At 45.5% G+C, this 210,307-nt stretch overlaps 1 protein-coding gene across 2 annotated transcripts; it reads right to left on the minus strand.

Annotated features, from left to right (window-relative positions):
- Nucleotides 1-8,241: 8,241 nt before the first annotated feature.
- DDX21 (DExD-box helicase 21) lies at nucleotides 8,242-165,139 on the minus strand. Of its 2 annotated transcripts, XM_029609156.1 has the most exons (16): nucleotides 164,851-165,139; nucleotides 142,203-142,430; nucleotides 139,993-140,068; nucleotides 139,137-139,315; nucleotides 119,536-119,653; nucleotides 113,400-113,585; nucleotides 107,460-107,605; nucleotides 85,884-86,033; nucleotides 77,185-77,346; nucleotides 76,710-76,829; nucleotides 75,814-75,887; nucleotides 73,590-73,749; nucleotides 56,127-56,261; nucleotides 53,947-54,063; nucleotides 40,101-40,145; nucleotides 8,242-8,643 (listed from the first exon to the last, which is right to left on the minus strand). In XM_029609156.1, exons 1-16 carry the CDS (start codon nucleotides 165,106-165,108, stop codon nucleotides 8,440-8,442), a joined length of 2,358 nt encoding a protein of 785 aa, XP_029465016.1. In that variant the 5' UTR covers nucleotides 165,109-165,139; the 3' UTR covers nucleotides 8,242-8,439. The 2 variants fall into 2 exon arrangements, with proteins under 2 accessions (XP_029465016.1, XP_029465017.1); XM_029609157.1 differs by lacking the exon at nucleotides 53,947-54,063.
- Between the last annotated feature and the right edge of the window lie 45,168 nt (nucleotides 165,140-210,307).

Consider the following 210,307-nt stretch of genomic DNA (forward strand, 5'->3'; position numbering starts at 1 on the left):
GTATTCTTCAGCTAGGAGTGTTGGTGGCTGCACATAAGCTAGGACTGCATGGTATCCTACTAGGGTTGCCCACTTTTCCACTGACCACTGGACACTTGAGGACCACGGGGAGAGGGGTTCATTTGCATAAAATTCACATAATTCTAGATCCCGCATCGTGTATCTGTTATGCATTAAAGAGTAATGAGCTGAGAGGCCACACCCAGACAGAAGTTTCTGTTCCAGTATCTCAGGGCAATAACAGGGGAGACCCTGGCATTTAGCTGCTCCTCCTTCTCCCTAGCTCAGCTATATGGGGCAAGCTGTGGTGTATAATGCAGTTGTGGCTCAGTGTGAGCTGCCAAGGGGGCAGTCAGGGCTCACTAATACACAGGTCTATCCTGTAAAGTGCGTCCGCGGTTTCCCCATCCCTAAGCGGCTCTCTACTCACTTTCCGGCCGCGTTAGCCCTTCCTGCGATCCCGAATCCCCTTTAACCTATTCCTACCGCGTCCTAAATTCCCCGGGCAACCCCTTCTACACGCGGCATGCATACTGCATGCAAACGAGCGAATTAGCTATTCCCTAGCATCCCGTAACCCGCGCCCCGACTATCGCTAGTTTTCCCTGCCGTTTGTCGCGCGTTTAACCTGCTAACTTACCGCCTACCCTGACCCCTGCGGTAGAGGCAGGGGTAAGGGTAGGTGGCAAGCTTTCCCCCAGCCCCCGCTCACCTGCCCCGGCCGCGATCATGGGTGCCGGTCTCCGGGGCAGCCCCAGTCCTCTCCCCTCCTCCCGAAGCGCAAAAAAAAAAAAAAGCGAAAAAAACTTAAAAGCAAAAAGTAAGTCGCTTCGCCGCTTCACTCTTCCCTCCTCCCGGAGCAGGGCGCGAAAAGCAGCCTGCTCCGGGAGGAGAGATGACAGCGGCGAAGCAACTTACTTTTGCATCCGATTGGACCCGACAGCGGCGAAGCCGCAAAAAAAGCAAAAAAAACAAAAGGTGACCCGACCCGACTTACTTTTGCAGCCGTCCGGCCATCTGTAGAAGATATCGTTGCTCCCCTACCTCCCCGGGAAGATGGCTGCCAGCACAGGGGAAAGCGGCCCCTGTGCATTCAATTGGCTGCTCAAGACGCGATCTATTACCCCTTACTGAATAAGAGGTAGAGCTAGCGTGCCGAAAATGCGTGGCCAAACCCGGGCTAACAGCGCGCTCCAGCAGATTTAAATATCTATTAGATAAATGAGGCTTGACCGACGTGCCACAAATGCGCAGTAGAGAGCAGCTCTACTGCGCATGTGCGGGCGAACACATCGGTCACAGCAGAGCATCAGCTCTTTGAAAACATGGCGGCGAGGAGCGGTGGCAGCGGCGCGCGCGAGGGAGGGAGGGACCTCCCCCGGAGATCTTCCATTTGTGCCATCCGAAAGGGTTGTGAATGAGCTGAGAGAGGGGGTGACTGAGGGGAGGGGAGGTGGGAAGTAGAATAGTGGGTGAGGGGAGAATGAGGGGGAAGGAAATGGACCGAAAACTTTTTTTTAATGTAGCCTGTTGTTACGGGCTTAATGGTTAGTATATATATATATAATGCCAAAAATGCATCCAGAAGAATGAGTAGTAGTCTTAAATGGTTTATGAGCATAAAAGAACTGAAAAGGTGCACAAGAGAGGCCTAAAGTTAACAGACTTCTCTTTGGTGTAGGCACTTAGCACAATTGTCACCCTTATAAAGAGCTCTTTGTGTATACAACTGTATAGTGTAGTCGCCTTATGCCGCTGTGGGACCAGAGATCACCTGGCAGCACAACTGTTGACCAGGCTGTTGCTGCATGATAGAGGGATAGCAGTACAGATGAAATCTGGAGAAGCAGGAGCTGATAGGAGTTGCTTAGTGGTTAGAGCAGCAGGCTAAAAACCAGGGTTCAAATCCCACTGCTACTCCTTGTGACCTTGAGCAAATTTTAGCCCTCTGAGGATAGGAAAATACCTACCGTACCTGAATGTAATCTGCTTTAAAGTGCCAAAAAGGAGAATATAAATAAATAAGTTACAAAGTCTAGCCGCAAGTTGGGGGCTTTAGAATCTTCATTGCTGCTAAAACAGAGAATAGGGCAATTTTTGTTATCTAAGGCAACATGGTTTTACCAGAAGTAAATTTTGTCAGACAAATCTGATCAATTTCTTCAAATGGGTAACCAGAGTTGGATCAAGGGAGAGCACTAGACATAGTGCACTTGGATTTCAGCAAGGCCTTTAATATGGTTTTGCACAGAAGACTTATAAATAAATTGTGTGCCCTTGGTATGGATCCTAGAGTGACTGACTGGATTAGAAACTGGTCGAGTGGGAGGCAACAAAGGGTAGTGGTAAACTGAGTTTTCTCTGAGGAGGGGGTTGTTACTAGCAGTGTGCCTCAGGGATCAGTCCTTGGACTGGTCCTTTTCAGCATTTTTTAAGCAACATAATGAAAGGGTTGTCGGGAAAGTTTTGTCTTTTTGCTGACGATACCAAAATTTAACAGGGTGGACAGCCAGGAAGGAGTAGAAAACATGAGGAGGGATCTAGTGAAGCTCAAGGAATGCTCTAAGGCTGGCAGTTAAGCTTTGATTCTAAAAATAATACAGAGTAATGCATTTAGGATGCAAAAACCCATGGGAAAGATACAGTATTGGAGGAGACATTCTAAGCACAAAGGAAGACTGGGATCTGGGGGTAATTGTATTTGATGATAGGTGGATAAAGTGATAGTAAAAACCAGAAAGGTATTAAAACTATGTTGCATTAGTGATTAGAAGCCGGCAAATCTAGAGAGGGAATATAAAAATGCTTTATTTAGTTTGGGATCTCGGGGTAGAAAGAGAGAAAGCTGATTACTATTTCAGAAGAGGTAAGAAATGTAGGTATTATTATGGATACCAGACTCTCTCTCCACTCTCAGATTAGGACAGTTTGAAATTCTTACTTCAAACTTCAGATGTTGAGAATGACCTTTTTTGACACAGATTTAAAAACTGCAATTCAACCATTTTCGCCAGGTGGCTTTATGTTCTTATTTATTTTATTTATTCTTAGCATTCTGCTTCTCCTTCTCACTAGAAAAGTCAATAATAGACTCCATGGAGAACTATGTAATTATTTATGGAGGGGAGAGAGAGACCTAGAATATCTTTAACACAATTGATGGCTAAGGAAAAGCAGGGTGGGATGGGATTACCAGACATGCGATTATACAATTATAGAGCCAGTCTTAGACATTTAGGTGACTGGCTTATGGGTACCTCATTTTATTGTGACTATCACTACGAATCAGCTATTGTGTACCCCTTATATATCCACTACATCCTGTATGCTGCTGATTTACTTGAAAAAAAAACCATACTTATTTCTCCAGCTAGGGAAACATGGCGTTGGATAACATCCAAATTGAATCTAAATTCCCTGTACGTACCTGGATCAGTCCAGACCGTGGGTTGAGCCTCCTGTCCAGCAGGTGGAGACAGACCAAAACTGTGAGTGTTAGAAAGTATTTAGTGGATCCTTAGTTCAACTAATCAATATGAATTGATCAGATGATGGGCAGTTTGAAAAATAGGAAACAGTTAAATAAAAATGACTTTAATTTCACTGCAATACGAGGTTTAATCAGAACAGTCAGACAAGATAAAAAGATTAAAAAACAAACCAGGAATCTGACTGAAATCTTACTCCGACACTTACCCACAGCACCAGTCGTGCAGGAATTTGCAGCCTGTGATCCTGATTTGTCAAGATTGGCCAGGGCTGGGGACTGCACCTCAAGAAAGGACAGCAGCCCTTGAAAAACTTCTACCCAAGAAAAGGCAGAGGGATCCATGCCAAAACCAGGAGGCATCGGACCTGCGCCCACTGAACTATCTTGCAGTTGACGAACCAGTTAGGGGAGTCCCAAAATCAGGCAACACCTCTGGCAACTCTTTCTCCATTCCCACACTAGGCTGGGAAGAACCAGGCTTATTAAAATCAGAGGCAATTCTCCCTGAACCTCCAAACAATGCTGACACAAATTTGAGAGAACACCAGGTTGGGATGCCCGAATATGACAAGCAACATATAGGGCAAGGTGCTTGGGCTTCTCTGCAATGGTCTCCATTCTGTCAATATGCCTTTTTAGGCATCTGATAATAGTACGCTCAGCTGTATTCACGCTGCAAAAAACTAGGCACCCCAAATTTAGGTGCTCAACACTATGGGGTAGATTTTCAAAGGGATACATGCGTACCCCCCCGAAAACCTACCCCAAACCCCCCCTGTGCGCGCCGAGCCTATTTTGCATAGGCTCGGCGGTGCGCGCAAGCCCTGGGACGCGCGTAAGTCCCGAGGCTTGCAAAAAGGGGCAGTCGGGGGTGTGGCCAGGGGGCACGGTTAGGGATCGGGGGCATGTGGGCGTGGCCGAGTGCCCCGACACAGCAGCCTGTGTTGGGGCCTGCTGCGCTGGCGCGCGTAAGTTACTACTGCACGGAGGCAGTAGTAACTTTGCCGATAAAGGTAGGGGGGTTAGGTAAGGGAAGGGAAGGTGCGGGGGGGGGGGTAGAAAGAAAGTTCCCTCCGAGGCCGCTCCGATTTCGGAGCGGCCTCGGAGGGAACAGGCAGCACGCGCAGGGCTCGGCGTGCACAAGTTGCACAAAATGTGCACCCCCTTGCGCGCGCCGACCCCGGATTTTATAGGCTACGGGCATATCTTATAAAATCCAGCGTACTTTTGTTCGCCCTTGGTGTGCGAACAAAAGTACGTGCGTGTAAATTTATAAAATCTACCCCATTGCTTTGATAAGTGCATAAACTGAGCTCCCACCACGGCACTCAGATAGTGCACACAAATAAGCGCCTATGTGTGTGCCTACAACTGGGCACCCTGCAGATGCTATGTGCCTAACTAGGCGCATATAACCTGGACGCAGAGCGGAGCACATAAGCACAAAGCAATGGAACTGAAGAGGGCAGTCTTGCAAACAGAAAAACATGCAACAACACTGCCGTTGCCTACCATGCAGCAAACAAGACAAGCCTAAGCACAGAGCCTAGCCAAAACAGGCTGCTCAACCAGCCAAACTTCCCACGTTCCCTAAGCTCCCCCGGAAGTTTTTGTTTGTTTGTTTGTTACAGCTATTTCAATGCCGGCAGAAAAACCAGCTACCGGACCAAGGCAATGAGGGAATGATGTAAAGAAATCACCTCAGAAATTCTCAATTAAGGGAAGGACCATAAGGTATCACCACATGAGAGCGGGGCAAATAATTCTGTTCTCCTTTGAATATTTATTTTAATCAATCCCCAGTAGGGAGATGCATCTCCACCATCTGCTAGAGATGGAGAATACTGGTGGGCTGATGTCACTACAGGGGTATATATACTGTGATGTCAGCTTTGCTCTATCTCTATCTGCTGGAAGAGGTGCATAACCCACTGATTCTTGATTTACCTGTCTGAACACTAAGAAATAGTAGATTTCCATAACTCTTCTCTTAACTCTTCTATTTTGTTCTTATGCACAATGACCATTTACCCTACCCTATTGCAACAATTGATCTATTATACCTGGTGCGACCCTCTTGCCAAGGGCTCACTACCAATGGATTTTTATTTATAGTGTGTGGGAAAGTTTTTCAGTGCAAGGTTGTATCATTTACTCTGATTTAGCTTATACATGTGATGATCAGAATTTTTAAGATTGATTTATGTATTTTTGACAGTCATATTCATATTGCCCTTGTCTACAGATAGAGTTGTTGTGGTTTTCATGTACAATCCTTTATGTTTATATCTATTCCTGATACTAATCCATGTTTTCAAAGTGTTTCCTACAGTATGTTGAGAAATGTAACTTTACTTATGCTACCTCTATGATTCAACTTCAGACTAGCTACACCGGTTACTAATGTCTATTGATATTAATGTCTTTTCTTTGTATGTTAATTTACCAATATGTAACCTCTATTCTTCTCTGTTTACAAATCACACTAAGTACAGGTACTCCTATTGAAAACAATTTGGACCAAGGTCAGAAGGATGACTATCACTCTTGGTGGGAGTCTTTGCTTGGGTGGAACCCCTGTGTAACAGCTGTCTTTAATTCTATGATGCATCCCATTAGTGATATTTGGTTTTCACATTCTCTTACTGATCCACATGATAACCCATCTCCTACTGGATGAAGAAGATCCATCAGTTTCAGAATACTACCCCACTGAACCTGCAACTATTCTTCAAAAATACTAGACAAAAACACCACAGATGAATCGACAATCATATGAGCCAATAGCTGGTATCACGGATTGTGGAAAAGAATCCTCCTCCCTGCCCCGAAACAGACTTTAAAAGAACATCACTAAAGCCTAAAAAAAAAAGTGGTCATAAATCCATAGCCAAAGCAAAGACGCCCTCCACAACAAAAATTGAAATGGTGAAAAAGCTTGACAATGTGGTCAGCAAGCCGTTAGTGCTGGTCTTATGTAAAACTTAGATAGGGTCTGTCCTTTTCAGTTTAAATGACTAATTATTTTTCTGGGTAAATATCAGAAGCCAGCAGATTCCCCCAACCTCGCACTCTATCCCCATCCCTTGGCTAGCATGTCTTTTTCTCCCTACAAGAATCTCCTTCTTGCCCCTCCTTAATGGCGGTGGCTGTAAATTCCCCCTCCTCCTCTCTTTGGTAACTTGCTTGCTGCAGCTACTGCACTCTACAGCATTGATCTTCTGCTCTTGTGCAGGGCCAGGGAGCCTGTTGGGAACTGGTTCTGGTATGGGGGGACCACTTCAAACACTGCATTGATGGCACTAGACAGCAGGTAGTTTGGCAAGTGGGGGAGGGGAGGTAGGATTTAAATGCTGTATCAGTGAGCGCTTTCACAGGTGTAGGGGGGTGGGCCTCGAAACGCAGCACATGCGTTGAACCTGCACAGGCTGAAGGCCTTGAACCACTGCCTCTGCAGCTCTGGAGCTGCTCTTTAATCAGCCTAAACTTTGGTTTAAACTGATTTTCTCCCCATTTCTCCATCTTTGGAAAAATCCAGGAATTTGTGTGTAAAAATCTATTTTGCTCCATTGATTTTTCTCCTGTTTTTGTTCATGTCATAATAAACCCTGACATTCCCAGGAAAAATAAAATTAATAAAAAACAAAAATGAAGGTCCCTAAAGATAGAGGATAGCGGGACCTCTCACTCATCCACCCTAAAAAACTATAGCATTTCAACATGAAAATGTAGATAATATGCTTCAAGCAAGGTCATAAAGCATACAATTCCCATAAACAATGCATATAGTGCTCAATATGGTCACTCTGTTCATGGTTTACGTGAATTATATGCTTTATGCCCCTCTGACACCCAAATTACTTGTCTAGCTTTTCTGCCATTTCATTTTTTTGTTCTGGAGCGTGTCTTTGCTTTGCCTAAACAGACTAAAAGCATCTCACTGAATTAAAGATGTCTGGGAAAACAAAGCAGTAAAGCTCAGCTTAGAAATTGCATACATCAGATGACTAAAGAATGATGGCCTACCAGCTGCACAATAACTCAAGGACCCAGCAAACATAAGAATAGATAATTGGAACCAACTAATAGAGGTGTGGCCTAGTGATTAGAACAGCAAACTGAGAATCAGGGAAGCCAGAATTCAAATTCTACAGCTCTCACTGTTATTCCTTATGACCTTAGCAAGTCACTTCACCTTCCATTCCATTAGACAGTTATGAGGTCCATTCACTGACTAACATTATGTATTACAGACACAGAGGCATTCCATTAGATAGGTAGAAGTTGTGAGGCCTCAATCGCTAATGGTTCGTAAAAATAAATAAATAAATACATCTACCAATTTCAGCTAACACCATTTAAGTATGTACCCAAACAGAAAGGCTTGTGTACAGTGGAATACAGAAAATGAAGGCAAATGCTCAAAGAGGGTGAGGAAGGAAAACAATCTTAACTGGTAACCAGGGATGCAAGACTTCAAATACCACTTCCAGCTTTGTGAAGATCCACATGCATAGTTCTGTGACGAGGTCTTCACAAGCATTGATCAGACTCTGTGATAGCTTAGTTTGTAAATACTAAATAAGCAGCATATGATGGTATTCAGTGATTTCACAGCAGTCACTTAATGTTCTGGTACTGGGAAAGAGTAGCCCAGTGGTAAAAGATCCCTGGTCATGGAACAGAGCTAGACTGGAATCGGTAAGGAAGGAAGTTATGGACACACAGTGGAGGAGGAAGTTAAAAACCAATAGAATGAAAAAAATATTTTTAATGATCTTTGCCTAATTTTATTACAGTGCGGGTTATGTTTGTAGCCATCCTCAGTAATCTTATACTGCACTGGATGGGCCATGGATTGCAAGTACTTAAGTATGTACGTAAGAATGCATTACTGTTAATAAAGAGACTATGGAGTCCAGTCTGAGGCATGGGACAGATGAAGCAGATTACTGATTGAACGTTCTGTCAAAGCTTCTTTTCTGTCCTCTGTTTCTGAATCTTTCATTTCTATTAAATCCACCACCGCCGCGTCTCCGGCCCCTGTCTCTCATGCGGGGAGAGCACCTCTCTCTCTCATGGGGGGACTCTTCCAGGTCTGGCAACTCTGAGGCTACAGACAACTGCCAACGCCTGGAGTCCTTCCAGCTTGCCTGCAAAAACAAAAAAAGCAGAGATTACATGGATCAAATCTAAAATATATAAGACAGCATGTTCTATTTTGGGAAGAAAGAGGGGGAAAGAGTTCCTTTAAATGAGCTAAGAGCACAAATGAGCTGTTCCTGTGGCTCCGGCTGCAGTACTGTGGGCTGTTGTATGGCGGGGGGGGGGGGGGGGGGGGGGGGGGGGGGGGGGGATTGTGTCCAAACCCCTCATTTGCCGAGGCTGATTGGCCCTGGGCATATCACAAAGGTACATAAATTCAGGCTGGGAAAGGAAGGAAGATAGCTGTGAGCAATGCTGAGAGTGCTGTGTGCTTCAGATGCTGGACTCCTGTGAGGGAAGCTGGAGATTAGCCAAATGATGAGTAAAAAAAACAAAACACAAAGGATAATTTTAGTACCCAGGAAGTTCCAAATAAACTGTTTTATTATAAGACTACAAATTACAAGCCAATCAGAAATTCATCTTGTAATGTATTTTTTTTAAATCGCAATTTAGTTAGATGCATTCACAGGGAATCTCCAGAAGTCATACACAGACAAAAAGACAGATTTTGCTGATTATTCCTGCAGATAATGCTTAGATACTGCCTTCAGTCCAGCAGACTACACCAAATTAAAATAATGGCGGGAGTCGCAAGACCCAGTCTATGTCAGGAAATTCTTGCAGCATATGCGCTCATAGTTTTGGTCTGGTTTACTACTATATCTCGTTTGCATTTTGTATGCCTGTCAGGGGCATGCACATGGGATTTGACTGCTGAAACTATTCCACTATGCCATGTCTCCATTTATTTGCTGGAGATCAATAAATAATAGCAAATATTCTTGCAGGTCTCCACATCTGGCAAAGCCTGCATTTCAGACATTTGTTGATAATTACTCTTTTGCTGAAGTCAGCACATTCAGCAATTTTTCATCTTCTATCTTAGCAAGTCTGTCACGAGTCAGCCTTCAGCAAATTGTGATGCCTGAAGGGCTATTAAAAGCATTAAGTGCAGTATATAACAAATCATACTGACTGTCAAAGCCAGTAAGGAGCTCTCAGAGCTTCCCAGGCATGCCTTCTTGGATCAAGAGAGAGGGGCTAAAGATGAGAGAAAGCGCAGATGCTTACCTGTAACTGGTGTTCTCCTAGGAGAGCAAGATCTTAGTTCTCACATGTGGGTGACATCATCAGATGGAGCCCGGCATGGAAAAGTTTTGTCAAAGTTTCTAGAAACTTTCGACTGGCAGACTGAGCATGCCCAGCCTGCTGCTATCAGCGCAGCCACTCAAGGTCCCATTTCAGTCTTGTAACATAGCAAACGTATGAGCGAGAAAAATAACATAACAAACCGAAGGTGAACCCAACATTGTGGGGAGGTGGGCGGGATTCCTGAGGACTAACATCCTGCTGTCCTAGAAGAACACCTGCTACAGGTAAGCAACTACGCTTTCTCGTAGGACAAGCAGGATGGTAGCCCTCACATGTGGGTGATTACAGAGCTCCAGACTGCCCCCTGTGAACAGAGGGATCCACAGTGGCCGAACAAGGTGCCAATGGGCACAACAACTGCAGCGTTGTGGGAAACAGGGACAGTCTGGCCCCACTGAGGGCACAATGAGAACAGTTGGGTTCAGGATTGGAATAGATTACGGAGGACAGACTGGCCAAAAGCACTGTCCTGGCAACTATCCCTGTCGAGACAATAGTGAGCCACGAATGTATGGAGAGAACTCCAGGTCACGGCCCTGCAGATTTCGGCAAGAGGGACCGCATGCAGATGGGCCACTGACACCGCATAGCCCGCACAGAGTGAGCCTTCACCCTGCCAGTCAGCTGGAGGCCTGCCTGCTCATAGCAGAAGGCAATGCAATCCACTAGCTAGTTGGATAGGGTCTGCTTCCCCACTGCTGTTCCTAGCCTGTTGGTGTCAAAAGACACAAAGAGCTGGGTGGACTGTCTGTGACTCACTGTACGGTCTAAATAGAAAGCGAGCGCCCACTTGCAGTCTAGGGTGTGCAGAGCACATTCCCCAGATGAGAATGAGACCGTGGGAAGGATGATTGATTGGCTGATGTGAAAAGCAGTCACCACCTTTGGCAGAAATAAGAACATGCCATATTGGGTCAGACCAAGAGTCCATCAAGCCCAGCATTCTGTTTCCAACAGTGGCCAATCCATGCCATAAAAACCTGGCAAGTACCCAAAAACTAAGTCTATCCCATGCTACTGGACGCGTGCGCAACACCACACGATCATGGAAGAAATTTGTGTAGAGAGCGTACGTAACCAGGGCCTGGATCTCACTCATCTTGCGAGTGGAAGTGATCGCCACCAGGAACATAACTTTCCAGGTGAGGAACTTCAGGTCATAGGATTTGAGAGGCTCCAACGGATGCCGCATGAGCCTCGCCAGGACAATGTTGAGATCCCATGGGGGTGCCAGCGGACGAAGCAGGTGCTTCAGTTGGACCAGGCCCCGCGTGAAGCGCCCAACAAGTGGCTGGACTGAAATGAGTGCCCCAGCAACCCCCTGGTGGTAGGTGCTGAGGTGAACTCGGACCGAGCTGGTCTGGAGACCAGACTTGGATAGGTGCCACAGATAATCCAGCAGGTGGGGGAGCAGGCAGGAGAAAGGGTCCAGTCCATGGCCCCTGCACCAGATGGAGAAACACTTCCACTTTAAGCTGTAAGACTTCCAAGTGGAAGGTTTCCAGGATTCAATCAAGACCTTGGAGACCCCGTCCAAGAGCTGCAAGGGCTGGAGGATCGATCATGCGCTCAACATCCACACTGTGAGGGCCAGGGCCTGGAGGTTCAGGTGGTGCAAGGTGCCCTGGTTCTGCGATAGGAGGTCAGGGGCCATCCCCAGCGGAACTGGTGCACTCATGGACAGGTCCTGGAGCAGAGGAAACCACACCTACCTTGGCCAGAAGGGCACCACCAGTATCATGGTCCCCTCGTCCTCTTGAAGCTTCAGAGTCTTAAAGAGGAGCGGAATTGGGGGGTACGAATACAGGATTCCTTGTCTCCAGTGAAGGGAGAAGGCATTGCAGGCCAGAAGATCCTTCCCCAGTATAAGGGAGTAGAACATGCTCACCTTGTGATTGTGGGGAGAGGCAAAAAGGTCCATGTCCGGCGTGCCCCAGGACGGAATAGGCTGGCTGCTACCGCTGGGTTCAAGGACCACTCATGCGGCTGGAAGGATCAACTGAGATGGTCCGCCAACGTGTTTAGGTGGCCCGGCAGGAATGTGGCTTGAGATGGCCCAATCCCAGACCTGCAACTCCTCCTGGCAGAGGGGGAAGGAGCCTATGCCTCCCTGCTTGTTGATGAACCACATCTCCACTTGGTTGTCTGTTCTGAAGAGGATGACCTTGGAGGACAGCCTGTCCTGGAAGGCCCACAGGGCATACCGGATCGCCTGCAACTCCAGAAATTTTCTGGCAACGGGACTCAGCCGCAGTCCAAAGGCTCTGAGTATGCAGGTCGTCCTTGTGGGCCCCCCACTCGAGGAGTCGGTGGTGAGGGTCATCTGGGGTGGGGAAGGCTGGAATAGGAGTCCTATTTCCAGATTGGATTCCCACTAGGCTAGGGAGAGACAGGGCAGTCTGTTACAGTCACTAGCGCTTCCAAATCCCAGGATGCCTGCTGCCATTGACATCATAAGGCCCACTGCGGGTCCCTCATGTGGAGGCGGGCCAAGAGGGTCACGTGGACTGAGGCCGCCATATGGCCCAACAGGTGGAGCAGGAGACGGGCTGGTACCGGCACCTTGTTGCGAACGAGGGTAGCCAGTGAAGAGAGGGCAATTGCTTGATCCCTGGGCAGAAAAGCCTTCGCTTGTGCAGTATCCAACCTGGCACTGATGAGTCCAGCTGTGGAGACAGGGTGAGGTGTGACTGGGGAAGTAGATAATGAATCCCAGGGTCTGTAAGGTAATGAATTCCAGGGTCTGTAAGGTACTGACTGTCAAGGCTAGAGCAGTCATGGCCCCAGAGTGTGAATCGCTCTAGATCAGTCTGTCGTCCAGGTATGGAAAGACATGGACCGAGCAACACCTGAGGTAGGCTGCCAAACATTTCGTGAAGACGCATGGGGCTGATGCCAGCCCAAAGGGCAGCACTTTGCATTGAAAATGTGCCATCCCCACCGGAAAGCGAAGGTACTTCCTGTGGCTGGGGACAACTGCAATTCAGGCATAAGCCTCCTTCAAGTCAAGGGAGCAAAACCAGTCTCCTCTTTGGAGGAGCGGAATCAGCGTGTCCAGAGAGACCATTTTGAATTTTTCCTCATAAGAAAACTGTTCAATGCCCTGAAGTCGAGACTGGGGCGCAGGCTGCCGTTCCTCTTCGTAATAAGGAAGTACCTCGAGTAGAAGCCGTGTCCCCACTTTTTGCGGGGAACCGGTTCTACCGCGCCTGCTGCTAGAAGGGCAGAAAGTTCCAATTGGAGGATGACCTGATGGGCAGACCAATCCCACAATGGGCATGGGGGAGCGATCTCCGGAAGCCTGCTGAAGTTTAGGCGGTAGCCCTTGTGGACAATGGCAAGGACCCAATGGTCCGAAGTGATCGCTTCTCAGTGGCGGGCAAAGAAAAGGAGCCTGCCACAGACTGGGGGATCGGCTGCCATGGGCACGAGCGTTTGACTTGTGCCCCCTCGCCGCTAGTCAAAAGCCAGCAGATGGGGCCTGCTGGGGCCCTCTGTTCCCACTGCTGTCAACCTCGGCCTCTGGGACTGGGCCGAGGTGGCTGAGTGCGGGCAGCTGGGGGGAAGTATTTCTTTGGCTGGTAGAAGGGCTTGTACCTGACGTCGTGTCTACCTACCTCTAGGCCCAGCATAGCAAGGGCTGTAGTTGACTCCTGCTGTTGCTGGGTGAGGGTCTCTGCAAAATCTTGAACTTGCTTCCACAAGTTGCGGTCATATTGTGTCATGTATAGCTGGTAGGCTGCAATTTGGGCCACCAACATCGCCCCCTGAAACATCTTCCTCCCAATGCCATCGAGCTCCCGGTGTTCATGCCCCGGAGGGGCAGACACGTGTTCGGGATTGTCTGGCCTTTTTGAGTGCGGACTCCACCACCGCAGACTGGTGGGGTAAGTGCTGCCACTCAAAGCTTACTGCCTGTTGAACCAGGTAAGTCGCAGCAGCTTTCCTGTTCACTGGGGCCACCGACACCGGGTGTTCCCACATGCAGAGGAGAAGCTCTTTAAAGATGTTGTGGACCGGTACCGCCACAACCTCTTTTGGAGTGTCGATGAACTGGAGGGACCTCCAGCATCTTATGATGGGAGTCCTCCTCCGACTGGGGTTGGAAGGGGATGGCCTCTGCCATTGCCCTCATGAAGTTAGTGAGAGATAGGTCCTCGGGTGGGGAGCGACACCGTTCCTCCGGAGGGGAAGGCATCGAGAGGGGATCGTCATAGGGGCCCCCCTCTCCGAGAGGGGGCTCCTATGACCCACCCCGTGGGTCATAGGGGCCCTCCTCCTCACTAGGGTATGGGTGCCGAGGGTGCACCAATGGCATCGATAATCCCTTGGGCAAATGTTTTCCGTGCCAGGCTCCATCTGATGATGTGAGGACTACCATCCTGCTTGTCCTAGGAGAAAAGGCTAATCTGGCCAAAAGATAAAAATAAAACAAAGCGCAGACCACATGAAGGTGTAAGTCAGCTACTTTGTGCCTTTACCACAATTTAGAGATGAAATTACCTTATGCAGGCATACAGTTGGTCTGGGATTTCCAGACAACAACATGTGCAAAAGTTCTAATATGAACACTGAGCTCCTAACTGTCTCATAACTGATTACTCCATACCTTCTTCTTTCTTACAAAGGTTTATCATAGAATCCGAAAAAAAAAAATGCTACCACCCATTTCCTTTAATGTACAAAATTTCCAAGAAGCAAGGTTTTGCCAGGCCATATTGCCCAACACACGGTGTGTGGGGTGTTAAAAAAATGCATAAAGGCCTGTTGCCCCCAAGCAGACTTCTATAACTTCCAATTAATCCCACAAGACTGAGAAATAATAATGCATGCCGCCATGCCCAACATAAGCACCAGATTGAAGTAGCAAAAATTGAAAATACGTGCAGTTATGATTTTTTTTTCCTCACTGTGCCAAGTTTAATGATTGTGCAAGATATAAAATTCAGAAGCTGCACACAAGCTTGTCACAAATACTAAAATGAAACAGTACTATGTTTTGCAATGCAACATGCAAGGGAAGATATTAATATATATGTACATCTTTGGTATGCTCCTCCTACAGAACAAATCCCACCAACTGTAATTGGATGAAATCTCAGTGTTTTGAAAAAAAAAAAAAGAAAAAACAAAGCTGCTAAATTACACATTTAAGTCATTCTCTCTTCAGAGATGTTTTTATGATGAAAAGAGGTAAATATGAAAACTTCTTTGTTGCCAATAAATAAAGTAGTATGGTTGCCATGTTAGTTTAATAAAGTTGTCATCCAGTGGACTAATGTACTACATTTCTTGACTACCTTTTGAGAGATAGACGCCCTTCATCAAGTCAAAACACAATAAGCAAGTAAAGGCAAAGGATGATGTTGCCTGAATATGTAAGTCATTCACAGATTACACTACAGTGGTGGCATGAAGGGGAAGAGGTTATGTGGTGGAGGGGGTTTAAGTGTTAAAGCAAAGAGAAAATGACAGGGAGACAGCTGGATTATATTTAGTAATTTATATGATAATCCGAGCCCTTTTACATTTAGTCTGAACTGTCTGATCATTTTACATTTTGAATGTCTTGCATTATTTGATAATTCTGAATTTCCTTTTTAGTATCCCATTCATAGAGATCATTGATGCACTGATCTGGTCTCAAAAAACTGTGCCCCTCTCCCCAGATGTATTTCCTTGCTCCTCTTTATGATATCTTGTGTCTTCTCTAACTTCTGGCCTCTTTCATCAATACAGCATCATCTCTCTTCCCATTTGCTAAAGTGAACAGTATATATAGGAAGCCCTCTATTTCAGACCTTTTAAGTTAGATTCAGGAGTTACATGAAGCCTGGTGAGGTGATGTCACTAAGAAGAGTGCCAGGGAATCACTCTCCTCAAAGCAGTACAATGTCCAATAGGCATGCCTTGGTGCATTCCTCTTCAGACAAAAGAAAGTAATGCTTTAAAATAAGTCAGTTTTTATAGTATTATATATTACTAAATTCCAGGTTATTTTACTGAAAATAGGCCTTAGTGCTGGAACCAATCCATTTCTAAAAATATTGCTCTTATAGAACAATCTATTTCCACATAATGTTTTGACTTAAGACAAGGCTTTCAGAAACCAAATGTGTCTAGGGACAGTAATTTTCAAATAGATGCCTGGGCGCACATATACATGTATGCGTTGACGCGCATCCAAAGACGCAGCCATTTTATAACATGTGCACACATATGCATGTATAGTATAAAATAGCCTAGCTGCATCTGAGTGCCTAATTTTAGGCTTGTGTGTGCCAAGCAGCATATGTTGGCTTACAGACCCACAACTGCCTGTATTTTAAAACAGATGCACATCCAGGCGAGGACCAGTTCATACACCAGTTTGCCCAGTGTTCAGCTAGGTCATCCTACCCCCCTTGTTCTTTAAGCTGCACGCCCCTCAGTTCCCCAGATCCCTCACTGATGCATGTAAATTTTTTTTTTTTAACTTACACCTCCCTCCATAGCAGAAGTAAGGTTATGTGGCACTGGTCCTGGGCGAATGCCCAGGCACATAGATACTTGCATTCACATCTCTCGGATCCGCCCTGCCCCAGAACACCAAACCTTGCCACTTATTTTATTTATTTATTTAACAGTTTTTTATACCGACCTTCATAGTAAATTACCATATCGGATCGGTTTACAGTTTAACAAAGGGAAAAAAGAAAACTAGAGTAACAAATTCACGTAAACGAAAGATAACAATAAGTAGGAATAAGTCAAAGTTACAATCAACAGGGGGCGAGAACTTGGAAGCTTGCAACAAGCTGGAAAGAAGAAAGGCCAGTAAAAGTAATTTTACCACAGCGTGTACAAGTTAATAAACTTAAGAACGGTACTTTAACCTGAATGTCTCAGAGTCCATTTATTTTTTCTTTGAGAAACGGAGAGCCAGACCAGGTAGGAAAGAAGGCCAACTAGTGATTGTCTGGTGGTTCAGGGAAGGCTTGGTGAAAGAGCCAGGTTTTAAGTCTTTTTCTGAAAGTTAAAAGGCTTGGCTCCAGTCTGAGGTTTGATGGGATACTGTTCCAAATAGAAGGGCCTGCTATCGAAAAGGCTCTGTCTTTGGTCATAGCGAGGCGTGTGGCTTTAGTGGGGGGAACATTAAGAGTGCCTTTGTAAATGTCTCTAGTTGGTCTGTTAGAGGAGTAGAGTTTGAAAGGTATTTCCAGGTCAAGTTGAAGTTGATGATGGATGGTTTTATGGATTAAGGTGATTGATTTGTATAGAATTCTGTAATTTACTGGTAACCAGTGTAGGTTCCTGAGAATTGGTGATATGTATTCGTAGCGGCTGGTACTGGTCAACAATCTTGCTGCCGCATTTTGAATCATCTGCAGAGGTTTGGTAGTGGATTTGGGGAGTCCTAGTAGAAGGGCGCTGCAGTAGTCTATTTTGGCGAACAGTAGCGCTTGGAGGACTGTCCTGAAGTCGTGGAAGAATAAGAGCGGTTTAAGTCGTTTTAGGACCTGTAATCTGTAAAAGCAATCTTTCGTTGTTCTGTTGACCATTTTCCTTAGGTTTAGTCGATTGTCTAGAATCACCCCAAGATCTCTAACCTGCTTACATGTGATTTGAGAGTTGAGTGGTGTTGGTTGGTGGATATTGATATCATTTGAGGAGATGAGGAGAAGCTCTGTCTTAGAGGCGTTGAGGACCAAGTTTAAGCTGTTGAGTAGATTGGTGATGGATAGTAGGCAGTTCCCTGTACGTACCAGGATCAGTCCAGACTGCTGGGTTATGCCTCCCCTCCAGCAGATGGTGTCAGAGAGAAAACTGAAAGCACCTCCCAGATATACTGGTGTGCCACCTGCTATCCTTCAGTATTTCCTCTGACTCCAGCAGATTGAGAGACATAACCTGCGGTCCTGTCTATCCTGACAAAAAATCTTTCAGGTGTCATTTACTAATTATTACTTGTTAGTTATACTGTCTAGATCAATTAGTTGGTTCTCTAACTAGTTTAAAAAAAAAAAAGAGTTTTAGTTTATTTCGTTTATTGTCCCTTTTTCTGGTTCAGCGCAGCGTGTTATTCACTGCAGCATAGAGGCAGGCTGTGAGAACATTGCTCTCATTCTTTTTCCCGGTGTTGTGTCCCTTTTGGTCCGGGGGAAAGACTACCGGTGGTCCGGTCACCCTCCCCCATCTATCTCTGCTTTATGCCAGGTGTTTTAACCTGAAGAGGGCCTTGTTTATTTGTTAAAAAAAAAAAAAAAAAAAAAAGTTAATTAAATTTAGAATTAAAGATTAAGGACCCGTAAGCCCTGTTGGAAACAGGCTGCGGTCCGTTGTAGCCCTAGCCTGCCGCACTGACCGGGGACTCCGGAGGGGGTGAGGTTTCTTCACCCAGCGAATTTGCCAGTCTCAGAGACAGCTTTTTTGGCGCGAATTTACTGCTCCCAGACCCAGCTACTTACTTTTGGGCGCCCTTTTCTGCAGCTTCAGGATGCCCCGATCTTCGGCCTGCACGGCCTGTGGCAAGGCGGGGGCGCGACTCTCCAGGGAGGGTCCCTGCTCCCACTGCATTCCCGGGGGCGAGGGACCCTCCCGGGGGCCGAGCGCAGCCCACAGCACGGCTTCTCGTCCTTCCTCGGAGCGATTAAGCAGGCTGGCAGCTGCGCGGTCCTTAGCCCCGCCTCCCACTGTTAGGGAGCCGGCGGCCATTTTGACCACGCGGCAGCCTGCTGATTCGGCATCGGAGGAGGAGGATTTTTCTTTTAACTCTCCTCCTGCCCTAAGCCCGTGCCGTGAGTCGGATTTGGAGGCGCCTCGAGCCCCTCCCCCTCGGGACCAGCCCGCGGGGGGCTCCAACAAAAGGAAAGTGCCTTTTTTTCTTCCAAATTTGTCTTGTTAATGCATCAGGCGTTTTTAGACGCGGAGGCAGGCTGGGAGCCGGAGGAACCCCCTCCCCCTACGGTCCCCAGAGTTTCCCCTGAGCAAGGACGGTCTGGGTCTCAGGACAAAGTGGGGGGGTTCGGATGCTGCTAGAATTTATTCCCTAGGGGGAAAGGGAGGTCCGGGAGCTCCGGATTTTACCCAGGGGTCTCCGGATGGCACATGATCTCCGGATGGCACAGGGACAGAGGTCTCTGACGCTCAGGGAGCGCTCAAAGGCGATGACCCCCAGATGCTGCGCCTCTTTGGCAAAGATGAACTTAACTTTTTAATCCTTCATGTTTTGAAGGAGTTAGAAATCCCAGCGCCGCAGCAGGACACTGACACTTCCACAGGGGACATAGCTATGGCAGGTCTAAGGGCCCCCCCGCAGACTTTTCCTTTACATGCCAAGGTCTTACAGATCGTGTCCAAAGAATGTGAGGTGCCGGAGGCATCCCTGCGCGTTAGCAGGGCAATGAATAAGTTGTATCCCCTGTCAGCGGATTCTTTGGATATTTTTAAGGTCCCTTCCGTGGATTCGGCAGTGACTGCTGTGGTTCAGCATACTACCATTCCTGTCACGGGAGGGGTAGCCTTGAAGGATCTCCAAGACCAAAAGTTAGAGGTTCTGTTAAAGCGCATTTTTGTGATAGCAGCCTTAGGGGTCCATGCAGCGGCATGTAGCAGTATGGTTCAGCGCGCTACTCTCCGCTGGGTTCAACAATTGCTTACCACATGGGGAGCTCCCACCAGCCGAGGCTGAGCAAGCCAACTGTGTGGAAGCGGCGGTTGTTTACACGGCGGATGCCTTGTATGATTTGTTGAGAACCTCGGCCCGCAGCATGTCATCGGCGGTCGCTGCTCGGCGTTTGCTGTGGCTTAGGCGTTGGTCGACGGATGCCTCGTCAAAATCGAGCCTCGCCTCCTTTCCCTTCAAGGGAAAATTATTGTTTGGTGAGGAGCTGGATCCGCTCATCAAAGACTTGGGGGACAACAAGGTGTACAAGTTACCGGAGGACAAGCCCCGTTCTTTTCATTCTTTTGGAAATGTACGGTCCCGATTTCGGGGCCAACGCTGGTTTCGCATGGGAAGGGGGGCCCCTTTCCCGCAGAAACAGCAGGTCCCCAGGTCTCAGCCTTGGTCTCCTTCCTTTCGAGGCAGACGTCCACAGCGTCTGGGATCCTCGCAGAACTTACCCGCCGGAAAGCCTTCGCAATGAAGGCGTGCAGGCCCATTCCTCCCTTCCCCGCATCGGAGGTCGGTTGTCTCTGTTTTGGGAGGAATGGGTCAAGGTCACATCGGATCAGTGGGTCCTCGACGTCGTTCGCTACGGCTACGAGTTGGAGTTTGCTCGTCCCCTCCGGGATCTTTTTATGATCTCCCCCTGCGGGTCTCAGGAAAAGAGGCAGATTATCGCCCACACGGTACACAGGTTACGGGCTCTCGGAGCAATATTGCCTGTTCCTCCGGAGGAGACCAGAACAGACAGGTATTCCATTTACTTCGTGGTCCCAAAGAAGGAAGGTACGTTTCGCCCAATTTTGGATTTGAAAAGAGTGAACGTGGCCTTGCGCGTTCCCCGATTTCGTATGGAGATGCTCAGATCTGTTATTGTGGCCGTCCACAAGGGAGCATTTTTGGCTTCTTTGGATCTAGCCGAGGCGTATCTTCATATCGGGATCAGGGAACGTCACCAGAGGTACCTAAGATTCACAGTATTGGGGGAGCACTTCCAGTTTTTGCGCCCTTCCGTTTGGGCTAGCAACAGCCCCGAGGGTATTCACCAAGGTTCTCATAGTAGTCGCAGCTTATCTGCGACGCCACGGAATTCTGGTGCATCCCTATTTGGACGATTGGCTAATCCGGGCGACGTCGCAGGAGGCGTGCAAGCGGGCAGTCCAGTCGGTGGTGCAGCAACTTCAATCGCTAGGTTGGGTGGTCCACTTTGCGAACAGCCAGTTGGTCCCGAGTCAACAGTTGGAATTTTTGGGGGCGCGTTTCGTTACCTTGGAAGGCAAGGTATTCCTCACTCAGCGGAGACTAGAGAACCTGATGTTTCAGGTGCAGGCCTTACTAGATCTCCCGTTGCCCACGGCCTGGGATTATTTACAAGTCATTGGTCATATGGTGTCTACTGTGGAGATGGTGCCGTGGGCATTTTCTCATATACGTCCTTTACAGCGCGCTCTCCTCTCCCGTTGGGGCCAGAAATCAGAAATCGGGAGATTACGGCACCCAATTGCCGCTGCTGGAGCCGGCTCGTTCCAGCTTAGCTGGGTGGTTAATCCCAGACAATTTATTGCCAGGGCGGTACGTCTCGCCTTGCGCCAACTTCTCCCGTTGGTACAAGGGCGGGCAGTGTGAGTTCTGTCAGACAACGCATCCACAGTAGCGTATATAAATCGCCAAGGCGGCACGAGAAGTCGGCCGGTAGCGGACGAAGCGTCATTGTTAATGTCCTGGGCGGAACGTCATCTCTCCCGCATAGCGGCCACCCACAGAGCGGGCGTCGACAACGTACAAGCGGATTATCTAAGTCGTCAATACTTGGATCCCGGAGAGTGGGAGCTCTCGGCCGAGGCAATGAGTCTCATCACCCGGCGATGGGGAATGCCGCGTCTGGACCTGATGGCGACTCGGCAAAATGCACAGGCAGCGCGTTTCTTCAGGCGAGAACACGGTTCGGAGGGGGTAGATGCCCTGGTGCTTCCATGGCCTCGTCACATCCTCCTCTATGGGTTTCCCCCGTGGCCTCTAATAGGCAAAGTGTTAAGACGCATAGAATCCCATCGCGGGCCAGTGATTCTTTTGGCCCCGGAGTGGCCTAGAAGACCGTGGTTCACGGATCTAGTCAACCTGGCGCGGGACGGACCCTTAAGGTTGGGTCATCTTCAGGGCCTGCTTCGCCAGGGACCCGTATTTTTCGAGCGGGCGGACCGCTTCTGTCTGGCGGCTTGGCTTATGAAAGGAAGCAGTTGAGGAGGAAAGGATATTCAGAGCCTGTCATTTCCACCCTACTGCGGGCGAGAAGGCCCTCCACCACGCTAGCCTACGCCAGAGTGTGGAAAGTGTTTGACGCCTGGTGCGCGGCAGCTAAAGTTCCACCGCGCCGGGCCTCGGTAAGGAGTATCCTTACGTTCCTGCAGGCGGGCTTGACAAAGGGTTTGGCGTACAGCTCTCTGAGGGTTCAGGTAGCGGCCCTGGGGTGTTTGAGGGGTAAGGTAGACGGATTCTCTCTCGCGTGCTACCCGGATGTAGCTTGTTTTTTGCGTGGCGTTCGGAACTTGCATCCCCCATTTAGACCCCCTTGTCCTTCTTGGAATTTGAATTTGGTGCTCAAAGGTCTCAACTCGGCCCCTCTCACGCTCAAGACCGTGTTCCTAGTGGCCACTGCGTCAGCCCGTCGGGTGTCGGAGCTTCAGGCACCTTCTTGTAGGGAACCGGTTTTGCGTATTTCAGATGCCGGCGTGTCTCTGCGTACGGTTCCTTCGTTCTTGCCGAAGGTGGTATCGGCTTTTCATGTTCATCAGACGGTGGAATTGCCTTCCTTCTCGGCGTCGGACCTAAAGTCTTCGCGCGGTTCCGATTTGAAGCGTCTAGAGGTGCGGCGAGTGATCATGCGATATTTGGAGGTCACTAATGCATTCAGACGGTCGGATCCTTTGTTTGTCCTATGGCAGGGGCCCAAGAAGGGCCTACAGGCATCGAAAGCAACTATTGCTCGTTGGTTGAAAAGTTCGATCGCATCCACGTACATTGGCTGTGGTAAGTCTGTTCCTGAGGGGCTTAAGGCACACTCACTGCGTTCTCAAGCAACTTCCTGGGCAGAAAGTCGTTTAGTTTCTAGCCAGGAGATTTGCAGAGCAGCCACGTGAAAGTCGTTGCATACCTTCGCTCGTCATTATCGGATTGATGTTAGGGGAGCATCAGCTGATTCTGTTGGCAGCAGTGTCATTCGAGCGGGTCTCTCTGGGTCCCACCCCAATTAAGGCGGCTTGGGTACATCCCAGCAGTCTGGACTGATCCTGGTACGTACAGGGAAAGGAAAATTATGTTTCTTACCTGATAATTTTCGTTCCTGTAGTACCAAGGATCAGTCCAGACGCCCGCCCGATGTTGAGTGTCAGGAGAGTCCGCTCCAATAACCAGTTTCTATACATAGCTTTTCGATATTTCAACAAGGTAGGTACCTATCCCTTTTTTCTTTGCTTTTAGAGGGTGGTGCCTTTTTGAGGTTACGTTGATGTTTGCCAGGTTTTTGGCAGGGGAGAGTTTTACTCTAGACAGTTGCCATGTTTTTCATTAGTGGCTAAGTTGGCGGAGGATTTGGTTTTGCCTATCTTCTGCTTTGTTATACTTTATACTGAAGGATAGCAGGTGGCACACCAGTATATCTGGGAGGTGCTTTCAGTTTTCTCTCTGACTCCATCTGCTGGAGGGGAGGCATAACCCAGCAGTCTGGACTGATCCTTGGTACTACAGGAACGAAAATTATCAGGTAAGAAACATAATTTTCCTTTATTCCAATGGGTGAGCGCTTTTGAGATTGATTCTGTTATGGGGATTAGATTCTTTCTCTGATGCAAGATATTTGCGCATCGGCATATGTGCACGCATCTATCCGCATTATAAAATCAAGTGAACATGCGCTAATGCTAGATGCACGCCTATCTCCTAATTTTGACGTGTGTCAAGCTTTTAAAATTCACCTTTAAGTCTGAGGTCTTTCTGTAGAGTACAGTACAGCACTTCCATTTGAAGTTCCATTCACTGAGGGGAAAAAAGTGCTTGGTTCTGATCCTTTATCCAATTTATTTTTTTTTTTTTAAATCCAGACACCCTGCAGCCCAACTTGACCGCCCACCCTATTGCTCACTCTGACAGTCCCCTTTCCAATCCCTGCCTGACCACTCTATGAGCTCACTATGACCTCCCCCCTCCTTGCAGCCCAACCTGCTTTGATGCTGCCACCTCTCCCTCCCATGTGATTCAAAGTCTCACCACAACCATTTGAACCATATGATTCAACTGAGAAACACAGAGTTCAAACAATTCAGCTGAACCTATGAATTGTACAGGAGAGGTGGCAGAAGCAGCAGCGTGTTAAAAGCACTGGGTTAGCTAGCCTGTTTAGGTTATGGGAGAGTGAGCAGGGAAGAGGTGTTCCAAGGCAGTTCCATCACTGGGAAATATCCATTATCCAGAATGGAGAAATTAACCACCTGATAATTTCATTTTCCTTAGTGTAGACAATGATTGTGCTCCCCTGCCAGCAGATTGAGATGGCGTCAGTTTCAAAGCTGACATCACCCTAGATACACCCCTGCATTGACCTCAGCCCTTCAGTATGCTCTTCAAAAGCCACTGTGGACATACTATTGAAAAAACTTGATTGAAAATGGATAATCGTAACTACTCAACCAAACACTGAACTCCAGTAAGATTAGAGATGCCCTGATCGAGGTACTGAACAACGGTTTACCCGTAATCTCTTGGAATAGATATCCACTCCATGGTTGAATCCTTGGCACTGTTCATGGGCAGCCGGGGGCTGGATGCTGAGTCCATCTGTCTACACTAAGAAAAACGAAATCATCAGATAAGTAATTTCTCCATTTCTTAGCCTGCAGCCAGATGGACTCAGGACCAATGGGATAAAGAAAAGCTACTCCTGATAGGGGCGGGAGGCTGCCCGCAGTCTGGTTAATACCACCCTTGCAAAGGCTGCGTATTCTCGGCCCTGTACGTCCAGGCAACAGAATCTGGAGAAGGTTTGCAACGACTGTTGTCGTTTGGCAGATATCGACGGGGGACAGCAGTCTAACTTCCGCCCATGAGACTACCTGAGCCCTGGTGGAATGAGCTTTAACCTGAGAAAGTAATGGCTTTCCTGCCTCCACACAGGCTCCCGTGACCATCTCCTTAATCCAACGATCTATGGTAGCCTGCAAAGCTGGTTCACCTTGCTGCTTTCCACTGTGAAGGATAAATAGGCGGTCTGTCTTTTGGACCGGTTCTGAAACTTCCAGATATTACATCAAATGCCTACTGACATTCAAATCACAGAGGCAGCGGTATTCCTCCGCATCCCTGGCTTATCTAGGGAAGGCAACGAAATGGACTGATTCAAATGAAACTCCGACAAGAAGGATGGAATGGTACGAAGCTGTAACATGCCTTGAGTCATCTGGAGGAAGGGTTCCTGACACAATAATGCCTGCAGTTCAGAGATGCAACGCGCTGAGCCACCAGGAACACCTTTTTCGAGGTTGTTAAACACAAGAAAAGACCATGCAGTGGCCGAAAGGAGGGCCCTGCCAAAAATTCCAATATTAGATTAAGATTCCACAAGGGAACCGGCCAACTTAGAGGTGGCCAAAAGTACTTCATCCCTTTCAGAAAATGGGCCGCATCCGGATGAGCTGACAGGGAGGTCCCGTTCACCTCGCCCCTGAAACAGACAAGAGCCACTACCTGCACCTTCAAGGAGTTAAGAGCCAAACCTTTATTCAAGCTGTCCTGCAAAAATTCCAGAATAAGTGGGATTTTGACTGCCTGAGGGGGGACATCGCGTTCCTTGCACAAGGCCTCAAATACTCTCCAGACCCACACATATGCTAGGGGCACAGAGAACTTCTGAGCACAGAGTAAGGTGGCAATTACCGCTGCAGAATATCCTCGCTTCATGAGGCGAGCCCTCTCAAGGGCCAGACCATAAGACAGAATTGAGTCGGATCCTCGAGAAGGACCGGTCCCTGCTATACCAGGTCCCTGTGCTGTGGGAGGCACAGGAGGGTCTCCACTAGGAGTCTCTGCATGTCCACATATCACGGACGCTGGGGCCAATCTGGAGCTACTAGTAGGATTAATCCCATGGTGCTTGATTCTGTGAACGATCCTATCTAGCAAGGGCCATGGAGGGAAGGTATATAGCAACTCTTCTTCCGGCCAGGTCTTAATGAGAGGTTGATCTCCAGATACCATGGATTTCTTCTGCAACTGAAGAATTGAGGAACCTTCGCATTGTGAGATGCGGCCAGCAGGTCGATGGACGAAAGGCCCCTGCGATCTGCTATCAGTTGAAAGACTTTGGCTGACAACACCTACTCTCCTGGATCCAGACTCTCCCTGCTTAGAAAGTCTGCTCTGACGTCTTTTGCTATGATGTGTGAGGTTGAGATCGTCTGTAGATGTATTTCTGCTCATTCCATAAGAAGGTCTATCTCCTGAGACACCTGCTGGTTCTCTGTTCCTCCCTGGTGGTTGATAGAGGCTACTGTTGTTGTGTTGTCTGACATTATGCAGACTGCTTGACCCTGGAATCTGTGGCTGAATTGCAAGCACACCAGCCTCACTACCGCGGTGCCAGGTAATTGATAATCCAGAGGGCCTCTTCCTCTGTCCAAAGTCCCTGGGCTATGAGTTCCTGACAGTGAGCTCCCCAGCCCCAAAGACTCACTTCCATTGTAAGAACCAGCCAGTTCGGGGAGGACAGGGACAGGGACATCCCCCCGATGAACCTCCTGCAGCCACCACCTTTGGGGAGAGAAAACTCCCATTGGTAAGTGGAGCCAAATCGAATAGTCTTGAGACTGTGAGTTCCAACGTGACAGCAGCAAGCGTAGAAGTGGGCGCATAGGTGCTCTCACCCACGGAACTACTTCCAAGGTTGCCGCCATCAAACAGAGAACTTGGAGCTAGCACCACACCATCGGGCGTATTGTGTTCATCAACTTCCATATCAGTGGGGTCGGGAGGAAGACTTTGCCCTGCCTGATGTTGAACAGGACTCCCAGATACTTCGACTGGGAATGCTCGAGACTGTTCTTTTCCAGGTTTACTACTCAACCGAGTTCCTGAAGCAAAGTCACCTTATTGGTCATCCGGGGACTTTCTTCCATGTACTTGGCCCGGATCAACCAGTCGTCCAAGTACGGGTGTACCAGGATTCCTTCTCAAGGCTGCCGCCACGACCACCATAAGCTTGGAAAATGTTCTTGGGGTGGTGCCTAGGCCAAAGGGCAGCACCCAGAACTGATAATGGTAACCCAGTACAGCAAAGCATAGGAAGCATTGGTGTTCTTGATGGATTGGAATATGTAGGTAGGCCTCGGATAGATCCAGGGAGGTCAGGAAGTCTCCCGGTTGTATGGCCATTATCACGGGGCATAAGGCTTCCATGCGGAAATGACTCACTCATAGGTGATGGTTGATACCCTTGAGGTCCAGGATGGGGCGAAAGGAACCTTCCTTCTTGGGTGCGATGAAACAGATGGAATAATGGAGATTACTTACCTGATAATCTCATTTTCCTTAGTGTAGGCAGATGGACTCATTACAAATGGGTATAGTGTGCTCGTGCTAGCAGTTGGAGACGGATCTGACGTTAGCACGTAGTACATATACCCCTGCAGGAAGTGCAGAAGCTCAGTAATCTTCCTTGCAAAAGCATTATGGATATATGTATGACTGACCGATTAATTAACTGAACATGATTAACCTGACCGATTGACAGTAGCTGGAGACCGCCAGTGTTCTCAACTGGAATGCGTCGACACCCGGCAGGGTGGATGCCCTATGTAAGAAAACATGGCTTACCTTGAATCGGTGAAACCCCATGTATATCGGCAGTCGGGCGGGATGCTGAGTCCATCTGCATACACTAAGGAAAACGAGATTATCAGGTAAGTAATCTCTCCATTTCCTAGTGTGTAGCAGATAGACTCATTACAAATGGGATGTACAAAAGCTACTCCCAGACTGGGTGGGAGGCTGCCCGAGGTCCATTTAGGATTGCCCTTGCAAATGCTGTCCCCTCCCTGGCCTGGACGTCCAGACGGTAGAATCTGGAGAAGGTATGGATGGAGGACCACGTTGCCGCTCTGCATATCTCCACAGGCGACAGCATCCTAGTTTCTGCCCAGGAGGCCGCTTGTGCTCTGGTAGAGAGAGCCTTGACTCATAGAAGTGGTGGTTTTCCCGCTTCTACGTAGGCCGCCTTGATAACTTCTTTGATCCAGCGAGCAATCGTCGCCCGTGAGGCCGCTTCACCTTGCCTCTTCCCACTGTGAAGGACGAACAGGTGGTCCGTCTTTCGTACTGCTTCTGACATTTCCAGGTATCTGGGCAGCAGCCTGCCGATGTCAAGATGACGCAGTATTCGACCTTCTTCCGACTTCTTCAAACCGTCCATGGTTGGCAAGGATATGGTTTGGTTGAGGTGGAAGTGTGAGACTACCTTGGGCAAGAAGGAAGGAACCGTGCGAAGATGGATAGCCCCTGGGGTGATTCTGAGAAACGGATCGCGGCAGGATAGCGCCTGTAGTTCTGAGATGCGACGCGCTGAGCATACGGCCAGCAAGAACACCATCTTTAAGGTTAACAAACGGATGGACAGGCCTCAGAGGGGTCTGAAGGCGGGTCCTGCTAGGAATTCCAAAACTAGGTTGAGGTTCCACAGGGGCACTGGCCACTTCAGTGGCGGGCGAATGTGTTTAACTCCTTTCAGGAAACGTGAAACGTCTGGGTGTATGGCAATGCTGTCGCCGTCACTCCTGGGGCCTTAGCAGGATAGCGCTGCCACCTGAACCTTGATTGAATTGAGGGACAGACCCTTCTGAAGTCCATCTTGCACGAAATCCAGAATGATGGGGATCTTAGCGGCATGTGGATTGGTGCTGCGAGTTTCGCACCAGGCTTCAAATACTCTCCAGATTCTTATATAAGTTAGTGATGTGGAGAACTTGCGTGCTCGGAGGAGTGTATCTATTACTGACCCCGAGTATCCCCTTTTCTTCAGTCTAGCCCTCTCAATGGCCAGACCGTAAGAGAGAATTGAGCTGGATCCTCGTGGAGAATGGGACCTTGGCGCAACAGGTCCCTGTGAGGGGGCAGGGGTAGAGGATCCCCTGCCAGTAGTCTTCTCATGTCTGCGTACCAGGGTCTTCTTGGCCAGTCCGGGGCCACCAGAAGAACTAGGCCTCTGTGCCGCTGAATCTTGTGTATAATGGCGCCCAGCAGGGGCCATGGAGGAAAGGTATATAGCAGGATCCCCTGAGGCCATGGCTGTACCAGGGCGTCGATCCCGTGGGATAGAGATTCTCGCCTGCGACTGAAGTATCTGGGTACTTGAGCGTTGGACCTGTCCGCTAGTAGGTCCATGCCCGGAGTCCCCCACTGATCCACAATCATCTGGAAGGCCGTGGATGTCAGCTGCCATTCCCCCGGGTTTAGGCTTTCTCTGCTGAGGAAGTCTGCCGTGGTGTTGTCCTTCCCGGCGATGTGGACGGCAGAGATGTCCTGGAGATTTGCTTCCTCCCAAGCCATCAGGGGGGCTACTTCTAGGGATACCTGTCGGCTTCTGGTTCCACCCTGTCGGTTGATGTACGCCACCGTGGTGGCATTGTCCGACATCACTCTGACTGCTCTGTTTCAAAGTCTGTGGGCAAATCGCAGGCATGCTAACCTGACTGCCTGTGCCTCTAGTCGGTTGATGTTCCACCCCAACTGTTCTCTGTTCCACCGCCCTTGGGCGGTGAGAGCTCTTCGCAGTGTGCTCCACAGCCGCTCAGGCTGGCATCTGTAGTGAGCAGAGTCCAGGTTGGGGAGGACATCTTTGACCCCCGGCTCATGTGGCTGGGCTGCAGATACCACCGTAACTGATTCCGTACTCTGGCCGGTAGAGGTAGATGCACGGTGTAGTTCTGTAATCGTGGGCTCCACCGAGATAGGAGGACGCGTTGTAACGGTCTCATATGAGCCCGTGCCCATGGTACCACTTCCAGAGTGGAGGCCATTAGGCCGAGGACCTGCAGGTAATCCCAAGCTGTGGGCCGGGTGGTGCTCAGCAGATGCTGCAAACGATTCCAGAGTTTTAATCTCCTCTTGGAGGTCAGGCTGACCTTATCTTCCTGGGTGTCAAATCAGACTCCTAGGTATTCCAGCGACTGCGAAGGCTGTAGGGAGCTCTTGTTTGTGTTGACTACCCATCCTAGGCTTTCCAGAAGAGATATAACTCTGTTGGTTGCCCGGTGCTCTCCTCCGGTGACTTTTGCCCTGATCAGCCAATCATCTAGGTAGGGATGGACGAGAATGCCTTCCTTCCGGAGTGATGCCGCCACCACTACTATTACCTTGGTAAAGGTCCGCGACGTGGTGGCTAACCCGAAGGGTAACGCCCGGAACTGAAAGTGCTGTTTCAGGACTTTGAAGCGTAAGTAGCGCTGGTGATCCCGATGGATTGGGATATGCAAATAAGCCTCTGACAGATCCAGGGATGTGAGATACTCCCCTGGCTGTATCGCACTTCGGACTGACCGCACAGTTTCCATGCGAAATTCTGGGACCGTTAAGTGCCGGTTGACTGACTTGAGGTCCAGGACGGGTCTGAAGGTGCCCCCCCTTCTTGGGTACGATGAAATAAATGGAATAATGCCCAGAATTTATCGCCCATGCAGGCACTTGGATTATGGCTTTTAGGGACAGGAGCATCCCCAAGGTGGCTTCCAGTGCCACCCTCTTGAGGGGTGGACAAGGAGATTCCACAAACCTGTCCGGAGGGAGACGAAGGAAGTCCAGGTAATACCCTTCTCGGATGATGGCGAGGACCCACTGGTCCGACGTAACCTCGGCCCATCTGCGGTAGAATAGGGTTAGCCTGCCCCCCATGGCTTCTTCCCCCAGATGGGCTGGCTGATTCTCATTGTGGGGTGCGGCTGGGACCCGAACCCGAGCCGGTTCCCCTCTTGTTGTGTCTGGTCCGAAAGGACTGGTTCCTGGTCTGAGAACGAGGTGCTTGGTAGCTAGACCTGTAAGGGTTGAAGCGTTGAGAGCTTCTACCTCTGGATGGCCTAGGGGCAGGGCGCTGGTTCCTCCTTGACTTGTCTTCCGGTAGACGGGGCAATGGAGAGGCGCCCCCATTTGTTAGCCAGTTTCTCGAGGTCAACTGCCGAATAGGAGGGATCCCTTAAAGGGCATTCTTGTAAGGCGCGTCTTGGAGGAGGAGTCGGCCAACCAATTTCGTAGCCAGAGCTGTCTCCTGGCTGTCACTGAGGACAACAGTCCCTTGGCTGCCGTGCGGACTAGGTCGGAGGCAGTGTCCGTGAGGAACGAGAGAGCGGATTCCATTTCTTCTCCCGGGGTGTTGTTCCTGGCTTGTGCAGCAGGTCGCAATTCGTAGGGACATGGCTGCCACCTCAAAGGCTTGTTTCAGAATGGCGTCCAGGCGTCTGTCATGTGCATCCTTGAGGGCCGCCCCTCCCTCCACTGGAATGGTGGTGCGCTTCACAATTGCGCAAACTATGGCGTCTATCGTGGGGCACGCCAGCTGCTCCTTGGTTGCCGGGTCCAGGGGGTATATGCTACACAAGGCCCGACCCCCTTTGAATGAGGCCTCCGGCGCATTCCACTCCAGATCGATTAGCTGCTGTGCTGCTTGTAGGAGGGGAAAATGGTGAGCCGTTTGACGCAGGCCCTCTAGCAGGGGGTTCATTCTAGGTTCCCCTGGGGAGCCTGGGCCTGGGATAGCCAGCTCCGACAGGCATTGAGAGACCAGGTCTGGAAGATCCTCCTTAAGAAAGAAGCGTCTCATGGTTCGATATGGCTCTATCCCCGAGGGAAGTTCTCCCTCCTCGGGGAGCTCGCCTTCTTCCTCAGAGTAATCTGAGTCCCTATAAGTGGGGCTTCCAGGCGGCGGGTGGTCGTGCCTAGGTCTTGAGGGGCCAGGGGCAGGGTCATCCGGTATGTATGGGTCCGTCCGGGGATCAGACTGCATCTTGACAAAGGCGTGAATCCCCTTGAATAATTCCACCCAGGAGAGCGAAGCAGGTTCTAGCCTTAGGGGCACCAGGTCGGTAGGGTTCCCTGGCTGCTCACCGTGGCCTGCTAGGTTCGGGGTGTTCCCTGAGGAACTGGCAGTTAATCTGGGCTGGGACCGGCCCTGGGCTGGAACTCCCAGGGCCTCCTCACATTGGGCACATAGGGAGTCTGCTTCCTCGCTCTGTGTGGCTCTGAGGTGGCATGCTGAGCAGAGGCCTAGAGCTCTTATGCCCGATTCTGGAGGTGCCGGCTCTGCGGGCGCATGGGCTCTCATACGCTCCATCGCGTCTGTTATCTGTACGCTCCGGTGTGCTCTCAGCCGAAAGTATGCGCCTATCAATGTGCGCCTATGAACGTGCGCCTATGAACGTGCGCCTATCAACGTGCGCCTATCAACGTGCGCCTATCAACGTGCGCCTATCAACGTGCGCCTATCAACGTGCGCCTATCAACGTGCGCCTATCAACGTGCGCCTATCAACGTGCGCCTATCAACGTGCGCCTAACATACGCGCCCGATGCCTGTGCGCTTAGCCTGAAACCTAGATCGAGGCGGCGAACCAGGGCAGATAGCGACGGCAAGCAGGCAGGCAAAATGGCGACCTCCTTGGCGGGCTGCCAAGTAGGCCGACCCCGCTAATCCTTGCTCTTCGGAGACCAGTAAAGTAAAGATGTACGCCTTTACCTGATCTTCGGCGCTTCCCGGCTGCGACCCGGGCGGTCTCCGGCTGCGTGGGGAGAGGGTGAGTACCGTCACCGCCGCGCTCGAGGAAGTGCACCCGCTGCCTCTAAGCCGCGCCCGAACTCGTCTCGCTCAGGGGCCAAGTCCTCACTGCGAACGGATCGGGACCGAGGCTGCCTCTATGCCGTGCCCGAGCCCTTCTCACTCGGGGGCTAGGTCCCTGCCGCGATCCGGCCACCGGACCGAGGTTTCTTACCTCTGAGGGACCATGGAAATCACCTCGGGAAACTCAACTGGGGGAGGGACCCGAGGGTATCACCGCAGGAGTGCGGGGCTCGTCTTCAGGTGGGATTCTTCTAAGAATTTAGTCGTTAGAATTTGGAAAAACGCTCAGCGAGCATAAGGTAGCTCCAAACTGCTTTGGAGACGGAAATTACTGAGCTTCTGCACTTCCTGCAGGGGTATATGTACTACGTGCTGACGTCAGATCTGTCTCCAACTGCTAGCACGAGCACACTATACCCATTTGTAATGAGTCCATCTGCTACACGCTAGGAAACGTCCCATATTTTCTTGGGGCATAAGTACTGGTACTCATCCTGAGGAGCCTTAAAAGAGTAATCTCCACTGCCTGCTTTTTGTACTGGGAGTGGCAAGTAGAAATCATGAATACGTCCTGAGGAGTACTGTGAAATTCCAGCACATATCCTTCTCGTATGACTTCCAGTACCCTCTTGTCCGAAGTGATCTCGACCCACCTTTGGTAAGAGAGAGACAGTTGACCCCATATCTCCTCATATTGAAGATGGGTTGGTAAAATTTCATTGGGAGGTTCGAGACAATCCTGAACCTACCCCTCTCTTGGGCTGTCGTCTATGAAAGGACTGAGCTCTTCCAAAGGGCAGAGACCTCTGAAATGTTGAGTTTCTGTAGGGGTGGAAACGTTGAGAGCCCTGGATCGACCCCTCATAGCCGAGAGGCGCTGCTTCCTCTTATCTTCCGGTAGCCGGGGAACTGGAAATTCGCCCCATTTACTGGCCAGTTTCTCCAATTCGTTTCCGAATAGGAAGTGATCTTTTAAAGGGCACCTATGTAAGGTTACCCTTGGAGGTTGCGTCAGCTGACCAATTTCGTAGCCATAGCTGTCTTCTGGCCGCTACCACCGAGGCCACTCCTCTGACTGAAGTATGGACTAAATCTGAGCCCGCATCTGCTAAAAAGGCGGTGGCGGGTTCCATAGCTGCTCTGGGGTTCATCCCAGAGTCATCCACCTCCTGAGACAGAGGTAGGCATGAACACACTACCAGGGCCCAACAAGAAGCAATCTGTAAGGTCATTGCTACCGCGTGAAAGGCTTGCTTAAGAATAGAATCCAACTGTCTATCGTGCGCATTCTTTAAGACCGCTCCTCCCTCCACTGGATTAGTTGTTTGCTTAGAGACAGCGCAGACTACTGCATCTATTTTAGGGAAACGCAAACATTCTCTCACTGCTGGCATCCTATTCCAGGTTAATCAATTCCTGGATGGCTTCCAGCACTGGGAAGTAGCAAGAGGCTTTGTGCAAGGAAATCAGAATGGGATTCTTCTTTGGTTCCGTCACAGATTCCGCTCCAGGAACTCCTAGCATTTTCAGGGTCTGGGAAACTAAGGCCAGCAATTCATTTCTATGAAAGAACCATAACATGGTTTGATAACAGTTCTAATCCCAAGGGAATTTCCCCTTCTTCCAAGGGATCTTGCTCTTGGTCTGTGCCATGAGAGTCCCCAGTATGAATACCTTTAGTCAGGCAGGGCATGCCTCAAGGTCTGCCAACAGGAATGGGAAAGGAGGCCAGCTGGGTGTTCCGTCCGGACAGGGACAAGCGAGGAAGTAGACTGCACCTGTACAAAGGCCTGTAGTCCCTGGAAAAATTCCACCCAAGAATAGGCCGCCGGGTCCATACCTAGCCCAGGGGGAACTGGGGTGGACCCAGCCAAGTTTCCCCTCTCCCATGGAAGACCCAGCCAAGGGGTTACTCAGATCCGGAGTATTTCCAGTTAAGGTTGCCAATCTCTCATCTGAATGGGAGGAGCCGGGCTCAGCCAAATCCAGGGAGACCAAATCCCCTTGGGCTTCCTCACAGTGCTGACACAAGCTGGAATCCAGATCAGGCTGGAAAGTCCTAATATGACATGCAACGCAGAAAGCAAGGCGCTGATGTTTCTTGGCTGTTGGCACCATTGGTGGTGGTAACTGGGCATTTCATTGGCTCGCACTTAAAAATTTATGTGCACAAATTTGGAGCGCCTAGGCAGGGCATGGTGAGGTGCATGCACAGCCCTTGCGCCCGGCTTTTCCTGTATTCTGCGCTTACTTTATTGTGCGCTTAAGTATGTGCATGTTATGCGTGCGGCACGTGTCCAAAGCCAACGCACTGCGCGTACAGACATCCTATGGCGGGCAATATGAGACACACAGATGCATGCAAGATGGCACAGCTGCAGCCTACCACGTGGTGTGCCAACCAAGTTTTAAGCGGGGCCTAGTTCACAGAGTGCCACTCAACCCACTTGTAAGCCCACTTCCCTATGCCCCAACGGGATTAGGATCAACGTTGGTATGGTGCACCGAGCAAGGAGACTGGAGGAATTCTTACCAAAACCCCTCTTCTCTGAAGGTAAATCATCTTCCTTTTTTTTTTTTTTTTTTTTTTTTTAAAACTTACCTGGACTCAACGCTTACCAGCTTAGTACAGAGACTGTCTTTGGCTGTTACTGCCTCGGCTGGCTTCCTGCACCCACTGCCTTTTAGCTGCTTGAGCAGCAAAGTCCACTCCGGGAACCGTCTACCATATCAAGGCACACCTCTGAGGGATCTTGGAAATCACCTCAGAAATTCTCAACTGGGGGAGGGACCTTTAGGTATCACTGCAGGAGAGCAGTGTTCAATCTTTTTTCCAATTTAAAAGTAGAATTTCTGCTTCCAAAATGTCATAATGCCTCTGTATCGCTCCATGGTGAGACCGCACCTTGAATACTGTGTACAATTCTGGTCGCCACATCTCAAAAAAGATATAATTGCGATGGAGAAGGTACAGAGAAGGGCTACCAAAATGATAAGGGGAATGGAACAACTCCCCTATGAGGAAAAACTAAAGAGGTTAGGACTTTTCAGCTTGGAGAAGAGACAACTGAGGGGGGATATGATAGAGGTGTTTAAAATCATGAGAGGTCTAGAACGGGTAGATGTGAATCGGTTATTCACTCTTTCGGATAGTAGAAAGACTAGGGGACACTCCATGAAGTTAGCATGGGGCACATTTAAAACTAATCGGAGAAAGTTCTTTTTTACTCAACGCACAATTAAACTCTGGAATTTGTTGCCAGAGAATGTGGTTCGTGCAGGTAGTATAGCTCTGTTTAAAAAAGGATTGGATAAGTTCTTGGAGGAGAAGTCCATTACCTGCTATTAAGTTCACTTAGAGAATAGCCACTGCCATTAGCAATGGTTACATGGAATAGACTTAGTTTTTGGGTACTTGCCAGGTTCTTATGGCCTGGATTGGCCACTGTTGGAAACAGGATGCTGGGCTTGATGGACCCTTGGTCTGACCCAGTATGGCATGTTCTTATGTTCAAAAGGTACAGCGATCCCCATAGGGAAAGCTTGTCTACATCTGCTGGAGGCGAAGAAATACTGAAGGGCTGAGGTCACTGCAGAGGTGTATCTAGAGTGACAGCTTAGAAACCTAATCAGTCTCCATCTGCTGGCAGGGGAGCACAACCATTAGTCCTGAGTCCATCTGGCTACATGCTAGGAAATAGTCTAATTCCTGACCATTCTGGATTAAAGATGCTCTACTGTACTACATTAAAGAAGCAGCATGAACTTAGTGACATGTCTTTCCCATGTGGTAAGAATTCTGTGAAATGTGCCAATATAGTTTGCAGCATGGTGTTTTGTAGGTTCCTGTGCTAGATTCTTTCCCAGTTTTTACTTCAGATTAGGTAGTTACTGGAATGGTTGCTGGTCTTCCAGAGTTTCCAGGTTTATGGATTTTAGATAGCATGTAGAAGGTACCAACAGAAGGCTGGATTGGTATTAGGTTTTCTTAGATGGAACTTGGAAAAGCAAGTTTGCTTACCTGTAAGACAGGGTTCTCCATAGATGACAGGCTGAACTAGCCATAACACATAGGTGGCATTGTCTTACCCAGATCTCACTGCTAAGTAACAAGACTTTACTGAGCATATGTGGGAGTTCATGCATGTGCACGCCAGTTTCTTGTGAGCCCCTTAGTTTCTTTTAGTGCTTAAACTTTAATGAGAGAGCAGACTCTCCAGGGAGTTCTTAAGTATGGCTAATTCATCCTGCTGTCTATGGAGAACCCTGTTTACAGGTAAGCAAACTTGCTTTCTCTGTCAACAAGCAGGCATGAATTTAGTTATAAAACACAGGGAGTCCCAAGCAGAGTGTTACATTACAGAGCAATACTTAGACAATCCAAGCCCTACCAAGTGGAGAGTGGGCTACTGTGTGAACAAGCTGTGCAGAACTGCTTATCAAAGTTACTGTTCCCTCATGGTAAGCTGGCCAGACAGTAGTGAGACGTGAAAGCGTGTGTAGATGATTTATTCTAGTAGTTGCTTTGCAAATTATCTTCAATAGAAGTGGCCCTGAGATGAGCTACTGAAGTAGTCATGGCTATCACTTTATGAGCCTTGACAGAGTCTGTAATCTATAATTTAGCTAGCATATAACAGTTTAGCAACTGTCTCTCTCAATCTATTGGGATCAAAGGATACAAAGCTTAATGGTGAGGTTGTGTCCTCTAAGTAATATATTAGGACTCTCTTACAATCAAAGGAGTAAAGAGATAATTTTCTACATGCATGTGGTTTTGGAATGTAGACACAATAGCTTGATTAATGTGGAACACAACACTTTTGGAAGGAACATTTTGTGGGTTCATAGAACACACTATTATGAAAAACCTGAAGGTATGGCGAATATGAAATTAAGGCCTGCAGCTCACTTACTCTTTATGCCAAAATGACAGTCATGAGAAACTTTTCAGTTGAACTTCAAATGTGGTTTCATGAGCTGAGCTAATGCTACACTGAGATCCTATGGCACTGGAGATTTAGAATGCCACAAAATGTTTATGAACTTGGATATCTAAAAGTGGCGAGAGATCGGAGAGCCTTCCACATGCTGGTGATACACTGCAATGATACTGATATGAATCTTGACTGAAGAGGTGCTATGGCCTGAGGATGAGAGGAAGAATAGATACTGAAGTCCATCCCTTGGGCCACAGGAGAACAGATCCAGATGCCTGGTTCCACACCAATTCGAGAACCACTGAAGGGATTTATTTATGATTTCATCCCAGAGGATGGGATAAAGAGCTGATCCCATTGGTTTTGGAGCCCACATTAAAGGCCCCACATGTGCAGATGAGTCAGAAGTACTACATACACAGTGGCAGCCATGTGACTGAGGAGGACCAGGATCGATGTTACGGACACTCAGTGCTGTTGTAGATAGGCCCTTACTAGGTCCATCAGCAGTGTCGCCCTTTTGACAGGGAGAAATGCTTTCACTTGAAGTGAGTCTGTCCAGCCTCGTATGAGCTTAATTCTTTGTGCTAAACCTAGATTTGACTTAGCAAGTTGACTAGCAAGCCCAGGGACCAGGGGGGGGCCATATGAACTTTAAGGGACCCCTCACCAATCATCCACATATTGGAATACACATTCTCCACTGACAAAGCTGTGCTGTCACTACCACAAGGCCTTTCATGAACACTCTAGGGGAGCATCTTGTACTGGTAGTGTGTATCCTTCACTATAATCCTGAGGAATTTACGATGAATGGGAATGTGTATAAGTGTTTTTCAGATCCAGAGTACACAACCAATCCCTCGGTTGAATGAAAGGGAGAATCATCTAGAGAGAATTCATCTTGAACCTCTCTCAAACCAGCAGCTTGTTCAGTCTTTGCAAATCGGGAATAGGAAATACCTTTTCATGAGTGTGGGAAGGTACAGGTTTGACTACCTTCTGAAGAAAGAGAGACTCCAGCCACATTTGGGCAGATTGTGAAAGGTCAGAGTTGAAGTCAAATTCACTGGGTTTGGAGGAGAAGGATAAGAGAAGCAGTAGCCATACTCCACAGTTCAGGACCCATGGGGCTAATTCTGCCCCATGAAAAACGCCTGGTGCAAATACTTCAAAAACTCCCAGACAGATGAAGAGGGAGCTGCTCGCTGCTCCTTTAAGAGCAGCATAAAATGTGGCTTCGGACGAAGTGGTCACAATGTCCTGAACCACAGGAATCGGGGAAGGAGACCGCAAGTTAGATTCACATCTTTGTTGCAGTTCCAAACTAGCTATCATTCCTGCTGTGGCAGCAAGCAGGTTAGTGGGAACAGACTGAACCCACAAGATATGGTCCCCACCATGGCAGTAATTTCTATGCTTGCCCACTTTTCTTCTCCTTCCCCCATCTGTCTCTGCATACCACAAGCTGTGCAGAGCACAGTCCTCACCTCATGCTCAAGAGAAGTCACCACAGGTCCCTCTTCCTGCTCACTAAGAAAAATAAAAAACCTATAATAGCTCCTTTTTTGTGGTGAGAAGAACCTGTGGAAAAGGAGAGAAATAATGGGATGAAGAGGGGAAGCAACCACAGGCCAGAATTTGAACAGTCCTATTCCAGCAGCCTGGAACCCACAGCTGCCAAGTCTAGGAAGGAAATGTAAGACTTTCACCTCTGGAGCTTCCCAATTCAAAAACCAGTCTTCACCCAGACTAACTAGGCCTCAGCTCACAACACGGGATGTTTTGCCCACCAACTCTTGGAGACAGAGAATTCTGGTAGGCTGAGATCTGCATGAGAACCTGTATGAGGTGATGTCAGCAAACCTGTTAGTTTCTATCTTTATCTACTGGATGGTAAGCATAACCCAACAACTGGACTGGTCTGGCTGGCTGAAGAGGAATGTAAACTTGTGTGTAAAAATTTTTTAAGGAAATTCTGTCTTATTACAGTAAAACTGAATTTTATCCAGTTTGCATAAATAAATAAACCCCGTTTATTTCTCTTGTCATCGGGGGTATAAAGTTCCCTGGATGGACTATTGGCTGGAAGGCACATTTCTACTAACAGGTGGGAGCCAGTAGGTGCCCCTTCTGTTATGGGTGATAGCCTTACTCCTCTCCTGTAAACTTTGCACCACTGACCCCAACTGAAAACCTGCTGCTGTCATGCAGCTTGCAACTTAACACACATTAGGATAACCCATGACTCAACATGCCATCACTTAATATATCAAATGAATGTATTGGAGAGGGCTTCTGATTTAGATGTTTATAAATTGGAAATTTAAGTGTTTATTTTCCAGCTAATTAGGGGTTATTTGAGAGTACCAAAAATTGGTGTTTATAAAAGTGTTTTCGCAGTGCAGGTACTATTGTTAGGTACCTTTCTTGGTTGAATCAAATGCACACATTTGTACAGATGAAGAGTTGTTAGTATGGAAAATAACAAAAATAAAGGGGAGGATCCAGCATAGGTAAAGAGGAGTGAGAGAGTACTAGGGGAAATGGTGTTTTTTCTAGTGTTCAACAAACTTTTTTTTTTGCACTGGGACCATTATCTGTGTTTATCTGCTAAAACCTAAAATCAGATAGATGGGTGCAATTTCACATGCATGCAAAAAATTTTTTTCAAGGACCCAGGAATAGGTACACCATAGGAATCCCCGGCAACATACATTTTATAAAACACACCTTAGTGTGCCGCACACAGAATTCCACAATAGTTTCATTCCTAAGAATATGGAAGAAGAGAAATTACCTGTATTTCTTTGAGATCCGATGCAGGGACATCAAAACATACCCCCTATAAAAAACAAGAGGAAAACTATCAAACTAGTAGTACTCATGCCTCAGGAGACAGATCCTGTAGCCCTCTAACAGCCAAGGATCAATATCTACAGTATGCAGCAGTGCAGAAAAGGCTGCAATTACCTTCATATTATAACCGCTTGTGATTTTATTTTCTTACTTTCCTTTGTATTGAATTTATTAAGGAAAAAAACATTTACAAACATATGCAATGCCCACTCTACAGCTGGGCCACAAAAGTAAAGGAAAATTGGTTCTTACCTGCCAATTTTCATTCATGTAGTACCACGGATCAGTACAGACTCCTGGGTTTATTCATCCGTGCCAGCAGATGGAGACAGAGAAAAGCCTCGCTGACACTGTTTGATAAGCCCTGGTGCCACCTGCAGTAGCTCAGTATTGATCTGTACCCAAGCCAAAAACATTAAGTGCAAAAAACTCAATAACACCTTGATAAAAAACGGTAAAATATTTGAACAAAGAAAAGAAATATGCTGAAAGGATTATAGCTGAGTGGAAGACTCTCCCCTCCAACCCGGGTGGGTTCTGGACTGATCCGTGGTACTACAGGAACTAAAATTAGCAGGTAAGAACAAATTTTCCTTTCCCTGTACGTACCCGGATCAGTCCCGACTTCTGGGATGTACCAAAGCTTCTTAGAGAAAGTGGGACCTGGAGGGTCCCGCTCGCAAGACACTTTCACCAAAGGAGCGGGAGCTAGCCTGAACTCCCAGATCCAAGCGGTAATGCCTCGAGAATGTATGCAGCGACTTCGCAGGAAATTTGCAGAGCGGCGACCTGGAAGACACCAGCTGAGCCTCCGCCCACGAAGCCACCGGAGCTCGAGTCGAGTGGGCCCTTAAACCCTCCGGAACCTGACGGCCCTTAATAATGTACGCTGACCCAATAGCCTCCTTAAGCCACCTTGCAATGGTTTCTTTGGAGGCATGGGTACCTTGCTTTGGTCCACTCCATAAAACGAAAAGATGATCCGACCTTCGGAAATCATTAATAACCTTGAGATACCGAAGCAAGGCCCTGCGGACATCTAATAACCTAAGCTCTCGAGCATACGACACAGACGCAACCAATTCTGGGAGAGTGGGAAGCTCGACCACCTGATTAACATGAAAATCAAAGACCACCTTCAGAACAAAAGAAGGAACCATATGCAATGAGACTCCTGACGCCAATATTTGAAGGAAAGGATCCCTGCACGACAACGCCTGTAACTCCGAAATCCTCCTGGCGGAACAGATGGCCACTAAGAAAACGACCTTGAGAATCAAGTCTTTTAATAGTCGCTCTCCGAACTGGCTCAAATGGAGCGTCACACAAAACTCGCAGAACCAGATTAAGGTTCCAGGGGGGAGAGACCTTCCCTACCGGAGGACGCAAATTCTTAACTCCCCGAAGGAACCTCTGAACATCAGGATGGGAAGATAAGGTGTAACACTCAACCTTCCCTTGCAAGCAAGCTAGAGCCGCTACCTGTACCTTAAGAGAATTAAAAGCAAGGCCTTTAGCTAAACCCTCTTCTAGGAAAGACAAAAACTAACAAAAAAGTGAAAAAAAGTAAAAAAGAGACTGCAGGTTTATGCACCAGTCACCATCTGCTGGAGACAGAAATACTGAGCTACTGCAGGTGGCAGCAGGGCTTATCAAACAGTGTCAGCGAGGCTTTTCTCTGTCTCCATCTGCTGGCACGGATGAATAAACCCAGGAGTCTGGACTGATCCAGGTACGTACAGGGAAACTGCAAATATTTATTATTTATTTATTTATTTTTAACTTTTATATACCGGCATTCCTGTATAAAATACAAATCACACCGGTTTACAATAAAAACATTACATAGAACAATCAACAAATTATATTAAAAGCATACATTACCTTTGTCAGAAATGTAAAACAATTATAAAGTAGAAATTGTTAACAAGGGAATAAAGATAACAAGGGGAATATTAAAACTAGGGGATGCACGAAGGGGTGCACAAATGCCTGCTGGCTTGGCGCTTTTAACGGATCAGTTCCATGAGTGATGAAGTCGGGGGAGGGGCGGGTCCCTCAGACCTTTTATTCTTTTCAAATTCATCATCTCTTCCCAGTTTTAGCGCTGTTCTTTTCTTTTTTTCAATTTTTTTTTTTTTTTTTTTTAATAGATAAAGCACATTTAGAAAAGATGGTGATTGCAACATCATTACAATGAAAGGAAAAGCCTTCTAATAACTTTCCTGTGATCTTTATTATTTCTAGCCTGAACAATAAATACTCTCAGCTTATCCATCTCTTTTAAACCCTAGTTATATCAAGATTAGTTATTAACATTCAGATGTGCTATAAGAGTGACCATCAAAATATGCATCTGCATGTATATTTATCTTTTGTATTTTCTGCACCAGAAAATTCAACTCCTGGATATTCCACATTTATGTAAACAATTCTTTACTTGATGGAAGTAAAAGGCACTCTCCCCATCTTGAGATTATCATGCTTCTTCCTACCAATAATACATTTCTGAATCAGTTGAGGGTGGGAGAGTAATCCCAATAGACTATTGGAGTCTTAGATAATACAATATCCATCATTCCTCATATTTTAATTGTTCTCTACACTAAGAGGCAGAAATACAAAGCATAAACCAGTGTCTCCAAATGTTCTCCAGAAATTATCACTACTATTTGGATACATTCTTTTAAGATGTGCTGGCATTAAATTGGGCCTGCACAGAATTTTATATGATTGCTCTGTTGAGAAGACAGGGCAATGGCAAGCAAAAGTAAAAATCTGCAGCAATTCCTCAGCAGGTATTTATTTATTTTCTCATCCCCACATTTCTTTCCCATTTATGTGCCATCAAAGTGGATTTTCCTCTTACAGTGCTCTGTACATATGCCCACATCAGCTGCAAGCAAGCAGGTGTGTGTCTGGTTTGGTGGAATGATAAGGAAGGCCATTGTTCTCAGCTACAGGTAAGCAGTTAAGGGAAAACCTAGAGCCCAAAATGTTCCTGAAATTGAATCTAAGTAGATAAAATAGTAACTGTAAATAGCTGAAAAGCAAAATTGGTGGAATACTTCATCTTTCCATGAACTGTCGTAGATCACGCTCAATATTTTAAAGCAGATAAGTACGGGTGTTACTAGGGACAGATAATCCTGGTTCCCTGTACGTACCAGGATCAGTCCAGACCGCTGGGTTGTTTTTCCCTTCCAGCAGATGGAGTCAGAGAAAAAAACTGAAAGGCACCCTTTCTTACCCTGCTGTGCCACCTGCAGTCCTTCAGTATTTTTCTGACTCCAGCAGATGAGGATGATAGAACCTGCAGTCCTGATCCATTAAAAAAAAAAAAAAAACAACAAACAAACAAACAAGGAAAGCAAAGCAAGCCAGGAATAGTAAGAACTAGAGGAGTTTGCTTTCTATCAGTGGCTAAATCAAGCTAGTTTAAAAAAAAAAAAAAAAAAGTAGTTAGTTTTCTTTCTGGAGGTGACAGTCAGTCCTCCCGAGGCTGCTGCCTTGTTTGAGGCACGGTTGGGGTTAAATACCCCGTTAGCAGTTTTCCCGGAGCTGCTTCTTCTGCCGTGAGTAGGGGGATTAACCGGTGGGCCGGTCCTTCCCCCTTGCACCCTGAGACGGCATAATTCCATCGGGGGGCTGCCTGTGCCGCGATTGAGGTCCCAGGCACATTTTTTCCCCTGGGTGGCTGCGTGTCAGCGGTTTTGGAAAAAAACAAACTTGTTTTGCTACCGTGCGCATTGGTTTCCCGGGGCATCAGAAGGGCAATTTTTGCCACTTTTTTCGGCCTCGTGCTCGCTCCCTCTCCGCGGGCATGCCACGGGGTTCGCCATGTGCCGCATGTGGGGAGCCGGTGGAACGGCTCTCCCACGATGGCCTTTGTACATGATGCCTCCCGGGAGGGGAGGGACCGTCTGGGAGCAGCAGTGGGTTGTTTTCGGCGCGCTCTCAGGGCACAGGGAAGAATTCGCGCCTCTGCCAGCCTCGGCCTGCCCCGTCCCCATCGCGGGAACGGTGGCCATTTTGCCTCCACCACTCTCCAGTGGAGGGCTGGATGAGGGGGAGAGGAGATCCCTCCTCCTCTCTCCCTGCCAAATTTGAGCCCTGTTAGACAGCGGCTCCCAGTGCCTTCCTCCTCTCCGAGATCTGACCCTCCCACGAAGGGGGGGGGGGGGGAGCAGCGTCCCTTTTCTTCCAAATTTTTGCTTTTAATACACAAGGCCTTTTTGGAGTCCGAGGCTGAATTGCAGGCTGAGGAGCCTCCGCCTGTGAAGGTGGCTAGGCTTTCTGGGGGTTCAGATTCCTCCAGAGGGAGGACAGACCGTGTGGTTTTGGATCCCTCAGGGACCCCGGCTTCCGATCCGCCAGATCCCCCTTTGCTGGACCCTCTCCCTCATGGACATTGGCGGGGATGTTGATGAGCCCACCCCAGTTGAGGGGGATTGACCTGAGATCCTCAGGTTGTTTCGGAGGGAGGAACTTGATCATTTAATCCCTCATGTTCTGACGGAGCTCGGTATTGAGATGCCGCAGCCGAGCTCGGAGGCTACTAAGGGGGACCCCGTTCTCTCGGGGCTTCAGGCCCCTCCTAAAGCTTTTCCTTTTCATCTGATGCTACTGGAACTAGTGACCTGAAAATGGGAGGCTCCAGAGGTCAGTCTTCGGGCGGGATGAACATGGAGAACCTCTACCCGCTGCCAGATGAGTCCGTGGCCATGAGACACGGCCGTTTTAGCCATCACCAAGCGAATGACCATTCCGGTAGCAGGGGCTGCCGCTCTTAAGGATCTTCAGGATAGGAAGCTGGAGGTCCTTCTCAAGCGGATTTTTGAGGTCTCGGCCCTTTGCGTTCGGGCGGCGGTCTGCAGTAGCCTCATGCAAAGAGCAACTCTTCACTGGATGCAGCAGTTGCTCAACACGCAGGAGTTGCCACCAGCGGAAGCAGAGCAGGCAGATCACATGCAGGCGGCTGGGGCTTACACCGCGGATGTCTTGTATGATCTTCTTCGGGCGACTTCGCACACTATGGCTTCGGCAGTCTTTGCTAGAAGGCTTCTGTGGCTCTGCAACTGGTCGGCCGATCTTTCCTCCAAACCCCAGCTAGGCAATCTTCCCTTTAAAGGGCAATTCTTGTTCGGGGATGATCTGGAAGCCCTTATCAAATCTCTTGGGGACAATAAGGTGTACAAGTTACCGGAGGACAAGCCTAGAACCTCCAGGTCCTTTGGGTCGGCGCGCCCTCGGTACCGGGGACAGCGCAAGTTTCGGCAGACCAGGATTCCGGCCTTCACTCCACGTCAGCCGTCGATGAGTCTCAGGTTTTGTCTCATTCCTTTCGTGGCTGCAGGCCTCTCTGCGACGGGGGTCCTCAGGGATCTTCCAGGGGCAAGTCCTCCCAATGAAGGTGTCCTGGCCCACTCCTCTGTTCCGATGATAGGACGCCGCCTGTCTCTATTCTTCGAGGAGTGGGTCAAGATTACGTCGGACCAGTGGGTTCTAAGCATCATCGAACACAGCTACACTTTGGATTTTGCACGCCCATTGAGGGACTTCTTCTTGATGTCGCCCTGTGGGGCCCGCTTGAAATGGACAGCAGTGCTTCAAACCCTGGGCCAATTGAAAGCGCTGGGAGCCATTGTCTCAGTCCTGACGGAGGGATGCAGGACCGACAGATACTCCTTATATTTCGTGGTTCCCAAGAAGGAAGGCTCCTTCCGCCCGATCTTGGATCTGAAGAAGGTGAACAAAGGGCTTCGGGTACCCCGTTTTCGCATGGAAACTCTACACTCAGTCATTGTGGCCGTCCACTCCAGCGAATATTTGGCTTCTTTAGACCTGACGGAAGCGTATCTTCACTTAGGGATCTGCTAACAGTATCGGCGGTTTCTCCGGTTCATGATTCTGGGCGAGCATTATCAGTTTCAGACACTCCTGTTCGGGTTGGTGACAGCTCCCCGCGACTTCACCAAAGTAATGTTGGTAGTAGCTGCGGCCCTCAGGCGGGAGGGAATTTTGGTTCATCCCTATCTGGACGATTGGCTCATCCACGCAAAGTTGGAGGAGCTTTGCAGGGCAGCGGTTCAATCAGTAGTGGCCCGGCTCTAATCCCTTGGTTGGGTCGTCAATTTTGCCAAGAGCCAATTAGTCCCGTCCCAAGTGCTGAACTTCTTGGGTGCTCGGTGCGACACATCAGTCGGCAAGGTCTTTCTCATGCAGGAGCGAATCAACAAGTTAATGGCGCAGATCCGGCAGCTGTTGTCTCTACCGCTATCCCGGGTTTGGGATTACTTGCAGGTGCTTGGTTCTATGGCGTCTACTCTAGAATTAGTCCCTTGGGTCTTTGCTCATATGAGATCCTTGCAGAGGGCGTTACTTTCTCGTTGGGACCCAAAGTCGGAAGAGTTCCAAATCCGATTGCCGCTCTTGGAACCTGCCAGGTCCAGTCTCCGTTGGTGGTTGATTCCAGCCCACGTGCAGCGCGGAATGGACCTGGAGGATCCCCAGTGGATGGTCATGACGACAGATGCCAGCCTTTCCGGCTGGGGTGCAGTTTGCCAATCGAGGGCAGCACAAGGCTATTGGACAGGGCAGCAGGTGAAATGGTCCACAAATCGCTTGGAAACCAGAACAGTATGTCTGGCGTTGCGCAGTTTCCTTCCCCTAGTGAGCCGATCAGTGTGAGTATTGTCTGACAATGCGACAACGGTGGCTTACATCAATTGTCAGGGGGGAACCAGAAGTCGTCCAGTGGCATTGGAAGCCGATCGACTAACATTCTGGGCGGAGCGCCATTTGGTCCCACTGGCAGCTTCCCACATAGCCGGGGTAGACAACATTCAGGTGGATTTTTTCAGTTGCCAGCATCTCGATCCCGGAGAGTGGGAACTTTCTGAGGAGGCGATGCATCTCGTGACTCATCGGAGGGGTGTTCCTCGCCTGGCCCTGATGGCGACTCAGAGAAATGCGAAGGCGGCTCAGTTCTTCAGTCGCAGAAGGGAACACGGGGCGGAAGGTGGCGACGCTTTGGTCCTGCCATGGCCTCGCGACATTCTGCTGTACGTCTTTCCTCCCTGGCCGTTGGTGGGCAAGGTCTTGCGAAGGATAGAGGCTCACACAGGCTCAGGCGTTCTCGTGGCTCTGGAGTGGCCACGGCGGCCGTGGTTTGCAGATCTGATCAACTTAGCAGTGGACGATCCTCTTCGGCTCAGTCATCTACCGAATCTTCTTCGGCAAGGTCCAGTATTTTTCGATCAAGTGGATTGCTTTTGTCTAGCGGCTTGGCTTATGAGAGGCGGCAGTTGCAAGCATGAAAAACGTCTACCTCGCTCACCTATGTTCGAGTCTGGAAGGTTTTCGATTCCTGGTAGCAGGTTGAATGTGTCCCCGCGGCGCGCCTCAATTGTCCATATTCTGGCATTCTTACAGGAGGGTCTGAAGACAGGCGTGGCATGCAGTTCTCTCAGGGTTCAAGTAGTGGCCCTGGGATTTTTGTGGGGGAAGATTGACGGACATCCCTGGAGGCTCATCCGGATGTAACACGTTTCCTGGGAGGTGCTAAACATTTGAACCCTCCGGTTTGTCCAGTGTGTCCTTCTTGGAATTTGAATCTGGTTCTCCTTGGCTTGTACGGTCTTCCGTTTGAGCCTTTGAAACAGGCCACCTTGAAAGACTTGACACTTAAGACGATTTTCCTTGTGGCTATCACTTCGGCACGGCACATCTCTGAGCTTCAAGCGCTGTCATGTAGGGAACCCTTTCTCCGGATTTTTAAAATTTATTTTATTTATTTATTATTATTTTTATACACTGATATTTGATCTCAATTGAGATATCACACCGGTTTACATTCAGGTACTGTAGGTATTTCTCTATCCCCAGAGGGCTTACAATCTAAGTTTTTGTACCTGAGGCAATGGAGGGTAAAGTGACTTGCCCAAGGTCACAAGGAGCGACAGCAGGACTCGAACCCTGGTCTCCTGGTTCATAGTCCACTGCTCTAACCACTAGGGGTATCCCTTAGGACGGTGCCCTCCTTTCTACCGAAGGTCATGTCGGAGTTTCATTTGAATCAGACCGTGGAGTTGCCTGCCTTCATGGATTTGGATCAGAATTTGCCTCAGGCTTGCGACTTGCGAAGATTAGATGTGCAGCGGATTCTGCTTCGCTATCTGGAGGTAACCAATGCTTTTCGCTTGTCTGATCATCTGTTCATCTTATGGAGTGGTCCTAAGAAAGGACATAAGGCAACTAAAGTCACTATTACCCGATGGTTGAAGGAAGCCATAACAATATATATGTCTTGGGTGCGAAGTACCGGAAGGTTTAAAAGCGCATTCAATTCGATCTCATGCGGCGTCTTGGGCGGAGGGCGGTTTGTTTTGACACAGGAAATTTGCAGAGCGGCTATTTGGAAATCTTTACACACTTTTGCTAAGCATTACCATTTGGATGTCCGTGCTCCGGGTGGCGACTGTTTTGGCAGTAGTGTTCTTCGAGCAGGACTCTCCAGGTCCCACCCCATTTAGGGCAGCTTGGTTACATCCCAGCAGTCTGGACTGATCTGGTACGTACAGGGAAAGGAAAATTGGGTTCTTACCTGCTAATTTTCGTTCCTGTAGTACCAAGGATCAGTCAATGGGTGCCCATGGAATCTGGAGAGTCAGTTCGCTATCGTTTTTTATTCTGCAGAATATTCTCAAGTGGACAGCATTTACGTTGCATATGGAAGTACTCCCTCCATGTACATAAGTTCCAGAAGTTATGCTGTTTCTTTCTTTAGATGGTTTGATATAGCCATTGGTTCTTATGTTGAGGTTATGATGTGTTGCATTCTGCTATAGTATGGATTATATTGAAGGATTGCAGGTGGCACACCAGGGTAAGAGGGGGTGGGGTGCCTTTCAGTTTTTTTCTCTGACTCCTCTGCTGGAAGGGAGACACAACCCAGCGGTCTGGACTGATCCTTGGTACTACAGGAATGAAAATTAGCAGGTAAGAACCCAATTTTCCTCTCTCTCTATCAATCACTTCTGGACAAGGAGGCCCAGCCTTCCCTTATTCCTGGGATCCAATGTGAAAATGCATATGTCTTCATCCATTATCTTGATCCATTGTTGCTGTGAACTATGCATTACAACATTGTCAGAGTGCTAAACAGATACAGCATATCAACTTCAGAAATCTGCTAAGTCAATCTTGCTCTTTTCTGGCCCACTGAAGACATTTTAGGCTAACTCTAGACTTCTTAGCCATTCATATGAAATTTGAATCTATTCTAGCAAGTGAAATAAAACTATATAGAAGGTTCAAAAGGAAGCATGTAAACAACTACAAAACTAGAGATAGCCAGTTCATCCGAACTACATTATTATATCCAAGCCAGCTAACATATGTACTTTTTTTTTTTCCATTTCCTGGTGTCCTCCTCAAATACAAGCAATAGTGCTGCATAATTTCCAAGTGGTACAACTTCTCTATCATAGCCTATATATTTCAAAACTCTCAAATGTTCACCTCAAGAGTTACATGACCCAACTCTAGTATTACTTAATCAACTGGATTTATGGTATTTCAGTTTTATCTAGATTAGCTGTGTAGCCAGATATACTACTAAACCTGTCTGGCAACTGAGGCAACATGTAACTGGAAGTCTCTGTATCTGGCAAAAATACATGGTTAATATTAAATTCCCACAGCCAATACCTTTTACAGCACATGAAACCTGAATATGAGAGGCCACTGGTTCAACTGCCATCACGAACACTATGATTAAGTGCGCATTTTGGCCAGCCATATGGCTCTATGTGGTTGAGAAAATGGTCAGCTGATTCTGTTTTCAAGATGAATTTGAAAAAGCTGCCACTCAAGGGACTTCTGCTTTTTGGAAAGGAGCTTGAGAAAATGGCAAAGCAGTGAGGGAGTCTGAGGTACCAGAATAGGCTAAAGGGAACTTCCCAGCAGATGTCTTCCTGGAATCGGTTTTGTGATTCGAGAAAGGTTAACCTGAGTAGGCCACTGTGTGGGCAGAGATCCGGGAACTTTAGTAAAGTCCAGTCCTTTCAGAGCTCTTGAAAAGGATGTAAGGAAGGAGGTTCTAGTTCAATAATGAAGGACTGACAATCATATCCTAGTATCAAATACAACCCCCCAACTCACACTCCCCTCTGCTCACACAAGTGAGTGAGATTGGCAATCTAGGAAAGTTTTGACATATGTTAAGTGGGGTCATGTCATTAGGTCCAGAAGATATCCTATTCATGATTCTTACAATATCTACTCAGGGGAGGGCACACAAAACCTAACATCCATGTTTCTCAAAAGTATCCACCCACCTACAATATGGCTCCCAAATCTTTTGGAATCCTTTAAGGTGTTTATTCTTAATTGCCGTTAATTTCTCATAACATAAACCCTGTGGAATCTCATCTTGATGGCAGAAATGTTCAGGGCATCAGCCTCCCTCCATTTATAAGCTATCACCAGCTGATTAAACAGCTTGTTCTCGTTCTCAGAAAGACTACCATTATTTATCCCCAAAAGAAAATATTTAGGGTCCCTATTCACCCCAATTCCAGTCAGTAGTGTAAAGAAAGGAGAAACCTCCTACCACATTTTCCTTATCACAATACAGACCCACCACCATTGAAAGAACGTCTCACTATGTCCACAACCCTTCCAATAATAGTCTTCAATCTTCGGGTACATTCGATGTAATTTCTCAGGGGTCAACTGCCATCTATATAATATTTTATAACCCATCTCCATTTTAGTAGAAATGGAACATTTTTTTGGTAGCCAAGAAGCATAAATCCCAAATCCCCTCACCCAAATTTCCTCGTAGATCCTTCTCCCAAGCCCTGATATGGGCTGGTTGTGAATTAAGGTCTCTGTTTAATATCCAATATAACCTACAGATTGGTTTCGTCAAACTGTCCGCTTGCTCACACAATCCTTCCAATAAAGTTTTCCCCTTCCTGAGGTCCAGCAAGACCTGCCTTTGATTCATGAAGTGAAACAGCTGCATCATTGGGTATCTATCCTTCTCCCTCAATGAATATCTCTCTATTAAGATGTCCCAGGGTATCACATTCTGTCCCCCACAAACCTGTTCTAACCTGGTGATACTCCTCTCCCTCCACCACAGAAATAACACCAATGAATTACCAGGAGGAAAATCTCTATGAAATAAAATAGGAACTATAATAAAAATTCCAATCCCCCACTAGTACCTTTTTCCCATTCATCCAAATGTCAAATGTGACCCTACAACATGGAGACAACCCAGCCATATCCCCCCATCGCCAAGCCTTCATGCCCAAATTGACACATCCTGCCCAATCCTATTCAAGATTTCACATTTTGTACTCTATGCCAGTCTATGAGAGCTCGTAAATGAGAAGCCACATAATACCATTCTAGGTTTGGTACTCCACTCCCTCAATTTAGCCTGGAACATCACTGCCCTAGCTACTCTGAGGATGCCTTCTGCAAATAAAACTGAAATTTTTTTCTGCCACAGTTTCAGAATACATGTTGGAATGCTAATCAGGAGGGTTTGGAAAAGATAGCACAGCCTGGGCAAGACATTCCTGGCTGGGGCAGATCGCTACAGTAAAAATGAAAGTTTTAACCATTCCCACTTGTCTAGATCCTCAATATCTTATTAATCAACACTCCATAATTTAACTCTAACAACTGATCCTCGACAGGTCCTATATGAACTCCCAGATACTTCACCCACCAACTGGCCACTTTAAACAGCAATAAGGCCTTTAAAATATCCATATCCTCACTGGAAACTGAGATAACATTTAAAATCTCAGACTTATCTTCATTCACTTTGAAGCCGGATATTGATCTATATCTACGCATTTGTCCCAACAACCTCTGCAAGGATACTTCCGCCTGTGTCAAACTGCAGGTCATCCGCAAACAGAAAAACTTTATAACAGTTATCCCCAAACGTTACTCCTCTAATCTCTTCCTCTCTGTAAATCCGCTCTGCAAAGGGCTCCAGTAATAGTGCAAACAATAATGGGGATAGAGGACAACCCTGCTGGGTTCCCCTCTGAACCTCAAATGGTTCTGAATAACCACTATTTATTTTTAAAAATGCACGCAGACCTACATAAAAAGTTTCCGGATCCAAGTAATTAAAGTAGCCCTGATCCGCATTCTTTTCAGGACCCGAAAAAGAAACTCCCAATTGACCCTATCAAAAACTTTTTCGGTATCTACCGCCAACAAAACAACAAGACCCACCTCATCAGATTAAACACTCTCCGGACATTATCCGAGCAAGCCTCACTAGTACAAACCCAGACTGGTCCCTATGGATCAAGCTCGGAGCTACCTGTCCCAGACTGTTAGCCAAAACCTTTGCTAGAATCTTTAGATTGATATTGCTCAATGAGACTGGGTGGTAAGATCCACATAAAGTGGCATCCCTCCCTTCCTTTGCAAAAATAGTTATTCCTGCTGTATTAGCGGCAGATGACACCTTCCCCTCCCCCACCAAATTAAACATATCTACTAGTGGGCCTACTAAAACTGACTGAAATGTCTTATAGAATTTCACTGTGAGCCCATCTAGCCCTGGTGCCTTACCAGATTTCAACTCTCTTATAACCAAAGCAACCGCCTATAACCAAAGCAACCTCCTCAGCCCTGATTACCCCATTCAACATATCTCTACTGTCCTCATACAATTCTGGGAGGGGAATGCCCTCTAAATAATCCTCAATCATATATCCTTCTATGCCTTTCTCCTCAGAGTACAGCTCCTCATAAAATTGGGTAAACCTCTCCCTTATCCCTCAGAATCAAACAAAAACTTCCCCTCCCGAGCTTTAATTTTTGTGATATGGTTTTGGGTTGCTCTCTCTTTCAATTTCCTAGCCAACAATCATCCTGCTTTATCTCCATGTTCAAAAGCTTCCTGTTGCACCAATTCCATCTGATGAGCAATTTGAGCTAAGTCTAAAGATCTCAGCTCTTGCCTAACCAGTTCTAATTTCTCCAACACCACACGATCTAAGGAACACTTATGGATCAATTCCAACCTTTCTATCTTTTACAATAAGATAAACCTAGTGCTCTCTAACTGTCTTAAAGCTGGCTCTGGAGATTATTTACCTCTAAACACTGCTTTCAAACATTCCCATATAGTTATTGCATTGCAAACCCTAGTGTTATTCTCCCTTATATATTCTTTCATTTCCCCCAGCAACTGTTCCACAAATCCAACATTATGCAGTAGACTATCATTTAGGTGCCAAAATTTCTTACCCACTGCATCCGAACCCTTCCCCATAGTAACCAATACAGGTGCATGGTCTGACCAAGTGATGTTGCCTATCCCTACATTTGTCTTGCCCACCAATGCTTTGTCTATAAGGACAAAGTCTAACCTAGAATAGGATTGGTGTACCTTAAAGAAGAAAGAAAAATGTTGATCTGATGGATACTTTAAACACCATATGTCCATCAGGCCTCTATCAATAATCTGTTTGAGAACCTTCCTAGACACCCCAGACTCAGTATCACCTTGTTTGGAATTATCCAGAAATGGATAATGGGTAAGACTGAAATCACCTCCTATTATAAGATGACCCTCTGCCCATTCCTACATCAAAGATAATACTTTATTCAGAAAAGAGCCCTGACCTGTATTAGGTGCATGTATATTCAATAAGGTGTATATTCCTCACAGAGGCTTTAACATCAGCTACTAAGTGTCTGGATATTAAAATCTCCACACCACTATATTTATGCCTTACCATAGCCGATGCTAAAAATTGTTGTGGATAGAAAGTAGAACGCAAAATTCCTTCATTACGTCTTCTTAAACTGGCCTCTTGACAGAAGATTACGGAGGCCCACAAACTTTCAGCTTCCTAGAAGAATAGACGCCTCTTACCATGAGAGTTCAGTCCCTTGGTATTCAATGAGAATTTTCATATTATCCCCCACCATAAAAAGGAATCTCCCCCCTCATACCCTCCAACCAGAAATGTCCCTTTATCCTATATTTCAAATCATCTCCAACGTTACCAATTTTAAACCACATCCCCACTGTTATCCAAAACATCACTCCCACCCCCACATTCCCAAGTACCCCCTGCCCCTTCAACCACCCCATTCCTTTCACTATCCACCTAACCCCATAGTGGTTATCTTCCTCCATAAGGAATGACATCAACGCCCAGCTATAACAACTTTCCAGAACCCCTACCCACAACGCAATCCTTATCAACATAAAAAATATGCTCACATCATACATATTATGATTATGCATAACCCAACATATCAGAGCAATTAAAAAAAACCAACCAAACAAAAAAATAACAGATTTATCCCCTCAAACTGGTAACATTCAAACTACTCCATCACTATACAGTGCAGTATACAGGCTTCCTCTAGAAAAGCACTACACCAAAAACTTAAACCCAGTCACAGTGACACACAAAAGTTCTCATGCTGGGCCCTCATTCTCAATAGAGATGGTAGAAAAGTTATTTCTAGACTGCCATTTTAATCTTTTTCCGGCAGTCATCACCCACTGCATCTAGAAGGCGTTGCCCCCACCTGCAACTCTCGACATCCAACAGTCGATGTCAAAATCTCCCATCCAACTGTCTGTAAGATCTCCATAGCCTCAGACACCAAGCTCACTTGCAGTGTAACACCTTCTATGGTAAAGTTCAAGCCAAATGGAAACAGCCAACTGTATTTGATGCTCTTCTGCTGCAGAAACGAAATGACCTCCTTAAAAATTCTCTCCACTTTCGTACTGTGATTAGTGAGAGGTCCTGTAAGATCTCCACTTTTTGACTTTTCCACATGATGGAGCCCAATTTCTGGGTCGCTGCCATCACCTTCTCTTTGATTGTTAAACCATGGAAACAGTCGACTCTGTCCCTGGGTAAATTTCCTCCAGGAGCTCCTAAGGATCTATGGGCTTGATCCAATTTCACCTGGGGAATTTCAGCATTAGGAGACTCCTGATTCAGTATACTGTACAAATACTGTCGATCACGTGAAAGCAGTCAGACTCAGCACCCTCTAGGACTCCTCTAAAACGCAGGTTAGCCCTCCTGGATCAATATTCCAGATCCTCTAACCGAGTGTTTAACACTGACTGAGACAAAGCTAGCTTATCGCATGCTGTCTGACACTTAAGCAAGTTGCTGCCTGATCCTAAATTCATCTCTCAGCCACCTCTACTCGATGGCCTAACTCAGTCAGATCCACTTTCAAATATACGACGGTAATCACGATTTTTTGCTTCATCGCCAACATATCGCCTTCTCAACTCTGCGAACCACTGTTGAAACTCCGAGTGGGAAGGGACTCTCCCCTCTACATCTTCCTGCATCCTGGCTGCCTTGCTTGCCTCAGAGCAGCCAACAATCACACCATACGGTAGGCCTTCTGTGCCAGCAGCTACCACTCCCGCGTAAGAGAACTGCTTAACCTATTGACATATTTGCTGTTATTATGTCTATTTTGTTGGAAGGCAACTCTTAGTTAAAATTCCCACTTGTGTGGCTGAGTTATCTTGCATGTCTACAGAGAAAACAAAGTTGCTTACTGGAGCAGGTGTTTTCTGTGGAAAACAGGATAAACTTACACATTCTTACACTCCTGTCCTTGGAATTGGCAGCTATTGTATGCTTATGATAAATCTTATAGGCTTTTTCAGACTACAGAGCTATCTGTGGTTCACACCTACTGTAGGTAAGCAACTGTTATTTGGCCACCAATGTGAAATGGTTAAGACTTCTTCCCGCCACCTTTATCCATTCCAACAAACATCATGACAATGAGCTATCAGCTTAATCCCATTATTTTACTTGTTAAAACAAGGGTTGTTATTAATGGATCAAATTAAATATTTATAATAATAGAAAATACTAAAAACATACTGAACCATAATCAATGACAGATTTTTTCATACCAGTTTTCCCTTCAGGAATCGCATTCTGGACACCTTCTTATCAATTTCTTCACCAAACTGCTCCTTCAAACCACGCCAAGCATAGGTCATGCTGTGCATCTCCACTGAACACTGCAGGGTCAGTGTCACAAACCCCTAAAAAAAACAAAATGAGCAAAGTCAGTGTCATAGACCACTCTGCCCCATCCCCAATGCAGGAGGGATGCCAAAAGCATCAGCATCACAGACCTGTGACACGGAAGGAACCAGCAATGTCAGTGTTACAAATAAAAAGCACAGTAAACAAGAGGAACAAGGCATCTATGGATTCCCAAAATGCACTTACATGGAGTACAATGGGAGAAAAGGTGCAGTGATGTTATTGTTTAGACAGGTTATCTAGTTGGACAAGTCTATACAGCAATCATATCCAATTATTCCCTGTACAGTTTCTGCATTTGTTCTTTGTTCTTATCAATGTGATTTTAGGAGATCAGATTTAACATTATTTCTTCTATCTTTACTTTGCTTACTGCATTTTTTTCCGTGTGAGTTAAATAATTAAAAAAAAAAAAAAAAAAAGTCCCCCCGAAAAAAACTATGCACTAAATTTCAGCGCTGTTTTATCACATCCTCTCTTACATCTGGCCCATCTGTAGTGGGCAAAACCACATGAAAGCTATTAATTAAATAAAAAAAAAAAAAAAAAGATACAGCAGCACCTTGAAATGACAATATGGTTTCACAAGGGTAAGATCCTGCTAGACAATCTAGATTAATTTCTTTAATGAAGTGATAAAAATGATGGATCAGGGAGGATTGATAGACATTGCCTATCTGGACCAGGAAAGCTTTTGACACTATTCTGCATAAAAGACTGATAAGTAAGTTAGTTGCTATGGGAGTGAGCCAGAGGGTTGTAAATTTGGTGAGGAACGGATTGAGTGGCAGCAGGCAGAGCATAGTGGTTAATGGAGTCTACTTTGTTGCAATGGGGCATCTCATGACTCAATACCAGGACCATCTTTTTCCAATATCTCTATTAGCAGCATTGCTGTAGGACTGAGGGAAAGCAAAGCTGTGTGCCTGTAACAGGTGTTCTCCATAAACAGCAGAACAAATTAGCCACATAAGTGGGATGACATCATCCAATTGTGCAGACCTAGGCCCTTAGTCTGTCATCACCTGCAAATTCTCTCTGATAGCTCATGAAATCCCCCAGACACTGCCACTTCCTCAATCACAGATGTGTCTGAGGTGGCAACCTGCCCTTCCCAATGTTCTCCTATGAGGTCAAGGGGGTCTTTCATCCTCTAGCCATAAAGCAGCTCAAATGGAGAAAATCCAGTAACTCCTGTAGTACTTCTCTGACGCCAAACAGTAGGTGGGGTAAATACCTTTCCCAGTCCTGGTCTCCCAACTCCACAAGTCTTTAGCATACGCTTTAGGATCCTATTAAATCCTTCCACCAATGCATTAGTCTCAGGGTGATATGGGGTGTTTCAGACAGACTTTATTCCACAATATATCCACATATTTTGGATCATTTCAGACAAAGGAAAATTGGTTCTTACCTGCTAATTTTCCTTCCTGTAGTACCACAGATCAGCCCAGACTGCTGGGTTATGCCTCCCTTCCAGCAGATGGAGAGAGAAAAACTTGAAGGGCATCCCCTGTAAGTATGGTGCACCACCTGCAGCCCCCTTCAGTATACACAGTATCAAAGCAGAAATTAAATTCTAACAGGTAACAGTAATCCAAATTTAGTGGCTAAATCAAATCTATGACCAACAACTATGTACAAATTAAGAGCACTGTGAAATCTTCGTTCTGCTATAGTCTGACAGTAAAATGGAAAATTTTGAGCGGATCTGAAAAAATTAAACATCTCCTCTGGGCGGGCATCTGAGCTGATCCGTGGTACTACATGAACGAAAATTAGCAGGTAAGAACCAATTTTCCTTTCCCTGTATGTACCCAGATCAGCCCAGACTGTTGGGATGTACCCAAGACGCCTTACATGGAGTGAGACCTAGAAAGCTCCGCTCAAAGCACACCACTTCCGAAACTCTTGGAGTCAGGAGCCTGAACATCCAAATGGTAATGCCGAGCAAAAGTATGCAAAGATTTCCAAGTCACTGCTCTACAGATCTCCTGGGGGGAAACCAACTGACATTTTGCCCAGGGCGCAGCCTGAGACCGAAGCAAATGAGCCTTAAGACCCTCTGGAACCGGTCCCCCGTGACACATGTATGCCGAAGCAATAGCTTCCTTCAATCATCGGGCAATGGTGGCCTTTGAAGCCTTATGCCCTTTCTTAGGACCGCTCCACAAGACAAAAACATAATCAGACAAATGAAATTCGTTAGTGACCTCCAAGTAACGCAGAAGTACCCGCCGAAGATCCAACTTCCTCAATTCGCGTGCATGCGGAGAATCATGATCCAAATCCAGAAACGCAGGCAACTCAACCGACTGGTTCACGTGAAAAGCCGATACAACCTTAGGAAGAAAGGATAGCACCGTTCGCAGAGACGGAATCTGAAAACCTAAGAAAAGGTTCACGACAAGATAGTGCCTGAATCTCAGAAACTCTCCGAGCCGAGCAGATAGCTACCAAAAACACCGTTTTGAGTGTAAGGTCCTTTAAAGTAACGTGCTTGAGTGGCTCAAAAGGAAGTTCAACACAACATCCGAAGGACCAAATTCAAACACCAAGATGGACAAACAACCCGGAGGGGAGGATTCAAGTGCTTAGCACCTCTAAGAAAACACATCATATCAGGATGAGCCGCTATGGACACTCCTTCCACCTTTCCTCGTAAACAGCCTAAAGCCTCCACTTGCACCCTTCGAGAACTGAAAGCTAACCCCGTCGCCAAACCCTCTTGTAAGAAGACTAGGATGTGGACTATCGAGACTTGCCTGGAGAAACTTTCGATCTACTGCACCAAGAGTGAAAAACTTTCCAGATCCGGACATATGTAAGAGGTTGATGTTTTGCGAGCCCGCAAAAGAGTGGAAATTACCATATCCAGATAACCCTTCTTTTTCAACTGCCGCTAGACAAAAGTGATCCACCTGGTCGAAAAATACTGGACCTTGCCTCAAGAGATTTGGAAGATGACCCAGACGGAATGGGCCGTCCACCGTGAGGTTGATGAGATCCACGAACCACGGCCTCCGTGGCCATTCTTGAGCCACCAGAACCATCGGTCCCGGATGGGCCTCTATTCTTCTTAAAACCTTGCCCACCAGAGGCCAAGGAGGAAAGATGTAGAGCAGAATGTCATGGGGCCACTGAAGGACAAGAGCATCCCCTCCTTCCGCCCCGTGCTCTTTTCTGCGACTGAAGAAGCAAGGCGCCTTGGCATTCATCTGAGTCGCTATTAAATCCAAGCGGGGAATCCCCCACTGATGAATTAGCAACTTGAAGGCCTCGTCTGACAGCTCCCACTCTCCGGGATCCAGTCGCTGATGGCTCAGAAAATCTGTCTGAATGTGGTCTACCCTAGCAATGTGAGAAGCTGCTAGCCTGGTCAGATTTCTCTCCGCCCGGGCCATGAGCTTGTCCGCCTTCAATGTCACAGGACGGTTCTTTGTTTCTACTTGTCGGTTGATGTAGGCCACCATCGTCGCGTTGTCGGATAATACTCTCACTGAGTGATAACGGATGAGAGGAAGGAACATCTGCAAGGCCAATCGTACCGCTCGTGTTTCTAGACGATTGATGGACAATTGCATTTCATGTGCTGTCCATTGGCCTTGCACTGTACAATTTATCCCTACTGCATCCTTTTTAGCACGGCGGCTCATTTGTGTATTGCACTGAGCACCCAAAAGAGGTGAATGAGCACAAGGTAAAAAAAACGGGTGCCCACTTTGGAAGCACTTTTTTTTACGTGCACTTTATTGCATTGGCCTACCAGTGAGGCCTCACCAAGGAGCTGTACAAGGGCATTATCACCTCTTTTTTACTTACTGATTATTCCTTTCTCTATTCAGCCCAGCTTTCCTCTGGCTTTAGCTATTGCCATGTCAAATTGTTTTGCCACCTTCAGATTGCCAGACACAATCACCCCAAAGTTCCTATCCCAGTCCGTGCACATTAGACTTTCACCCCTCAACACATACAGCTATTTTGGATTGCCGCACCCCAGATGCATGACTCTGTACTTCTTGCTATTGACTCCCAGCTGCATGTTCTTGTGGAGCTGGACAAACCGGCCATACAGGCGTCCCAGGATCAGGATACGGTGCATCCAGTACTTTCTGGGCTATGCCCCCCGGCTCGAACTTTTCTGTTCTATCCCATGTTACTTCAGCTTATGTTTCGGGAGTGGGATACTCCAGAGGCTAGCCTTTGTGTGGGCCGGGCTATGGACAAGTTGTACCTGCTGCCGGACGACTCTCTGGATCTCCTCAAGGGTCCTAAGGTTGATGCAGCCGTGTCTGCGGTCACGAAGCGTACGACGATTCCGGTTGTTGGGGCGGCTGCCCTTAAGGATCCCCAGGATCGTAAACTTGAGGTTCTTCTCAAAAGAATCTTCGAGGTGTCGGCCCTTGGGGTTAGGGCAGCTGTTTGTAGTAGCTTGATGCAACTGGCGAGTCTCCGGTAGGTGCAACAGCTCCTGAGCGCCAGGGAACCTTTTTTGATTGGGTGACTAGAGAACTGGATCAAGGAAGAGCACTCAATGTGATGTACTTAGATTTCAGCAAAGCTTTTGATTCGGTCCCTCATAGGGATGAGTTTTGGGACTGGTTCTATTCAATATCTTTTGTGAGCAAAATTGTAGAAGGGATAGAAAGTAAAGTTTGTCTATTTGCAGATGATACGAAGATCTACAACAGAGTGGACAATCATGAAGGAATAAAAAGAATGAAAAGTGATTTAAGAAAGCTTGAAGAGTGGTCGAAGACTTGGCAGCTGGGATTCAATGGAAGATGACCCAGATGGAATGGGCCGTCCACTGCGAGGTTGATGAGATCTGCGAACCGCTACCAGAACCACCGGTCCCGGATGGGCCTCTATTCTTCTTAAAACCTTGCCCACCAGAGGCCAAGGAGGAAAGACAGAGCAGAATGTCGTGGGGCCACTGAAGGACAACAGCATCCACTCCTTCTGCCCCATGTTCTTTTCTGCGACTGAAGAGGTGAGGCGCCTTGGCATTCATCCAAGTCGCCATTAAATCCAAGCGGGGAATCCCCCACTGATGAGTTAACAACTTGAAGTCAGATTTGTCTAGCAGGACCTTCCCCTGGTGAATCCATGCTGCCTCGGGTCCAGCAACCCACCGGATTGTGAATAGTTCACTATCCTTTCCTTCAGTAGAGTCTCCATTAATTTTCCCACCATAGAAGTGAGGTTAACCAGCCTGTAGTTTCCAGCCTCCTCTCTGCTTTCATACTTGTGAAGCAGGATCATCACTGCTCTTCTCCAATTTCGCAGCACAACTCCCGTTTCAGGGACCTATTGAATAGTTCTTTCAGTGAATCTGCCAGCACATCTGAGCCTGCTCAGTATCCTGAGATATACCTCATCTGGCCCCTTGGCCTTGTCCACTTTCAGTTTTCCGAGCTCTTCCCATAAATTCTCTTCTGTACACAAGTTCCACCTGGACTGGCTCAGGGTCTGCAACAGCAGGGGTGATCTCCACTAGCTCCGTTGATTGGACCGCCTAGGTCTGACTTGGGGTTACCATGGCAGAAAATTTCTCTGTCAAGAGTAATGTTCATTGGACCAATGTTGGTAATTGGTATCGGCATGTTCTTTACTCCTCCTTTTCTGTATCCAGGCTTGCTACTCCAATCCAGGTGTACTTGAGCAATGAGTACAGCTTCTCAGGTTCCCCTGCCCAACACTACATTTGCACTGTGCCCCGGAAGAACAGCATCTTCCAGCATCAGCTCTAGTCCCAGTAAAGTTATGCTAGAGCCAGTGTCCACAAATCCAGAACTGGGGTGGAAGCTCATCTGCTTCCGTGTTTGATGAATGACCATCAACTCCTCATGTGGCTGCTACTACATAGGTTCCTTCCCTGGAACTGGGACCTCCCATGAAAGCTACCAGCTTCAGTGCAGGTCTAGGGTTGCTGGGCAATCTGCCTTGCAATATCCTGTGTATCCACGCTGGTGACACGGACAATAACATTTAAAGTCCTTATTTTTCCTCAGGAAAACTGAAGACTTTTCTGTTTCTGAGGTTGCAGGAACATTAAATACTTAGGCACTGGCTGCCCATAAATCCCCGCGATTGCGGATACGGACAGCTTCTCTTTGCCAACCAGGCATAGTTAGCCACAAAGATGTCAGCCAGCAGATCTGCCTTCTTTGAAGTACAGAGCTGGTGATCTTGAACATGTTTTCTAACCTCTGGATGGGATTGCTGTAAAAACTGTGCCAGGACCATTACATTTTGACAGTCCTCAAGGATTTTAACTTCAGATCCAGTAAGCCACCAGTTGTGCTGGTGTTTTAGCAGGATTACAAACTTGCTGTATTGTTTGTTCCTGCTGTGAGTATTGTTTACTCCCTTCTGTAAATTCCACAACTTGGTTTTGAGGTCTCAGGGGAATAGTATAACAGTTTAGTATGATCTTGCATTATCTCCTCAAACTGGAAGCTCATCTCCACGGACAGTTTTGGAAAGCCTCATCAGCTCTCCTAGTGCGCTTTCCTCCCAAATACTATACCCAGTCCTTCTCAGGAATCTCACTGAGGCAGCAGATTTCCTCAAAGGCAGTTAGATATCCATCAATGTCACACTGTACAAACAATTTGGGCCCAATCCAGAATGTGCAGCAAGTTTCCATCTTCTGCACAGAGGATGGGATAGAACCTTGAATGTGAGCTATTTCCATCTCCACCTTCTGCAGCTGAAATTCCCACTATTCTCGCTTCTGTCAGTCTTCCTACTCCTCTTGCCACCGGTCTTCCCATTCTCCCTGATGAAGCTGCATGTAGATATGCTGGGGTTCAGCCAATGTGACATCAGGACCCCAACAGTTTCTTGGCCTATGCTATCAAGAGGTCTGATCTTCCGCTAAGAATGGGACACAGGGTATGCTGTTGCTCCCTCACTGGAACACACAAGTCCAGAAACTCTGATCACTGGATACTCCTGTGATTGGACAGACATGTCCAGAGTCTGATGGTCACTGCTGTTCGCTATCAACATGTGGTCATTAGCCATCAGCAGGTGGACATCCATCAGTACACAAATACTGTCCTAACACCACCAACAAAATTGAATGGGGGAAGGTGACACTGCTGTTGTTGCAATCATTCATTGTTTTATGTCTGGAGGTGACTTTCACCTCATGCACTGAGCCCGACAATCCCACCTCTGCCATCAGAGAATAACAAAGTTTGTCACGCAACGCCTCAGTGCCACCCACTCAGAGGGCCCTGCTGAGTGCTCCCCAGGACCACTTGTGCTTCTACGTACGCACAGGTACATGCAATCTCCCACCTGCCAACTAGGTCCCACTTGCTTTTGGACAAGCACCCCGCACACAAGCTATATTCTGGTGGTTTCTAGGGACATTGGAACCCACACAATCCAGAGGTCACAGTTCCTAGAAATCCACCTACAGACCAAATACAAAAAACACTGGGATTATTAATCAGTCCAGGACAGGTAGAGCTAATAAACTATTGAAGTCCATAATCAAACGCCATTTAGACAGATAACCTATTCATCTAAAAGGCTTACCTGGCTATATTTAGCCCATCTAAGTCATGGGCAGACAGGAGGCGTTCCAGGTAGGACCAGAAGGTTGTCTTAAAGTTAGCCAGTTATACATAATTCAATAGGAGTCCATATTCAGCTGCTGTGCTAGTTAGTTGGTTATACGTAACCGGCTAACCTTTAAGATAGCAGGGAATATTCAGTGGCGCAGTTGTGCTGCTGAAAATACACTACTAATTCATTGATTTTTTATAATCAGCTAATTAGCACAGCGGCTGAATATGGATCCTACTGAGTTTATTAACAAAATGTGGGAACAATAACAGAAACAGAAATTCAATTTACAACCAGCAACAGGTAAAATAACAGGATGTTAGTCTTACAGCTTCCTCAAGGATACTGGGATATGTATGCTTTCCAAACTTCATTCTGAGTCAAGTCAGCATCCCAAGCATCTGTTTGAATAGATGCAGGGAGAAAACACAAAGCCTAAGGCAAAACAAGAAGTCACAGTACACACAAAACCCCCATTTTGTCAAGGTTGTCAATGTCAATCTGAAGCACTTCCCTTTTTATCAAAGCCTCAAAGCCAAGGAATTGAATGTGGCCTTCATTTCCAAAATATTTGTGTGACTTTTTGTTCAGTTTGGACCAAATCTCTTGAGAATAGGCTGTGCAGAGATGTGCTCCCCAGGCTTGGTTGGAAGCATTCATAGTCAAGGTTTCTTAAAACTGAGGAGGATGTAAGAAGTGCCCCAAAGAAAAATTGGTTCTTACCTGCTAATTTTCGTTCCTGTAGTACCATGGATCAGTCCAGACTGTGGGTTGGAGCCTCCTGCCCAGCAGATGGAGACAGACCAAAACTGAAAGGGTATCCTATATCAGCACAGAGCCTACCCTGCAGCCCTTCAGTATAACCATTGTCAAAACAGATAAGTCTAAAGATAACCAGTAAAAGATCAAGCAAGAAACAAGAGAACTGAGAAAACTGAACAACTGAAAAACACTGAATGGACTCTGTATATGATCGCTCTTGCATAGATATCCATTGTCATCAAATAGATGCTTCCGGTGCCTCTAACTATAATCATAGATGAAAAACATACAGCATAAGAACATAAGAACATAAGAAAATGCCATACTGGGTCAGACCAAGGGTCCATCAAGCCCAGCATCCTGTTTCCAACAGTGGCCAATCCAGGCCATAAGAACCTGGCAAGTACCCAAAAACTAAGTCTATTCCATGTAACCATTGCTAATGGCAGTGGCTATTCTCTAAGTGAACTTAATAGCAGGTAATGGACTTCTCCTTCAAGAACTTATCCAATCCTTTTTTAAACACAGCTATACTAACTGCACGAACCACATTCTCTGGCAACAAATTCCAGAGTTTAATTGTGCGTTGAGTAAAAAAGAACTTTCTCCGATTAGTTTTAAATGTGCCCCATGCTAACTTCATGGAGTGCCCCCTAGTCTTTCTACTATCCGAAAGAGTAAATAACCGATTCACATCTACCCGTTCTAGACCTCTCATGATTTTAAACACCTCTATCATATCCTGCAAAAGGAGAAAAAGTTTCGAGCGGACGGCAGGAAAGTACAGGGAAGGGTGTCTGGACTGATCCGTGGTACTACAGAATGAAAATTAGCAGGTAAGAACCAATTTTCCTTTCCCTGTACGTACCCGAATCAGTCCAGACCGTGGGATGTACCAAAGCTTCCCTACATAGGGTGGGACCGAGACAGTCCTGCTCGAAGCGCCTGCCGCCTGAAGGAACCAAACACTGGCGCCTATACTGTAATGCTGTAATGCTGAGCAAATGTATGCCGGGATTTCCACGTAGCTGCCCTGCATATTTCCTGCGGAGAGACCGATTGACTCTCCGCCCAAGAAGTAGCCTGAGAATGCAAGGAATGAGCCTTTAGGCCTTCCAGAACCGCTCGGCCTCGACAGATATAGGCTGAAGAAATCGCCTCCTTCAACCACCGTGCGATCGTAGCCTTAAAAGCCTTGTTGCCCCTATTTGGGCCACTCCACAGGACAAAAAGATGATCTGAGACCCTGAAGTCATTTGTAACCTGAAGATAACGCATTAAGACGCATTTCACATCAAGGCGGCGAAGATCACCCCCAACCGCACTCGCTATATCTTCAGGAGAGAACGCGGGAAGTTCCACAGACTGATTGACATGAAAAGAAGAGACAACCTTAGGCAAGAAAGAAGGCACAGTCTTGAGGGAAACCCCTGAATCAGAAAACCGTAGGAAGGGCTCCCTAAAGAACAACGCTTGAATCTCCGAAACCCTTCAGGTGGAGCAGATAGAAACCAGGAAAACCGTCTTGAGCGTCAGATCCTTAAGAGTAGACCGGCGGAGAGGTTCGAAAGGTGCCTCACAGAGAGCCCGAAGGACTAAGTTAAGGCTCCACGAAGGACAAGTGGTACAGATAGGCGGATTCAAATGCTTGGCACCCTTGAGGAAACGGACAACGGATGAGATGCAACCATGTAACCATCAATATTGCCTAAGAGGGAGTCGACAACGGATACCTGCACCTGCAACGAACTGAATGACAGGCCCTTGGAGAGGCCTCTCTGAAGGAAGGAAAGAACCAGGGATACCGGAGCTGAACGCGCCGAAACACTCGATTCCGCACAGACATTTTCGAAAACTTTCCAAATACGGACATAGGCGAGCGAGGTAGATGGCTTACGGGCTCGCAGCAGAGTGGATATAATTTCTTCTTTACATCCTTTCTTTCTTAGTCTGCCGTTCAAAAGCCAGGCTACTAGAGAGAAGCGATCTGCCTGGTTGAAAAATACAGGACCCTGCCGGAGCAGGCATGGAAGATGGCTGAAGTGAAGAGGACTGTCCGTCGCCAGTTTACCAGATCTGCGAACCACAGTCTACAGGGCCACTCGGGTGCCACGAGAATGACCAGACCCCTGTGAAGTTCTATTCTTCTGAGAACCTTGCCCACTAGGGGCCAAGGAGGAAACACATACAGGAGAAAGTTGTGAGGCCAGGGAAGGACCAGGGCATCCACTCCTTCCAAGCAGTGCTCCCTCCAGCGGCTGAAGAATCTGGGAGCTTTGGCATTGCTCAAGGTAGCCATCAGGTCCAGGTGAGGCGGGCTCCACCTGCGGACAATCAGATTCATCGCTCCGTCTGATAATTCCCACTCGCCAGGATCGAGACGCTGACTGCTCAGGAAATCAGCTTGTACATTCTCCTTGCCCGCTATGTGGGAAGCTGCTAAGCCGCTCCGCTCAGGAGAAGAGCTTGATGGCTTCTAGGGCCACCAGACGACTCCTGGTGCCCCCCTGTCGATTGATATAGGCCACCATGGTGGAGTTGTCTGAGAACACTCGCACCGCTTTGCGGTGGATCAGAAGAAGAAAAACCTTGAGAGCCAGGCGAACCGCTCGGGCCTCCAGCCGATTGATGTGCCAGCGGGATTGGACTGGGGACCACTATCCCTGCGTAGCCTGGGTCTAACAGATTGCTCCCCACCCAGAGAGGCTGGCATCTGTCGTGACTACGATCCATTGAGGGGTCTGTAAGGACATTCCCTTCAGGAGGTGCGCTCGCGGCCTCCTGAAGGGAATGTATGTCGGCGATGGTAGAGTTGTCTGAAACTATTCCGACACTGGCTTCCAGCGGGATACCAAAGTTTTCTGTAATGGTCGCATATGCACAAAAGCCCAGGGGACCAAGTCGATAGTGGAAGCCATGGTCCCCAGGACCTGAAGGTAGTCCCATGCTGTGGGAAACGGGAGTGAGAGAAGGTTGCGCACTTGGTCCATAAGTTTGAGCACTCGGCAGGAACACCTTGCCGACCCGGGTATCGAAGCGCGCCCCCAGAAATTCCAGGACCTGGGAGGGCTGAAGATTGCTCTTGTAAAAATTGACTACCCACCCGAGGAGAGCAAGGACCCAGTCGACCGCTATCCTGCAGAGAGTCTCCGACTTGGCCCGCATGAGCCAATCGTCCAGGTAAGGATGGACTAGGACTCCCTCTTGATGGAGAGCGGCCGCCACCACCACCATGACCTTTGTAAAGGTGTGCGGCGCGGTGGCGAGACCGAAGGGTAGAACTCAGAACTGGAAGTGTTGGCCCAGAATGTTGAAGCGAAGATACTTCTGATGCTCGCATCGGATAGGGATGTGTAGGTAAGCCTCCGTCAAGTCGAGGGAAGCCAGATATTTGCCCGAGCGAACTGCCGCTGTCACGCCCTCAGGGTTTCCATTCGAAAATGGGGTATCCGGAGGGCTCAGTTGACTCTCTTGAGGTCTAAGATTGGACGGAAGGAACTGTCCTTTTTCGGCACAACGAAGTAGATGGAATACTGGCCGGCACCTTGTTCCTCCACCGGGTCTGGGGCTATGGCTCCTAGTCCCTGGAGCCTGGCAAGAGTCTGGCAGACGGCAGCCCGCTTTCGGCAGATCTCGAGCAAACTCTAATGCATAACCTCTCTCTATCACCTCGAGGACCCACTGGTCCGACGTGATTTTGACCCATTCCTCTAGAAACAGGGAGAGACGTCCAGCTAAGTTTGGAACGGAGGAATGGGTCAGCCGGATCTCATTGGGAGGAGGGCTTTGTGGTTGAGTGTTGTGGGTTACCATCTTGGAAGGTACAGCGGCCCCGAAAGGAATTTGCCCAGGACTGGGACCTGGAAGTGGTCCCCCTAGGAAAGGAACCCCGCGCCCTGTTATACCTCTGCTGACCTCTGAAACGGGAACGCATAGGGAAGAAGGACCTAGTCTGTTTAGGGCGGTCCTCCGGCAGCTTATGGATCTTGTTCTCACCCAAAGATTTAATAAGCTGTTCCATGTCCTCGCCAAAGAGCAACTTACCCTTGAAAGGAAGTGTGCCCAACAGACTTGAAAGAAGAATCCGCCGATCAATTGCGCAGCCAGAGGAGACAACTGGCTGACACTGCCGAAACCATCGCTTTGGCCTGTACGCAGAGTAAGTCATAGAGAGCATCCGCTCCATATGCCACAGCACCCTCCAGTCATTCAGCCTGCTCCACCTCTGCAGACAGGAGGTCCTCGGTGCTGAACAATTGTTGGACCCACCTAAGACTTGCCCGCTGCATGAGACTGCTGCAGATCATCGCCCGGACTCCTAAGGCCAAGACTTCAAAGATATGCTTGAGATAAAATTCAAGTTTGCGGTCCTGGACATCCTTCAAAGCTGGGGCTCCCACCACCGGGATAGTGTGCTTGGTGACAGATACGGAAGAATCCACCTTGGGAATTTTAAGCATTTACAGGCAATCCTCGAGAAGAGGATAGAGCTTGTCCATAGCTCTACCCACTCGTTGTCCCATCTTGGGAGCTTCCCATTCCCGAAGGAGCAGCAGCTTGTGCATGGGATGGACGGAAAGGTGTGTGGAGGTGCCCTGAGTCCCGCCAGAACCAGGTCCACGTGAGCTGGCATCGTGGCTGTAACTGTATCCTCCAGAGGGACTACAATCCCCATCTCCTGTAGGATGAAGGGAATGAGCGGCTCCAGCTCCTCCCTTTGAAACAAGCGGAGCACTTGGGGGTCATCCCCCTCTAGAGGGGGTGCCGGCAATGACAAATCCGCATCCGGATCCTGGTCTGGAGCCGCGGGTGGCTGAGGCACATCCGGTGGGGGGAACCCCCAGCACTACCCCAACCCTAACGGAGCCTTGCGCATCCGGCGCTGCAGGAGCAAGCGGGGTGGGCATCCGTGGGATTTTAGCGGGGGGAGGACCTGGGGGGTTCCTCCTCCTCTTGCAGGCTAGCCAAATAAGATTTGTGCAGTAACAGCACAAAGTCAGATGAAAAACGTGGCCAGGATTTTCCGGAGGGGGGAGGATCGGGGACCTCATCCGGAGGGGGCACAGGGCTTAAATCGGGAGGAGAAATGTGAAAATCTGGCTCCTCTCCCTCCTGCAGCCCCGAATTGGGAGCTGCACCGATACCTAAAATGGCTGCCGTTCCCGCGGTTTGCCGAGTCGGGAACGGCCTGGCCATGTGGCGAGAGGACTGCCCCCTAGTCACTGGCTGAGTCTGTGCCGCAGAGGGACCCTTCCCACCCGGCAGACCCCCGGAACAAAGCCCATTGCGGGAGAGCCGCAAGGCAGGCTCCCCGCAGGCTAAACAAAGATAAGAACGCGGCATGACTGACAGGAAAAATCACCGCGAGGCAGGGGAAACAGCTGAGCAGTGCTGCCCTGAGGAGCGAGTCAAGGCGAACGAACCCTGTATGCTCCCCCTTCTCTGACTCAGAGGTAAAAAGCAAGCTGCCGATTTATATTATCTTTCCTTTTGAACTTATTTATTTTTTTAATACAGGGGAATGAACTTCCCTGTTAATCCAGCCGGGGAATTAAACGTCCCGGGGTCAAGGCAGCTATATAGGGGGAGTGACTGGACCACCAGTATCACCCCAAATACCCAGGTCACCGGGAAGGGAGTCTAGGCTGAGTAACTCAAGGGGCAAGCCCCCCTAGGCTCCTCAAGAGCAAGGAGACAGCGCTGTCTCCTAAAATGACAGAGCTTCAGCAAACTTTTTTTTTTTTCAAAATTTACAAAGAAGAATAATACTTGCTTGATCTTGTCAAATAGAGAGATATAAACCCCACAGGGTAAAGGTAAAGTAATAAGGAAAGGGAACCGCAGGGTGAGCTGCCTGCATCTGCTGGAGACAGACAAATACTGAAGGGCTGCAGGGTAGGCTCTGTCCTGATATAGGATACCCTTTCAGTTTTGGTCTGTCTCCACTGTCTGGACTGATGGGTGGTTGATTCCATCATTTCAGAGAGAGTAAGAAAGGAGTGCAAGTATGGATTTGCGCATCTTTGAGATCTAGGGTGGTTAACCAATTGTCATTTTTTTACCTGTTACTATTTTCAAATTAAATCTTTTCTCTATTCGTTGTTCCTGCTTTTTGTCAATAACCTTTTTTAGTTTGTTAGCTCTGTGTGTCCTGGATTGATTTATAATTTCAGTTATTTTCTGTATTTGGTTTGTGGGTGCATTTCTAGGAACTATGGGACCCTTGGGTTGTGTGGGGTCTCAATGCCCCTAGAAACCATCAAGAGATAGCTTGTGGATGGGGACTTGTCCAATGGCAAGTGGGAGGTTGTCTGTGTAGGGGCATTTGCACAGCTGCAAGCAGACCTGAGCCATGCTTAGCGGGACCCTCTAAGTGTCCACAGAGTTAACCCTGAATGGGTGTCATGAAGCACTGTGACAATACTAAAATCTGCAACAGAGTAGACATGTCAGAAAGGGTGGAAAAATGTTAGGGGACTTGAAAAGTGCAAGAAGGTCAAGGGTTTGGCAAATTAATTTTAATGAGAACAAGTGTAAAATCGTGCATTTGTGATGCAAAAATCTATTAACCACATATTTAAAAAGACAAGACATGGAAACTATCAAACAAGAAAAATTTAAGAGTTATCTCAGATGGCCTCAAAGTAGCCAGTCAATGTATTAAACCAACATCTGCTGGAGGGAAGTCTGGACTGATCCGGGTACGTACAGGGAACATGTTCAGTTCTGGACATTCAGAGGAGATTCAGAAAAGGGCTACAAACCCTTCAAAGAAAGGCTTAAGATGCTCAAAACATACTTGCTGGAGGGAAAAAAGGCATGGGTAGACATGATAGAAGCTTAAATATTTGACAAGCTTCAATGAGATAAAGAAGGTGAAATCTTCCATAGAAGAAGAAATTTAAGGACAAGAGTTCATGATGTATACAAAGAAATAAGGGAAAATGCTTCTTTATTGAGATGGTGGTGGATGCCTGGAAGAGTTTATCAACAGAAGTAGTGGTAACCAAAGTCATGACAAACTTAAAAAGAGCTTGGGACAGAGACAGAGCACAGTGTTAAAGAGCTGATGTGGAGTACAAGATGGAAGAAATGAAAGGAGAACATATTTTGGATCATTGTAGGAAATGGGTTGCGAGATCAAGTGGGCAAATAAGTAGTGCTGATGATTTAGGCAATGGGAATTTATGTGCTCATCTAACCAAAGTGGTAGAACACCATACAGAGAGTTCAGTCTGTTCAAAGTTGATTGTTCAACTGGTCTTTATCTACCATTACTTACTAAATAGGGACAATTACATAAGTACCTAAGATTTGCCATACTGGGTCAGACCAAAGGTCCATCAAGCCCAGAATCCTATTTCCAGCAGTGGCCAAGCCAGGTCACAAGTACCTGACAGAATCCCAAGGGGTTGATAGATTCCAAGTTTCTTATCCCAAGAATAAGCAGTGGATTTCTACAACTCCACCTTAATGGTTTATGGACTTTTCCTCCAGGAACTTGTCCAAGCCTTTTTTTAAATGCAGCTACACTAATAGCTTTCACCACATCCTTTGGCAGAGCTTAATTATGTGTTGAGTAAAAAAATATTTTCTCTTAGTTTTAAATGTATCACCTAGTAACCTCATTGTGTGTCCCCTAGACTTTGTATTCTTTGAAAGAGTAAAAAGATTCACAATTACCTAATTCCACTCCACTCGTTATTTTATAGACCTCTATCATATCTCCCCTCAGCCGACTCTTCTCCAAAGTCCTAACCTCTTCAGCCTTTCCTCATAGGGAATCGTTCCATCCCCTTTATCATTTTGGTCGCCCTTCTCTGTACCTTTTCTAATTCTGCTATATCTTTGAGATGTGGTGACCCGAAATGCACACAATACTCAAGATGAGATTGCTTCATGGAGTGATACAGAGGCATTATGATATTCTCTGTTTTATTCTCCTTTCCTTATAATTTCTAGCATTGTTTGCTTTCTTGGCTGCAGCTGACACCGAGCAGCTTTCAATATGTTATCAACAATGATGCCTAGATCCTTTTCCTGAATAATGGCTGTAGTGTAGAATTTTGCATTGTGTGGCTATAATTTGGGTTGCTCTTCCTTAAGTGCATCACTTGTCCACATTTCATTTGCATGCCCAGTCTTCCAGTTTTGCAAGGTCTTTTGTGCAATTTCTCACAAACCTCTTGTAATTTAACAACTATGAATAATTTTGTGTGATCTGCAGAATTGATCACCTCAATCATTATTCCCATTTTCAGGTCATTTATAAATATATTAAAAAGCAGTGGTCCCAGAATAGATCCCTGGGTACTATTCACCTTCCTCCATTGGAAACGTTTACCATTTAGCCCTACTCTCTTTTTTTTTTTTTTTATCTTTTAACCAGTTCACAATTCACAATAGGATACTGCCTGTGTACCATGACTTTTTAATTTCCCTAGAAGTCTCATCAGGGACTTTGTCAAATGCTTCCTGGAAATCCAGATACATGATCTCAACTGGCTCAGCTTTATCCATATGTTTATTCACGCCCTCAAAAAAAAATGTAGCAGATTGGTGAGGATAAGGAAAGTTCTGCACATACCATTCCCATGTCTAAAATGAATGGATCTGGCTTTAGCAGTAGTTTGAAGTTTCAAAACAGATCACTTATCAAGGAACAGTCATAGTCCAATTTATCCCAACCCAAACATAATATGGAATCTGAGGCAAGGACATAATATTCATATTTCTATTTTTTTATTTATTTAGATTTGTATATTCCGCTTTTCGCACTTTTTTCAGCACTTCAAAGCAGATAACATTCAGGTACCGTAGGTATTTAAGATAAAGAAGACTGAGAGCTATTCAAAGGCCTCCACCGATTAGCACATAGCCTTACCCACAAGCCTGAACACAGAAGGAATAAAATGCAAGAAAAAAGTGCTTTCATTTAGTTTAGTTAAAGTGCCACAGAAGGACCCATCAACCCTTACCGCATCAGAGTTGAGCAAGGATCGCTGTTCTAAAGAAGTGGCTCCTGAGATGTGAGCTAGTGCTGCTGCCAGTGCTTCCACGGCCCCCTTTTCCTCGATCAGGTGCTCTGCGGACTTCTTAAAATGTTCAATGGCAGCTGGAGGCACAGAGTCCAAATATCTACACAATAAAAACACAACATGTAGGAGCAATGTTAGTGGGGAGGCACAGACGTGTGTCTGTGAGCACGGGGGGGGTGGGCATTGTCGGTGGTGTGGGATCAGCACTGGGCTTATCAGTCACCCTTCATTTGTGATGGTATTCTCTTGTTCCCCTTTTTTTGGGGTAGGGATTTACATCACAAAGTGCTTTATAATGGAGGAAGATTGTGTTCCTTTTCTGAGATGACACCTAGTTCTGCTCTCCACAGGGAGTTTCTATGGATAAGGAGGAGGAGGGTTTTTTTTCTATAACTGAAGTTGCACCATTTTTATTGGGGTTCTCTCCCGTTCTATACAGATTTCGGTTAACGATGGACCACAAACTTCCTTCCCATTTAGGAAAATTGGTTGAATGATGATACTGAATAATTTTAATAGCAGTTTTATCACATGACGGGGTGGTATTTGAAATTAGCATACACATCTTGGGCAGTCTCTCCCACATACCTAACCACAAGCCTCTCTCTCACACACAAGATCCCTCTCTTAACACATACAAACACAGCCTTCCACTCTCACATATACATCCAACAGACATACACACAATCAAGTCAAAGTCCCTTTCCCCCCCCCATCACCTGCTTGATTTCACGTGATCATCTATCTACCCCCTTGCACTTTCTCCATCTCCCTCTTTTTCCCAGGTTTTTATCTAGCCCTTATATTCATCAACCCCTCCACATTCTTCTGACCCTCCGTTTATCTTTCTAAATTCCCTTCTCCCCTCGCAAGTTTGCTTTTCTTCCCATCCAGACTGATCTTTCCTTTCCCACTACTGAACTATGGTAGATAGAATTCTAATGCAGGTGAACAGCATGGGGATGGAGTGAGAGCTCATACTTAGTCCCTGAAATTGCTCCTCGTCCCCCTACACAAGCTACCTTTCTAAAAGAGAAGCTTGCGGAAGAAGCAACCAAGAAGACTAGGCGTGAATGTTCCCACTCTGCTCTGCTTGCTAGTGCATTCTGCCTGGTGCTACTGCAGAAGGGTGCGTGTATATATGCAGAGGGGCAGCGTATGTGTGTGTGGGGGGTGTCTCCGACCTTGTAGGAGCATGTTAGTGGGGAGGCACAGACGTGTGTCTGTGAGCACGGGGGGCATGGTTTATCAGCTGTGTGCGAGTGGGACTGGGAGTAGGTATGTGTGTGTGTGTGAGGAGGGTAGTAGTGGGGTTTGAAGTTGTGAGGATTGTGTGAACATGCCCTCTTTCCCCCTCTTTCTCACACCCCCCTTTCCCACCCTTCTCTGGCATTCCTTACTCACACTCCCAAATTCAATCCTCTCCTCCTCACTCCCTTCCCATCCTTTCCTCCTCCCCCCACCACCACCCTTGGGCTGCCTCCGAATGCTGGTGAGACCCGGGTAACCCTCATTTCTTTCCTTTCAATCTCCTACTTCCAATTCCCCCTCTTGTTCGGGCTAATGGTGGAGCCTGGGAAAATGCCACCAGCCCTGCCGCCACCACCTCTCCTTTCTTTCTTTTCCACTGGGGGGGGCCTGGGAAACCCCACTAACCTTCCAGCTCTGCGGTGCTGTCCCACTGCTCCTGCCTTGCTACCTGAAACCTATGGTGGCAGCCCCTCCCCCCAACAGCTCCAAGTGAGATTCGCTATGTGTTTGCATAAGCAGACGCACAACAATGCTCACCTGGAGCCCTAGAATTTTTTTTTTTTTAATAGAGAGATGCAGACAAATAAGTTTAGAAAACTATTTTTATAATGTAATTATGAAGGATAGAAATGTTTGCTAATGTGCTTCAGAATTTTTTTTATTCTTGCCACAGAATCTATCCCTCAGCTGTTGCAGGAAAAAGTGTAGACCTTTTGCATCCTGTTTGATCTTGCGGGGACTGGAGGGCAGGGGACCCATCAGCACCAAAAGTGCCTAGGGTTGGCAAAAAAAAAAAACCCAAAAACTATCTCTGTCCCTGGTTTGCACCCAAGTTTTCCAAATAACTTTCCACCTCTGCCCTTGCCCGGGGTAGTTTGCTGTATAATGTGGTAGGGATAAGTATTGCCTTTACCTGATAGCATCTTTGCTGGAAGCTTTAATTATTTCTGACGCGGTTGGAACACCAACACGTTTAAATGTAATTCCCTGAAAGGAAAAGAAAAACTCGGAATATTATATAAACTAGCAGAAATATCCTTTGTTTGCCTGGGTTAGAGTACCCACCTAAGAGTCCACATTATAGGGGAGAATGTAACAATTTTTACTGATTATAGACACTTGGTATTCAACATTAGGGCTGAAGGCCTCCCTTCCTCCTTACAGGAGCCACAGAAGGCCTTTTTCTCTCTCTGCCTGCCCAAAGGATGGGCGGGGAGACCTGCTTGGCAAGAAGAGCCAAGGAAAGGGCTATTTATACACATGAAGCAGCTCAGACTTGGCCACTGCTGGGCATATTTTGCTCAAAAAATGTAAAAGGTATGCTGCAAGTGCATTTTTATATTATGGTGAGCTTCAATCTCACTGGCTTTTATTATTCAAGCAATCTGAATAATAAAATCCAGTTTGCCCCATGCCCCACCCTCCCAGGTGGTGGCGAGGTAGTAATGACAGTCCCTCAGGCAAACTCCCCCCTGAAGATAGGGGGCAATAGACAAACCTTCATCTGCTGGAATCAGAGAAATACTGAAGGGACGCAGAGGGCGCACCAAGTTGTGAGAGGGCGCCCTTCAAGCTTTTCTCTGACTCCATCTGCTGGAAGTGGGACACAACCCACTGTCTGGACTGATCTGGGTACGTACAGGGAATGGTGGTTTTGTTGTACTGTAAAAATAAAGCTCTTTAGTAAATACCACGAACAGCCTGCCCTAATGCACATAAAAAAATGTGCATTAATATATTTTAGTATATAGACCTCAGATTTGTACACACACAGAATACAAAAAAAAAAAAAAAAAGTAGATGAGTTACCGCTCTCTGTTCCACATATCTTAGCTGATCTATTTCTTTACGCTGATAAAAGCAGATGCAGATCCCAGTGCGTCCAGCCCGACCAGTCCGTCCAGAGCGATGGATATAAGACTCCACATCCTGAAAGAAAGTTAAATGTTTTTTCCTTAGCAAGATCTATCACAGGCCACTCACACCCACTGGATCCTATTATGAGCCACCCCTTCTTGCTTCTCAAGGGATCCATTATAACTGCTTCCAATCCCCCTCTAGAAAGCTCATCATAGATCATCTGGTTCTCAGAATCTCTCTCAAGTCACTCCCATCTCTGGATTCTATCACAGTGGACACATTCACAGCCAAAAAAAACCTGTTGTGTACTACAGGTTATTTTCTAATTTTTTTTTTATTGTTAGGGGAGGATATAGCTCACCCCTCAAACAAATGTGTTGAACTAATGAGAGTTGTTGACTTAAAAATCAGCACTCTGAAGTACCTTTGGTGGTGAGCACTGTACGACCAGATCAACCTCCGGAATATCCAGGCCACGTGCAGCCACGTTAGTTGCAACCAGGACTTCAAAAGAGCCATTTCTAAAACCTTTCAATGTGACCTCTCTTTGTTTCTGTGGAATGTCGCCATGCAAAGACTGGGCATCCTGCAACAAGATCAGCAGCAGAATTACTCTTCACAAGGTATCTTGGTTAAAAAGCCATTTCCTACACATAGCAAGAAACATCTTAAAATCGCTAGCAGTTTCAAATACTGAAAAAGAAATGGATTACTGCAATATGTCAGCATGGAGAGGTATCCCATCGTAGCTACTCAGTTTAAGCCGAGACCTATGTTGACTTGATGTTACTAAAACCTATTTCATTTAAAGAGTATTACGTATTTTTCTATGCTGATTTGTTTAGCTTTTCACCTTTAGAGAAACACCATTAAGTGCATGCTTTGCACTGATTTTCAAAGAAAAAGTAAGCGGATGTGCTCTCTTTAAAAATGAGCGTATGGTGCACATGCTGGCACTGCCTGCACACGTTAAGCTTGCTCTTTGTACGTGTGGCTGAGTGGGGTAACACTACGTGTACTTCAGTTTCCACCCCTCAAACCTAAACATGCCTCTTGAGAATGCCTCTTCGCAGTCCTACTAAAAGCATGCGTCCTTTGGATACCTGTACATGCTTTTACCTGGGTTGAAGAGAGTCATATTTGCTAACCTTTTCTACCCATGTGGATAGCTATTTGTCTTCCTTTACAAATCCCAAAAAGAACAAGTTAATGCTCCCCTGAACTGCTCCATAAATATGCCCCACAGGTAAAAGCACAGCACCATCCTGATTCAAATGTTAAATTTGATTCTTGGCCTGGAAACTTGAAAACAGTAGAGACACATCAGAAGTTGGTCTTGCAGAAGAGGAATCTGCCACTGGCTTTATTTCCCAGCATTTTTCATAAGCAAGTTTGTAAGATGTGTGACCAATACAGCTCTGTTCAGCAAGACTACAAGAACTTGAGCATTCCAGCATTTATGGGTCTCCCCTGAGGCAAGTATTGCTGAAACAATCGACTGGTGTCTGACAGTGGACAAAAAAAACAAAAAAACCCCAAATCCCAGGCATTTCTCAGGCCAAGCTGAGCTTCAAGAGTAAGTTTAGAGATCTAGATGCTGTGTTATTCCACCTGAGTGAGAAATTCCTTTTCAGAGAATGATCAAATTGCTATTTCTTTTCCCTCATCTCTCATGTTCTGGAGATTTTCCTTCTCTTAGGCTGAACTTCAGACCATGCATGGTCCGCACAGGATTCTCTGGACTTTTGTTACTTATTTCCCTCAATAAGGGTCTTCAGGATCTCCAGGCAAGCAAAATTGCTTACCTTGTAATGGGTGTTATCCCAGGACAGCAGGATGTAGTCCTCACATATGGGTGACGTCAGTAACGGAGCCCTAGCGCGGGAAATCTGTCAAAGTTTCTAGAAACTTTTGACTGGCCCTGTGAGGCCACTGAGCATGCCCAGCATGCCATGATATTCTCTGCCACAGGTGTCTCTCTTCAGTCTCGCATGCAGCAATAAGCTTTAGCAAAAAATAAAATAATAAAAGGTATGAGCCCCAACTCCGCGGGGTGGCGGGTGGGTTCTGTGAGGACTACATCCTGCTGTCCTGGGATAACACCTATTACAAGGTAAGCAATTTTGCTTTATCCCAGGACAAGCAGGATGCTAGTCCTCACATATGGGTGATTAGCAAGCTAGAGGCTGAGTCATTTTGTAGTGAAGTAACACTGAAGTATTGTTGAAAATGAGTCAGCCGAAGATCACAGCAGATTGGATGTAGAAGGAGTTGGGATTAAACTGGAAACAAGTTCTTTAAGACAGATTGTCCATAGGCTGAATTCTTGTCGTCCTTGCTTGTCCAAACAGTAATGAGCTGCAAAGGTGTGAAGAGAACTCCATGTTGCTACTTTACATATGTCAAGAATTGGCACTGAACGATAGTGTGCTACTGAGGTTCACATTGCCCTTACTGAATGTGCCTTTACTCGCCCTTGGAGAGGAAGGCCTGCTTTTTCGTAGCAAAACTGCATGCAATCTGCTAGCCAATTGGATATAGTATGTTTACCCACTGCTTTTCCTGGTTTGTTTGGATCATAAGATACAAAAAGTTGAGTGGATTTTCTGTGGACCGCAGTGCGCTTTATATAAAATGCTAGCGCACGCTTACAGTCCAAGGTATGTAAGGCTGTCTCTCCTGGATGGGAATGAGGCCTTGGAAAGAATGTGGGTAAAACTATGGATTGGTACAAGTGGAATTCCGTTACTATTTTGGGAAGGAATTTTGGATGAGTACGGAGAACCACTCTGTCATGTAGGAACTTTGTATAGGGTGAGTACGTGACAAGTGCTTGTAACTCACTAACCCTTCTAGCTGATGTAATGGCTATGAGGAAGATAGTCTTCCATATGAGAAATTTAAAATCACATGAATCTATGGGTTCAAAAGGGGAACGCATGAGTCTTGTTGAGACCAGATTCAGGTCCCATTCTATGACTGGTGGCCGAATTGGTGCTTTTAGATGTGTTAAACCTCTCATAAACCTACTGACAAGAGGTTGAGTGAAAATAGGTGCATCTCCTACCTTGTCATGGTAGGCTGAGATTGCACTTAAATGTACCCTTACGGACGAAGTCTGGAGACCAGAGTCTGAAAGGTGGTATAAGTACTCTAGTAGAGAAGTAGTGGAGCAAGCAAAAGGGTCAATTTATTTCTGCCTATACCACAAAGTAAACAGTTTCCATTTCAAAGAATAGTTCTTATGTGTGGAAGGTTTACGTGAAGCTAGAAGCACTTGAGATACCGTGGTTGGAAGATTGAGTGGTTGTAAGATCAAGCTTTCAACATCCATGCTGTCAGGGATAGGGATTGAAGGTTGGGATGGCGCAACCGACCCTGATCCTGAGTTATTAGAGTGGGAGCTACTCCCAGACGAATTGGATCCCTGATCGAGAGGTCTAGAAGTGTGGGAAACCATACTTGTCGAGGCCAATATGGGGCTATGAGTATCATGGACCCTTTGTCCTGTTGTAGCTTCACTAGAGTTTTGGTTATGAGCGGTATTGGAGGATACACGTATAGAAAGCCTGAGTTCCAAGGACGAGCAAAGGCGTTCTTGGCTGGCTGGTTCTTCTGTTTGTGTAGAAAACAGAATATGTCCACTTTGTGATTCAGATGTGACGGAAAGAGGTCTATTGTCAGTTGACCCCAACGTTGAAAGATCCTGGTAACTACTGAGGGATCTAGGGACCATTTGTGTGGTTGGAATTGACGACTGAGGCGATCCGCTAGTACATTTTGATTGCCTGCCAGATAAGTGGCCCGGAGAAACATTGAGTGTGTTAGGGCCCAGGCCCAAATCTGTGCAGCTTCTTCACAAAGGAGATACGAGCCCGTACCTCCCTGTTTGTTGATGTACCACATGGCTACTGTGTTGTCCGTTTGGATTAGAACAGTCTTGTGTGAAAGGCAGTCCTTGAACGCATGTAGCGCATAACGTATAGCTCGAAGCTCTAGGAAATTTATTTGAAATGTTGCTTCAAGTGTTGTCCAAGTCCCTTGTGTTTGGAGATTGTCTATGTGAGCTCCCCAACCCAAGGTGGATGCATCTGTAGTTAACGTTATCTGTGGGACTGGTTGCTGAAAAGGTAGGCCCTTGCGCAAGTTGTCCATGTTTGTCCACCAAAGTAGAAATGATCTTAGTTGGTGGGTCACTTGAATTGGATAATGTAGTGGTTGAATGGTTTGGATCCATTGTGATCTTTTTTTTTTTTTTTTAATTCTTTATTTATCACTTTTCACTATATAATACACATTTCCCATTACATAGTTGCTGAAATGACAATGTATGGTTAATGCAATATATTTAACACTTACTAATAAGTAAAACACATTTAACCACCACATTATTTTTATCAATCATAGTGGAGGGTTATTATTCAAACACTTAGGAGCATTTATCAAGAAACAAATTTTTAAAGATAATTTGCATATCCTATACCTTTTCTTTCATTATATTAACTAGAAAGTGGGGTTGAGGTCGGCACTCTAGCTTGATCCAAGAACATTTTTAATTGGTCAGGAACAAAAAATATATATGTATTCTCTTGTTTTTGTATTATACATTTACACGGATAGCGTAGTAAATAGGAATAACCTAACGAAATTACCTCCTGACGAAATGCCAAGAAAGCTTTGCGTCTCAACTGAGTAGAGGGAGCTAAATCAGGGAAAATTTTAATACATTTTTCATAGTAGGTAATTGGATATTTGCTAAAGTATTTTTTCATTATAATATTAATATCTGTGGTGGCATAAAAGGTGACCAACAAGGTTCCCCAACTTATTATATTTGCTGTGGAGTCCTCCAAAAAATTAGTGAGGTCTCCTTGGAAATTTTCTACTCTAGGCAATTCATTTCTCATGGGGAGAAAGTAACAGTTATTAATAGTAGGAGACCGCTCTAAGGTAAACCCTAATTGTTCAACAAAAAATTTCTTTAAAGATATTATGGGTTCTTCCCCAACAATTCTGGGGAAATTTAAAAATCTTAAGTTGAACCTTTTTGTGTTATTTTCCAACATCTCTATTCTCCTACTAATGGCAGCCCTATCTTTCACCACAGCAGCATTAAACTCTAATACTTTTTTTCCCTGATCTTCCAAACATTTTACTCTTTCATTGGTATCTTTTATCTGCTTTTGTGTCTCTAGGTGTTCCTGTTCATATTTCCCATTAAGTACATCCATTTTCCTTTCCAAATCTTTAATATTGGTCGACATGCCTGCCATCAAATCCCATAACGTTTCTAGTGTCACTAGTGCTGGGCGGGTTAATGAGCCTGATAACTGGGTATTTGGCATAGTAATTTTCCCCTCCATTTCTGGAGTTACCACTGACAAACTTTCATTGCCCCCTGTAGCAAGTAAGGGGGTAACTAAGGTGTCTTTTTTACCATTTGAACTATAAATGCGGGGTTCTCTGTTTCCTTTTACTCAGTTACCAATACAAAACAGTCTCTGATCCCATGACCTCCCAATTTCCTGAGAAGTCTCATGAGGGACTCTGTTAAATGCATTCTGAAAATCCAAGTACACTACATCTATCAGATTTGCATACAATGGAGGTATTGCATACAATGGAGGTAATGCATGCAAATCTCTCTCATGCATATTCATTGTGGATATCCTGAAAACCATGCCCATTTGTGGCTCTCCAGGACCAGAGTTGCCCACCCTTGTACTATAATCAACCTTTATCCACATCCTCAAAAAGAAATCTAGCAAATTGGTAAGGCAAGATCTTCCCTTTGCTAAAAACATGTTGACTTTCTCCCGTTAAACCATGTCTATTTATGTGGTAATTTTGTTTTTAAGAATAACTTCTACCATTTTCCCGGCCCAGATATCGGTCTCACTGGTCTAGTTTCCCCAATAACCCTTGGAGTCCTCTTTAAAAACTTGTATCACAATGGCCCATCCTCCGTCTTCTGGTACCAAATATTTTGCAAATCACCAGAAACAGGTCTGCAATTTCCTCTCCCATAATGAACCTATACAGCAGTAATTCTCAATCTTATTTATATGTCACGGAACAGCCAGCACTGGGTTCATTTTGTCATGGTGCACCATCACCTTCCCTTCCCCCACCCATCTGGCAACACCATTTTCTCTATCTTTCTTTCCCACCTCACCCCCTGACATCAGCACCATCTTCTTTTCCCTCTTCTCCATTAGCACTATTTTCCCTCCTACCTCCCTGGCATCACCACTTTCCACAACCTTCCCTCCCACCCCTCCCCTTGGCATCACTTTTACTCCCCCTTCCCACCCACCACCCAGGATAGCCTCCAACCAACAAGAGGAATCCAGCGAGCAGTGCTTGCTACCTGCTGCCGCCTCCTCTCCTCTGAAGTCAGAACTGTGTGGGCCAGCCGGTCTCACGAGACTGGGGCCCCCTACACGGTTCTAACTTCAAAACAAAACTGGCAGAGTAGGTGGTGGTAGCAGCAGCAGCCACATGTAAGGTATGCTACTCGCCGACTCCTCCTGCCAATAGGATGGGGAAAGCAGCAGCTGTGACCTGTCCCTGTCTTCCCCCTAGAGGCAGCCAAGATTTCAAGATACACCTGAGGTTCCCCCATGGTACGCTAGTGTGCTGCAGCATGCTGATTGAGAAACTCTTCTATAGAGGTCTGCCACAATACTGCTGGTGTTCTGAGGTCCTTCATCCTAGATTTCTAATACTGGAACGCCTCTGTTTTCTAAATCATCTTGTCTCTCTTTACTAGGATCTTGATTCTTTAAAGAAAGTTCACACTCATGTCTATTTTCTCCCCAGTATTTATTTCATCTTGCATCACTTTATCTTTTGATTCCTTAAAACAGACTTGGAGAAACAACCACTGCTTTAGATAGGTCAGACCTAATTAGCTCGAGCCCTACCATTACAGAGACAATCACTTTTCTTCCTTCTTTGAAAGTAAAGAAGCAAAAGGGTGGATATACTCTATATGATGAGCCTCCCCACCTCAAATGAGCAAAATGATGTAATAATAAATTGTGTGACCAACATAACAGGCATCAAGAAATGGTTTTCACATAATCTTTTCTCCATTTTATGCTTAATCATCTTATAACTTTTTTTTTTTTTTAGAAAAGATTGTTGTTGCAGATAAAATATAGAAAGTTCAAAACAATGTCAGTTATATCTAGATTAATATCAAGGTAAGATTTATCTCATTCTTGATGTACTGATCGCTGCCCTGTTACAATTTTTATAATAAAATTTCTAGTGCACCTTGTTCTTGAGGGTGTTGTCTATGAATACAATAAACTGTATCCCCCAACACGAGGCACTGCGCGTGATTAATGACATCTTAAAACACCCAACCGCAGCAACACAGGGTCCCCACAGAGTTTACTTTCACTATGGCAGAAATAGCTCTCTCTAAGAATTACTTCTGGTTTGGTTTGATGTTACTTTCTTTAAACAAATTCACAGCACTGCCTGGGGACTACCATGGCTCCAGATCTGGCCAATTTAAATATGGCAACTTTTGAAGAGAGCATTTTATTCACTGCGCCAGTATCTGAACATGTACATCTTTGGGTTCATTATATAGACATTTCTTTTCCTGTGGAAATCTTATGAGTTTTATTACATGGTTAAACATCAAAGATAGGAATTTAGTCTTTCCAATGGCGTATTATTTTTATACCTTCTCTTAGTTGGATATTACAATCATGAAAGAGGATACTGTGTTACGAACAACTATATATATATTTAAATGTTGGCCATTCCTACAGAAGTAATCCATCTTTTTCACAGGCACAATTCATAGCATATACAAGACGGAGGAGCATTCATGATTTATTGGTACACACTTATTTGCCGATTCAGAATTGTTCTGAGGCAGAAGGGCCAATTGGACATTGAACCTGGAGTAATGACCACATGTGTGAACAGGCGATTATAGGTCCATACTGAAATGGTGTAGATACTGGAAGGACATCAGCCTGCCTTAGAAAATTGTCTGAACCTAATAGAAAGAACCGAAGCCTGCCTTATCAACCTGACTGTACGAATAGGGAAGAACAGAACAAGAAAGAAAACTACTTTTTTTTTTGTTGTTTTAACTAATAGACGAAACCAATTGATCTAGACAGTGGCAGTGCCAAGGAACCAAAAGAACCTGTAATTCAGGGAATAAATTTGCCAAGACCAGGACCGCAGGTTATGCCTCTCAATCTGCTGGAATCAGAGAAAATACTGAGGGATCACAGGTGGCACACCGGTATATCTAGGGGGTGCTTTTCAGCTTTTCTCTGACTCCATCTGCTGGAGGGAAGGCATAACCCAGCAGTCTGGACTGATCCTGGTACGTACAGGGAATGGATTTTTCACTGCAATACAGTACATCCACATGGTATAAGTAATGAAATAGATTGGTGCTCGCTGACTTGAATGAAATATCCAATTTAAATACTTGAGAGGTAGGTGGTAACAGTATGGCATCAATGCCTGTGACACTTGACACACGATGAATGGCGAATGGCTGGAAAAAAGCCGAGTGTGCGCATATAGTTTCTACAGAACAAAATACATTCTATTTGAATAATACAATTTATGTTATTCATAAATAAAGTGACTGCACCCTGAAGAAGAACAAGGTTGTTCGAAACACTGAACCATGTCAGGGTAAAGTGGGCACACTCTATATTTATTATAAACATTGAAACATGGCGGCGATCAGTACATCAAGAATGAGAAGTCTTACCTTGATATCAATGACATTGACATTGTAATCCCAATGTTTTTCTACTACAGCAATGTTACTGTTTACACAGTTTCCAGTAGATGAGCTACGCCTATCTCTATACAGACCTTCTGACATTAGCAAGTTGCACCCATAGGCAATATGTGTAACTGTTTCCAGTTTCATTTTACAGGATCTACATATGTATTTCTGTAATGGCTGTGACCCATCTTCCCCATAATCTCCAAGAGCCCCTATACGTTGGCACAACAGAATCACAATAGGCAGGACCACGCCTTCAACACAAATCAATTAACTGTGTGAGCAGCATTAAAATGCTTTAATATTTTTACAGCTGTGCTTGCCAACACAAGTATACCCACCTGCTTTATAGCAGAATGGAGAGAGAGCTCATTGGCTTCCTTCTTTGTTTCGCAGAAGATAATGGTCCTCCCGTGACTCCCACTGTAGACTTGAATGACATCACCGATGACTGCTGCTCTCTGAGACCAATGGCATGCTATAGCCAGGTGCTGGAAGAAAGAAGTTCAAAGATCTCACTTGAAAAGGTGTATCTATTGTTTCTAGCATTTTAGAATGATGATGCAAAACAGACCTTTCAGTGTTTCAGAACTCTCATGAAGCAGGGAGTCTGATGTCATACAAGGAAATATTTCTTCATACAAAAGGGGGTATACCGCCTGCACAGAGTGGCAGTTAAAAATCAGTGTCACATCGGCCACCTTCCAGTCTTCAGGAACCATGGCTATTTTAAATGATGGGATACAGATAACTACCGTAGTAACACATTAGCATTTTCATGTTTTAGTTCTTTTAGAAATTTGGGGTGGATGCCATCCGGTCCTGGTGATTTGCTACTCTTTAGTTTGTTAATTTGATCTATTACATCCTCCATTGTTACAGATACTTGTTTTAGTTGCTCAGAATCTTAACTATTAAAGAATAGTTCAGGTGTATGTTCCCAATATCCTCCTCCATAAAGACAGAAGCAAAATATTAATTTATTTTTTCTATTTCCTTGCCCTCCCTGAGCACCCCTTTTGCCCCTTGGTCATCCAGCTGTCCAACTAACTCTCTCACAGAGTTTTTGCTTCAAATATACTTCAAGATTTTATTATTAGTTTTTTCCCTCACTGGCAAGCTTTTTCTCAAAGTCTCTCTTGGCCTAACTACTGTTTTACATCTAACTTGCTATTATTTATGTTCTTGCCTCTCTTCATTATTTGGTTCTGCTTTCCATTTTTTGAACAATGCGGCATGGCTTTCTTCTTCCCGAGCAACCCACTGCATATCATTTCCTGTTCCGGGCCACAGGGGCAGGTGCGACAAAAAAGAAAAGGCCAGCCGCAATTGCCAGCCTCCACTAACACTGTTGCCGTTCCTATCCGAGCCCGAGCAGCAACAGCAGCAGTGGAAGATTGTCAGTCTCTCGCTCGGTGAAGGAAGAGGAGGAAAGAACAGCGGGAGACCAGTAGCACACGACACTCCTGCCAGTGCTTGGTGACACACTGGTGTGTCGCGACACACCGGTTGAGAATCGCTGCCCTAGAGGAAAGGTGGGATAGGGGAGATAAGATAGACATTTAAATACCTCCAAGGTTTCCACGTACAGGGCCTTTTTCAATGGAAAGGAGGCTCCAGAATGAGGGTTCATGGGATGAGGAGGAAAGAAGTAGACTCAGGAGTAATTAAAAAAAATATTTATTTATAGAGAATGTGGTAGAAACATGGATCAGACTTCCAGTGGATGTGCTGGAGACAAGGACATTATATGAATTCAAAAAGCATAGGATAAGCACAGAGAATCTCTGAGGGAGTGGTAGATATTTTGGAGCTGAGTAGCTGCTGTGAATGGGTAGACTAGAGAGACCATATGATCTTTTTCTGCAGTCACTTTTCTGTTTTTTTGGTTTGTTTTTTTTTTTTTTTTTTTTTTTATTTGTAATACATATAGGGGCAGATTTTAAATACTTGCGCGAGCGCGTACTTTTGTTCGCGCAGCAGGCGCAAACAAAAGTACGCTGGATTTTATAAGATACGCGCGTAACCGCGCGTATCTTATAAAATCCGGGGTCGGCGCGCGCAAGGGGGTGCACATTTGTGCAACCTGCGCGCGCCAAGCCCAGCGCGCGCTGCCTGTTCCCTCCGAGGCCGCTCCGATTTCAGAGCGGCCTCGGAGGGAACTTTCCTTCGCCCTCCCCCCACCTAACCCCCCCCTTAACTTTGCGCGCATCGGCCGGCTGCCCCGCTCCGTGGTCCAGTCCCAGGGGCTGTTCCGGAGGCCGCGGCCACGCCCCCGGGCCGAAACCACGCCCATGTCGTCGCCCCCGAAACGCCACGCCCCGCCCCCTAAACGCCGCGCCATCCCGCCACGCCCCCGCCACGCCCCTGACAGGAAGCCCCGGGACTTACGCGCGTCGGCGGCCTATGCAAAATAGGCGCGCGAGGGCCCTGCGCGCGTAAATCTGGAAGAATTTACGTGCGCGGGCCTTTTAAAATCCACCCCATATTGTATAAAAACATAGCATAAAATACACACAATCATTAAGAGACATTAAATGTACAAATATCGTGAAGAACTTTCCAATAACAATAATAGTAATCAGATCCTCACAACTTAAAACTCAATATGCTTATAAAATGATGCTATGTTTATTGTGGTTAATGTCTAAAAACAACAAAATATGTATAATTTTTCCATGTAATATTTTATGTATAAAATTCTCCATTCCCTCCTCGCCAGGTCACCACTTCGTATTGAAACAGATAATAGAGATAATATATGATAAACATAAAAAAATAAAATAAAGTATACAACCTCGGTTTTTGTACTCCTTCTTGTGTGTCACTGTTAATAATATACCAGGTCCGTACTGTACTGAAGAGCTGCATCAAATCCAAAGATTAGCTTTATGTCCCAAGAGAGGTGTGTCCCTGGGCTCGCAACCATAGTGTCATAGGCTCCCATATATTTTTAAATGCCTTTATGTTGTCATGTTTTATAGCAGTAAGCCGAGCCATATGGTAATGATTATATAATCCTAAATCGCCTCATAGAAATAGGCACCGCTGGTTCCAGTCCTTCCTCAACAAGAGACACTATAAGGTCAGAATTGGCAATGAAGAATCCACTCCCGTATACCTCACCCGAGGAGTCCCTCAAGGGTCATCGCTCTCCCCTACACTCTTCAACATTTACCTCCTTCCCCCTCTGCCAATTTCTCTCTAATCTAGGCCTTACCCGCTACATATATGCAGATGATGTCCAAATCCTCATCCCCGAGTCCATTACCAATGCGCTTAAGACCTGGGACCTCTATCTCAACTCGATTAACCTACTCCTTACCAACTTCAATCTTGCTCTCAACCCAGCAAAAACAAAACTTCTCATTATCTCCCCTGATTAAAACCATCCCTCCACCCCCACCCCCAACTACATCGACCGCCTAACAAGTAAAGGACCTTGGCGTCACCCTGGATTATCAGTGGAACCTAAAAAAATTTATTAACACTACTATAAAAGATGGCTTCTTTAAACTGCAAGTGCTGAAGAAATTAAAACCCCTCCTACACTTCAACGACTTCCGGGCTGTCCTCCAAACCACACTGTTCTCAAAAATAGATTACTGCAACTCCCTCCTTCTGGGCCTCCCTAAGAACACCACTAAACCTCTACAAATGCTCCAGAACACAGCAGCCAGAATCCTCACCAATACCCAAAAAATGGATCACATTACGCCCATCCTCAAAGACCTACACTGACTCCCTATCCACTTCAGAATAATCCACAAGAGCCTCAGTATCATCCACAAGTCCCTGCACAACCATCACTCGCACTGTCTAAATGGCGCTCTGCATTACAGTACATCTAACAGACCCACCAGGTCCGCCTACAAAGGATCCATCCACACACCATCTCCCAAGCTATTCCACCTCACATCCACCAAGGAACGGGCCTTCTCCTTAGCGGGCCCTAAATTATGGAACTCCATGCCCCCAGATCTATGCCTGGAACATTATACTCAAACTTTAAAAAAAAAAACAAACTAAAAACCTGGCTGTTTAAACAAGCTTTCTCTTAGACTTCCTTAGCCACACCCCAAGATGAAGCCTCATCCTCCTCTCCCCTCCCCCACCTCAATTCCCTCCCCTCATCATGCATATAATTTCCCTCTCGCTCGCCATCCTTTTACTCCCTCCCTCGGAAATGCTACTGATCCTGTCTTTCACCCTCTGCTACTTAACCACGGCATTTATATGGATAACTCTTGTATTATCCTAGGCATGTATATATATAATCCTTGTATATAATCCTTGACTGACAAGCCTGTGTGTATAAACCTGGGTATATAATCCCTATGTTATATAACCACTGTATAAAAAATCCAATGTATACTGAAACCAACACTCAAATTAACCTCCTTCACCCTCTAAGTAACCAACTAAATATGGCCCTTAGCAACCTTGGGCAAGTCACTTTACCCTCCATTGCCTCAGGTACAAAACTTAGATTGTAAGTCCACTGGGGATAGGGAAACACTTATAGTACCTGAATGTAAACCGATGTGATATCTCTGATTGAATGTCGGTATATAAAAATTATAAATAAATAAATCTATGGAGGACTACTGCCAAAGGTGGCATGTCTGGCGATTTCCAAGCATTAGCTAATTCCCCCCTAGCTGCCACAAAGACTTGTATACAGAATTTACTTGCATGTTTGGAAGGCTTGTCTAATGGTACATTGAGTAAAAAACATTTAGGATCCATAGTGCCAATTCCCATAACCACACTTGCCAGCCAATCATAAATCCCTTTCCAAAACAAGGCCGCTTTTGGACATTGCCACCAAATATGTAAGTATGTGGCTGTGTTTCCACAGGCCCTCCAACACCAACTGGAGATAGCAGGGATCATTCTATGAAGTTTGTCTGGCGTCAAATGCCACCTATATAAACTCCGGTCCATCTATCCCACTGTACATATGTTTTGAGTTTGTACTTTATTTTAGCTAATCGTGTTTTTTATTGTAGTCCATTTGTCTCCCTGTAAGTTCTTTTCAACTTGTTCCAATGTATTCCGCCCTAGAGGCGACAGTTCAGTTCCATGTTAACCGGTGCGATATGTATTGTATACAGGAACATCGGTATATAAAAATTAAAAATAAATAAATAAATATAGAATTTTAAAACATTGTTCTTGTATATTGGCGGCAATTGACACTTTGGATATCTGGAAGAATATTAAGTTCCATTCTTCATGTCCTAATTCCTCCCCCAGTTCTCTTTGCCAAACCTGTATATGGGCTGCAGAATAAGGAGTGTGATTATTCAGCAATTTCTATATTTTGGAAATAATACCCTTCATTTTACCTGAGTGCTCACAATAATTTTCAAAAAGTGTTTTTGCGGAATGAACCTTATTAGCTTGTAGTAGCATAAGTACAAAATGACGAACATGAGCAAAGGCTATTATTTGTCTGAGACCAGGAGGCCCAGGTAGATGCAGCGCCTCATATTCGCGGATAGTGGTCCCAATAATAACATGTCCAAAAGTGAGAATCCCCTGCTCTTCCCAAGTGGCAAATTGAGGATTACCTATGCCCCCCCGAAAGGTGGCATTATGAAATAAGCGAGACATATGATGGTAATCAGAGGGCCCTACTAATTTAGCCTTCCAGATCTTCCACAACCTTAAGGTAGTACTCAAGGCTGATGTCAGATATGCTAATGGTTTCCAAGTGGATTTGGGTTGCCACGGGATTGCTTGTAGAGGCATAGGACCCACCTGCACCTGTTCCAAATGTACCCATTGTTTGATATCAACCTTATTATATAAATCTACTAGGAATTGTAATTGTGCCGCGGCATAATACCAAATTATATTTGGTGCCCCCAAGCCCCCTGCTAGTTTAGGCAGAAATAAAGATGTTCTGGCCACCCTAGGCAGTCTCTTCCACCAGATAAATCCATAAATTTTTGTTTGCCATTGTTTTAAAATGGCGCTAGATAGAAAAATTGGTATAGTGGAGAAGAAGTAAAGCAATCTGGGTAAAACAACCATTTTAATAATCGCTAGCCTCCCCATCCAGGAAAAATACTCCCTAGACCAGTTGTGCAGATCTTTATCTATCTTTTTCCAAAGCGGGGTGTAATCAAGGGAATATAATTGAGAATTATGCGAGCCAATTTGAACCCCCAAGTATTTAAGAGAAGTTTTTGCCAAGCGAAAGGGAAATGCCTTGGTGATGTTCATAACAGTCAAGTTCCGTCTTTTCTAGGTTCACCTTGAACCCCGACACCCGATGAAAACGCTCCAAAGCACTCATAACACCCTTCAGTGAAACCTCAGGGTTGGTCAGTGTGAAAAGAATGTCATCCGCAAATAACGAAAGTTTAAAATGCAGATGCTCAAGCTGCACTCCAGTAATAGTTCCCGTCCGTCGGACCGTCAGTGCAAAAGGTTCTAGAAAGAATGCAAAAAGCATGGGCGAAAGGGGGCAGTGCTGGCGTATACCCCGTAGTATATCAAGCAGTGGGCCATATCCACCATTAACTTTCACTCTAGCCTGCAATCACTCGTATAGTTTATGAATCCAATTTTGGAAAAACACACCAAAATGCATTTTATCAAGTACCTGAAACAGAAAAGGCCAGTGCACAAGGTCAAAAGCCTTCTCTGCGTCAATGACAAGGAGTGCTGCAGGTATCTGTTGATGGTGGACCCAATCTATCAAATCTATGTTATTGCTGGCCATGCGAGAGGGTATGAACCCTACCTGATTATGCACTAATGTGGGAATAATGCCTTTTAACTGTTCTGCCAAGATTCACGCTAAAATCTTAAGATCTAGATTGATGAGCGAGACTGGACGATATGACCCACAGTGATTTGGATCCCTGCCTGGTTTAGCCAAGACTGTAATACCCGTTACATTGGCGTGGTTAGCCAATGAGTCCGTGCCCCTAAGAGAGTTAAGCATCTCAGTAAGCGGTTCTGCCACTACATGAGACAACTTTTTAAGGTAGCAGCCGGTCAGACCATCCAATCCCAGGGCCTTACCCGGTTTCAGGGCTTTAATCGCCTGTTGCACCTCAGATAATAGAACAGGGCCGTCTAAATAAGCTGCTTGTTCTGCTGTAATAGTCTGCAAGGGTAAGTCCCTGAAATAGTTATCTATCTTGCTTCCTACAATGTCCTCCTCTCTACTATATAATTGACCATAGAATTCGGTAAAGCATTTTCTAATCCCCTCAGATGAAGTAATGAGGTTTCCCCCACTATCTTTTATATTAGTAATACTATTTTGAGCACGGACCGCTTTTAAACGTCTGGCAAACGACCAGCCTTTTTACCCCCTTCATAATACTGTTGCTTAGTTAATTCCAATTGAAAAGCTAGTGCGTCGTCATCCAACGCCTTAACTGCATCCCTAACTATTTATTTTCTGTAAGAGCGTAGGGCCTTGGGTCTGCATGTGCTGCATTGTAAGCTGAGAGAGTTCCGCTGTAAGTATTTTCCTTCTTGCAAAAGGATGCACGCGAGATAAGGATATCCCGAGCGACTGCCTTGGAGCATTCCCATACGGTCCAGGGAGGGGTTGAATCATTAGCGTGATTTTGAAAGTATTTTGTCAAATTTGTACCCAGGGATTGGACAAATCCGGAGTCTTTAAGAAGTCCTTCGTTTAACCGCCAGAACTTTTGGCCCTGATCTTGTGTATTAAGATGCAATTGAATCCAGATGGGGAAGTGATCGGACCATCCAATGGGTTCAATTCCAGCATCGGTCACCCGATTTTGAGTTTGTGAGTCTATTAAAAAATAGTCCAGCCTAGAATATAATTGGTGGGCATGGGAGAAATAAGTATAACTTCTAGAATGCGGATTCCGTTGCCTCCATACGTCTCCTAGTTGCCATTGCGAGATAGAAACATAGAAATGACGGCAGAAGCCACGGATATCATTTTTAAGCTGGGTAGAGGCCTCCGCCCATTCAGGGCTTCCCCCAATGATGAGTTCAGCTCCCTGCTGTAGCAGCTCTCCCCCGGTGTCCACGGCTTGCTCGGGCCCTGCCTCGTGGTCGCTTCCTAGCTCATGCGGCAGTTTGCTGAACTGAAACTGCTTCAGATCCAGCGTTTTCCTCCTTGCTGCCATAGCTAAAGGTGCCTGACCGTGGTTTACAACAGAATCGCTGGTTTTTAAGTAAAATCGCTTACTTTTGAGGGTGTATTGCTATGAAAAATGTCGTCTCGGGAGCAGAGCATTTCCTCTATGTGGCCATCTTCCTTGCCGGCGAAAGAGCGCCCCCCCCACCCTTTTCTATGTTTTTATATCCTTTACTATGTTAAAAAGGAGACTGATGCATGGAACAGCCTCCCAATGCACCTGGCAAAGCAAACAAAGGGCCCTATTTACTAAGTATTTTTCCCATTGACACAAAATAGATAAGAGTTAAAAAGGCCTGAATGTAATCATCTTTGAAAGTGTCTGACAAGTAGAATATAAATAAAAAATAAATAAATAAGGAATAGGACAAGCACAGAGGATCCTTCAAGGTGGATAAGTGAGGGTAAAACCAGAAATTAAATAAAGGCTAAAGATGTTAGGGCTGTTTAGCTTGGAGAAGAGATGGCTGAGGGGGGGATATGATAGAGGTCTTTAAAATCATGAGAGCTCTAGAACGGGTAGATGTGAATTGGTTATTTACTCTTTCGGATAATAGAAGGACTAGGGGGCATTCCATGAAATTAGCAAGCAGCATATTTAAAACTAATCAGAGAAAATTATTTTTCACTCAGCGCACAATTAAACTCTGGAATTTGTTGCCACAGGATGTGGTTAGTGCAGTTAGTATAGCTGTGTTTAAAAAAGATTTGAATAAGTTCTTGGAGGAGAAGTCCATTACCAGCTATTAATCACGTTGACTTAGAAAATAACCATTATTTACTAGTTATCAGTAGCATGGGATCTACTTAGTGTTTGGGTACTTGCCAAGTACTTGTAGCCTGGATTGGCCACTGTTGGAAACAGGATGCTGGGCTTGATGGACTCTTGGTCTGACCTAGTATGGCAATTTCTTATGTCCTTAAGGCCTTCAGTATTACAGCAGGTATGGAAAGAGGACAGCTTAAATGGACCTTTTTGAATAAAATACTTTCTTATCATTGATTGTTTTGTGAGCTGTGCATTGGCCTTTAATAAAGATATAGCACATTTCCCTGAAGCAGGCAGAAGTTGCCGAAACATTGTCAATGCCGGGAAGGCATAAACACCGAGTACTTTGCAGAGAGTGGATTTATACTGAAAAAGATAAGTGTTTGTGGTTTGAAAATTAAAAGATATATGTATACAAGATAAGTAATGATAAAGCCTTCTATTAAAAAACTCTTTTTTGAATGGATAAGAAATAAAGATTAAAAGTGTCACCTGTCGGCAGAAATAAGTAAATGACATGAAAATATCGTGCTCAGTAATATGATGCTGGTTGAAGCCCATTGTGGGCAAGAGCTTTGGATTATATGTACGAGTACTTTTTTCTTTTTTTTTTTTTTTTTTTTTTTTTTAATGTTTATCTAGTACTTATTCCCTAAATAGGGTTGGTTTCTTTGGTTGGTTTTTTGTTTTTTTATTTTGGGCATTTGCTCCTTGTATTTTTTGGATAGAGTCCTTAATTGCTGCCATTTTTCAAGATGTAATAAATGAAAATTTGTAAAGGCTGGGAAGTTTAACTGGAACATTTAACTACACAAAATTTTCATTCAGATGTTGCTTTTACAAGTCTTATTTTGCAAAGTATCTAAATCAGCGTAGATGTCAAAAGTCATAATCAACTTCAATTCTACTGGAGTCTATTAAGTGAAGACACTATTGTTCCATCTGATAAGGACATTTAAAATGATTTCAAGAACATAATGGGACTTAGGATAACACTAAATACTATACTCAGCTTGCTGAAGGATAAAATATGACTGAATCAACTCCAGCAAGCGAAAGAGAGGATGCAGTCATCAGCCGGTATCCAGAAGAGGAACACTTAGCCCACGCAGCCTATCCGGGAAAAAGTTTGAGAGCAGCAGATCAGCAAAGTGAGTTGATTCCAGCTCTGCTTCCCCCTGAGGAACACTTCTCCCACCAAGGCTGAGGACAGTGAGTTTCCTATCCAGGAAAGAGGGAGAGGACAGCAGAGTGGGTCAATTCAGATATTTCTTCCCCTCTCCATTCCCCCCTTCCCCTGCAGCGCACAGGTCGATTTGGGCACCCCAAACCCAACTCTCTCTGGAGGACAGCTTGCTGCCAACACGGCCAACTCTAGCCGCTCTCCCCAGAGGAGAGCATGTTGCTAACACAGTGGAGTTCTGCCCCCAAGAAAGTGGATCAGAGCAGCCTGGCTGTGGCCAGATCACTGTTGTACTGGGAGAGCAGAAAGGAAGTTGCTAGTGATACACGGCTAGCCACTGGCTTCTCTCTCTCTACTTGACAATGGAGGGAAGTGGAAATAGGAAACCCTCCCTAACCCTGGGATTGGGGGAGGAGCTAGAGAAAGGGGGATCCTGGAGATTGAACTCTGGGTTGGGGGGGGGGGGGGGGGGGGGGGGGGGGGGGGGGGGGGGGGGGGGAAGGGCGGTAGCAGCAATGGATGGGAACTGAACATGAATAGGGGGGCAGGGAGAAAGCTAGAGGGAAGAGAGTGAGAGTGTGCAATGACTACCTCTGCTGTGTGCAAATATGCCTAGTTACAGCCTAGATTGTCATATGCCTGGAGAAAAGGAGAGATGCTGCCTACCTCTGAAATGTAACACTAGAAGAGACTGGTGGTGAAAAGGAGAGGGTGTTTAGGAAGAGCAAGCCTGCATGGATATGGGGGGGGGGGGGGGGGGGGGGGGGGGGGAGGAAACTGATAGGAACAAGGGGGAGGTTGAGAGAGAGTTGGCCCTGAAGTTCTATACACCTTCACAGACTCTATGGGTATCAATTCAAGGCCTTCCCGACATTCCATCCTACAAGCATGTCCACCTAGATGAGCCATGTAAGCCTCTTCAATTGCCATCCCCTGCCTGTGGATCATTTTGCCTGTTGAGTTATGATTGATAAAAAAGCCAAAGTTGTTCAAGAAGGCGCTTAAGACCTATTTTTTTCCAACTCACCTTTCATGATCATATTTAATCTTTTTAAGTACCATAATGTATTTTGTACTGTACAGCTTCTGTTATTGTGAATATTTTATTATGTACCCTGTCCTGAACTATGGCAGGGCAGGCAATAAATAGTTTAAATAAATAAGGAGGGAGGGACACCCACATAGGTTCCTCAAAAGGTGAGGTTCTTGATGGACAACCCAGTTGGCTATTTAAGCAAGCATATCACAAAGAGAATCAAGAGTTGAACCCAGGGAACTGTTAGTTGCGGTCAAGCAAACACCCACACAAACACACTCCTTCCTTCTTAAAGTGTGTCTCCTCTCCTATATTCTAATCTCCACCTTTATCTTAAACTTCAAAGAACTAAAGTTAAGTAACACCAAACGTTTAGCAGAGTTAGAAATCCTAGACATAACTTATAACACTCACCAAATAGTACTTATTATGATATAATGTTACAGTATTTTTGATGGCACCTGTGTAAGAGTTAAAATTCCAGACACTTTATGCAACATAGTTTTTGTGCCTTATTGTGAACCGTTGTGATGGCTCCCGCTTAACGACGGTATAGAAAAGATAATAAATAAATAAATAAATAAAGTTATTCAAACATGGGGGGAGAAAGGTTTAATTAGCCTGGGACAATTTTTCCATGATAAGATGGCCCTTAGTTTTGTGGATTTAAAAACTAAGTATGAGTTGGGAGGAGAGGATTTTTATGCCTTTTTATAAATAAGGAATATTCTAGGGGATGTGGTGATAAATAGGGAAGAATCCAGAACCCAGAAGCCCTTTGTTTATGGAAGGGAGGAGTGAAGGGGTTGATCTTCAAATTGTATACCCTCCTGTTTCCAAAGTCTGGGGGGCAGGCCAGGCAAATTTCGGCTTGGGAAAAGGATTTGGGGGTTCCACTGGAAGATGCTCAGCTTTAGCAGGATGGCAAAGTGTTCCATTTCACCTGCCATCATAGAAAATAGCTTTTACTACCTTCAATGGTATTTAACATCAAATAGAATCCACAAGATGTATGTCTGTCCCGGATAAATGCTGGTGATGCGGTTCACAAGTTAGAACCTTCTACCACATATGATGGAGTGTGCCCAGATCCACTTGTTTTGGAATTTGGTGATGGGGGTAATTAAAGAAGGGGTGTAACTGGAGATAAAAAAAGATCCACAAATTTGCCTATTGTTTTATCTTGCCAAAGGGGTTGCCCCCAAAGAAAGTGAAAGAGCTTCTACAAGTGCTGGAGACTGCCAAGTATGAAATTGTGGCACAATGGAGGAGAACGATTGGCCCCACAAAATGGGTTTTTACTCTCCACATCATAAGAGTTTTTTTATATGGGGAAACAGACAGCCCTTAAGAATGATACGCTCGATCTCTATTTGCAGGTGTGGGATCCTTTCATTCAGGGGTGTGAAACACATGGTGTAAAATGATATGAGAGACTATTGATTGGCACAATTTCATCCATCTCAGTTGAATGTTGTACACTGGACTTTAAATGGTTTGAGGGAGAGGGTGTGGTAGTGGTGGTGGGGTTTCTTCTAATAGAGGTGGGGGAAGGGCTACTATAAATACTACAAAAACGTATCTCATGTTGATCCATATTTGTATGTTGTAATGTGGTGCAGTGTGATCACTTCAGATTATTTGTTTTGATGACATGCTTTCTTGGTTCAATAAAGATAAATTAAAAAAAAAAAAAATAGATGAGGTTCTTTGCTACCATGCATTCTGATTTTGTGATTCTTGGTGTGTGAAAGAGTGATCACTTCTGTACTGTGTATTGTAACATGAATTTACACATACACACACACCTGGTATCGTACTCTTGTAGAGCGAGGAAATTATGGATAATATTATTTAAATTTCATATACAAGTAAACATAAGAACCATATTGCAAGCAACTTTGCAGAAAAACATGGAATAAAGAAGAAATTTAAGTCTTATGGAAACAACTTATGCAGCACAGCATGCAAGAAAAGGACAGATTGAAATCACAATTAAGGCAAGAATACATGATATAATGTACTCCAATAGCCTATGAATAGCTTAATTGTGTAAGAAAAAAAAACATTTTAGTTACAATTTGTATAAACATGTTTTAATTATCTGGAGTCTGAGGAGGTGTAATTGATATTTATTAATTGGTGCAGAGTCCTAGTAGCCATATTGATCCTGGAAAAAAGAGTTTTTCTAGTTTGTGATACTCTTTAAAAGGCCAAAATAAAATGTGATAGTAAATGAGCTGTCAAGATCACAAAGATCCCTTCTTTACTCATTAAAAAAGGAATGTAATAATCTATGTTACATGTACCATCATATGCTGTGTGACAGGTAGCACAAACATAAAAAATGCCATACTGGGTCAGACCAAAGGTCCACCAAGCCCAGCATCCTGCCTCCAACAGCGGCCAATCCAGATCCTTCTTGCTCATAACAGGGGATAAGTAGTGCCTTCCCCAAGTCTTTATGGCTAATAGTGGTTGATAGCCTTTTCCTCGAAGAATTTGTCTAGACCCTTTGTAAAACCAGCTATGCTAATTGCTTTTACCATATCCTCTAGCAACAAGTTATACAGTTTAATTGTGCACTGAATGAATAAATACTTTCTCCACTTTATATTAAAAGTACTACCCATTAGCTTCATGGAGTGTCCCTAATGCTAATATTATTTAAAAGGTAAATAACTATTCCCTAGTTACTAGTTTCACCCCACTAATAATTCTGTGGCCTTCATTATATCTCCTCTCAGCCGTCTCTTCTCCAGGCTGAACAGCGCTAACCTATTTACTGAGTAAGCAACCCGGACTTCACCGTGGAGTAGTACTGCAAGAACAGGTTACACAATACTGCTTGTACAAATTTACTGTCAGTTTTTAAGAGACTGTTTAGATAGTAATGGACATAAAGGTGTGTACTGATGACCAAGTAGCAGCTTTGCAAATATCTTTCAGAGGTAACTCTCAAGGATGAGCAATAAAAGATGCCATAGCTCTTACTTGATGAACTTTAACTGAGTCTGTAATTTGCAGGCCTGCTGATGTGTAGCAGTGCTTAATACCATTAGCTATCCAATTAGACAATGTACATTTTGTGACTGCCATGCCAACGGCATAGGGAATGAAGAAAAGATAAACATACACACGGTTAATGTCCTTATTCAATAAACATACACACGGTTAATGCGACTCCAACATTGCTCTATGCTTCAACGGCAAGAGGAAATGTGGAAAAAAAGGATTTGCATCCACAAAAAAGCAGGGGAGTAGCTTGCTTGTTACGGCGGTTACTACCCCAAACCAAATAAGCCTGATACTTCACTTTCAATGCATATCCAGCATAGCTCTGCTTCAACGGCAGGGGGAATGAAGAAAAGATGATTTATATTCAGACAACTACCAACAAGGACTGACTTACATAATCTGGGTAAAACAAATAAGCATGGGTATAGCTTGCTTGCTATGGTGGTTATTACCCCGAATAAAGCCTGATACTTCACTTGGAATACATATCCAGCGCAGCTCAGTGCTTAAATGGCAGGGGGAATGAAGAAAAGAGGATTTATATTCAAACAACCAACAAGGTCTGAACTGCACAGGCTGGGTAAACAAGCGTGGGAGTAGCATGCTTACTACGGTGGTTACTACCCCAAACCAATTAGCTAGATACTTCACTTAGATGCAGCTCCAGCACTCCTATCTACATTGATGGCGGGGGTGAAAGGGAATTGGAACCAGAAAGTTACTTAAAAGGGACAAGAGTAACAGATAAGTTTGAAGAAATAAGTGTGAAAGCTTGCTGGGCAGACTGGATGGACCATTTGGTCGTCTTCTGCCGTCATTTCTATGTAAGTCTATTAGGATCATAGGATATGAAAAGCTGCAAAGTTTGGCAATGCAGCTGAAATGCTCTTTTGCAATCCAAAGTATGAAGAGTTTTCTCTCCTTCATGTGCATGTGGCCTCAAAGAAGGTAGGCAACATGGACTATTGACCTGGAAAGATAAGCTAACATTTGGGAGAAACTTCGGTTGACTGCGAAGCGCTACCTATTGTGAAAGAACTGCATGTATGGTGGATAATGAAGATAGCTTGGAGTTCGCTGACCCTTCTGGCCAATGTTTCTGTCACAAGAAATACCAATTTCCATATCACGAATTTGAGGGAAGCAGATTCTAACTGATCAAAGAATGGCTTCATCAACAGAGGATGACATTAAGATCCCGTGGAACTGAAGATTTCTGAAAGTTTAACATGCCATAAGCCTTTCATAAGTTTCAAAACCAATGGATGAGTTGAGATGGGTTTAATCATCAACTGTTACAAGTAAGCTGCCATGGAGCTAAGATGCACTCACAGAAGATGTAGCGAGGCCCAACTCAGACATGAAAAGCAAGCAGGTTAGTAATTGTTCAGGCTCGCAAGAAAACAGATCCAAAGATTTCTGATGACACTATCTGGAAAAACTTACATTTGAACTATAGGCCTTCTGGTTGAAACTATGTCTTCAATTTCCTTTGGCAAAGAGATCAGCAATTATTGAGGTTCAACATCCAAGCCATCAGGTTGAGGGATGGAAGATTTGGATGAAACAGTTCTTGCATCTGGAGTTAACAAGGAAAGACATGTCTCTAGATATAACAAGAAGATTTCTGGAAAGCTGTATGAGATATTCAAACTACACCTGCCTGGGCCATGCTGGAATTATGGGGATTAGACAAGCTTGATCCTGTAGTATTTTCTGTACTGTCTTGGTAATCAGCAGTATTGGTGAAAAGGTGTATAGGAGGTCTGGTTATAATTGAGCAGGAAAGCATCTTGAGCTAACCTGAGTTTGCTGGGAAGAATGAAACAAAAGTTTCTCTAGTTACCTGTTTTTTTTCCCAGTGAGAATAGGTTTACCATTGGTAGACTCCATAAGTCAAACAGTTCATCAGTTGTCGATTGTCATAGAGATCACTTGTGTGGATGGAAAACTGAGTCAATCCACCAACATGAAAAAGATCCCTGAAAGGTGGAGTTTTGTAGGACAGCTTGATGTTTGTCCACCCACTGCCAGATTTTTATTGCATCCTGGAAGAGGGTCCATGACCCTGTGTCTCCTTGTTCATTGACATAGAACACGGTGACTTGGTTGTTAGTTTCAGAATGCTCTTTCCCGGAGAAGATGTGTGAAAGTCACTAAAGTATATCTGATTGCTCTCAGTTCTAGTACATTTATCTGAAAGTGACTTTCCTTGAGAGACCAAGGTCCTTGGGGGTCGATGGGAGCCTATTTGGGTGCCCTATTCTTTTGTGGAAGTGTCCTTTGGTAGGGAAGAGGGTGAAGCTCTTTTTCAAAGAGCATGGGGGTTCAACCACCAGCATAACTCTTTTTCCTCAGATACTTGTATTGTAGTTGTCATCAGTTGAGTTAGCTAGTCCCTTTGATTGTGCAGACTCCACTGCAGATGACTAATATGGAGGTGGCTAATGGAACTATATGAATAGCCATCGCAATATGACCCAACACAATGAGTAATGCTCTGGCTGTTGAGTACTGTGAGGCGAGTAATTTGCGAATGAGCGATTTCATGGTGTTTGCTAATTCTGATGGCAGAGAAAAGTCTCTCCTGCAGGAATCTATCCATGCCCCGATGAAATGTATTCTCTGGGTTGGCATTAGGTGCGATGTCTCAAAATTCAGTAGAAATCCCAAGGTTTACAGGTAATTTACTGCCTTGTGCAGCGAGTGAACACTTCCTCCCTGGAGTTAGCTGTGACTGGCCATTCATCCAAATACAGGAAATCTTGGACTCATGATGCCAAAGGTGTGCTGCTATCACCATGAAGCATTTAGTGAAAATACTCAGAGTTGCCAACAGGTCGAAGGAAAGTACTGTGTATTGACAATGGGAAGAGTTCACCTGGAAATGGATGTAGAGCCAGTGGGAGGGATGGATAGGTATATGAGCATATGCATCCTTCAGATCGAGAGCACGCATCCATTCCTCTTTCTGGATGCAGAGAAGAATCATGGATAATTCTAAACCACAGGCCCCTACTACTCATGCTATTAGAACCCATTGAAGGGTCTCATGGACGACTGGCAGCTGGTGGACGTTTGGAGGAACCGTAATCCTCAATCTCGTTCCTACATATTTTACTCCACACCCTATGATAGTTACTCCCGTATTGACTATTTCCTGGTTGATAAAGTATTAAGTAATCAAGTCCGAAGAGTGGACATTGAATCCATCACCTGGTCCGATCATGCCCTCATAAGCTTAGAGGTCAATATGGGTAATAGAGATTCAGGTGATCGATTCTGGAAACTGAATGAATCTCTATAGCAAGATACTCAGTTTGTTCAGACGCTGGAAACTCAATTACAAGAATATTTCTCCCTCAATAGAAGCCCCTCTATATCTCCCAGTATACTATGGGACTGTTCGAAGGCAATAGCACTTGGGCTTCTCATATCAAGAGCAAAAGCATGCAAGTGCCAACAGTTCCAAGACAGAGTGGATCTTTTAATTAAGATAGCCCCACCTGTCCAAAGAACACATGAAAACTCAGTCGCAGACTTGTTATCATAAGCTTTTGGCCCTTAAATCAGAACTTTACCAGTTAGATAATAAGCAGCTGCTTCATACGCTAGAAATCACCAGGCAAATATATTATGAAGGAGGGGATAAGGCAGGATGGTTATTAGCCCAGCAATTAAGGACGAAAATATCACAGAATATTATTTCTAAAATCAAAGGCTCCACGTGGAAAATTTTGACAGACTCCTCGGAGATTAGGGAAGCCTTTTCTTATTTTTACAGAACGCTTTACAGTCCAGAGGAGACCATCCAAAATTCAACTATAGAAGATTATTTGAAGGATATTGACTTACCACGCCTTACCCCAGAGCAACAACATTCTTTGGAAGCTCCCATTACAGCTCATGAGATAAGAGTTAGTTATCAAATCCCTCAAACTGGGCAAATCCCCAGGCCTTGATGGCCTATCAGGCGCATATTATAAAGTGTGCTCAAACGATATTGGAACCATTAGCCCAATTTTTTAATAGTCTTCGGGAGGATGGGACTATAGGTCTTCAAGCCAATGTGGCAGGAATCATGGTTCTTGCCAAACCGGGGAGGGACCCAATTCAATGCAGCCTATCTCGCTTATAAATGTCGACCTCAAGATATTAGCCTGACTATTAGCCCTCAGACTTAATAAATTTCTTCCCTGTTTAGTATATACCGATCAAGTTGGTTTTGTTCCACAGTGTACGGCTGCCGATAATATCCGAAAGGTTTTAGACTTGATGTGGTGGGTGCGTGAGGAGGGGGAGCCAGCGGTGTTATCTATCGATGCTGAAAAAGCGATCGATTTGGTTCACTGGCTGTTTCTGTTTCTCATGCTGCAAAAGCTGGCATTTGGACCCTTTATTTATAGATGGATACAAAAACTTTATGATCACCCTCAAGCCCGGGTTAAGGTTAATAAGGGTAAGCTTTTGATATAGGTCGCGGCACTAGACAGGAGTGCCCATTATCCCCTCTACTTTTTGCCCTTTACTTAGAACCCCTCACGACCAGAATCCGCAATACAATGGACATTAAGGGCGTTATGCTGGGAGATAAGCATTACAAACTTTTGTTATTTGCTGATGACGTCCTTTTAATTTTAACTGATCCTGTTCATTCCTTACAGGGCATGATGCGGGAATTAAATAGTTTTAGTAAAGTTGCAGGCCTCAAGGTAAATCTAGAGAAGTCAGAGCTGCTTAACATTAATCTGAGTCCCTCGCCAGTGCAGACTATTGGGAGGAAATTTCCATTCAAGTGGGCCAAATCTCATATTAAGTATTTGGGTATTTTACTATCTGCCAGACTGAATGATTTGTTTTCCCTTAATTATAAACCACTGGTTGATAAACTTATCACTGATCTGAGTAAAATGGAACAAGAGTGCATTTTCTTGGCTCGGCAGGATCGCAATAGCAAAAATGACAGTATTACCAAAATTTCTTTGTTTTTGTCTTTATCGGTATATATTCCCTCGCCCATTTTACGTAATTGGCAGAAAAAAATTTTTGATTTTATTTGGAGGAGGCGCCCCCCCCAGACTGGCTAGATCGATGCTTTACTTACCAAAATTACAGGGGGGCATGGCAGTACCTAATCTACACTGGTATTATAGTGCATCCCAATCAAGAGTCATGTTGGATTTTCATCAACATGTAGCTCTGAAGCAATGGGTACAAATAGAGCAGGATGTTGTAGGCCCCCCATGGAGCTGACTGCTTTACCGTGGCAACCCCGTAACACTTGGCGCCCCATCCGGCGTATCCCCTGGTCGCTGAGAGTTACTCTGTGCATCTGGCGCATAACAGACAAAAGCTAGTTGGAAACCATCAATATTTTTACCAGTCTTCCCTTATGAACAATGTGCATTTACCCATTGGCTACCAAACCAATCACTTGACCTTATGGAGGGAAAAGGGTATTACCATTATAGGTCACTTGCTCACTCAAGGCAATCTCCTCCCCTGGGATTGGTTGTTTGATTTATTTCAGCTTGACCACCAAGACTTTTTGGCATATGCGCAAGTCTCACATTTTGTTCGCTGTATTCAACGCTCTAACTCCCTAAGGCCGGGAAGGTCATTGTTGGAGTCTTATACTATCAACAGTGATGTGCTTAAGGGATCCATCTCCAAAATTTATCAATTATTCTTTCCTTCCCAGGTGGAGCCCTGCAAGTATATTATCCAATGGGAAACCGACCTGGGTAGACAACTGGGAGTGAAAACCTGGGGGGGGGGGGGGGGTCGTCTCTCTAGCTCGACAGTGTTCTATATCCGCTCGATTACAAGAGAACTGTTACAAAATGCTCTATAGATGGTACCTTACCCCCGCCAAACTTCATAGGCTTTACACCCATGTCCCGGACACAAGTTGGCGAGATTGTGGGGCTCGTGGAACCTATATGCACATCTGGTGGGATTGTCCCTGACTTACACCTTTTTGGGATGCGATTTTTCAGTGGATGAGTGATATTATAGGTGTGCGTTTGCTCCTTCTACTGCAACAGCCTTGTTGAATATATTTCCCGAAACTATGGGCAAACCTCACCAAACATTTTGCACTCAATTGTTCATAGCAGCCCGTAGCCTGTTGGCACTTAAATGGAATTCGAATCAGCTGCCTAAGCTTAAAGATGTTATTGAAAAATTGCACTGATATTACAACTTAGCATCTCTAACCGCTACAAAACATCACAGACTAGCTTCCTTTCAAAAAAACTTGGCAACCTTTTTCGGATTATATTACACAATTGTGATACACACATTCTAGTGCTTCTTGGACACTGGTGACCTACACTCTGGGATTTAGAAGAAGAAATGGTCATGATGAATGGGGAGGAACATCACAAGCGTTCTTGATATTTCTGTTTCTGGATTGATTTAGAATGGAGAAATTTGCTTTGTTTTCTTTATGATGAACTCTGTCGTGTTGGGGAGGGGAGATCACTGCACTGTATATCATACATAATGGCTTGTATTAGATGTGATACTTTATATATGTTCAAACCTTAATAAAAAATTTAAATTAAAAAAAAAAACAAAAAAAAAACAACCAGAAAATGTCATAATGCCTCTGTATCGCTCCATGGTGAGATCGCACCTTGAATACTGGTGCAATTCTGGTTGTGGCATCTCAAAAAGGATATAGCTGCACTGGAGAAAGTGCAGAGAAGGGTGACCAAAATGGTAAGGGGCATGGAACAGCTGCCCTATGAGGAAAGGTTAAAGAAGTTAGGGTTGCTCAGTTTGGAGAAGAGATGACTGAGGGGGTATATGACAGAAGTCTACAAAATAATGAAAGGACATGAACAAGTTAATGTAACTCTGTTATTTACTCTCTCAGATAATAGAAGGATCAGGAGGGCACTCCATGAAGTTAGCAAGTAGCTCATTTAAAACAAATCAAAGAAAATTCTTTTTCACTCAGCGCATAGTTAAGCTCTGGAATTCAATGCCAGAGGAAGTGGTTACAGCAGTTAGTGTAACTAGGTTTAAAACAGGTTTGGATAAGTTCCTAGAGGATAAATCCATAAACTACTAATTCAGTAATTAATAAGCAATAGTACTTGTGATTTATCTGTTTGGGTACTTGCCAGGTACTTGTAGCCTGGATTGACCACTGTTGGAAACAGGATGCTGGGCTTGATGGATCCTTGGTCTGACCCAGTATGGTATATCTTATGTTCTTATGTTCATTGCCTCAGGTATAAACTTAGATTCTCTGTCTCCAAATATTTATTGGACCTGAATGTAAGTCACCTTGAGCTACTAATGAAAAGACGCAAGCTAAATTCAAACAAAATATACCACTTTTTTTTTTTTTTGGAAAGGAACAAAAATATCACAATTTGCAAAATGATACCATTTGGATGATATTTATAAAATGTTTTGGCTAATGAGATTATGCATACTGTTATCATTAGAAATGTTTACGAGAAAATTGGATAATTATGCAAGCATGCAAGGTATTTATGGATATGATTATTATGGCAGTTCTATGAGCTCTAGGTGAGGGACGGTTTCTTATATATTGTGATAGAATCTGTCACTGAGAAGAATCAATTGTATAGTCAAAAAGGCAGTTGAACTAACCATATGTGTTTTGTTTCTTAATTTACAGTCCTCATTATGCCACTCATCATGGGCAGGGGATGATGAAAGTTAGAGGTAGAAATATACAGTACCAACGTTGCACCCTAGAAGGGTCTGCTGAAAGAAGACTTACTTCCACAGTGGTGGCAGTTTTCTGCGTCTTCTTTCCAATTAGATCCACTTGCTCATAGCTCAATTTCATGTACTTTTTGGCAACATCATACACCCAATGAGGACAAGTTGCAGAAAACAGAAGTGTTTGCGGATTATCTTCTGAATCTGCAAAAGTAAAACCACCCAAATCATCAGTTCTTATACAGAAGTCCTGCCCTATAGGCAAGCTAAGAATCACAGTATGCACCAGGTGTCACAATAAACCTTGTTGCAAAAAAGACAGATAGATATATATATATATATATATACAGAAAACCTTAAATTAAAATAAGTATTATCAAAGCTGGAAAAAACAACTGCTATGGTGCTTCTACACACATATGGGAATAAAAAGCACTAAAATGTATCCAAGTCAATAAAAATTAGTACAAGCACCTTTTGCCCGGTTTACAGATCCAAGATAAAAACAGTGTTTTCTAGGTATGTCACAGCACGATAGGAAAGAACGCCTTGATGAAGCACTAGAAAGCTCGAGGTTGAATGGATACACTAAAGATCTGCTCGCCAAAGAGCAAGCCAAAAAATAAAAAATAAAAAAAATCAGTAAACCCTGCAAATAAAATTCCTCTTCCAAAAACCTATCCTAAGGAGGTAACCATCACAGCGAGTGGTAAATCAAGCAAACCAGAGACAGCTTTCACAGCATCACGAGTTAAAAGGCTCAAACAGGAATCTCCAACATAGACAATGGCTGCTGGCAAGGAAACAAACTGAAGCCTTGCTTACCATAACTTGAAGGAGCTGCAATCCTTACAGGTACTAATAATAGATAAAGTAGAGTTACTTTATGTGTAACAGGGTTTTATCTAAGGACAAAAGTCCTCATACAAGGGTTGTTCTGCCATGAATACTCCTGAAACGTTCCCATGGGGAGGCATGTACGTTTCACAACAGTTTCAGGAATCACATCAGTCTCCAAAGTGCCAGATTAACGATTCACCTTTGGTGCCCAGAAAGACATGGCCTCCTCTCAATCTTCCCAGTTTGTGCTGGCAACAGCACTTTTGAGGAGAAGCCAAACAGTAACATACATAGTAGCATCGTGGCCAAAAGGAGAAGACGCTCCAACATGGATATCACTGCCTCTATTTTTGCTTGAGAGGCATGTGGATAGACAATGAACATCTTAAGCACAAAATGGGGTAGGGGGAGAGGGTTCCCCGTCAAAGAGTCTTTGCATGTCTGCGTAACATAGTCTTCTTGGCCAGTCTGGGGCCACTAGAAGTACTAGCCCCCTGTGGTTTTCTATCTTGCGGATGATCCCGCCCAATAGTGGCCGCGGGGGGGGGAGGGGGGGCGGGGGGGGGGAAGGCGGTGTATAGCAGGTCTTCCTGTGGCCAGGTCTGGATGAGAGCATCGATCCCTTGGGATTGTGGTTCTCGTCTGCGACTGAAGAAATTGGGGACTCAGGCGTTGGACCAGGTTGCCAGGAGATCCATGGCTGAGGCTCCCCAGCAGCTTACTATCAACTGGAAGGCTGTGGACAACAGCATCCATTCCCCTGGGTCTAGACTATCTCTGCTGAGGTAGTCCGCAGTGACATTGTCTTTTCCCTCGATGTGTGGCGGCTGAGATCCCTTGTAGTTTTGCTTCCGCCCACGCCAATAGGGGATCTATTTCCAGGGACCCCTGTTGGCTTCTGGTTCCTCCCTGGCGGTTGATGTAGGCAACTGTTGTAGCGTTGTGCGACATGACTGACAAATTTGCCCTGGAGTCTGTGACTGAACCGTAGGCAGGCTAGTCTGAGCACCCGGGCTTCCAGTCAGTTGATATTCCACCCCGACTCTTCCTTGTCCCATTGCCCCTGGGCCGTCAGTTCCTGGCAGTGGGCTCCCCACAATCACTGGCTCGCATCCGTGGTGAGCAAGATCCAGGTCGGTGGGGATAGCTTTACTCCCTTGCTTAGATGGTCTTCTTGTAGCCACCATTGGAGCTGGTTCCGCATTTCCTCCGGGAGCTGGAGGCGAATGGAGTATTCCTGGGACCTCAGGTTCCATCGTGACAGTAGGGAGCGCTGTAGCGGTCGCATGTGAGCTCTTGCCCATAGGACCACTTCCAGGGTTGATGTCATCAGGCCGAGGACTTGGAGGTAGTCCCATACTTTGGGGCGGAGACCTCCTAGCAGGTTTCGCAATTGGTTCATCAGTTTTCTTCTCCTTGTAGGGGGAAGAACGACCTTGTCTTGTTTGGTGTCAAACCGGACTCCCAGGTATTCTAGAGATTGGGAGGGCTGCAGACAACTCTTGTTTGTGTTGACGACCCACCCGAGGTTCTCCAGTAGAGTCTTGACTCTGGTGGTCGCCTGATGACTTTCCTCTGGAGATTTTGCCCTGATCAGCCAATCGTCCAGATATGGATGTACGAGGATTCCTTCTTTCCTCAGTGTCACCGGCACTACAACCATGATTTTGGTGAACGTCCAGGGGGCTGTGGCTAGCCCGAAGGGTAGCGCCTGGAACTGGTAGTGGTGGTCCAGGATTGTGACGCATAAGAAGCGCCGAGGCTCGTGATGGACTGGGATGTGCAGGAAGGCTTCTGACAGGTCCAGGGATGTAAAGAATTCTCCCGGCTGTTATCGCCCTTATGTCCAAGCGCAGGGTTTCCATGTGGCAGTGTGGTACCCTCAGGTAGCGGTTGTCCGACTTGAGGTCCAGTATGGGCCGGAACATTCCCTCTTTCTTGGGGATGATAAAACAGATGGAATAGTGCCCAGTATTTTGTTGTTGCGTGGGCACCGGCGTTATGGCCTTTAGGGCGAGTAACTTGGCCAGTGTGGTTTCCACTGCCGTCCTCTTGGAGAGTGTGTGGCAAGGAGATTTCACAAATTTGTCTGGAGGGATGTTGTGGAAGTCCAGATAGTATCCCTCTCGAATGATAGTTAGGACCCACTTGTCTGCTGTTATCTCGACCCGTCTTTGGTAGAATAGGGCAAGCCTGCCCCCTATGGCTTCTTCCTGTGGATGGGACGGCTGATTCTCATTGTGGGGTGCGGCTGGGGCCTGGGCCAGAGCCAGCTCCCCTCTTGTTGTGTTTGTTCTGAAAGGAATGGCCCCTGCCTGCGGGGCGAGGTGCTTGATATGTAGTCTTGTAGGGTCTAAAACGCTATGACCCTCTGCCCTTAGGTAACTGGGGACAGGGGCATTGGCTTCTTTTGTTCTTTCTTCTTTGGTTTGAATACTCTAACGCTGTGCAAGCGTGTATAGAGTCCCGAACTGCTATGGAGACAGAAAATACTGAAGAGCAGAGCTTCCTGCACGGGTATATGTACTGGTGCTGACATCAGATTGAAATTTGACTCCGTCTCCAACTGCTATCAGGAGCACACTATGCCCATTGGTCCTGAGTCCATCTGCTACACACTAGGAAATCTGGACTTTTTTCTTTTTGGGACAGGATAGGGGTCACAGCATCTCCAGGTAGATCTCCCTTCTTACACTTGCTTTTCTTAACCAAATAGATTTTGTGCATCAAAAGCTCAAACTCAGAGGAAAATGGTTCATTGCTCTCCATCATCCATAATCTGATCCACAAAGGTCTCTCCTGACTCCAAATGCTGTGCAGTGGCCGCCACCCCCCACGCCACAAAGGACAACTCTGGAGAATCTGTGCAGGCCTCCTTCGAAGCTCCCTGCAGCATGGAAGAAACCAAAACGACCGCCACTGAAGCCCTGCCAGTTTTCACTGGTAGAGCCTGCCTCGTGACCTAGCTGCTGCTTCTTTAAATTCTGCAGTCAAAAGAGGGTCCCCAGAGAAGTCCTTTCCACCTTTGAAGCCAGAATCTTAGTATGGCAGCCTCCACATGCAAAGCACTGTTTCCTAGACACTCCTGGAGCAGCCATCTTCGAGTCTCATGCAGCAAAGCACAGCAGTAACCTGGGCTGAGATAACTGTGGAGAGGGAGAGAGTTAACTAAATATTTCCAGCCCAGCCCCATAGGCAGGACTGCAGGCAAAGCTATCCTCCTGTTGCCTCCCCTGGCTGACACCAAATGCTGCCTCAAGCTACCCTTTTTTTTTGTAAACTTCATAAAAGGAATTAAATCCTTAAAAATCCAGCAATAAGAGACAAAAACTGTTTTATTTTCCCTTAGTGAATTCTTCTGATTCTAGGAAGGCAGTTGTTTTCAGAGAGGGAGAATAGGACCAAGAATGAGAGAGCCAGCAGCACTGCCTATGAGACCCTCCTCGCTTACCACATACAAGCTTGATAAGGGCCACCAAACCCCTCCTGCTTGACTTCTCAACAAGAGGGATAGCCCAAGACCTAACAACTCTGGGAGCAATTTTCCTATATAAATCAGTCCGACTGTAGGATGGACTCCTCTATCAGCTGCTGGAGACAGAATACGGAGACACTCCGGGTGGCACAGTGCCTTAAGTACCATTAATACAGAGAAGCTTTTATTCTGTCTCCATCCGCTGGTAGGGGGAAAAATATAACATCCGCTGGCTAGTTTCTGGCAATGAAGCACCTAAAAAACATGAAACAATTTGCTCAGTCCATGAAGGATGAAAGTGACTGTGAATAATAATACACACATTTGAGGATCCTACAAGTTTTTATGTATTCTCTTTCAAAAACAAAATGGGGACTTGGTGATTTATAAGGAGACAGGGACAGTGAGATTTATCTACTTAATTCCTGGCTAACTATAATGGATATCTGGATTTGTACCATTATTATAGGTTATTGATTAGAAATGGCCTAACCACAGAAAAATGTGCAAGTTATCTGAGAGACTTAGGAAGAATTACTGCAAGTTGGTTAATGTGAAGCTTGCATAAATTTGAGAGTTACAAGTCTGTAGACACGACCATACAATAAACAAATTACAACAATATTTAAGAAAGCAGCACCAACAGTAAAATGTACACGCTAAAGCATTGAGACATGTGCAAGTAAGCAGTTAGAGTGGTAATAATAACCCAAGACACAGCGAGAGTAAAGAAAACCAGAAATATTTTACTCTCAGTTAGGTAAAGCAGAGTCCCAGGTTAGATGAAAAGCACCACTAGACTGACCCTCCACCATAGTCACGGTCTAATGAACACAAGGATGGACAACTAGAGGAAAACAAAATCAGAATCCCTTCAACTGTTAACTGTGACCATGTTTCGCCACGAAGGCTGCATCGGGAGGGACAGTAAAAATGTATAATTATAAGCTGATAGTTTTATTTGAGATTTTGGATTTCTGCATCAATCAAAATGAATGACTTCTATGAAATATATTATAAGGACTCACTTACAGTGTTCATGGCTCTCCCTTTCGTGCTGTTACACTACAGAGCGTGTTCTGTTATCTCCGTTGTTCCTGTGGCTCACACAGTCTCGTCATCAAGAGAGAGGCCCCTGCTGCTGCTATAGCGGATGTCATGCACATAATTATGATGTCCATTCGGCATCAACAGGCCAGACAGAATGTCAAATTTTAAAAGGTATATGGGTCTAAAAATTGATGTTGGGTTGGTTTTGACCCACACATACGCACACCCCCCGCCGCTGTAGAGCCTCTATACAAATGTAAACATCTTCCACTGAGTTCTTGTGAAAGTTAATGGGCATGAGGAGAATGCATTGTAGTAATTCGGGTCTATTTGGTAATCTGGCAAACATATACCAATTTATCATTTAAATGTGAACTAATGAGTGTTGCCATCATATGGCTTCAATAGAGAATATGGAGATGAAGATATGAGAACACAAAAAATCATGGAGATCATCTGTAGGACAAGCTAAGAGAGGGAGAGCAAAGAACCACAGAGCCACAAGACAGAAAACAATACCACAACCTTACCTCAAAATGGCTGAAATCAGGGCATTAGTGTTAGCAAATGTAGTCTAATCCTGTTAATGATGAATATTCAGGATCAGCAACTAGACATGCATCCTGAGGTTACCTTTCTTGTAAGCCGCTGATAAAATTTCTTCAACTTGTTCAGCAAAGCCCATGTCCAGCATCTGGTCAACTTCATCCAAAACCACATGCTTCAGCTGAGAGAGGTCTAACTTGTGGTTCTGAAGGTGATCTTTGATGCGACCTGGGGTCCCAACCAAGATGTCAATCCCATTCCGAATACTATCAACTGAAAAAATAAAAGTGAGAAGCAATCTGTGCAAAAATTCAGAAATTATATGCATCATAAATCAATCTGTGCAAAAATACAGAATTATATGCATCATAAAGCAATCTGTGCAAAAATACAGAATTATATGCATCATAAATACAAGCAATTGCACTGACAAGGTGTTACACGCACCATCATTATAACACACATGCACACTTGTGTTGGCAGCATGTTATATGCAGCGACTGTAATATGTTATACACCAACACTATATTTTATTTATGGGATATCTGATATAGAAAAATTGGTTCTTACCTGTTAATTTTGGTTCCTGTAATACCACAGATAAGTCCAGATCAGTGGGTTATTCATCCAGTTCAGCAGATGGAGTCAGAGAACAAAACTTTGAGGTGCTGCTACTTAACAGAGAGAGTGCCACCTGCAGGACCTCAGTATTGACCTGTACCCAAGCCAAGATACTTTAGAAACCCCTTCACACAGACATAGGAAACTAAAGGCTGGATACCCCTGAACTATAATCCTTGTTCGTCAAGAATCAAACAAGACAAGGAAATGAATCCCGTAACTGCCCTCTAAGAGAAAAATTCTATACTAAACACAAAACTTAACAGAAAATCAGTCTTTAAGCTTCAAAAGGGAGGGCTTCTGGACTGATCTGTAGTATTTATTACAGGAATGAAAATTTGCAGGTAAGAACCAATTTTCCTTTCCTCAACATACCCAGATCAGTCCAGACCAGTGGGATGTACCCAAGCACCCCTAAACCAGGCAGGACCCTGAAAGACTGGCACATAAGACACTCTCCCCAAAGGACAGCTCATCCTGCGCCCTGACATTCAGACGATAATGCCTGTTAAAGGTATGAATTGAGGACCACACTGCTGCCGTACAAAACTCCTGTGGCGACAGATGTTAAGGAAAGACAGAGAGGACAGAAAAGAGGGAGGAGTGGCTCTTTATGTCAGAAACTATCCAAGCATCTGAGCTGCAAGGAAGATGGGGCAAAGAAGAAGCACTATGGGCCGACCTAAAAAAAGATGATGGGACATCCATTTTTTTTATTGGAGTTGTTTACAGGCCTCCAAATCAATTGGAAGAACTTGACAGAGATCTGGTTGAAGACATCCAAAAGATTGGAAAGAAAGGAGAAGTGGTGATTGCTGGAGATTTTAATCTGCTGGATGAAGACTGGAGAATCCCTTCTGCAGAATCTAACAGTAGTAGAGAGATAGTGGATGCCCTGCAAGGGGCTCTGTTCAAATAAATGGTAATGGAACCCACGAGGGAGGGAGCTATACTCGATTTAGTGTTCACTAATGGAGATAATATCTCTAATGTCGAGGTGGGTGCCCACCTCAGCACCAATGATCATCAAATGGTATGGTTTCATATCACAAATAGGATATGGAGAAGAAGCACGAAGACCTGAGTTTTGCAGTTCAAAAACACGGACTTTAATGAAATGGGAAAATACCTGCAGTTAAAACTAGAAGGCTGGGAGAACAAGATAGAAGTGGAACAACAATGGACCAAACTAAAAGGAGCAATTACCAAGGCAACTAATCTATATGTTAGAAAAGTAAAGAAAAGTAAGAGAAAAATGAAACCTATCTGGTTCTCAAAGGAGATGGCCGACAAAATGAAAGCTAAAAGAACAGTACTTAAGAAATATAAAGGATCCCAAAGGGAGGAGCACAAGTAAGAATATCTGGTGGAACTGAGGGAGACAAAGAAAGTAACCAAGACAGCAAAAAGTCAAGCAGAAGAAAGGATTGCCAAAGAGGTAAAGTGAGGTGACAAAACATTTTTCAGATACATCAGAGAAAGGAGAAACGTTCAAACTGGTATAGTGAAATTGAAAGGTGAAAAGGATCAATATGTGGAGAGAGACTAAGAAATGGCAGAAATATTAAACGAATACTTCAGTTCTGTGTTCACTAAAGAGGACCCTGGAGAAGGACCGTCGCTAGTTAACAAGAAACTAGAGGGGAGTGGAGTAGATGTAACTCCATTTATAGAAGAGAATGTATGGGAAGAGCTAGGAAAACTAAAAGTGGACAAAGCCATGGAGCCTGATAATGTTCATCCCAGGATACTGAGGGAGCTCAGAGATGTGCTGGTGGGTCCGCTGCGTGACCTGTTCATGCCGTCCTGCTGATTGATGTATGCCACAGCCGTTGCATTGTCTGAGTACACTCAAACCATGCGACCCTGGACCAAGGGCAGAAGAACCTCCAGGGCTCGATGGACCACCCTTATCTCAAGGAGATTGATGGAACAGAACTTCTTCTCCAGTCGCCACAGACCTTGCACCGACCGGCCCAAGCCCACTGCTCTCCAGCCGGAGAGGCTTGCATCCATGGAGACCACCACCTAGTCCGAAGGCTCTAGATCCATCCCCTTCTCTAAATTGGGACAAGACAGCCACCACAAGAGACTGGACCTGGACTCCTGAAGCAGAGGCAAAGGAAGATGAAACTCCTCCAAGCAGGAACTCCACCTGGAAAACAGCACACGTTGCAGTGGTCTCATGTGCATGAACGCCCACGGGACCAAGTCCAACTTGGATGCCATGGATCCCAGGACCTGTAAATAATCCCACACTTTGGGCACCTCCAGACGAAGAAGACGCTTGACCTGAGACTGCAACTTCGACATCCAGTCTGCTGCCAGGAAAATCCTGTCTTGCTGAGTGTTAAAGTAGGCTCCTAAGTAAACCAGCGAATGAGTCAGTTCCAACTGACTCTTTTGCACATTAATAACCCAACCAAGAGACTACAAGGTGGACATCACTCTTCGGATGGACTTCTCTCGAACCAACCAATCGCCCAGATATGGGTGGACCAAAATTCCCTCCCAGAGAAGAGCCGCAGCCACCACCATCATCACCTTGGTGGATGTGTGGGGCGCTGTCACCATGCCAAATGGGAGGGCTCTGAACTGAAAATGTTGACTCAACACTTTGAAGCGAAGAAACTTCTGATGTTCCTGCTGAATGGGGATGTATAGGTACACGTCCGTCAGGTCTAGAAAGGTGAGAAATTCTTCTTTGTGAACTGCTGCCATTACGATACGCGGCGTCTCCATGCGAAAGTGTGGAACCCGCAGGAACAGATTCACTTTCTGCAAATAAAGAATGGGCTGAAAGGAGGAGTCCTTTTTCGGCACCACAAAGTAAATGGAATACCTTCCCTGACCCAGCTCCTCCAGAGGGACAGGAACAATGGCCTTTAGGGCGAGCAGCCTTTGTAGTGTCCCCAAAACAGCCTCCCGCCTGACATGTGAAACCACATGGGACTCCACAAAGAACTCCCAAGACGGGCACAAAAAATCTAGAGCATAGCCCTATCACCTCCAGCACCCAATGGTCCGAGCTAATATTTTCCCACTCTTCATAGAAGCTGGACAATCTGCCTCCTACAGCTTTTCTATGGAGGCGAAGTGACCACTGACTCTTCCTGAGTGACCTTCACTCCTAATGCCTCCAGTACCTGCGGGATGAGGGGGCACAGTTCATCCCTTTTAAACAGACACACTACCCATGGATCATCTCCCTCCAGGACCGGGAACTCATTGGGATCAGGGTCATCTTTTGCCCTGTCTGAGTTAGGGATCGGCGGCGCATCCAAGTCAGCTCCTGCATTGAGTGGGTCCAACTGGGACTGATCCAAGTCCTCACGTCTCTGGCACTAGCCTCTGTAGCCGCATGGTGCAAACCCAGGCGCTGAAGAATATCGCCAGTCCCCCGAGAGCCACTTTAAATTTTTTAGCCGCGGGGGCCTGCAGGCAATCCCTTGTTCGCCTTCTTCCTCCACTTCTCCTAGCCAGGTAGGCCTTATGGAGGAGGAGAATCAAATCCTGGGAAAAATCCTCCGATTCATCTTCCCTCAATCCCTTGGGACTGTCAGCCACCTTACTCTCCCCCTTCTGAGTCATCCTGCCTGACCAGGGAAAGAATCGCCCGACCGCCCTCCAGTCTCCTGCACTGCCTCCCCAGTGACAATGGGAATAGACCTGCTGACCTCCTGCCACGATTTCATGCATGACTGAAGGAGTCTTCCTACCCCAAAATGCACACTAGGTGGAGGAAACCCAAGTTCAGACCTGCTGCCGCTGAGCCACACACACAGCAGGAGATCATTTTAGTTTTTGGCTCCTCGTCTCCTGATTGTGCCCCGCGACGCTTCCCCACGAGGCCTCCCACATTGCGCCGCGCGCCGGACTTGGGCCCACCAAGCCACCACTGGGAATGAATGCAATCCCCACCGGGGAGTTCCCAGGAACGCTGACACCCACCAGAGCACGCTGGCCCCACCAGAGCACAGGACTACACAAGAAACAAGGCACTGTGGTTCCCTCCCGGCACTAGCGTCGCAATCGACCATGAACCCCCGGAGCCCCGGGTTACCAGCCAGGCGACTGCCGCTCAGTCCTGCACCTCCCTGCCCTGGCCGACCGCTCCCACTGACTAGGCCCTCTCCGCCGAAGTTCCTGCTAAGCTCTGCTCTTCTTGTATGCTACTGTTTTTGTTTTGTTTTTTTAAAACAACTTAAAGAAACTTTATTAAGTGGGTACTTCTCTGTCCAGAGGAGGGGCGAGAAGGGGCCTTGGAGGGTCAAGGGAGCCAGGACCCCTGGCTATTGGACCATCCGGTACGCTACAGGCAAACTCAGTCAGGGGTATCCAAACCCCCTGGCGGCGCGGCTCCATCTGAGGGATGGCCCATGAAGATGCCTAACACCCTCAGGGAGCGTCCGTGATCTGGAACCTAAAACTACCGCAAAACAAAAAATGTTTCCTTTTTTTTTTTTTTTTTTTTTAACTAAGAGGCCGAGCACACCATTTAACACGCAATTGGCCGCTAGTTTTCCACCAGCGTCTATTACCCCTTATACTGTAAGGGGTAATAGCGCATAGAAAACACGCTGTTAACCCCCCCAAAACTAATAGCGGTCATCACAAATTTTACTCTCAGAAATTAACGCCTGCCTAAGGGCAGGCACTAAGTTCTAAGAAACCCTGAAAATATCTGCTTTTCTGTACACTTAACTCGGAGGAACCAAAAATTAAAAATAAATAAAAAATCTGCCCGCCGGTTGGCAGGTTGGAAAATGAACACACAATTTTGCCGGTGTCCGTTTCCTGAACCTGTGGCTGTCAGCAGGTTTGAAAACAGATGCCGGTAAAATTGAGTGTTGATTGTCAGACCCGCTGACAGTCATCCCTAGCGCCTCTTTATTAGCGCGCGACCTCATTTAAATAGAAAATCTCACGCCCAGGAGAGGTGCATGGGCGCTCAACACAGAGCACTGACTCTTCCGCACTTTTTAATGAATCAGCCTGTAACAGCCTACAGGTGCAGCTCTACCATCTCTAGAGTCAGAGAAATACTGCAGGTGGCACTCTCAGTTAAGTAGCAGTGCCTCAAAGTTTTGTTCTGACTCCATCTGCTGGAAGGGATGAATAACCCACTGGTCTGGACTGACATGAGTATGCTCAGGAATCCACCTTTTCCCATAGTTTAGTTACAATAAATTTAAATGAATAGGGGCATATGAATAGCTTACAATTAATTAGAATGTGCAAATTAGGGTAGATTAAGAATCCAGTATGAGAGACCCACTTTTGAATAGATTAGACCCAGTTGTGTATAATATAGTTCCTTGTCAGGAGTTTAGGTAGCTGGCCTGGAAGAAGAAGGCCTTGAGGGAAGGCCTGAGTGAAATATACAAACTTCATTGTACTTGCGTTATATTTATTTTTTATTTATTTATTTAAAATTTTTATATACCGGCATTCATGATACAATCACATCATGCCGGTTTACATAGAAAGCTATGGATGCATACTTGCACTTATATTGCATGTTATAGCCTTTGTCACCACAACATACACTAATATATGCATTGACTTATATACTATGATACCAGCACACACTTATGCTTACACTGGGTGTTATATGCTGTGCCTCCATAGAAACAAGCAACTGACAGCTTCTTGGTGACATCTTTGAAGTCCCTTGAAACCTGGATTGCCAGCTCTCTTGTTGGAGCAAGAACCAAGACCTAGAGAAAACCAGACAGATGATCAAACTTCAAAAAAAAAAAAATCTAAAAAGTTCACCATCTAAACTAAAAATTTAACCATTACTTACTTAGAAACCTCTCTTGCAGAGCAGTGTCTGCAAGTGCTAGCAAATCACAATAATCTGGACAAGACCTGGGTTTGATTCCTAAACATGGCTTTGTTTGGCTCCTTAAACCAGCTGTGAAGGCATAGCACTGGGGGGCCATGGCACAGGAGTCTCAGCTATTGTAAGATGCACATGTATCAGGGTTCAGAGATTTAAAAAATGAAGAAAAACCCCAGGTAGTTGCAAATGAAAGTTCTTGGCCCAGAACAGAATGTTTCTACTTGACCTAGAAGCTCAAAGGAAGAGGAAGAGGAGAAAAGTGCTGGAGAAGGGGGAAAAAAAAAAGCATAAAACATACATTCTGCCTTCTCACCCCCCCCTCCCCCCTCATAAAACCCCACAATGACGGAGGAGGTATGAGATCTAGTTTTCCCATCAGATACTGAACAAGCAGAATGTTTCAGTAATCTCTGTGCAGAGCTTCCATCATCACTAGCAAGAGGACTTTTAATACAGGCTTCACTTGCTGTGAAAATTGATGTCTGCAGAGAAACTCAGCATTTGCATTTTCCTAGCTAGGGACCACAGCTGAACTGTACTTGATAAAAAAAAAAACAAAAAACCCCAAAGAGTCGTCGTGCAAGTTCTATTTCTTTTTTAGATCTAATTTCCTTTCCTGTAAATTTCTGTCTTCAATAAATTTCACCAAGCTGGTGCCCTAAAGTGGCACAGAAAAATGGGGAGAATAAAGCCATTATCTGCGAGTAGGTGAAAAACCTAAGAAAGGGAGAATGGAAGGTGCTTCAAGTGTATTGGAAGAAAATAATGTGATGTAAACAGGAGAGAAAAGGAGATGGCAAAGTTCAAACATAGACTAACATTTCTGTGTAGGCTTCAAGAGTGGAATTTTAAATATTACATTTCATTTTAGGTGATTTACCCTCATTTTGTCCCCCACCACAAATGCCATGACCTCTTTTCCTTTCGGGGGTGAGGAGACAGAGAGAGACTGCAGCACTCTACTAAGATTCACATTTTCATTTTTTGTAATTATCTTTTTATTGTAGACCCATTACAGCTGACAAGAGTATCAGCAGGAGTACCGTACATAGAGCAAAAGTGCAACCATATATCTGTAACACGGAACAAAGCTAACAATCAAACTAAATAGTCATGTATATCTGGTTAACAGAGAAGGAAAAGAGCTGAAACGAGTACAGATACCCCTTCATGTCTGGAAATCCTCAAATGTGGTCCCCCCTCCCCATCCCCTACCGCTTAATGATCAACCAGATTGGGAATCAGTCCATTGTTGATAAACCATCCATGTTTTGTGAAAGGTTCCCAGCGAGTCTCTCCGCAAGGCAGTAAGATACTCCATATATCAAATCCATTGCAGTCTTTGTAGGACCGCCGTCAAGGTAGGTGCTTGTACCTCTTTCCGGTGTTTAGCTATTTCGCTGTGGACCGCATGAGCCAGCATTCTAATAAAGCGATTTTGTTCAAGCGGCCTCTCCTTTTCAGGAATATTCAGTAGAACCTCTTTGGGACTTAACTGGAAGTTCATATGAAATAAGTCTTGGAGCCATTTCTCTACTTGTTCCCACAGTAGTCGAATAGTCGTGCATTTCCACCACATATGATAACAATCACCTTCCTGTCCACAATGTCTCCAACACAAGGAATTCCCTCGTAGCCCCATCTTATGCAACTTATATGGAGTGAGATACCACCTAAACAACATTTTGTAACTATTTTCTAACATGGGTGCCGCTATAGAGCTATGACTGATCGCTAAAAACACAGGTCCCATTCACCCTCTGTGAAGGTATCACCCAAATTTTTTTCCCATGCATGAATATGGCACAGATTATGTGACAAGGCCCCATTTAGCACATTATAGAGTTTGAAGATAACCCCTTTGACTAAAGGAGCAGTATCACAATATCCTTCCAAGAGCATTTTCCTCTTATTTAAATCTGCTCGTACTTCCTTAGAAAGGAGAAAGTGTCGTATCTGCACGTATGCAAAATGATCAGAAGGACGCAACTGGTATTTATTGCTTATTTCCTCAAAAGGTTTCAACCCTTGATCAAAGCACAATTGCCCAATTGTAGATAACTCCTTCTCAGCCCAAGTCTGAAACACTTTCCCTTCCCTCCCCGCTGGGAAAGTCTCACATCCCATAATCCTAGTGGAATATAAGTACCGCCGCTCACCTAAGAATTGTTTCCTCCAACGCTGCCATAAGGTTATCGTGGCAGCCGTGCAGGGCGATATGTAAGATTCACATTTTCAAGGGAATAACAACCAACCATTAAAACAAAGTTTCCACCTCATTTAGTGGCTCCTCCTTTTCTTACCTCCTACGTTTGTTAACTTGATGTGAGCAATGAATGCTTGAAAGAGGCAAGCGGGAAGACAGCAATAGGGTTTTAAATGTGATGATGCTGTTCGGGCTTGCTAGATTTGCACATTAATTTGAGTGGTTCTCAGACCCAAACCTTGAAGCCCCTAAAACAGGACCGATTTTTAAGGGTGACAGAAATATGCAGAGTAACCCGGCTTTTTAGACCAAATGGATCAAGACTTTTTTATGAATATTAATGGTTGGTATAGGAAAATTAGTTTCTTACCTGATAATTTTCGTTCCTGTAGTACCAAGGATCAGTCCAGGACACCTGGGTTGTGACTCCGCACCAGTAGATGGAGACAGAGCAAGAGCTGTCGGGCTCACCCATATATGGTCACACTCCTGTCACAGCCCCTCAGTCTTACGTAATGTCAAAGTAGCAAAGGATAACACAAACCAAAAGAGGGATCCCTCCCCAACAGGGAGCAACGACAAAACCCCCAACTGGAACAAAACTCTCAATCGAGAAAGCAGAACAGAAAAACCGAAACACTGAAAACCTACGAGCGGACTCTCCATGTCCTCAGAGCAGCACGGGCGGGATCCTGGACTGATCCTTGGTACTACAGGAACGAAAATTATCAGGTAAGAAACTAATTTTCCTTTCCCTGTACGTACCAGGATCAGTCTGGGATGTACCAGAGCTAACTTACCGAGGGTGGGAAGCAGAGAGTCCCGCACGGAGTACCCTCTCTCCAAAACCCCCAGCAGTGTTCTGAACATCTAGCCGGTAATGCCGCGTAAAAGTATGCAAGGACTTCCAAGTAGCCGCCCTGCAAATTTCTTGGGGCGACACCTGAGAAGATTCCGCCCAGGAAGCAGCGTGCGACCGGGTCGAATGCGCCTTGAGACCCTCAGGCACTGGCTTCCCTTGTACTATGTACGCGGAACCAATGGCCTCCTTGAGCCATCGGGCAATTGTCGTCCGGGAAGCCATGCCCCCACGCTTTGGACCTGAGAACAGAACAAAAAGATGATCCGTTACACGGAACGGATTGGTGACTTCCAGATAGCGGAGAAGTGTCCTCCGAACATTCAACCTCCGCAAATCCCGCAGCCTTGACTGCGACGCACCCCGGACGCTGAAAACGGGAAGCTCAATGGACAGGTTCAAATGAAACGCCGAAACCACTTTGGGCAAGAAGGAGGGGACCGTTCGTAAGGAGACCCCGGAATCCGAGATCCTTAGGAACGGTTCCCTGCATGAGAGCGCCTGCAACTCGGAAACACGGCGCGCTGAGGCAATAGCGACAAGGAAGACCGTCTTCAACGTGAGATCCTTGAGGGCTGCCCTCTTCAAGGGCTCAAAAGGAGCCGAAAACAATGCAGAGAATACCCAATTGAGGTTCCAGGACGGGCATGGAGGACGTAAGGGAGGACGGAGATGTTTGGCCCCCCTCAAAAAACGTGCAATGTCCGGGTGCAGTGCCAAGGAGCCCTTCCGCCCCTTGCCACGCAGACATCCAAGTGCTGCCACCTGGACCCGAAGGGAACTACACGAAAAACCTTTAGCCAAACCAGCCTGTAAAAACGATAGAATATCGGATACAGGAGCCGAGATAGGATCCACATTGCGCTCCGCACACCAGTCATCAAAGACTGCCCAGACATGAACGTAGGCCATAGAAGTAGACTGCTTTCTGGCCCGCAACAACGTGGCGACCACCGCATCCGAATAACCCTTCTTCTTCAAGCGCTGCCTCTCAAAAGCCATGCCGCGAGACAGAAGTGATCCGCATCCTCCAAACAAACGGGGCCTTGCCGAAGAAGCCCCGCCAACCTTTGAAGACGAAGGGGCGATGCCACCGACAACTGAATGAGATCTGCGAACCACGGGCGTCGTGGCCACTCTGGCGCCACCAAGATCACTTCGGCCGGAGGTAGCTCTATGCGACGAAGAACCTTGCCGATCAGCGGCCGAGGAGGGAACACATACAGCAGTACGTCCAGCGGCCAGGGTAGAACTAACGCGTCTACTCCTTCGGCCCCTCTCTCTCTCCGACGGCTGTAAAACCTGGGCGCCTTTGCATTCTGCCATGTGGCCATGAGGTCCATGTGTGGCGTCCCCCACTGTTCGCAAATGAGGTGAAACGCCTCCGGTGCCAATTCCCACTCTCCGGGATCCAGATGATGACGACTGAGGAAGTCTGCCTGGACATTGTCGACTCCGGCGATGTGAGACGCCGCTATGTTGCTGAGGTGGTGCTCCGCCCAGGCTAGCAGAAGCTGCGCCTTCTCCGCCACTAGTGGACTTCTCGTCCCCCCCTGACGGTTGATATAAGACACGGTGGTGGCATTGTCCGACAACACTCGAACCGCTTTTCCTCGCACAAGCGGCAGAAAAGACTGTAGTGCCAGGCGAACCGCCCTGGTCTCTAGGCGATTGATGGACCACCGAGTCTGAGCCAAGGGCCATTGGCCCTGCGCCGACTTGCCCAGGCAGACTGCTCCCCAGCCGGAGAGACTGGCGTCTGTGGTTACTACTGTCCACTTGGGCACTAACAGGGAGACTCCGCAAGTCAAGTGGTCCGCTTCTAGCCACCAGTGAAGACTGGCCCGCGCCTGGGCCGTGAGCGGGAGTGGCAGATGAAACTCTTCGGACACTGGCTTCTATCGGGAAAGCATCGCTGATTGCAACGGACGCAGATGAGCAAAAGCCCAGGGGACCAAAGCTAGCGTTGAAGCCATAGAACCCAAAACCGTCAGGTAATTGGATACCAGGGGAAGCCGAAGCGACAACAAGCGGCGCACCTGCCCCTGAAGCTTGAGGACCCTGTCCTTGGATAGAAAGACCTTGCCCCTCTTCGTGTCGAACAGGGCCCCCAAGTACTCCAGAGACTGGGTGGGTGTCAGATGACTCTTGCTGAGGTTGACAACCCAACCCAGGGACTGCAAGAGCGTGAGGACTCTGTTGACTGCTTGTCGACACTGGACCTCGGACTTGGCCCGAATCAACCAATCGTCCAGGTAGGGGTGTACTAGGAACCCCTCTCTTCGGAGGTGAGCCGCAACCACCACCAGCACCTTGGTGAATGTCCTGGGAGCCGTGGCCAGCCCGAAGGGAAGAGCCTTGAACTGATAATGCTTGCCCAGAATGCAGAACCTGAGGAACCGGTGGTAAGACGGCTGGATGCCGATATGATGGTACGCTTCCGTGAGGTCCAAGGACTCCAGGAATTCGCCGGGGTGCACAGAAGCAATCACCGACTGGATCCTCTCCAATTTGAAGCGGGGAATGCGAAGGCATCTGTTTACCCCCTTGAGATCTAGAATCGGCCGTGAAGTACCGTCCTTCTTCGGCACGATGAACTAAATGGAATCCTTGCAAAATCTAACACGTAACCGTGATTTATCACGTTGAGGACCCACTGATCTGAAGTTATCTTGGCCCATTCCTTGACAAACAACTGCAGCCGAGCTCCCACGTTTGGAACGACCGACTGAAGCTGAAGCGAGGGATGGACCGGCCGCATCTCATTGGGAGGCCTTGGAGGTCGAGCCCCCCGGGGTTCCACCCTGACGGCCGAACCGCTTCCCCCGAAAGGACTGAGTCCATGAGGACGACCGTGAGGAACCGGAACGATCGGAAGGACCTGCAGACCTCTGGGGACGTGACCTCCTGCTACCACGGAAACGGGCTCGGTTGGAGAAGGAGGATCGGGCTCTGACCCTATCCTCAGGCAACCTGAAAGCTCTGTTCTCGCCAAGAGACAACATCAAATCGTCCAACTCCTTGCCAAACAATAATTTCCCTTTAAACAGCAGGGCCCCAAGATGCTCTCTCTCCGAAGCCTTGGACGAGCCATCCGCGGCCCAATTCCGGAGCCAGAGAAGCCGACGGGCCGACACTGCCGAGACCATGGACCTGGCCGAAGTACGAAGGAGGTCATGTAGGGCATCGGCACTATACGCTATTGCAGCCTCCAGCCGATCTGCTTGTTTGGCCTCCGCTTCCGAGAGACCTGCATTAGCCTGGAGGACCTGAGCCCATCTCAAACTGGCCCGCATTGCGAAGTTACTGCAGATGGCTGCCCGGACCCCCAATGCTGAAACTTCAAAGATTTTCTTCAGCTGCACCTCCAGCTTTCTGTCCTGTATATCCTTGAAGGCCGTAGCTCCTGTAACCGGAATCGACCTCTTTGTCACGGCGGACACCGCAGCATCCACCTTCGGTAGTCGGAGAAGTTCCAGCGCATCCTCAGGCAACGGGTAGAGCCTGTCCATAGCTTTACTGACCTTTAGGCCCAACTCCGGAGTGTCCCACTCCCGGAACAAGATATCCGAAGCCGTAAACAGACAGGGGAAAGCTACTGCTGGACCCGTGAGACCCAGCAGTACCGGATCCATGTTCGCTGCCTGCCGGGGTACCACCGGCAGCGCTTCAACCCCCAGTTCCTGGAGGATAGCTGGAATAAGCGGGGTTAGTTCCTCTCTGTGGAACACCCGCACCACCGTTGGGTCATCACCCTCGACGGCCGGCGTACCTTTCCCCGCTCCCGGTTGAGAAGGACTCCCATCCGTCGCATCGCCGGCCCCCCCCAGGGGCTCTGCGGCCAGGTCATCTTCCTCATGGGAGGTAGAATCAGAGTCCGTGTCCTGCGGCATTCCTCGCACAGGGCGCTTCCGCCGCGTTGCGTCGCTCTCAGAGACCGCCGAAGATCTCCTCTTCCGGGATCCAGCTGAACTGCTGGATCCCTTAACTTTCCTTGGCCTCCTTTTGCTCCGTTTATACTTTAAAATTTTGCGCAAAAGTAGCGCAAAATCGGATGAGCAGGAGGACCCAGAGCCTGCAGTTTCCTCTTCAGGCCCGGACCCCTCTTGGGACCGGGCCTCTCCAGGGGCTTTCCCCGAGGGACGTCGTTGTGGCGAAAGCGCGGAAGGCAAGCCGCCATTTGCGACTGCTCCCGCGTGGCTTCCCTGACTGTGGCCAAAATGGCCGCCGTTCCCGCGCTAAGCGGGAACGGGTCCCCTGGGCCGTCAGCAGCAGCGGAATCGCGAGGCGGCGAACGCGGCGCCCGGGATCGGCCCTCCTGAGAGACCCCCGACGAACCTTCGCTCCCGGTGGCACAAGACGCACAGACGCTGTCCCGGGAGAGACGAGAACGCGCCGAGCAGCAAGCGCGGCAGACGGATCCCCTCAGCATGCGGCCCCGATGGGAGGAAGGCCCCTTTAAAATGAAATCGAAAAACGGCGCGGGCGGCGACGAAGACGGCCCCCCCCCCCTGAAGAAACGGGGAGCCGGCGCGAAGGAGAAGCCGCGGCACAAACAAAAACAGTCAAACACTTTTTTTTTTTTTTTTTTTTGTAAAGAAAAACCGCCGCTGTCCACAGTCCTGTTGCAGCAGGGGTGAGTGAACCGGGCTCCCCGGTGTCACCCCCGACGCTGCTACTTCCCTAGGCGGGTCCTCGACCCTAGCAGCGGCCTCAACCAGGGGGGGATGGTCCCCTCAGAACCTTCCAAACCCCCCTGGGAGGCAGGACCAGCGGGGATGTATCCTCTCAAGAGGAAAAATTCCTAACTTTTTTTTTTTTTTTTTTTTTTTTTAATACCAATCAAATTCCAATTAAAGAAAAGAACCTGAACCTTAACAACCAAAAGGAAAACCCAAGGGAACAGCCAAAACCCCCAGGGACCAGGGCTGTGACCAAACCTGCACCATCTACTGGAGACAGAGTAAGACTGAGGGGCTGTGACAGGAGTGTGACCATATATGGGTGAGCCCGACAGTTCTTGCTCTGTCTCCATCTACTGGTGCGGAGTCACAACCCAGGTGTCCTGGACTGATCCTGGTACGTACAGGGAACATGAAAAACAGACCTGTTTAGAGTATCAAGGACTGGATTTCTTAAATAAAGCTAAAAAAAATCCATGGGTTCAAGAATTCCCAAACTGGGTCAATCCAAAATGTCCATCCAACCCAGCACCCCATATTCAACCATGGCAAGTAATTGATAGGTTCTTGGAGAAAGTTGATAGGGCATGTGGGAAAAATCTTTGCCTCTGCTGTCATACCCTTCTAGTTTCAAACAATTATGGTCATGGAACCAATTGAATCAACTATTGTTATCAACAGAAAAATATGCACTCCAGCTACAAGTTTTCCCAGAGATGACTAGGATTTCCCCCTACAAGCAATAATGCAATTAATTTGACATAATCACTGGATGGTTCTCCAAGTAAAACTATTACAGTACCATTTAACGTTAAAAAGGAAAACTATAAAGTGAAGAAATTTACAAAAAAATTAAGAAGAGCAGTTGCGAAGGTTAAACGTTTGCACGAGGAGACATAGCCATTGTTTATAAAAGACTATCTTGGTAACCCAAAGATGTATTCCATGCATTAAAAAAGATAAAAATGTAAAACAAAACTCCCATAAGCATGGTTTAATAGTGAGGTGAAAGAGGCTATTAAAGCCAAAGAGGGACTCATTCAAAAAACAGAAAGCAGAACCAAAAGGAGGAAAACAGAAGAACAAAGACACTAACAAGTTAGATATAACAGTAATAAGGCAGGCCAAATAAATTTGAATAAAAGCTTCCCATAGGGTTAAAAACTAATAAAAACATTTCAAGTACATTTAAAGCAAAAAGCCTGTGACAGGGAGTCTGTTGATCCTCCAGATAAGCAATAGGAACTCTCCCGGTTGTACTGCCATTATCACGGAGCGCAGAGTTTCCATGCAGAAATAAATTACCCATAGGTGTCGACTGACACTGAGGTCCAGGATGGAGCGAAAGGAACCCTCCTTCTTAGGTACGATGAAATAGATGGAAGAACGTCCCGTATTTTCCTGTAGCACAGGTACTGGAATTTCAGCCCTCAATTTGAGGAGCCTTATCAAGGTAGATACTCCACATTGCATTGTAGCCACTCTTACTCCTGTGTATATAATTTCTATATTTATAGAGTGTTCTATATGTGATCCATGGCTCAACCAGTATTTACCTTGTTAAGTTTATTTTGCTAAACCTCTGTCATCTGCACTTTCAGTTACCCAAGTTTCCACAACCCCTGTTTATTGTAACTTATCTCCTTCCTTAATGTTAATGTTATAATACCCCTGTTCCATGTAAACCGATATGATATGATTCATGAATGTCGGTATAGAAAAGAGTTAAATAAATAGACTTCACTGCCTGCTTCTTGTGCTGGGAGTGGCAAGGAGACATCATAAACATGTCCCAAGGAGTGCTGCGAAACTCCAGTGCATATCCTTCTCATATGACAACCAGTACCCATTTGTCTGAAGTGATCTCGACCCATTGCTGGTAGAAGAGGTATAGTCAACCCACTATTTCCTTGTTCCATGGATAGGTCGACAAAACTTAATTGGGGAGTTCGGGGGAACCCAAACCTGCCCCTCTCTTGGGCTGTCAGTTCCGAAAGGACAGACCTCCCTGAGGACCGAGGCCTCTGAAATGCCGAGTTTCTATAGAGCCAGAGGCGCCCAACGCTATCGGATCGACCCCTCATAAGTGAGGGGTTCTTTGACTGCTTTCTCTTATCTGATAGCCAAGGCACTGGAGATTCACCCCATTTACTGGTCAGCTTTTCCAATTCACTTCCAAAGAGGAGTGATCCCTTAAAGGGCATCTCTGTGAGGTTTGCCTTAGAGGTCGTGTCTGCTGACCAATTTCGCAGCCATAGCTGTCTTCTAGCCGCTATCACTAAGGCCACTCCTCTGACCGAGGTACAGATTAGATCTGAGCCCACATCAGCTAAAAAGGCAGCGGCAGGCTCCATAGCTTCTCCGGAATACGCCTTGGAGTCATCCACCTCTCTAGAGAGGAGCAGGCATGAGCAAGCCACTAGGGCAAATATGTAAGGTCATTGCTGTCACATTCTTTAAGGCTGCTCCTGCCTCCACTAGGATAGTAGTTTGCTTCAAAACAGCGCAGACCAGCACATCCACTTTATGTAAGTGCAGGTGTTCTCTCGCCGCCAGATCCAGTGGGTATAGAACTTTTAATGCTCAACCACCTTTAAAACTCGCTTCAGGGGTGTCCCATTCCAGGTCAATCAACTCCTAGATGGCTTCCAGTACCGGAAAATAGCAAAAGGCTTTCTGTAGAGACGCCAGAATGGGATTCTTCTTGGGTTCTGTTATGGAGTCCATCCCAGGAACTCCCAGCATCTTCAGAGTTTGGGAAACAAGGGCCGGCAATTCGTCTCCATGGAAAAAACCTAGCATGGCCTGATATGGCTGTAAACCTGGAGGAATTTCTCCATCTTCCAAGGAATCTGGATCTTCTTCGTCCGTGCTGTCCGAGTCCCTGCCAGGAACATCCTTGATGAGGCGAGGTGAGGCATGTCTCAAGGTCTGCCTATAGCACTGGGAGAGGGAGGCCTTATTGGCTGTGGCTCTGTCTAGACAGGGGCAAGAGAAGCAGGTTGCGCCTGTAAGAAGGCTTGAAGGCCTTGAAAAAATTCCACCCAAGAGAAGGCCGCCGGGTCCATATCTAGCCCAGGAAGAACTGGAGTAGGTGCTGCTAAATTTCCCTCTCCTATGTAAGACCCAGCCCCGGGATTATTCAGATCCAGGGTGCTTCTGGTTAAGGTTGTGGCTGACCCATCCTCCGAATGGGAAGAACCGGGCTTGGTAAAGTCTGGGGAGGTCAACTCTCCTTGGGCCTCCTCACACTGCTGACATAAGTAAGAATCCAGGTCAGACTGAGAAGCCCTAATATGGCAAGTAGCGCAGAGAGAACGGCGCTTATGTTTCTTTGTTGCCGGAGCCATTAGAGAAGGCAGTTGCGAATTCAGCCAGCTCACGTTTGAAGACTTTGTGAACACAGTTTTCAGGTTCTGAGCCCATGCACTCGGGAATTCTGCACCTAAGTAGTTGTGTGCGTAGACCGTGCACATATGTATGCACGCGTTGTTGTGCGCACACAGCGTGTGCACGGAGCCAGCATGCACCATGTTTACCAACGATGTATGGAGGGAAATGCAAGGTGCAAAAAACTATGCACAAGATGGCGCTGCCGCGGCCTACAACGCAGTGTGCCGACTAAGTCTGAAGCAGGACCTAACCCACTGGGGGCCTGTCAACCCAGATGCCTACTTCCCTTTACAGCAATGGATCGGGAATGACATCAGTACGGAGTGCCAAGCAAGGAGTCCGGAGGAAGTCTTACCAAAACCCCTCCAACGTCTCTGAATGGGAAATACTTTTTTTTTTTTTTTTTTTAACTTACCTTGGCTCAGTGCTTACTGGCTGAGTACAGAGAAGGTCCCCGGCTGCAGAGAGAGAGAGGGCTTTGGCAGTCACCGCCGCACTTGGCTTCCTGCACCCACTGCCTTTCAGCTGCTTCAGCAGCAAAGTCTATACCAGAAACTTGCTACCGAACCAAGGCACATCTCTGAGGCATCTTGGAAATCGCCTCAGGAATTCTTAACTGGGGGAGGGATCTTTAGGTATCAACGAAGGTGAACAGGGCTCAATCTTTCTCTAATTTAAAGGTTAAATTTTCTCTTCTAAAGAGTACAGCGATCCCGATAGGGAAAGCACGTCCACATCTGCTAGGAGACGGAGAGATACTGAAGGGCTGAGGTCACTGCAGGGGTGTATCTAAGGTGATGTCAGCTTTGAAACCTGACTCAGTCTCCATCTGCTAGCAGGGGAGCATATAACCCATTAGTCCTGAGTCCATCTAGCTACATGCTAGGAAAAAGGAAAAATAATCCCAACTACAGGTACAAAATGCTAGATTCTATATTAGAAATAACCAGCCAGGAAAAGGATCTTGGAGCCCTTGTGAACACTACGTTGAAATTCTCAGCTCAGTGAGAATTTCAACGTAGTGAAATTCCTAACGTGCTATTTGCTTTGTTGGCCTCACTGAGGCCAACAAAGCAAATAGCACGTTAGGAATTATTGGAAAGGAATGGAGAATATCATAATGGCCTCTGTATCAATCCATGGTGCAACTGTGTGCGGTTCTGGTCATCTCATCTGAAAAAAGTCATAGTGAACTAGAAAGGTACAGAAATGGGCACCAAAAATAAAGGCAACAGATCCCTTTATCAAAAAAGACTAAGCAGGTCAGGGCTCTTCAGCTTGGAAAAGAAACATTCAAAATGGGCTAGAAGTTTATAAGAACATAAAAAATTGCCATACTGGGTCAGACTGCGGGTACATCAAGCACAGCATCCTGTTTCCAACAGTGGCCACTCCAGGCTATAAGTACCTGGCAAGTACCCAAACACTAAGTAGATCCCATGCTACTGTTGCCAGTAGTAGCGGTGGCTATTCCCTAATTCAACTTCATTAATAGCAGTTAATGGACTTCTCCTCCAAGAACTTATCCAAACATTTTTTAAATCCAGCTACACTAACTGCACTAACCACATCCTCTGGCAACAAATTCCAGAGTTTAATTGTGTGTTGAGTGAAAAAGAATTTTCTCTGATTAGTTTTAAATGTGCTACTTGCTAACTTCATGGAGTGCTCCCTAGTCCTTCTATTATCCAAAAGAGTAAAAAGAAAATTCGTTCTTACCTGATAATTTTCATTCCTGTAGTACCACTGATCAGACCAGACTCCTGGGTTTTGCCTCCCCTCCAGTAGATGGAGACAGAGAAAGTTTCGACAGACTCTGCCTTATATACCGGGGTGTCACACACAGTCTGCCAGTATTACGTAATGTCAAAGCAGAATGGTTTAAACCAAACTAACTATATACAGGAATTGTAAACTTAAAATGGATCACTGACCCCAATTGTAAACCAGCACCATTAAATAGGAGAAACCGGATTGATCTGTGAATCAGAAATAAATAAATGCAGAAGTAGCGGACTCTCCATTACCTTTATGCAACAAGCGGGCGGGACTTTGGACTGATCATAGTTACTACAAGAACGAAAATTATCAGGTAAGAACCAATTTTCTTTTCCCTGTACGTACCTGGATCAGTCCAGACTCCTGGGATGTACCAGAGCTTTCACGTACCGGGATGGGATCCGGAGAGGCCTGCTCTCAACACACCTGCTCCAAAATTTTCTCCCCTCGGATCTTGGACATCTAGTCTGTAATGCCGCGCAAAATTATGCAAGGACTTCCATGTAGCCGCTCTGCAAATTTCTTGCGGCGAAATCTGTTGACAATCCGCCTAAGAACGTGTGGAATGCGCCCTAAGCCTCACTGGTAAGGGCCGACCACAAAGCAAATACGCGGACTTGATCGCCTCTTTCAGCCACAAGGCTATCGTGATCTTAGACGCCATATTACCCCGCTTTGGACCACTCCAGAGGACAAAGAGGTGGTCTGAGAGTCTAAAATCATTGATAATGTCCAGATAACGTAGCAGAGCACTGCGAACATCTAACTTTCTCAAATCCTTTGAGAGAGGATCCGACCTGTCCAGATCGGAAAAGGACGGGAGTTCCACCAACTGATTCAAATGAAAGGAGGAAACTACCTTTGGAAGAAACGATGGGACCGTTCGCAAAGTAACCCCTGAATCTGAAATCCGTAAGAAGGGTTCCCGGCATGACAACGCCTGTCGCTCGGACACTCGACGTGCAGAGGAAATCGCCACAAGGAACACCACCTTCAAAGTGAGGTCCTTCAGAGTTGCCCTTTTCAAAGGCTCAAAAGGCGGCACACACAAAGCAGTAAGGACTACATTCAAATTCCAGGATGGACATGGTGAACTCACTGGAGGGCGTAAATGTTTAGCCCCTCTAAAGAAGCGAGAAACATCAGGATGAGCAGCCAAAGCCACCCCTCCTATGGCCCCGCATAGGCATCCTAGAGCTGCAACTTGGACCCTCAAGGAACTACAGGACAAGCCCTTAGCTAATCCCACCTGAAGGAAATCTAGTATATCTGACACGGAAGCCCGGGTGGGAACGCATCACAACTCAAAAACCTTCCAGACACGCACATAAGACAGAGACGTCAAGGCTTTGCGTGATCTCAGCAGAGTAGTCACCACCGCGTTGGAGTAGCCTTTGTTCTTTAGATGCTACCTTTCAAACGCCATGCCGCTAGACAAAAGCGATCAACCTGGTCGAAACAGATGGGCCCCCTGATGAAGCAGGTTCGGGAAGTACGAGAACCGCAGTGGACCCTCCACCGCAAGATTGACCAGCTCCGCAAACCTCAGCTGGTGAGGTCACTCAGGAGCCACCAGGATCACATCCGCCGGGTGTTTCTCTATGCGCCAGAGCACTTTGCCAATAAGAGATCAAGGAGGAAACACAGAGCAGGACGGTTGTCAGCCATGGAAGAACAACAGCGTCCATGCCCTCTGCTCCTTTGGCCCTGCGACATGCAAAGAAGGGCGGAGCCTTGGAATTCTTGAACATCGCCATCAGATCCATGCAAGGCATGCCCCCATCTGTCGCAGATGAGTTGAAAGGCTCTGTCCGCCAGCTCCCACTCTCCAGGATCGAGCTGATTTCATCTTAGAAAATCCACGTGTACGTTGTCGACCCCTGCTATGTGAGACTCGGCTATGCTGACCAGGTTCCACTCCGCCCAACTGACTAACAGGCGGGCTTCCAATGCTACCGAGCGACTCCTGGTTCCTCCCTGACGATTGATGTAGGCCACAGTGGTCGCATTGTCGGACAGCACTCTGACCGACTTTCACTGGACAAGAGGTAGGAAGGCCTCCAAGGCCAGTCGAACTGCTCTGGTCTCCAGACAACTGATTGACTACAAAGACTCCTCCAGAGACCATAGCCCCTGCACCAACTTCCGTAAACAAACCACTCCCCAACTGGAAAGGCTGGCATCCGTGGTGACTATCTTCCATTCCGGAACCACCAAGGGAACGCCACGACTCAGATTATCCAAGAACAGCCACCAATCCAGACTGGACCGAGCGGACTCCGTCAACAGCAGGGGGGCGATAGAACTGTTCGGAAACAGGACTCCACCGGGAAAGCAATGCTGATTGTAAGGGCCGCATGTGAGCGAACGCCCATGGAACTAGCTCCAGAGTCGAGGTCATGGAACCTAGAACTTGCAAGTAATCCCAGACTCTTGGAGGATGCTTTGCCAAAAACATCCTGACTTGCCCCTGTAATTTGACAATTCGGTCCGACGTTAGGAAAACTTTCCCCTAACGGGTGTCGAACAAAGCTCCCAAAAATTCCAACGATTGGAAGGGGGTTAGGACTTTTGGCCCTGTTGACCACCCAACCGAGAGTGTTCAACAACTGCAGCATGCAGAGGATCGCTGTCTGACAAAGAGCCTCGGACTTCGCCTGAATCAGCCAATCGTCCAAGTACGGATGTAACAACAAGCCTTCTCGGCGCGGTTGTGCTGCCACCACCACCATGATCTTGATGAACGTCCTGGGGGCCGTCGCAAGGCCGAAGGGTAGAGCCTGAAACTTGTAGTGCTGTCCCAAGATGGAAAATCTCAGAAATGTTTGATGATCCTCCCAGATCCCGATATGCAGATATGCCTCCGTCAGATCCAGAGATGCCAGAAATTCTCCCAGCCAAACTGAGGCAATGACTGACTGTAAGTCTCCATGCGGAAGCGGGGGATTCGGAGACATTTGTTGACCCGCTTTAAATAGAGAATGGGCCGGAAGGACCCCTCTTTCTTTGGAACGATGAAATAAATGGAGTAACGGTCCCTTCGCTGTGCTAACGGAGGAACCGGAACAATGGCCCCCAGATCGAGAAGGCGGTTCAAAGTCTGTTTTACCGCTTGATGCTTTTCGGCATACCCGCATGGGGAGACCAGGAACTGCGGGTTGGGCCAGCGTGCAAAATCTAAAGCGTAGCCGTGTTTTATCACCAATAGTACCCATTGGTCCGATGTGATTTTGGCCCATTCCTCGTAAAACAGAGATAGTCTGCCCCGTACCACCGGTACCAAGGAATGGGCCGGCAGGCCATCATTGTGCAGCCTTACTGCCTGGAGTTGTTTGTGAAGAACCAGGTCTGCCGAAACACCGCCCACGAAAGGGCTGCAACCAGGCTTGCTGTTTGCTCGTATTCTGCCGAAATGAAGTGGGCGTTCAGGACGTTAGAGACTTTCGACTCCCTCGGAATTGGGACCTATAAGAAAAAGCGCCTCTGGATCTTGGTCTGTCTTCTCGCAGGCGGTGAGAACCTTACTTTCGCCCAATGACTGAATCATGTCCTTCAATTCCTTTCCAAATAGTAGCTTGCCTTTAAAAGGCAAAGAACCCAACTGGGATTTTGAAGACACATCCGCAGACCAGTTCCGTAACCATAATAATCTCCGTGCCAAAACTGCCAAGACCATGGAGCGAGTGGAGGTTCGTGAAAGATCCATAAAGGGCATCAGCACTATAAGCCACCACCGCCTCGAGGCAACTAGCCTGCCGAGCTTCATCCTCCGTAAGGCCCTCGTTGGCTTGCAGCTGTTGCACCCAGCGGAGTCCTGCTCTTAAACCAAAATTGCTACACATCGCCGCCCAGACCCCTAGGGCAGAGACTTCAAAAATCTTAAGCTGCAGCTCCAGCTTGCGATCCTGCAGGTCCTTGAGGGCCGTACCACCTGTGACTGGAATAGTAGTTTTCTTCGTGACCGCAGAGACTGCCGCATCCACTTTCGGCAGTCGTAGAATCTCCAAAGCTTCCTCCGGCAGAGGATAAAGCTTATCCATTGCCTTCGTGACCTTCAACCCCAAATCTGGGGTATCCCATTCTCAGAAGAGCAGGTCCGTAGCAGAGAAATGGATAGGAAAGGAGGTAGGAGGACCCTGCAGGCCCAACAACACCGGATCCATAGACCCTAAGCGAGACTCTTCAGGAGGCACCTCAATCCCTAACTCTCCCAAAATGGAAGGAATGAGAGGCCCAAGTTCCTCCCTGCGGAACAGGTGGACCACCTTCGGGTCGTCACCCTTGGCCATGTGGTCCTGTCAAGCAGTCCCCTGCTACTGATCTCTGTCGCCCTCTACCCCCCTCAGGGGCTGGGCTGGTATATCCAGATCTTCCTGGTCTGGAGTATCGGAGGCTGTATCCGAATCCTCCTGTGGCAGCATGGACCTTAAAGGACGCTTCGTTTTTGAGGACCCTCCTTGGTCTGTCAACCGGGACCACTTATGTCCCTTAGAAAGTGGCACTGAGGGACCCCCAGTTTTAGAAGTGCATTTCTTAGTGGCCTTTTGAGCCTTAAAGGCCCTATGCATAGCCAGAATAAAATCTGAGGAGAAGGAAGAAGACGACTCCTCAGATTCTGTCCCAGTGTCATTATCCTGCCCTGTTGCATCTGCCCTCGCAGGAGAAACAGGCCGCGGAACAGGCTGCCGAGGTGATGGGGGGGGGGGGGGGGGGGGCAGGGAATGCCCATCCCCTGCCGCGAGTTGAAAAGCTGAGGAAACAACCTAAAATGGCGCCTTTTCCCGCGCTCAGCGGCAAGGGCCTAGCAATAGACACCGGCAGTTCCCGGAACGCGATCACAACAGATCTCCGGTGGAGAACCCCCCCCCCCCCAACGGGATCCGAAGTCCCCTCACCTCCGGGGATGCAGGCTGAGCACAGAGTGGCATGATCTAGTCAGGTATAGTATACAAAATAAAAACCTGGATAACCAATTAGCCAATGTAGATCAGGACCGCAGGTTATGCCTCTCAATCTGCGGGAGTCAGAGAAAATACCGAGGGATCGCAGGTGGCACACCGGTATATCTAGGGGGTGCCTTTCAGCTTCTCTCTGACTCCATCTGCTGGAGGGGAGGCATAACCCAGCAGTCTGGACTGATCCTAGTACGTACAGGGAACCTTTTTTTTTTTTAATGGAGAAAAAAATGAAGCGAAACGCTCCCCAACCGCCATGGCAAAAAGAACAAAGGAGAGCCTTGCGAATCCGCTGCTTAAACATATTTATATATATATATATATTTTTTTTCCCCAAGTCACTCAAACCTACTCCGCTGTCCACAGATCGGGTCCTGAAGTGGTCTGGCTGGGGTGAGTGATCCGGGCTCCCCAGTATCACCCCCCAAGCTAGGCTGCCTACACAACCAGGGGGGATGGTCCCTCAAGACCTGCCAACCTCCTGGGAAGCTAGAGACCATAAGCTACCTTCCTCGCTGATTTTCTTCTTTTCTCTTTTAATTTTTTTGCAATAAAATAAACTAAACTTCAGCAAACTAACAAACTGTCTCTATTGCTTTTTTTTTTTTTTTTTACCAAGTAATCAGTACAGACTTGAGTTTTGCCCCCAACCATTTGCTGGAGACAGAGTAATACTGGCAAACTGTGGGCGGAACCCTGGTATATAAGGCAGATTCTGTTGAAACTTTCTCTGTCTAAATCTGCTGGAGGGGAGGCAAAACCCAGGAGTCTGGACTGATCCGGGTACGTACAGGGAACAACCGATTCACATCTACCCATTCTAGACCTCTCAAGATTTTATCTTTCATATCCCCCCTTAGTCGTCTCTTCTCCAAGCTGAACAGCCCTAACCTCTTTAGCCTTTCCTTATAGGGGAACTGTTCCATCCCCTTTACCATTTTGGTCACTCTTCTCTGCACCTTCTCCATGAGTGCACTGGAACATGTAAACATGTATTTGAAAGCGTACATAACCAAGGCGATACATGCCATGAAACTAACCAGATTTAAAACAAATCGTAGAAAAGTTTTTTTTTTTACTTAATGCACAATCAAGCCATGCAATTTGGTACCACAGGACTTGGTCAAAGCAACTAGCAAAGTGGATTTTTAAAATGTTTTGAATAAGTTCCTGGAGGAAAAATTTTGAAACAATTATTAGTGTCAGGTTGACTTGGTAAAATCATCACTTATCCCTGGGAGTGAGCAACAAGAAACAGATCTACTCTTTGGGATCTACTGGGTACCTGTAACCCAAATTGGCCACTGTCAGATTCAGTGTGCTGGGCTCAATGGACCTTGGTCTGACCCACCACGGCATCTCTTAGGTTCTCATGAGTTTCTGAAGACGCTATAATCCTAAAAACTATGCATTAATCCCAACCACACCCTTCTTGTCTCCACACAGCACGCCACTTGCAAGCTCTATGTCCATGGAATTACCTTGGGCGCTCTGCCTCTCCTGGGCACTTGGGCCATTCCCTGAAGCTTTTCAATTAAGGGGATTGCAAAAGAGAAGGTTTTCCCTGTTCCTGTTCGAGCCTGAGCAACCACATCTTTTCCTTCATAGACGTGCTGGAATGTTTTCACTTGAACAGGGAACAAGTAGGTCACACCCCTGGCTGAAAAAAAGGAAAAAGGTTTATCATTACATGGTGCCTCAAAACTGGAACCACAATGAAAGAGGAAACTAGTACTTTAGAAAGTAAACTGGGATCTCAGTTCCATCTTCCATAAAACAGTCAAAGTTTCACACTTCGGCTTCGAGATGAGATTATATATATATATATATATATATATATATATATATATATATATATATATATATATATATATATAGATATATATATATATATATATATATATATATATATATATATATATATATATATATATATATATATATAAACACACAGGTCTGGAAACAACCACTCAGCAGTCATATCATTTTTTTTTTTTTATTTTAAATAATTTATTACCCACCCCTCCAATGTTCGGAGGAGGGTACAAAAATATTCATAAAAGTAAACATAATGTAACATAATAGATGCTAGTCACACAAATGTATCGTTGCACCTTTTCACATACACATGGTGCAACAGTAGAAGGATTAATGCTAAAGAAGATAGGCAATACTAGAGCTTCCAGGATCCATGGACCTTATAATCCAATCCTCCCACCCTACAGCTGCCCACCCATCTATCCTTTGCTTTTCCTAATCAATTGTCCCCAATAACCCAGCCCCTGTCTATGATCCCACTACTCAGTCCCTAATCCACCATTTCAAGAAGGAAATTACCATTTAGAAGTTCAATGGTTTGCTTGGAAATACAGAAGTTGGAGAAGGCACCTTCTTTCTGTTCTGCTGTTAATTCCTGTTAAATTAAGAAAGAAAAGAAAAAGAAAACAACATTTCATCACAGCAGGAAACGATTTTTAACCATGAGCTGCTCTCTTCCCCCACCAGCACTCCCAACTTCCCCCACCTCCCCTCAAACTGGGTCCAAACTATGAACGTCTCTGCCCCACCCAGTGCTCCAACTGCACATCTGAAACCCTTCCCCTGCTGGTCCTGAACTTGCTAATCCCCCTTGCTCGGTCTGCACACTGGTAGCTCTCTAACTATATCCCCTTCCCTTGCCCTGCTATTCTCTCTCTCTAACCATGCCCCTTTCCCAGGCACTATGTGGTGCCAGTTTTTCTCTATCTCAATTTCCCTTGGGTCTGCACTCAGAGATGCTCTCTAACCAGGCCCATTTCCAACTGCAGGGACTGGAAAAGAGTCATAAGAACATAAGACTTATCATACTGGGTCAGACCAAAGATCCATCAAGCCCAGTATTTCCAAAAGTGGCCAATCCAGGTCACAAGTACCTGGCAGGATCCCAAAAGGCAGGCAGATTCCATGATACTTTTCCCAGGGATAAGAAGTGGATGTCTGCAACTCTACTGAATAAAACATCTATGGACTTTTCTTCCAGAAATTTGTCCAAACCTTTTTAGACACAGGTACACTAACAGCTTTCACCACATCCTCTGGCAATAAATTCCAGAACTTAATTATGCAGTGAATAAAAAAAAATACTCTTAATAGTTTTAAACGTATCACCTAATAACTTCATTGTATCTCCCCTAGTCTTTGTACTTTGTGAAAGAGTAAACAGATTAATATTTACTTGTTCCACAACACTCATTTTATAGACCTCTATCATATCTTCCCCAGGCTGAAGATTCCTAACCTCTTTATTAGCCCTTCCTCACAGAGGAATCATTCCATCCCCTTTATCATTTTGGTCACCCTTCTCTATACCTAGAGCAGGGGTCGGGAACCTTTTTGGCTGAGAGAGCCATGAACACCACATATTTTAAAATGTAATTCCGTGAGAGCCATACTAACTACAACCCCCCCACCCCCCTGACCCCCCAAGACCTGCCAACAGTCCCTGGTGGTCCAGCAGGGGGTCCAGGGCTCGCAGACAAATCTTTAATAAAAAAGTAAAAATCTAACAAAACCCCCCCCCCACCCTCCTGATGCCCCCAAGACCTCCAAACTTAATTTACTACAACCCTCCACCCCTCCTGACCCCCCCCAAAGCCTGCCAAAAGTCCCTGGAGGTCCAGCGGGGGTCCAGGAGCGGTCTGGGAGCGATCTCCTGGACTTGGGCTATCGGCTGCCAGTAGTCAAAATGGCGCCGACGGCCCTTTGCCCTCACTATGTCACTGGGGTCGACCAATGGCAGCAGTAGCCCCTGTGACATAGTAAGGGCAAAGGGCTGTTGACGCCATTTTGATTACTGGCAGCCGACGGCCCTTTGCCCTTACTATGTCACAGGGGCTACCGCCGCCATTGGTCGACCCCAGTGACAGTGAGGGCAAAGGGCCAACGGCGCCATTTTGACTACTGGCAGCCGGACCACCAGGGACTTTTGGCAGGTCTTTGGGGGGGGGGGGGGTCAGGAGGGTGGTGGGTTTTGTTAGATTTTTACTTTATTAAAGATTTGTCTGCGAGCCAGATGCAGCCATCAAAAGAGCCACATCTGGCTCGCGAGCCATAGGTTCCCGACCCCTGACCTAGAGGCACACTGCTAACTTTTTATACATGATTTGCACGATATAACCATAACTTATTTCCACAGAACTTTCTTTGCACCAGCTGTGTGAAGACGCTGCTTTACACTTAAAGCTGTACTATTCTGATTGTCCTAACTGATGATAGGCAGCTGATGAACGCCACTTACTCCCAGATTCCATCCCCACTTTCTCTTAACAGCACAACGACGGCATTGTAGCATACGCCAAACACCTTGAAGGATACGGAAGCAGAGCTCCAGAGCAAGGAGAAAATGCTTACAGAACTTTTAACATTCATTCCCTTCTTGAGGCCTTCCTCCAACAAAGGAGCACTCCAAAGATGCTCCTGCCTACAGGACAGAAAACCAGTTACACCTGCCTACGGTATTAAGGAGGAAAGGGAAACAGGCTCTCTCTCTCCCTGCGGTCAGATGTTACCTCATGTTCCTCATCACTCTCATACTCTCCACTAGATAAGTCTTCAACAGATTCCGGCACAGATTGTGAGAGCAGGATTCCATTGGGCTGCAATTCTCTCTTTATGTCCCCATCAGACTTCTCTTTCTTCATCTTTTTGGGTTTGGGTGCCTGCAGGTCGTCATCTTCCATTTTCTTGGATTTCTTGGACTTTTTATGGTGTTTGTGAGATTTGTCTTTTTTCTTTTTCTGTAGAGAAAGAACGAGCAGGTGAACCAGACATCTCTGCCTGTGACTTTGCTATGAGCACAAAAGCAGCTACATAGTCACATCATGTATGAAACAATTTCAGCCTGAGGCAGGATGTGGAGGTAGAACAGGTATTCTTGCTTTTGCAAAACATATACAAAACACTGAAATATACAAATGGTGCTGAACAAAAAAGACAGAATGTAGATTTATACAATGGTCAGAAGAAACCCCCGGCAACCCCTAACAAGTGAAAATAATCAATAAAGATCTGCAATACTTGTCTACTGGTGCTCAAGGAACCAATTACATAATTGACTTGAAAGAAGATTGTCACATAATGCCTTAGCAATACCCTTAACACCCACGCAGGATTCACCCTATTATACACTTCAAGGGTCCCATCAAGCACTGCTCAGGCCTGCCTGCACATGCACACACTCCCCTACACTGGTAACCTCCCAGCTGTCAACTGGGCTCCTGCTTGCCTCTGGGAAAGCCCCCACTGCAAGCTAATCCCCTGGTGGTTTCTAGGGACAATGAGATCCAACACAATACAGAGGTCACACAATTTCTAGACATGTACCTGCAGAAATAATGAGTTAATCAATCAGGCCAAGACAGACCGTTTAACTAAAAGAGTTTAACAAAAAACAGGAACATTAAACAAAACAAAAAAAGGTAAAAGGTAAAACAAGGCTTTAAACAGTAAATGCTAATCAGGCATATTTCCCTCTATTCAGCAGTGCCTGGGAAGGTCAGGAAAGCCTGTCCACATGAGATGGCCTTGGCACAAATGTGATCTCTCTGTACTCACAGCCAAGAATGAAATTTTCTAGTAAATTTTGGGCTGAGTAACCCTGGGGCTTCTATCATACAACCAGTAAGAGCCTAAGGCACCAACTTCCTGACTAACAGCAATCCAAAATGTCGTAGCATTATATGAATTCATAGAAACTAGGGGAAAATGCATGACAAGCCTCACTTTGGGGAATACAAGTAAGATAACCAGTTACGTTTTAGCTGCAGGAAACGGCAGGAGTTAAGGCTGCCATCTGCCTGTCAATTCCAGGATGCAAAGAAAAGGAGGCCTTACTGGGTAAACAAAAAGGTCTCAGTACCAAATAAGAGATCTCAGCGGCACAAAGACCCAATTTCAACACAAAGACCAAAGGCCATTAAGTCCAACCACCTAATTGTCGGTCTGGTAATCAAGGGGAATTTTAATTTTCTCTCTTTTGGGGGGGGGGGGGGGGGGGGGGGGGGTAGTTAGGAACAGGACTGCATGTGTAGACAATTTTGCAGAAGTGACCAAAAGTGGTCCATGACCCCTGAGTGATCAATTTATAGAACAGGAATCACTACTTTTCCATAAAAAGTCTTATACCCTACCCAATACCACAATAATATAATGATGCATATTGCAAACAAAGAATGCCCTATAAAGTGAAGTCTGAACTACTTTCTGACACAGATTTTATAAACTTGAAAACTCAGCAGTGGGATAGAAGCATTTCATAAAACCTGAGATTCTTCATGCATAAGAAAGGAGCATGGAATCTTACTCTTTAATGTACATCCACTGTGACAGTGAATTAACTCCATCCATGAATATAATCAGGGCTAGAAAAATCCCAGATGGTAGATTTCCTAAATACAGTGGGGGCCCTGGAGTTATGCCCAAGTTTTTCATGCCTGTGATACGAAAAAGGGGCATGGCTATATGAGAGTGAAAGAGAGAGAGCGAGAGACTGACTAGCCATAATGCCTCATACTAGGTAAGTATTTATACCCCTATATGAGGCCCATCTAGTTACTCGAGGTGAGGTGTAGGTATTAGTGTAGGGGTTAGGGGCCACTTTGACATGCAGAATGTGACGTACGAACAGAACACTCTTGTGAATATTTGATGACCTTAGGAGTGAGAAAACTCACACAAAGATGAGATTTGTGCAATGTTCTCTCAACCTAGTTTGATGTTACCCAGGTAGAGAGTCCATATGCAGATATCGTAAAGGAACTGGTGGAGGAGGTGAAATTATTGTTTCTGATAGGCTAGGCATATTTTGTAACTTTTTGGTGAGTACACTAGGAAATTATTGGTGTTTCTGGTAATTACAGACATTATACAATCATTTTTTTATTATAGAAATGGTTAGGTAAGGGAAAACCTTCTTTGCCTGTAAGAATGTTCACAACACTCTGGGAATAACCCTTCTTAACTAAATGTGCCCTCTCAAAGGCCAGGCTGTAAGACAAAAATGAGTAGGATCTCCATTCAATATCAGGCCTTGTAGTAACAAACTCCTGGTCAGAGGCAATACTGTAGGGCAATATCTCCTGTTTACCAATGATGAATTATAATAGCCAGATACAGGCTAAATTCCAACAGCCCAGACCCTGCTATAGCAAGAGAAGGAATTTTACCCAGGTGAACTTTGAACTTTAAACTGCAGTGCATCAGTGGAAACTAGAGGCCTTGTTCTAATGCAGAGAAGGATGCCTTATTAGATGTGCCTGTTTGTCAGTTCCAGTGCAAATAAAGAAATCAGACAGAAGAGACAATACAACTTAAGATCCTAAGCAAGTGTCAGGGATGTTCAAGCAAGCAGAGACCCCCACCTTTGCAAGAAAGGGGGGCAGCCTGAGACAATGCTGACACTCTGAAACACAGCTTGACATGCCAACGTGGTAGTTTCCCCCAAAGAAATGGGAGGGGGGAAAGGACCTGCAATGTGGCAGGACCCCTGCCAAAGAAATGGGGAGGGGAAAAAAAAAAAAAGACCTGCAATGCGGAAAGAGACCCTCTACCCACCTCGAGGTTATGCATGAGCTTATGCATATTTATCAGCTGGGAAGTATAAGACAGGAGGGAAAAAAAAGGAAAGAAAGAAAGAAAGAAAGAAAAAGAACCTCCTGGCAGAGTGACCCTGAATCCAAAAGAGCAGGGAGGCAAGCCACGGACCCCCGGAGGAGGAGCAGGCCCAAATCCTGAACGAAAACCTGGGGAGAAAACCCTGAGAGCGAGAACCAGTGCTGAGGCATCCCTGGAAGCAAAAGGAGGGTCAGAGGCCGACCAGATCTCCCTGCTATCCCAAAGGGTGAGAACCAGCCCAGACTGCTCAGCCTGCACCAAGCCAGGAAGCAAGCCTCTCCCCTGCCCACGCTCTCTAGCAGGAACCTACTTCAGAGGTGAACGGAGGAAACACCTGAAAGTTAGAATATGGGGTAAGTAAGTTAGTCCTAAGTATTAGTGTCTTAAGCAGGCTAAGGTTTATGGCATGCTTTGTTACCACCCATGATACAGAACTTTCTTTCTTTAGGGAAAACTGGTGCTTAGTAGCCAGGATGTTAAAGATAGGAATTGTTATTATTTGCTAAATGCTATGTCCTGCCAAAACTGATAAAGGCAGGTCTATTTCTGAGGAGATTACATGTTGCCTTTTCCCTGATTTAGGATTGCAAGTAAGTGGGACAGCAGCTAGCAGTGTCTTGTAGCAGACAGACCCCTGCACCCCCCAACCTGCCTACAATAGTAGTGGCTCTCCTGCCAACAACCATACCAAATATACATATCAGGCATGCCTCGGCCAATAGGAAAGTACAAAGATTACAAGCTCCTGATGCTCTGCACAATCCTGCTCACTAGGGACCAAGGTGGAAATACATAAAGGCGACCTAGCACCGGCCATTTATCAATCAGAGCATCCAACCATGATGAACCCTTCTTTCTTTAACTGAAGAAGTTCTTCACCTTTGTATTGCTTCTGGAAGCCATCAAATTCATCACTGGCTTCTCCCATTTGTACAAAGACCTAGGAGAAGGACTATTGCTGGTTGAGAAAGCCATAAAATCAGGGTGGGGTAGACAAAACTGTTTTCAGAAGAGAATGTATGGGAAGAGCTAGGAAAATTGAACATGGACAAGATGAGGATCAGGATACTGTGAGTGCTCAGAGGTATGCTGGCGAGTCAGCTGAAAGACCTGTTCAATAAATCCCTGGAAATAGAAGTGGTGCCGTATGATGGAGAAGAGCTGTAATGGTCCCACTTCACAAGAGTAGTAGCACAGAGAAGGCTGGTTAGCATCAATTTGATGGTGGGAAAATTAATGGAGATGCTGCTGAAGGAAAGCATAGTGAACTATCTACAATCAGGTGAGTTGCTTGACCAGAGGCAGCATGGATTCACCAGGTGAAGGTACTCTCAGACAAATCTGATTGGGTGACTAGAGATTTGGATCAAGGAAGAGTGCTCTATGTGATTTACTTGGATTTCAGCAAAGCTTTTTGATACAGTCCAACATAGGAGGCTTATGCATACAATGGGAAGCTTGGGACTCGAGGCCAAGGTGGTGGAGTAGACTACAAACTAGTTGACTGACAGAAGACAGCATATATTGGTAAATGAAACCAACTCTGAAGAAAGAACAGCATTGAGTGGAGTGCCACAGGAATTGGTTCTGTTCAATATATTTGTGAGCAACAATGCAGAAGGGATAGAAGGTAATGTTTGTCTATTTGTGGATGATACTAAGATCTGCAAAAGAGTAGACACACCTGAAGTAGAGAGAATGGAAAGTGATTTAAGAAAGCTTGAATAGTCAGCAGCTAGGATTCAATGCCAAGAAGAACAGAGTGATGCATCTGGGTTGCGGTAATCCAAAAAGATGTGTATGTCATGGAGGTGAGAGACTAATGTGCACCAACTGGGAGAGGGGCCTTGGGGTGATAGTGTCTGGTGATCTGAAGGCGGCAAAGTAATGTGATGATAGCTAAAGCCAGAAGAATGCTAGGCCGCCTAGAGAGAGGAGTAACCAGTAAGAAAAAGGAGATGGCTACATGATGTGGTGAGCCTGGGAGAACATGCATCTCAGAGCTCCAGGTGCCACCCCTCTGAATCGCTTGCAATCTAGAAACGCTAAAACTCATCTTAGCTGTGAGTGTATGTCAATGACAAGTTTATGTAAAAATTGCCTGAAATTATACCTGTTAAGGGGGCCAAAAAAAGGATAAGGAAAAACTTGGTGTGGGAGAAGGGAAGATGACTGCCCCAATGGGAAGTGCATTGGGATTGGGCCTCCCTAACGAAATGATCGCCGAGGTAACAAAGCTAGTTGTGTCTGGTTTGTTTGGTTTTTTTTTGGGGGGGGGGGGGGGGGGATCTTTTTTATTCAGCAAGACACTACATATTTCAGTTGTTCAAAGCAAAATAAAAAACTTTGTTCAGCCAAATGTACAAAAACAAGGTGTGGACATATCAATATGAGCAAAATATTTGTCCACCCTATAAAATACTTTACAATAAGTTTATAACTAACTCTTATAACATTCAAAAGGGTGTTTACCTTCTGGAACCCCACCATATATCTCAAACCATATCCTTGCTGGGACATTTTTCACTTCCTTGTAATAACATTATGCCCCCATATCATTATTAACCCCTACCACAAGCATTCGCTCTCAAACACCCCCCCATACACAGGCTCCCATCTTCTTATCACATTCATCTCCACACACACACACACACACACACACCAGCAACATCCAGCATCTCCCCTACCTCCCTGCACTAGCACACTATTCCTTCCAGCCCCATATTTTTTTTCACCATTCAGTTGAATACCATTGCGCTATAAGTGAAGATTTACTCTCATCAGATAAGATGAAGCAAGGAAATTTGACCACATCACCCCACACTGATGGCTCTGCATTAGCTTCCTGTACTGTCAAAAATACATTATAAAGTTCTAACAATAATATTCAATAACATTAACCCTAACAATGATCTGCTTGGAACAACATTTAATCACACAAACCCCCCCCCCCCCCCCGCAAACTCTCATATCACAGATCAAAGGTCTGCTAGAAATCCCGAACTTAAGGTTCTCAACTAACCCAAACCAGAGAGAGTGATATCAATTGCTGGCCCAAAGCTATGGAATTCCATGCCAGAAGAACTTCAAACATTAACAGACAAAAAAAAATTCAAGATAGACTTAAAATCTTGGCTATTCAAAAATGCCTTCTACTTGACAGAAACACCCAGCTCCCCATGATTCAGATAACCAAAATAAAATAACCTCCCCCCCCCCCCCCCCCCCCCCCCGGCAAACCCCTATAATATAGCTTTGTTTTCACGTTATATGTCTTTCATTGTATTACTTCTGTTTATAATGAATGTTTGTCCACCTTGTAGCACTCATAATTATGAGTGTTTTACCTGTAAACCATTATGAACTAGGGATTCTCACATGGAAAGACGGCATATTTATTTATTTTTATATGCCGACATTCGATCGAGATATCACATCGGTTTACATCAAACATAACAAATAAGGCATGAACTGCTTATTCTTTACATTGTAACAAGTTAATTGGAATAAAAATATAAAAATATAAAACATTTAAATAAATGAGAAAACTTGGCCCAAGCAGTTACATACCCCTTATCTTCTTTGCGCTTATTGTACTTTCCAGAATCATATAATCAACCATCCTAAGTTGCCAAACAAATATCTGGCGGTTTATCCTCCAAGCACATTTAAGACTAATCAGAGAAAATTCTTTTTCACTCAACGCACAATTAAGCTCTGGAATTTGTTGCCAGAGGATGTGGTTAGTGCAGTTAGTGTAGCTGGGTTCAAAAAAGGTTTGGATAAGTTCTTGGAGGAGAAGTCCATTAACTGCTATTAATCAAGTTTACTTAGGGAATAGCCACTGCTATTACTGGCATCAGTAGCATGGGATCTTCTTAGTGTTTAGGTAATTGCCAGGTTCTTGTGGCCTGGTTTGGCCTCTGTTGAAAACAGGATGCTGAGCTTGATGGACCCTTGGTCTGACCCAGCATGGAAACTTCTTATGTTCTTAAACCTCAACACAGAATTTCTATCTGAAATAAATGCAAAGGAAACCAACAATGTTCCTCTCTTACAAATAACCGTCTCCAGAGATAGTTCAAGGATATCAATCAAATTTAGAAGAGAATTTGATTATTGATCTTCTGATGTTCCTTGTTCACTTTGAGGCAAATAAGCAGCCTTGGAGATAACAGGCATAGCTTGTGATGGTATTTTAAGAATTTGAGACAAATAGGTTTTAAATAGATCATTTGGAGGAACCATTTTAAATAAAGGAAAGTTTAAGACCCTTAAATTCAAAACTATTAAGGAATTTTCTACATTTTCCAACTTTTTTGAGTAAATTAAGTCAGATTGAACCAATTTATGCTGTCTGTATATTCTCCACAGATGAAATACAAGATTCCAATTCTTGAAACTTCACTCCAAAAGTTGCAACCTGACCTTAAGTGGCAAGTACTCAACAATTAGTGGCAAGTGAAACAGTTAAAGAAGAAATAGCTGCTTCCAAAGAGACAGCTGCATTCCACACTGCCTCCAAAGCTATAACGTCAGGCTTAACCAGAGAAGATCGTAAAGTCATGCATACCTGAAGAATCCCATCGCCTACACTCGTAGAGCTGTTAACACCTTCCTCCAAAGTGAATGAAACAGGGAGACCCATAGAGTCCTTAAAAAGATGAAACCCGCAACTCACCCCTCAGATACTATCCCAACCAAAGCCCTCCTCACCATACCCGACACCATCTCTAAACCCATTGCGAATGTCATCAATTGCTCCCTCTTCTCAGGCATTGTCCCCGACTCACTCAAGCATGCTGTGGTGAAACCACCGCTCAAAAAACCCTCACTAGACCCAAAGGACCCTGCCAATTTTCGGCCTACCTCCAATCTCCCTTTCATCTCAAAAGTCATGGAGAAGGTCGTCAACTCGCAACTTACAGAATTCCTGGAAACCCACAACCTACTCCACTCCTCCCAATTCGGCTTCCGCAAATATCTCAACACCGAAACCCTCTTACTATCCTTGACCGACCACTTACTCAGGGGAATGGATCAAGGTCACAGCTACACTCTTGCTCTACTGGACATTTCAGCAGCTTTCGATACTATAAATCACAACCACCTTCTTTCCCGCCTAACCGACATCAGCCTTTCCGGCACAGCCCTTAAGTGGTTCTCATCCTACCTCGACAACAGGCGATTCACTGTGAAAATAGGCAATGCTGAGTCCACCCACCACGCCCACTCCCAAGGAGTCCCTCAAGGCTCCTCCCTTTTCTCTACCCTTTTTAATATCTACCTCACCTCTTTGTGCAAATGTTTATCAGAACTCGGCTTCAAATTCTTTATCTACGCTGATGACGTTCAAATCATCATACCCATTCAAGGCTCCCTATCCAACGCCCTTGAATCCTGGGGAAACTGTCTTGCCGCCATCAATACCTTACTTACCAATCTCCATCTGGCTCTAAACAAATCCAAAACTGAACTGTATTTAAGTTTACCAGATAAGCAACTGCTCCTTGCTTACCTTCTCTTCTATACATTTAGAATAGAAATTGTTAATCTATCCTTTTTCTTCAACAGCCGTGTTCTACTTCCCTGTTTTAATGTAACTTTTCGCTTCCTGTGTTAACTGGTTTCCCCCCTTGTTTATTGTAAACCGGTACGATAAGACCCTGTCTTGAGCATCGGTATATTAAAAGAACTTAAATAAAAATAAATAAATAACTGCTCCTCATCTCCCAGCATCTCCCTACTACACCCTCACTCACAAATGACCCCGCCTACAAGATTCTCCACGCGCAGCTCTGCGCAAGGAGCCTGGGTATACAAATCGACCAGCAACTGAACCTCAAAAAACATATTAATGACATCCTCAGAGAGGGTTTCTACAAACTTAAGGTCTTAAAAAACCTGAAACCACTACTTCATGCCAGTGACTTCCGTACGGTTATCCAGGCTATGCTCACGTCCAAGATGGATTATTGTAACTCCCTCTTTCTTGGCTTACCCTACTCCTCCATAAAGCCCCTAAAAATGCTGCAGAACGCTGTAGCCAGAACCCTCTCCAACGCTCGCAAATATGACCATATCTCCCCGATCCTGAAGGACCTGCATTGGCTCCCCATTCCCTCCCGTATCCTCTATAAATCCCTGACCATTATCCATAAAGCCTTATATTCACTTAACTCCAACTGGCACGTCGACCCCTCCAATTTGCATACCCGAATCGACCGACGAGGACCACTAACAAAGGGTTCCTCCATGTGCCCTCCCTAAAGAAAGCGCACCTCACATCTACGAGGGATCGGAGGTCTCCATTGCTGGACCCATGCACTGGAACTCACTCCCGACCCACCTCAGACTTGAACCATGCATCATAAAATTCAGAGCCCAACTTAAGACTTGGTTTTTCAAACAAGCCTTTCCCCAAAATCCTTGACGTCTCTTGAACTGTGATGTCATATTGCTCTGAATTTGACTCAGATTTTGTCTTCAAGGCTTGATAGTTCACTTGTTGCTAGTTTCACCTGTTTTGCTTCTATGCCTTCTTGCTTTCCTATTGGTTCTTTGTACCCTTACTCCCTCCCCTGTTTTTTGTAATTTCCGTCCTATATTTCGATGTAAACCGATGTGATGTTTCGACTAACGCCGGTATAGAAGACTCTTTAAATAAATAAATAAATAAGCGGAGACCGAGAAGGAAATAGACCTCCATATTTAAGCAGTCGGATTTAAGAAGCGATGGTCTGTGCTTAACTGGACACGTAAATACAAGAAACAATGAGTTCTAATTTCAACCTAAGCAGGAGAGGGGAGAAAGGAACTCTGTCACTAAGTTTAGCACAAAAGTATGCATATAGATCATACCGGAGATGATCTTTTGCATGATTATAATTGAACTTAGCACCTGGGAAGAAATTAAAGAGGGCAAGTTGGAATTAGCTTCCTAACACAAAACAAAGGGAAAAGAAAGAAGAATAAAAGAGGAAAGGGAAAAGGAGAGATAGAAGATAAGAAAGAAATATACTGCTGCTGCAAAGGTCTTGTCGGAGATGGCCCTGATTAGAAAGACTGCATTTAAGGGACAGGCCAGTCAGGCTGTAGCCAAAGAATGAGTAAGGCTTTAGAAATTTGAGTAATAAATGTGCAGTTTGGGATGCTAGGAGATGTTAGTGTTTATCTTGTATTTCTAACTTCATTAAGATGTTACATGGACAATTATAACATGGTTGTCTCACTGCTTGTAAGTGATCATGTCAGAAATAGGCTCTTGTTAACAGTGAGCATATAAGAGGCGTATGAACTCGGAGTAGAGACAGTTACTAGAGAATGGAGGGGGAGCACGCATACGCATATTGCACGTATCGCATGTTCTCAAAGTAGAGAACTGGTAAGTTTAGGAGAAGGGGAGAGGGGAGGGACAAATATTGATTTCATTTTTTTTTTTCATTTCATTTATTAAAATGTATTAATCGTTTAATACAGACAGGCCTAGGTGATATACAATAAAAACATACATAATAAAGATGTCATACATGTAATCAATCATATCACTGATGATATGGGGTACAAGAGAATGGTCAACCTAATGAGTCCAAGATGAAGAATACAGCTTACAAGGCCAGAGTTATGGTGTTATGGCTGGAAATGGGGATGGATGTTTTAGTGGTGGGAGGTATGGCTGGGAGTTTCTCACTTTAGAACAGCAGTTATCAGCCGTAGGATTATTGGGCATAAGATAAGGGTAGGATCTTGGAATGGGGATGGAATTGGCTCCCCTATAAAATGCAAGAAAGTATTACAAGCTTTGTATAGACATAAGGCAGCAGTCGCATGCATTCAAGAAACATCTATCAGAGGCAGAGAATATGAAGCTTAAAAGGGAGTGGGTGAAAGATTGTTATTTTTCAGCTTCACAAGGGAAGAAAGGTGCAGTTGCTATTTTTATTCAGTAAAAATGTTTGTTTCCAAAGAACTAATGAACTCACAGATTTGGCAGGGAGATTTATAATTCTTACGGGGAAATTCAATGGGAAAGATAACTTTATGCAATTTAGATGCCCCAAATTAATAACACCATGTTTTTTCTTTTTTTTTTACAGGTTTAGAAGGAAAATTAATAAAAGTGGCTAAGGGAGCACTTATAGTGACTGATGACTTCAATTGTGTTCTTGACTCCATGCTTGATAAATCTCCAGGAGGAAACCCTTTGAGCAGGGGGAAGTTGAAGGGAATTGCGTACTTTTTGCAAAATATTCCAATTAAAAGATGTCTGGAGAGTTCTCAAGCCACAAGTCTGGGATTTTACACACATTTCCCGGGCACATGGGTCTCTCTAGAATTGACTATATACCTAATTATCTCAGACTCATTTTTTTATTTTATTTAAGGTTTTTATATACCGGCATTCATGAAATGATCACATCATGTTGGTTTACAAATAAACAGGGGTGCAATGAATACATCAAAAACAGAAATAACGTGTTGAAGAAAGCAGTTACAATTAACAAGGACTACTGAACTGGGATCAGAGGAAATAAAGATAGTTTAATTTTTCAAAGGTGATGTCTGCTAAAATTTGCCCCTCCGTGATATCAGATCATTCTTGGATATGGATGATTTCAACATCACTGCTGACGGGAAGAAAGAATAAACGTGGTGGTTTCCTAGTTATTAGCAGATGATATAGAACTTCAAGATATTTTTTATGGAAAAAATGGAAGAAATATGAACTTAAAAGTCAACATGCAGATTTTCCAACATTATACTGAGAAACCAGTAAAATGGTTCTTAGAGGGGACATTATATTGTATATTTTATGGAAGAAAAAGTCCATGAAGAAAAATATGTTGCAATAAGAGGAGAAGATGAGGTACTTCAAAAGGAAATTAAACAGCATAGTAAAAAAGACTGCCAGAATATACAACTGTGGTTGACAACCTAAACTCCCTCCTTCGTGTGAGGGCACAAAATATGTTACAACATGCAAAGCATAATTTTTTTCAATTCGGTAACAAATCTGGAAAGCTATTAGCTAGTGCAGTCAAATCCGTAAAGGAGAAAACATACTGAGAAAATGATATCATATCAAGGCAATATTGTGGGAAAGAGTGAGGAAATCTGAAATATTAAAGATTTTTATGAATCCCTCTACTCAGAGGACAGAAAAAGGGGGAGAATTAGAGGAAGAGTCCTGTAAGGATTTAATTTTACCAAAATTAAGCCCGGAACAGCTGGAATATATAAATAGACCCATTGAAGAGCCGGAGATTGTACTAATAATTAAGATGGGGAAAATCACACAAAGCCCCACCCAGATGGATTTAATCTTAATTATAAGATCTTGGGTCCTCAGGTAGCAAAGGTTCTGAAGAGGTTTTTTTGAGGATGGTTTTTAAAGGGGCTCCTTTCCAAAGGAATTTAACAAAGTTTATATCACTGTATTGGCTAAGGCAGGAAAGGACCCTTTACACCCAGCCTCTTATAGACCAATTTCCCTATTAAACTGCGACTTGAAAATATTAGCCAAGGTTATTGCGCATAGACTGGGCAACATTATCCCCACTATTATTTCAGATAGCCAAGTAGGCTTTAAGGGTAGATTCTGGAGGAAAAAACCAAAACAAGAAAACAAAAAAATCCCACCCACACACTACACTGGCCATAGAACCCTGGTTCTCCTGAGCTGTCTTTGCCCAAATCAATCAGTTGTCTACAAATGAGTGAACCAAAATACCTTCTCACTGAAGTGCTGCTGCCACCATCATCATTTCTTTATAAAAGGTCTTTGGAGCAATAGCCAAACCAAAGGGTAGAGTTCAAAACTGGAAGTGATCCCCTACCCCCACCCAGAATCGCAAAACAAAGATATCTCCGATGATCCTCTCTAATCAATATATGTAGATATCCCTCCATCATATCTAAGAACATTAAGAATTCCCCTTGTCTCACAGCTACCATAACCGATTTTAAGTTTTCTGTGTTGAAATGAGACACTTTCAGAGTCTTCTTGATCTTTTTCAAGTTTAATATGGATCGAAAAGTCCCTTCCTTATTTGGAACCACAAAGTAGATTGAGTATCTTCCCTGGAACCACCACTCCTAACAATAGATGTTCTAGATTTACCCACACCGCCTCCACTTTAAGGGGAATGACAAGGGGACACCATAAAAGCACCTGAAATAGGAAAGGAAAACTCAGACGTGAAGCCATTGAGTACCTCTAGAAACCATTGATCTGACGTAATTTGTACCTATCCAGTAAAATGCTGACAATCATCCTCTTATCTCCTGAATTGAAGACTGGGTTCCCAAACCTTTATTGTGAGTTGCAAGAGCCTGTGGCAATTCCTGGGCCTGTGTCCTTCGCTACACATTTATTGTTTCAAAAGGATTAAAATAAAGTCTGGATTGTTGACCACCTGAAGATCTCCCTGACCTCTCAACATCTGGATCCTGATATTGACTTCTGAAGGGTGTGAATTTTGAAGACCCCCTTGAGCTTATCCTCTAGAAACCTGGGCACCTTAGACTAACCCAAGGCCTTCGTAAACTTTTGCAAATCTTCAAACAGAAGATTTCCCTTAAACTTGATCAGCTAAGTCTTGGATATAGAATCTGCTGACCAGTTATGAAGCTATAGAAAGCGCCTTGCCACCACAAAAGAAGTCATGGTTCTAGCCGTGGCTTGACCCCTATTATATGAGGTATCCCCTAAAAAGACAGACCCCCAATCTATCTGAGCTGCTTCCTAAGGAAGACTCCTGTAAATGCTGTGAGAGACATAAACCAGCTCTAGCCATGATTTTGCTATAGCAGCCACCTGCAGGGCGAGGCCAGAAGCTTCAAATATGTGTTTAAGGACAGATTCAATTTTCCTATCCTGCATATCCTTTAAGATGGCTCCTGGAAGATGCTATAATACAAGTATACCAGAATAGTGGTCCTTCTACTAACTACACAAATGAATGCACCTACTTTAGGATTTTCAGCTTCTCTCTTTCAGAAGATGAAGCTTAGTCATGGCTCCCCTCCCCCCTCCATGTGGCCTCTGGAGACTCCCTCTCCCCAGAAATCAGCTCCTTAATGGATCTGTGCGGTGAAAAGGCTTTGGAAAACTTTCACAAATCTTTCATAATAGGATCCTCCACAGAGTCGGAGTCTTCCCCCTGCTTCACCCTCAGTAAATATTCAAAATTCATAGAGGACCAAGAAATTAAGGAAGAAAGCTGCAACGTTTGGCCAGTCGCAGGAAGGCCCCACGATCAGTTGCATTCATTCAGGATGCCACTGATCTGCCCTGACACCGCTGGGATCGCTGACCACCCAAAATGCTGCCATCTCTGTGCCGGACCATGCTGTTTCTAAGGTATGCGTGCACACCAGCTCCCCTTTTGTTGGCTCCACAGCAGGAAACCCGCTGAGTCGTGTGATGATGATATCGGCACTAGCTGAGTATTTAAACCCGTGCTCTTCTCCCAGCCAGTGCCTCAGCAACAGGTCCTCCTGCTTCTGCAGTGCATGTTGCCATGTTCCTGATCTTGCTTTCCTGCTCCGGGTTCCAGCCTGCCTTGCTCTCCTGGTACTTATCTCTACTACGGACCCCGACTGCACCCTGCCTGCTGCCCGCCTCTGGACAGTCTCTCTCTAACTGCCCTAAGGGACACACGTAAGTCTTGCCGGCCCCTGGAACCCAAGGGCTCAACCTGCGGGGAGCAGGACTGGTATAGGTGATGGTCTCGCTTAGTCCCATGGCAGGGCATGTCTGCCAGCTGTCAGCATGGGCCTAGTAGGCTTGCCTGCTAGACTGCATCAACCACACCACAGCACAAGGGATCATATCCTTAACAAAAAGTTCCTTGTTATGAAATAAACCACAGGGAAGTCACCGTCCTCCCTGGGGAATACTCTCCCCTCCTCCAATTATTCATCACTTCACATTCTTTAGAGACAAGCAGATGAAACAATCACACATGTGGGATTTTCTAGTAGAGTTGTCTTTAAACAAAAAAAAAAAGAAGAAACATTTCAGCCTGCTTCCTCTACCTATTATCTATACCGTCTCCAAAATTGGTCAACCTAAACGCAGTAAGAGAGCAAGCCCTTTCTTTAGCAGGTCCAAAATTATGGAACTCTATACCAATAGATTTGAGAGCTGAGGCAAATCCACTGACTTTAAAAAAAAAACCAAAAAACAAACATTAAAAACCTGGCTATTTCAGCAAGCTTTTTCTGATTGAATAATGCCATACTTTTTATTTTATTACAAGCCGTAAAGCCCGTTAAAACGGGCTACATCCCTCTGTCTCTCACCTCCCCCTCATTCTCTCTCCCCTCACTCTTCACCACCCCCCTCCCCCACCCACTCCTCTCCACCCTCCCTCTCCTCTCACTCAGTCCCCCCTCTCCCTCACTCCCTCCCACTCAGTCCCCCCTCTCCCTCCCTCCCACTCACTCAGTCCCCCTCTCCCTCCCTCCCTCCCACTCACTCAGTCCCCCTCTCCCTCCCACTCACTCAGTCCCCCTCTCCCTCCCTTCACCCACCTCCATTTCCTCCCGGCGCCGTAAGCGCGACTTCCCGCAACCCTCACCCGGCTCCATTAACTCCTCCCGCTCCTGCCGGCAGATCTCGGGGGGGGGTCACTCCCGCGCGCGCGGCAGTGACCCCCCCGAGATCTGCCGGCAGATCTGGGGAGGAGAAGTAGCGGCACCGCGCGCGCGCGCGGTGCCGCTACTTCTCCTCCCGCTCCTGCCGGCAGATCTCGGGGGGGGGGGCGCGGGAGTGACACCCCCCCCCCCCCGAGATCTGCCGGCAGATCTGGGGAGGAGAAGCAGCGGCACCGCGCGCGCGCGCGGCGCCGCTGCTTCTCCTCCCGCTCCTGCGGCCCCACCGCCATTTTTTTTTTCTGATCGACATCCTTGCCCGCACATGCGCAGTAGAGCTGTGCTCTACTGCGCATTTGCGGGCCGTCGGTCACAGGCCATTTATAAGGTAGATTATACTGATTTTATGATTATTGTATTTGTATTTTTAATATTTTATCTATGCTGTATTTCATTTTTTGCTTTATTATCTGATGTATTTTATTTTGTTAACTGGTAGGATGTATTCTCAAATACCGGTACATAAAAACAATAAAATAAGTAAATAAATGAATAGATACCTTTAACACCTAAAGATTAGAAAACCTGAAATTTTATAAAAATGGTCTCTAGGAGGAAGAGGGTTGGGCTGTCTTCTTCAAAAAGACCACGAAGAATAAATAGTCCTAACCTAGCATCCCAACAGGAGACCACATCTAAATGAAATGTAAAAGTGAGGACTGAATGCCACATTGCAGCCTGGTAAATTTCAAGAGGTAGATCTTAAATTAGCTTTCAGTATACAAGGGTATCTGTAGCCAAGGAAGATCAATGCAAATAAACCTAATCTCAAGTCTCAAGTCATTCTTTCCTAGGACAGGTCAAGGAAAAAATTGGCATCAATGAGGACACATTCACTGGTGGGTTGCCTGACACACCCATTGGTATTAAGAAACTCTGTGCTCAAACCTCAGAATCAATAGAAGGGTAGATTTTAAAAAGGCAGTGCGCGTAACATCCGGCCTTTACGTGCATGGCCGGGCCTTGCGCGCGCCGAGCCTATTTTCAAAAAGTCCCGGCTACGCGCGTAAAGGCTGGTTCGGCATAAATGCGGGCCTTCCTGAAAGGGGCAGGCTGGGGGGCATGGGCCTGGACAGTGCCATTGTTGGCTGTGCCGAAGACCCGGCTCCTGGCGCGCACAACTTACTTCAGCTCGGGAGCTGAAGTAAGTTGCTGAAACAAGGTTAAAAAAAAAAATGAGCATTTAGGGGGTGGGGAAGAGAGGGGAAGGGTAGGGTAGGGAAGGTGAGGTAGGGAGGGAGGGAACTGAGGAAGGCCGCAATGTGTTGCTGCGTGAATTTTGCTAAACTGTACCCACCCCTTGCACGCGTCGCGCATGTTATAAAATTGCGCATCCATGTGTGCGCGCTGGGTAGCGCGTGTATGTTTTGTTTTGTTTTTTTTAAATCTACCCCATAGTGTGTAGAGCAAGTATCAGTGAAGTTTCCAATTCTGCATTAAAAAGTGCAAATGACCAAGGGGAAGATCTTGTAGGAAACTGCATATCCCAGATGACCCTATTAAAAAGGGATAATTTGAAGGTATCGGGATGGCACTGGTGAATTCAGCACAGAGCACCCTCAACACTTGAGGCCACGGTGTGCCCACTTCAGATCAGGTGGAACTTCTGCCATATCTTGGCTCTCAAAACCATGTGGCAGAGAGCTGAACTGACGCTTCAGAGCCTTTGCTTGAAACTCAGTGCTTGCTACCTTCAGTTCTCAGCACGAGTTTCTCGATCCCTTGCTCATGTTCAGGTGGGAGATTAAGTCTTGACTCAACTCCCAGGCCTTTCCTTGGAGCAAGGGACTGAATAGGTTGAGGATGTCTTCAGAAAGGCCTGTTCACCAGAATGATAGTGGTCAACTTTCCAGGCTGTATGCCGAGTCTTCCAGGTCAGCTTCCTGGAGTTGTATTTATATTTGCTGATGACGGCATGGAACCTGTCCTGAGTTGGAACTGACATGGTAACAACCTGGAGATTTCACAGCCATTATCACAGTGGTCCTTGCCAAAATACGAGTAAATGCACGCTTAAGAGGCCTATTTACTGAAGATGTGATCCTATTTTGGGTCTATAAGCAAAATGCTTATTAAATAGGATCCATAGCAAAGGACATCATCCTTATGCTGTTTGGATACAACATAAAGCCACTGGCTTGCTTCAGACATAGCAAGAAAAAAGAAAAACACAGTTATAGGCCTGCCTGATTTCTTTTTTCTTGCTGAAAATTTAAGATAGAGTGTGGATGGTTAATTTGGCAGAACATAATAAAGCCCAATTTTAAAGCACTGAAAATCTGACTGGGAAACTAAGAGGATAAAAATTGTGTTTTTAAAAATAGCTTCCACCATTTTACCCAGCACTAAGGTCAGATTTGATGTCTATAGTTACTTGGATCACCGCTGGAGTCCTTTTTTGAAAACTTGGCATTACAGAGGCAAATTGGAATGATAGGTTGCAGATTACTAACAGGCAGTCTTTAGTTTCACATCTGAGTTCCTTTAGAACCATCAGTCCCAGTGATTTAGTACTATTTAGTTTGTCATTTTGTCTTCATGATTCACACCGATTTGCTTCGATTTTTCTGAATCATTACCTACAAACAATAGTTCCGGTGTGAATATCTCCCCCAAATCTTCCACGGTAAAGACAGAAGCAAAGAATTCCTTTAGTCGTTCTGCTATGGCCTTACCTTTTCTGAGTGCCCCTTTTTACAGCCCTCCCCAGTCATCTAATGGTCCTACCGACTCCCTTACAGGTTTCTTGTTTTTAATGTATTTTGAAGAGTTTTTAATTAGCTTTTGCCTTTCACAAGTCTCTCCTCAAATCGTCTCTTGGCTTGCTTTATTAATATGTTGTGTATCTAGTTTGCCCATTCTTTGCTCCTTTCTGTTTTCCTCTTTAGATCACATAGTGGGCTCCATGGTCTCAGTTCAGGATTCTCACTTCCAGCCTCAGTCAGAAATGTTACTACTACTAGGGATGGAAGGAGCCAGCCTGGATTTAGCAAAGGAAGCTCGTGTTTTGTTAATGTATTAGAATTGTTTAAAGGTGTGAATAAGCATATGGATAAAGATGAGCCAGTGGATATAGTGTATTTGATAAAGTCCTTCATGAGAAACCACTTAGGAAATTAAGAAGTCATGGGCTAGGAGGCAGTGTTTGATTATGGACTGGTAACCGGTTAAAAGACAAGAAACAAAATAGGACTAAATGGTCAGTTTTCCCAATGGAAAGTGGCACTATAAATAGAGTACCTCAGGGATCTATACTGGGACTAGTGTTTAACATTCATTACAGCAGGGATGGGCAAACTTTTTAAATCAGGGCCAGGGAGTTGGATGGCAGGCCCCCTTAGAGCTCCTCAAACACAGAGGTGGGGCGGGGGGGGGGGGGGTGTGGGAAGAGGGCCTAAAAGGAAAACAAAAAAATACACACCCCTTCTAAAAAAAATACCCCAAGGCACAGTGAGAAGACCAAAGCAGCACCAACAATGGGGAAAGGAAATCTTAAGGCACCGTGAAAGGACCAAACCAACAAACCCCAACTCTAGCAGGTCATACCATATAGGTTTAGCAAAAAACATACGCTAAGGCACAGTGAGAGAACTAAAGCAGCAGCATCACAAAATCCTGATCACTCACCTGAAAGACCACAGCCTAGCAGGTGCAGTGCTAAATTTGTTTTGCTCCTATCTTAAGAATCAATCTCAAATCATCTTTCTGGGCCCCACACTATCACACCCCCCACTCTCTCTCTCATGTGGAGTGCCTCAAGGATCCGTGCTCTACCCTACACTCTTCAATATATACATGGCACCCCTCAGCAAAGTTATCAAAGCCCACCAGAACTCTGCCTGCTCATACCCAGATGACATCTAACTTGTGATCCCACTTAGCCATGACCTTGACAAAGCTATAAACAACCTCAATGAAAGCAAAATCTCTGCCTGGCTGCACCAAAACAAATTAAGGCCCTCAAAAAACCAAAGTATTGTGGGTTGGTAAAGAAAGCCATAACCATCTAGGTCCAAAGGTGACCCTAGGAGGCATAGCTCTCCCTTATAGCCATCAGCTGTAAGGGAGAGCCTCAGCTTCCTGCAGTGATGAAATCGGCTTTCTTCTAACTGCACCACCTCCAATCCCTTCTTGAGGTTTTTACCTCGGCAGCAAGAACCTAGGCCTGCATGATCTCCTGCCTGGACTACTGCAACTCAATCTCTCTCTCAGACAAACCCGCAGGCATCTCCAGCTTTCCTTTGGTTGGGATCTACCAAAAGCGCCAGGCCATCAGCTGCTGTCAAAACAGAATTCACCTGCACCCACCATTTTCTCTCTCTCTCTCTCTCACACACACACAGCTCCCATTCACATCCACCCAAATCCCAGACAGGCTCAAATTCTCACACACACCCCTCACAGGCAGCCTCCCAGACACCCCCCCCCCCCAACACAGGCAGCCTCCCATTCACACACCCACTCATCCCAGGCAGCCTCCCATTCACACACACACACACACATACAGACAGACCAAGCTGCCAGCCTCTTCCTTTGTGGAGAAAAGCCATTCTGCAACTCCTCTTTCTGGGCTAACACCACGGTAATTCAACACTTGCGGTGCTAGCACTTCTTGTATTGTCATGTTGCAAGAATACAGGGAGTTCTAGCACCACAAGTGTTCAACACCACAGGGTCAGCACTAGAGGAGGAGGAGATGAAAGACGGGCTTCCTCTGCTTTGGCCTCCTTCTTCTGCAGCCGGTAGGATCAGATCCACCAGTGGCAGCACGGGCCTCTCCCTGCTCCCAACACTGCCCCACCGAGCGTCCATACTATGCAACTGCACGGTTTCTACACCCGGTGGCACCGGGCCTGGACTAACTCCGATATTAGCAGTTTGCTGCTTAAGAACATAAGAACCTGACTCAGTATGGCATACCAAGGGTCCATGATCCTGTTTCCAACAATGGCCAATCCAGGTTATAAGTACCTGGCAAGTACCCAAAAACTAAGTCTATCCCATGCTACTGATGCTAGTAATAGCAGTGGCTATTTTCTTAGTCAACTTGATTAATAGCAGATAATGGACTTCTCCTCCTTAACTTATCCAAACCTTTTTTAAACACAGCTACACTAACTTCACTAACCACATCCCCTGGCAACAAATTCCAGAGTTTAATTGTGCTTTGAGTGAAAAAGAACTTTCTCCGATTAATTTTAAATGTGCTACATGCTAACTTCATAGCGTGCCCCCTAGTCCTTCTATTATCCAAAAGAGTAAATAACCGATTCACATTCACCCGATCTAGACCTCTCATGATTTTAAACACCTCTGTCATATCCCCCCTCAGCCATCTCTTCTCAAAGCTGAAAAGTCCTAACCTCTTTAGTCTTTCCTCATAAGGGAGCTGTTCCATCCCCTTTATCATTTTGGTCGCCCTTCTCTGTAGCTTCTCCAGCGCAACGATATCTTTTTTGAGATGCGGCAACCAGAATTGTACACAGTATTCAAGGTGCAGCCTCACCATCGAGCAATACAGAGACATTATGACATTTTCCGTTGTATTCACCATTCCCTTCCTAATAATTCCTAACTTATGTAACTAACACTATTCATGCCGCTGTCCTGTTTTAAAGTTAGTGCACCATGTGATATTTTCAATACAAACATGGCTTTTCTTGAATTCTTATCTTCCTGATAGACTGCTCATTTTAAACCTTGACTTATACACAGGTCAATGCATTTCAATGGATTTTGGTCTCAAAATTGCCTAATGACTTATACATGAGATTGACATATATGACAATATACTGTAATTAATAAGCAATAGTTACTTGAGATCTATTTAATGTTTAGGTACTTCCCAGGTACTTGTGACTTGGATTGGCCACTGTTGGAAATAGGATGCTAAGCTTCATGGACCCAGAGCCTGACCCAGTATGGCATATCTTATGTCATTAGTGATGGCTGATGTTATATGCACTTGGCCTGTAATGATGCACTAACATGTGCAATGTCAGGCCCTTGCTGATGACATCAGGCAGGCTGCTGGAAGGTAGAAGCAGCATAGGCCAGATACAAATGCAAACATGTGCAAGGTAGACTGGCTGGAAAGAAGGGGAAGAAAAGTATGGACTGTTGGCCAGAATGAAGATTGCCCACTTCTGATTTGCTAGTATGGCAAGTTCATGCTGCAGATCCTTATAATCTGCTGCTGTTTTAACAATTTGAATAATTGTATATTGTCTGTAGATCTGATCACTCATTCATTGCTTCCTTTTCCAGGTCATTAATAAATACTACGACGACGACGACGACGACTACTACTTCTACTTAGCATTTGATCCCTGTGGTATTCCACTAAAGACCTTTCTCCATTTGAAAAACGGACCATTCAGTCCTACCCTTCGTTTCCTGTCTTTTAAGCAGTTAACATCCACAATAGGAACCTGCCTCCTATACGATGATTTGTTAATTTACTGAGGAATCTCTTATGGAGAGCTTTTGTCAAATATCTTCTAAAAATATTATATCAACCGGCTCACCTTTATCGACATATTTGTACCTTCAAAAAAAATCTAATGAATTGGTAAAGCAACACTTCCCTTTACTAAAACAATTATACAGTGTATATATAGAGAGAGATATATATCTATATATCTATATATATAGATATATAGATATATACATACACTACACAGTGAACATGTACACATCCTGCATGGTGTGACTTGTTGCTTTTTTTCCTTCCGATTGGCTCTCTACCTCATAGATACACGGCCGCCAGTGCCCTACAAGTCTCTGTATAGATCCGGCATTAGTCTGAGCTAAGCTCTCGTAGAGGAACGATCCTCTATGTGCGCTGGCAACCCTTCATCACGCGGCCCACCCGCTCCCCTTCCGCACCTTTCGATGCCGGATTTCGTCGCTCCCTGGATACTCCATAGTCGTTCCGCCTTCCAAATCCTCACACACGCCGTCCGGAGAGACCCTGCTGGGCATTATCCTCCGGCTATACGATTCCACAACCGGGAACCGCGTCCAGCGCGTGCCGGAAACGGCGGAAAAGGGAACGCGGCCACCGACGTCACTTCCGATACACACAAAAATCCCTTCAACGCTCAGTTTCCGCTCCGTGTGACCGGTAGCTAAGAGCGCCGTCATTTCCTTGCCACACAAGTATGAGCTTAACGCGTGCGCGGGGCATGAAAAAAAAAAAAAAAAAAAAAAAGTTATTGAAAATTGCAAGAGTGAGACGACCTCTGGCTGGAACGGGGCAGGAAAGTACACGCGAGTGCGACTTTCTTTGGTTAGAGTGTCGTGCTGGCTGGTCCTGTTGTCTTCCCTCGCTCCAACGTCTCACTCCTCAGAACAGGCTATGCTGGTTCAGTCTCTCCTCTGTTCCGCTCCCGCCACCCCAGACTCTGATGACATCAGGGCCAAACTTTCTCTGCTAGAAGGAGAAAGAACAAATCACAGTCAACAACAATACCCCCAAAAAGCAGGAGCTGCAGCATCCTTATCACTGATTGGGAGACTTCAACAACAGAAGGGAAGAAGAGGGCTATGTTTTATCTTCAGTAATTTATTTATTTTTTTTTTTAAATCTTTCAGTAACTTTTTTTTTTTTTTTTTTTTTTTTTTTGCTGTGCTGCTGGTAGGGAGGGGAAGTTCTCTGCCATGGTAGCAAGGCCTCTGTGAGCTGGCCTGGCAGATTTCAGATAAGGGCAGTGCAGAGGCCCGTGGACACAGTGATGGTCCTGAAGAGAGAGCGGTGGAAGTAAGGAGGTGCCTACTAAAGGCTGGGTAAGGACTGGCAGCAAGTGCAGAACTTTTCATGATGATGCTATAGTGCCCTTGGTTAGCCATTCCAGGGGAGGGGATACACACTCAACGAGCAAATGAGTAGTAGTAGGCATGCATGTGTGTCAGAAAAAGAGAAAGTTTGTGTCTGAGTATCTGAGAAAGCATGTGTGTCTGTTTGAGCCTGTCTTAAGGAAGTGTGTGTGACAGAGAATGTGAATATGTATGTCAGTTTGAGAGAGCAAGGACATGTTAATGTGATCATCTCTCTTTCCCCACCACTTTACGCTCACCAGCTATACTAATACTATTGCACAACTAAATGGTTTTAGCTACTTTTTACCAAATCAAGACTTTTCACAGTGGATCTAGTGACTTTCTTCAGGTAGGAGTTGGCAACAGTGCACAATAGGAAAGGCGGAGGAAGCAGTGACAGAGCCTCTCTGCTTTTATTACTTCTGTGTCTCCTGCAGCTTCTGAGAAAAGTTTTCTATTCTCACCCCCTGAACCTGCTTTTGAAAAGGTCCTTGGTGAGGCCTCACCTGGAGTCCTGTGTTCAGTTCTGGTAGCCCTTATCTCAAAAGGGATAGAGACAGGATGGAGGTGGTCCAGAGAAGGGCTACCAAAATGGTGTGAAGTCAGTATCAGAAAACCTATGAGGAGAAACTGAAGGATATAAATGTGTATACTCTGGAAGAGAGGAGATGCAGGGGAGATATGATATAGACCTTCAGATACCTAAAATGTTTTAACGATATGTAAATGTCAAACCTTTTCCTTTGGAAAGAAATCAGTAGAACTAGGGGTCACGAAATTAAACTCCAAGGAGGATGCCTCAGAACCAACATCAGAAAATTTCTTCACAGAGGATACCTGGAAATTTCTTCACGGTGGATGTCTGGAATGCCCCCCCGGAGGAGGTGGTGAAAACCAGGATTCAAAAGGGCATGGGATAAATACTGTGGAACCCTAAAGGCTAAAGGATAGAAATGAAGAAAATAGGGCATGGAGGAACTTGATGGTGCAGTGGTTTTTACCCTTAACCAAGAAGCCTTGATACTGTAGGTGCATTTCTCCATCATTGCTCTTTGCTTCAATGGCAGGGGGAGAAGGGGAATCATTCGTTCAGCAACTGAGGGCCTGATTTTTACAGTCTGGGGAAACAAGTATGGGGTAACTTGCTGATGCAGCAGTTATTACACTTAACCAATAAAACTGATACTTTGCTGCAACTCAGACTTTGCTCTCTGCTTCAACATCAAGGCATAACAGGGAATTGGATTCAACAGCAATCAACAAAGGTTAGTGTGGGAAACTGATAAGCCTGGGGGTAACGGGGAATTGGATTCAAACAGCAACCAATGAGGGCCCTGACTTTTAAGGCCTGGAAACAGATAAGCATAGGGAACCTACATGGCAAGCACAAAATACTATAAGCTTACTGGGCAGACTGGATGGTCCATTTGGTCCTTTTCTACCATCATGTCTGTGTTTCAATGTATTGTCCTTAAACTAAAAACTGCTGCCCTCCCTACTTTACCTTGCTGAAGCCTCCTAACCCAGTTGCTTCCTGGGAATGAGAGAGTTTTTTTTCCCCTGCTTGCTGATTAGTTGCTTGAGGTTAGAAGGAAAGAGTGGCACTGTAGTATAGGTGGGGGACAAGAGGGGGTAGAAAGGGGGTTATGGGGTGGGGAATGAGGATGTTGAACACTATGAAAAGAGGGCAAAAACACAGGTGCACTGTCGAGGGTAGAATAAGCAGAGGAAGATGATGGTGGGAAGGGAAGAGAGGAGATGGGCAAGAGAGGAGTGGGGTGCAAGGCAGAGAAGGGAGTGTGGAGGCAAGGATCAAATAAGAGTGGGGAGCAGAGGGAGTGGGGTGAGGAGCAAAGAGGAAAATTGGTAGGTAGAACAGGAATATGAAGGAAGCAGGGCCAGTACTAGTTATTTTGCTGCCTTGTGTGAACAATTACTGTGCTTTTCCCCACTCCCCTGCCCTGATTCATTTAGATTCTGTCCTGGGCGTGTTAAAAAATAAAATAAAAATTGCTCAGCTTCTTCTAGCAATTTAAACTTTAAAAACTGACTTTGGTTTATTGGAGAAGCATTGATTATCTATATTGTACTGTTTTCCTTGTATTGCTATGCAACTAGAACCCCCTTAAGGGGCCTTGCACCAGAATCTTTTTTTTTTTTTTTAATATATTTTTAATGATGCTGCCTTTTCTTCAATTACATTTGTAATGCTATTATAAATACATTTTTTTTAAAACCTGACAGTGCTCTAATCCATGATTGGAGGGCAGGAAGAGAGGGGAGGTGCACAAACTTTCTCCACTCATATCACATTTTATTAAAAATTAAAGAGTAATAGAACATGTGTGTGAATGAGAAAAAGGGGAGTGTGTTTGTGAGTGCGAGTATGAGTATCTGTGAGAGAGAGGGAGTGTGCTTGTGAGCAAGAGAATTAATTTGTGCCTGTTAGAGAATGTGAGTATGCCACCCTTCTCAACAAATCTCCCCATACTTACTCCCTCAGTCACATGCTCTCCTTCACAAGCTTGCTCATTCTTCCTCTCTCCATCACTCACGTGCTCTCACGTACACATTCCCTTTCACTCATTCACATATATGGTCTATCCCTCTCTCACATAAGCACACTCTTGCACTCATACACTTGCTTATCCTGTATTGCATGTGTATATGAATGAGCATAACCAGTACACTGCCTCCTAGTTCCTATTTGGGTGCTGCATCTCCTCCTGGTTTTGCCACAGGATTCCCACAGTAATGAGAAGTCTAACTCACCTAATGTGTGGCTCCTGTGGTCCTGGAAATAAGTCCTGTGTGAATAACATAATTTGCTGGGCACCACAGGAGTCATGTACTAGCAGGGAAAGAAAAAAAGGACACACACACCAGCAGTACCAAGTAGCCAGATTTTGCCTTGGCTGCCCTTCACCCCCTGCTGCTCTCAACCCGCTATTGGCTGTGCAAGGCTGGCGCATCAGTAGTGTGGAACCAGGAAAAAAATAATGCTGCCAGAGTCCGTATTTGCTTCCCTAATGTGGTAGTGACTTAAATCTGTTGAATTTTATGCTTATGGCTATCGCTATGTGCTCTTCTTTGGAAGATGACATCCACTCCAGGGTCTGCAGTCCAGTACCCTCTAATCTTCCCATGCAAGCCCACTACCTCAAGCGGATATGATGGACTAAGGTACTGCCTGTAGGCCCTGCACCAGGCTGATGCAGACTCTACAGTCTGCTGCCCCCGCAAGATGAGCCCCCCTGTACAATTACAGTATGCACATCTAATAGCACTGGGATCTGGAGGTGAGATGGTGGGGGTGGGAGAGATAGGGAGGCTTTTGGGCACATTGTGCAGAAGGAAAGAAGATTGGGCAGGGATATTGGCAGAGGTGTTGTGTTGGGGATGTATAATCCCAATTGTTGCTTTATTGATTTCTCTCATCTTCCTGGTCTCTCTGCCCTTTGGCCACTCAAAACTTTGGTAAATAATTTAGTTGCTGAAGGGGTATAGTGCCGTATCAGGATTCACAATTAACTTCAAAATCAGATTGGACTAAGAGTAATGCTGGAATGTCCTGGGTACAATGTGGTGAGGGAGGCGTTTCAGTATTTATTTATTGTATTTATGTAGTTTTTGTCTGTGCACCTGTTGACACTGTAAATACACTACAGGTTTGTATGTTTTAATACATCATAAATAAAATAGCTTATTGAAAATACCATTCTGATCACTTCCTTTCGGTTCAATACGTCTAACATGGTCATCCATCAACCCCTGTTTAAAGTAGAAGTCTCTGGCTTAGGCTACATCTTCCTCCCCCTTGGTAAGTAGGGGTGTTCTCCCCACTTGCATGCTGGCAGCAGCATTGCCACAGGGCCCTTGCATAAGTAGCTTATCAGGGCACCTAATGATGACCTTGCTGCTACTTGCCAAGAGGGAGGGAGGTGCTGTTTTCTCAGTTTACTGCGCCAATCACGGAAGAGTTGACCACTTTAGATGTCCCAATTGGTTCCTGCAGCTTCTCCTCTGCATTCTCTCTGGGCTCCCCCAAACAAACAAACAAAAATGTAACACCTTAAATGTCTTGGTACGCGTTGTAAGCTGGAGTTTCTGTGGCAAAGAATTCCAAGTTTCCAGGGCAGCGATTGAGAATGATCTCTCTCTCTAGTCTCGGCCAAACAGGCCTGGCACACTGAAGGAACATCTCCAAACCCTGTTGTGATGATCGAAGTAGTCTAATAGGATTGGTAAACATAACACTTGGCATTGACCCAGGCAAATTAGTCCAAAGCTAATAAGTTGTGAACTAGCAAAGCAGTCTTCTACTTAAATTCGCCACGTGACTAGTAACCAATGAAAATCGACCAGCATTTTAGTGATATGTTCACATCTATGAATCCCCCACAAATTAAGCGAGCAGCTGAGTTTTGTAAGTACTGTAATGATTTCAATGCAGATTGTGGTAGCCCTAAATATGAGTTACGTTACTCGGGTAGTGGGAGGATCAGAACCTGAATAACAGAATGAAAGTCACAGTCCCTAAGTATAGATTTCAAACCATTGACCACTCATAGTTTTAAAGAAGCCCGAACGAACCATAGGTGTGAATCAGAAAACCCAGACTCCATATACAAAAAAAAAAAATGTGCACTATGGTCCTCTCAACAAAAATAGAAAATGGGGTAGACTTGGGCTGTGCTGAGTATGTATGCAACTTCTGTTTTAATGTTGGTTTATTATGGTGAAACACTGTCACTACGCTGATGGAAACTAGGTCAGATGTTTCAGAACTGACAGGGATATAGAAATGGATATCAGCATACAGTTTATCCAGCCGTGAGGCCAGCCAAGATCTTGCATATTGGAGAAATGTAAATATTAAATAAAGCAGAGAGCACTGAATCTTGAGGCACACCAGTGGTAACGGTGCCAGTCACAATAAGCATCACCGATTTGAGCTCACTGAACTCGATCATTCAAATAAAACCTGAACCAGTCAAAAACATTGTTAGCAATTCCATTTTCCTTAAGAAGATAAAGTAAGATCTGGTGCTCAATCATGTCAAAGACTGAGGAAATAGCTAAAGTTGCCAGTACAAATTGCTTCCCACTATCCATCACTAAATGAGATCTTGGATACATTGGCATTAGGTACCTCAGGGCCTCAATTCCTCCTGATACTTTATTTTCTGTTATCCCCTACCCTCCAAAGAGGAAGCTCCTGAGAAGACAGGATAAAATGGAGAACTTTACATTCCTTACTCCACCAAATCCTGAGGACTCCAGTGTGATTGCGGATGAAAAGAAGAAAACAGAGCTTGAGATGGAGGCCAACATTGTCCCATTATTGAAAATAAAAGTGCCAGTAATTTGGCTTGGTTTCCAGTAATGTGATAAGTATCACTACACTATTTATTATTTCTGTAGTGCTACTAAACATACATAGTGCTACAGAGATACACATAAAAAACAGTCCCTTCTTCCGGGAGTTTACAATGTAGTCAAACCACACAGATAACCATGTTTACAATAAAAGGTATGAAGTCTTAACATCAACAAAGGTATGATCAAGGAGAGCCAGAGTTTAAGATTTAAACGCATCCTCAAAAAGGTGGGATTTGAATATGGACAAGAGGAGCATTTATGCATCAAATCAGGAAGGCTATTCCAGGCATACAGTGCAGGTGTAAAGCCCAGCTTAGAGCTGAAAGGGGCAGGAGTGAGGGGGATACAAGAGGATAGGTAATAGGGAGCTGCAAAATGAATTCACTCGTAGGTTAGTAGGGAAATCTTGAAATCTGCAGCTGGGGAGCCAATATCAAGACTTCAGAAGAGGGGTTACCCTATCGTAAATTGCTTTTGATTATCGTCCCCTTAAGAAACAATTATCTGTTATACCAGTATTTATAAATGGAAAACAAATAAATATGATGTAATGTGGGAAATATGCGCTTGCCAGCAAGCCATGTCAGGGTTTTACACTATCTTCCCTTCTCCCTGGCCTTGCACTGAATAAAAGCATCACTTGTGCTTAAGCCTCTCTGCCTAGGAAAGGATACCTGACTGTCATGTATTTCTCTAGCTTATAATTAATCCTGATTGCCTGAAATAAGGGCTGGGTGTTCCCTAGTCAGAGGCAGGACAAAGTCAGGAGGTATAGATTTCAGCAGCCAATGAAATGATCCATACACCCCCCCTGAGCCAAGCCAATAGTGTAGAGTCACGTCTGTTGCTATGTGGAAAGGAACCAATCATGTAATGACACATCATCTGCCTTTGTATGAATGTACAATAAAAGAGGGCCCTGAGGTGTGCTCAGTCCTTTTCCTGCCTGCCATGAAAGCTGCCTGATGTGTATTCATTGCCTCCATATTCTACAATGTAATCTGCTTTGAAGTGGCTAAAAGGCAGAATATAAATCAAATAAAAATAATAAATAGCCAGGAAAATTACCCATTGTTTAGCAGGTTATGTATTATGATGGCAAGTTTATATTGTATCAATCAATCACCAGAAGCTAGAAATCCTCACCTACTAATTCACTCAATACAAAAAAGGAGGATGTATTATGTTCTCTTTTATAATTTTTAAAGTGCTAAATAAATTATCCTTATCAACTCTTTGCATAGGAACAAATACCATCAGTATTAGTGCAAATGGAATTTAATCCATCGCCTCTCGCCACGCAATGGGCCTCAGGCAAATTCAGCGTTTATTCAAGCACTTGGTATATAATCATTTGGTATTGTTCCTTTATTTATTCAAACACATTTTTTAATTCTTGTCCACTAAAAAATTTTTTAGATTGTTTTCAAAATTCATTTTATCCCAAAACTCAAAAACTCATTTATTTGTGTGTTTCTAAAATCTCATATGCTTATTATTATCCTTGCATAAATTAAATGTCCACCGTCATTTAGTTTGTTTAATCATTGAAATCCTAGAATGAAATCCTAGGATAAATTATACTTAGCCCCACTGTAGATGTATTGTTTCTCAAATTGTCCCGACATGGGCCATGTTTCGACTGTTGCCAGTCTTCCTCAGGGGATACTTAGTATGTTTTAATCACAATTCCAAAAACAGTTTTGTTTTTCTGCCTTTCCAGCGCTAGTCAGTTAATTTGACCTAGGACATACAAAAATGTATTGTTAAAAAAAAATTTTTAAATAAATCTCATCACAGGTACATATTCATTCAACCTTCCCAAAAAGTTTTTTTACAAGTTCCCTCATAACAATTTTTTGTAACAATTCCCTTCCAACTCAACAATGTTCTTACTCACAGTGTTATTAATGCCCATTCCTTTTCATGCATTAATGGCGCCTCGGCCTTTCTTGTCTCCTCCACTTCCTGTCCACTTCTTTATACCTATCATACCCGGAACTTGATGCTGTCAATCATTTTCAAAACAGCTTTATTCAATGCAATATACTTTCTCAGCGTTTCTTGTCACCTCCACTTCCTGCCCACCTGTTTTTACCAATCCTCCCCGGAACTTGATGTTGTCAATCATTCTCAAGAACCACTTTCGCAGAGGACATCCTCCTAAAATACCGACCAGTCAATTTCTTTATTCAACCCACTAGGGGTCACTGTTTTGAAATAATGGATCCATTTTTGCTCTTTTTGTATGTCCTAGGTCAAATTAACTGACTAGCGCTGGAAAGGCAGAAAAACAAAACTGTTTTTGGAATTGTGATTAAAACATACTAAGTATCCCCTGAGGAAGACTGGCAACAGTCGAAACATGGCCCATGTCGGGACAATTTGAGAAACAATACATCTACAGTGGGGCTAAGTATAATTTATCCTAGGATTTCATTCTAGGATTTCAATGATTAAACAAACTAAATGACGGTGGACATTTAATTTATGCAAGGATAATAATAAGCATATGAGATTTTAGAAACACACAAATAAATGAGTTTTTGAGTTTTGGGATAAAATGAATTTTGAAAACAATCTAAAAAATTTTTTAGTGGACAAGAATTAAAAAATGTGTTTGAATAAATAAAGGAACAATACCAAATGATTATATACCAAGTGCTTGAATAAACGCTGAATTTGCCTGAGGCCCATTGCGTGGCGAGAGGCGATGGATTAAATTCCATTTGCACTAATACTGATGGTATTTGTTCCTATGCAAAGAGTTGATAAGGATAATTTATTTAGCACTTTAAAAATTATAAGTTTATATTGTATGCATTGTTGTATTGGGAGCCAATTAAGTTTTTGTAACATTATAGATATGTGGTCATGCAATTGTGCACCAGAGAACAAACAGGCAGCTGCATTTTGAACTATCCGCAGAGCTCTGAGAAGGTAAAGCAGTAAGTCTGTGTAGAATGAGTTTCAGTATTCGAGACTTGTATGTATTAATGCCTGCAAGGCTGTGCTAAAGATGGAAGGATCAAGGAGATGTTTTAAATGGTCGGATGATAGAACTACAGTTTTAATTTGGTTGTGAATGCTCAAAATGGAATCAAGGATTATGTGAAGGTTGCACACTTCTTTTGAGATTTATATAGGTTAGTTATCAAAAGTCAGAGTAGATGGAAACTGATCTATTACAGATCAACCAAGGATGATGGCTTCTGGTTTTTTGATGTTCAAGGATAGTTTAGTGTGTGAAAGACAGCTCCTGATCGTGGATAGGTATAGGGAAATTAACTGGATGTAACTGACTGTATTAGTGGTAAGGGACAGTTTTGCAGAAGTCATTTTGATTGCGCACACAAAGGGTTAATTTAGCTCTTTATGAGAGAGATATACAGTTATGTTGATTCATAGTTATAGGATGCAGCCTTCCCCTCTTCCTAGTCTCAGAAGCAGCCTGAAAACTTCAAGGTCACAGAAAAATGCAAAATACAAGATGGAGGCATTATTTAATCAGAGAATAAGACCACCACTTACATGTAAAAGCAAACAAGCTGGCAATTAGGAATTAAAATCTTGTCCTTGGTGCTCAATAAAGATTAGTACTAGCAGCTCTGTTTGCTAGGGGGGGTTGAGGGCAGGAAAACGTCTGGCATCTACCCAGATTTAATTTGTAGAATCAATATACACTGCACACAGGATTTACAGGCCCTATGGATATAGGTATGCTTTTGGGGCACTCACATTTTTATCTATCTTGGTATTAGTTTTACAGTAGTCTGCTTTCTATCCAAATTATATGATTATTTTTATTTACATGACACTAATGATACTAAAGCAGATTTTGTTATTCTGGATGTCCAGTGGAATGTTAGATTTAGAGAATGTGAAGGGTTAGCAGCCCCACGTATGAAAGAGAATGATGTACAAAATGGTGAAACAAAAAATATGGATAAGACACAAGAAAACCACCATTTCAGAGTAATGCTGAGACAGACAGTAGTTTTGTTATCAGTTAGTTTGGCAATACTTCAAGGAGAGCTGGGAGACAAAGAAAGCTATATAGCGCATGCAACAGCCACAGACATAAGACCCTAGCCCATGGTAGGACAGACGGATTCTTGCCTAGTTCTGACCAGATCAGCACACCCATCTAGACCACACCACGGAATCCCAGTACCATTACAGCCTGCCCACTGAGACAGTGTTTGTGGAGTCACTGTTTGGAGAGTCACCGGCAGATACTCATCCAGGAAAGTGACCGATTATTGTTAGGCCATTTGTATATATATCCCTGTTGGCTGGGGAAGATTATTTAGTCTGCTCATTTTGCTTGTATAACTTGACCGCTGGGACTTAGGTGGACCTTTGAGAGGTCAAGTAGTCGAGCATTCAGTGCAAGGGCTAACTGGAGATTCACCCCTGGAAGCCCGCGGTCCCCCTGGGAGAAGCCCGTAGGGACCCGGGCCGCTGGGACTTAGGTGGGCCCTTGGAGACGATGGTCCAGAAGAAGTCCGTGGTCACGTGCCAGAGGGTCGTCGCTTACCAGTCCGAGGTCTTATACCCAGGGATCGCCGCTTGCCAGTCCGAAGTCACACACCAGGAATCACCGCTTGCAAGTCCGAAGTCACACACCAGGAATCACCGCTAGCCAATCCAAAGTCAGGAACCAGGAACACCAAGACGAGACAGGAACAAGGATCCGAAGTACAAGAACTCACCGAAGCAAGCAAACCTGACTACGTGGGACGTTGCCAAGTCGAGGAATGAGCAAGGAAGTCTCCTTATATACTTCCTCTGCTCTGGCTCATTGGAATCAGCTGCAAATAATTAAAGGGACAAGATCCCTTTAAATCTCAGAAGGAGGCGCAGCCTCGTGCATAAGATGGCGGCAGCCATCTTGGATCAGGACACGGAGGAGAGCTGCCTGATGCCGTGCGGGAGGAGCAGGGACGGCTCCTGACCCGGCAGCCAACTCGGAGGCCCGCGCCGGTGCGCGGGGACAACGGGGACCAACAGCAGGCGCCTCCCCTGATGCTGCCGTGGTGGGTCGCCGTCGCGGTGAGGTAGGGGGATGCGGCCGCAGGCACCTGCGGCCGTGGAACACAACAATTAGCTGCCTTACTGACTGACTATTTAAAAAATACAAACAGTCTGTTTATTCTGTTCATTCTGTTTATTCGCTGCCTTACTGACTATGAAAAGCACAAAGACACTAAATAATATTCCCAGTTAACTTCGCCCCAATACTTTTAAAAAAGAAAATTTCCCAAGCAAAAAATGACTGATTCCTTTCAGCCACCAGCAAGGTGATCCTCTCCTCTCAATGCTCCCACTGGATTCTTGTGACCGTGGAGAAGCGCCATAAGTGTGTTTGGCACATAACACTAAGAGGGAATGGGCTCTGCAGCTTCAGCAGCATCCCGCCGCATAGGAAAAGGGCACCCTCAGGAGTGGCGCAGCACGACCTCCTACCACAAGCAGGAGAGACAGCTCAGCGCCAGGGACACAAAGCGGGGGCCTGGAGATATGTCACAACTGGCTGTGCCCGCACAAGAAGGCTGGATGTGACGCCGGGAGCACACATGGTTGAGCCTGGGCTGGAGGTAAGAGCAATGGGCCATGGGATAGGTCCAAGGTCTGCCGATCGCTACAGTACCCCCCTCCCCTAAACCCCCTCCCTGAGAGCTTGGGTTTACTGAGGTGCATGGCATGAAACTCTCTTAGAAGGCTTTTATCCAGTATATTGGAGGCCGGCTCCCATGTATTTTCTTCTTGGCTATATTCCTTCCAAGAGATCAGGTACTCCCACCTCTTTCCACGTCATCGGATGTTCAGAATTTCCTTTACTTGATAAATGATGTCTTCCTTAGAGGAGACTTCCTAAGGTTCCAGTGGTTTTCTGGAGGGGCACGAGAGAACCAAGGGCTTCAAAAGGGAGACATGGAACACATTGTGGATTCCAAGGGAGGAAGGCAATCGTAACTGGTATGTTACTGGCCCCAGCTGGCATAGGAGGGCATCCAAAGTCAAATGTGATGAGTACTGAGCCAGACCTTGTCTCCAGGATGGAACTGCAGTGCAGGTCTGCGATGTGCGTCTCCGCTATTTTCTTGACCCTTTCATCTGCTTTTTGGAGCATTTCAGTAGTGCAGACCCAGAGTTCCTGGAGCTCCTGGGCGATCAGCTGAGCTACTGGAGAAGGGACGGACAATGGAATGGGCAATGGTGGAGCGGGTTGCCTACCATAAATGATCTGAAAAATAGAGGACCCTGTAGCAGAGCACATGTGCGAGTTATATGAAAATTCGGCCCATGGTAAAAGGGATGCCCAATTGTCTTGAAGGTCATTCATGTAGGCTCAGAAAGCACTTCAAGGTGTGGTTGGTCTGCTCAGACTGTCCAATAGCTTGGGGATGGTATATTGTTATGTAGTCCAAAGAGATGTTAAATTTTTTACACAAAGGGCACCAGTATTTGGCCATAAATTAAGCTCCCCGGTTTGAAATGATGTGCTTGGGCAAGCCATGAGGGCGGAAGATGTGAAGTGTGAACAGCCGAGCCCACTCCAGGGCTGTGGGAAGTCCAGGGAGTGGAATGAAATTAGCCATTTTAGAGAAACAATTGACTATGATCCAAGTAGTTGTACAGCTGTTAGAGAGAGGGAGATCCACCAAGAAGTCAGTAGACAAATGGGTCCAGGGTTCCCTGGGGATTGGCAACGTCTGTAACAGCGCCCAGGGTCGTCCCACTGACGGTTTCTGCTGCATGCAGGTGGGACAGTGTCCATGTAGGCCCGGACATCACTTCGCATGTGGGGCCACCAGTAGTACTGCTAGAGCATAGAGAGAGTATGGGCTCGTCCAGGATGACCTGCAGCATGGGAATCATGGGACCATTTTAGCATATTTTCTCTGAGTTTTCGTGGAACAACCGTTTTTCCTGGTGGAACGGTCGTGGAGGAGGCCAAAAGGATTCTCGCTGGGTCTATGATATGTTTGGGTGGTTCTAGTTCATCCTCTGCAATGAAAGACGGGGATAGAGCATCTGCTTGGATTTTCTTAGTGGCTGATCGGTATCTTAGCTCAAAGTCAAAACGTGCAAAAAACAAAGACTAATGGGCCTGATGAGCATTCAGCCCCTGGGCATAATGAAGATATTCCAAATTCTTGTATATAGTAGTGCAATGCTGGGCACCCTCGAGCCAGTGACACCATTCTTCAGGCACGAGTTTAACAGCCAGGAGGTCCCTGTCACCAATTCCATAGTTGTGCTCTGCTGGAGAGAATTTTCGTGAAAAGGAGCATGGACAGAGGATACCGTTGTCTGAATGCTAACTCAAGACTGCCCCTACTCCCAGAGAGGATGCATCCACTTCAAGTATGAAGGTGCCTGTGGGATCTGGATGGTGGAGACAGGGTTTCCGAAGAAAGGCAGCTTTTAGGTCCCGAAAGGCGGTGATGGCCTCTGGCGGCCAGGCCTTAGAGTTAGTGTTTTTATGGGTAGTGCAGTGAGCGGAGCTGCAATCGAGGAGTAGTTCAGGATGAAATGCCAGTAATAGTTGGTGAAGCCTAGGAACCTTTGCAGGATGCGTAGACCGGAGGGCTGTGGCCAATCTTGGATGCACTTGACCTTGTCTGGATCCACGTGGAAGCCTTCATTGGACACAATGTATCTAAGGAAGGGAAGGTTTTGTCTTTCAAAGATACACTTCTCCAACTTTGCATACAGTTTATTTTTTCGCAGTCTCTAGAGGACAAGTCAGACATCCTGGTGGTGAAAGTCAAGATCCTTAGGGAAGACAAGACTATCGTAGAGAAAAACAACTATGCAGACATAGAGGATGTCTCTGAAGATTTTGTTCATCATTTTTTGGAACACGGCAGGGGTGTTACATAATCCAAAGAGCATCATAAGGTACTCATAGTGCTCATCCTGAGTATTGAATGCCATTTTCCATTCATGTCCTTGCTTGATCCGGATTAAGTTATAGGTCCCAAGAAGTTTCCAGTTTTGTAAATACTCTTGATTCCTGGAGTTGGTCAAATAACTCAGAAGTGAGTGGCAATGGTATTGATTCTTTTTCGTTATCACATTTAATCCTTTTTAGTCAATGCAGGTATGTAGTGAGCCATCCTTTTTGGTGACAAAGAAGAATCCTGCCCAGGCTGAAGAAGTAGAAGTCCTGATGAAACCCCAGTCAAGATTCTCTTTTATGTATTCAGACAAGGCCTTAGTCTTTGGGACAGACAGAGGATAAACTCTCCCAGTGTTGGGTAACCGGTCGATGGCACAGTCGTAAACTCTATGTGAGGGCAGTGTCTCAGCTTTTGTGTTGGAGAACACATCAGCGTAATCCGCATACTGGGGAGGCAGCCCAACCACGACTGTCGCCATGGGCAGGCTATCCGGTCATGATCGAGGTTCAGTAGAAGGTTAGTGCCGGCAGAGTTCAGTTGGAGTCAGAGTACAGGCAGGTGGTCAGGGCAGGCAGACATCATGCAACATCGAGGTCCAATCTGAGATCAAGCCAGAAGTCCAATCCAGGGAGGAAAGCGGGTAAAGGACCACAGAGGCAAGACGAGATGCTGAAGACAGACAAGGGAAAAATGACCACGAAGATGAGGACTCGGAACAACCAGACTGCCAGGAATCCAGGAACACGACTTGGAGACACAGGAACAACACAACAGGAATTGGAGACAGGAACAAAGAACAGGAAGCAGGAACATGGTGGAAAAGCACTTCTCGGATGAGATGACCTATTGCCAAGGTGCTGGAGGAGTGAAGGCCTCGACCCTTTATAGAGCAGAGCTTATGATGTCATCGGGAACTGCCACCAGGTACTTCCTGCCACTGGCCCAATAAAGGCGATGCTGTCAGCATGTGTGTGCCCTAAGGAGAGCTGGGATCTGCAGCTTCAGTGGCGTCCTGCCACATAGGAAGAGGGCGGTCTGCAGGAGTGGTGCAGCACGACCTCCTGCTGTGCGCAGGAGAGATAGCCTGGTGCCAGGGACATGCAACGGGGGCCTGGAGACAGATGCCACGATTGGCTGTGCCCACACAGGGAGGCCAGCCGTGATGCTGGTTGGGCCCGGGCTGGAGGTAAGAGCAACAGGCCAATTGCTACAAATCTCAGGAGGACTGGAATTGCTACAAATCTCAGGAGGACTGGAAATCTAAAGTTTTCAGGTATGGAGAGTGGGAGATTTTTTTTTTATCCTTGTTAGTTTTAATTATTGGATGTGATATGTCTGCTGTTTTTAAATATTTTTATTAGTGTTTGGTTATATTTTAAATATTTTTATGTGTTTTTAATTGGCTGCTATTCTATCTATCAGCTGATTTTACAGTCTTTCTATTGGTGTGTTTAATGTTTTAAATTTCTTGATTGTGTTTGCATTGCATACAGAGTTTGGCTTCTTATGATTTCCAGTTCAGTTTTTGCATGTTTTAATTTTATGGTCTCTCTATTCTGTATTTGGTGAGAGTCTTTCTGTGTTCTGTATGTGTGAATGAGAAATTCTGCTAGTTTCTGTGAAGAGATTTACAACAACCTGGCTTTAATCTTTTGTTCCTAATAGGAGGTGTATTGGTGTTTAGAGTTTAGTGTAATATTTGCAGTATGGCTTTTTCATAGGTTGAGTGCTGGCAGTTATAAGGAAGGCTTACTATATTGGAATTATAGTTCAATTTATTTCTGGCTTTCGGTGGGCCACGTAAAACACTCAGTGCACTTTACCATAGGACTAATATCATATGGTATCCAATAATATGTCATCCGCCTTTACCTTTCTTCCAGCTACGTAAGCTTCCAAGTTCTTACCCCTTGTTGAATGTAACTTTGCCTTATTTCACCTCTTTTGTTTAATTTAATTTAGTTACGCTTCAGTTATACCCTTGTTAAATGTAAACCGATCCGATATGGTTATTACTATGAAGGTCGGTATAAAAAAGTGTTAAATAAATAAATAAATAAATAAATAACTATGAGAAAAGTAGTTTATTAAGTCTATTAAACCATTATTATTGAATGTGGCTTTTTTTTTTTTTTTGCAGCGCATGCAAATATAATATATATGTTGTAAGTGATATTTTTACTTCAGAAAATTGTTCTTTGAATGTCCCTTTTCTATATACAATCTGCATTGTTAGTTTGGGGAAGTGATTAATACATTATAAAATGGAAAAGAATGCATAATTTTTAATTGTGTTGGGGGGAGGGAAGGGGGAACGAAAGGCTGTAAGGTTTGTCTAGGGCATCTAATACCCTTGCATCTGCCCTAAGAGAGTTTCATACACACAGACCTCTCACATCTCCAGGGAGCAGATCCTGGAGAAGAATTGGAGGTAGGCTACAGGGAGTAACCTACAGGTCGATACAGTAAGGTCGAGGTAGAAACAGTGAGGTAGTGTCAGGCGCACCCTTCCTCCCCGCACGCACAGTTCTCTTCACTAACTCCCCGATACTCTCCTCTAATCGCATGCAAATGCATGCCGCGGCTTTAAAGCGGTAGGGAAGGGTTATGCCCGCGTAACCCATTTTACTGTATAGGCGCTTAATACAGCGCCTATACAGTAACCTGGGTGCGCTGGTACCTGTCATTTCAAATGACATTTGAAATGACAGGCACCAGGAAGTGTAAAAATCAAAATTTTTAAATACCTGTCGGAGGGCCGCGTGGGTCCAGGCGGCCGGCGGGATCCGGGGGGCCGGTGGTCGCGTGTTAAATCTAGGCCGCGGGCGGGTGGGCGCCTGTTCCGGGCGGCGGGTGGACGCGCGTTAGTTTCAGACGGCCGCGTGGGTCCAGGCGGCCGGCGGCGGCGGGAGCCGGGTGGTCGCGTGTTAAATCTAGGCCGCGGCGGGTGGGCGCCTGTTCCAGGCGGCGGCGGGGGGACACACGTTAGTTCGAGACGGGCGGCGGGCGGCGGGTGGTCGCGTGTTAAATCTAGGCCGGGTCCGCACAGGCGCACATTCATTCAGTGAATGAATGCGCGCCTGTGCGACCCCTGCGATTCGGCGCTCATGGAGTGACGTCACGGCATGTGACTGCCTTGAGCGCCGAATCGCAGGGGTCGCACAGGCGCGCATTCATTCATCCAGGCGGAGGAGCCGGTGGCGAAAGCAGCCGGCTCCTCCGCCTGGATGAATGAATGAATGTGCGCCTGTGCGACCCCTGCGATTCGGCGCTGAAGGCAGTCACATGCCGTGACGTCACGCCTTGAGCGCCAAATCACAGGGGTCGCACAGGCGCGCATTCATTCACTGCCGGTGGGGGCTGCCTCTGGCAGCCCCCACCGGCAGTGAATGAATGAATGCGCGCCTGTGCGGACCCAGCCTAGATTTAACACGCGACCACCCGCCGCCCGCCGGCCGTCTCGAACTAACGTGTGTCCCCCCGCCGCCGCCTGGAACAGGCGCCCACCCGCCCGCGGCCTAGATTTAACACGCGACCACCCGGCTCCCGCCGCCGCCGGCCGCGGCCCTCCGACAGGTATTTAAAAATTTTTATTTTTTCTTCTGACAGGTTTTATGTGTCCCACATCATTACATTTTCTCGATCATCTCTGTATGGCTTTTTTTTAAAATTGTGTTTTATTGTTTTTGAGTATCTTAAGCGGTGTCGATGGATTTGTTACTAGACTCACAGTCCTAACTCCTACTAGGGGGAGGCGGTAAACTAACACGTTACGGCCGCGGCAAAACAGTGCGTTACTAATGAGAGAACCTGAGTGCCTGTTACGGTATCGGAGGGGAATAGCTAATTCCTTCATTATACAGCTAATTCGTTCATTTACATGCCGGGTGCGGGAAGGGTTACGCGTCTGTTTTAAGAAGCGCTACGGACGCGCAAAACTGGAGACTGTATCGCTGGTTTGCCTTACGCGTCCGAATTGTGCGCAGCGAGCTCGTTACAGACGAGAAATCTTCAACTGAACTTTACTGTATCGAGCTGCTAGTGATTAGAGCAGTGCATGTAAACAAGGAAAGCTACGGTTCAAATCCTACTCTCACTCCTTATGACCTTGGGCAAGTCACTTTGCCCCTCCATTGCTGGCCCTCTTAGTGATTTCACCTGTGCTGCAGCATGTAGGAGGGGGCACCATTTCATCCTTCACTTCAGGCCAGCGGATTACCTTGAGCCAGCCCTACTTTTTAGAATTCAGGTAGAGTAATCTCCTGGCCCGAGCACTAAGAGACAAAGCGCCTTGCTCAAGAATCTAAGGACAGCAGGAGACGTGGCTTTGAACCCTGGTTTCGCGGGATCTAACCGCTAGGCCACGCCCCTTGAGCCGAAGGCTTCGCCAAGTCGGGCAGGATTTCTGCGTGTTTGCTGTGCGATGGCAGCATTAAGCAGTGCACTACAGGGAGCCGGAACGTGTGATCAGTCCCGTCCTTGTTTTCCCTTTCTTCTTATTGTTCCCCTGTTGTAAAATCCATTCACCGCATAGTGAAAACAAAAAAAAGAAAACTGCTGGAAGGGATAGCTCCAAATCCATGCTAATGAGCTAGGAAGATACCCGCTCGAGACTGACTTGCTGCAGGACTGTCATCGACCCTGGCTGACGGAAACACCGAGCAAGCATGCCGGGTGTGCAGTTTAAGGAGCGCCTTCTTCATTTGCACGGTAAGAGCCGGGTTTAACTTTGTTTATTTGGGATGTGTTTATTTAGGTTCACATTCTAGAATTTCCCAGCTCTGTGGAGAAGCCTCGTCTCCATTTTATTTAAGCATTCAAGATTTATAAGTTGGTTGGTTGTTCTAAAGGTCATCCATCCCACTGTCTGTCTAGCTCGGTGTTGCCTCTGTACTAGGGCTGTATAGTAAGAAAACCTTTCAGTTTACAGTATTCATTGCTGAATCTATATATTTTACAAAACAAACCAACAACCCAGTCATTTCATATATTTGGTGCAGAGGTAGATATCAGAAATGTTGTTCCATATTGTAGCTGATAAAGACTTCATGGCTTTAATGTTACAGTACAGTTAAACACTTTCTGGCATTCTTGTGTTTTGAATTAAGAAAATTTATAAATGGATTCTAGTAACATGGACCTTGCAGTGCAGGGAACCGACAGGAACGGACTACTACTTCCTTCATCGGCAGCTGTAGATAATAAAATTACAAAACAAATGAGTGCAGCACAGCCTAGTATAGCGCAGGAAATAGATCCAGCACATCCAATTACTGGATTAACATGCTTAACAAGAAACAGAACCAGAGCTGCAGATTCAAAGCAGCAAACTACAGTAGGAACACCCAGCACATTCAGCTAGAGGAAATATATTCACCAAACTACAGGGATAACATCCAGTCCCAGAAATTACTGTAATAGCACCCAGAGCAGAAAACTATAGGAAATATTCCTGGTGGAGCAAATTACTGTAATAACTAGGGCAGAAATAATATTGTAAGGACACAAAATTACAGTAACAGCAACCAGAACAGAAAACTACATGAAATCTACCCTCAGCAGGAGGAGCATATTAGCAGTTAGAGCAGTGGCCCTGAGAACCAGCAAAATCAGGGTTCAAATCCTGTTTCTCCCACTGATGCTCCTTTTATGATATTGGCCAAGTAATTTCACCCTCCGTTGTCAGGTACAAACTTTTATACTGTGAACCCTCTGAGGCAGGGAAATACCTACTGCAGGGCTTCCCAAACCTATCCTGGGGACTCCACTGCCAGTTGGGTTTTCAGGATATCCACAATGAATATGCATGAGATCAATTTGCATACCATGGAGACTCAGTATATGCAAACTAATCTCATGCATATTCATTGTGGATATTCTGAAAACCCCACTGGCTGTTGGGGAAGCCCTGAACTATTGTGTCTGAACTCTTAACCCTGCCTTGAGCTCAGGTTTGGAAAGGCAGGTAATCAAACCTGAATTTAGTCCAGCAAGTTATTGCAGTACCCTGAGCAGTAAACCACAAGAAATGCCCCAAGTTTGTCAAACTACTACAGTAATTCCCAAGTTAAAAAAACAAAACAATAATACCCAGAGCGGCAAACTACAGGGAATATACCCTGTACAGTAAACTGTTTTAATGTCTTGAACTACCAGCCACATGAAACACAGCAAGAACAGCACACCATGGCAATAATACCCTGAATAGAAGAGCACACCCAGACCAACAAACTGCAGAAAATACAGGTTGTACGTTCAGCTGCTGTAGTAACACCCAGCACAGATAATTGCAGGAAATACACTCCGTGCCAGAGACTAAATAAACCTTAAGCAGTAAATTGAAATGGAGAATATACATCTAGCAGTGCAAGCTAAATACATCCAGTGCAACATAACAGGAAATACACTTAGTAATGCAGAAGACATATAATAAAATTAGAATTGATTCTTTCTATTTTTAAATCAACAATACAACACACATTCACCTAAAATTGTGGTATTATGTATGACACTTTAGCACATTAATTTAATTTATTTATTTAAAACTTTAATATACCAATGTTCCGTGTTCTATCACAACAGTTTACATAAAATGTAATTAGAAAATATAAAATACAATATGATATAAAACAAAAAAAGAAATTATAAATAAAACTAAACTCAATAAAAGGCATCAAATTAATAACAATGGAAAGTCTGGTAAAAATTTAAAATAAAGTTAATATAGATATGAAACAATAAAAAGGAAAAAAAAGAAAAAGAAAAGACCTGCCTCCTTTCTCAAAAAAATTGTCAGGCATATCATTAGAAATTGGTCCAATTCTCACATATATATCAGAAACAATTAATTGAACAGATAGCTCAGTCATATCATTTGCAACCTTCAAAAGCTTTTTCAAATAGCCATGTTTTAAGATTTTTTTAAAAGATTTAAAATCAACCTGCAATCTCAAGTCAGATGGCAAAGAGTTCCATACCTTCGGCCTTGCAATTGAAATTGGGCTGATCGAATGGAGGGAACAGCCAAAAGTCCTTTATTAGCTAATCTGAGATTTCATTGTGGAGTATAGAAATATAGAGCAGCATTAAGCCATTCTGTATTTTTTCCATAAATAAATTTATGTAGGAGACAGAGTACTTTAAAATCAATTCTGAATTTCACAGGTAGCCAAGGTAAAGTGCTTAAGATTGGTGTGATGTGTTCAAACGTTTTGCCACCTGTTAATACCCTCGCAGTCACATTTTGTAGCAGTTGTAATGGTCTTATAGTACAACCTGGGAAGCCTAGCAAAAGAGAATTGCAATAATCCAGATTTGAGAATAATAATCATTGCAATACTGTACAGAAATTATCCAAAGTAAGAAGTGGTTTTAATCGTCTTAAAACGAGGAGTATTTTTATATCCATCTTTAATTTTTTTATAAATATGTTTTTTCAAGTTTAAATCGCTGTCAATTTCAGAGTTGTCTATTTTAAAAGAAAGAGACTCATTAAGATTTGTTTTTCTATTTAATAATATGATTTCGGATTTATTTATTTGAAGTTTTTTATATACCGGCATTCATTAAGAATAACATCATGTCGGTTTCCATTCAACGAGAATTCAGCCAAAGTGGCTTTACAATGTAACTGATAAAAGAACTGGGTGGAGGAGAGGGGGGAGGGGTAGAGGTAGACAAAGCAATTTGTGAACAGGTAATAAATGCAAAAAATACGGTTATCCACATGATAACAAACTTATATACAATTAATAAGCAAGGAAGAGTGAGAGGAGGGGGCAAGGAGCTGCCGAGTTAGGAGGGGGGAGTAGGAATACAGCAGAAGAGCAAGGGTGAAAAGGCGAAGAGGAGGGTATAGAACAGGGTGGGGGATGAGCGGTGCATTCAATACAATTATGGGGGAGAGGGCGGGGGGGGTAGAGGGTGGAGGAGGGCGGGCGAGGTGTGGGGCAGAGAGGTGGAGCGGTGTAGGTATTAAGCATAGGCGTGTGTGAATAGCCATGTCTTCAGTTTCTGTCTAAATTTCTTTGGACAAGACTCAAGGCGTAGCTGGGTAGGCATAGAGTTCCACAAGGAAGGTCCAGCTAATGAAAGGGAGCGTTGTTTGGTGGCTGTGAGTTGAAAGATTTTCGGAGAGGGAGTGTGAATGGTTGCTACGTATGGTGTTCTAGTGGGACGAGTGGAGGGACGGATATGCAGCGTGTCAGTGAACCAGAGCATGTTTGGATTGTGTATGGCTTTATGAATGAGGGTGAGGGTCTTGAATTGTATTCTTGAGGAGATGGGGAGCCAGTGAAGTTGTTTAAGGATGGGTGTAATATGTTCCTTTCTACTAGTGCCTGTTAGTATGCGTGCAGCTGCGTTTTGTAGCAGTTGTAATGGGGCAGTAGTGTTCTTAGGTAGTCCCAGGAGGAGCGCGTTAGCGTAGTCTAGTTTAGATAGTATGAGGGCTTGTAGGACTGTTCTAAATTCGCTAGCATGAAGGATTGGCTTGAGTTTTTTGAGGGTATGTAGTTTGTGGTAGCAGTCCTTAATTGTGGAGGAGATAAATTTCTGAAGGCTGAATTGAGGGTCGAGGGTTACACTTAAGTCTCTTACGTTTTGCGAGAAGTCTGGGGGGGCATGGGGAGCGTGGGTGAACATGGGTGGTGGGTTGAGGTGCTGGGGCGCGATGATCATAAGTTCGGTTTTGTTGGCATTAAGAACAAGGTTGAGTTGGGTGAGTAGGCTATTGATAGTGACGAGTGCACTTTCCCATATTTTTAAAGCACTGGATATGGTGTCAGTGATGGGTATGAGAATTTGCACATCGTCGGCGTAGATGAAGTGAGGGTGCCCAAGGTTTGAAAGGAGGTGGCAGAGGGGAAGGAGGTAAATGTTAAAGAGTGTGGAGGATAGGGAGGAGCCTTGGGGTACGCCCCTTGTTATGTTGATGGGTTTGGACTTGTGGTTTTCTATTTTTACTTTGAAGTGTCTGTCATTGATGTATGATTTGAACCATCTGAGGGAGATCCCAGAGATGCCAATATTGGCTAGCCTGTCAAGCCAGAATAGAGTGATTGATAGTGTTGAAGGCTGCGGAGATGTCTAATAGGGCGAGAATGTAGGTGTGACCCTTGTCAAGACCTCTGATGACGTAGTCCGAGAGGGAAATCAAGAGTGTTTCGGTACTGAAGTGCTTTCGAAAGCCGTGTTGCGAAGGGAAGAGGATCTGGTGCTGATCAAGGTAGTTATAGTTGTATGTTGACAGTTTTTTCAAGAACTTTAGCAAGGAAAGGTAGGTTGGAAATGGGGTTTTAGTTAGATAAGTCAGCTGGGTCAAGTATAGGTCTCTTAAGGATGGGCTTTACCATGGCTAGTTTAAGCTGGTTGGGGACTTCTCCCGAAGACATGGATGTGTTAATAATGTCAGCTAGTAGTTGGGCAATGCTGTCTGGAATGGATAAGAGAACTTTGGTGGGGATCATGTCTGATGGGTGAGTGGCAGGGCGCATTTTTTTTTAGGATTGAGGCAATTTTGGAGGCAGAGGTGGACTCAAATGTGTCCATGTTAGTGTCCAAGCATTTTGGAGTAAATTTGGTGGGTGTAGGTGTGGTGGGAAAGTGTGAGGAGGGTTTAGTTATTTTATTGTGGAAAAATTGAGCAAGCTAATTTCATATGAAATTAGTAATTGTTTGTTTAATAGCAGAAAGATAAATCTGGACTAATTTCAAGGCATTATGGAATGTGTCTTTAATTGGAACCAGAAATTGAATGGCATCCGTGTAAAGATAGTGTGTAATCCCTAAACCAGCCAGGAGTTGACACAATGGTAACATGTATATATTAAAAAGAATAGTGGATAAAGAAGATCCCTGAGGGTCACCAGAGTCAAGACTGACCTTTTTAGATATGGAGTTACCAGTTTTTACTTGAAAGGTTCAATTCTCTAAATAGGAGACAAACCACTGTAATGTAATGCTGTTAAAACCAATTTCGGATAACTTACAGATTAGGATTTGATGATTTACTTGTCAAAGGTGGCCAATAGGTTAAGTAAGACCAATAAGTATGATTGTCCTGCATCAAGGCCTCTTAATATGGTGTCTGAAAGAGCAAGAAGTTTCAGTATTACAGTTTTTTCTAAATCCAAATTGTGAGGGAAAGAATAAATTATGTGTATCAATGTGATCTGATGAGTTGAACTTCAACAACCTTTTTTAATATGTTTGCTAAAAAGGGTAGGTTGGATGAAATTCTTGGATGTATTTATTTATTTATTTATTTATTTTATTTATTTAAAGGTATTTATATACTGATAACCATTTGCACATCGTATCAGTTTACATGGAACAGTTTAGTTAAATAATAATGAGTAACAGTTACATGGAACAATTTGGTTGCATAACATGATAAGAAGAGGTATATCAAAAAATTGCCACGTATGCCTTGATATAAATATAATTTAGAAGGTGATGGTATACAACAAAGACACAAAACCAGGAACCAAAAACCTCCTATAGATTTAAATGGACGCTAATGATAATTGAATATGACCATCATAATAGGCATCCTTGTGTGGTATTTGTAACCTTATTACCCAGCCTTATTTTTAATCATTGGTCAGTAGCGAAGATGCCTATTATGATGGTCATATTCAATTATCATTAGCGTCCATTTAAATCTATATGAAGAAGAGGTATATCTCATGATAAGAGAAAGGTAAATAACTGTTAATATAGTAGTAACTAAAAACATAGTAATAACTGGTAACTTTGTACATAGTGCTAAATAAGCTTGGAAGAACTGGTAATTTTCAGAGCAGAGAATTAGCAGTTTACATGAGGGGGAATGGGGGTAGTGTACAAATAAATTAAGAAGTGATACGAAGGGGGGGGCGAGGAAGGCATGGGGAGAGGAGGGGATGGAGTAGGGTGATACGAAGTGGGGGCGAGGAAGGCATGGGGAGAGGAGGGGATGGAGTAGGGTGATACGAAGTGGGGGCGAGGAAGGCATGGGGAGAGGAGGGGATGGAGTAGGGTGATACGAAGTGGGGGCGAGGAAGGCATGTGGAGAGGAGGGGATGGAGTAGGGTGATACGAAGTGGGGGCGAGGAAGGCATGTGGAGAGGAGGGGATGGAGTAGGGTGATACGAAGTGGGGGCAAGGAAGGCATGGGGAGAGGAGGGGATGGAGTAGGGTGGGTCAGAGGGCGAGGGAAGGCAGTGGAGAGGGGGGAGGGCGCCGGGGAGTGAGGGGGGGGGGCGGCGTTAGGGGTAGGCAATTTATTTGAACATGTAACCTGCCTGAAGAGAAATAATGAACAGGCGAGAAATTTTACTAAATAATGAAATAAATATACATAGTTTTAAAAAATCTGTTTTCCCTTGAGTAATTGGAAAGAGACAACATTTCTGAATATGCCTCTCTTTTGTGGGTTAAACTCTCCCAATGTGTTTATTTTGCACAAGGGGTAGCCAATTTTCAAAAAGGATTTCACCACCTAACCATGGATTTAGGAAGCTAAATCCTTATGCATAATGGCTCAAGATAGCTGTCCCTTAGATCATTATATATTACCAATGTATATGAATACATCCATGCACAGTCAACGAGTACAGATTAATAAGACCCAGTATTTCAAAAAGAGGCCGTTTTTGACATGATACAACTGTGTCAAGAATGGCTCCCAGATTTGACTTCAAAGTTGATAGCAACAATAATCAGGTCAGCTATTGGAGCTTGGCAAGTTGTGTAGATAAAATAGCGCCTAGGAAAGTGAAGACCCCTCACAGAGTCTATAACACCTCGTGGCTTAATAATATATGAGGGAGGCTAAGATACAACTACGTATTATAGAATGACGGCATAAATCAAAACTTGATTCTGATTTAACAACATGCAATGTTCAGTTGGCCAACTATAGGCAACTGACTAAAGAAGCTTAGAAGGCATACCATTATGCAAAGAATCAAAGTACAGGAAATTGTCCCAGGCAATTGTTTTGTGTAGCAAAACAATTGTTTTGTGTAGCAAAACAATTTATGCAGGCACCAAGGATTATAAACCTAAATGACAGCTGCCTGATCGATGTGAATGGAGTTGTGAGATATTTTCCTGACAAGGCTGTAAAGTTATGTGAGCAATTTCTAATAGAATCTTTATTTAATGCAAGATGTTGGTTCTGTTGGATGCGAGAGATGGGATTGTTTATCAGAAGTTTTGAGAATTGAGATTATTCATCTGTTATCCTCAATTAATAGTACTTCTTGTTCTTTAAATCAATACTGTTGAAAGTGATTCATAACTGGAATGGAGAAAATATGATCAGATTCATAAATTTGTCATTATGGGAAGGTTTTCTACCTACTCATTTGAAATAGGCTAGTGTTAGATCAGTACTGAAAAAAAACAAGAATCTTGACCCATCTGACATAGCTAACTATTCTCCAGTCTCATCCATGCCATTTTTTAGCTAAAGTGATAGAAGCAGTGGTATTAAAATAACTGCAGGAATTCTTAATGATCACAAATTTGAGTGAGACATAACACTAAAACCTTATTATTAACAATTCTTGACATGCTTCATCTTGGTTTTGATAGCAGGCAAAGATATCTACTGGTTTTCTTCTCTATATCTGCAGCATTTGACACCTTTAATCAGTTCCGTGTCCAGTTAAAGAAGACCCTGGAAAAGGACTGTTGCTGGTAGACAAGACCGTAGATCGGGATGGGGTAGACGAAACTCCATTTATGGAAAGAATGTATGGGAAGAGCTAGACAAACTGAAAGTGGATAAGGCCATGGGGCTGGATGAGGTACATCCCAGGAGCTCAGAGATGTGCTGGCAGGTCTGCTGAAGGATCTTTTCAATAGATCCGTGGAAACAGGAGTGGTGCCATGGGATTGGAGAAGAGCAATGGTGGTCCTGCTTCACAAAAGTGGTAGCAGAGAGGAGACTGGAAACTATAGGCCAGTTAGCTTCACATTGGTGGTGGGAAAATTAATGGAGACACTGCTGAAGGAAAGGATAATAAACTATCTACAATCCGGTGGATTGCTGAATCTGAGGCACCATGGATTCACCAGGGGAAGCTCCTGTCAGACAAATCTGATTGTTTTTTTTGATTGGATGACTAGAGAATTGGATCGAAGAAGAGCACTCGATGTGATCTACTTGGATTTCAGGAAAGCTTTTGATATGGTTCCGCATAGGAGGCTTGTGAATAAAATGAAAAGCTTGGGAGTGAGTGACAAAGTGGTGGTGTGGATTACAAACTGGTTGACCGATAGGAGACAGTCTGTGATGGTAAATGGAACCTACTCTGAAAGAGAGCCGTGAAGTGGAATGCTGCAGGGATCGGTGTTGGGACCGGTTCTGTTCAATATCTTTGTGAGCGACATTGCAGAAGGGATAGAAGGTAAAGTGTCTATCCGGATGATACTAAGATCTGCAACAGAGTGGACACGACTTAAGGAGTAAAGAGAATTAAAAATGATTTAAGAAAGCTGGAAGAGGGGTCAAGGATTTGGCAACAGGGATTCAATGCCAAGAAGTGCAGTGGGATGCATTTGGGATGTGGTAATCCAAAAGAGCTGCATGTGATGGAGGGTGAAAGACTGATGTGCACGGACTACGAGAGGGATCTTGGGGTGATAGTGTCTGGGGTTCTGAAGATGGCAAAGCAATGTGACAAGGCAATGGCTAAAGCCAGATGAATGCTGAGCTGCATAGAGAGAGGAATAACCAGTAAGAAAAAGGAGGTGATAATGCCCTTGTACAGGTCCTTGGTGAGGCCTCACCTGGAGCATTGTGTTCAGTTCTGGAGTTCATATCTCAAAAAGGATAGAGACAGGTTGGAGGTGGTCCAGAGAAGGGCAACGAAAATGGTGTGGAGGCTGTATATGAAGACTTATGAGGAGAAGTTGAAGGATTATGAATGTGTATACCCTGGAAGAGAAGAGATGCAGGAGAGATGATGATACAGACCTTTAGATACCCTCTGGTATTTTCTCTTTGCGAAATCGCTACGGATGTGTTGGCACAAAAGTACTTTGCTGCTGCACTGCTTTGTGAAAATTGTCCCCATTCCCCAATTGTGACGAGAATGAACCTCCTTCCTAAGCCAGGGCACAATGAGTATACTCTCACTCTCTCTCAAATGTATTGCTAGTGCTCTTCTTAATATTGTGCCAGAGTGCGCTTCTTTCTGGAGCTTGCCTGACGCCACAGAGATAGGTGGGGCTACTGAGGTGGACTTGAGAATTCTCTTGGATCAGCCTGATGATGTCTGAAACTTCTTCTGCATCTTTCTGAAGCATTTGCCTTGTACTCCATATTGCAACTAAGCATTTTCTCCTGAAGCTCAAAACAGGAGAGAAGCTTTAGAGACCAGTTTTTACCCTCCTGTGGTGGTTGCACCCATGGGCCTGCAAGCCAGTTTTTGAAGGGAAATGTCCTGTGGAGTTCCCCTTTGTAATTCCATGGTGGCCTTTTCAATATGTGAAGTCTGAAATGCCTTAAGTTCATGTGACACCATTCAGTTGTTTCGGGGTAGTATTTGACTACGTACTTTTCTTTTCTAGGTCATGTATCATCCTAATTTGACATTCCTTATAAGCTCTGTTTACTAAGTGGCTATATTTAGCCAATCAAACAATGGTGTTCCAGGAGGTAGGGTTAGGTCAAGGAGAATACTTAGGGGGTAATTAAAAATGGGTTTTACACATGTAAATGTACTTTACACTTGTAAATGGGCTTTTGAAAATTGTTACAATATGTCATTGAATTGTCAATAGGTTTTATACTCATAAGTGTTCTTTTGAAAATTCCTGTGATAGTATTAGTCCTGGGGGAATTCTGCGCTACTGCAGAGCGCAGAAAATGGCAGAGGAGACCTCGGAATGGCGTCTGCGAAGATGAAGGCCCCCATGTGCTGTGAACGGAGTGTGCTCTACTCGCGGCAAAGATGAAGGACCCCCATGTGCTGCGAACGGAGTGTGCTCTGCTCGCGGCGAAGATGAAGGACCCCCATGTGCTGCAAACGGAGTGTGCTCTGCTCGCGGCGAAGATGAAGGCCCTGGTTTGAGTGAATGTGTGTGAGAAAGGAGAGGGTGTGAGGGAGGAGAGGGTGTGAGAGAGCAGGGAGAGGGGTGTGAGGGAGGAGAGGGTGTGAGAGAGCAGGGAGAGGGGTGTGAGGGAGGAGAGGGTGTGAGAGAGCAGGGAGAGGGGTGTGAGGGAAGGGAGGGTGAGAGCACGGAGAGAGGTGTGAGGGAGGGGAGAGTGAGAGATCAGGGAGGGGAAAGGAGGGTGAGAGAGCAGGGAGAGGGATGTGAGGGAAGGGAGGGGATGGAAGGTTGAGAGAGAGGGACCCTGTATGAGGGGATGTGTGTGCGAGAGAGTGAGGGAACCTGTATGAGGATCTGTGTGTATGTGTATTAGAGAGAGGGAGCCTGTGTGTGAGAGAGGGAGGGACAGAGAGAGCCTGTGTGAGGGGCAGTACTGAGAACAGGGTCCAACTCTGGGACTGCCGATAAGAGTGGAAGGGGTTGAGCCTAAAAGTGGAGGGGAGAGATACTGGCAGGTGGAAGGGTTGGGGCCTGAGAGGGCAAAGTGGCCAGGGGAGTAGGGAAAGCGAGTGGAAGGGACACTCTTACAGTGAATTTCTAGGGAAATTCTGCTCAAAATATTTAAAATTCTGCATCTCTAGGTAATAACTTTTTTCTGTATTAATTTAATATGTAATTACTTAGACTGTCATGTAAATTGTGTTATTGTGACCAATATAAAGTTTGCAGAATTTTAAGTATTTGTGTGCAGAATTTAAATTGTTTTTGCACAGAATTCCCCCAGAAGTAATAGTATGTTACATTTACATATGTAACTCCTTTGAAAGTTACCTCCTATGTGTATACATTTGATTTTCAAGAGAAGAGACAGCTGAGGGGGGATATGATAGAGGTCTTTAAGATCATGAGAGGTCTTGAACGAGTAGATGTGACTCGGTTATTTATACATTCGAATAATAGAAGGACTAGGGGGCATTCCATGAAGTTAGCAAGTAGCATATTTATGACTAATCGGAGAAAATTCTTTTTCACTCAACGCACAATAAAGCTCTGGAATTTGTTACCAGAGGATGTGGTTAGTGCAGTTAGTGTAGCTGGGTTCAAAAAAGGTTTGGATAACTTCTTGGAGGAGAAGTCCATTAACGACTATTAATCAAGTTTACTTAGGGAATAGCCACTGCTATTAATTGCATCAGTAGCATGGGATCTTCTTAGTGTTTGGGTAATTGCCAGGTTCTTGTGACCTGGTTTGGCCTCTGTTGGAAACAGGATGCTGGGCTTGATGGACCCTTGGTCTGATCCAGCATGGCAATTTCTTATGTTTTTATGCACATAATTTACATGGATAGATTTGTATCATCCTTTGAGGTAGTGCAAATTAATACTTCCATTTTGATTTCTCCAAATCTCCTTATATGCAAACCCTGAGGTGCCTTCAGTGCCTTTCCCCCACACCCCCTCCTCAAATCCCAGTCCCCGATCTCCCTTCACCCATGACCCAAACTTTGACTAGGCTAAGGAGAAGGCAGATGCATCAAAGTGAGGTGGATAGGGTGGGAAACCACTGCAGGGGAGTGGACATCAGATGGGGGTTTGGATCCAAGTGGGTGAGTGAAAGAAGGTCTGGGGTGGGGATTATTAAGGCAGATCAGGGTTCAGGGCTGGATCTGGGTCTGGGAGGATATTGTAACTTAGTAACATAGTAATGACGTCAAAAAAAGACCAAATAGTCCACCTAGTCTGCCCAGCAATTTGCTTATGATAGTAACTGCTAGTAACTGCCACTCAGTAAAGATTACCCCCATGTGTTCTGTTAAAGGTAGTAATTGCCGCTCCATGCAGGTTACCCCCATGCTTTCTGTTAAGGGTAGTAACTGTCCTTCCATGCAGGTTACCCCTATGCTTTCTGTTAAGGGTAGTAACTGTCCTTCCGTGCAGGTTACCCCTATGCTTTCTGTTAAGGGTAGTAACTGCCGCTTCATGCAGGTTACCCCTATGCTTTCTGTTAAGGGTAGTAACTGCCGCTTCGTGCAGGTTACCCCTATGCTTTCTGTTAAGGGTAGTAACTGCCGCTTCGTGCAGGTTACCCCTATGCTTTCTGTTAAGGGTAGTAACTGCCGCTTCGTGCAGGTTACCCCTATGCTTTCTGTTAAGGGTAGTAACTGCCGCTTCGTGCAGGTTACCCCTATGCTTTCTGTTAAGGGTAGTAACTGTCCTTCCGTGCAGGTTACCCCTATGCTTTCTGTTAAGGGTAGTAACTGCCGCTTCGTGCAGGTTACCCCTATGCTTTCTGTTAAGGGTAGTAACTGCCGCTCCATGCAGGTTAACTCCATGCAGAAATGTTATACCATCCCTTTCTTTAAGTCTTTAGGGATCTGCAGTGTTTGTCCCATGCTCTTTTGAATTCTTTAACTGTTCTCACCTTCACTACCTCTTGTGGGAGGCCATTCCAGGCATCCACCACCCTCTCTGTGAAGAAATATTTCCTGATATTGGTTCTTAGTCGTCCCCCCTGGAGTTTCATATCTTGACTCCCTAGTTCTACTCTTTCTTTTCCAACTGAAAAAGTTTGAAGTTTGTGCATCATTGATACCTGTCAGGTATCTGAAGGTCTGTATCAAATCTCCCCTGCACATCCTCTCCCCCAGGGTATACATATTTAGATCCTTCAGCCTCTCCTGATAGATTTTCAGAAACAGATCCCATACCATTTTGGTTGCCTTCCTCTGGACAGTTTCCATCCCGTCTTTATCCTTTTTGAGATATGGTCTGCAGAACTGAACACAGTACTCCAGGTGAGATCTCACCAAGGATCTGTACAAGGGCATTATCACTTCCCTTTTCCTGCTAGTTATACTTCTCTCTATGCAGCCCAGCATAGTTTTGGCTTTAGCTACCACCTTGTCACATTGCTTTGCAACCTTCAGATCGCCAGACACAGTCACCCCAAGGTCCCTCTCCTGGTCCGTGCACATCAGTCTTTCACCCCCATCACATACAGCTCTTTTGGATTTCTGCACCCCAGGTGCACAACTCTGCACTTCTTGGCATTGAATCACAGCTGCCAAATCTTTGAACACTCTTCAATTTTTCTTAAATCACTTTTCATTCTCTCTTCTCCTTCAGGTGGGTCCACTCTGTTGCAGATCTTAGTATCGTCTGCAAAAAAGCAAACTTTTCCTTCTAACCCCTTCACAATCTTGCTCACGAAGATATTTAGTTATTTATTTAGAATCTTTTATATACCAAGGTATAGCAAGCTGCCTTCACTCCGGTTTACATTTTAACAACTTGTTACAGAAAGAAACAGTAAAAACCGAGCAACTTGTTAACTTAGCGCAATTAGAACCATTCTATATATAGGCGCATACAAACAGCGTACGGATAGATATTACAGTTAATAACCACAGTACAAGTAGAGTCATAAAACAGGTCTTACAGTGTAAAGAATATTGTCTAAGCAGTATACAACAGGGTAATGATACATATATTACGTAAGGAAACTCAAGAATGTCTTTGAATCATCGGAGTGTGAGCAATCAGATTATCCAACACCATCTGTGAATGTCTGTGAATGAACAGAACAGGTCCCAAAACCAATCCTTGAGGCACTCCACTTAACACCATTCTCTCGTCAGAGAGGGTTCTATTTACCATTACATATTGTTTCCTGTCAGTTACCTAGTTAGTTAGTAATCCTCTCCACCACCTTGGCGCCCACATGCAAGCTTCTCATTTTATTCATGAGCCTCTTATGCGGGACGGTACCAAAAGCTTTGCTGAAATCCAAGTAAATCACATCGAGTTCTGTTCCTTGATCCAGTTCTGTCTTCACCCAATCAAAAAAGCAAATTAGATTTGTTTGGCAGGACCTTCCCCTGGTGAATCCATGCTGCCTCTGGTCCATCCACCCACCAGATTTTTTTTTTTTTTTAATTTCTTTATTGTGGCATGATAATAAAAATAACAATCAACGGTACAACAGTAAAACTTGTACATACCACCAAAATTTTCACTTTTCAAAACCCCCTCCAAATGAAATCCATCCCAAATTAAATCGTTCCCCAACCCAACCACCCATAACCTACTCCCCCCTCCCCCTTCTTGCAGAGAGCCTCAGGCACATGTGTGAAATGAAAAACACAGAATATTAGTCATGGTATTTGTCATGTGTACCACTCAGCACCGTATAAACATAAAAATGAAAATATGCTATCCGGGACAATAATCTGCAAGCAGTGACAGATGCAAGGGGCATCCCCATGGATGGCAGAAAGTATAAGTATACCCAAAGCTCCATTTAGGTGTTCAGACCTCATTTAACTCTACCAGAGGTGCAAGAGATTGGGCATGAGAGGTAAGAGTTTTATAGTACAGCCCCCAAATCTCTCGAAAAATACATTTTTTTGCGAGGCCGAAAAGATTTATACAAAGACCCATACTCCAATTGGTATAACTCTGTCATCAAGGCAGCCCAACCAGCTGCAGTCGGAGGGCTTTCATCGATCCATTTTAATAATATGCATTTCTTTGCAATCAAACAAGCTTTAGAAACAAATCCAATATTGTCCACATTAAGACTAACTTCTCCAATGTTATTGTTCAGAAGACAGAACGAGCACGACCACTGGATAGTCTCTTGTAGTATCACACTTATGCTGCCGCGAATAGTTTCCCAGAAGGCGGATATCTTCGGACACTCCCACAAGCAGTGGATCAAGGTAGCTGGTGAGTGAGCACACTTTAAACATTGAGGTGAGGCAATGCTACCCATCAAGTGGGCTCTCGCCGGCGAGTACACAATACGATGAAAAATTTGCTGTTGTAATTCGCGAAGTCCACTGTTATTAGTAATTTTGGCAATAGAGAGATAACTGTCTCGTAACATTTGTACCTCTAAGGTTTCCCCACAATCTCTAGACCACTTAGAAAGTAGTGCCGTAAACACAGAATGTGGTAGAACAGAATGATAAAATTGGTAGAGACAGGACAATGATCCCTTCTTGGACTTGAAACACTCCACTAAAGAGTCATATGTAGTTATTTGTAATATCAGAACCTGCTGTCCCTTGCAATGCAGCTGTCACAGATGCGTTCAGATGTCCATAAAGAAGAAAATGAGAAGATTGAAAACCAAATTTCTCCTGGCACTGAGTGAAAGTATAAATCTGTCCCATCTTGGGATCTAGCACCTCTTGCAACAGCCAATTAGATGAGATGGTAAAACAATGGCGGGTTGGTAACACTTTTTGTGATTCCGGCAGAGAACAATGCATTGAAGAGTGCAAAGATACATGCTTTGGTAAACCCAAGAGTTTCCTAGTAATACCCCATATTTTCCGCATTGTAATTACCAGTCTATGGCCCATATATGATTGGGAAGTCTGGGGGACCAAGACATGTATAACATAAGAAGGGTCTACCGGGGAGCATATGGCCCATATCAAATTGGGGTCTGTATACTCTTGAGTGCCCAAGAGCCAATCCCCCCAAAAATCTTAGATTTGCGGCCCATGAATAGAGTACAAAATCAGGAAGGCCATAGCCACCATGTTGCTTCTGAGCAGTCATTGTGGAATATGCCAAGCGTGCATGCTTATTGTTCCATATAAATGTACGTATAATGGACTGAAGCATTTGGTTATCCTTGGAAAGAAATAAAAAGGGTAACAATCAATTTATATAATATTTGCGGGGCAATAACCATCTTGATCACCGCAATACGCCCCTGAAGGGACAGAGGGAGGTTCTGCCATCCTGCTAATTTTTTTGCAGCATTCTCTATGGCGGGGGTCACATTTAAACCATACCATTTCTTAGGGTTGGGATGAATAATAATACCCAAATACTTAATAGTTGAGTCAGCCCATTTGACGGGGAGATCGACCCATGTGTCCCGCAGCCCTCCACCCAAATCTAAAGCCTCTGTTTTATCTAAATTTAATTTGAAACCCGAGACCGACTGATACCGGTGAAAAATAGCTATAGTAGCCGGAAGGGCTTTACGAGCATGTGATAGCAACAGCAAAATATCATCCGCAAAAAGTAATGTGAGAAGCTTTTGCCTATTAACCGAAAAACCTGTAACCTCTGAGTCAATCTTTAGCGTCCATACAGGGGTTCAACTGTCAAAATGAACAAAAGAGGAGATAGGGGACATCCCTGTCTAGTCCCCCTCTGTAAGTAGAACTCCCCCGATAATTGGCCATTTACCAAAATTCGAGCAGTCAGATTTGTATACAGTAAAGTGATATACTCATAGATTCTTCCAATAAATCCCAGCTTAATCAGGACCTGCCGAAGGAAGGGCCAGGCTACCCTGTCAAACACTTTCTCAGCATCACATGTGACTAAGAGGGGGTCTGGTACCTTATGTGTTTGACAGCGCTCCAAAACTGCCAGTACTTTGTGTATATTGACCGTGGAGCGTCTCCCCGCGACAAACCCCACCTGGTCTGGTGATACTAGCAGAGGCATAATAGGTTTCAATCGATTGGCAAGGATTTTTGCAAACATTTTGATATCCAAATTTAACAAAGAGATTGGCCTATAAGAGGATGCCAACAGTGGAGCCCTACCTCCCTTAGGAAGGACAACAATAGTTGCAACCCGCATGGAGCTGGACATTTCTTGTTGGTCTGTCGTGCATTCGAAGACAGATTGTAAAATGGGGGAGATCTCATCTACCAATGATTTGTAAAAAACAGAGGTCATTCCATCAGAGCCTGGAGCCTTATTGGCAGGGAGCGACCGAATCGCTTCGCAGATCTCTGAGACCTCGATTGGTCGTTGTAATTTCGCCTGCTGATCGTCTGACAATCTTGGCAAAGGAAGCTCTTTTAAGAATTCCGCAATATTTACTTCGTCTACCTGATCCTCCGAATATAGTTTACAATAATAAGCAGAAAAGATATCTGCTATATCAGATGAGGTAGATTTAATATCACCTACGGAGTCTTTTAAATTAGCAATGAATTTAGAGGAATCTTGTGCTTTCAAGAGGGATGCAAGTAGCCGCCCCGTTTTATTTCCAAACCGAAATAAGAAAAATTGCTGGGCCCTTAGCGTTCTTTTGGCTCTTTCATGCAGTAAGTTATTGAGAGCATTACGCGTCTCATTATATTGGGCCAACTTATTGGCATCCTCCTTAGTGTTAATTTGACGTTTGAGCATCCTCAGCTGTTTATCTAAAAGAATAATATCATTGTCTAACCGTTTCTTTTTGAAACTAACATAGCTGATAATATCCCCACGCAAAACACATTTTGCGGTTTCCCACAGCAGAATCGTTTGAGCAAGGTGTTGCTGATTGTCCTGCATAAATTCACACCATTTCCTAAGAAGAAATGCCGGGAACTCTGGGTCAGTCGCCAAAAAGGCTGGTAGGCGCCACTGAGATTGGGATCCCCCAGCTCGCTGACCAAAAGTTCCCACCACCGGACAATGATCAGAGATCAATAAAGAGGCGATAGAGGACCCCGTGAATCTGGTGAAGAGGGACTCAGAGATTAACAGATAATCGATCCGAGATCATGCAGCATGCGCCCGGGCCAAGTGGGTGAATTCACGTTCCCCAGGGTGTAAAGCCCTCCATAAATCCAACAATTGGAGATGCCTACATAAGAAATTAGGTCCCTTATTTACACTAACAGAGTGACCACCCCTAGACGGTTGTCTATCCAACTGGGGGTCAATAGCAAAATTAAAATCCCCCCCCAATCACCATAGGGGGACCCTCTAATTTAGTGAGATGAGAAAGCAGAGTGGTATAGAAAGTATGGTCGTATGAATTCGGGGCATATACAGAGACCAAAATGATTGGGGACCCCATCAGAATGCCTTTTAAAATAATAAATCTACCCTGAGGGTCCACAACTTGGGCCTGTACTTGAAAAGATGTAGATTTGTGTATAAAAATAGCTACACCTCTACTTTTAGATGTACCTGTAGCATAAAACACTTGTCCCACCCATTTCTTACGAAGCTTACGAACCTCAGCTTCAAGCATATGGGTTTCCTGCAGAAAAGTGATGTGAGCATGAAGTCTAGCCAACCTAGCCAGCACTTTCTCTCGCTTTATGGGGGTACCCAAGCCTGCCACATTCCACGTTACCATCTCTAACGCCATTGATCCAAGTAAAAGGGGAACTGTCGCATAATCATCTCGTCTCTAAGCATCTGTTGAAGCAAGGAGTGGTTAGCATACATAGAAAACAAGGACACAAACCCCGATATGATTATTATGAACCAAAAACCCCTGATGTTCTCTGCAATATACCCACCAAAAACGAAAACAAAAATAAACACAGACCCTCCCCCCCCCCACCCATTTTTAAAAAAAGAAAAAACATTAGGATCCGAAATCCCCCCATCTCCGAACCGAAACACGGTCCAAGAACAAAAAATACTAACCCCAATAGCAAACCAGAACCCCTGAAAAGGGGTTAGAGATCACAAAGGTGTAACCATGTGCACGGATGCCACCCCTCCAATCGTAATAAAAAAAGACTTGGTAGACATTCTGGAGCAAACTCATATGCCTTACTCTGCATAACTATATTGTATCAGAAGAAAAAGGAAAAAAAAACCTCTAGCTCCAAGTTCTCCTGCCACCCCATAAGGGCAGAATGAAAAAACAAACCCAAAAAAAAAAAAAAAATCCATAGCCTAGGGCTGGTGAGAAAAAAGAAGCACACAAGCGCCAAACAAACAAAAAGGGCCGAGACGCCCTAGATATTGTATTCCAACCTGACAATGATCGCACAGCCTGAGACTTGAGGCATCCGTCGTCGCTAGGGTTCCAGAACGAGCGGCGCGCAACAATTTTGAAAATGGTACCAATAATAGGAAAAAATAAAAGTTAGACCTAGCGCCCATGCGTTAATTAGCAGCTCGCTAAAAATGCTAGTAGAAAATATAAGTAAAAAATATAAACCTTCTGCGATATTGCACTTCAGGATGACACGGATACTTCCGGGGGAGTAAGGCTTTCCACAAATGTTTGAGCCTCCGCAGGCGAAGTAAAATATTTTTGTTGGCCCTGGTGAGAAATACGTAGACGCGCAGGGTACATCAGCGCAAAACAAATTTTTCGAATGACAAGATCACTACAGACTCCATTAAATGCTTTACGCATCAGGGTGACACGAGGTGAGAAGACTTGAAATACTAAGATTCGGTGAGAGTCATAAAAAAAATTCCCTCGCTTTCTGATAGTGCTTTATGAGCAAAATGTAGGAATCGTGTCAGAATGACCCGCGACCTGCGCTCACCATCTCCGGCCATTTTCCTGCCCACCCGATGTGCCCGCTCAATAAGGCCCCCCGAAGGCGAGGCAAGGGAAGGGACAAAGCTCAACAGCCAAGCTTCCAAGAGACGCGGCAATTCAAAGTCAGGTAGAGACTCGGGTATTCCCACAAAACGCAAATTGTTCCGCCGTGAGCGATTTTCGAGGTCGTCTATTTTCTCTTCATCGGCTTTCACTTGCTTTTCTAAGACGTTTACCCTGCTCTCCAACGCGCCTATGTCGTCCTCCGCAAGACCCACTCGCTCCACCCGTCCATCAATTTCCACGAATGATGCCCTTACTTCGGCGATCTGCTCAGAAATTTGGTGGAGCCGCATGTCTAGGGCAGTAACCACCGCGTGGGAAATCTTATCCTCCAAGGAGGTGTCAGCAGGCAGATCAGCCATCTTCAGGGAAGCGGCCATCTTGGGCACCAGGATCTTAGGTTTCTCTTTCTCCTTTCGCGCGGATCTAGCCGCCATGTGGGGACTCCCTCTTGAAAAAATCGATAGGTGGAGAGATTCCCGATGGATTACAGCGGCGTCGCGGATAAAACTTGCCGAGTAAGCTCAAAAACAAATAGTATTTGGCAGGGGTGGCAGCCGGAGCTCCGACAGCAGCAGCTTATCAGGCCCACCACATCACGTGATCTCCCCCCACCAGATTTTAAATAGTTCACTATCCTTTCCTTCCGCAGAGTCTCCATTACTTTTCCCACCACTGAAATGAGGCTAACCGGCCTGTAGTTTCCAGCCTCCTCTCTGCTACCACTCTTGTGAAGCAGGACCACCACCGCTCTTCTCCAGTCATGTGGCACCACTTCAATTTCCAGGGATCTATTGAACAGATCTTTCAGCAGACCCGCCAGCACATCTTTGAGCTCCCTTAGTATCCTGGGATGTACCTAATCTGGCCCCTATGGCTTTGTCTACTTTCAGGTTTCCTAGCTCTTTCCATACATTCTCGTCTATAAAGGGGGTTGCATCTACTCCACTCCCATCCACGGTCTTGTCAAACAGCAAAGGGCCTTCTCCAGGGTCTTCTTTAGTTTCACTGAACTGAAGTATTTGTTTAATATTTCTGCCATTTCTTTGTCATTCTCCACACACTGCTGCTCATCACCTTTCAAATTCACTATATCACTTCGGGCTGTGATATTGAAGGCTGATTGGAGTTCAGGTCTGGATTTGGGGGATGGCAGATGCTAGGATAGTTGGAAACTAATAGGAGCTCTGAGGTGAGTGAGAGCTAATCCCTGCAAATTTTGCTGACTGTGTTTATACCTACTCTGTTTGGGATCATTTTCAGCTGCTGGCCAAAAACGTAGTCACTATAAACACAGCTAGCTTACGATAGGGCTGAATATACCACTGAAAACTGATTCAGAGTAAATGATTGTCCGTAAACCGAGGGATATAAATTGCCAAAATATAAGCGTCAAACCGCATTCAGTCTTGTAAATAATCAATGGTTAATCATAAATTATTTTTTAAATATTTTTTTTTTGTTTGCTGATAAAACACAGGTATTTATCTCCTGTTGCTGTGATGTTCGTGCAGTCCCACTGTGCAATTGTAGGAACCCCGACACGGTTCTGTGTTTCGATTATACAATCTGCATCAGTGGGATCTTTTCTCATTATCCCAACTTGTCTAAAATAAAACCATAAATAATGTTATTTACAGAGATGATGCACTTCAACGTCTGAGAGACCGAATCTGTCTTTTTTTTTTTTGTCTTTCGCCAAAACATAAGTCCTCAGGGGAGCCATAGTGCTAATCATCAAAGCCAGAACTGAAGCTTTGATGACTGGCACTGCTTCAAATGTATGCTAATCCAACCTCTTTGCTCTGCAGTGTCTGCTTGGGTATCACCCTTTCTCCTGCAGCTCTCTTTAGAACAGGAAGGAAGGGTCCAGTTCAGGGGAGCAGAGTGGCTGTTCTCTGCTCCTCCCTAATCCCCTCTTTCCTGCAGGCTGCCGGAAGGGGAGGGGGGTCCCACAAATTAAGCCTTAGATGTATATAGCATTGTGCCTATCCACATGAGAGACCCTCCCCGCTCTCTGCAGCCTACGATCTAATCAAGGCACACATGGAAGACAAGAGGCTCCAGGAAATGTATTTATTATAGAAAAACATGGTTAAATCAGGGAGGGTCCGGGTTTAAGACCTCCCTATTGAGAAGGTGGGGGCAGTTTAATTTCCGTTCCAGCATGAAATAAGATTGGCTCTTACAGTGGAAATGTTTTATGCTGCTGTAGGCTTCTCCCTAACTTAATTTTTAAATGTCATTTTCAATGGTTATTTGAGACGTGCGCGAAGGCTTCATAATAATCAGGCACTGCCCCTTTCTTTCTGCTGGAGCTGTGCCCAACCATCTGTGCCAATTCTGTGTTTTGTTTTGTTTTTCTTCTCATTCTGGCCAGGTGAGTATCATAAATATTACACGGAAGACAAGCTATGAATTTTATAAATGAGTTTATTATTGCAAACATCTGCAAACTGTAAAGAATATGCTGCTACAGTGTTCTGGTATGTGCTGGGCAGTCAGTACACAAGTGGTATTCAAATAACTTCAAAGGCAGTTAAGAAATCCCTCTGGGGGTAGCACACTACAAGGAGCACATGCAGAGCAGTTTTTTGTCTAGCGCACAAAGCACAGAGACCCTGATACGCCCTCCCTGTGGAAGAGGATTGCTTACATAGGGCCCCATTTTACTAGGCTTTTTTTTTTTTCCCCCCTCATGGGCACAGATCAGGAGAAAAGCCTTAGTAAATCAGGCCCGTGGTTGGTTTAAGTTAAAAGGTCCAGCCTTCCTATGCCGATCTGCCACGGCGGCAGTGCCAGCGCCATTGGCCGAGGATGTAGGCAAGCCGGACAAGGGATATATACAATTGAAAAGCCAGCAAAAAGCAGACCTTGTCCTAGCTCTCTTCCCCCCTCTCTCAGTCAGTCACTACTACTCCCCCTGCCTGTGGCCTGCTCACTCACTTTCTGGCTTCTTATTGTTGTTACTGGCGTGTTGGCACAGTTACGGTAGCAGTTCCTTCCCCCCCTGCAGCTGCACTAGAGGACGAGACGAGCTCCCACCGCTTCACAGGTGGACCGTGCTGGCCACTCACAGCGAGAAGCGCAACGCCCGCTTGCCCAGCTTCTTTCCTTGCTGTTTATTCTGCGTGACCCGTGCCACCTGAAAGTCAGAGGGAAGTGTGCAGGAGGCCGGCAGGGAGAGAAAGCGCTGCACGCGGTACCGGCCCAAGACGACGCAGCCGCTGCTCTAAGCTTCCGGCGGCTTCCACCCCTGCTACAGCCGGCGGCGGTAAGATCGGGCAGACAGCTGCGTAAAGAGAGGGAGGGAGAAACACCAGGGGCTCTCCTCCTCGACACCGACAAAGAAGACCCAGAAGAGCAGGCCGGCTCGAGGTTCGGCACCGAGGCCTCTCATGATCTTGCTTCAGACGCTGCGCTTTGTGTATCTGCTCTGTGCTCACGGGCCTCCCCTCACTCCGGTGGCACGGTCTCCTGCCTCTGGCCCCACGCTTCCCAGTCTCTCTTCTCGGCAGCTCTTCCCATGTTCACCTCCTCTGTTCTCAGGCTTGTTGAGAGGACCCTTACTGTTCCCAGCCCTCTCGTTTCCAGGCTCTTTTGAACCTCCTCTTGCTCCCAGCCCCCTCCATTTCTGGGCTCGGCTGGCACTTTCTCCCATCCCCGGCCCATCCCTGCGTTCCTGGGATGGGCCGGGATTTCCTCCTGTCACCAGCCTCCTCTTTAACTAGGCCTTTCTGAGACCCGCGGCCACTCGTGCCCCTCCATTCCTGAGTTCTTCTGGAGCCGCTCCGTATCATTTCCGCAGCACGACTAGAAAATAGGCAGCGCTGATCAGACCAGTACAAGGGGGCCTTCTCCCACTCCTAGCCTCCTGACCCTAGGCTTTGTTGATGGTTGTTGGCTTCTCCAGGCTCTTCGCAGGGCCACCGTGCTAAAGTCTCAGCCGGGTTTCGTAAGTACTTCACTGGAATCTCCTACATCTGTCCCCAGTCTTTGCGCCTGTCTCAGACACACCTCCATCTTCCATTCCCCCCCCCCCCCCCCCCCCCAGGCAACCCGTCTCCAGCTCTGCAGGGAGATGCGTGCTCATATTGTAACTGTGCATGCTTGCTAGCACCTGCGGCACGCCTTGTGCAAGCCAGGCAACCGTCATATATCTCCATCCTGTTAGGGGCCTGGTGCACCTGCTGCAATGTGTTCAGCACAGGAGGGGGGGGAGGTCAGGGCAGGGCACCAGATAGTCCCAGCTTCTCCTTACACTTCTGGGGCTCGTGTTACGAATGTAAATGTTGCTGCTACGCTTTTAAATGGAGAAGACTGGTGAAGAAAAAAAACCCCCAGACATTTACAGGTCTCACGCAGGCCTGCATGGCGCTGGGGTGCTTTGCTACACCTCATCACCTGCCTCTGTCCTTGCCCCGTGTCCCGGCCTGGCCTGAGGCAGGCGCTCCTCTCCATCCTTTTCTAGTCACCACTTCTCCCTACCTGCAGCCATCTCTAGAGAAGAAGGGCGATTAAATCGTCAGTTGCCCAGGATAGTAAAAGCCCTTGGAACTCGCAAGTGAACCAGTCTTAAATCGACTGGGGGGAAAAAAAAACCAAACCCCTGAAATATCAGCAACAGTTCTAACCCAAAAGGAGCATCCTGTGCAGCAGCAGAATGCATCCTTGAGTTATGAAATAACTCACATAGCGGGAGCGAAGTGTTCAGAAGTCACAGGGCAGGCACTAGAAGAAGCTCTTCTGAAATGAGGTATCCTTTGTGGCCTGTAAACACAGGCAAGCAATGCTTGGTCTTGTTAATTATTCAGAGGCCTTGTTAAATATTTTAGGTCTTTCCTTTGAGATCGCTTTACCTCACTTCTAATGATAGCTTGTGTTTTGGAGTTTGTGGAGGAGGGGGAAGCCTTGGTAAATTATGCACTAATTAAGCAATAATCCCTTATGTGCAGGGTATTTACTGTCTGGCAGTGCCCTGCCTGGTGGAGGTGAAGGCAAAGCTGAGACTTAACGCTGACCTGAGCCCTGGCTGACGCCGACTGTCACATCCAGAGGGGATTATTATAAAACTGAAATCTGTCTCGCTGCTGCTTTTATGGTACTTTTACCAAACAAAGAAAATGACTTACCCGAATATCCTGAAGCGTTAACTCAGAGGGGGTAGGTAAGGAATTGCTCCCATGTTTGCAGTCGGTTGCTCAGGACCTCGCTGCACATTCTCGTTGTCCCAGAATACAGAACGTAGGGCTGCTTTGGCACTGGAAGCAGGAGACATTCTACGCCTGATCCGGAGATTTTCTGATTTCCCTGGTCATAGGGAGTGAGGGATCCTGGCATTTTCCTTCTCTTTGGGGCTTCCGGCTCAGAAGGAATGGACCTCCTCCTTTCGGCCATGGCAAAATGAGCCTTCATTTGAAACTTTCCTGGGTATTCTGCCCTCCCGCCCCCCCAATCAATGTTTGCATCTTCCTCCTGCCTCATCCAGGCCAGACATGCACCAGGGCCTCCTCCCGTGCCATCCTGCCTACTGGATGCCACTGCACCATGGCATGATAACTGAGACTTCCACCCCCCCCATCCACCCCCAAGGGCTGCGAATGCTGCATCCACAGCATCTCTAGCCTGAACTAGCCCAGAGACGAGAAGGCCTCATCCAGGAAGGAAGCTCAGGTTCTCTGCTTGGCAGCACCCGGCACTATGCCGCTGAGGCCCGGGAGGGTGCCCGCTTGCTCATTTTTAATGCAGAAGCTTCAATCGCTGCATGAGAAGCAACATCAACCAGTAAGCAATGCTTTGTTTCATTTCCTTTTCTCGTATACGTTTTATTCCGTGTTGATGAACCACTGCAAACGTTTGTTTGTTCTCCGCATTGAATATTTCACTTGCGGATTATAAGAACTGTTGAAATAAAAAGTAAATAAGTAAAACACTCAAAGGCTATTTTTTGGCATTAAGGTGGAGCAGTATGATGACATATCACCATTTTGAGGTTTGAAGTTAGCTGCGACCTTTTTGCTCGGCTGATTGGCTAGAGATACTGACAGAGGGAGGGAGGGAGGCAGGAAACAGAACCCAGTGCTCTGCCTCCATCGGGGGAGGGGGTGAGTCAGGCTCAGCATTATTTCTTGTAATTTATTTACTTATCTATTTCTGAGATTTATATGCTGCTTCTTCGTTGAGTGAAATTTGTCTCACGGTTAAAAACGTACATAATGGGAGTAGAGATGACTGCATAAAAAGAGGAAACTACACAAAGGTGAGCTCCGGTAACTGAAACTCAGGATCAGTTAACATTTCTTTGCTGCCCTCTGGGTCGGGAGATGTTAAGCAGGTCACGGTTTTAGGCAGGTCACACAGAACAGTAACTCTCAGCTGGGCAGTCCACAGCAGGGCCTCGCTTCCACTTTCATCCCAAAACAGGCCGATACAGTAACGTGGGCGGGGCGCGCGCCCAGCCACCTCTCCTGGGCACGCGATTCTGTATTTAAATGAGGGAGCTCGCGCTAAAAAGGAGGCGCTAGGAACAATAGCGCGCCCTTAGCGCCTCTTTAGCAGCGGAAACCCAGGAGAGGTGGCTTGTCAGCGGGTTTGGAAAACGGACGCTCAATTTTGTACACCCGTTTTTCCTAACCTGTACACAGCCACGGGTTCGGAAAATGGATACTTGTAAACTTGAGCGTCTGTTTTCCTAACTTGGCCTGCTGACAAATGTATTTATTTATTTTTTTAATTTAATCTTTTTGGTTCCTCCGCCACGCAGAAAATACTGTTTTACTGTACACTTTTTTGGGCTGCTCAGAAATTAACGCCTGCTAAGTTCTGAGCGTAAAGTGTGCGGATCGGGCGC

This window comes from Rhinatrema bivittatum, chromosome 7, assembly GCF_901001135.1.
Source record: "Rhinatrema bivittatum chromosome 7, aRhiBiv1.1, whole genome shotgun sequence".
Taxonomy (NCBI): domain Eukaryota; kingdom Metazoa; phylum Chordata; class Amphibia; order Gymnophiona; family Rhinatrematidae; genus Rhinatrema; species Rhinatrema bivittatum.

Bases quoted from the DNA above. Each gene is read 5' to 3' on its own strand.
- DDX21 (XM_029609156.1), bottom strand. From the start codon at position 165,108: ATGACGGCGCTCTTAGCTACCGGTCACACGGAGCGGAAACTGAGCGTT. The intron at 119,654-139,136 runs GTAATTCCATGG...GGTTTTCTCTAG, and splicing joins GGAGAGGCAGAGCGCCCAAG to GTCTTGGTTCTTGCTCCAAC. The intron at 75,888-76,709 runs GTAACTCATCTA...TTTTCCTTTCAG, and splicing joins GATATGTGGAACAGAGAGCG to GGAATTACATTTAAACGTGT.